This window comes from Phaethon aethereus (assembly GCF_964289735.1).
Source record: "Phaethon aethereus genome assembly, chromosome: 1".
Classification (NCBI taxonomy): Eukaryota; Metazoa; Chordata; class Aves; order Phaethontiformes; family Phaethontidae; genus Phaethon; species Phaethon aethereus.
Genome location: NC_138575.1, coordinates 221,011,297 through 221,272,779, shown reverse-complemented (window position 1 = coordinate 221,272,779; position 261,483 = coordinate 221,011,297). Strand labels below are relative to the sequence as shown.

General features: G+C 44.3%; 4 protein-coding genes across 4 annotated transcripts; 2 read left to right on the top strand and 2 right to left on the bottom strand.

The window, feature by feature from the left end:
• Positions 1 to 22,661: 22,661 nt before the first annotated feature.
• On the bottom strand, positions 22,662 to 23,738 carry P2RY2 (purinergic receptor P2Y2; the record flags this gene model as incomplete). Its single annotated transcript, XM_082002955.1, has 1 exon — positions 22,662 to 23,738. The coding sequence occupies one exon, from the start codon at positions 23,736 to 23,738 to the stop codon at positions 22,662 to 22,664; it is 1,077 nt and encodes a 358-aa protein (XP_081859081.1).
• A 35,755-nt stretch (positions 23,739 to 59,493) lies between these two features.
• FCHSD2 (FCH and double SH3 domains 2) lies at positions 59,494 to 227,273 on the top strand (the record flags this gene model as incomplete). The annotated part of the gene is made up of 20 exons (XM_082012210.1): positions 59,494 to 59,514; positions 62,212 to 62,309; positions 95,031 to 95,076; positions 148,227 to 148,303; positions 149,788 to 149,932; positions 155,196 to 155,329; positions 157,120 to 157,174; positions 157,600 to 157,728; positions 183,877 to 183,999; positions 188,168 to 188,263; positions 199,145 to 199,261; positions 201,002 to 201,106; positions 216,520 to 216,681; positions 221,867 to 222,001; positions 222,818 to 222,901; positions 223,033 to 223,210; positions 223,599 to 223,819; positions 224,860 to 224,989; positions 225,153 to 225,235; positions 227,190 to 227,273. 20 exons carry the CDS (start codon positions 59,494 to 59,496, stop codon positions 227,271 to 227,273), a joined length of 2,223 nt encoding a protein of 740 aa, XP_081868336.1.
• Positions 227,274 to 251,518: 24,245 nt separating this feature from the next.
• On the top strand, positions 251,519 to 255,111 carry RPS3 (ribosomal protein S3). Its single transcript, XM_082014505.1, has 4 exons — positions 251,519 to 251,589; positions 252,462 to 252,649; positions 253,886 to 254,085; positions 255,046 to 255,111. Exons 2-3 carry the CDS (start codon positions 252,490 to 252,492, stop codon positions 254,077 to 254,079), a joined length of 354 nt encoding a protein of 117 aa, XP_081870631.1. The 5' UTR covers positions 251,519 to 251,589; positions 252,462 to 252,489; the 3' UTR covers positions 254,080 to 254,085; positions 255,046 to 255,111.
• Positions 255,112 to 258,916: 3,805 nt separating this feature from the next.
• SERPINH1 (serpin family H member 1) lies at positions 258,917 to 261,357 on the bottom strand. The gene is made up of 4 exons (XM_082014387.1): positions 260,710 to 261,357; positions 260,419 to 260,517; positions 259,775 to 260,007; positions 258,917 to 259,601 (listed from the first exon to the last, which is right to left on the bottom strand). Exons 1-4 carry the CDS (start codon positions 261,290 to 261,292, stop codon positions 259,299 to 259,301), a joined length of 1,218 nt encoding a protein of 405 aa, XP_081870513.1. The 5' UTR covers positions 261,293 to 261,357; the 3' UTR covers positions 258,917 to 259,298.
• Positions 261,358 to 261,483: the final 126 nt, after the last annotated feature.

Genomic DNA, 261,483 nt, shown 5'->3' with positions numbered 1-261,483 from the left:
GGACAAAAGGGGAAGCTGCTTCCCAAGTGTGGGGTTTTTTTTATTCCAAGAATTTGTCTCTTTCTTATTATGAAAGCAACTGCTTTTTTTCTGGAAAAGAGCAGAGTTACAGAAACAAGTTGAAACTTAGAAACAAGTTTTCTTTTCTGACACTTAGAGCTGGGCAAAAAACCCCACCAGCGCTTGAGGTTTCTACTCAGCTAAATCAAATGTGATGGTAACATTTTATAGGAAGATTTTGGAGATATCCCTGATATTAATACAGCTTGATTTATGGATAACAGTGATTCTATGCTGCCTGCTGGGAGATGACTGAACCGTGACTCGCTGGAGGCTTTACTGGGAGCATCCCTGCAGAGGGACCACTTCACATCCTCCATCCTCAAAGGGGGATGATTCTCATCTTTTTCTCCCCACCTAATCCGTCAGGAAACCCCTCGCATCCCTTTTTCTGCAAGCAGAGAAGGGCTTGAAGCTCCAGCAAACCCACTCAGGGCTTGATATAGGGTTTGTTTTGGGTGATGGGCAACATTACCCCTATAGGAGCAAGAATTCGGGGTCCGGGGCCAGCTGGGTGTCCAAGATAAGGAAGGAGACAGGAATAGCTTCCCAGGATGGGCTCTGTTTTTGCAGGGACATGGTCCTCATGCAAGGGTGCTGGCAGCAGTGTTACCCTTGGCAGCATCTTCTAAACAAATCTCAGAGCAGAGCCGGTGCCCAGACGTTTTGTACAAACACTGGGGTGAAACTACTATAACAAGGAAAATACAATCCTGGGAGGTCCTGGCCATCAACCATCTTGGTTTGGACAAAACTGGGCATGGTTGCTGCACCTTCTCTTTCGACGTGGTGGCTTGCAGCAGTGTGTTTGGGGGTTTGGGTGCTGCAGGGAGGGAGGGTGGTATTTGGGTGCCCATCCAGCACAGGAGCGTGGCCAGGAGATGCTCACAGATGCTCAGGAGATGCGGATGTAGAGGTCAGATCCATCCTCGGGGGGCTTTAAGACCATCCTGAGCAAGGAGGTCTGCACCCATTGCTGCTGGCCGTGGGAGGTTGGACCTGGGAATGCCCAGGGCAATGCTGTGATGTCCCCAGGCTCTGCCTCAGTTTCCCCATTTGCACAAAAGACTGAATGCCCGCCTTCCAGCTAACACCTAGAAGACTCTCCGGGACCCTCAAATGGAGGGTTGTACCCCACGTCTGCTATGAGTGAAGCCTCCTGGATCAGCAGGCAGAGCCCTCCTGCCCTCAACCTGCCCCTCCTGTGCCACCCGGGACGCCCGAGACCTGCCCACGCCAAAAATGTTCAAGCAGGTCCGTCCCGTCAGGGATGTGTTGCAAAACCGAGGCGGCAGCGAGGTTCTGCGCATCGGCGGGGAGGGAGGAGGGGAATTAGAGAGCAAACAAGATCAGCTCGTTCCTCTGGCGCTTGCGTGTGCTGGCAGGCAGCGCAGGCAGCGCTTCGCTCAGACAACGCAGGCAGCAGCGGGTGACACAACACCGCTGCAGCGTTACCCTTTTGCAGGGTATCAGCTTTTCTAGTGTGTGTATTTTTTTATCCTTTTTCCTGCAAATAAGGTTTGGTTTTATTTTACTATATATTTTTTATTTTATTTTATTTTATTTTATTTTATTTTATTTTATTTTATTTTATTTTATTTTTTTATTTTTTATTTTATTTTATTTTTTATTTTATTTCATTTCATTTCATTTCATTTCATTCTATTCTACTCATTCCATTCCATTCCATTCCATTCCATTCCATTCCATTCCATTCCATTCCATTCCATTCCATTCTTTTTTTTTTTTTCCCCCCACGTAGACACTCCCAGACAGCTTAGATCCAGTGCCAGGCTCAGGGAAAGACAGACATACAGCATTTGGAACCCCTTTATTCAGGCTGGGAGCTGCCAGTGGCTGGGCTCCTCTCTTCCCATGCACATCAAACCGAGAGCCCCGGTCTCAGCAGGGTGGCTGCTGCTTTGGCATAAACTTTAGGGGTAGAGGCTCAGACTGGTCTTTAGCATAAACAGAAAAAATCCTTGTGAAATAGATTTAATTTAATATATCCGGGAATCCTAGGCATTCTCACTTCCTTCCTGTTATTATCTGACATGATCCTCTATTCTTATTCAAAGGAAAACCGAACAATAACAAACATAGGACTAAAATAAAACCAGGAAAATAATGAGGATGATGGACGAGAAGCTGGTTGGGCTTCCAGGAAGGTTTGAGGAGAATCTCCTGCACGGGGACGTGACTGTGCCGTACTCCGAATCTCCGTTGGAGGAGGAGATGAAGGCGCTACGTTGCCTTCAAGACCAACTGCAGCTGCGGCAGCTAGTGGGCTTGAACCTGTTTCACAGAATCACAGAATCACAGAATCACTAGGTTGGAAAGGACCTTCAAGATCATCAAGTCCAACCATTAACCCAGCGCCACTGAGTCCCCTAAACCATGTTTGATCCAAACTGGCTCATCTCAGCAGGGTGGTTGAAGAAATAGCCATGGGATCTTCTCAGAAGTGTTTTGTGGTGGACTCCGTTCCTGAGACACATGCCTCTGAGCACAAAATACTAGCGGTCAACAGGACCTTGTCCTCCAGAGGCCAAGGGGACAGGCTGTGACCAGGCGGCTGCAATTAATCATGGCATTAAATCTCTTTTTTCCGGGCATCTTGACATCTGGTTTTTAACACAAACACAAGAGGAAACGCTGGTTTTCTCCCAGGATAACAGCAGGTGCAAACAACTCTTGGCTAACCAAGACCTTTGGGCATGACACGCCTTGCACTCTCTCATCTCACCTTGGCACGCCTGAACGTGCCTCTGCTCAATCCCTGTGTTGAGCCGCATCCCATGCGGTTGATTTCCTCCTGGGTGAGTGTCCAGATGCCCAGATCTCTGGTATTTTAGAGGTACCAGGTGGCCCATGAGCCAACACCGCAATGATCCGTTTTGGCCATACCCGGGTGAGTACTTTACAACCTCCAGAGACAGCACTTACCTTCGTAGTGTTCATGTGTGCACAAAGTTTTTATGTCTGCAAACAACCAGGACAGCTCAAGGGCTTGGCTCCCACCCTGCCAGCTCCTGGATGTGTTCCTCTGTTGGCTCTTCTCCCTCTTCCTTGCTCTGCATTTCAGCAGACCGGCCCCGCTCCTCCCTCCTCTGCATGCCCATTGCTTGCCAGGCATTAACACAGAAGATCTCGTAGGTATCAGAGACGTCACCACCTCGCTCAGCAGGGACGTCCCTGTTGGGACCTGTGTGCAGGCAGGCTGATTTCTTTGGGCATCTTCCAAGCAGATGTCTCCAGTGGGTTGTGTTGCTCCCTTACGTCCCCAGAAAGTCTCTGTAGGCGTCACACAGGGCCTGGAGAGGACAACAATGTCCATGTAGGTCCCAGGACTGTCATAGAATCATAGAATAGTTTGGGTTGGAAGGGACCTTTCAAGGCCATCTAGTCCAACCACTTGCCATGAGCAGGGACATCCCCAACCAGAGCAGGGTGCTCAGAGCCCCATCCAACCTGTCACATAGGTCCCAGGTCACATCTTCCTAGGACCGTTGAGTGAGGAAGACATGTTCACACTGGCAGGCAACACGAAACGGCTCGCTGGTGTGGCAGTAACCAGCCGAACTGGCTGGTTTCGCCTTCTCTTCCTCCTCCTCCTCCTCCTCAGGCAGTTAATATTGATTTGGCTTATGAATTAACTTCCCTCTTAGAGGCTCGATAGAGCCGGAATTGGTACATTAAACAAACAGCAAGAGGTTTATGACTCGTGTGATGGCCCTGGGCCAAGGCAAGCACAAAAGCAGAGCCTCGGCCGAGCTTTGGGAACTGTTCACTATTAAAATCCACATGGACCTGGAGAAGACACCAGATGGGTGTCCTCCCTAAATTCAGCTGCAGCAGGTGAAAAACTTCTCCCCTCCCCATTTCTGGTGCCCAGGGCCTCTGTTCCTCAAGCAGAGCAGAGTCAGCAGGACATCCCTGCTAAGGAGGGATGCCACTGAGAAGAAAAACCTTGTCCCTGAGAGGCACACGGGTACCACAGGGACACAGGCCCCATCCCGGATTTGGGAAGGTCCCTCTTCCACACGCCACATGTCTTGCCTGCTCCAGCACGGGATGATGCAGCCCTGTCCTGCAGACTTCCAAAGGTCTCTATTTTTGAGTAAAATGAGTAAGAGTTGATTGTTCTTTTGGGTAGGAATGATTCAAGAAGTTTTAAATAGTAAACCTGTCCTTTTCTATAGTTATTTCCCTCTTTATTCCCGCTCTTGGCTGGTGGGCGGTTTGTAAACATTTATTAAAATCTGCTTTGACATCTCTCACAGAGTATTTCCTTTTGGCTAGCTTCTTGTTTCCATCCAAACTCCATACAATGACAATGAGCAACCAAACCGCTTTCATCCCTCGTCGCCTGCCCAGAGCCCTCCCAAGTGTCACGGCTGGAGATCGGACAGGGTGAGACCGCCTCGAGGTCCTGGCTGAGACGGGTCCTTCGGTCTGGTGGTGCCGACCACGAGCTAAGGAGGTGAAGTGTCTCCCGTTCCTGCCTGCAAGACAAAGATCTAAAGACAGTGGAAGATCCCTGGCAGAAATGAGACTCCCATCACCTTGGACCCATGGTGCCTCTTTGCCTGGAGCCATTCTCATCTCAGCTGGAGCTGGAGGAGAGAAACTGAGCCAAGCCCTTATACGAGGCTTTCTCCCACCCACCATCGCGCCCTTCGGGGGTGCGGGCAAGGCTGCTTTGCCCCACGCGGTGGCCTTGTGAGGACACAGTGAGCTCGTCATCCTCCTCCTCCTCCCTCCCCAGTAAATCCCAGACAACCTCCAGACGTGCTGTGGAGGACGAGCGCCATGTGTTTTTCATTAGATCAGAGATAAAAGCTCTGGCTGAAGCGGGTGAACTTCTGTCCCCTGAAGCAGGTGCTCCTGCAGGATAGCAAAGTCCAGATGTTAGCGCAGCTGGCAGATGTCAGTGCTCTCGTCAGGCGAGGGAGGGGGCTGCTCCTGGAGAAACATCTGGGCACAGCAGCTGCTTGACCAGCTGCTTGAGATGGGCCCCTTTCCAACTGGTTTGGAGAGGCAGCACAGGCTGGAGATGAACAACGCTGGGAAGTACCTACAACCCTCCTGATGAAGAGTCTGGTGGACACCTCTCCTAGATGCCTAATTTTTGTTTGATGAGTCCAGATGTGTTTTTAAAGGTCCGTGTATGAGTCTTGAGGATGCTTCTATAGACCATGGGGAGAAGTAGCTACCGCCAGAGAAAAATTCACCTTGCGTCCCTGGAGATGGCATCAGCTGTCTTTTGGAAGTATCCTCCTCTCTGATGCTAGAGACTCCTCTCACACTCCCATGGTTGACATTTACTTGCTGAAACCTGGCCAGGTGACACCTCCTCCCCCCCAGAGAGGGATCCATACTTACCCAGGTGCTCTGCTGAGCTGGGTTCACCGTCCCAGTCGCCTTAAATGTGTTCTCCAGGCTGTGGAAAACATCAACCTTGAGGCTTTTGAAAGAATTAGATCCCAATTCCCATAACTGCTGTTCCGGAGAGCATTTGCTCAGAACATCTTGCACTCATAGCAAGTAAGATGAGGATGAGGATGGAGCAGAGCTGGAAGGACAGGTGTGGTACACAGATCTGTACACAGCACAGCAATGTTTCTCACGCCTGCTTCGCTTTAGACATTTCCTCCCCAGGCTGTGGCATCTCTGTGGCTGCTGCTGTTGATGGTTCCTTGGTTGGACCAAGGTAGCCCTTGAGTTTGGGGGCTGGTGTCTTAAGTGAAAGGCTGAGCACAAAGAGCCAAGGTCGCACCTGGTTTGGGGAAAAGGCAAGTGAAATACTGGGCTGGTGAGAAACTACGTGGTTAAGTGAAGGTTGGAGAAGGATTTGTGGCATGAAGAGGCACCTACTTTCTGTCCTGCTTTCTACTTTCTGTCCCACAAGGGCATCTCACACCTCCCCAACACCATGGACGTGGGGTGAAGAAGGAAGCTGGGCAGGGAAGGTTGCTCTGGGTGGGAGGGTCAAAGAGCTGAAGCTCAATGTTTTCCTGGGAGGTGTTCAGAGGAGGTGAGATGGTTGTCAGTCGTGTGGCTCCAGGCACAAAGTGCCACCAGTGTTCGAGCAGTGGTGCTTTGCGGGGGGCCAGGCAGTTTTGGGGGATGCAGAGGCCCACCAGTCACCTAGTTCTCAAAGACCATTGCTGACCAAGGCTTGGAGGGGCTCTCAGGCAACCACAAATGCCCTCACATCACTAAGTCTCCGGCATTCACAGCAGAAACGGACGCTGGGCTGCTTGGCCTCAGCAGTCGGGAGCGGAGCAGGTCCCATATGCGGTGGGATGTCCGAGCTGGGCCCCTCTGCTCCAGCTCCTCGCCCTTGCTGCTGCAGCGAGGTCGGCTTTCTGAGGGCCTTGAGCAGCTCTAATCAGCTTCTCCCTTAGCCCAAACAGTCCCGTCCCCAGCGGTCGCTGGCTCCAGCCTGCGCTTGCCCTCCAGGGCTGCTGGGCTCAGCGCCTTCGGCGGCATCTTGCACCCTTCACCCACCGCAGATAAGGGGACGAAGCCACCGAGTCCTGCCCCGCTCCATGCACGGGGGCTGGCGCTCGCTCTCCCATCCCTCCCAGTGCACCCAGGCTGAGGCGAACTGGCTCCCAGTACAACGTGAAGAGATAAGGCGAAAAAATAGAGGGAAAATAATCTCAACCGCATATTTCCCGCCCCAAATGTCCTCTCCATGCCATCGCCACGGCAAAACTGGCCGGCAGGGAAGGGATGTGCTCCCGCTTTAAAAGTGCTCCAAGTTTATAAGCACGGGGAGGGAGTTTGTGGGGAGATAAGGGCTGGTACAGACGCAGGGAGCTGGGATGAGATAAGGTGCGGGAGAAGAGCCATCGGCAAAGCCGCACCAGGCTGCGAAGCAGGGAAACGTTTCAGCTCTGCGAAGCCGCATCCAGGGCCAAGCGACCCTGGGAGAGGGACACACGCTGCCAGCCTTGGGGGCACGGACACATCCTGCCCCTCTGGGACCAGGTCCAAAATCGTCTGCGTTCCAACTAGACTGCTTTGCTCTGCTGTCCTTCGCATCCCTGGGCTTAAAAAACACCCTCATAAATGACTTTATTTGAGCAGCCGCCGGCACCTTGATGCAGGCAGGACTCAGGAGCTGATGGGGACTGGGATGAAGTGGTGTAAAGGGGTCAGAAAGGGTAAAAATGGCCCTTCAGAAGGACAGGCAGGTCAGCAGCGTGTGAGGGGCCTCCTGTGCCCTGCACGTTGGCACTGACCACCCAGCCATGGGGACTGTAGCTCTCGTACGGGTCCTACTAATTTTGTGGTGCTTGGGGCAAAGTGGGTTGCAGGAGGGAAGGGGTCTCCTCCGGTGGGACTCCCGAAGCTATCCCAGCAGCACAGCTGGCCAGGAATTCATCCACAGACCAGAAACAGCTCTCCTGTCCTCATCTAGACGGAGATGCAAGTGGCCACAGCTCCAAACCCTGATGCAGAAAGTCTCCATGACCTGCTCGGGCGCATTTTTCCATCTCCCTACAATGTCTTTGAGCTGGCTGCAAAAGCTCTCCCTTTGTTGGAACACACACGTGGGCAGGAGAGACCAACATAGCTCTGCCCCTTGCCCTGTGGGCTCCAGGCTTTGGTCCCTTCTCCCATTCTCCGTGGCACCGTGGTTGGATGCAATGTCAAGGTCAGGATTTCCCTTGGGAACACTGGATGTTTCCCTCCCCTTGGCCTTTCCTTTGATGTTTGGAGGTCAGCTGCCCCAGGTCCTTCTGCTTGGTCCAGTGTGCTGCAACACATTTCTCTCCTCCTGCCCTTCCCACCTTGTGATTTCTCTTTGCATCCTGGTCGATGTGCACTGAGCAGGTCTAAGCATCCCTGGGGATCTGCCTGGTTCCCTTTCCCTTCGGCTCAGGAAGGATCTTGCATGGTTTATCTATTGTCCCACTGCTGAGGCTTGTTTTCAAAGGACAACGCAAGCTCTTCATGCCACAAAGGGCATCAGCTAGCGATTTCTGACTATTTGGGGACAAGGCTTGGGATTATGCAGAGCTCTTTGCTGCCTACCGCTGAATTACAGTGACCTCCCATGATCGGCGACGGTGGGAGCACTGGGGAAATACCAGTGCTTTAGAAATAGCGCACACAGGCACGCTAAATACAAATACACCAAGTATTTGTCCTTTCACGCTCCTCTGAGGAGGGTTTCTCCTGCAGAAGGTGGAGCTATCCCAGCACTAAACTGGGATGAAGGGGAGAGGAGGGGAAAATGGGGAGGGGAAAATGCGGAGGGGAAGAGGGGCTGGAGGGCAGCAGATTGGCTGGGAAATAACAACAGGGGCAAAAAACCCAGCACCAGTATTTTAGCCAGATCCTGAGCAGTGAACTCAACTCCTCTTCGTGATGTTTCCTAGCCTTCTAGGAGTCCTCTTCCTTGCCAGTTTTAACAGCTTATTTTAACCGAGCATTAATGTGCGTGGTTGAGATCTACCCCATTTCTCATGGCAGCCACTGGCAATTCAGTTGGGACATTTCAGTGTGTTTGAACTTGGGACACGATGCCCAGAGAAGAGCAAGAAATGGCAATGAAATACAGATCAGAAGTCCTTGCTGTGCCCATTGAGGAGCTTGGAAAGAAGCAGAGCTGATGCTTCACCAGCATCTCTAACAACAGGTATCCATCCACTGGGTGGAGAGGAGCCGCTGGCTTTGCTGGCTTTGGTGGGCTTGTCCCAGTTCACAGCCTGGGAAGTGCTGGTTCCTGAAGTTTCAGCTTTCTGGTCCCTGTTAGGACAAGGCATGCCTAGAAAAAAATGGAAAAACTCTGGGATGAGAAGATAGATAGATAGAACTCAATAACAGAACATGTACTAGAAGCTCTTGTGTTCTTGAAGGCAGCCACATTTGATTTTGGAGGGGCATGATGGTGGATTTTCCAAGAAAACGCATGCTCATCAGCACACTGGAGTGTGTTGCTGTGGGATGAACCACTTCTGAGCCTGTTGGTCTGTTTGGCCACACCTGGAGGAAGGCGAGAAGCTCAGAGATGCTGATGTTCCCACCAGCATGCGGAAGACAAAGGATACAGACCCTGAATGATCCCTCCATGGGGGACAAGGCAAGGAGAAACCCCTGCTAGAGCACAGAGAATCCACCCATGATAAAAAACTCCGGTTTCTCCAGCTTCACAGGGAGCTGGGTGTTGCTGTAAGGCACGTGGCTACCTGTCCCACCATGCCCCCACCAGCACAGCCAGAGATCCCACAGTTCTTGTCCTCCTTCTCCTGGTAGCCCATGGTCTTGACAGCAAGATGCTGGATCAAGCATCCAGGGTCTTATCCTGACTCTGCCGCTATAGATGTGGCACTTCAGGACATGGTTTAGTGGGCATGCTGGTGTTGGGTTGATGCTTGGACTTGATGATCTTAACGGTCTTTTCCGACCTTAATGATTCTGTGATTCTATGATTCTATGACCTCAGACATGTCACTTCAGCCCTTTTCCACCTCTGCATCTCTGATGACCCTGCTTGAGGAGCAAAGCCTGGTGAGGTGTGACCCTGTGATGATGTGAGATGTCAGCCTGCCCTGGTCTTTGTGTCCCAGTGTTCCCCACAGCTGGCATGGCCCAGGCTGCCTGGGGGAAGGAGCCACCTCGCAGCTGCCAGGAGATCAGAAACTGTTCCCTCTCCATCCTCCTTCCCTCTGTGCCCTGGGGAATTTCCATTTTTGCTTTGTCTCTGGATTACATTCAAAACCTCAGGCCACACAGACCAACAGCAGGGAGACAAGCTGGTGGCAGGGAATGGTATTTACGGGAGGAAGGAGATGTCTCCATCCTCTGTTCTCCATGAAGTTGGAAAGCCGAGTGGTTAGGAGAGGGGTTCACCTCTGAGGTCCCCCAAGATATCCACATGTAATAAGAGGCACGCGCTCACCCGAGCAAGGAGTCACACAATGTTCTCCCTGGAAAAAGGGGGCTGGCTGCATATCGGGGGCATCTGCAGTTCCCCATAATGTTTTTGCACCAAGAAGAGGGTCTTCAGTGTAGCCACACAAGACAGTGCTTTTACGCCCTTGCGTAAATTTGCAGATTTCAAGATTTCCTGGAAAAAAGGGCTATAACTTGGCTTAGGGGTGCAGATATACCATCAAGCCAAGTCATTTTGTAGGTCCTGGACCACTAGAAGTTGAAGATGCTTCTCCTTAGCTTTCCCTCTTCTTCTGTAGCAGCCACGCACCAGCTCCCAGTGCTGGCACCGAGCTCGGAGCAGCCAAGCTGTGATGAACAGGGTCAGGGCAAGGTATTTGTTGCGCTGCGACAGTCTGACCGGTGACTCCAGAGCTCAGGCTGGGCAGTTAAAATGTCCTGGCCTGTGGCCAGCTGCTCCGGGCAAAGCCAGAACAAATATTCCTCTTAGGCTAATTAGACTGAGGGTACGTGTCAGGAGAGTCACTGCCTACCCGGAGTCTGCTGGCTGGAACAGAGGTCTGGAGAGGTTGTCCCTGGAGGAGCGCGGTCAAAGGGTACCATCATCCCTAAGCAGGGTGACCACACTGTCTCTGCTGGGCAAAAACCCAAGCCCCAGACTAGAAATGACCATGGAAACATGCTCCTGCCTGAAGCACCCTTTGGTTCCCACCAGCCCCAGTTGCCCCAGAACCCTGTGTGTGTCAGGGATGGTCCCCAGCATGACCAGTTCAGTCAGGCTCTCACTATCTCTTCCAGCCTTGCCCTGGGAAGATGTTGATGGTGGCGAAATCCCCGGGACCCTGGTCTAGACCATGAGATATCTGAAAAAGACATTTTCTGTAACAACATTTGCTTTCAAGACAACATAATTTCCTCTCTTACTGAGACAGTCACAAGTAGAGCTGGTCCGCTGGGTGGGTCTGCTGCAAGACGCGGTGGGCTTTTCCTTGCAGTGGTCCACAACTTTTTAACTTCTATAAAAGCCTTTAAAGCTCTCAGGTGCTGAAATCCCTCCTGATCTAGCCCTGAGTGCGTGCTCCATCCTTGGAGAGGACAGCCGTATGGCCAGCCTATAGGATTGACCGTTCTTGGGCATTATCATGATGGGTTTGAGTTGGCCCAGGCTAAACCCCTGCCTGGCCATAGTTAGCAAGTAATATGGATTTAGGAGAGGACGTTCAGTGACTGTAAGTATTTGCAGCCATAAAAAAAGCTACTACTGCAGTGTTCAACTGCAAAAAAGGGAAATGACAGAGAAATAAGGAAGCTCCTCAGAATTAAGCAGCTGAAGACAAGGATGAAATGTTTGCAGATGGAGTGGAAGTGGACTGAGGACGCAAATGCAAAGCACTGATACAAAAAGGCCGTAAAAAGGTTCCCCAGGGCACCCAGAGGTAAACAGCAGGTGAAAAATGTCATTAGAAGAAAGAAGATCTCCTGCAGAAGGTTCACACCACGTCTGAAGGGGGAGCGTGGAAGAGATTGTGAACACGGCAAGCTGAATGCAAAAACCTGCTTGAGTGTGCGTGGAAGATCTTGGGGAACGACTCACTGAAAGCTGAAAAATGAATAACAGGAACCAAAGCCTACAGCGACGAGCTGCAGAGCTTCCTAGCGTTCAATAAAATCTGTCGTGCTGAATTGCATGGTGGTGAGGAGGTGCCAGCATCTCCCACGAGCTGTCCCCATCCTGCTGTCCCATGGGGAGGTGGGCTGGAGCCGTAACAAGCCTCAGCGGGTGGATGAAGAGCCCCCTCCGTAACTATTCAGCTCCCCATGGTTGTAAAAGACCTGTCCAAGACCCTGAATGCCGTTGGTAAGAGATGGAGCATGGGGGTGACAGCCGCTGCGGCTCGTCCTCCATCACCCACCTACCTGGAGGAGGCAGGGTGGCCCGTGGAGGTTATACAAGTGGGAAAGGTTCCGAGGCGTGGAAAGTTTCCTCGGATTATCGAGCGCACCAACCCCACCTCTGTCTCACAAAATCCTGCAGCCACAAAAGCGGGACGTGATTCAGAGCAGGTATCACATCGCTCATTCCTTACCCTCGTCCCTTCCCCGGTGGCCTCTGCCAGCGCTGGGGCACTGGGGCTTACGGAAATATATATATATCAATGCACAACATGTTTAAAAAAAATAAAAATACGTATCCATATCTAACACGTTTCACAACACGTTTAAAAAGTGTCACTGCTGTTACCAGGATATATTCAGATACCTATAGGAAATCCTCCGGCGGGTAGGACATCTCCAGGTGACAGCCTGAGGAATACAAAAGAGGCCCCTTTTGGTGGTATTAAACCATGTCGTTACACCTAAGATTACCTGGGGTCAGTTTGCATTGTGCAGGGTAAACATTTGCCCTTGCTGGAAAAAGATTGATTTATCTTTCCCTGCTTTTGTGAATGCTTTATCTGCAAGGTAACGAAGCAACAAAGTCCTTCTCTTGCTCTTTTCCTACTGAATCGGGTTTCTTACAGTCTTCTAACTGATTCCTCCTCCCACACAGGGTCGACGTCAAGCGTGCGTCCACCAGTTTCACAATAAACCCATTAACTCGCAACCGGACAAAACCCACAAAGCTGGCCCAAGCGGCGAGGCTGGGGCAGGAGGCATTTTTCGACTGGGTGGTTGAATCAAAATTTGGGAGGAAAACATGATCCCGGTCAAAGGGAGGTCAAAGCGAATAGTTTCTGTTGGGTTTTTTTAACCCTTGGCTATTTTGGTTTGCTCACTTAAAAAAGAGATGAGCCGTTTCTTTCTTGAAAAAGTGTCTTGGTTGAAGCGAAAGTCAAGCGTATCTTGACTTGTGTGTCTGATACAAGACAAGTGTGTCTTGTATTAGAAAAGAGGGGTGGGGGATACTTCTGCACCTCCTGAACAAACCATTTCATTTTGGAAGAAAAGAATAAAAATCTCCAAAAATTATGATGTGTTTTGGGAGTTGAGTTATCCCCTCTGAAGTACCTCCATCCTCAACTAACGTTGGTCTTTGAGCAGCAGAACAACTCTTTGGTGGAAATCTTTCTCTCCACCAAACCCTGGTTCTCTGTGGTGCTCACCTGGGATGACTCAGCCTCCTTGGACATCGTTGGCCGGATCCGTGCCTCTGGGCTGTGAATGTCCCGATTAATCATCGCACCATCGCTGGCATGGTTTGGACCTGAACTCCTCCAAAGCAGCTCCTTTTCAGGATGCCCACCTCTGGGTGGAATGTAGCCACCCAGGTCAGAGTGGGGAGGGAGTAACCCTATGGGATGTGTACCCAGAAGATGAGTCCTGGATTGTCTCATGGACCAGCACAGTTGTAGCAATGAGGAGCTGTGTTTGCTTATCCCAGCATCATTGCTTACCCCAGGGCCACATTTCATGCAGCAACTTGAGTTTCTCAAGAGGGTATGTGGGCTCCTGGAGAGACAATCTCTTCCTCATGGGTTTGCATGGCATTGGGTAGCAGGGTTTTGTGCAGGTCATGGCCAACATCTTTCCCAGGCCAGGCATTAAATCGTCCAGACCAGGCATCTGATGGGCCAAAGCAGGGAGGAGGAGAACCCCAAGACACCACACCCCCTCCTCAAGCAGATCGCTGGAGGAGGGAACCCAAAGGGGTGAAGCTCTCTTCCTCCATCTACGGGCAACCAAGAGGAAGAACAACTGTTACAAATTAATTTTTACATCACGTTTTGACCCAGCTGCCTTCTGGAGATGCTTGAGGAGTTACCATAACTCAGGAGCCTTTTGCTAATTGGGACAAAAAAAGGAAATATTTGGGGGTGAGGGGAGGTTTGATGCTGCAAGGGGTTGCCACAAAGTGCTGCTTTTCTCCCAGGCTTTGTGCTGTGGAGAGCCCCGCGTTGCCAGCCAGATGCTGAAAAGCAGAGATGGGTTGCAACCTCTGGGAAGTATTGGCTGGGAAGGGATGATGAATTTCTAGGAAATGATCCCAGAAAGCCTGGATGAGGCTCAGGGCAGCGGGGTATTAATCACCAACTGGAACCGGGGCCATGGGATGCGGGCGCTCGCCGCTGCCCACAGCCCTGGCTGGAGGCGTCATCCGTATGGATGCTGCTCCGTCCAAGCCCACAAACCCAAAAATTTCACCTCCCCAACACTGTTGTTGCTCCCTACCCCAGGCACATCACCCCAGGAGCCAACCACAGAGGGGTCTCTGAGCCCAGACCACCCAGCCTGGAGCCCACAGCTCATTTGCCTAACGAAGAACAGATGGGGAAGCAGCAGCAGGGGGGCTGCTCCAGGGCTTTTGATATTTCCTTGGCAAACACCCGCGTTTTTTCGGCTGTCTTCACGCAGCCGTGACGTGCCGGACTGGATTCACGGATGACATCGGCGTGCAGATGGGTTTGGGGAAGCTGACGTTAGTGATGATGAGGTGACAGCGATGCCCACCCACTTGCTACCCCCGTTGGGTTATTTTTGAGTCTCAGCCCTGCGAGCTAATCCCGGGAGGATGCTGGAGGGATGAGACATCGGAGCATGGACATCCTGCAGAGCACACGGCCCAGGCGGTGATGCAGAGGGTTTTGGGGGGCGATCTGTGCCATTTAACAACTCCCAGCTAGCCAGCTAAGCTTTCTTGATAGCCAGTGGAGAGTAAAAGGCATTTCTGGGTCATGCACCCATAGACCCCCTTGAGGTGCAGCTCTGGGGTGTGTTGAGCCGTGTCCAGGATGCTCTGATTTTTTAGCCAGCCCTGTTCTGAGCAGGGGGTTGGACCGAAGAGCTCCATGGATCCCTTTCCTAGATCCTGTCTGATCCTATCCTGATGGGCTCCAGGCAGCTACCCCAATGGAGGTGCCACCAACGCAGGTGGCTCTGCCAGAGCTGGGCCACCACTTTCCTGTAGGGCTGGCAGAGGGGCAGACGGTCTCTTCTGCCCTTCACAGATGCTTGGAGGTCCTCTCAGGTGGGGTACGTACCCCTGGGGTCCTGAGCCATGGGAAATGCATCCTCCCCTTGTGATTGCGCATCCTGCAAAGGGAGGTGAGGGCACGCAGCGGGCTCTGGGGTGTCCAACAGCTCCCTGAAAGCCACAGCAATGTCTCCTAGAGCCAAGGCTGAGGTCATCGAATCCTTTGCCCAAGGAAGACCCAAAGCTCTGCAAACCCGGCGTGGCCATCCCTTCCCCTCCCCGCAGCCTTGCTACTTGGCCCCACCAATTGCAGCATGCGCTGACAGGACCATGCTGATGAGCTGGCCACCCCCAGGGGTGACGACCTGATCTGCGATCCCATCCCACCGTGCTGGGGCCCATTTGGTCATCTGGGACTGGATGGACTCATTCCACAGGCCATGAGGAACAGCGGCCGTGCCGGGGCATTGCACCCACACCCTGCGTGCAAACAGGCTGTGCTGGCACCCACGTGGCGTCTCGTCCTGCTGCCAGGCTGCGAAACGCACCCAGCCGCGAAGCAGGAGCAGAAGAACCGCGTCCGGCTGGGGGTGGTGGAGCTACTTCACCTAAAAAAGTCTTAAGAAAGGCAGCTCATCCTTTTGCATCCTAGCAGAAGAGGTTTGCAGGCACCTGCCAGCACTTGGCTTGCGCCTCGCGCGCCGGTGCTGGGCTCACAGCTCCACTAATGGCATTGCAGACCTGGGGACCAGGACGGCTGGTCCAGCAGCCCAGCCACGGATGAGGCCACGTGGAGACGTTCACGACCTGAGTGAATGGCTGATCAGCGACATCCTTCCAAAATAAACTCATTGCCAAGTGCAGAGGTGTTGGCAAACCCCCATTGTGAAGGGGACCATGAAGGTCCTTCCCATTGTGGGTCCCAAATGGCCTCCACCTCCATCCATGCACTTGGGCTTGCGCTTGGGGTCCTTTCCTAACAGTGGCCAGAAGGTTTCCAACCTGCTTGCCTCAGTTTTGATGAGAAAAGGTTGCAAGGTTGTTAAACGAGGATCGAGCCTCTACGTGGCGGGAGGGATGGAGCTGGAGCGGTGGGTGGGCGGCTGGATGAAAGGCAGATGGCCACCAGGCTCTTCCCTTGTCCTTAACCCAAAGGTCACGGGAGGAGAGGCTGATTCCCTGGCTGCCTCGCACGCTGCAGCTCCGCTCATGCAAGGGCAACTTCAAAAGGAACATAAACCACCTCCATCCCCTGGAAAGTCCCGTGGATGAAGACCAGGACCCTGCCTTGAGTGGCCGCGTACGCCGGGGTGGACGTCCCAGCTCGGGGACAGGGACCCACCGCTGGCACGCCCACGTTATCCTGGGTGTGGTCCTGGGGTGTTCCTAGGGCATCGCTGGCGCTCCCATGGAGGACCCCGTTTTCCCCTGGGGTGCAGATGGGGACCCCTTGCTCTTTGCTGCCACGTCCCCTTAACACCAGCAGAGGACTCTGCTGCAGCAGGGTTCAGCCTATTCAGCTAGATGGTTTCCCTACTAAAAATCAGCGCAGGATGCTGGCTGCCCCACGGGGTCCGCAGCCTTCCGCGCATCTTCCGCCATCTTCCAAGGCCTCCCACTGGTCATCCCGCCAGCTGGGATCTCAGCTGGAACCCCCTCACCCCTTTCTTTCCAAGTTCCAGGATGGGAGCTTGGTGGTTTGAGGGCATCTCAGGGCTCCCCCAGGATTTGGGGGGCAGGAGGGGGGCTGGAAATGGGGTTGGGATGCTTTTTCATGGCTGGTGGTCTAAACAGAAGAGCAGGATCTGGCAGGGGATCTCCTGCTCTACCACCAGCAGCATCAAATGGGGCTGCAAAACCCACCCACACAAGATTTTTTTTTTGGGGGGGGGGCGGGTACTGCTTCAGCAGATCCTTTGCTGCAAAGGCAGGAGCCTCCAGCGCCAAGCTGAGACCTTGCAGCTCATGTCATGGGTGTTGAGCCACAAGCCAGGCTGCTTTCAGCTCGCTGGGAGGATTTAAAGAGTTGCTGTTCCTGTATAAATTAGGAGGTTTCGGGGTGCAGAGGGCTGTTTTGCAGGCTGTCCCGTGCCCTTGGGAGGGCAGGCACCGGGCAGGGCTCAGGCACGAGGGCTCAAACCCTCCTCCCCTCCCGGAGCACGGGAAGGATGCTTCGTGTGTGTGTATGTGCTCATATACATGTTCACACCGGCGTATACACGTGCGCATTCACAGCGCAAGTATCCAGCTGCTCCCCAAAACACCCGCCGCGATGTTGGTGTTTGGCCAGTGCTTAAAACTGCAGGTATTTGGGGAAAAGAAAACAAAACAAAAAAGGGATATTTTAAACTCTCAGGCTTTCCTGGGCGTTTATTTGCCAAGGAGTCTGCAAATATCGGCGTGAAACCTGTGAAAGCGTTCAAATAAACTCCTCGGAAAGCTGGGTGATGAGTGTGTTGTTCAAACACCCACTGGTTTGGTTTCTTCCAAAGAAAATGCTGCCTGGGCCCACCCATTTTTGGGAATTCCTGCAATAATATGATTAGCATGTGGGATTTGGGAATCTCCCCCCCTTTATTTGAAACCAACACTGATCTCCTGGATGGCTTTGGGGCACCATCCACAACCCTTCCCTGCTCATCATTCATGGTGTGATGGGTACCTTCCCAAGCCACGATGGGCTGTAACATGGGGGAAGCAGATGTGGATTCTCTGATGTCTAATATAAAGGTGGAGCTACGGGGTGGGGGCTCCTTTGGGTCTCTCTTTTTTGCATGGCAAGCTGTTTTCTATGCAACTCAGAGCAGCTCAATAACACAGAGACTTTGTCCTTCTATTGATTTGGCCAACTAGATCAGAAATTACTCTGAGGGGCAAACAGGCTGACTTGTTCCTTAGAAAATCAAACCCCAAGGAGGAAAGTCAAAAGAAAAATGAAGCCAGGACTCACTTGTTGACAAAGAAGTGGACGTACCAAGTGGCTTACAGTAAGAACGTGCCCCACTCCCTGCCTCTGCCAGATTAAGGGTCTTTTTCCTAGAAAGGCGTGATTGGGAATGAAAAACCCTGTGCTTGGCTGCTGGGAAGGTCTAGCAGAAACACGCATCTCTCCAGCCCACGTGGCAGATTTATTTGCTTGGCAGGAAACCCTCAGTGGTCTTAGCTTTCTCCTTCTGCTCCCAGTGCTAAGAGATATTTTTAAAAAGTGGGTTTTGGGGTTGGCTTTTTTTGTTTCTCTGAAGTAACGGCATGATCTCTGTGTTCCCCGTCAATGGATATTACTCTTGCTTAATTCTCATTCCTGGGTTTGAGTGACTCACATGAGTCAGGGCTGGCATGAGCTCCAGGGAAGTCATTGCAGGAAAAACTTGGGTGCGATGCTGTAAAAGTCATGAGCTAAAGCTATCCACGTACAAGCCCTTCCCCCTGGAGTGGGACTCCAGAACCTGGGCTGAAAAACAAGAGGCGGTTTTTAGAGAGTGTATTCTGGGATGACTGATTTAGCAATTTTGGGGCTTGTAGCTATTTCTTTCGCTTTTTGCTTTTGACTCTTCATGTTTTGGCAACTATAAGGGCTAGAAAGTTTTTTTTTAAAAGAGAAACCAAAGCAGAGCTTTCTCAGATGGTGCAGGGGACCATGAAGTGCTTCTCCATCCCACACTGCGGAGTGATGGGCAGATATCACGTCAGCATCCTAAAGACGTTGCTGGGAGACCAGGTGCAGCAAAAAGGCACAAAACTAATTTGAAGGCTGGAGAAATCGGCCTCGGGAGCAGAGCAAAGGAATTTGAGCTGCTCACATTACTGCCAGGCAGATTGTGAGGTGACTTGATCACAGTTGGTAACGAATTCATCAACGGAGATGAGTGTGTCCTAAGAGCCTCATTACGTTGGCAGAGAAAGGCACAGCAAACGCGAGGCTGGGGAGTGAGAGGCAGATAAATTGCAATGGAAAACAAAATCTGTTTTTTCATGGGGACTCTGGTTAAGCTCAGGAAAAACCTTCTTCTCCTGGTGTCTGCAGAGGAAGGCGAGAAGCCTTTGAGAACAAAAGGTTTCACTCCAACAAGTGGTTTGGTGGCTCTGTGAATTCCTGCGTGAAGCGGAAAAAACGTGGTCTATGGGATGGGAGATTAATTACTTAGAGATTCATTAATGAATTACTTCATCTAGCAACAACTTCTGGTTTTCAACAGGAGTGGCCTAGGAGAAGCTACCCACCAAGTCCATGGAGATACAACCAAAAAGACCAGCTGTCGAATGCGTCATGCTAGTAGGATTTTTTGGCCGCTGTAAAGCCCCGCTGTGACCGTACAGCGCGCTCTGCGCCTGGGTTTTGCCAGAACAGGTGGTATCAGCCCCCTGCAAGCACTGAATTCAAGAGGCATTAGGTGGAGATTCACAGAGGAGGCTTTACTTGGCAGATGGACTCCAGGAGCGGTGGTCTCTTGTGGGGTATCTTCTACCCTGCCTGAATCTTTGCCAGAGCTTTAAGGGGTACATCAGAGGTTTCGGGGCAGCTCGTTGCAGTTGCGGGGCAGTGCTGTAAGGGTCTGCAGTGCAATGCCCGTGGGTGCGCTGCAAGGAGCTGCCCGACCCCACTGGGGATGGGTTAGAGGGAGGTCTGAAGACCTACTTGGTGACTTTTGAGGTCCAGAGGTTTGTTCTGACCCGCTATAAGGAGCCATCCTGGGGTGTACTAGGATGCTCCAACCTGTCTCCGCAGCAAATTCTCATCTGATATAGTTGGCTTGCTCCTCCAGGTCTTCCTGTCTCTAAGAAGCAAAGATGTGGGATGAGTGCTGGTGTTACTGGGCTTTCTGGAAAAGGGGAGACAGCAGCAAGATTAAGTGAAACTCTCCCCAGTGAGCTGCTGGCTTTGGGTGTGCTCCAGCAGCCCTCTCCATCTCAGCTCAAGGATGAGAAGATCCATCTCTTAGGGTGACCAGATCTTCCATGGACTTTTACAGGAGTTTAGATACTGGAAATATCTACTGTGGAGCCCATGTGTGGACAGCTGGATCTCACCCTCCCAGACCAGACTGTATCTGGAGCCTGAAACATGTCTATGATACTCAACAACCCAGTTTCTATCCCTAGTACCCCCTCTTCTTTGTACACATCAGAGGAGATGGCAGAAGAGTGCTCACAGTAGAAATAAATTTATTTACTGTAAGAAATCTGAGGTGTCTGGATGTTACAAAAATAAAGACGTACAGTCATTGTCACAAAACCCACCTTTTTTTTTTTTTTTAGTATAAGTTAGTGCTTTTACAAAGAAAAAAAATTCTATATATAAATTTCCAGTTGGTGCCCCTCCAACCACTCTGCATCTGAACAGTGCCACCAGCTTGTGCGGGACCGGGATCACAGAGGGACCCCCTTGATGATGGGACTGGCTGTGTTGCCCAAGGCTGGGGTTTGAAGCCGGCTGATGCCAGCTTGGAGAAAGGTGGGATCGCCAAGCAGGACTGCAGGAGTGAACTTTGAGCACCTTTTTGTTGAATTATTCAGAGCACGTAACTTGGTGTTCACGCTGCTTTTTGGCAAGTGCGGGGCACCAGGCAAGACCTGGCCTGCAGTAACGTTTGTACCAGTCCAGCGCTTCGGTTGAATTAATTTCTCCCAATTATTTGTCTCACCCCAGTGACTACGCCGTGACCATTCCCATAGAGCCAAGCTCCCTTCACAGGCACAAGGAGAAAAAAGGTGCTGCCATGGTGCAACTCCTATCTTAACCCAACCCTGTCCTTAAAGTTCACTCAAGGAGGAGATGAACCACCCTACAAATGTCCTATTTTTCTTTGCTGATGGTGTTCAGGGATGAAACAGTCCCCTCCTTTGCCTCCTGTGGTTGTGACAAGAGCCCTCCACGGGGCCATGGCTCCACTGAGCCGGGACCACAGGAACCTCCCAGTTGACCCTGAACCTCCCAATTGCTCTTGGCTGAACTCGGCCGGTTACATCGTGGTGTGTCCTTATCTCCACCAAGCCACTTCACAGGAAGGAGGGATGGGAGAAACTAAGAGGTCTGAGGAATTGGTCTAAACCAGGATCAAAAGTGTTTATCTAATCCTAAAATAGAGCCAGGGCTGCTGCTTTTACAAAATATGACTTGCCCAGTGCTGTAGCACAAGCAATTTTCATTTTTGGGGTGAGGAATCAGCATCCTCGTGGCAAGGCTGGGCAAGGAAACCATGGACCTGGGCTCTGGGCTCTCTAACCCAGCAATTACGGAGATAAAGACCAAGTGGAACTTCTGGGGAAGTGTTTTGTGGATATTTTCTCCAGCTTACTTTGAACTGTCCTGGCTGATGGGGGATGCAAGGCCAGATCCAGACAGGACTGGGGCTAAGCTTAGCACCATGTTTATTGGTATGGCTCCTAAACCCAGGGTTTAGCACTGTCAAATTTCCCAGGGAAGGTCTACACTGTCAGTAAGGGATATGCTGACTGGCTCCAGTGGAGCACTGGGATTACTGGGATTAAAGGGAGACCAGACAGCAGCATCTGGGCAGCATTTTGGGTCACAGCAAGATGCTAAAGGTCACAGAGGGCTGTCACCTCTGAGCAGCAATGAGGATGTGGCAGCACATAGCCGAGGGGATGAGCAACGGTCTTCACTTCTTTGCTGGAAGTATGAGTCACTAGTAAGGGGGTTAAAAACAAGACATGAAGAGCTCACCCTCAAATTTTAAAGAGCTGGAGATGATTATTAAAGTCATAGAATCATAGAGTACTTTGGGTTGGAAGGGTCCTTTCAAGGCCATCTAGTCCAACCCCTTCCATGAGCAGGGACATCCCCAACTCGAGCAGGTTGCTCAGAGCCCCGTCCAGCCTGACCTGGGACATTTCCAGGGATGGGGCATCGGCCACCTCTCTGGGCAAGCTGGGCCAGTTCCAGTAGTTGAGAGAAAGCTATGGATTCCTAAAAGCTTTTCAAGGGTGAACGTTGCTGTTGGGAAGCACTAACGGGTCTCTGGGAAGCTGTTGACCCCACCGGAGAAACCTACAGTGGACCTGCTTGATGGTACCACTAAACTCCAGTGGGATGGTACCACTAAACTCCAGTGGGATGGTGGGTCCACCAGCACCCTTTTTAATGGGAAGACAGCCCTTGGACAGCAGCTGGGAATCCCCTCCCGGCTCTGCCAGCAGATACCGGGGCTTGAAGCTGGGAGAGCATTTTTTCGGGGATGCAAAGCTGTGGGAGACCCTTTCCTGCTGCAGTTGGTATTTGCGCTTGACATTTTCATCGACCTGTTTATCAGAACTGCGGCTGACACGCCTCATCGACCAAAAGCCTTTCCTCCCTTGCCAAGGCACGGAGAAACCCTTGTTAACTGTGCCAGGGAATCTGGAGAAAGGCAGATGGATTTCTTTCAGGGGGACCTTTTGCACACAAGGTTTCTACTTTAGAAAATGATCTAAGACGTGTAGGGCGTGATTTTTTTTAGCAGATTTGGCCACCATTATAGAGGTCACCCAGCCTCACTGGTGGAGAGATGCCATTCAGCGTTGAGCAGAGAGGCAGGCTTGGGCACAGAGGCAGAGACACGGCGTTTGTGTGTATAACCACAGCAGCGTCTTCCTGAAAAAACACATTAGGAACAGCGACAAGCAGAGGAGCGCGTTTAACACGGACCGTGCTGAAGCGGGTGCAAGCCAAGGCACCACTAACATCTGAAGCCTCGCGCCCTGAAGCATCCTGACCTCCCATCACAGCTGGGGTAATCCCTTCCGTCGCGGAGACGGTGCCAGCCGTGCCGGAGCAGAGCTAGGATTTCACGTCCTTGGATAATGTGTCTGTGTCGTTGCTGGTTCCCAGGTGACTGTTGGGCACGATGCCCAGCGCCATTTCATTTTGAGGCTTCCCTGGCATTTTGTTGCCTGCAAACTTCATAAATCGCTGTCCTGCTAAGAAATACAAAACGGGATCCAAGCAGCTGTTGGTGCTGGCTAGGGGACGAGTCACCTTATAGGCTAAATTGATGGCATTGAGGGTCTGGCAGTTCAAGTCCCAGCTCCGGAAGGAGTAGTACAAGGTACGAGTGACATGGAAAGGAAGAAAACAAACAATAAAGACCACCAAGACGATGATTATCATCTTGACTGACTTCTTTTTGGATCGGGACAGCCGGGAGATCCCTCGTGTGGGTTGCAGCAGCCTCCGGGCCATTAGGCAGTAGCAGATGATGATGATGAGGAAAGGGATGCAGAAGAGCAGCACCAGCATCACCGAACTGTAAATGACAAACTGGCCAAAGAGGTCCTTGCTGGATGTGTCGTGGCAGGTGATGGCGTCACGCTTCACACTGGTGGTGACAAAGAAGAGCACAGGCGACTGGCACACGACGGTCACCACCCACACGATGACTGACACCCTCTGGGCGTAGTGAACGTGTCCCCACTGCAGCGACTTCAGTGGGAAGCAGATGCCCAGGAATCGGTGGATGCTGATGCAGAGGAGGAAAAGGATGCTGCAGTAGAGATTGGTGTAAAACAAGAAGCGAACTATCTTACACAAGCCCACGCTGAAGGGCCAGTTGTCCCCCATGGCATAATAATAGACCAGGAGGGGCAGGGAGACCACATAGAGCGTGTCAGACACGGCCAGGTTGAACATGTACGTGGTGGAGGCGTTCCAGGTCTTGATCCTGAAGATGAAGACATAGAGAGCCAACAGGTTGAGAAAGAGCCCCACCACGCACACGATGCCGTAGGAGACGGGCAGCAGGACATACTTGAAGTCCTCATCAAATATGCACTTGTAGGTGTTGTCTCCGGCACCGCCTGTGTCCAAGGAGCCGTTGATGACTCTGGTCCAGGTGAGAGGAGTTGTTAGGTTCTCCATCGCCCTGGGGGGAAAGCAAAGAGGCTGTCAGGACATGGAGATGAGGAGTCCCTGGAAGAGGTGGGTTAGACGAGAAAACCCCAGTGTCACAGTGCTGTGACACGCTGCGTGGTCCATGCTGTCATCATTACTGTATTTGCACCCTTCCTTTCTGCTCCCGTTACGGTTGCCATCAACGCTTGGCTGTTGATGGATGATCCAAAAGCTACCTGCAAGCATGGTTTGCTGTCTGGCAAGCAGTGCCATCTCAGTGCAGGTGACAATGGCTCGAGAGGTGGCAGTGTGTGCCTCCTGCCAGCACATCGCACACCCACAGAGAGCACAGCCTCGTTGCGTTGGGTGTTGACACAACCAAGATTGTCCCTAACATGGAGCACTTAATGGTCGAGCAGATAAAGGGAGTTTTATTTATCCTCATTTTGTATCTGGAGCACAGATGAGGAACCAAGCAGCTCTAAAGTCACCAGCAAATCCCAGGCCACACCTGGGAGTCCAACTCAGATCTCCTGCAGCCTAGTTCAATGTCCCAGTCCACTCCTCCCACCAGGTTCATGCAGAAATTTGGTCTCCTGCACCACAGAAAAGATGCTCCGTTTTGTGCTCAACCATCCACGAGAAGTGACTCAGCTGAGCACCGTGAAAGGCGAGTCCTACTAAACCACAGGCAGAAAGGGCACGAAAAGGGAACCGTGCTCTTCAGTGAACAATCCCCGTGACTCACAGGGCTCTAATTTCAGAGCTCCTCCGCTCCCTCTGGTAGAGAAAACGTTGCCACAACATCTGGAGGCCCCTTTGACTACCCCAAGGTAATCCAGTCTTGCCAAAGAGACCGTGTTCTACACCACAGGGGCTCTGCTTGCATTGGATGTTGATGATGATGATGATGGGTTTTTAATGGGTTTAGTGTTGGGCTGATGGTGGCCATCTCACTGGTCCTGCTTCCTGGCTTTGACGACTGCTCGTCCAGCATCACCAGCACCAGAAAGTCTGTCCATGCTTGTGCAAAGCTGGTTTATGCACAGGAATGACCAGCTGAGATGAGAAAAATGGACTCGAAAGAGTCTCTGCAGACACACAGTCTGGTACTGTCTGTGTCAGGAGGGACAAGGGCCCTTTTGTGCGTCGGGCACAGCCCACGACCCATCCAACACATGATCGCTCCAGCAAGCCCATCAGCCAGGAATCAAATTAAAATGCATTTGCCTCCCTTCCTGTAACACAAGCTGGTTTGATCTCAGGGGACTTGACGTGCTGAGCCCCACGCTGCTGTACCCCGTCACGGGGAGCCTGCGGAAATGGACTTACGGGGAGATGAATCCAGTGCAGGAGCTCAGAGACTGGGAGCTACTGCGGGACAAAGGGTTTGGGTAAAGGTGCCCTTTGAATGAATGTGTGGAATGTGCCCCGACCCAAATCTCAGCATGGTTTTAGGTGGAAAAGAGCAATATCAGCCTTCTCAGCTAAAAGGTCCAGCTCTAACCTGGTGCCAGCATGCTGCACGATGGCATGGGCATGCCCCTTCTTGCAAGCAAGCACCGTTTTGACCCAGAGCTATCTTGCATCTGCAGGGAAGGAGGCAATGAGGGTCTCCTAGAAGGTGCCAACCTGGACGAGCTCTCACTGAAGCAAAGCACTATGGCATTAAGAAGCAGCTTGACCACTGATGGAGAAGGGGTGAAGTGATGCCTCCAGCCTATCACAGGGGGATAACTCCAGTCCTTGTGCCAGGGACTGGATCAAACAATCTGTTCTGACACGGCACGGACATGATCCCTGATGATGTTTCACCCATTTTGATGCTTTTCCCCTGGGAGCAGACCACAGGCAGCGCTGGCTGAGGCTCACGCTTCCCAAGGACGTGGGCAGAAACCACATGCACGCTCACGGCCTGACTAATCTGCAACATGTACAAAAAAGCAATTTGGGAACCACTCTGTGATGAACCTGAGGAGCCAGGACCCATCTCACTCTGTCCTGGCCCCAGGGTTTTGCTTTTCCTGTGCCTGGTTCAGCCTTGGTCCCATCACCCTTCATCCTGTTTCCCCCAAGTCCTTGGCAAGGGAGTTGTCCCTGCAGATGGAGAGGCCTGACAGTGCTCAGGCAGATGGTAAAACACTTTCCAGCTGCTCTTCTCCCCAACTTCTTCCTTCCCTGAGCTTTGCAGGTCTGCGGCCAAGGAGACAGAGGCTGCCCGCAGACCTGGCAGACGATTAAACGGGTCGGACAGGCCACCGCGACTGAGAGAAGCCACACACGGTGCCCAAAAAGGTGCAGGGAAGGATTACAGAGCTCCAGGGACTTCAGCCTTGCACGTGGTTTCTCCATGCCGCTACGTCTGCATCCTCTCTGTCCCCTGTGGACAACCTGTCACCCAGCTCTGAAGCACCGATGAGGGCATGACCACCCCATCTTCCAGCCCACCTCCCTGCGGGCTCCTGCGACCCCAGTAGAAGACCCAACAAGACGTTTGAAACCCATCCCTGAGTCAAGGTGGGGAATCTTCTCCAGCGTGCAGGGCAGGACCGGCTGCCCCAGGCCATGCTGCGGCCGCAGACGTGCCAAGATGCACATCTTCATCTTCAGGACAAGGAGCAAACTGGGCTCTCCGGTTGGCTCGAACAGGGTAATCATGGAGACAAATCCCCGCTCACAAGGCAGCCTTGTCCTTGCCATTGTGCGCTCCCTCCTTTTCCTTCTGGAAATGCAAAAGCCTTTCTTTTTTTCTTCCCCCCCCCCATTTTTGCCCAGAATCTCTGGGACAAAACCTGCTGTGTCTGTCGGGGCCGTGGCCGCGGTCCACCCCCTCGCCCCTGGCCCTGTTGCACCCGCAGTGAGCTAGACGGAGAGGACACGGCCAGCCAAGGCGTGTGAAGGCACAAAAGCTGGCAGCTGCCCTTTCCGCTGCCTACGGGCCGGGCGGCACGAACGCCAGCTCTTACGGTGACGCATCGAGGGACGAGGGGAGGGAGAAAGCAGCAGGGATCCCTGAGGATGCCAAGCAGCATAAATATTTCTATGACCCCCAAAAGCAAACGCAGCACGATGATTCGGTGAGGATCTGCATCTGCGTCATCGGCTCTCCTGGCCCTTCCCGGGGCCGTGGCAGGAGGTTTTTCCTCTTGCACTGAATGCAGGTGACCATGCGCAGCTATTTAGGTGTCCTCCAGCCACCCACACTCAGCAAAGGCATCACCCTGACCTGCCTCCTCCATGATGGACCACATGCCGGGTCTGGATGAACCTGGTTGCAACAGCTGAAGCGTCTCTCTCTTTGCAGTGTGGCCTTGGACCTGTTTATCCCATGGGACGTGGTTTTTGTCCCCAGAAAACAGCTACCGTCAGTCGTAGCAGATGAAGACGGCATGGGAGAGGAGCCCTGCGATGAGAGGAGCCCAGGCAGGTGGGCATTGCAATCCCAGCAGCCACATGCCCTCAAATATATACACCCACAGGCACGTGCACGTGATGCCAACATCCCAAAACGCTCCTGTAACAGTATCTACCACGGCCGGGCAGGGGATATTTGGATGAGTCAATAGAGGGAAGGAGGAGGCTGTCATCGGAGAAGGTCAAGGGCAGCTGAGGGACATACAGCACCCAGGGCCGGCGTGGGAGGGCCGCAGGTTGGACACTGAATCTCCAAGTAAAGGGTTTTAGTCCTGACTCCTGCCCCATTTTCCAGCATTCTTGGTGCCATCCCAGCGGTCGCCATCCATCCCGCGGCATTTTGTTCCGGTGAAAGCCCGGCGGCAGAAGCAAAGCGAGGAAAGCAAACGGAGCACAACAAAATCGCAGCCGTGATGAACGCGTTTTCATAGCGGGGTTGAGTAAGCTTCACTGACCTTCCCGAATAATTAATTCAGGATTAGTTTACTGGCAGGACCTTGCCAATGCAGCCCTTCGTTCTGCTGGTGTGAAGCCCTGGGAAGTCAAACCTGCGTGGCGTGGACACGCCGCCCGCGACCGCAGATCCCACTGTTTTACGCCGGAGATCGAAACCACGATCCATTGATTGCATCTTCCCCACCGGCTCCTTTGCAGCAGACACAAGGAGAGCGTGGGTGTTTTCCCTGCCCTGATTTATAGGCATTTAGGAGACTCATCAAAATTCTCGCTCCGGATCAGGAACTACTCGAGACGCTGGGAAGCGAACGACCTGGCATCGTTTTTCTCTCCTTTGGGACTGCGGTTGAAACCCTCTGCAACCAAAAGCAAACAGACAGCGTGTTCGGATGCTGCCGAGCCTGTCTGGCTGGGAGACGTCAGGTGGGACCAGGCTGAAATTCAAGCCTGGCCAAACTGCCTGGTTGTCATCTACCCTTTCCATTCGGCTCCTTTCTGCTGCCGTGACCTTCAGCGCCTTCTCCTCCGGACTGGCCCTGGCCACCAGCGTGGGCTGAGGGCAACCCCAGCCATCCTGCTCCCACCACCCGCGTCACTCACCGGTGCTTCTCTCCAGTGACCCCAAGGCTCAAAGATATATTGCCAAGATACCCAAAAGCAAGGTTTAAGCAGCTTAAGTGGCTTTACCCATCTCCTTGCACGGAGCCCCAGGCAATCTCCCCTTTTCTATCCCCCATGGGTCTGACTTACCCCTTCCCCCATCCCCCAAATAGCCAGAAAACCTCATTCCTCCCAAAATGAGCTTGCAAAGAATCTGTTCCTATTTTTTTTCCCCCTAAAAAAGCACCTCAGAGGGCACCAGTGGCTCCTCTCCAGCTGGCAGAAATGGGGCTGCTCCACCAAAGCGTCCCTGTGCCTCAGTTTCCCCTCCTGCCCCCAGGCTGAGAAGCAGCAGAGTGAAGGTTTTTTTCTCTGTGAAAAATTTGGGGGTTTTTTGTGTTTCTGTTTCCTGGATGGTTTTGAGTCAATTGACCCAAGCTAAAAAGGGGAGAGGGCGTTTAGACAAAAGATATAATGACTTCAAAAGAACTTTATGACTTCATTTGTAGTCAAAATAAAATGTTTCATTTTGAGCCAAACAGCTTTTTCTGGGAATTCCTGGCTTTCCCCAAGAAACTCCCTGAATCCCTCCCTGAATCAATCTCCCTTTGAGCCTCCGCTTCCCAAGCGGTACCAAAACCTCCCGCCTTCATCCACACCACGGGAAGTCAATCCGGATTAACCAAAGCTGCGGCTTTAGAACGAATTAGATAAAAACAATAAACCCATCGGTGCCGGCGATCGGGTATAATTAAAGCCGCTTTCATTCTGTTGAACCTGACTCGGTTCCCAGCACGGCAGATCTCCGGGGACAGATCCTGATGGAAGCAAATATCACCCTGGCCAATATTTAATCCCTTTATCAGCATTTCCTTTCCTGCTACGGCAAAAGTGATGCTCCCTGCGTGCTTTTCCCCTGCATCCCCACATTACCTGCCCTCCGGGAGGCCCTGTGGCGTCCCGCAGGGCTGGGTGCAGATTATATCCTATTTGAGCCCCTAAACCTTGATTTTTATTTGTTGGAGGGGGAAAACGGGGCGCTTAATCCTTTAGGCTTCCTGGGGGTAGAAAGGAGCCCTGTGCTGGCTTTTATACCAGGACTTCGACTGGTTCTGCCCTCCCAGATTTTCCAGTGCTCACTGGAGGGGGTTGCACCGGGAGAAGAGCGTGGGACCCGTTCCTGGTTGATCACCTGCTTTTGGCAACTCCGTTTTACCCTACAACAGGCCCCATATCTGGGAAAAATGACATTTCCACGGAGACCTAACAGCCTCTTGCCCAAACCAAGGGAGTCACCCATCAACACCACAACCTCCGCCCCGGCAAAACCAAACACTCTGCCTGCCTGGGAGATAACCAGCGTCCGAGGCCGGCGATAACGCGATTATCGGGCTCGACCAGGGCACCGGCAGTTACTGCGAAGCCAAAGCAGCACCAAACCCCAGAAAACCCCACGTGGGGCAGACTTCGGGGGATAATTTGCTCCTCCATAAGGAGCATCCCGTGGGAGTAAAGGGGGGGGTCTTTGCTCCGTGGATCGGTTCCCGTTAAAGCTTTGACGGGGGACGTTCAGCATTAAGGAGGGACGACGGCGTGGCCGGCAGCACGCTCCGCTGCCAGCGAGCTATTCATGGCCTTGGCTTTATGTCAATAACTGGAGATAAAAATCGCACCGGGCAGAGACAGGGTAAAGCCACTCGGTGCCAGGACACTCAAAAATGCTTCTCGGGGTTTTATAACACACTAAACCCCGGGATGCGGCCGTGCTCCAGGGCTCGGCAGTGTATTTAGGGGTCTCCCCCTTCCCTCCTGGGCTCCTTAGCCCATCAGCCACTGAGGCCAAAGGCCAAAGTTCCCTTTGCTTGGGAATAAACGAGGAAGAGGAACACATGCCTGGTGATAATGAAACGGCCCAATTTCGGCAGCCGCGAGCCCTGCGCCGGGTGGTGGCCGCCCGGGTGCGGGGTTTGCTGCTCCCCGCCTCGTGCACAGGAAGGCAGCGGGTTGCCAAATGGGTTTTGCAATAAGGCGATAAGAAAACTGGAGCAGAAAGAGAAATTAAGATGCTTCACCCTTAAAGTTGCCTCTGCAGTGATGCTACCCCACACCCAGCTCTAGGGAGAAGGTGTTTTTGGGGTTAGGAGCTATTAAAAAGAGTCAAAGGGTTTGAAACCAGAGCCTCACTCCTCCTGGTGCAAATTCAAACAACCCCAAATAAGTTACACAGGGATCCCAGCGTGCAAATAGGTGGAAAAACACAAGCCGGAGGAAAGCAGGGAGTGAGCTCCACGGCTTTTACCGGAGGCGTGTGCAGGAAACCCCTGATAAACAGCCAGCAAACCGAGCGGCGAGAGATTATTGGGAATTAATGCATAAAAACCCCAAATAATTCAGGGAAAGAGGAGCAAAGGGAGCCCAGGTGGCTTCCTCAAGTGCCCGGCTTGAACCGTTCGTGCCAGCGGCTCGCTGCCCGCCACTGCTCTGACCGCCCCATCTTTGGGTCAGTTTTGGAGGTTTTGGGCAGTTTTAGTGGCAGAAGAGCCTCTGTGTAATGTCTGGGGTGTGAGCTGCCCCCACACCGAGGAGGAGGTATTTGGGTTCGACTCTGCCCTCGCAGTGCCCTGCTCCCTGCTTTGGGTGCACGGGGACCCCGCGTCACCCACCCGACAGCAAGTGTGTGTGCGCACAGGGGTGCGTGCGTGTCCGCCCCACCCGTGTGCATCTGTGTGTGCGTGTCCCCCCCCACTCGTGTGCACGTGTGTGTGCGCAGGGGTGCATGCGTGTCCCCCCCACCCGTGTGCATCTGTGCGTGCGTGTCCTCCCCACCCGTGTGCCCATTCCCACCCCGTGCACGCGGTGCACACCCGCACCCCGAGGGTGGCACACCCTCCACCCCCCCACGTCCCGCACTGCCTCACACTCGCACCGTGCGTGGGCAGGACACGCACCCCCGTCCCCACGGTCCCCCCCCGCCGCTCACCGGGCTGGCGGCTCCGTGCCGGTGGCCCCGCTCCGTTCAGGCGGGGGGCACCCCCATGCCTCGGTCCTCCCCCGCTCCCCGTGGCCGGTCCCGCCGCGTGTGAGCCGGGCAGCGGGACGTGGGACGGGCGTGGGACCGCACCGCCCTCCCCGGGGCTGGACTGGGGCTGGACCGGGGCTGGACCGCCCCCCCCGGGGCTGGGAGCGAGGACAGGAGCCCGGCCGCTCCCCCTCGCCCCCCGGGGGTGGGATCATGGATGGGCCCGGGGCTGGGGCCAGGACAGGGCCAGTCAGCCCCGCTGCAGCCAACCTCCCCCCACACAGCGGTCCCCCGAGAGCTGCTTCCCCCGGGGGGTGCCCTGAGACCCACCCCCCCGCATCCCGGGGTGCCCCGGTACCGGCGCCTGCCCGCGGACAGAGCCCGCAGTCCCTGACGCGCGGCGTGGAGCAGCCACATGGGCGTGAGGGGGTCCCCGGACCAGCCCTGGAAGGGAAGAAATGCCTCCGAGCCGCGGGGCTGAGCCGGGCTTAGGGATCCTGCCACGGCCACCCTGATGTGGGACCCTGTCCCGCCGTGGGTGACACCAAGCTGTGCCCCACCGAGCCCAGGGAGGGTACCAGTGCACCTCAGGTGATGCCCCGCGATGCATCCCTCGCCGCAGGCTGGCTTCATTTCCAAGGGAAGGGGAAGGATGGGGGACATGAGGTGGTAAAGGGATGTTCAGGCCAATTCTGGTTCTAATTGTAGCTCTCGGGACCAGTTCCCACCAACCAGTCAGCGAGGTGCCAAGTCAAAACCAGCTGCCTTGCCATGAGCTCCCCAGGGTGGGGAAATTTATTATTAGAGTAAATTTGGAGGCCTGATTCATCGCAGCTTTTCCTGCACCACCCTCATTTTCCTGGGAGCCAGGTGCTGGTGAAACGCTTCTTCCTTGGGGATACAAGTCAACCCTTGGGAAAGGGGATGCTGCACTTCTTGCATCCCAACGTAGGGGCTTTTCATCCAGGAAAGAGATTGCTGGAGCCAGGAGGACATGGCAGAAGGTTTGCTCGAGGTTTGCTCCTTGCTGTGTTGTCTCCTGTGAACTGCTGGGGGCTGGGTTCAGGCACAAAAAGGGGTCCAGCTCCTGCAGAGGGGGGTAGCAGACCTGCCAAAAGCCCTTTGCCGGGATGCAAAATGTCTACTGAAATATAAGGGCAAACTGGACCATGCTGTAGAAGAGATGTCCTTCAAGGATCCTACATTTCTAGGAAATATGTTGAGTTTGAGTGCTGTGGGTGTGAGCTGCAGAGTTGTATCCCCCCATGCACTGTACAGAGGTGCTCTGGGGTCTGATGCCATTCAGCCCTGGATTGACACAGCCTACCAAGAAGCTGCAGAAAGCTTTGGAGAACCACCACCGGCTTTGCAGCCTGCCCTAAATTTCTAGGAAATACATTGATTTTGGGTGCTGCGGGAATGAGCTGGGGGGTTGTACCCCCATATCCCCCAACACCGTACGGAGATGTTCTGGGGTCTGTTCCCACTGAGTCCTGCCACAACAGAGCCTCCCAAGAAGCTATGGAGGGCCACCACCATCTTCGTAGCCTGCTGTTTCCCTGCAGACGATTGATGCCCAAAGTGAAGCAGTGACCAGGTTCAACCTTACCTCCTCGGTGGGGCTCACTCACCTGGACTGAAAACCCTTCAAATTTGGGGAGGATGAAGGGTTTCTGGGCAGGGAAGAAGTCCCACCGGATCATATGCAGGTGGCCCAGTTGTTTTCCACCGCCGTGAGCACAGAGCGAGCCCAAGCGTTCCCCCGTGTATTCCCCATCTGCGTCCGTGGGCGTAAGCCAGATCCTCCTTCTGCAGCTGGATCCGATTTCACGCGGGGGCTCCTTGGGCCTCCTGGATATGGTTTGGGGGGACCATAAAGCCCCCGAGGGAGGAGGGGAAGGGCATCCCTCTTATTCGAAAGGAGAAAGTGGCAGCCAGCTAAGGAGGCATTAGCCGGTCCGAAGAGGATATGAACGTCTGGCATGGAAACGGTGCTGCGGAGATCTTGCTGACGGACCTCCATGCCAGAAAACAACAACAAAAAAAGAGCCGTTTCCTTCTTCTGATGTAATGTGTTCAAGGAGGGAAAACAATACATCATGTCGCAGCTATTTGGGGCTGATAAGGGAGGAGGGACAAGTTGCTCGTACAGACGGAGGGAGATGCCCGGGCAGAGCTGTTGAGTGAGGCTTAGACCGGTGAAGCTGTCTAGCAGTGCCCTGCTGGGACGCCAGCGTGGTGCCGAGTTAAGCCCACCTCTCTGGGATTTGGAAACACTTCTCGAGCAAGGGTTGGGTTAACCGGGCCATAGCGCCCTGCTTTCATCCTCCGAATCCTTCGCCCTGGCTCTCTGCGAAGAAGGGATGACGTCCGGCGATGATGGATGGAGCTGTGGACGATGTCCAGAGATTTGCTGTCTGTCCTCGCATGAGCTTTGGCCCGTGGGGTGATGGCTGCTGCTCAGCAGCCCTTGCCCGGTGCCATCTCCCCCAGCCTGATCCTCCGAGGCCTGAACACCCACAGCTCTTCCACCGCAAGATAAAACCAAACAACTCAAGACAAGAGGCAGATGGCTTTTTCATGTCAAGGGGTGATTAATGATGGCCACGACCGGCTGAGAGGTTTGGTCGGTGGCTTGCTGCTGGCTGCTTCAACAAGCAAGAGGATATATTTTTCTAAAAGCTTGTTTGGAACAGGGAAGTGGTCCCCTGGAGAGTCCTCTTCCCACCAGACCTTTTCCAAGCCTGGTCGAAGCCCCAGCAGCTTCCAGCAAGCAGAAGCCTCTCAGCTTCGCTGTTTGCTGCGGGGAAAAGTGTTTCCTTCCCCTGCTTTTGCATTTTTCTCATCTTTCTCCACTCATTTCGGTGTGAGGGAGGTGGAAGGAGGGTTGTTATCCTCTGATGTCCACCCTAACCCACCTCACTCATGTCCATCCTTCATGCAGGTAATGATCACCCATTGCCCAGGGGATGCAAACCAAGAGCCTTGTTCCCCTCACATCTCCATTTTCCAGCTCCAAAGCAGCTCAAACAAGCCAAAGAAAGAAGCAGATGTTTTAAATCCAGCTGAGAAGGGAATGATTTGTGCAGCTGCAACTGTCCATGCAGAAGTCGGAGGCGAGCAGCGATACCCATTCGAGCTGAGCTGGAAAGCAGCCCCGCGTTTCCCTTCACGGCTTCATTTTTCAACCGTTTTGGCAGCGATGCAGGTTTCTAAGACACTTGCAAAACATTTCCATATTGTCTAGCGGGGAGGAATGCAATACAGGCACAGGAGGACTGGGAAGGTCAGGGTGGCCACAACAAAGTCCTGCGCTGCAGGCACGGGTGCAGCTTAAACCTGCGGCGCGGGCAGGGGAGCTCCAGCAGAAGTGTTTGAGGCAGGTGGGATATATCAGATCTCTCTTTCTTGCTTTTTTTTTTTAAGCCTCAGTAGACGCAAGGAGGAACGTTTGCAGACGTGCGTTGGGTTGAGCCTGCAGACCTGCTGAGCGTTTGCTGGTGGGAGAGGGAAGGGTCATGAACACTCAAGTAAATCTATATAGCGCAAAGTGATGTCCTGACCCGACCTGGCCGTGGGCATTTGGTCACTTCTCGTGGTGTCTTGGCTGGTAAGATGTTCAGCCTCCTAACCAGGAGGTTGAAATGTGCCCTGTGTGGTCGGGCGTGCAGGAGGGACATCCCACAGGAGCAGGAGGGACACCCCACAGGAGCAGATCTGATTTTGCAGCTTCCCAGGGTGGCTGCAGGTTCCCTCCAGGGCTCTAATTCAGAACCATCAGCAACTTTTCAGGGTATATAAAAGGCAGCAAAACCCAATCTGGCCGGACGAGGAAGCGTCTGTTCTCGGTGGTGAATGCTGACGGGGTGTTCAGGGGACGGAGTCAGGTGAGGTTGGCACCCACTGGGTGCTTTGGAGACACAGGGGGACCTTCCCTGCAGCCAACCGAGCTCCATAGCAGGGTTGACTGGAGAAAGAGGTATTGGAGGTGGGAGCTGGGACAGGAAAAGCACCGTGAACTCGTCCCTCTGTCCGTCCGTCGTACGCACGCGCTCCCGTATGAATCTCCTCCTGCCATCCCCACAGCTGATGGGAGTGGTGGGGTGCTCTGAGGCTTGGGGGAGCAGCACCCAAGAGCCACAGCCATGGTGAAAGGCACCCTCCACCCTTTTGCCATTCACCTCTGCAACATGACGGGGCACAGGGGATCTTTGCGGGCCGGGGCCGCGGCCGGTGGGTACGGCATGGGGAAGGGGGCACTTGGAGGAGACTCGGTGCACATGATGCTCGCCGGAACAAGCAGCTGGAGGCAGCAAGACTTCATCTTTTCCCACATTGCTTTAGTACAGAGAGGGCTTTGCTCTGTGGCTTTAGCCACCTGGATGGCTATTTTTTATTCTCCACCAGTGGTTGGGGTTTTTTTTCAGCCCGGCTTTCATCTCCTCCCCAGCGAGCGCATGCGATGTCCCAGCCCTCCTCCTCCTCCAGCCGCAGGGTTTCGGAGCGGGCGGGCGATGGAGGTGCCAGGCTTCGAGCCGCTCGCTTCTCCTCCAAGCTCCTACATAACCCAGCGTTTCCAGAGGCGTCTGCAAACTCCAGGCGTGTTCCCCTCCTGCGGGAGGATGCTTGCAAAGAGCGATTCGGGTGCTGCCGCGACCTCCCAGGCAGCAGGAGCTGGCTGCCAGGCCCCGAAGCACAGGGACCCTGTTGTGCCAGACGGTGTTGCCTCTATAAAGACCTTAAATAAACACAACCCGCTGGGGCAGGCGCGTTAAATTTAACCCATCGGCTTGGGCTACGTGTGCCGCGGACAGCGCAGGCTGGCTCCCAGCAGGCGCGCAGCGGTGACCGACGTGGTTCTGCCGCGACACCCCATGGGCTGGTGGGGCCAGCCTTCCTCCCTGGCAGGCGTCATCCTCAGCTCTGCTGCTGCTGACCCTGCCGATGGCTTTCTTAGAAGCGGAGATTATGAGTTTTCTGCCAAATCTTGTGACGCTCTTTTCTGCTTCCTCTTCTGCATCTTCCTCTGGGACTGCCTGGGAAATAGTAAGTAAGACTGAAATTGAAAAAAAAAAAAGAAAATGTTTTATTCAAGAACTGGGTTTCGGGAGCTTTGAGTGAGTTGCAATGACAGGAGGTGCTGGAAGAGGCAGCTGGGAGGAGAGATGTTGCCCTGAGCATGGCTGGTGCTGCTGGAAGAGGTTGTGCACTGATCCCGGTGTCCAAGAAAGCAGGTAAGCACATGGCCTGAAACCAAGTCTTCCTAAAAACAGCAGCAATGACCCATCCATGTAATGGTCCAAGCCTAAAATTGCCACTTGGGGAGAGGTTGCCCAGAAAAAGGTTCATTTCTCTATTTGATGAGCCAGGCAGGGATAGATCCAACCACGCATGGACCCCTTGTAGCAGCGTGGTGGGACACAGTAGGCATGGGCAGCTGGATCCTGTGGTCCAGCTGGCTTCCACATTTTGGGGGATCACTGCCCAACTAACCCGCCAGCAGCTTGGTGTGAAGGTAGATGCACAGCCTGGCACCATGGCGGATTTTGCTCTGGCTCCTCCAGCCAGAGGTTGGTTTATGGGATGAGGTGGCAGGACTCCCATAGCATCCCATGTCTGCAATCCCATTTTTTATCTATTCTTCATAAAGGACCAAGTGGACAAGAGCCATAGAGATGCTCAGGAGCAAGTTCCCATTGGTAGCGGGGGAAAAGCCACTTTCAAGTAGTTTTCTGGGTCATTTTTCGTGCTCTTGGCTCCCAGCAGCGAGACTATGGGGACCAGCGCAGGGTCCCACCCTGGAATCCCTTTGTTTCAAAAAAAAAAAAGTGCTTGTTCTCAATATGGAGCTTTTGAATTCACTTCCTTCCCCTCCGCTCCCCTTTGTGTCCTCAGGAAGATTCACGCTGAGATGACCCAGGGCATAGAGCTGGGAAGGCAGATGGACACATGGACCCCAGAAAGCCACTGCTCCATGTGGTGGAGGATGCTCCTTGTCCAGCTCAGCCCAGGAAACAAGATATTTGCTCAGCCCCAGATGGCCCAGGCAGGGCTGGGAGAGCGTGCATGCAAGCAGTGCCAGGGTGAGTCCGGCCCATGCATAGCCCCTTGGAGAGGTCCATCTAAATTAACATCTCAAATGAGTGAAAGAACCTCACCAGGTCCCTCTTCAGATGCCCGGCTGAACACACCCTGATTTGATGAACGGATGAGGATGGGGAGTGCAACATTACACCTTCACAATACTCCAGTGACCCTCCTCGGGGACCCGTCCTGCATCCTGCTCTTTGGGAGAAGTTTGGTGGCATCCTCCTGCACCCAAGACATCCCTTAGCGACTTCCCCATGGATATAAACCCTATTTGAAGCAGACCAACATTAGGTCCACTTCAATTGTCAATAAAAATCACAGAATCACAGAATTATTCAGGTTGGAAAAGAGCCCTAAGATCATCGAGTCCAACTGTTAACCCAGTGCTGCCAAGTCCACCACTAAACCACGTCCCTAAGCGCCACATCTACACAGCTTTTAAATCCCTCCAGCGATGGTGACTCCACCACTTCCCTGGGCAGCAAAATCTCCCTGCAAAGGATGGATGCGATTCAGCTACTCGATTTAAAAACCCCTCCTATCATCAAGATTCATTTTCTTGCATTTTCCCATATTTTCTCGTTTAGAACAGCAATTAAACCCAAACTGGGCTGACGAAGCCTACCCCGAGGAGTGCAGAGCTCTGCAGCTGACACCTATTTCCCAGACCATGGCTAGAGCAAGGAAGGAAAGTGGGAAATTAGATCCCCATGGATTTCTCCAGGACCTGGGGAAACACAGGCTGATGGTTGGATGCTCCACCATGGATGAGTTATTTTTTTCGACCTCTAACCAGCTGAGATAGGAGGCACTCGCTTTCCTGTGTCCACCCCGCGATAACCCACCCCCCAGGAGGGAGACCAGCCCAAAGGCTCACTCGCTACTGGTGTCCTTGTCAGGAGTCCAATATTGTTATCTAGGGCATGGCTGGTGTTTCTTATTTGGATCTTTGCCACCACAGTTAAAATAACTCTCCCACCACTCCCAGCTTTTAAAGGTCACGTTCCAGGGATTAATCCGGAGTCTCTCAGGCCAGCTCCTTCGGGATCACTGATGGGACCGACACGGAGCACGAGCATCGCGGTGCTGGGTGTGCGCTCCCAGAACTGGAGAACCCTTGTCCAGGAGTGGACTTGTCACCAGTGCCAGGTTCAACGTCCTTGGAGAGCTGGGAATGTAGTTATCAGCAAAACTTAGCTAAACAGAAGCCAATTCCTTCAGGTCAAATGCTTATTTCCTTGTAAATCTGCCTCTAGCCCTCGGCCGGGCAGTCCTGGGAAGTCCAGATTTGCAGAACAAGCTTTGGAGGCAATAGTGTTTATTTGATCGACTCGTACAGTTGGTCCTGTGCTTCGTTTTTGCCCAGACAAGTCCTGGAATCAAAGGAATGGTTTTCCAAGCTAAATACAAGCAGAGAGCAATTGAGTGCTCAATGAAGTGGGTATCAGTTAGGCCATCTCTAACTGAAATTTGTGCCTAAGGAGCAGAGGTCATGTAGGGAAGGGGAAAAGAAATGATGATGATGTTATCCCCAAGGAAAGAGAGAGACAGTTGATAGTCTGCGACGCAGAAGATGGGGGGAGGAAGGACAGAGGGACCTGTAGCATGACCTCTGCAAAGAGACATGAACCTTTAGAACAGCATCAGTTTTTTTTCAGATGGATGGACCAAACTTGTGGCACCCAGATCTGCGAGAAGCAGCCTGGGACATGTGTTAACCAGAATGGCTCTTTCCGCGTGTCCCCCAGGGCTGTTCCACGTGCCAGTGGGGCTTTCCCAGGAGGGGAGATGGTGGCGCTCCTTGTGATTGCTGCCTTCATCCTCTTCCCATGATGAAGGCCAAGGAGACCTGTTTAAGTGAGTCTTGATTTTCGTGGCAATACTGCCAGCATCGCCACCACTGACATTTCAGATTGACTATAAGCGAAAACTTCTCCACCATGAGCTGGTTGTGCAAGCTCCATCCTTGGAGGTTTTCAAGACCCAACAGAATAAAGCCCTGCACAACCTGGTCTGACCCCAGAGTTGCCCCTGCCATGAACTGGAGGTTCGACTGGAGGCCTCCTGAGGTCCCTTCCAACCTGAGTTATCCTGTCATCCTCTGATCAGTGGATCCCTGGACTGAAGGTGCTGACACACGCCAGTGATGGAGCAGCAACATGGCCTCATCCATTGTGGCCCCACTGTGCTGAGCTCTAAGCCTCTGTCTCAAACCGGGTGAGTACCAGGGAGTTTTGCAGAGACCAGTAGATAACCAGGTCCAGTTTTTTAGCTGCCACTTGAACTTCACCCTGCAACCTCCCACGAAAGCCAGTAGCTAGTGCTTGGGTCAATTTGTTAGAAAGGCATCGTGTCTTGCATTAGAGACATCCATGGGGAGACCCCATTGCCTCTTGCCAAGATGGTCCTTGCATTTAACACTGCTTCTTCTCGCAGTCTCTGCCCTATATATTGACAATTTATTCCTTATTTAACTTGAGCATGTGTCTGGCTTAGACATCTAGTGACCAAAGAAGGGCCCTTTGACACCTGACATAGGGCCTCGTGCAGTGCAAGCCAGGTCTTGATCCTCCTTTTAGCAATTTGGGCTGGTCTTCTTGGAAAAGAGAAGTTGAGCTGGCCTTTTCTGGACTGCAAATTGAGTGGGTGCAGGACGGTCACCAGCAGACACTTCCCAGCCTGTTTCAAGTCAAGGGGAAAGGCCTGGGTGTACAGTGAGGGATGGACTGTGCACAAGGTACCCATGAAAAATAGATGACGGCTTTGCTCCCTTTCAAGGTTTGTCCCACCCATTGTGGTGTAGCCTGGGCAGGGATTGGGGCACAGTGCAGGGTTCACACCTTAGCAGGCTGAGGGATGCCCTGAGCATGGTTTGGGGCATGAACCCACCATTACCCTCAAGCTGGTAGCTGACATTAAAACTGAACCACAGACTCCTGTAGAAATGACAGAAGTTCTCCTCGTCACCAGGATCTACCTCTTCCTGGTTAGAAAACCCCATGAGGAAGACCCTTCCCTTTGCTAAGTGCTTGCAGGTGTTTCCTGGTGTTTCCAGGCGTGGGGACTGGCCAGGTTCTCCATTTCAATGCGTCATTCGTGGGGTGGCCATGGCAAAGCATCGGGATATGCTTGGAGCCGCAGCAAGGACACTCAGGGCTCTATATTTTCCATAATAAATAGACTATCTGATAAGAAAACCTCAGGAATAGATATTTTCAGGAGCAGGTATTTGCAAAGGAAGTGGATGGAGATTTATCTCCAGATAGGTAGCCACGAGGGAGAGGGTCTGCCTCTCCCCCGTCCCTCTAGTTTCCATAGGAGTGAGTCACTCACCTTCCTGCGGCAGAAGGAAACCCTCCCACTCTCAGGGAGCCCTCCAGATTGGCTCTCTACTGACCTTTCCTTTGTAAGGAGGCAGCTATTTTGGGATACAATGCTTCTTCCCATGTCCCCTGGGGCCAACAGCATGGGCTGGGGAACCCCCAGCGCACTGGTGATCCTCCACACCTCTCTGGTCCCATGCTTTGTGTCCCATTACGGCTACAAGGCGATGGCAACGGCTGGGACCAGTGGGAAAAGCTGATGGGCAACTGCAGGCAAGACACACTGCTCGTGCTGACCAGCTCGGCAGAGCCCTGGAGCCCAGGGCAACCTCTGCATGTCCCCACAAAGACCGGGGTGAGTGATCTGTGGTCATCTTCCATGGGCCATGAGGTGGTGGGACATGGTCATCTCACCCTGACATGGTTTTAGGGCATCTGGGGAACTTACTGCCAGGCTGATGGGTGTCCTCTGCTCTGAAATTCATCTCCCAGAGAAGCCCTAAAATCCAGCTGGGCAGTGTGACAGGGGTGAAAGGGCAGGAGTGTGGCACCAGCCACCCCAGCAATCAGGGCACGAGCTCTGCGCCAAGCTTTGACCTCCTCCAAGATGCCCGTGAGCTCTGTAATGGACGGAAAGCAGCACCACGGGTGGAGGGATTGCTCAAGAGGAGCGTGTCTTTGCTCTAGGGCTCAGGGCTGGGGCAGCCAGCGATATCCTCGGTCCTGCTGTCATGTCTATGCACGCTCGCTGGCCACACTGGTTACTCACCACCAGGGAAAGCCTGTGCCTCAGTTTCCCCATCTGTTAAAGGTGCATATGGAGCAAGTATTACACCTCGACACCTCCTCAAGAGCCTAAACCAAAACCATGCCAGTGGAATGAAGCGGAACAATTTAATTGCGTTAGCTAATTACATTTCCACGCCATTTTCCCATTGTTTACAAAATCCAGGGAATCATTTTGCATGTTACCACATTTTGCTTGTCTCAGTTTCAGCTCTGGGGGCTCCTCCCCACTTTTGAGGACTAACCTCAGAAATGGGGTGACAGCAGCAGCACCAAGACTCTGGTCCAGTCTGGGTACCACCATCATTACCCCTGTGAGCCCCAGCAGATGCCCTACAGGGAGGATGGAGCTGCTGGTGACTGCTCCACCAAGAGCCAGTGAGGCCCCACGAGGGATGGTGGGCACCTTGGAGCAGGTGGAGGGGATTTCCCAATGGAGGAAGGTGCAGATCTCCAAAGGACCTCTGAGGGATATGTTAAAGGAGAAATTTGTTGGCTTCAGAGCCCACTGGCCATGGAGGAAGTCAACTTGTTGCCAGGTGGAGGAAATGAAACATCACTTGGCTTTTGGTGGAGAAAACAAAAAGCCCAGTGGATGCTGGGGAGCCACGGCATGCCTGTGTCCTCCATCCCTGCTCCCCTGTTAACAGGTCCTGGGTGGCTTTCTGCCTCACTGTTGGGGAGTTACCGCCCGGAGAGCTTGTCCATGGGAGCTCAAGCTTCAGCACAGCATGGGGAACTTGCAGAATAACTGAGGCTGGGGGCTCATCTGGGGTCTCTGCTCCAAGCCTGGCCTTCTGGACCTCTGCTCCAAGTCTGCTCCAAGCCTGACCTTCAACAAGGTCAGGCTATGTCGAGGACAGGCTTGACTGTCTCCAAGGATGGAGATTTTCCTGCTCTCTGGGCCGTGTTCCATGACTACCCTTATGGGATTTTTTTTCTAGTATCTAATGGAATTCTCCCTTTTTGCAACTTGTGACACTGCTTCTTGTCCCACCACTGCGCACCTCCATCTCCATCTCTTCCACGCCATCCCAGCAGGGAGCTGCAGGCAGCAATAAAATCCCCCTTGGCCTTTTCCTCTCCTGCAGCACACCCATCTCAGCTGCTCGTTCCATGTCCTGAGCTCCAGCTTAGTGGCCCCTCTGGGCCTGTCTGTCACCCTCTGCTTGGTACTGGGGAGCCCCAAACTGGACCCACTGCCCAGATATGGTCTCACCAGTGCCAAAAAGAGAACAGGAATCACTGCCCTGGCCCCACTGGTTGCACTCTTGCAAATGCCACCCAGGGCATGGTTGACATTTGCTGCTGCAAATACTTCTCATTTGGGGGCAACTTCTGGCCACCAGCTGCTTCCAGGCGGCTACCCAGCCTGGCCTGTTGCACAAAGCCAGCATGTGCCAGAGGCAGGACCCTACACTTGTCCTTGTTGAACCTCTTCAGGTCCCTTCATCAGCCCGGCCCCCAGCAAGTCAACCATGCTACCCAACCTGGTGCTGTTCCCAAGCTCGCTGAGCATTCTCCATCCCATCATGCAGGTGCTTACAAGAGTGATGGAGGTTGTTAAAAGAGCGCTTGAGCGTGCCCTGGTCCTCCAGCCCTCCCTGGAGCGTGCACGAGAGGGTGTTGGAAGTGCAGCTGCAGTGGGACATCGTGTCTGTGGGATCGACAGCCCGCAGCCAGAAATTGGGTTAACCATTCACATCCCTTCTCCTCACGGCTGTCGGATTCGCTTCCCGAAGAGAATGGTGTTTCACCATCAGGCAAGAGACAGGAAAAGTCATTGGGAGTTTACACTTGGATTTAAGAGGAGTTTCATGCTCCTCATGGATGCTGAGGTCTTGTGGGGTCAGCTCGGCACTGCCTGGCACTTGCAGCTGCCTCACTGCTGCCAACGCCTTATCTAAAGAATAGATCCTTCACAGGATGGTGCCCCGAGCCCTGTCCCACCAGCATGGAAACACCCCCTGCCTCCTGCCCGCTTACGCGTTGGGCATTCCCGCACCCCTCCCAAGCGACGCCTAATCGCCCTTTCAGTTGAGATGACGTCTTGTCCTGCTGCTTTGGTTTGGTGCCCATGAAAGTGCCGACGGATGCTCCGTGGTTGGAAACAGCTTTTCTCTGACACTCACAAGGGTTTGGGGAGCATGGATTCGCCCGCAGACCCTCCCCAGGGTTGGGTTAGTGTTAGGGCTGGGGTGAGGGTCATGGTCGGGGTTAGACAACGGTCCTTGTCCCCTGCTTTTCCAGCATTTCATGGAATTCCCACATTACTTGGGTAGGGGATGGCCACTGCCCCTCACACCCACACCACTTTTGGGGTTGCCTTGTCCTGATTTCCCCAGACTTGGCCATCCCTATAAACACACACAGGGGCCTTCCAGCTCAACTCCGGTTCTTATGGGCATTGTCTCAAGACATGACAGCATCTGCATGGCCAGATTTTAGTCCTGCTTTTAGAGCACAGTGTCTAGACCATGTCCCTGTGCCACCCAATGACACCCTCATTTGGGGTCCCCGTGCATGGGCTGTGGCCAGGTGTCCCCCACAGCACAGTGATGAGTGAGTGGACCTTTGGGGAGGAGTGGGACAAGGGGAGGCCATGGAGGGCTGACAAAAACACGGGTAAGGCAAAGGGCTGCATTTAGGGCTCAGCGAGATCAGAAGCAGGTTGGTCCAAGGGACTGCCCAGCCCCAGGCAATGCCTTTTGCAACTGGAAATGGGATGCTCAGGAGAGGAAAAATGCTCCCGCGTCCTGGCAAGGGCAACCTTCAGCCCCAGGCAGCGCTTCCTTCCCGACCTTGGCTGGTGAATCCGTCTCACCCGGGGCACGAGGACGCTCCGTGCCTACAAAGTTCACCTCGCCTTGTGCAACCGCGGAGGCTACTCATGTCCTATAACCACTGATATATATCCCAGACGCTATCCCAGAGCCAGGAGCTGGGGGTGTTAACGGCACGGGGCTGCTCAGGGCGTTCCCACGTTGCCGGGCTCCCCGTCGTGTCCCAACCTGAGTTGGGTCCTGCTGCGAGCAGCAACCGAGCGGGCACAGCAAATGAGTCAGACATTCTCTGCAATGCAGCCAGGCCTGCGTGATGTTTTTTGGGAGTTTGGGCATGTAGAAAAGCAAACACCAGCAGCAAACTGTGTCTGCGAAGGCACAGAAAAGGATGGAAAACCTTGTTGCCTGTTTTAGATTCATCCGTGCCATGAGCGCACCTGTGAGAACTTGGGCTTCGTTGCACAACTTTGCTCGCCGAAACACCGGCTACATCGAGGTCTTCTTCAGAGCTTTGTTAAGCCACGCATTGCCAGATGTGCGTCCTCTCTCTGTATGCTGAAGGGTCAGGATAAGGCTTAGCTCAGCTCATGTTTATGCCTCTAAATGCTGGGACTTTCCAGATGCACAATCCGCATTTGTGAAGGGGCAAAGTAAATGGATTAAATATTTCATGGAGTTAAAAACCAAAATAAATTCTTGTTTCATTTCCCCTATGACTCAGAGATGAAAACTCACTCTCCGGAGCAGCTATTGTGTAAGAGTAGGCTCACTAAGTGGATTTCACTATTTGCCACTGTAACCTATCAACCCTTCCCGGAGAAGAAAAACCTTTCACGGAGCACGAGCAACGCACTCGAAGCAGCAAAAGCAATTTGCTCCGGAAAATGACAGGTCTTTCTAGTACGGAGGGCTGGTTTTATGCAGGGGATGTATAAAACCAGCCAGCACACCTGAGCCCAGGTTTATTTAGTGCTGCCGGGAAGTTGTTGATAATCTACCAAGGCTGAAGGGAGAGCAACGTGAGGCTGTTCTGCCTTTTGTACCGGTGAGAAATCAGCACTGAAGCTAGTATTTGTACGGGTTTTGCTGCTGCTTTCTGATGGTCAGGCTGAAAGCAGCACGAGGAACACGCTCATAGAAAAGGCTGAACTCAAAACCACTACATATCTGTATTTTTACATTGGAAGTTAAATTAGGAGATTATTGCTATTGTTGTTATCGTTATTATTGTTAAAACGCTTTGATTAGCTCTGATAATTACAGCCACAATCTCCTTTCTCTGTGCACGCTCTGCTCCAGGAGAACAAAAATCTATGGGGCCAGCTGGTTTATTTTCTTTCACACGTTGCTGTTTTCATCTCTCCGCATGTCTCAAAGCCTCAGCCCCCAAATAAGATCATTTCACTGGCAAAATAAAAGGCAGAAGAGAAAAGCAGGCAGGAGTGGGGCTGATCTTTGTGCCGTTCCCATCTACAGCAGGAATAACCCACTTTTGCCCTCAGGCTGGTGCTTTGCAGCCACTTTGCTCTAGCGAGCACGATGCTTGGCCACGGAGGGTCATCTCTGTAAGAGATGCAGTTCTCCGTAGAGGAGAGTTTAACAGGAATTAAATCAAAGCAGCTAGAGGCACACCACTGCATTGCTCCCACCGTTTCTCCTTGATGGGAGAAGTTTCGGTTGCCCTCTTGCGTGCCAAGGCCCAGCTCTAAGCCCATGTCTCCCCTGCACCCACCCTCTTGAAGGACTGTGCCAGGCCCCTATGCAAAATGGGGAAAAAAACGCTGAGCTTGGCTCACGTCACACTTTCAGCTCCTTATCCAGTTTCGCTTCCTTGCTAGCCTTGACAGAAGACCTCCACCCATCCATGCATGGGCACCTCTAAGGCCACCCATCCACCTCCTCGTGCCCTCTCCTCCTGTTTCCTTCCAGGTGCTCCCTCTGGGGCAGAGGCCAGTCGAGGACCACAAAGGTTACAATTCCCCATGGGGGTTTCTTAGGAGCTTCATCTCTGTTTTCTTTCCCTGCCTGGCAGCCAGGGACAGGCCCTTCTTTGGAGGAACCAACAGACCTTATCACTCTCTACAACTACCTGAAAGGGGGTTGTGGTGAGGTGGGGGCTGGTCTCTTCTCCCAAGTAACCAGCGATAGGATGAGAGGAAATGGCCTCAAGTTGCGCCAGGGGAGGTTTAGATTGGATATCAGGAAAAATTTCTTCACCGAGAGGGTGGTCAGGCATTGGAACAGGCTGCCCAGGGAGGTGGTGGAGTCACCATCTCTGGAAGTGTTCAAAAAACGTGTGGACGTGGTGCTTCAGGGCATGGTTTAGAGGACATGGTGGCATTGGGTTGATGGTTGGACTTGATGATCTTGAGGGTCCTTTCCAACCTTAGTGATCCTGTGATTCTGTGATGGGATCCCTCCCTGTAAGGATGCTCTGGGCTCCTACAACGTTGCCCAAACAAACAAAACCTCAGCATGGCTTCATTTGTGTGCCACTGGGTGTAATATTTGGTGTCAGGGCCTCACCCACTTCATAGGAAAGAGAGGAAAGGAGTCAGACAGTGATATTTCCAAGAAATGAGAGAGGAAGGGGTGTGAATGTCGCTGAGTTACTCTACAGAAGTGATGTGGTCAGAAGCAGTAGAAAAATTTGTAAGGAAGAAATTCTGCTGTTCGGTAGCAGTGTGCAAAGCATGAAGCACAAGAGAAGGGAAGATCGGGCTTGTGGTCACAATGTTGGGAGGAGGCTGGCCAGAGTAATCTTTTGTTTGGAGAAGGTGCTGGGAAAAGGTCCTTGCAGGGCTTGAGGCTTCATCCAGACCCTAAAACAGACAATTCCCTGTGGCTGAACCGCAGCTGGCGCTTCAAAGATGGGGGTGTTTGGGGTTGGAAGGGGCTTATCTCCTCGCAGGACACTGCTTCTTCCTTCCCTCAGCTGCCCCTGGCTGTAGGAAGAGAGGTGAAGCAGATACCAAGGCTGGTTGGGGTGAATGGAGATGTCTGCATGCAAAAGCACCAGGAGAAACAGTGCCAGGGTGGCAGGGATGGCCGGTGCTGATAAGCAGGGCTGCGATGGGACGTGATCAAGTGGGGAACGCTGGAAACGGGCCATCTCTGGCCAGCCCAGGCAGCCGCAGGCTGATACGGTCCCCGTGTCGCTGAGCCCTCGGCGCAGAGCAGTGCTCCGGTAATGGGAGGGTGCAGGGAGGTGCTAGCATCTCCACCATCCCCTCGCTCCGTGGGTCAACCAGCTCTACCCACACCGCTCCCGATCAACACATGTCTGCTCTAAAAACCACCCAGTGCTGGAGGTGCCATGTCCCTCTCGAACATCCACCATGGACACAGAAAGCAATCTGACAGTCCCTTTCCCTCTGCAGCTGGTAAATAAGGAGGAGAAGGGCTTCCCACATCTTCTCCCTGCCACAAAACATCCTTGAGCTCCAGGTCCCCAAAAATGCTCTCAGACACATTTTTGCAGAATCTCTCTCCGGGTGGTTGTTCATGCTCTGTCCAAGGAAGACTTTTCCTTGGCTGCCCTGGAGAGATCCAGGAAACCTTTCCAGAGTGATCAGCCCTCCCCATCCACTGGTCTTCACGTGGTGTCATCTACCCGTAGACACAAATACCCATGGTGGGAGCAGGCAGGGATGCACCCAGGCAGGAACAGATAACGTTGAGATCACAGAAATGTGCCCCGGCGAGTTTCAAGTCACACATTAACAAGAAATGGGGGAGAGCGGCAGTGACGCACGTACAGGCAGAGGAATTTACAGCAGGAATGCACACGTTGCTCAGCTCACGAAGAGAGGACGACGGCGGGGACAGCCCCATCCTGAGGTGCTCCTGCACAAGCCAGGGCTGGAAGCAGCAGGTCTCTGTGAGCTGGACACACTGAGGGGAGCAGAGGGAACACTGCTTTTGGGACCAGATCCGTGTCCATCAGGCCAAAGACAATTTAGAGTAGGAGTTTGTCAGTCTGACAACAGCTGGTGCTTCCAAGGAAGGCGTGGGAAACCCCTAACTGTGAAGAAGTTCTCATAAAGCTCAGAAGATACTCCTAGAGCTCTGCCTTGCACCTCAACACAGGCATAGGTTGCTAAAGATATAAAAGCCAGCTGGACATTTGCCATCCATGAGCAGCACCTCCATTTTTGGAACCTGCTGAGGCCCTCAGCTCGGCCTTACCTCAGAGCAGGATCTCGTGGCCACCCTCTGAGCAGCTTCAAGGGTCCAGTTTCACTGTTCCCGAGCATGCCTGCAAGTCTGCATTATTACTTTGCAACCATCCTCATCCTTTCCTGTCTTTTCTCACAACAAAGCCAGGCAACTGGGACCAATCCACACCTCACTGACTCGTGAACACACCATCTGGAGACAACTGGACACCTGAGCTTGGCTCTGAGCCCCGCCTTGGGAAGAGGTCTCCCACATGTGCATCAGGCTTCTTCTCTCCATGACTACTGTGCATGCAACCAAACTTCTCCCCAAATCATCCTCTGTTAAAAAGGGGACATATCTTGGAGGATGTTCAGGCACAGACGCGGTAACCTCTGCAGAATGGAGATGGAGTGCTGCCTCCTCCACCATCGAAGGCATATTTGCTGCTACAGACCATGCGATGACCCAGCATGGAGGAGGCGTGCACTGCTGAGCACACAGGACACAAAAGTAATGTTTTAATTCAGAGCAATAAGCCTCAATTGTCCCACCTACTGCACATTGATTTGCTCTGGAAACGCAGCCGCGGAACACGCAACCTTCGTTCTTCTGAGACGAAACCAAACTGGGACATCTGCACTGGGAGAGCCCTGAACGCACAGCAACACCTTATGGGGATACATAGGTCTGACTCAGTGAACGTCCCCTCAGCCATGTCCTCTTGCATGTACCAAGCAAGGATGGAAGGCTCTTGCAATGCCGAAAGCGCCAACAACACCGCAGGGTCCTTCTGGTGCAAGTGGCATCATCATCTTCATATTTGCTGTCACACACCTCAACAATTTGCAACTCCAGTGTTCCCCCCTTGTCTTTACAACCTGTCTCTTGCCTCACTGTCCTTTCTCTTCTTCCCTGGTCCAAGCTTCCTCTTGCTGTCTCCTCTTGTCTCCTCAGAGTTTTTATCTCTTCTTTCATCCCTTTTTTTCTCACTGTCCTACTCTTCCTTACTGCCATAAATTCCTGATGGTTCTCTCAACCCTTTCATGGTCACCTTTAGGAAGATGAAGGCCACCTTCCTGAAAAAAAATTCAACAGCTACCTCTCAGGAGCAGCTCAGCAGGCGTGTCCCAACCTTGAGGAGCCTGAACAGGTCTTCAGGTGATGTTCCTGCTCACTGGGATGTCCACGCCCATGTATATGTCCATATCTACATCCATGTCCATGGTCCATGTCCATGTCACATGGAAGAGTTTGGCGGAAAGAGGCTGGTAGAGGCTTGCTGATGCCCCAGTCCCTGGACCTTGTAGATAACTGTCAGGGTGAAACCAGGTGGCAGCAACACTTCAGATGCCATCCCAGCTCTGCAGAAGTGATGGTGACAACTCCTAGTCAAACGCAGACGTGTGTTCCTGGAGTTGCACTCAGTAATGGTGAACGCGCAGGGCCGGCTCTTGGCAGGAGGCCCATGTCCCAGGTGCAATGTAATCCTACAACGGGAGCCCATGAAGCTGTCCGTGTCTGCTGCCAAAATACTCCCAAACCTCAGGAGCGTGGTTGGACTGCTCTTGGAGACCATTCTTGTGTTTCTTCTACTCCAGTAGTATTGGTGGCCTTCTGCCTCCTGCTCCTGCTGTGCTGCTGGTGTAGCGCAGCTCCACGTCAGAGAAGCAACTGCCGAGTGTTGGATGTGACCCCACGGGGCTGTGCTTTGTGGGTCTCACTCCTACACCAGATTATAGCAGCCCCACAGACAGCAGATTCCTTCCCACCTGAGGACTAAAACCCGTCACTGGCCATAACCGTCATCTCCCCTCTTTGCCTCCCCCCATCTGCTCCCAGCTCGCAGGATGGGAGGTAACACTGGTGTAAGGAGGAGGCTGCGCTACGACTTACCTGATTTACACCAGCAGAGAGGTCACCTCCATTTGAAAGCCCAGAGAAGTACCCCTTGGATAGACTTGGAAGCTGTTATGGTCCCACGCCGGGATGGGACGAAGGGCTAAGACTGAGTCCTGTTCCAGATGGGCAGATCCCTCCTGCCTCCAGTGGACCCTGATGTTCACGTCTGGTCACGAGCAACCAGAAAATGAGTGGGAAAGCTGCCAATTTTTGGAGGAAAACAAACCCCATAAACCTGCCAAGCGTCCCTGCTCCGAGATATTTACTCTTTCGACGTGTTCTCATGGAAGTTAATCCCAGTCTCACCCCTCCAGGTATGGCAAACATTATGAGCGAGGAATGGGGAGAGGCTAGGACAGCCAAGCGTGGGGAACAAAGCTCTTGGGTGTACCAGCCTTCACCGAAATGTGGTGGAACAGGCCCAAGCAGGACGTGGCAGGGCCGTACGGGCTCTCTTCCAGCTCGGCCAGACCTCTATCCCCCTGCGGCCATCTCGGCTGCAGGTCAAGTCGTTCTGCCCCAGTTTAATCTGGAGGAGGCTGATTCATCCCCTGCGCTCCTGAAGAGCCAATTCAAGGCTTCTTCAACTCGCACCAGGTTACAACAAGCTCCAAAGAGGGATTTTTCTCTTCCGCTGGGGAATGCCAAAGCACGAAAAAGGCAAGAAATTATACAGATGGGGAAAAATAAGATTCACGGAGCGTGCACGCTCTTATTTTCCTCCATCTGTATAATTTCTTGCTTTTTGCATGCTTTGTGAATCTTGTTTTTCCCAATCCATATATTTTCTTTTTTGCGGCCAAAAAACCAGCGGTCTCAGTTGTTTAGTTGTTGCCTTTTGCCTTGCCATCGCTGCGGGACATGCGCACCCGTCCGATTCGCATCCGCATGGCACCCCCACGTGGGGAAAGCCCAGAGGCTCCACCACCAGCCTGATGTTTTCCTTCTGATGGATTTCCGGGGGAAAGAATGAAGAGGTGGAAATAAAGATCAAATATTTAGTCAGGGGAAATCCAGGGAAAACAGCAGCTGCGCTGGGAAAGCTCAGCCAGGGCAGTGAAAGGTGAATACCCGCATCATTGCTCGAGCACATGGGTTGCTTTGAGGAACCAAGGTGGGACCAGGACCCATCATCCCTCATCTTTCGCCGCATCCCGGGAAGTGGAGGGGTGCGAGGAGCCCCAACAACGGATGCTGGGAGACCCCCAGCCTGAGGTGTGCACGTGGCATGGCACCTCTGTGGCCCCCCAAAACCTGTCCCCGACTCACTGGAGCAGCAGCAAGGGCTGGAGGAGAAACGAGGAGTTAGAAACATCTGGAGGCACAACATCTGGAGGTTGGAAGCACCTGGTTTGGTGCCACCATGATCTTTGAAGCCCTGGGAGAAACACTCCGAACAAAACCGTGGCTGTCAGATAATCCCAAGCTCAGTTTCAGGCTTTACCTGCTCCTCAGAGAGATCTGGCAAAAACACAGGCAGGGGAGGGAAGAGCTGCACCGTCCCCCAGGATGTCACTGCTAATTATTAAGGGTAATTTTGTTCTTTTAGTCTTTTTATAATATTTTCATTCATTTTTCCATTTTCATTTTTTAGTTTTTTTTAATCTATTTGATCTATTTGTCTATCTGTTGATCTATCTATATCTATCATCTATCTATCGATCTATTTGTCTATCTGTTGATCTATCTATATCTATCATCTATCTATCTATCTATCTATCTATCTATCTATCTATCTATTATGTATCTACCTGTCATAGCCATTAAGCTTTTTATTTCCTATATATTCATATTTAATATTAAAAAGTATCCTAGCATCATAGAACATCTCAAGTTGGAAGGGGCCCATAAGGGTCATCGAGTCCGACTCCCTGCTCCTCACAGGACCACTATATATTCCTATATATTCTTATGTATCGCTGTTGAATAGAAGAAGCCGAGTTCCCGGGAGGAAGCGGTTCCCGTACCCTCTCCGCAGGACACGGGGGACCTCGCAGACCAGCAGCCGCTGCGTCGGCAGCCCCCTCCCGCCGCGGTTTCCGTTGGCAAGCAAATCTTTCTGCCGGGAAACCTCCCGCCAGTTCAGCGGGCAAAATCTGCTGTGTCAGCAACTGCTTGGGTTTGCCGGTGGAAAGGCTCCTCCGCCCCGGCGCCGGCAGCCAGCGCTGCCTCATCCATCCGTCACCCTGCCCAGAGCGCGGGTCAGAACGTGCCGGGGTTTGCTCCGGAGCGCGGCTTTGCAGCCGAGGGTCCTTAAGTGCCGCGCGTTTTCCTCGCTCGCCGCGGGCTTTTTGTGCTTAGAAAGGTTTAAAGCCCTTCAGGGATTAAATTCAGACGTGAGGGATAGCGAGGCGCGTGGGTAAGCGCGGCCGCGCGGGAGCCTGGCTCCGAAGCGACGCCTCTTCCACCGAGGCAGCTGCCTGAGGATGGGGAGCCAGTGAATCGCCATTCCTTGGCGTTCATCTCCAAATTTTGCTTTCACGGCCAGATTCTTCTTTTTTCAGATGAGGGAATACGCCGCTGTTTTCAGCTGCGGGTCGGTATTTGGCTCTTGGGGCTTCCAACCTTTACGTCTCATCTCTGTTGGGGTTCCCCGGGCATTATGTATCTCTTTGGGGCCGTAGACTGCGGTCTCTTGCATCTAAAATAGAATAAAATACGATGAAATAAAATAAAATTACATGAAATTACATGAAACTATGTGAAATTACATGAAAGGAATGAAACGAAATGAAATAAAAAGAAATAAAATGTCATTTTAAATAAAACAAAATAATACAAATAAAATGAAGTAAAATAAAATAACATCATTAAAGTAAAAGGAATTAAAATAAAGTTCAAAAAATAATGAAAGAAAATGAAATAATAAAAAAATTAAAATATAAAATAAATTAAAATAAAATAAAGTCTTTTTCTAAACCCCTGTTTATTCTGCCTGGCTGTGTTGCGTTCCTGCCTCTCTCAGCAAATTCGATGCTGCTCTCTCCCAAAATCTCACCCCCCTCCTCGCTGCGGTGTGGGCCCCAGGGAAGCAGCTCCCCGTTCCCACCAGCATATCCGAGGGGAGCCGGAGTGTTAATGCCCTGAGCATCCTCACGAAGACTCGGTCCCTCCTGGAGAGGTTGCAGGGAGGAGATAAACCTTTGCAAACAGCCGGATTAACAAAAAAACATTCCAGAAGATTAAAATCAACACGGCTGACAAATTATTTTCTTAACTGCTCGGGGCAGGGTCGTGTTTTATTTATCTCCCCCCGTGGGCTGTGCCAGCCAGGAAACCCTGCGCGGCTCCCGCGGCTGTTTCCATGTCACCTCCTCGGTGAGGTGGCACAGAGCAAGGCCAGACTTGGTGTGAAGATCTTGAGAAGCACCCACAACTTGGTCTCCTTGGGGTTTCCCACCGTCACGTCATGTCCTCCGCTATTACAGAATCCCAGAAGGGTTTGAGTGGGAAGGGACCTTTCAAGGCCATCCAGTCCAACCCCCTGCCATGAGCAGGGACATCCCCAACTCGAGCAGGTTGCTCAGAGCCCCGTCCAGCCTGACCTGGGGTGTTTCCAGGGATGGGGCATTGACCACCTCTCTGGGTGCTGGACCTTGCACCTCAGCTGGGAACCCAAAGCAGGTTGGGGATGGGGTTTATCACCCTTGAGATGAAGAACCATTGTGGAGGTAAGTACATGATGTGACACGATGTGACAAATGACGGCACCACTACAAGAAGGACGTTGAGGTGCTGGAGCGTGTCCAGAGAAGGGCAACGGAGCCGGGGAGGGGTCTGGAGCACAAGTCTGATGAGGAGCGGCTGAGGGAACTGGGGGTGTTCAGTCTGGAGAAGAGGAGGCTGAGGGGAGCCCTCATCGCTCTCTACAACTACCTGAGAGGGGGTTGTGGTGAGGTGGGGGTTGGTCTCTTCTCCCAAGTAACCAGCAATAGGACAAGAGGAAATGGCCTCAAGTTGCGCCAGGGGAGGTTTAGGTTGGATATTAGGAAACATTTCTTTATGGAGAGAGTGGTCAGGCGTTGGCACAGGCTGCCCAGGGAGGTGGTGGAGTCACCATCACTGGAGGGATTTAAAAGCTGTGTAGATGTGGTGCTTAGGGACGCGGTTTAGTGGTGGACTTGGCAGCGCTGGGTTAACAGTTGGACTTGATGATCTTAAGGGTCTTTTCCAACCTAAATGATCCATGATTCTGTGATTCTATAAGAAGGAGCGTTGCATGGCCAAGAGATGTGGGGGTGGGGAAGCACACAGCCTCTCCTTGGCTTACACAGAAGAGGGGTCCCCAAATGGAGCGCAGGTACCCCAATACCCTTGTTCCATCATTCCTCAGGTCTCCCCCATCTCTCTGCTGCTGACCCACACAACTCCTTTTTGCTCACCACGCGGGATCGCACCTTGGACCTTTCTGATGGATTTTAGGAGCCACTCTCTTCATTAAAGCAGAGCAGGTGTACTCAGGTGTGCTCAGAGCTGCCTGCGCAGGCAGGACCGGGCCCCACGGGCAGATCCCTGAGGGATGGCAGATCCTTTGGGATCTCATTTCTGCAGCAGGATTTGATGGGAAACCACCAGCCAGCTCAGCTGGAGCCGCTCCACCACCCCCCAGGACACCCCCTGAACTGGAAAAGCTCTTCCCCACCAGCACAGACGCTCGTACCCCAGGACTTGCTTATCTCAATGAGGACCATGTTTTATTTTTTGTAGCTTTGAGCCAAAACAGCTATATCTTACTTCTACCGGCACATAATTTGGGTTGTTTCCTTGCTTATTTGCTTGCTGCGCTGTGCATCGCTCAGGGAATTAGGGATGCAGGAGTGCTCCAAGGAATGCCAGGGGAGTATTTGCTCATGCCCATCGCTGGGAGGTTTTTATCTCATTACCCAATTAAGAAATTTCCCTCTTCTTGCCAATACACGGTTGGCTTCTGGCGCGTGAAGCTCCCAGTTTCCCCGTGATGGAGATGAACTGGGTCCCAGTCAGTGGGGGAGCAGCTCTAAGCCAGGGACCGGGAGCCAGCTCCAGGCTGCGGGGCCAGGATCAGTCCCAGGCTGTGTTTCTCTCCTGGATGGAGGAGGAATTGCTCATGTCTCCTCTGGGATACCTCTAGCTCATTAGCTGGCAGGGCAGATTAACCCATGAGGAGCCAGACAGCAGCAGTGGGTGCCACCAGCTGATCAAAACCCTCCAATTCCCCATGGAAAAGCTCTTTAAGGCACCTCAGCGCGCAGAATGACATCTGAAGGATATGGGTTCATCACACCACGACCATCCCAAGACGCGCTTCGAGCTTCCCTGACTGAGGGAGAAGCAAAACCCACCTGAAACGGCCCCGGTTGCTGGCTGGAACCCCACACCAGCACCTTCCTGGAGCCATAAATCCCTGCTGAAAGCTCATCCCGGCTTCATGGAAATGCCAGGTCTCATTAGAAATGTTTCACGTGCTTCTTGTTTGGAGCAAAAGTAAGACCAATGGCTATTTAGAAAACTATAAAAGTCCTTTGGCTGCATCTCCCTTTCCAAATGATGCTGCACCTCCCTCCTCAGTGATTATTTAACCAATCCAGCCCCCCCCCGCCATGAATAACTGCATTTCTGTAGCAGTGGATCGATTTATTTTATTGGGTTTGGGTTTTTTTTTATTGTGAATACGCGTATTGCTTCTGGAGAGCCTGGAGAACGAAGCCTTTAATAAACCTCCTGCACTGATTATTCTGCTATTAGGGGCTGAACCACCTCGAGCTGTATGGCCTTAACTACCTCCTCCCAATTCAAAGCAAATAAATACCACCAAAATTAAAATTTAGCTCAGACTTTAGACACAGCAATGCATGCAATGGCTTCTGAACGTGCCCCGCGTTACTATTAACCCTACAATTGCTCCAGCCTCTAAAAAACCCCATCAGTGGGCTCATCTTTTTGGAGGGCAGAGAAGCACCGAGCTCCCCGTTCGCTCGATGCAAACCTTCGTGCGATGCTGCAAACGGGCAGCAGAAACCCGGGTTTATTTTATGGGTTATTTTCCGGCAGCGAGGAAGGTTTTGGAGCACGTGCGACCAACATCTGGTGCAGCTGTATTAGCGGGTGGATGCAGCAGACGGGGGTTGATCGGGATGCCGGCCACCAAGCCAGCCTGGTAAAGGATTAATTTTTTGTATTTCCAACATCTGGCCAGGAACTTTCTTGCCGTATATAACTTAAGGAAGGAAAAAACCCACATTAGCTCCAGTTGTGATGTTCAGATTCAGTGGGGCTTGTCTGTAATTGTCTGGGCTCGCAGGGCACTCAGCTCCTTCCAAGTCCTGCTCATGTTTGTGTGATCAAAAAGGAGAAATCAAGGGGTGAAGGCTCAGAATATGCAGCTTGAACTCAAGTTATGCCCTGAAAACAAGTATTTTTGATAAAATATACAGCACTTGGGCACTTACACTATTTACTTTTTGATCACCTTCTTTATTTCACGTCTTCCACCCCCCAGTCGTGATTATTATCAGTATTATAAAGACGTGGAAGTGCTATGGGCAGCTACAAGAGGCAGCTCCATCATGATTCATCACCGAAGAGGCAAACTCCCGTGGAACCCACGCTGAACCTGCAGCGTCCCGTGAGTCAGGCTTCAGGGAATCTGCGGCCAAATACATAAAATGAAATTATTCATGGAAGAATGCAAGCAAACCGTGGAAAAACTACCGCTGAGCACGATAGGGGTAGAGGATTAATTATTATCTTAATAATTACATTATGCGATTATAAGAGATGCATCGTCCTGATGCACCTCTTTGCAGGCGCGGTACCTAAAACGCGTCTCAGTCCCGCACGCAAAAGCCTGCGGATGACTTACGCCTGCGCGCCAAGGGTTGCGTGCCCAGATGCTACTTGGAGACATTTTAGGAGGAAACTCCTCCGGGTTGGTTGGAGGAACGAAGCGGGAGATGCAAAGCAGGACGACTCAGTTTGGGGGCAATGAATTAAAACACCGGGAGCTCGGCAGAGGTTGCGTTTCACATCGCTTCAGCACGATGATTTTGTTGCTGGGGAAGCAAATCATTGCACGAGGCCCCGTTGACTTAAGAGTTTATCTGCAAAAACCCGCTTCCCCCTGCGAGCTCTGGCTTCCGGAGCGCCAGCTGATTTTTTGCTAGCCCGGCACAACGCTTTTTTCCAACCCATTTTTCCACCCTCCTGCTAGAACGAAGCATCCCCTGCATCCGCCCTGAGTGCATTCCCATCGCATTTGCTCGCCCGGGCTTTGAGCACCCCGCTGCACGCGGGAGCTGCGGTACAGATGTGAAATGGCGATTGCACTCACTGCTTCTGTCTTCCCAAAGCACTTTCCCAGCTTTATATGTGGGCGTGTAGGAAACGCTTCGGATGTGCTTAAACTTGTTACTGGGCGCGGGCTGTGGTCTTGCACGAACGCTTTCGGGGGCTGCAGGTCGTGCAGCTCAAATAGAGAGATGCAACGTATTTTCGCAGCATCCACTGATGCACCGCGCCTCACTCATCATTTAGAGAAGGTTTCCCAGGGAGAATGAGTTAGACTAATTAGCAGTGCTAAATAAACTAATAGCTGGAGGAGGAAGGAGAATTCAAGTCGCATTTTAGTTTTTTAAAGTGTTAAAGATGGTTAAATCCTCTTTAAAGGCGAGGGGTCATTTTCTGGGAGCCAGAGTAAAGAAGTTCATCAATAATAAAGGAGCCGGCGATGGAGCAGCAGCAACGCTGGAGCACTTGGGAAAATGCAATTATGAGAATTGCCTTAAGCTCTGCAAACTGCCCTGGTAATTTGCTTAAAGGAAACATCCAAATGCACTTTAATATTTCAAAGATTTCATTGCAGCAGATCTAAGAAGCTAAGCCAAGCAACCTAAGCACTGGAAGGGGGGGGTGGGAAATAAGGTCTGATCAGAGGTTTTTAATTCACACCCAGTGAAACATGACATTGCATGGCGGGGAACATCGTTTCTGCCTGCTGGGCTCTCCGGCACCTCACGCGTGTCTGCGGCGCCCAAGGGTTCAGCTTCATTTTATTCTCCTTCGATTAAACGCAAGCTCCTGCAAAAGGCTCGCCGGCTGTTGCGTGTTCGGGCGCTCTGCTCCCGGCGTGGTGGCCTCGGGATGCAGCAGGATCTGGGTGCCAGCATCCAGGGACTGTCCCCGGGGCCTGAGGGCGACAGTCCCTTATATACTGAAGTCCCCTATATACATATGAACCGCAGCTCAAGCCCAGCTCTTGCTGCCCCACTTCGCTCGGGCAGCCTGAGCGGTGCTGGAGGGAAGGTGACGGCTGCTCCTCCTCCGGGGCAGAGCACCCCGAGCACCCCGTGCGCTGGGGAGCCCCTCCGGGTGGCGCGGGCTGCGTCCTGCACCCCGACCTGTGTGGCCAGATCCTGCGGTGGACTCGTGCCCTGGAGGCTGGGCCAACGCGCAGTGTGCTGGTGGTGGCCTGGGGCACAGTGCTGTGCACCCCCAGTGCACCCCTCTGAAGCCCCGTATGCACACCCGCGCGCACTTAAGCGCACCCCCGTGCACCTCCCGCGCCCTCCTGTGCACCCCCCGTGCACCCCCTTGTGCCCCCACCGTGCACCCCCTGCACCCCCCGTGCACGCCCTGCACCCCCCGTGCACGCCCTGCACCCCGCGCACCCCCCCGCCGCCTGCCGCTCTGCCCACAGCGCCCCCTAGCGGCCGCAGCGGGAGCCGGCGCTCCGGCTGGGCGGGGCGGGGAGGGGGCGTGCCCACCCCGTCTCTCTCGCCTCGCCCGCCACTCTATGGTGGCCGCTCTAGGCGGCTGGGAGGCCTCCGCCGCCGGCGGGGCGGGCCGTTGGCGGGGCGCGCGTCCCCTCAGCGGGGCGCTCCCGAGCCGCGCTCCGCCGCCGCCTCTTGTATTTTTATTTTTTTTCTTCCTTTTCCTTTTTTTTTTTCCCCCTTCTTTCCTTTTTTTCCCTCCCTCCCCTCTCCCGAAGTCGCTCCCTCCTCAGCCCCGTCCCCGCCTTCCCTCCACCGCCTCCCTTCCCTCCCCGCTCCCCAGGACCGGGACTCGGGACGCTGCCCGTGAGGAAGAGGCGGCCCCCCCCCCCCCCCCCATCCCCTCGCTCCTCCCGCCGACCGGGACTCGCCCCGAACCGTGAGGGAGACGGTCGCTGCCCGCTCCTCCTCCTCCTCCCTCCTCCTTCTCCTCCTCCTCCTGCAGCGGGGGCCGCATCCTGCTGCCGGGGGGAGGGAATTGATGTGGAGACTCAGCGCAGCACCATGCAGCCCCCGCCGAGGAAGGTGAGGGGCCTCCCCCGGTGGGGCTGAGGGGGCTGGGGCTGTGTGTGGGGCCGTGTTGGGGCTGAGGGCTGTTTGGGTGGGGTGGGGGGTGGGGGGCTGACTTGGGATGGGGTGGGTTTGGGGCCTGGGGGGGGTGGCGTGTGGGGAGGGCTGCGGGGGCTTGGGGGACACGGGGGGAGTGGGGAGGAGTGGGCTATGCGGCGGTGGGGTCTGGAGACCGGTTAGGAGAGGGGGAGCGAGTGCTGGGAGGGAAGGGGGGTGAGTTGGGGGCGGTGGGGAGAGTGGCCGTACAAGGTGGGTAAGGGGGAAATGTCTGAGTGTGGGGGGGTTGGAAACTGGGCATGGGGGGCCATGGGTGGTGATGGGGTGGGTCAGGTGTGGGAGGTGAGCTCTGGAGGCAGGACAGGGCATGGAGAAGGGCTGGCGAGGGGCAGGGGGGGCGGTGGGTGGTGGGGTGGCCATGGCTGGGCCACCTCCATCCCCCCTGGAGGTTCTCCGGTGGAGGGAGAGCGATGGCTGGCTGGCTAGGGCTGGAAGGAGGTCAGTGACTGCAGAGGGCTTGGCTGCACAGGGGTGTTGAGCCAGGCTGGGGTGCTACCGGCTGTATTTTGGGCACTCAGCTGCGTTGGGGTGCTATGGTGGGGTTGATGCCAACAGCGATGGGTTGGTTGTCTTGGCGCAGAAGGTCACGTCTGGAGTGGATGCAAGGATGCAGGCTGTCCCAGCACGTATTAGGAGCGCGGGCGAACGGGGGCAGCCAAAAATGTGCAACATATGTGTGATCGGAAGAATCCGCAAATGCAGTGGGGAGGGTTCGTGCGGTCCATGGGAATATGGGGTGCTTTGCATTAGGGGTGGCTGGTGTGGGAAGGGACGCAAGAAGGAACGTAGATTTGGAAAAAAGGCTGTTCTTAGCGTGTCTTGTCTGTGTAGGCAGGTTGTTATCTGGGAGACTTGAGCTGTAGTGGGGTCTTGAGCTACGTGTAGTGATACGTGGAGATTTATCGGTTAATTGTTTTGAGGGTTGTATGCAACGATCGGTGTGGGGGGAGACAAGGAGAGCTGGAGATGGTGAAGTGGGTCTCGGGATGGAGAGGCTGCTCCTTTACGGGCACCGTGGAAGGGAGTTTTGTGGTTTTGAGATTTGTGCGTTAGATGTTCTCTGCGATGCTGCCCGATTAGGTGGTTTGAGGCTGATTGTCATAGCTCGCCGTAGATGCTTGAGGTTTCGTGTGTGATTTTGAGATTTCTCAGTGAGGAGAGGAGGTTGCAGGGCTTCGCCGGGCTGAGAACTGTAGAACAGTGACTAGGAGAGATTGGGAGGGGAGGAAGACTTGGGAGGGAGCGTAATCCCTTGTCATCCCCCAAGCTCGCCAGTAGCCCTGGCAGGCAGCTGCAGCGAAGATCTCTCCTTGGCTCATTCCTGCCGCTCGACCTCTTGTTTTGCGGCTGGACTCTGCTTTTGCTAAACAGTTCTTATTTCTATTTTAGTTTGCGTTTGGCGGCTTATTTATATTACATGTGTGTCATTCGTTGCCTATGTTATTTCATGTGAGATTATTTCCATTACATGGGTCATCTTGTGTAGGTTTATTTATTTTGAGTAGGGTTTTTGTCATATACAGATAAAAACGAAAATGCTGAAAGTTCATGTTAAAAATAGACACTTTTTCTGCTTAAAGTCAGGGGCATACATGTGGGTTTTTTTTAATTGTGTTAACAACTTGTCTTTATATAATGTTGTGATTAAAGGGTGCTTGTTGCTGGGGGGATTGTTTTCGGTGTTAGAATTGAGGAGGCTTTTGCTAGCTGATGAGATCTAGGCGTTTTTTTGCCTGGCTAGTGAAGAAGAGGGAGATGTGTGTCTTCTTCCTCTCTGAATTTTTCTCCTCTCTTCCCCCATTACAGTAACTGTTTGGCATTTCTGTCCTCATGAATGCATAATGTCTTCAGATATGCTGGTGATCATTTTTTAGGCCGATACACAGATTCCCTGTGATCACTAGAGGGCTTAAATGCCAAGACCTCTTGTTTTATAAAAACAAGACCAAAACAACCCCAAGGTTCCCTTCCAAAGTCAAATAATTCCTGATACCTGTGCACCAGTTATGAAGTAGGTTCCCAAAGTACTGAAATTTTAGCTTGATGATCACAAGGTTCAAAGGAAAATGACACCAATAGTAAAACCGAAGGCCAGCCTTCTGAAGCCTTTTAGAGGGGGCTCTTTTGATCTGATGCACAATGAAAAAACAACTTGATGTTTAAGCTATCTTTAAGTGATAGCAATTGTAGGACAGTTTAATAGATTTCAAAATTGTGTGACTTGCACCGAAGTGCTAAATGTATACACTGTAATTTAATTTTTTTCCCCCGCTGTGGCCTACTTTTTTGGTAGGCATCTTTTGTTGCATACAGGCTACCCTCCTAGATTTTGGAATAAAATGCACTTTCATTAATGGTTGGGCGTAAGCATGAGGTTCTTGCCACGTGCAGTGTAAGCCTGCTGGGGTGACAGCACTTCTTGAAATCAGACTTTATGACCTTTAGGGTTAAACCGTGCTCTTAACTCTGTGTTTGAATTTTCCACTGAAATGTGCGATTTCAAAATAGATAAAGGACACAAATCGTTTTTTTTCCTTGTTGAAATTTGACTTAAACTCTGCTGAAAATATATGTGGTTTGTGGTTTTTTTTGTAGGTGAAAGTTACGCAAGAGCTAAAAAACATTCAGGTTGAGCAGATGACAAAACTTCAGGCCAAGCATCAGGCAGAATGTGAGCTACTTGAAGATATCAGGTAAGGTTACAGAAAATGCTACCAAAATTCCTTTAAGATCCAGTTTTTGGAAGAACATTTGAGTTACAAAACTTCAGGAACTGACGATGGAATTTCCTCTTTGGATTTCCTGCTTTTAGGCTGTTAAAGTTTTGACACAGCTGGAAATTATAACTGGAGCTAACACAATGCAAACCATTTTTTCTTCTCTTCAATGGGGGAAATGTTAAAAAAAAAAAAGTCACAAACAACATACAAAAAGCATTGGTCTTTTCAGCAGTATTTCCCTACATAATAGACTAAGACTTTGATTTACTGGTTGTAAGAGGCTGCTAAAATTATTAAAGTATTTTAAAACCACTGATGATTTATGTCTCGCTAGAGATAGCTTTGAACAGCACTTTAAAATGGATTGTATTTTTTACCAGAAACTTATGAGAAGATATTTGCATTTATAATTTAAAACTCCGCACAGGTTAAGATCAATAGGGAAAATTGACATGACATCAATTGTGTGGGTTTTATTCATTTTACCTAATGTGATTGCTTCTCTTGAAGTTAAGAGTTTGCTTTTAACAAAATACAGTGGTAGTAGGTACCTGGCATTTTATGGAGATTAATCATTCCATTTGGAGAGGATCAATTTCTAGGATGGTTCTTCTGTAAAATATTCAGCAGTAAGTCCACAGCTGTCCTGTTCCTTTTGGCAGTGTATAGTCTGCCCGTTAATTATTTAAATGAGATTTCTTGTTTTATATCTGTATATAAAATGCAAATGTGTTAACTTTGACAGATGACATGCTGTTTGTCTCGCTCTCACAGTGTCCTCTCTTCATAAATCAGAATGTCAAGGCTTGAGCCTTGTCTCCCCTGTTTTTCTTCTGTGGATGTTGAAACACTTTTTTGTATGGGAAAGATCACAGCATTCATTTCCTTAGATTAAAATTAATGACTGTGTGGTGTTTAACTAGCAAATGCTGAGTAATAAGTAACAGACTGATCCAAGGAATATTTTCCTCCTAGATATTAATTTATTTTTAGAACATCTAGGCCAGGTACTGCTGCTCTAGTCCAGGCTTTATTAGCATTTCCTATTTTTCAGGAGCTTATAATCACTTCAGTCTGTGTTCTGCTGAAAGATGTCATAAGCATTATTAGCCTGTGGATACAAAAACAGGAAAACGTGTGAAAATGCCATCTTAAAATATTTTTCTTTAAGGTAATTTAATTTCTACGGTTAATTTGATTTGTAAATTTTAATGTTACGGATTAAGAAACGGGGTTAATACATTTAATTCACTAACACTGTCACTAAATGTACACAGTCTCTGTTCAGCATTCTTGTTGCAAGCCATCTGCGTTTGCAGAATCACTGCGTGGATTTACAGATTACACATTCTTTAAACATGGAATGATGTGATCGGATATGACAGCTCCATCGTGTCAATGATTTGTTCAAATATCAGATAACAGAGTAAGAGAGAACAGGAGAATTTTTGCTTAAAACATTTTCTGAAAAAAGCCCCAACAATCTTGGTTTATGATGCAGAGGCGTTTTAATTGCGTGTAGCTGTGAAGGAGGAGCTGGGCTTTGAAGACTTGGTAGTCTTGGTGCTGCGCCGGTCAGTGTGTGACACTCGTGTGAGAAGTTGGGTGTCAACCTCGTCATCCCATTACTCGTGTATTTATGACTGTATTCAGGATACGCAGCCACCGTGATTCCGGAGCGTTCCAGAAAGCAGTGTTCGCTGGAACCACACACAGGATCTTTTTGTCTCTGGAACGAAGAATTATTTTTATAGAAAGCACCCTGCTGTTATCCAAAAGTATTAAATTTTTAACTGAATGCTGTTTGTTTATTGAGATTTGAGAGAGTTCGGGTCCTTTCATAGCACTGTTGGAGCTTTTGGGCGCTGCAAGAGTAGGACTTTGTTCTTTTATGCTGCTCTGAATTCTACAGACTTAACTGCTGCAGTGGCAACGAGAAACTGTTGAATGCATGGTTTGCAAGTTAGGGATTAAGAATGCATATTTTAAAATGTTAAACTATTACAAATAATTACTGCATTTGTTTGCATATAAATGCAGGCATTCGAATCACATATGCGATACTTATAAACCATAGTATTTGTATAGGATTTAGAACTCCTAATTACATATTTTATATCATTTCAGTTCATTTTTGTGTACAGCTAAAAAGAAGTGATACAAGGAAAAGATGAGAAAGTTCTTTTCCGAGTTTTAATAGAATACATCTATTGTCTAGTATATTAGCAGATGATTTTTGGCAGCCTACCAGATCACAAGCATACTTGCCATTCCAATAGCTTTGATATCTTTATGCAAAACTGGGTACTGCTTTAACTGTTTGTAGTTGGAAGGCTTAAATGATGTCATTTGGAGAGGATGAAGACTGAACTACTGTTTATTCCAAACAGAATTCTTCTTGGTCAGGGTTGAGGCGTATAGGTGTAACTACTTTTTCTCCAGCCCCTCTGCAGATCCTTCATATCCTGGAAAGGCTGTACATAAACAAACCCACCATGTTTATTTAAATATCAAATAGTCTTCTTTTTGAGTGATAATACAGTGTTTTCTATGCAAGGATTGTAGATTCAGGTGCTGGAGGCCATGAAGAAAAGGCAAGACGTTTTGCTTGTGGAAACATACCCAGGACTTGACAAAACTACGTGCCGGTAGTTGAGTGGAAAGCTTTCCTGGGAGTTGGATGACTTCTGGCGCAACATAAAATTCTAATATTCATTTAAAAAAAAAAAATCAAATATTCGCTTCAGTCTTACAAACTGCCTTGTGTTTCTCTTCTCTGTGGGAGCTTAGTAGCAGTAAAGCTGAAGTATCTTTTCATGACTTGACAAGACTATAATGAAAAATGTGTTTTGAAATGTGTTAGCAAATAGGTTTAAAAATACATTTCTGTGTTTATAATCTCTATTTGGCTCTTTATGTTACATTTCTTCATACTTAGTGGTGGGGGAATTTGTGGAACAAGTGATTCAGGATGCTTTTAGGATCATTGGCTCAGTTTTAGGCATGACATATGTTTATCTTCTGGAGCTCACTAAAGCTACCATATCCTTCCATGTGGTAGATCTGTGCTGGCATTACTATAAAAAGATTGTCTTTCTGAAACAGTGATAGAGAAGGAGGCTTTTCCCACTGAAAGGTAAATGTAGGCTTTGTTGCTGTGAACCAAAAATCCTTCAAAGTTTCTCTCTGGCTAGAAGTACTTCTTCGCTCTATCCACTCCCGGCTGCTTTTAGGCAGCAAGTTAATTTTTTAATATATATTTTTTTCCAGAGGCCAGCTGGGCTGAATGAATGGCTGAATTGATCAGAAGTGTTGGCAATTTTCATATATTTTATTTTGGTTTTAGAGATTGCCATATTTGATTGGTGGTAGTAAATAAGTCACACGTAGTGGTCTGAAATTGCCCTTAGTTTGCTGGGATGTAGGCATACTTTCCTTTTGTGTGTGTGCACATGCCTGCAAAATTCTCAAGAGCTGTGTGTGATCCACATTTTAATTCAACTTGGTATTCCTGTAATGTATTTATAGGCTATAGACTTCGTAAACTTGTTAGGTGATAGTTGCTTTACCTTGAACGTTATCTCAAGGCCTGCTTTTCTAAAGAGCTTTATATGCCTTTACAGTTTTTGCTAACGTATTCTAGAAGGTCTTTTTTAAAACTTCTTTGCTTTCATGTTTTGCCAGTGAGAACGAGGTTGTGGTTACATGGCTGTTTTAATCTGTTCTGAAGCCTGCACTGCCGCTGAAGGGCCAACTCCATTTGCCAACTATTTCTGCTGTCTCCTTGAAGGAGCACAAGGAGGGATGAGCCATGGGGATTAGGGAATTTACCCACCTGGAACCAAACCTCCTCCTAAAACTCTTCTCCCAAAACGGGATAGTTTTTGGATAGATCCATTCCCCGATGCAGCTTGCCGCGTGGCTGCGAGTGCCGCTGCTAGCAGGAGGGGCAGGAGGAATGAGTACCTGAGGAAGGAGAGGGAAAGCGAGACCCTGCAGTAGCAGCCCAGGTTCACGTGGGATTAAAGTCACTGCGTAACTGCAGCCTAATGCTTCTGTAGAAGGCACAGCCGCTGCTTTGTGAATTACAGAGCTGGAAGGGCCACCTTTATTTAAGTTTTAGCTAATTTTCTGCTCTCCGGATGTGTTGATCCTGTGCTGCTTCAATGTTTCAAGTCAGTTGACTGGACTGTGTGTTGAAAATAGATGTAAAGATTGCATGATTCTGGTTGAGGTGGAATAGCAATACAGTCTTTTCATTTGTTGGGTCCTGAGTTTAGTTTTTCGTCATTTTCAACTAAATTAATGTAAAAGGAATCGCCAAATTCATAGGCTCATAATCTTCATGTGCTGCTGATGTGGATGCAAAAATATGTACAAATACCTCCTTCTGTTTCTTCCACTTCTCTGTCCTTGTGGTTTCTCCCTCCTTCCTTTTTCTTACTTAAAGCATCTTCTCATTGTTCAGGCTAGCATATATAGCAGTGTAATGTATCCTATAAATTCATACCGCTTTTTTTGTAAAGCTACATTCTTCTGTCACTCTATTTCTGTGTCTTTCTCCTTTTGCTTTTGTGTGGTATGTTCTGTCTTCCATCCTCTCCTCCAAAGCTCTGCCCTCTGAAGACTGCTGCTTCCTTCCAATTTGCCAATTTACTTTTTTGTTTTTCCTTCCAGGTACTTCACCACTTCCCTAGTCCTTTCTTTATCCAATTCTGAGCTTGTGAATTTTCATCAGTTGTTGGGCATCACCTCTATTTCGGAGATGCTTTTATATTTAATGTTCAGCAGTACCACTTATGCCTGCTAGGTTTGTTAAACCTCCGTGTCTACTTGCTAAGTGGGCAGATCTTCCTGTGGGTCTTCCTTAACAGCCTGAGCCCTCTCTGGTCTTGGATGCTGTTGCCCTCTCAGCTGGGCTGTCGCGTGCTTCTGCTCTGCAGAGACGTAGCAGGTTGGATGTGGAGTGTGTGGGTGAGGGAAGGAGGAATTTACTGGGGATTTGTGTTTATGTGCCCAGTACAAGGACAGAGTACTTCTTCGACGTCTAACTCAGTGTCTCATTCCTGTCATAACAAGCCTGAGTGAACAGTACAGATATAGATATAGAAAAGAAAGTAAAAGTATGAATGAATATGTCTCTGTAGATAGCTAGTTGCTGCTAGTTTTAACATGTCATTTTATGTATTGAATTATGTTCCACTTAAAGTTGCATGTAACCTTTTGCTATGAATAATATACTTTGTACTCTCTGGTGGAATTTGACTATGCTTCTGTAATCTCACTGATTATGTTGGTACGTTCGTGATAAGGTTTACAGCAGCTTTGGCTGCGAGTCAAGCTACTGAAGTAGAAACTAACTGCAGTTCCAATTTTAAATACAGCAAATCTGATACAGCAGCTACAACGCAGATCGCTTACCAGATACTGTGGTAGGGAAAAGTCTCATCACAGTATGGATAGTGCTGCGGAAGGATAAGTAACTGGAAAAGAAAACTGTAAAAGATTATGTGTTTATATATGTATATAGCCATATATATTAGGATGCCATAAGAGATTCAGAAAAATTATGAGGAAGCTTTACTTTTCCTGTCCTGCGGCGAAGTGGTAGTGAGGAGTTTACCTTGCTTCCTGTTCTTTCCAGTCTCCAGCTGCAGGGAATGCAATTTATTTGGATAGTCTCGAACCCTGTATTGGGCTTCAGAGCATGTTTGCCTCTGGCTAGTGGGTATCTGATAAGGCTTTTTTTTTTTCCCCCCCCTTAATTCCTGTTCAGACCTTCCTCTCTGCAGTCACTGGGAGGTTTTCATAAGGAGGTCATCTTTTTTCCTTTATACTGTTCAGAAATTTGTCCTTCATTGTCACCTCTCCTTTTTCCTCCAAGGTCATTCACTCCCATCGTGATGCTTGCCTCTGGTGTTCGTGGCTTTATTTCAGTAGGAGCAGAGTGATTTTCTGAATTCTGCAGCCTGGCAAAGTGCAAAACAGCAGAAGTATTAGAAAAACTCATGAAAACTGTATGCACAACATTGTTTTAGTCTGGGTTTGACTCACACTTGAAAAGGTTTTCCTTGTGCAGCTAGTAGATCTAGAGGCTTAATTTTTTTTTTCTTTGAAGCTTGCAGTTTCCTTAGGAGTTGATGACATTTCTTTCCTCTGGGGTTGATTTTTCTTACCATTAGTGAGTATTGTGAGTTCATTTTTTAATTTTTATTTTTTCAAGCTCTGTTAATTAGTTGAAGGGACACAGCATAATTCTCTGCTGTAACACTAAATATGCAGAAATTTCAGAAATTTTGAGAAAAGTTGGTGGTGTTACTTCTGAATAATATTCCATATAAAGATGCCACAGAATCTGTGGTCTGGGCACGTTACCTATAATTAGGGAGTCCTTTAATGAGATGCTTGCATTCTTGATGGAATTAAAATCTGGTGATGTTTTGACTGGAACTGTTTGAGGGAAGCTTGGAATGTACTTTACAAAATGTTGCCTACTGGGTGTGGAAGTCCAAATTTTGAGGAGGAAAAAAAAAAAGTTACAGTACAAACATATCCACAGTGTAGTGATTCATGCCTATCTTGGCACAGTGAGACTGAGAAATGGACCATGCTCTTTTTTTTTTTTTTTTTAAATCCCTGACACATAGAAAGTAATGGAACTCTTGTTTCAGTATCTCTAAGTAGCTTTACAGTTTTTGGTTGACTGATGAAGGTTTGTTTTTGATGGTTCTTTGTTGTTTGGTTTGGGCTTTGTTTTTTTTTTTTTTTTGTAGCAGAAGTAATAGTGTGGAAAAAAAAACCAACCCCAAACAACAATCCATTTCTCACACCAGCAAGAAAATTAAATTTTTTTTTTCTACTTTAGCTTTAAGGTTTGCACTGGAATGTGCTTTTGTTTGTTAAAGCAATTCCAACATATGCTCTGCAAGTCTGATTTTTTTTAAGGGCTTGTGTTTTCTTAGCGCTTTCAGGAGAATTCAGGCTTGTCATGTTAGCTGGTGAGCACTGTGCCTTTAGTATGCATTTGTCTTGGAAGACAGTAAAAAGATGATTCTGGTATTAAGTATAACACCTGTATTCTTTGCTAAAGTCTACATTTTCAGTTTTGACTGAATGCCTCCTTTTGAAGAATAAATTCTTTAGCTTGCAGAAAGTTTTGGGTTGGTTTTGGGTTTTTTTTCTGAATTTTATCTGAGTGTGGCCTTTCCTGGAGGTAACTATAATTTTTCACCACAGTGTTAGTTGGCAGAGCTCTAGAAAATGAGCAGTTGCAATACGGTCCTGTCAAGTTGCCTTTGGTACAGATTTTTGTGGTGGCAATCACAAGGTGTAGCTGACAACTGACCAAGTTAGGTATGTATGTTAGAATATACGGTACAGGATAATTTTAAAGGAACAAAAAGCTCTTCCTTTGATCCACTTGATCAAACCCAAGCTTGATTCTCTGAGAAAGGCTTTCCCTTGGAGGCTTTAAGTATTTTTAATCGCAATTCTTACTTCCAAAACCCTGTATGTAAGAGGAATTAAAGGTGTTCCAGTTGATGATGTCCCTGCTCACTGCAGGGGAGTTGGACTAGATGACCTTTAAAGGTCCCTTCCAAACCAAAGATTCTATGATTCTATGTTCAGGACATACCACAAATGTCATGATAAAGCTGTATTGGAAAGAGGAAGAGCATTCTTATAATTCCACACAATTAGTGTAGCCTGGCTTAATTTCCTACGGTGTTTTGTTGTATTTGTTTCATCTTGTTCGGTGGGAAAAGGTTTATTTTGCAGGCTTTGCATCCTTTGCCAATAGTGCTTTTAGCATCTTTTGCCGACAGCGCTTTTGGCCTTTTTAGCATAACCTACACAAAGACTTTTGTAAACAATCCCTGCTGTGGCTTGGGACATTGAGGCTGTTGATAGAGGGCACTCCACCCTTTTCATCTAGCTTCGTGGCTGAAGATGTTATTTTCTCCTTCCCCTCTCCTCCGTGCCAGCCTTGTTTTTCCTCTGGAAATTAATTTAGATATTCAGAGGTGAACATGGAGGTGTGCATCGGCTAGTGAAGCTGATTTTGTGTTAGTCTGGTTCATGGTCCATTATATTATCTGTCTTGCGGGCACAGATTCTTGTCCCTTGCCTCCGCGAGAAGGGTGTGGTGAGTAGCAGGAGACGGCATTACACCACCAGCCCTGGCTTCACTGAAGTGTTTTTGACCATGTGTCAAGCTGGCTCAGAACAAGTTCAGTTTTTGTCATGCTGAAAATACCCGCTAGCACATAGTGAACACTAGTTCTTGGCAGTGCTGGTGTTTGTGCCACAGAACCGTAGTTAATCAGAAAGTAAAACTTAGTTCACTGTCTCTAATGCAAAAAGTGTTGCAGGCTGGTGTTTCTAAAAGAAGTAAAAATAAAAAGATCCCTTTTTTCATAGAAGCTGATATGACCCAGAGAATCTGATCATTGTTGCTGTATCTGAAGTGGGTTTTACGTTTTTTACTAAAAGTATAATTGGAACCTGTGTGTACTTTGTGTCTCATAAAGGCTTGTTGAACGTTACATGAAGGATGCTGAAGATCGGCGTAAGAAATGTACAGGCTGATGTTACGGACCTGTTGGGTCAGTCTCCTGATGGTGCACTGTGTGAACTTCCTTTTAATATTTGAGTTTCTGCGATAGGGTCGAGTCCAGCTTTAGAATCGAAAGAGACCGGCTGGTCTCGTCTCCCGTCGGGAGACCTTGGAAACCTTTTCAACTCTAGTGAGTGGGAAGCGTGTCCTGACAAAGGAGGGGAACAATATTATCAGATCATACCTCATGTGAACACGCTTCATAGGGGAGGCAGAGGTGAGAAGAGAGATTGATTGGTTGTTTTTTTTCCAGATAGGGACATGGTTATCTGGACTGCAGACAACTTAGTACCGCGTTACTTCGCTTGCCATCCCCAGCGGGTCATTGAGATCAGCTTCTCCTGCGCCTAGTGGGCTTTTAACTTAGCTGTTACCTTGTATGACAGTGGGTGATTTTAGTTTGCTGATGAATATGCATCTGATTTTTTTTTTTTTTTTTGGTCTTAGTAAAGTCAGTGAGCTTGTTTAATCTTCTTAGCCACTTACTGCAGTATGAAAGCACACAAAAAAAAGGTGTTCTGCATGCATATTTTTAAAAATGGGCTGTAAAAAAAGGGCAAAACCCAATCAAACCAAAGTTATTCCGGTCAAGTGTTTGCAATAAACACAACTTCTTTATAATAGCTCAAAGTAGTGTTTTTCTGTTTGTTTTTTATAGTAGGTTTTAAAATTTTAATAACATTTTTTCAAAATGCATAGTAGAAATATGTTCAGTTAGAGGCTTTTTATTTAATTTATGTTTGTAAGTGTTGGGTTGTGTTTATTTCTGAAATAAACACAGTATTTCCAATTAACAGGTGAGGAAAGAGAGTAAAAGTAACAAAAAAATAAACCCGTTGATGAAATCTAGGTGTTTTTTTTTCCCCTGTGTGCTACTGTAAGCATGCAGATTCTATTTTTGGGTTTTTAAAGTTGCTCTTAATGTTCAGAGATGTTCCTTGTAACAGTCTTTTGGGTTAAGTATTCCTTTCTTTGTGCCTGTGAGAACGCGGTTGGGTCCAATCTGCAGTGGCTCCAAGTAGGTTGTTCACACACATCTCTCTATACTCCTGCGCTAATGAGAGAGACAAAATGCGTTGCTATCTAATTTTATGAGTATAGCTCAGCCATGCAGAAGACTTTCGAAGATTTATGGTGGTAAAGCCACCAAGTGCGGTTATTTCTAGCTTGTGTGCCAGATGCAAGCCAGTGCTAGTGGAGAAAACGTTTGGCACTTGTGACCAAGTTTAAATACATAAAATAGCAAACAGAAATAAGTTATCTTTTTTCTCTGCTGTATTCGTGTATGCATATTTGGAGGGGAGAAGAAAAGGGAGGAGGCAAAAAAATAAACAAGCCACAATTTTTCTTGAGGGTATGATACTCTGAGATGATCTCAGATCAAAAGTGCTTTTAAAGACATTTGAATATAAGAATAAATGAATTTGTATATCTTGTGAGACATTCCTGGCAATATTTGGAAATGCTGAAAATTTGAGAAATTACTTAAAATTATTTTCTAAGGGTATAAAAGGCGGAACTACTTTGGCTTTAATTCAGAGTTTGAGAATGACAGAGATGAGGGCCTGGATTTTTTAAAAAACTAAATAAAATTGACTCAAACATTTTTCAGACTTTCAGCAACATAGTAAAATAGTCGTGTCTCCTGACATAAGTGTGAATTTCCATCTTGAAACATTACCATATGAATTTCTGTTAATAGTTGATCTAAAAATCAATGTCTGTCCATCCCAAAACCAGGCAGAGATGGAGGAGAGAGGCTAGAATGACTTGTGAATTAAAAACAAAAAAAAAATTAGAAACGTAATAGTAGGCAGCATTATGGCATCTTGATTTTAAGCAGCTGCTTTTCATACTGTTGGTGTCTACCGAGCCTGGTTTTAGCCCATCTTATCTCTAAATGTACTTTGCTCACTCTCAGCTGTGTTGCCACTAGTGAAAGAGGGCGTAGATGGCAGCGGCTTTACATGTTATTTTAATGTGCTCATTGTTTATGAAGTTTTCTTTTCATGTTAATTAATTTTGTGTGATTGTTTCTAAGCTGACTGAATAAGAAGACAGGTAAATATAGCTGCCTAGTAACACCTAATTAGAAGTAGGTCCTGCTTTTGAATTTCCTCTTCTCATTCTTCCCCTCTTCTCAATGCTGTTAGTCCACATAGTTGTGTGAGAGACATAGTGCACAGGTAAAGTGTTCACGTTTTCTGTACACGATCTGCTACAGTATTTATATGTTTGTATAGTTGGGGGAAACCAAACCAATTCTGGGAATGCAAGTATTACTTCCAGGATTCAGTTCCACCTGAATCACAAGAAGGAGAAGAAACAAATTAAAAGATGATTACAAGGCATTTTTTCTAATGTGAGTTGTAACAAAGCCCAGACCTTTGAATTTTAATAAATTTGTTTCGCCAACTCCTGTGGTATTGGTGCAAGTTGATAAACTTAAGTTAATTCATCATACCAGCAATGCTAGAACACATAGCTGCTCCTTAAAAATAGATGTGCCTCCGAGGTGTCTCCCCTGGGGTGTCTAATCAGTGGGAAGTCTGAACTCCACCACACCTTCGTTCTGGGCTGCAACTATTGCCTTGACAGAACCAGCTGTTTTCCACTTCGGTGAGGAAATGAAACTGCATACAGCAGTTGCTCTTGCTGTGTCCGTTTGATGTCATAGAATCACAGAATCATTAAAGTTGGAAAAGACCTTTAAGATCATCAAGTCCAACCACCAACCCAACACCACCAGGCCCACTAAACCATGTCCTGAAGTGCCACATCCCCACGTTTTTTGAACACTTCCAGAGATGGCGACTCCACCACCTCCCTGGGCAGCCTGTGCCAATGCTTGGCCACTTTCTCGGTAAAGAAATGTTTCCTAATATCCAACCTAAACCTCCCCTGGCGCAACTTGAGGCCATTTCCTCTCGTCCTATTGCTGGTTACTTGGGAGAAGAGACCAACCCCCACCTCACCACAACCCCCTCTCAGGTAGTTGTAGAGAGCGATGAGGGCTCCCCTCAGCCTCCTCTTCTCCGGACTGAATACCCCCAGTTCCCTCAGCCGCTCCTCATAAGACTTGTGGCTCCAGACCCCTCACCAGCTCCGTTGCCCTTCTCTGGACACGCTCCGGCACCTCAACGTCCTTCTTGTAGTGAGGGGCCCAACACTGAACACAGGATTCGAGGTGCGGCCTCACCAGTGCCGAGTACAGGGGCACCATCCCTGCCCTGCTCCTGCTGGCCACACTGTTGCTGATACAGGCCAGGACGCTGTTGGCCTTCTTGGCCACCTGGGCACACTGCTGGCTCATGTTCAGCTGGCTGTCAACCAGCACCCCCAGGTCCCTTTCCGCGGGGCAGCTCTCCAGCCACTCCTGCCCAAGCCTGGAGCATTGCATGGGGTTGTTGTGACCCAAGTGCAGGACCCGGCACTGAGCCTTGTTGAACCTCATACAGCTGACCTCGGCCCATCGATCCAGCCTGTCCAGGTCCCTCTGCGAGGCCTTTCTACCCTCCAGCAGATCAACACTCCTGACCAATGTGGTGTCCTCTGCTTGGCTTTGCTCTCTAAATTGATAAAATGCAAGTCAGCTGTGGTCCAGAAGTTCACAGAGTCATTGAACAGCCCAGGTTGGAAGGGTCCTCAAAAGACCATCTAGTCCAACCTTCTGTGGAAGAGGGAGCCTAGATGAGATTACCTAGCACTCTGTCTAGTCGCATCTTGAAAACCTTTGGCAATGGAGACTCTACTACATCCCTGGGGAGGTTGTTCTAGTGATTGATCGTTCTCCCTGGAAAAAATTTCTTTCTTACATCGAGGTGAAACCTCTCTCAGTGTAACTTGCACCATTGCCTCTTGTCTTCTCCCTGTGGGTCCTTGTGAAGAGAAGTTGTATGACCATACTAGACAAGAAGGAATCAGAGAGGTGGGACCTTCTAGTTTACGCTCAGTGATAACACAGCGAGTAGCATTTATGCGTTTTCAAGTAGAGGACTACAAAACTCTACTTTTTTCTTTTTTTTTTTTCCCCCCCTTCACCTCCCTTCAGTGATCCTGGAGATAACAGGAATGCTGAATGGAACCGTGTATCTGGAGCAGTAGCAGTGTTGAAATAGCGTATCCATATAGCAAGGTAATGTGGTGTATGAATGTGGGTTGTAAAAGCTGAATGTTGTGCGTTTCAATACTTCATAATAACAGAGAATTTAATTCTGTTTATTGGAAAGTATCCTTAGGTTGTTTAAAAACCTTTTGATACTAGATGATGGCTTTTTTTCCTTCTCTATACAAAAGCAACCAGTAAATCTACTAAAGATGATCTCTTTGAAACTAAGAATCCAGACAGGGAAGAAAATACCTGTATTGTGGAGTTTTTGCTGTTTTTTTTTCTTGGGGGTGAGTTACCTTTTTTCAGGTATGCCTGAGCAGGATAACAGAAAGAGCTGTGAATTTGTGAGCAAAATGATTCAGGGCTCATGGTTTGATTTTTCTCTCTAGATCTTTGAGCAATCTCATCTTCTCCTTGCAGTTAAAAGAACACTCTGATCTCTGTATAGGAAACATAGTAATATTTTTGGGGTACTGAAGTATTTTGTATAACTAATATCTTTGGGTCTGTTAGCAGGAGCTGTAGCTATTCCTTGTATTCCACATTTTCCACCCAACAGTAGAAAGGAGATGAAAGAAAAGCAATTTCTGTAGTTTCTTTGATCAGTTGCAGTAAGACTAGTTTGTATCTGCTCCTTAGCTATTTTCTCTGTGTTTCATATGTAAGCGAAGAGCTTAAAAGTGTAATGATCTGGGGGGTGTTGAGTCTTTCGAATCCTTGCCTGTATGTATAGTGACAGACTTGGGAAGTGCACTAGTTCTTTTGGGCCATCTGAATTTTTTCCCTGTGCTTGTTGTGTGAAAGGTGCAGAAGCACTTGTTATGATGCGGTGACCGATGTACAGGCTTTCAGGGTAGCATCTGTCCAAAAACTTCTGATCTATTAAAGTGTTTGTGGAGCTTAAATGATGTGCATTGTGTTCAAAGAGGTTAAAAAACCCCAACCAACCACCCCCCCCCCCCTTTAAACAAACTTTAAAAATGTTAATCTGTATTTCTGTTAATCTATGTGAAAGCAGATTTTGGTTAGTTACTATGAGCTAATCAGTTGTGTAGAAAACAAAGGAGGCCTTATACTCTAGTTTTTCTAAGTATTTGAAACTTTGGCTTTTCTGTTGAGGAGATAAACATAATCTTTGTTATTACACGTCTTTCATTAGTAAACCTGCAGAATTTTGATACCAGTATCCAAAGACTGGTTAAAGTTGGTGTTTCAGTTTGCCGGTTGCTGGGAGAGAAGTTACTTGACTATCTCTAACGCCCAGGGAATTAAATTCTCTATGTTCTTGTTGTTTCTGTAGCACCTACTGGGCATTAGGAACTCAAGAAATAGTATAAAAATCTACATAAAAGAGTTTGAGCATCTTCTAGTGTGCTGCTGAAGCCTGATAAAAATGTTCTTTAAATCTTTCTTCTGCACGTGCTTCCTGTTTGCGCTTCCTTTTCTTTTGGTAAGAGGTGGCTGTCTTTACTTTCATCTTTATAAATGTGCAAGTAGGAGCGAAGGTATGTTTCTTTTACTTGAAATCAAGGATGGTGATGCTGTTATTCCTGATTTCCTGGGGAGACTTGGATTTCTGACCAGTCGTGTTCTGTGTCCTGCAGCCAAGGTTTACCATTACTGCAGAGCTCTGCTGTGTCAGAGGAGTGTGACTGTTGACAGTGGTCTTTGTTCTGGAGTTTGGGGTAGTCTCTTAAACACCCCAGGCCTAGATTGTGGAGTGCGTTGAGCTTTGATCTTTCCCCAAAAGTTCATTTTACTTAGCAGGGGTGCTTTGATGTTCTCTGCTTGGTGGAGCTGATGAATGCCAAGTCCTTCACATGGAGGTGCACTGCAATGCTGCTGTCCGGTCAATAACCACGACCAGATCTTTTCAGCCAAAGAGATGTTCTTGTGAATCCAGATACATCCAAACACTTTTCTACTCTCAAGTCAGCAAGTGGATCTCCCTGCTTTAGAAGTTTTTCTGTTGAAGTCTTGAATTATTTTTTTCTTTCTAAATTTAGTAGGTTAGTTCAATATTGTGCTAGAGTAGGGCTGGGCCCTATTTTGTTGACTAGATGTTTGAGACATGTTCTGCCTTATCTTCACGTAGCTGTGCTGGAGAACTGCCAGCGCAGAGGCAACCTGTATTAGCAACTGTTCTGGTTTTACCGTAGCTTTTCATTTGGGAAAAATAGTCTGACGACACGATGCTCCCCACCTGCCCTGCCTCAAAGAAGTGCTGTTTTTATAAATGCATTTGCAATATATTAACAACTGATTCTTAATTCCCGGTTAAGCACCTGAGCTGTGTTTGCCCTTGGGGAAGATTATCCTCTGCTGGGCTTCTTGTTCCGAGGTGTTTGTAGCAGCTGATGCTACTGCAGGTAGTAATCAAGATCAAGGGAAGGCGGTGGCAAAAATAAAAGGCTTCGCATACTCTTTCAAATATCTTTTTCCAGGAGGCTGGTTGGCAGTAGACTTAACGTTAAGTTTCTGCTTTTTGGAAAAAGGATGGGGTGGGACTCTGGCTTCTCTTCTCTGGGTAGGGAATGATCAAAGCAAAGCTGGAAGTGACTGGTTGTACTCAGAAGAACCTTCCCAGGTAAAATGGGTAGAGGTAAGGAATGCCACCATTCCAGAAAAGGAGATGAGCTGTACTGGAAAAGGAACAGTTCAAGGGTAGGCAGTGCCCTGCCAGGCCTGGTGGCAGGTGACATTAGTAAGAAAATACTAGGGTTCCTTTTTTTATTGTGCCCCCTACCCAGATTCTCCTGCAAAAATTGAGCGGCCTCCACGTCTTTTCTCATTATTTCAAAATGACACCAAGTTCAGAAAGCCTAATGCTGTTTCAGTGTCTCTCCTGTTGCTTCCTCCGGGTTCCATCTGGCCCACGGATGACGTACATGAGCTGAATAGCAGGGAACTGAGCAACCTGTCCATTGCTTATTTAGAACAGGCATTGACGGTGGTAAGGATAGTTGTTTTTCCATAGCATGTGGACCACAACCTGTAGTAAGGTGTAGCGCTGAATTATTCCGGCGGGGAAATGAGAATACGGTGGTGGGAGGAAGCGTGCATTTTGCCGTTCTGTGTGACTGACAGATCCGATTCCTGCATCCAAGGTATGAGTGGGCTTAAATATCCTTTGAAGGAAAACTGTGACAGTATTGTTTACAGAAAGCTATATGGTGAGCAGGAATGTGCTTTCTTCTTACAGTGGCTGCGTACAGAGCAGTGTATCCAGCTGCGGGGAAGCAGTTAGGTTGGTTCACCTGGCTTGTGGGACGACAGCCATCCTTAAACATCTTAAACCCATTTTCTTTGGCAAAGTAAGGGGACTTTGCACTGCAGTGGCTGAGGTGTGGGCACATTCCACACCGGCTGTTGTATGTGCAGTAGCGTCCAGGAGAGATGTGCAACAAACAGCAGTTGTTTCTTAAACAACAGCAGCTTTTTGTGTAGGTAGAAATGGGTTAGCACAAAGAGCCGTGTGATTGGGGTGTAAATAGTGCGTGAACATCGCCTTCACCCAGAGACCCCTCATGAACAGTATTTTAGTGGTGAGTGTGCCGAGGTCTGCATGTTGCATGAAAGTGGGGATAAATTGTTTTCAGTTCCAGCTTGTGTTCTTCCTTTAAAACTTTATAGGGAATGCTCTGAGATATACCTGCAGATACATTTTAGAAATTGCACCACCTATTTTCAGTGAACTATTAAATTTTATTGACTTAAAAAATAATGGTACATGCACCATATTTTTACACGACAGTGCGATTGTTCTTTATGAGGAAAAAAACATGGTAATTCTTATTACTTGTCAAATGTGTTTAAAATACAGAATTTGACTTATGTCAATGTTAACAACAATGAAACCTTGTGAGGGGTATCACTTAAAACCAAAGTGCCTATATTAAAAATATAAGTAAAGAAAGGAGAAAAGCCTTTGTACTAAACCTGGGTGGCACTGTCAAGATTCCTGAAATGTGACAGGTGAGTGAGGTAAAAACTGTAAGGTGGTTGTTGTTGCCTATTACAAAACATTTTGCAGATCCAGGATGAAATATGTCTTGGTGTCTTCAGAGAGCTGTTAAGCAAATGGGGATCAAAGAAACTCCTCATATTCCTGTTTTCTAAAACCGCCTAGTAGACTGCCTGAGTTGTAATATGCTAGCATTTTTCTAAATAGGAAGTATCTTGAATATGATGAATAAGGTTTGGATAAGCTATGGAAGATTACCTTTGTATTTGTCTGGGCTGTATCTCTCCCTAACGTTTTGCTTAGTTTCCCATTTTAAAACAAAACCTCACCAGCTTAAGCTCTAACACCAATCTTCATCTTTGTTGTAAATGCTAATGCTATAAAGATGGTGCGCTTTTATTTTGAAAAGCGTGAATGAATGTTCACACTCACCAGCAGCTTTCTGGTTGCTCTTTTTGTTGTTTATTCTACTGAAGGGAAAACTCTATTGTTCTAGCTTTGTTTTGTGTCTGGATGTCATGTTTCTCAGATCACATGCTGGACTGTTAATACTTTTCTGAGACAAATTGCTAAAAACATTGACTACGTTTGAGGTTACAAGAATTCTCTATATATAGTGACAGAATTGATTTTTTTGCCTCTGTTGCTAGTGGCAACTCATCCTAATCCCAAACTGTACAGTAATGTGATTTATGGTGAGTACGTTGCTCGCTGTTTAATGTTGTCTGGAAATTTTTTCTGTGTGCATTGCTAGAGGGTCATTGTTCAGGCACAGGGTAAAGATATTTCACGGTTTAAGAAAGAGTCACTTCTCGTAGGTTGTGTGGATTAGAACATCTTAAATGAAGCATAAAATCATAGTTCAAAAGCATCCTTAAAACTGAAACTTGGGAGAAAGTTGCTTCATCGTTTTTGATAGATTTATGAAGGAGAAGCTTCTGATTAATTGGAAGCTTGTGCTGATAAAAATCAAAATATCTCCTGTTTAAACTCCAGTTTGCGTATGGATTTATATTATCACATTAAGTATTTTGCATATATGTTAATATTTTTGTTTCAGTCAGGTAACTTTTACTGAGTGTGTTCCACATACTGCATTGAAAAGCTTGTATTATAAATGTTACCAAGATGTATGTTATGCACGCTATAAAGAACTTGCACCCACTGGCCTATGCCAGTTGTGATTCACCTCAACGTCCTGGTAAAAATAGTGACTTCATAACACGTTGTATGGGGAAGCTGTAGATTTTAAGTACATCAGTTAAATTACTGTGAGTAAGCAATTTACTCTTTAAAATATTTAATAAATGTGCTTTTTAGGGAGGGATATTTTTTAAAACAGCAGGAAGTCATTCATGTGTGAGAACATCTAAGGTCAAGAAATTCAAAGTTAGACTGTCTGGATTTTGTGTTTCAGAGCAAGATCTTGTTTATCTGCTCTCTGCCTGTGGGCATGGAAGGCAAATTAGTTCTTCACTCTTTTGAACTGAGTGGGGTTAGAAGAACAGTAGTGCCTAGATTGCCAAAAATACAACCATTGATATTTTTTTTTAACCTGTTTGCCAATGCAGTGATTGAAAGGTAGTAACAGAGCTGGGAGTTTTGAATTTTGTGGTGATGGGGGTGGCAGTACCCAACCAGTAAGAGCTTAGGGTCAGTCGGAGGGTTTCTAGCTACAGAAGGTAATGGAAGTTATTTGGTTTTCCTCCCTTTACCAGAGACCTGTTTCATAGTAAAACGATTGAGAGAAATTCAGGCTTGTAAGCGTGTTGCCACTTGTTTCTTGTATTGGAGGTTAGGTCTTCTCTAGTTTAATTACCTCTGGGATCAAATTAGAATAAGCTTCTCCTGCATCCAGAAGAACGATGCTGATGAAGACCTGTAGCTGTGTTCAGAAACAGCTATACTTTATGTCAAGGTTGGGGCTCAGTGATAACCGAGCAGAGCCAGATCATTTCTAGTTCTGCCTCTCTTCTAGGTTTTTCTAATTCCTCTGGGACCAATGCATAAAAATCTTTTTTTCCATTTCAGAGAGTTGCTTGAGGGGAAGGCAAGAAGATGATCTAGATACTGCAAATTTTCTGTGAAAACTGTAGTAAAACAATTGTAGTTGAATGCCAGCAGGAAAGGCAGAAGACTGCTTTTGACACAAAGCACAGCTTTGAATCCTTGATTTAGGAGGATCTTTGTTATACAGTTTGCTATATGCTGATTTAAGTTACAAGCAGAGTTTCTGCAAGTTGGTTGAAATGTTTTCTGCTTTACACCCCTGTTTACATTCAAGATAATTTTCCTTTAGTGTAGTTTATTTTAGCTGAGAATAAGTGGATATTTAAAGAGTAAACATTTCCAAAGGACAAAGTAGCAAAGCTGCCCAAGATGATTAGTTTTAGTAGCAAGAAAATTGTACTTCTAATTGCAGCATCGAGATGCTGAATTTGATGCAGTTGATAAGTTACTGTAAATGCTCTGTGTAGGAGAATAGGGCTAGAAAGATGTAGCAAGACTCCTCGGGGTGGTAAAATGTTCTGTAGTAGCTGAATCAACAAGGGATTACAGTGTATGTGGCTATAAAAGGGATGGGGGTGGATATTGTAGCTTTTATTTGCTTGGGGAAAACTACTGTTTGAAAATGGTGAGATGTGTTGTAGTAGCGGATTTATACAGGAGAGAAAAGCTCTGTTAGTTAATACCGTCCTGCAGGAACTTCTGAAACTGTATTCAGAAGAGCTGACTATTTTAAGATTAAGACTGAAGAGGAGATAGTACAAAGAGTATGTATATTAAAATCTAAATCTCAAGAATCTCCACTTTTTTTTCTTTTATACTTGCCAGAGAACTGGACAAGTACACTGAGGTAAGTAGAAAAAATGAGGGATGACTTACTAACGAGCTGCAAGAACAGTGCCCTACACGGAGGATAGCTGAATTTCTGGACTCGGCAAGCAAAGAGCTTCTTGATGTTACAAATATTTGTGCTTTAAGAGTTGTAAAGATGTCCTTCATACATCTGCTGAGATCAGGCAGACCTCCAGTTGATTCACAAGCAGGAAATGTCACTGGCTTCTTGCGGTGGGTCATAGAGCTTCACTGTGGGCAAAAGTTTAGGCTGTGGGTGACCTCGCAAGGGTGGTTTTGAGTTTGTTCTTCAGGCTTGTGTGCTTTCACAGCTGACGGGAACTTGGCCTAGCCAGCAATGATCGTATTACTATGTTCTTGTTAAAAATCTTGGCCTGCAGGCCACAATCACACTGCATTGAGATGCTTGTGGTATTCGAGAGCTGCAGGTTGTCTGTACTTGCCGTGGGAGGAAGGCTGGTATTCTTGCTGTTAGTCCTGTCCAGACTAGTGGCAGCTTGGGTTTGTGTGACCACAAGTTGACTTCAGGATCTGGGAAGAGACTGTCATGAGAGGAGAATTCAGCTTGTTGGTGGGCAGAATCTCCTGGGAAGAAGCCAGGAAGGGGAAATACGCCTGGATTGATGGGTTTAGCTTAGTTTTTCTAAGGAAGACCTCCAGAAAGTTAAGGAGCAAAGCACCCCGTTGTGTGGGAAGATCAGGAATTTCAGCAGAAGCCCCACAAGACTAAGCAAGGGCAGCATACAAGAAGTGAAAACGGTGGTCAGTAAAGGAGGAGTATTAAAGCTTTGCTTGGCTGCTGAAGGATGGTATCAGTTGCGTCTACAACTGGTCAGGGACATGAAGAGTAATAAAAGGGGTGCTATGAGAATGGTAGCAGGACAACATTTTCAGAGGCAACAGGGGAGACGGCCTAGTGGTGGCTTCTAGGGAAAAGACTGCAGTACTCAACATTTTTATTTTTTTCCCCTCAGTCCTCGCAGGCAAAATCTGTACCTAGACTTAATGTGCTTAACATACCATTTGGAAAGAAGAGCTGAGATAATGCTCTGATACGAGTGTTGATGAACATCTTTCTACAAGACCTAGGGGGAAAAATTGCATGTATGTGTGTCTCTACAGAGCTACACAGATGATGATCTTGTGCTAATGTATGAGACAGTAAGTTTAGCTAGAGATCAGACAAATAAAACTAACCCAAAATCTGAGCAGCAAAACTGTGTTTGGACAGTGCTCAACACAGTGCAGTAACTTATTCTAGAGTTTGTTTAATCAGTAGTACAAAGTCTTCAGCAGGAAAGGCAATGGTAGTAGTGCTGATGTTATTCAAACCTGGCATGGAATAGGAGGTGTAAGCTCTGATTTGCTCCTTAATAAAAATGCTGGTGAATTGCTTGCTTTTTATCAGATAATCTGTAAGGCAACAGTGTGCATATAAAATAGTCACCGTTCTAGGAGGAGATCTGTTTCTTTCAGATGATATAAAAATGATTGAACAAAAGAGAGTTTGTTATTTTTAAAACCGAACATAAAGGCTATTATTTGTTGTAATGTGAAAAACAAGCTAAAGTACCCTGTGGCAGTGGAGAGCACGGTCTTAGATGAAATGGAAGTGGGTTTCTGCTTGGTTACAACTTCTTAATTTCTTCAGTTGCCTTTTTGCAAGAGCAAAGGCATGAGGTCTAGTCTTACAGAGGCAGCCTTGGTTTGACTGAAATACAGGGATGTTTAAATTGAGTGCAACTAACCAGAAAGTGATTGGCGGCAGTGCCCTCCCTGGTGGGGTATCTTTGGTTGCCAATGACTTTCAAGTGTTCTGATGGTAGGAAGAATTGTTATAAACGAGTTCATCCTCTTACATGTTCTGATTAAGGTGAAACTTCAGCTTGCCTATGGGTGCTGAAATAGGAACTTTATGCCTTATTGCCTAAAGAACCTTTTAACTGCTTCCTTGTGGGGATCTCTGTACCTCTGCCCTTTTTCTGGGTGCATTCAGGGAGCAAATTCCCCATTAGCCTACTTGGATAAGAAAAACTTCCCAGTAACTAGCAGAGAGTTTTCAAAATGGGTTTCTCCTTACTTTCCCAAGACAGTTGAGCGTGGCTGTCTAGATGGATGCAGATGTATAAGCTCCTTTGCCCTGTTCTCAGAGCTGGTACGTCTGTTAGCTCAGATATGGAGCGTCCCGATGGGAGCTGTTGGAGGTTCAGCCAGCTGGGACTGTGACCAGAGGAACTGTCACGTTGGTACCAGGTGTACGGGCTCACCTGCGACGTGTGGGGTGCACACCGTGCCTTTTTCGCTCCGAACCTTTCCAAGTCACTTGCTTTATTTGTTGTGGTGTATTGTGTTTATTGTGGCCACCTGTCAACGTAGAAGTTAAATTTTTGTTAGATTTAACAGATTTTAAAAAGATACTTTATTTGTGATGTTAGAACAATAGCACTAGTGAATGGACGTGTTGGCATAAACTCAGTTTGAAAAAAGATTGTTGTGATGAAAACGTGGCTGTAGAATTAAGTTTGCATGCTTTGTCCTAGCTGAATTTTTTTGATGCCTAAGTAAAATATTGTTAGTGTTGTTCAATGATCAGTGTAGGCATGGTGGGCAAGTAGAATTTATGCTGTGCCAGGAAACATGCTATGGCTAAAAAATATTAAAATAAACTATACATGGTCACTAATGCTACTTTTCTATGTAGGCCTGTTGAATACGTTTCTTTTTTTGTTGTTCATCACTGGATCAGTCTTTCGTGATTTTCATGTAAGTTATAAATAAAAGGAGCATCCTAAAACTGAAGAAAAAGCACAAAGAACAACCAGTGCTGTATGGATTTTCAAGTTCCAATTCTTTATTTGAAGAGCAGGTAGCCTGATGACTTTGTAGCTGCATAACTATTAGGGCTGGTTGAAGGGGCAGGGAAATGCACTGTTGAGGAAAGAGGACTGCACTACCACTTTCACTGGTAGCACAAAGCCTTATCCAGAAGTTAGTATTGGTATAATTTCAGTGGTTTAAGAGGCCAGAAGTCACTCTGTAAGGCCACTTAACCCACTCCCACTGTACTTATTTTTTTCTGTTTTGCAGTTGATGTAACTTTGAAAGTGCAGCAGCCATCAACTTGCTTCAGCTTACCTTTAGCTGGCTGGCAAGGGAAAGAAGGGTCATTATCTTCTGATACTTTTTCCCTGCTAATGCCATGTTTGAACTTCATGTAAACCTGAAGAAGCTTAGAAAGCTGTCGTGTTATCTGCCAGATACTTGTGTTGAATCACAAAGCTGACAATGATTTTTTAGATGCAGTGAAATGATTCTGTTATGCATTTCAGGCAAGGCTGCTGCATTGTCTTAAGGTGATAGCATTTTCTGTATTTGGAGGAGTTTTGCTTGGAAAAGGGAAAGCTGGTCTTTTGCATAATTACATGAACTCCCCAACCTACAAAAGTCTCTGAATTTGAAGCTGTGGGTAATTGTAATGAAAATTGCTTCTGATCATACTGCCTCCATTGTATGTAGTGTTTTAAATTGCCTCTCTGAAGTGGCGCATTGCTCGCTCTTTTCTTTGAAGAACCACATGTGCACTTACCATAGAATCATTAAGGTTGGAAAGACCTTTAAGATCAAGTCCAACCGTCAACCCAACACCCCCATGCGACTAAACCATGTCCTGAAGTGCCACGTCTACACGTTTTTTGAACAGTTCCAGTGATGGTGACTCCACCACCTCCCTGGGCAGCCTGTTCCAATGCTTGACCACTCTCTCAGTAAAGAAATTTTTCCTAATATCCAATCTAAACCTCCTCTGGTGCAACTTAAGGCCATTTCCTCTCGTCCTATCGCTGGTTACTTGGGAGAAGAGACCAACACCCCCCTCACCACAACCCCCTTTCAGGTGGAAAGGAGCTGACAGAAGACCCCCTTGTATAAGAAGTCCATTTCTAATTTTAAGAACCTGGGTTGTTGCACACCTGCTGCTGCTGCTACAGCTTCTGAAGTCTGTATATAGATAACTTAGTGTTTTTGTGTAAAATAATTTATCCTTCAGGCACTTAGAATTTTATACATATAATTTAAAATGCTTTGGTAGTGGTAATTCTGTTTAGTGTAAGCAGAAAAACATGAAGAGGGGGCTATTACATGCAGCGTTTGAGAGTCTTGTCATGATGAATAATTTCTGTAGATTAATTATTGCTCCAGGTATGTCATCTTTGTCTCTGTTGAACATGGAAAAGGAATATTAATGCAGTCTGTCCCTGTGTATATGGGTGTTCCTGAAGTACCTAATTAGGCGTGCAGCTGCTCGTGTGCCATGTTATCTCAGCATTTATTGCCAAGCACTGGCCTAAACTGAGCTACGGTGATGATTTATGTTAGCTGAAGTACTTTTGAATTCAGTTGTGCCTTTGTTAGTGACACACCTGCCCTTAAATTAAAAACCAGGTAAAAGCATTTATTCAGTTGTACGATATTGATTCATTATGATGCATTTTTCATGTTGCTGGGGAAGGTGGGATGAGGCATGCAGATAAAAGCAGTGAATTAAGCCTCCAAACAAGAACGTCAGCATTCCTAAAGAAATCCTGTTTTCTTGCAAGAAGGGAAAATATTTTGGCCCACTCCTTCCCCCCAAGTATTTCATGATTGCTCCCCTTTTGATTTTTGTCGTGGCAGCTGGAGTTACAAAGAATGTTTTAATTCAACTATGACCATATCAAATGTAACTATCCGTCTATTAAACATTAGCTGTTATACCTTTGAAGTTTTAAGATGTTTCTTCTGGTATGCTGTGCCTTTTGCTTACGCATCCATGTGCTTCCAGTGAGGCTTCCCTTAGCATTGGCAGGACGGTGCAGCAGAGCTCGCTACTTGACATGGCAGTTGGCGCAGCAGTTTTCAGGCTGCATCTCCAGTGATCATCTTCTGGGCACTGCTGTTGGCTTGCTGCTGCTGGCTCTAGCAGGCAGTGTCTCTTGGCTGTGTCCTGACAGGGGAGTACTTCAACCTTTTGTCTTCAACAGACTGACCAGGGAGTGTCAAGGCACAGCAGGAACACAAGGTGGGCCAAAGAATCTGCTCAAGATGTGGAATTGCTTGAAATTGAGCAACAATGGTGTTGGGAACATCAATGGGAGCGACTACCCCTGGCACAACAGAGGTCCTAACCCAGACAGAGGACGTTGCTGTCCAGGTCTTGGGCTGCAAAGTGTGCATGGTGTCTCTCCCTGGGGCTGGGGTCAACAGTCGCCTCCCCTGTGGGAGATGTGCTCTGATAAAGCACTGAGTTGCCACCAAGTAAAGGAGCTGTGGGAAGGAAGTGAACAGGCAGGAAGTGTACAGTCGGAGGCATGTGATGGTCACTGGAGACTCCCTCCTACAGGCAACAGAAGCATCCATGTGCTGAGCTGACTTGCTGTCTTGGAACGTTTGTTGTTTGCTGGGGGGTTAGATCCAGGATACTGCAGAACAAGGACAAAGACTCATCCAGCATGGGCGCTGTTACCCCATGTGGGCACCTAGAATCCTACCAGAGGTGACCTGGAATGTGTAAAGAGTGGTGGCAGCACTCTGGGGACAAGTGGAAGGGCAAAGGGGGCTTTGGGGGATGTTCTTAGTCCTTCTTGGGCAGGAGTGGACACATCCATCAGGTCAGCATCTGTCTGTGCAGCTGATGTTGCAGACAGGGCTTTGGATCTTATAAATGTGTCTTGTTGAAACAAGGACTGCTGAGGAGGGATGAGATGCATCGAACAAGGCAGGGCACAAGCACCTTTGCCAACAGCTAGACCTAGTGAGGAGGAAGGCTGTAAACTAGTTCTGCTAAGGGAGAGTTACCATAACCTGAAGGAAAGGCATTGGGGCTAATGAAGAAGTGTCTGTGGGGACAGTGTCCTGGAAGAGGCTCTCCCCAGTATGACTGGGGATCTATCACAGGTGCCTGTACTTGAGCCCATGCAGCTGAGATACAAACAGGAGGAATCATACAATCATAGAATCATTTAGGTTGGAAAAGATCGAGTCCAACCATAAACCTAACACTGTCAAGTCCACCACTAAACCATGTCCCTAAGTGCCACGTCTACACATCTCTTAAATACCTTGAGGGATGGTGACTCAGCCACTTCCCTGAGCAGCCTGTTCCAGTGCTGGATAGCACTTTCAGTGAAGAAATTTTTCCTTATATCCAATCTAAACCTTCCCTGGCACAACTTGAGTGTAATTAGGATAAATTTAACTATATTTGTTTCCTCAATAGTAGTACACTTCCAGGAAAGCATTGAAAGAGGAGCATAAGAGGCTGGTGAAGGGTTTAGAGAACAAGTCTAAGCTGAGGAGCAACTGAGGAGCAGCTAAGGGAACTGGAGTTGTTTAGTCTGGAGAAGAGGAGGCTGAGGAAAGACCTTACCACTCTCCACAACTACCTGAAAGGAGTGTCGGTCTCTTTTCCCAAGTAACAGAATTGGAAATGCGTGTGCAGTTGCAGAGCTGTGAGCTTATTGGGACTACGGAGCTGTGGTGAGATAGTTCAGTCTCTGTCATCTTCGAAAGGTCATGGCAATCGGGAGAGGTTCCTGATGACTAGAAAAAGGCAAGTGCCATACCCATTTTCAAAGGTGGCTGAAAGGAGGATCTGGGGAACAGCAAGCTGGTCAGCTTTACCTCAGTTCCTGGGAAGACTGTGGAGCAAAACCTCCTGGAAGCCACTTCCAAGGCTTTTTTTCCAAGCAGCCGTTTCTTGAAGGGGCAAAAAGGTGATTGGGAGCAACCAGCGTGGAACTACCAAGGGCAAATTGTGCCTGATTGCCTTCTGGGAAAGCTGGCAGTGCGGGCGACGTGACAGCAGTGTATGTTGTATGTGTTGACTTTAGTGAGACCTTCGACCCAGTCTCCTGTAGTACCTTTATAGCCACAGCAGGGATATATGGACTGATAAGTGGGTGGAAAATTGGCTGGACTTCCCAACTGTAAGTGGTGGAGAGTGGTGCGAAGTCCAGCTGGCAGTTGGGTATCCCTCAGAGGTCAATACTGGATCAGTACAGTTCAATGACTTTAATAACAGCCTGGATGATGGGATGGAGCGTGCTCTCAGCAAGTTGATGAAGGGTATCAAATTGGGGGAGAATGGCTGGTAGTTAGGCTGGAGGCCATGCTCAGAGTGACCTTGACAGATGGGTGACGTGGGCTGGCAGGAACCTCGTGAAGGTCAATAAAGGCAAACGCCAAGTCCTGCCCCGGGACATGCTGGCCTTGAGCAACAGGCCAGGCTGGGGCAGCTGGCTGGAAATTTCAATGCCATCTTGTACATAAATATTTCAGGTGTGTGTAGTTCACCACCGAGGTTCCGCCCCTGCTGGTTATGTATTGGGATCTATTTCCATTGCTTAGAATAAACACATCACTGTAAAAGGCATTCTAGACCTGTTTATCAGTTAAGGAAGGCAGGGAGTTGATATTTAACACTGTATTTTAACTTGCTGCGTGCAGGTTTTTGTTTCACAGGTAGATTGGGATATTTTGTGGGGGGCTAAGACTGTGTTTATGCATGTATTCACTGTTAGATAGGTGGTTTTGAGGTTGTTCAGTAGTGACTTTTGTTTTTCTCTTGGCTGAAATGGGACAAAAAGAATGAACAAAACAAGCAGTGTAATTCTGCTTTAATACATAATACTGGCTTTTGAGTTTTCTGGGGTTGCCCCCCCTTGTTTTCTTTCTTTTTTTTTTTTTAACATGAGCTGTCTGTTTTAATGTTACTATGAAAGTTTTAGAATGCGTGTAACCTTTGATCTTAAAAAAAGAAAACCAAAGTAGTATTAGTTTGGACATTGCACACCGAGTGTGTTTGCTGCCAGTGTACATTATAAGCAGAAGTTGCAAAGTCATAGTTTTCTGCTGGTGTATGTTCTAGATGTCATGAATTATTCTTGATCTACTTTTTGGGAATCTGGAAATTTTGGGGTATTTCAAAATTCACTGATTCACTTCCTTGAGTGTTGGTGGATTGAGTCAGTTTAAAATCAGTTGTAATGTGCTCTACAATTCCTAAGTAGATTTACTTTAAGAATTTTTGATGGGCTGAATTAATTTTTAAACTGAATTTTGAAATTGGCTTAATACCCCATAAAATTGAAACAATGGAAAAATCTCTCTTCCTCCGCTTTTTCTCCCCATTACTTTTCTCATTGTATTGGGACTTTACGGGTCTACTCTATTGATCTGCATGACTTAAGGTGGTTTTTTGTCGAGTTGGGGAGATCCACAGTTGGTAAAGCAAAGAGAAAACTATACTGACTTCATTGTTTTGATGCTGTTAGGGATACAGTAGGCTGTATTAGAAGGATTAAAAAAGGGTTTTGGAGAGTTACCATCACCATGCAGTGTGTGCATGTGTGAATTTTTTTTTTATTCTCCTTCCTTTCATCGTCTTTCAGATAAACAGCACTGGAAAGTGTCAATTCTAGTCCTCTGTGTTCTACTGGTCGGGGAAATCTGGTCTCTGTAGAGCTGAGCATGTTATTTTCTCATTTGCTGCTCCTTGCTTTTGCAGATGTAGCATTAGAGGACTCTTATTAGGTCAAGATCAGTTAAAACAGGTGCATTTCTTCAGTCGAACACATTTGGACATTCCAGATCTGATACTAATTTGTCTGTTCCTGGTGCTTTGCATAGTTGTATAAATTGTGAGGATTTTTTTTCCCATTAAAACTCCTAAACAATTTATCTGAACGCCCATAGCCAAAGAACTGTATTAACACCAACTGCTAGCACTAGGTCAGTTGTAACAATTTGCCAGTTAATACATCTGGGTTTTTTACTATTATTGTGATCTTGCATGGGAACTTGTTCCAAGTGTGATTCAGGCTCCTGCTTGGCTCACTGTTGAATTTCTCAGCCTTTAAATGGAAATACATTCACCTATACAAATTTAGGCCTTTCTTTTATTCAAGAGCGTGGTACATGAAGTGTCTGTTTACAGTTTTGCATAGCTCTGTAGATGTAGTTAAATCAGCTTTTTAATATAGAGAGTAATTTGCTTTCAGAGTTTCAGGATATCGTGGTGTTTAACTATTTTCACCATGCAAGCTGTGATTTTCATCCTTAGATTTGTGTGACTGGATAATCTTGGCAAATACAACATTGTTTTGTATAACACTAATGTATATTTTGATGTTAATATACCGATTTTTCATGAAAGTGGGGACTTTAGATATTTCCAGCCCAAGCAGACATCAACGTTCCAGGGTGAACCCGGCTCTTTCTCCTGGTGACTGACAGCTCTATAGGAAGACTTCTTGAAGTATTGTCCCCCACTGACCTGACTCCTTCCTTCACATTGTTATGCTTATTTCCAATGAAAATTTCAAATTATAACTGAATATTTCATAGCATCTGTTATCTTAAATTGATATGAGCAATTTAAATACCTGGCAGTCGCTGGAATTCGTGTTTGGGAATTCGTGGTGACAGCGAGGGGTCGGCACTGGTGAAAGCAGTATTGGCAAAGCACGGATGCCAGTAAGTGTGGTTTTCTTTCTCCTGGTCCCTTACAGTTCCACTGTTTCACAGCCCAAAGGAAAGTTAGATCACATAATCTAATTTCTTTAATATGACAGATCATTACGTTTCATCTGGATATTTTTTGTCACGTAAAGTCCTATGAATTAAGACCAAAGAATTTCCCTCCTCAGGAAACAAAGCGACCGGCTCAGCCTCATGGTGCGCCTTGGAGTGTGTTATCCCAGGTCAGAAGCCCGGTGAGGAATGTAAGGAGAAGATGTAGGTGGGCAAAGTCCTGCTATGCAGCAGAAAAATCTCCACCCTCCTCCTTTTCAGATATTCTTACTCGTTTTTAGCCCGAAAGAAAAGTCCTTTCCAACTCCGCATTTAGTCCTTCTTGCCCTAACGTCAATAGGAGCGAGTGTTCCCTGACCCCAACTGCTCTGTCTTTGACCAGGCTTGGCCGGCTGCCGACGTTTCCAAGGAAGACAACCCTTCTCTGCAGAGCTTCTCTAGCTGTTTCTGCTTTGGAAAGAACGTTCCTTCGTCATCCCTCCAGGGTTAGCTTCATTCTAGTCATACGGAGCCGTAAACCGTGGAAGGGGCTGTAGGCAGCGGGGTGTGAGGAAATGCTGTGGCTGGCTGGCATTGCCTCTCGGCGTTTAATCATGTATGTGAAATAACTTTCCTGAGCGTTACTTTTTCTTCAGGCTGGCAGCAGTCTTCCCTAGCAGCAGGCTCTTTTAAAGACAGGCGCCTGGTCACATCCTGGATGTGTATTAAAATAGTGTTTCTTTTAAATGGCAGCTTCTTGTCCTGATGGTGAGCTTATTTTTTATTTTTAACTGGTTTTCTTTTTTTGGAGACTAAGTCGGGATTTTCCTGCAATGTGAGGATTGTGGCAAGTATCATACTTAAATGACAGTCTTAAGCTTGATGTATACACCAAATATTGTAGAATTTCTTTGTACTTATTCTTTCTCACCTTTTTAAACTGTCAAAGACTCAATTTAAATGATTTTTAGTGGAGCAAAGGAAATAAGCATATCACATGAATTAATGTTTGCAAGATAGAGATGATATTTAGTAATTGCCATCCAGAAACAAAAACTAAGGCACTTTTTTGAGTGTGCAACGCTGATGTTTCTTGCACTTAACGGTTAATTTGAGGAAGAGATGTAATAGTAGATATGAGCATATCCTAGTTTAATGAAATAATGTTCTTGCTTTCTTGCAGACCCACTAAATCATTTCTTAAAAACTTTTCAGTAACAGTTAGAGAACATTTTATTAGCTTATGGACCCAAATGTTTCCTTATGTGAATGAACTTGAAATTCCATCTTGAATGACAATAAGGTTAAGAATATCCCAGCTTTGCACATAAAGTCAAGATACATACATGACAGTTTTCAGGTTTCCCAAGTTAAAGTATGATGCATTTATTAGTCAGACTCCCCTGCTCAAAATAATTTTCTCCTGGGAAATTTGTCTACTTCAGTCTTGTATTTCATCATGTTTTGTAATATATTTATGGTTGTCATAAAAGGATTCCCGTCTAAACTGTCCTAAGGTTAAAAACAGCTTTGTGTTTGACTAATTGAGGGAAATGCAGTCACAAAGCAGCAGAGAACAGCAGCTTCAAGGAATGCAGATGGCTGATCCTGCCAGTCTTTCAGTACTTACATTTTCTTCATTAACCAAAACACAGATCAAACACAAATGTAAGTATTGTACAAGTGGAATTACGTGCTGTCTTGCCAACTTTTTTGTAAAACCCTGTTTAAAAGACAGAACAAAATCTAAAACTACTCTAAAATGTTTCTGATTTATGGAGGTGCTCATGTACAATACATTTTCTTCATGCTGGAGCTTGCAGTCGTTCTAAGTCCAAGATTTCTGTCGGTTTTGCGAGTAAATTTGATTTGCATGGTATTTTGTAATTCTGCACTAGGGCCAGCTGAATGCTTTTGTTTTTCTTCTCTACTGTAAACCTTTTAATGTAGAAGGTTTTTAGGGGATATCTTAGGCTTCCAGCTTGTCACAACTGTTGTTACACAATTAGTTTAAGTGGAATTTGTTTTGTGTAGGGGAAGAAAACAACTTATGGTGAAATGTGCAGCTCCATATCCAGGTTTTGTGTAAGCTGAGTATCCTTAACATTTAGCTCTGATTGTGTATTTTCAAATAAGATTAGCTGAGAATTGGAAAATAACTGCCTTTGCCTAAAGTCTTCCCAGATTGATGTTTCAAAGACAGCTGCTTGTTTTCTTTTACCTTTTCAATAGTGATAACACATTTCAGTTATTCCTGGTAGTTATTTGTGCAGTTCTTTATACTCTGAAGGATGTTGTAGTTTTTAGATGTTTGCTAAACTGACTGGGCTATTTGGACTTTGGAACAGGAGAGGCTAAAAAATCATTCAGTAATACTAGATGAAATAGTTTGAATGCTTTACAAGGTGGATTCATTTCCAAACCTCTCGGGCAGCTTTACCTACTGAAATAGAGGTGTTTTGTACGGCACAGTCGTGCAGCCCTTTGTACCTGAGCTACAGGAGGGGAATTTGGGAAGATGAGATGTAATTATTGGAGTTGGAATATGGCCAGCTCTCTGGGGCCATCATTAATCTGGAAAGCAGTAATCACAATGCATTTAGACTTTCGTTTTACATCCCTGAGCCCATAACACCCTACCAGCGTGTGGATGCTCTTCATGGGTGAAATGGAGTAGACAGGAGTAGAAAGAGCCTGTTCAGAGCTCCTTTTGTTTGTGCTTATTGAGTTAACCTTATTATAGGATGTTCCTGAGGATTTTTTATTAACATGTCAGCATAATTATTGTGTAACTAATGTAAATAGAATTAAATTTTCTTTTGCCGATGGCGTAGCCTTAAGCTTAGTAGTTTATAGGATAGCTTGAAGAAAATTACTCTCCTTTGGCTGTTGAAGGGATAAAGAGCTATTGAAGAAGAGCCTTGACACATCTGGGTATTTGAACCTTCTTTCTATTACAACGGTGATAGTGTTGAAACCCTCTGTTTTAAAATATGTTGAGGTGGTGCATCTTGAGCCTCTATATGAGACTACAGCACTTGTGCTAATGCGGAGTGACATGCTATGGCTGGCACCGTGTGAGTTAAGCGCGTCTAATGTGATACGGCTACACTGATGGGTAATCACGATACTGCTGTGGGACAGCATGGGTTTAAAGAGAAGCTGTTAGTCTTGTGACTACAACTGTGAGTCTGGTGTGTTTGGTTGGTGTTGAGGAAACATGACTTTTTAATTAAAAATATTAAAAGTAAGTAAGCCTGTCTAGATGCATAAAGCCAAATTCTGTTCTGTACTACCAAATTCTTCCCTAGGCTATACCAGTGGAAAGCTGATGAGCCTTTAATGAAGTAAATGCTATTTATGCTGGTAGTCCTGGGAACTGAATTTGTCCAATAAAACTTGGAAATCTGAACACCACCTATGTGAAGTCCACATGTACAAGTTGCTGGGTTACTGAAGTACAGTTGTCAAACAATTTTGCTTTTCTGTTGCTCATTTAAGTATAAAGAATGTCTAGCAGAAAATCCTTTTGAGTCAACTACTGAATTCATAGTGTTTTGCTGTATGTATTAATGGATTTTTTCCGTTTTCTTCCAGAGCATTCAGTCAGAAAAGAGCTGCAATTGAGAAAGAATATGCACAGGTAGGTTCTGGAATAATTTTAATATCTATGGCATTGTTCTCTTGAGGTAACTTATTCATTAGCAAATTTTCCACAGTGTATGTTTTTTCATTTATTCTTTCCGTAAGTTGCTTAGTATGAAAGTACCTGTTGAAATACTGACTAGGGCAGTTTGGCCTGTGCACGACTTCGGCTCATTCTGTGTTTTCATGGACATTCTGGCTTGAGCAAGTTGTTGGGTATGGAAGACATTTTTAACATTTTTTTCAAGTTGTTGTAAAGTCAATCAACTCTTTGAGGTTTTCTCAGACGTTACTGTGAAACTTGAGTAAAAAGTAAAATCGGGTCAATTAGAGGGAGAGGAAATGTGTTCTGGCATACTGAGTCCAAAATAAATTTACATTGACATTCTTTAGTAAGAGCAGCTTCCTATCCATCTGAAATAAAAGCAGCCAGATTTGGTCTCATGTTTGTGATAGGGAGTGGAATTAATTTTGATTTGTTTGTGAGAAAGGAGGGAGGATTGAGTTTTCTCCCTTGTTCCAAAATTAGAAAGCATCTAACAAAGGGCAGCTGCTTGCTTAATTTACGGTAAAGGCTCTTGGAGCTTAAGTCCAAGTACAACAGATTAAAAATACATTAATTTATTTTAAAATAGATTAAAGGTAGAATAAAATACAAGCGAGGGAGCTTGTGGAACTGAATGTACAGTAAATACAACTGGAGATGTTCTTGACGTTACAATTGTTGATGTTGGGGCAGTGACTGAAGTGAAATGTGAAAATACAAGCTGTTGCTAGGATGTTTCCAAATGTAGTTTGTAGGCTGTTGTGTTAAGCATCCTTTTAGTCATCAGTACTGCATCACCCACAAGTATATCCAGAACAAACATTTTCTGTGGGCCAGACTTTGCTGTCGATTTACGAAAGAGGATTTCTGTCTGCTTTGAAACGGCGATGTACACGTTTTCTAGTCCTAGATTTTCTGCATGTGGTATCAGCCCCAAACTTAGCTGAAAAAGCTGAGTAAATCAAATTAAATTTGTACTGAATTTAATCCGAACGCTCACAACGGTGCTATAAGAGTCTGCAGTTACTGGTGCTCCAGTTCTTTCATTGTACATGAATTTACATTAGCGTACATTGATTGCATCGGCAGTTGCACTTAATTTGATTAAATATAGCAGTTTTTCAGTGGCAGAATCGATACATGCCTAATGAAACTTTGATTAAAACTATGTATTCTTTAGTGATTTTTGTAATGACATTGTAGAGAATTTACGATCAATTCTTAATACGTTTATCCATTCTACACTGGGAATGTTTTTTATATGCAGAGACGCTTACAGCAATCGCTGCATTTAGGGAACAGACTTGATAAGTTGGAAAAATAATTACGTTCTTGGATTCGAAAGGCTCAGTTTTAACAACTGAGGCTTTCAGATACTTGCATTTAAGAAACCCCAACTTTCCAGCAATACAGCTGCATCATTTGAGATTCATTGAATGGCTGATTCTATGAATGAAGTCTTGTGGGATCGCTTCCTTGGTTTGCTGATAAGTGTACAGTTCAAGAACAATGTTGGATGTTTCTTCTTGGGCCTGTGAAAGGATTTCTGTTTTTGAGATGGTAATAAAATTTCACATGAAGCCGTTTGGTGAGAGAAGTTGTAATCAAAGTAAATGTGAAGTCGTATTCATCAACAGTGGGATATTCCTTTTAAACCAGTTATAAAGGGAATTGGAAATTCTCAGTAGTTAGTTTCTGAAGCAAGATTGCTAAATCTTTTCACAGATTCTGGCCAAATGCCTTTTGTCACCTTAGGGAACTTGGAATATTCTAACTTAGAACTTTTTTGGCAGGCTAAAAAAAAAAAGTGGAAGGCTGGACAGTGAAAATAAGTTTTCCAGAATCGAATGCTTTGTTGGTTTAAAAAACTTGTATGCTGATGTGCAGCACTTGGGTGCCAAGTTTCTATACACAGAGTGCTTTTGTTTGGAGAAGGAGAACCTGCACAAATGCTAGTGGAACACCATGGTTCAGTGTTTATAATTTATCCCTCATTACATGGTAAGTGGCTTGAATGTATGTGATGAATTACAGGATCTGTGTGTAAATTGCTGTAGGTCTTACTTTATCAAGGGATTTTTTTTTTTTTTTTTTACCGACGCTTTTCACCGTGTTGTAGCTGTTGCTGTTGAAGCTTTTCTGAGCTGTTTTTCTGCTTATTGTCTGCCTCCAGTGGGTTCTTTACCGGCTTTTCTAGGCTGTGCCGTGGTATAAATGGGAGAAGTATCCGACATACCCACCCCAGTCCTGCAATTCTGCAGTCTTTTCTAGACCTGTTGTGAATATGCACTAAGCTATTTCATTTTTATTTTCAGTACTACGTTATTTAGTATATGCTTAGGGGCTTAACTTAATACTCGAATTGAGAGTATAGAAGGGCTTTCATTTCCCATTAGCAGTATTCCTAGTAATATCATTTAAATAGCAATTTTGTATTATTATTAGCTATTCTCCATGATTAATAAGCTAGCTGAAATCAGTGGCTAAGGATACTCTTTCGTCAGGTGAAAGAAGAACTTTGCGCATATTTTCTTTTGCTGCTACCTAGTAAAAAACCGTTTCATCTAGCATGTTAAATAGGTAAAATGGGGAAAAACAATATTTGAGATTATAATTACATCTCTGATGTATGTTTTATTATTATTATTTAACACTTTTAGCTTGACAGCAGTCTTCCCCAGGCTGTGTCACGTCCGGAGAGCACAGACGCAACCTTCCTTGTTGGGTTTTGTCGTGCTTTGTTTTTGCTCAATATGGAGCAATCGGTGTTTCAGAGTAAAACATGACTCTAGGCAAGCAACGTAGTGTATCTCTTTGGGTCTGCAAGTCACCTCAAAGAGCTGGAGCTGTGAAACGTGCTCCTCGTTTCAGTGCGTGCTAATTAGTTGCTAACTGTGGCACCTACGCCGAAGGCATCGATAACGTAGAAAAAAGGTAGGAAAGTCCATTCTGTGAGCTGCACGAGAGCTTCAAATTTGAACCGAGTTGCAAGTAGAAGTTTCTGTTCAGATTTTTAAAAAGCCACTAATTGTTATGATTTTTTTTTTCTTTTCTGGAAATCAGTTAATATTGAAGAGCTGTGCACGCTCAGTAAGAATAGCTATCTTTTCTGTGATCTGGAGGGAGTGGACAGGTCACTTGGTGTTGATTGCTGGGTCTATTGCAATGAGAAACTTGATAAATTTAAAACATTTTAAAACGTGGAGAAAATAAAAGGTAGTATAGTGCATCCTTTGGTGTTTTTTATATCAATGACAATAAACAGGAGAGGAGCCCTAAACTAAGATGGAGTGAATGGCAAAGGAAGCAGCAGCCTGACGGGGCGAGAGGAAGTGGAGCAGTAAAGGCAAGAGGTAAGGGGGATGGAAGCGCATAGGATGATTACCTTTACCAGCTTTCCTCACCCCGTAAGTGTCTCACCAGGCTTGAAAAAACACTTCTTTCAAGATGTCAGAATATGCAAGTGCCTGTATTCTAGAAAATGGCAATATTCCAATAGCAGGGTTTGTGTATATATAATGTGTGTGTTATACATACAGAGGTTGTGTGTGTGTGTATATATAATATATATTTAGAGGTTGGACTAGGTGACCTTTAAAGGTCCCATCCAACCCAAACTATTTTATGATTATGATATACATTATATATAAAGCACATATATAATAAACAAATATATTGTATAATTTATTTTATATATCTAAATATTTATGGGCAGCTGTGCCGAAATAGTTGCTTGATTATTTTTTTTCTTACTGTATTAGTTTTCCATTGTTTCAAATCAGAAGACAGAAGCTGACCATTTCTTTTACCATTTTCTGACAAGGACGCTAGACTGCTTTACTTAAGATATAGTGGCCCTTTAAACAGTTTTTCAGTGGATTAAAATTCTAAGGGTTAAAATCAGAAATGTCCCCCTGTGTCTTACTAACTTGTGCTGTGGCTAATTTTTTTTCTTTGCTGTTTTTTACCATGTAGTTCAATGCTTTGCAAATGTTAACTGGTTTATCCTTGTATTGTGAAGACTGGAAAGGTGATAGTGTTTCCCTAATAAGGAATTAGAGAAATTGAGTGAATTTTAGCCAACATAATACAGGTCTTTTTTTGATAGAATGGGAACTAGATCACTGGTCTCCTGGGGAAATTTTTTTTTTTTTTTAATTTTTTAAACAGAAGCCTTTGGCAATTAATGCAACTTTTGCTTCAGCAATAGAATTCCAATGTTTTTTCTTCCTATGCCTTGCAAAATGCTTTGAGGTTTATAGAGGAGGAGTCCTGAGCAAGTATTTATTTGTAAGGTACCTGCGCTGGCATATTAGGAAGAGGTAAGATGTGCTTTAGTAGATCACAGATCAACTGTCTTGAAAATCAAATTGCTTCACTTCTAATAAAAGTAGAATCTTTCAAGTAAGAAAGTTAAGGTGCTAGGTAAAGTACTTCTCTTTTGAAAATCTATTGCTTTATTGTGGTGTTGCAATATTAACCGTAAGAGCAGGAGGATGGCAGACACTACACAGGAAGAGCTCGGGGAAGGTGCTAGAGAGCTCTATAAATGTGGCTGTTTCAGCACTGAACACAAGTCACCTGGATTGATTCAGAAATCCCACGTGGCAAAACAACCACAGCTTGGCAAACACAGCTTTAGGACAGGTTTGGAATAAAACAAAATTTCAGGGTGAAACAAAGTCTTCCCTCTGACTCAGCAGCTAGCTAACCCCTGAGGCATCAGTAAAAAAAAACCTTGAAGTACCTGCCTTGAAAATCCAACAAACAACTTGCTATTAGTTCATTCCCTGTAGTCTGGACAGAATGTTTTGGGTTGGGGTTTTTTTCAGCCCAAAGGATACAGAAGGTTACTGTGGCTTTACAGAGAGCAGGAAGAGATTGTAGACTTTAAGGGTGGGTCCCCAACTTGGGAACAAACAAGAAGCAGCCATAGGGTGACTGATCAGTAGCCTGTTTTGTTCACTGATGAACTTGAATTATTTATTTCTTCATTTGAGGATGACATTAGATTTACTGCTGCAGTAAATCTCCCTCTAAAGTATTTCTGTAATATTTAAGACGTTTGTCCTGTTTTTGCTTTATGACTGAAATCGATGACTTTTGTAATCAAGCAGTAATTTAAAAAATACCTGTGCAATTAGCTTTCGGGGGGTTGTCGAGAAGATGTGTTTTTAAGACTTAGGCATACTTTATGTTTTAGGGAATTAAGACCTTTGACTTCTGTACTCCAGAAGTCACTCCTCCATGTGAGGGAGAGGTTTAGTTGGTAATTAGTACATATACAGAAACTAGTTTTTTCTCAGGCTTATCTTTTGAAGAAACCTGGCTATCGTTCCGCGGTTTCTCTGCAGAGAAACTTCCGCATGTAGTAAATGAGTAGACTATGTAGAAATTTCCTTTTCTGCAGTGAGATGAATGGTTGCTACATCTGGATGTATTTGATAGCAGTTAATTTGGAAGACTGCAAATTGCTTTGAAATCCATCTATGTATTTATTGTATTTTCAAACTTTCTGTAGGAAACATTAGGAAAAATTCAGAGTTAAACCTTTTGCATAAATGAGCTCACTGCATATCTGCAAGTGTTGGCTTTATCATTGCTATCTATTTTAAAAGACAGACAAAAAATTCTTAAAAAAACCCCACCAAAACCCCCTTTACATTTCTGAATTTTCTCCATATAATCCTTCTCTTGAGATTTTCACTGTCTTTACTGTAGTGTTCTAGATTTCTTTAGAAAGCCACATCCAGCCTGGCTCGTGCTGGCTGCATGAAGTAATCCCGGAGGCTTGAGTTGGTCCACGTGCATTACTCAAAGGTATATCAGTAGGTATGAGGTAGCTTCATTCCATTACTTCATTCTATACTACTACTATCAGTAATATTGAATAGCATTTTAATAATCTTCCAATGCTTTTTTAACCAAATGTGAAAACCACATTTTTGTCCGCCAGTGCTGGGGAATGTTCTCCTCCCAAACCAGGGCTGTGGCCTCACCATCAGAGCCTGGAGGGAGATGGCCCTTATCCAGCTTCAGTTGTTTTCCGTAGGGGCTGTGTGAATATGGCACCTCTCTGACTTAGGAGAATTCATTTCTTACCTGTACAGAGATAACAGCTACTGAAATCTTACGATCCAAGGTCTCAGCTGAATTTTCTGCCTTTCCTGTTGTAGGAATTTCTATAGGAGAAGTCAGCAGACCCACTGAAGCTTCATGCGTTACTTTATTTTGGATGTTGCTCCCTTCAGTCTCGTTGGCATGGCTAGTTGGGGGAGGGGGAAAAGCTGTATCCAAGAAACCTCCGGATCCAAATGCAGAAATGCCGGAGCCATTCAGGCCTATTCCTGCACTGAGTGATATTCCCTCATGTATACTTAGGGGCTGTGAGGCTCCTCTGTTTCTCCCGCTTTGGAATCTTGCTCTGGTTGATCCCATCTGTCATGGAAAACCCTGTCAGGCAGGTTTGCTTGTAAACATACTGTACTTCTTTCTGTAGACTTCTTCCTGCATCGTTAATAAAAATATAAAAAACTGAGCAGGATTCTGGGAGGAAAAATAAAGAAGTGGGAAAAAAACCCGCTCTTTTATTAACCCTACAAACTAGGCAGGTTGTAGAGCCTTCACAAGTAGCTGCTGCTTTCTGGGAGATGATGTCTTTGGTTGACATCCATGTCACCGCTGGCACCTGAAGCACACGACAACCCCTGAGAGTTCTCGCTTTCCACCTTCCAGCTCCAGCAGTCCCCGCTGTGGGCATCTGTTACTCCTGAAGCACTTCACTACAGGCATGCTTGATGCAAGCCTGAAGATCTGTATGAGAACACGTTTTGTTTGAACTTGCCCTAGTTTACAGAGTGACTTAAATTCTTTTTTTGTGACTGTTTTGTCCTCTTGGTTAGTTACTCCTCTGCTGATTTTTGTTGTCTTTAGTTGAAGAAAGCACAGACTACTAAGAGGGCCTTGTGCAGATGCTTGGAAAACTCAACTGAACATGGCTTAGATCAAAGATTCTTTTGACAGTTTTGAAGTCTTAGTTACTAGTACCTAATGTTGTATTCAAATAAAAATTTCATTAGGTATTAAGACAAATGCTTCACGAAAATGTGTTGTGTCTACCTCATTAATGTGTAATACATTAGTAGTCTTCACATACAATCATAGAATATTTGGCTTGGAAGGGACCTTTTAAGGTCATCTAGCCCAAACCCCCCTGCAATGAGCGGCGACATCTTCGACTAGACCGGGTTCAAGTTGAGCCCTTTCCAACCTGACCTGGGATGTTTCCAGGGATGGGGCATCTACCACCTCTCTGGGAAACCTGGGCCAGGGGTTCACCACCCTCAGTGTCAAAATTTCTTCCTTAGATTTAGTTGAAATCCACCCTCTTTTAGTTTAAAACCGTTACGCCTTGTCCTATCACTACAGGCCCTACTAAAAAGCCTGTCCCCATCTTTCTCCTCAGCCCCTCTCAGCCCTGGCAGCTGCAGGAAGGTCTCCCTGGAGCTTCTCTGCTCCAGGCTGAGCCCCCCCAGCTCTCCCAGCCTGTCCTCCCAGCAGAGCTGTTCCAGCCTTCGGAGCATTGCTGGGGCCTCCTCTGGCCCCACTCCAGCAGGTCCATGTCTCTCCTGTGCTGAGGGCTCCAGAGCTGGACGCAGCACTGCAGGGGGGTCTCCCCAGAGCGGGGCAGAGGGGCAGAATCCCCTCCCTCACCCTGCTGGCCACGCGGCTTTGGGGGCAGCCCAGGGCACGGTTGGCTTCTGGGCTGTGAGTGCACGTTGCCGGCTCCTGTCCAGCTTTTCACCCACCAGGACCCCCAAGTCCTTCTCCATGGGGCTGCTCTCCATCCGTTCACCCCAGCCTGTGCTGATACCGGGGATTGCCCTGACCCAGGTGTAGGACCCTGCACCTTGAACCCGCATGAGGTTCACACAGGCCCATTCCTTGAGCTTGTGCAGGTCCCTCTGGATGGCATCCCGTCCCTCAGGCATGTCAACTGCACCACTCAGATTGGTGTCACCTGCAAATTTGCTGAGAGTTCCCTTGATCCCACTGTCTATGTCATTGATGAAGACACTGAAGAGTGCTGGTCCCAGTACGGACCCCTGAGGGACACCACTCATCACTGATCTCCATCCGGATATTGAGCCATTGACCACTACCCTCTGGGTGTGACCATCCAACTGATTCCTCATCCACCCAACAGTCCACCCATCAAATCCATCTCTCCAGTTTAGAGAGAAGGATGTTGTGGGAACTGTGTCAAAGGCCTTACACAAGTCCAGATAGATGACACTGGTAGCTCTTCCCTTGTCCACTGAGGTGGTCACTCCATCCTAGAAGGCCACTAGGTTGGTCAGGCAGGACTTGCCCTTGGTGAAGCCACGCTGGCTGTCTCGAATCACCTCCCTGCCCTCCATGTGCCTCAGTAGAGCTTCTAGGAGGATCTGCTCCATGATCTTCCCATGCACAGAGGTGAGGCTGACAGGTTGGCAGTTCCCAGATTGCTCCTTGCTACCTTTTTTAAAAATGGGTGCAATGTTTCCCTTTTTCCAGTCTCCAGGGACTTCACCTGACTGACAGGACTTTTCCAATATCATGGAGAGTGACTCAGCAGCTACATCAGCCAATTCCCTCAGGACTCTGGGATGCATCTCGTCAGGGCCCACAGACTTGTGTACATTCAGGTTCCTCAGATGGACTCAAACCTGATCTTCTCTTCCAGTGGGAAGGACTTTGCTCCTCCAGTCCCCGTCTTGCAGGCCATTCCCTCGAGAGGTGTGGGAAGAGACACTGCCAGTGAAGACTGAGGCAAAGAAGTTGTTGAGTACCTCAACCTTCTCCTCATCCATTGTTGCCAGTCTGCCATTCTTGCTCATTGCGGGGGGTGTTCACTTTCTTTGACCTTCAGTGCTGACCTATGACTCTGTTCGCTATGACACACTGACGTATGAATCAAGTGGAAAAAATGGTGGGAAATGTGCAAGAGTGGTTCTCATGAACATATTGACTCGTTGAATTTTTGCAAAAAGCAGAATCCACTTGCTCCCAATGTTTATTAAATAGTGTTTTTGTACGTGAGGAAGAGCATCTCCATGTACATTTATCTTGTCTTCTGATACTACAGCATTTAAAAAAATGAACTTCAGTGGCTCAAGAGTTTCTCTTTTAAGATCTGAGGTTTATGGGTGTGTTGATTAGAGAGTCCTTTTCCTCATTAATGTCACACATTCCCCATGGTACTAGTATGCTCATTTGTGTTAGAAACATAAGCAAACTGCAGCTTTCAAATACAGAATATTGATCGTGTTTGCCTTTTCGAAGTCCACTTATAAATTTAATCTCCTCACCTGATAGTGGGCCTGTATTATTGCAAATTCCAATTCATTGTCCATCATTCCATCAGCCAACAGAATTTTCCCCTCCCCAGTTTGAATTTCTCAGTAGCCTCTATCTCCTCTCTTTCCATTTTGTGTATATCTTTTTCTTAAAGCCTTCTACACGAATTGTGACTTTTGTGTAGTTATCTGACAAATTTATTTGTCCCAGCCTGTCTAAATTTTTGCTTGCTATCTGTTCTGCTCATTTTTCTCATTTTTGAGTAATTAATTTAAGAGCTAGAGAATTGTTGCATATGTTTTTTTGAGACTTTCTCTGCTTACACAACTTAATCAGGTTAAAATCAGTGATAATAAGGCATCCCCACCTTCCAGTCCAGCAATTTAATAATCTTTGTCTAAATAGTTGCCTTGCTGTATGCTTTCATTTTCTGTTAAAAAAAGACCTTAAAATTTAAGAACCCTGTCATTTGTCTAGAGGTGTCCAGCAATTAGTAGTAGCTCCCAAAACATTGTTCTGGAAGAAAATTTTCTACCAGGAGAAAAGTTTCTTTTAAGTACCTCCTTGGCAAAATAAGTTTTCTTTATTCTATGCCATCATTTAGTTTATGATAATTCTTCTGCATAAGCTGTGATGACCTCTAAAAGACTTTTGGATTTGTTCAATTAAGGTCCAAAACTAAGAGGAAAACATGTTTTTCAACCTGAATTATGAGAAATGTGTGTTTATTAATGAGTAATCACTCAAAATAAGTGTCTTTATTCTTTGCCTTTTTCCTGAAAGATCTCGTATTTGGTGTGGAATGTGTGTACACACATGATTTCAGATACCTGGAGCCTGGACTGTTTTGTTGGTTTGTTTTCAATCTCAGCTCGACAGACTTTCAGTTTTTTGGGAGAGGATCTGTACCGCTTCCTGGTCACTGCCTGATGTGGAGGTTATGCATATTGATGACCTGCTTTGGTCCGTTAAGCCATGACATTGCGTAATACATCAACAGAACTTGCTGGTTCCAGAAAGAAAACACCTGCTTGATACTACCTTTATATTATACTCTCCTATAGTCAAACAGCATTCAAAACACCAGGATATCAATAAGAGGTTGAAGAAAATGAAGTGTAAGACTTAGTAGCTATTCATGCCATTCTTCCCAACAAAGCATGGAGAATCAGTGGCTACAAAGATGTGATCTGCCCCATTTCATAAACGGTTAAGAACACTATTGTGAATTTTAGACGAACTTGTAAAGACAGGTTTGACAAATCAGGTGGTATAATGGGATTATTGATACTATTCTGCACTTGTCACAGTTCAGCCTCTTAGTGCACGTTTCCCTTTTTACTGCAAAACAAGAAGCTCTTTAGAATTCTCTATATTAAATGTCCGTTTAACATTTAATATAATATACTTTGCATGGAATAAAGACTATGGGTCTACGTGTGACATTCCAAACAATATTATCCGTGACCTTTTCTTTTTATGTAGATTTGCATTCAGTTGGTCGTGTACTTTTTCTTCTCCATCAAACACGTCAGCACTTAAAGGGTGGGGGGGTGGAAGTCAGGTATTTGATTTAGGTTTTGTCTCACTGACTTCTTTTCTGTTAGATGGAAAATTAAAATGCCTTCTAATAAAATATTTGTCCATTTAAAAAGAAATTTAAAAGGCAGCCTTTTAAAAATGCTAAGCTATCTGCTACAGTTTTTATGGAATTCTTTAGGGTAAAATAATATTTCTCTAAGAACAGAGGTGGACTGTCCGCTTCTATTTTCAGTGAAAACATCTAGTTCCTTATAAAGGGGTTGCTAAGCTTAGAACTACTCTATTTCTACAAAGAAAGCCCTTCATAAAGAAACTACATTTTTTGCTGAACTGATGCAAGCAAATTTCTCTTAGCCTGCTTTTAGCCGTTATTTTTCTTTCCAATTACTGCGCTCACAAGCATCCACTGCCTGGAATTCTGATACATGTAAGTGCTCTACTTTCAGATGAAAAACTTTATTCTTAAAAGCTGTTCATTTTTACTTGGTCTCCCAGTTTTAGTGAACCAGGCAGTGTATCTTGCAGTCTGTGGAGTTATCTGTGAGCTGCTTCTGTGGGCATTGCTGTTTTCTCTACTGTCAGTTGGGTGTTTGGTTTTTTTTTTCCTAACCGCATCAGCATTTCAGCTTTTTTCTAACACGTTCGATCCAAAAAGTCATCCTTCCCTATATCTGCTTTTCTCTTTCCTGTGATTTAAGAGGGCAGGCTAGTCACAACTCAGTGCTTTAAAAATAAATGAAGTGGAAACTTTGGGCCTCCAAAGTAGTAGCAACAACAGCCCTGAGTCATAAGTCCATACCAGCAATACGCTACCTCGTCTTTTCCACCGCTGTTTGGATTCCTTTTTCATGCGTGTCTTCTCACATATCTTGTCCTGGGTATACAAGAGGAAGGCTCCTCTTTATTCCCTAGCTTTCCATACCAGTATTCCTTATATGCATCACATATTCATCGCAGAGTTGTTTAAGTTTGGCTTTATGTCTTCCCCCTAATACAAATACTTTGTACCCCTGTTTTTTAAATCTTAAGAACAACTTGGGAGAAGGGAGTGGGATACACTTACACAGTATTTTGGAAAATGTGAAAAATTACCACTAAGGTGAGGCATACAGTTTACAGTAAAAGAGCCCACATCCTATTAATTTTTTTTTATTTTTTTTTTAAGAAAAGAAAAAGATTATTCCAACCGTATTTTGTGGCCATTTGTTTCATCCTAGTTCTCATGCCCTTCCTTCATTGATCAAAAACTAATTCTTATATCACAGAATCCCAGAAGGGTTTGGGTGGGAAGGGACCTCTCAAGGCCATCTAGTCCAACCCCGCTGCAGTGCACAGGGACATCTTCAACTCAAGCAGGGTGCTCAGAGCCCCGTCCAGCCTGACCTGGGAGGTTTCCAGGGATGGGGCATCCACCACCTCTCTGGGCAGCCTGGGCCAGGGTTTCACCACCCTCAGTGTCAAAAATTTCTTCCTTAGATCTAGTCTGAATCTGCCCTCTTTGAGTTTAAAACCATTCCCCCTTGTCCTATTGCACAGGCCTCGCTAAAAAGTCTGTCCCCATCTTTCTCCTCAGCCCCTCTCAGCCCTGGCAGCTGCAGGAAGGTCTCCCCGGAGCCTTCTCTGCTCCAGGCTGAGCCCCCCCAGCTCTCCCAGCCTGTCCTCCCAGCAGAGCTGTTCCAGCCCTCGGAGCGTTGCTGGGGCCTCCTCTGGCCCTGCTCCAGCAGGTCCGTGTCTCTCCTGTGCTGTATATATCCGAGGGGATGGGTGGCAGGATTATTGGGGTGCAGTAGGAGAGGAGGTGGCTGAAGTGTGGGAAAGACAAGGGAAAGTGAACTAGAAAATGTGTTGGGACAAGGTGTCTGGGTCAGGTATGTTATGAGAATGCTCTTGTGAAAAAATTGGGGTGAAGAGCAGGCAGTGGGGGGTTAGGCCGTTCACAGGTCAGGAATGAAGGTGGTATCACTGCCCAAGTTGTCTGTGTTTCAGTCAGTCACGGCTGCCTCTTCCTTTCCTGGGACCTTTGAGTAATGGAGCTGTTTCTACTCTTCATCTTAGAATCAGGATAATTTTGGGTGGAGGAGATTCCTGGCTATTATCTGGTCCAACCTCCTGGTCAAAGCTCGGCTAACTTTAAAGTTCAGTGAGGTTGCTTAGGCCCTCATCCCTTTAAGTTTGGAAATTCTTGGCACATGGAGATTCCCAGACCTCTGTGGGGCTGTTCCAGCGTTCAGCAGGCCTTGTGAAAAATGCGTCTTCATTCTCACCGCTGTTTGATAGCTCAGGCCCTACCCCAGCCGCCTCTTTGGCCATTTACCCCCCTCCTTTTTCACAGTCCCCTGGTAATGGCCGTGCCTTCCTTTCTGCACTTTGTTCTCTTCCTGCCCTTATTCTCAGCTTTCGGGCTGGTATCGTTTCCTCAGGGCTGGGAAACGCATCCTGGTTTGCAAACCAGTGCTGGAGATTTCTGTGCAGTTTCAGTCAATAAGCTTATAAATGCTCTGAGTGTGGGTTGGTCTTTTTTATCCCCAAAGCTTCTAGGTAAAAAAGCCAGTATTTGGTGGATGAGCATCACCTATCATCCCTTCCTCATATTTTCTAGCACAACCGTAGACAAGTCAAAAGCCATTTGTCTTTTAACTTTCTTTTGTCTTCTGTTTGCATTTATGCACCTTCTCAGCCCTGCATTTGTTCTGGAGCCACCAATTTAAAAAAAAAAAGAAAAAATCATTTGTATTCCAACAGAACACTGCTTCTTTACCTAATGAGCGCGTTCTCGGTTACAATTCAAAGGCCATAATTTAGGGAAAAACAGCAGTCACTGAATTGTCTGAGAATGGTACTCTGGAGGGTGTAATTAAAATGAAAATGTTTGTTTAAAAAAATGATCCATGCAGAAATAAAGTTACATAGAGCTTCATGCTTTGTTTTATCCTGAAGTTCAGCTAGTTAATTCAGCTGATTTAATCTTTCTGAAATTCAGCTAGTTCAGCGGGTTTATAAATGTTACGTAGGCAAAGGTAATTTATAAGAGTTGTTATTCCTTTCTTCAATGGGACTTGAAGAAATGTTGATCGCACCTTCTGCACAGTAATTAGAGTGTTTTTGGACTATGTCTGTATGACTCCATGTGTTTTAAGTAGTGATATTTCTGAGAAGTTATTATGTTCAGATTTCTCAGATCATGTTACCGTAATTTTCCCGTGGATAAAGTCTCCACTGGTTTAAAAAAAAACAAAAAGAAAAGCTCATTTAACCTACTGTGCAATAGTTAAAGTACATAAATTTGTATGTACGGTGTAAAAATGCTTGAACATACTTTTACAGGAGTGGCCTCTCATCTTTTTCACTTCTAGAGCAGCCCCTGACCCCAGTGATCCAGATTTTACGCTTGACACTTAGCAGTTTATTAGATGGACGTAAGGTAAACTGGGCAGACAGTCTTGGCTACTAAAGCTGTTTGTCTTAGACCAAGGATTACTTTAAAGGGTACAGTAGACATGTTCTTAACTATTTTTTAAAACTAGACTCCTTTCTTCCCCTTTGCAGCCTTGGAAGTTACGCTTTCAGACCTGTACAAACCAGAATGTGTTGACAGCTAAAAAAAGAAAAACAGGGAGAGAATGTTTAAGTCAAATCTACCGTAAGTGATGATTCGGCGTAAGACCCTACATACATAGTAGTCGATTTGTTCGGTTTTATACAGATAAAAGGCCTTTTATCAGCCAGTCCTGCCTACTGTCCCAAGAAAGAGGAGGGAAAAAGGAAACGTAAGGTTACTCCGGCCATTGCAGGAGAGGAGTCCAAATGGCAGCTGCAAAGTAATAAAAGATGTGCTGCTAATCTAACAAATATGTGCAAGCAGCAAAGAAGCCTGTCTCTGTGATCTAGGCATGTGAGCGCGTGCTGCTGTTTGCGTGGCTCACTGCTTGGGTAAATACGTGAAGTAAATGGCTAGGATGTTTTTCGCACGTGTTACGGGAATAAGGCTTATTTTTTGTGTCCCCTCTGGAGCCACAATTGTGCAACCTTCTTGCTTTATCATAAATACATGATATATTCATAAACTGTAGATGGAAAAACTTTTACGTCTTCTTAATCTTTACCAGCAATATGTAAGCTTTTCTTTAAAAATTAAGTGGTTTGCCCATATTTAAAGGAACTACTGCAAAATGTTTTTTCAGGGCCTGTTGTGACAGGACGAGAGGTGATGGTTTTAAACTCAAAGAGGGCAGATTTTGTCTACATCTAAGGAAGAAATTTTTGAGATTGAGGGTGGTGAACCCCTGGCCCCGGTTGCCCAGAGAGGTGGTAGATGCCCCATCCCTGGAAACATCCCAGGTCAGGCTGGACGGGGCTCTGAGCAACCTGCTCAAGTTGGGGATGTCCCTGCTCATGGCAGGGGGTTGGACTGGATGGCCTTGAAAGGTCCCTTCCCACCCAAACCCTTCTGTGATTCTGTGAAAATATGAAAAGAAAGTAGGTATTACATCAGCTTTTAGATCCTAGGGGATTTTTTCTGATAGTTTACCAAAAAAAGGCTGTTGCCTCAAACATTTATATTTCCAGGTCTGTGAGGCCATCAATGAAACTCACCTCAACTGTGTCATTCCCATACACATTGTTTTCGAAGGAATAAATAACAAAAGCTTTGTGCTCTAGTTTTTTGTCAGTGCAGTGCTAGAGGTCTTCAAGATGCCAGTTTTGAATAGCTTTAAAATAAAAAAATTAAATAGTGGGTGTTTTTTGGGGGGGTGTTGTGTTTGGTTTTTTTGTACAGAACCAAGACTGATGAGGGAGATGCTGTCCAGCTGGGTCCTGGAAGAAATAATGTGGCCTCATACGTAGTCCGTATAGATGATATACATGACATGCTCCCCTGCGGGTCATGGCTTGGGAACGCCGTAAGGGAACATCCTGTGTTAGCGCTTCCAGTTTCTTCCCTCCACCATACCTGTTTCAGAACACAGTGTGGGTGGCATTTACTGGATTGGCAACATCACTAAAATAATAATAATGATAATAATAAACCAAAAAGACCTTGAAGTCTTCTCTAGAGCACCCAGGGAAATACCAATATAAGTCAACAGTTGTCTGCTACTTAGGTGAAAGGTTTTAACCAAATCGTGGTATTTTGGGCACATAAATTCAACAAAACTGTTACTTGTCTTAGCTGTAAAAAACCTGGGATAGATGTAAGCATGTGCTTGGACTACAATCCTGAATTTAAGCCAAAATGGGGAAGGAATTTATGTTATGGCATCCATTCTACTTACATAAAATTCATGTATGCAAATGAATCTCCTAATTACAAGTATGAACTAGTGAGAACATACTGTGGTTCAGTCTCTTGCAATTTCAATGAAAATGGCGTGGTGATTATTTTCTTAATCTCTGAAACTGTTATGACTTATCTTCATTTAGTGGTGTTCACTGGTTTGTATCCTATTAGTTGCAGCAGCGTACTTGAGAAACTGGGTAATCATTTTCCAGTATTTTCCATTTTCTGTGAAAAATAAAATTAGTGTGTGCAGTAAGCTTTATATTGGGAGATTTCCCTGTATATTAAAATAAATTATCTCTGTACTTCTGTTATATTGAGCAAACATTTTAAGATACAGTTTGACTGGTAAGTTAGTGACATCATCATCAGTAAACGTGAATGTCATGCATGACGTGAAAATCTAGTGTAAGTATAGTGCAGGAAAAAAATCTTTAACACTGATTTACATTTTAATGTATATTTGTAGAAAATGCCTTTCAGTCACCAGAATTGTTTTGGTGGTTGCATAGGCTTATTCCTCCTATCCCTTTTTCAGCTTTTTTTAATACTGTTATTTCCTGCTTGACAGATATTCTTGCTGCTCTTCATTCCACTAGCAATATACATAACACAGCGTCTTTTGCAGTTTAAAGGATAGTTTGTCATATTTTCAACGAGAGTGAAAGCATATTTCATACTGTTGGCCAACAGAAACTAATTGAGTAGGAGGAAGTTAAAGCCTGCAGATTTAAGAAAAAAAACACCTCAGCACTGGTTTTCTTAGCGCTGATTGTGTACAAATCTGACTCAAAGCTTTTTTTACCTTCACAAACCATAAAGAGGTAATTTAAGATATTAAAAAAAAAATAGTAAGGGCTGGTCACATTTTTTTGAGATGTGAAATCTGTGAGCTATTAGGTTTCCTGGATTTATTGCTGGTCAGGATGCCAAGTACATCTGAGTTTGCTTTTTGATTGTCTATCTAAATAGGCTAGCAAGAAATTTGCATTTTTCCTATCAAATTGGGGTTTTTTTTCAGTTTATAGTAGTGTCTTGAAAGACTTTTTCTGTCTGCTGTTGGTTTTCTGGTTTTGTTTTTCTTGATAATATCTGCTCACTTAAGGTGGAGCAAAGCATCTGTATGAATGCCCTCCAGTACATGTGTGTTGGGGCTGGGACTTCTGAGTAGGATTACTTTTTCTGTGTGTTCATAAAAGTGTAGTCTTCTGGATATAAATGATTATACTCTGTCTACCTTTTTAAAAGGAGCTTTCAAATATACAACTGTTACTAGGTGTAATGATGATACAGTTTTTTACTTAACTGTTATGAGACTATCTGTTGAAAATTGAGGGGGCAAAGCAAAGTTTTGAATTGATGTGCCCATTTTTAGGCCTTTGATTTGAAAACATGCTGTACATATGCACATGCTGCTGTTAGATGGATAGAAAAATATAAAGAAGAAAGCTGAACAAATTCATCCAGCTTGTGGAGGCTATGACAGAACATGAATAGAACCAGAATGGTGTATACTCCTGTAAAACTAAGCTAAATCTTCCATAGAGAGGTTCATATATGTAAAAGAAAAGAGTGAGTAAATAAATATCCCTTTTTTTAATGAAAGATCATTATTTGCCTCTAGTCTTATATCTAAAATCTGAGAAGTGAAGACATCCTACAACTGATCCTGCCATGTTCTGCTTCAGTTTTCTTTGACACCAAGCTTGCCACCATGACCAACTTGTCAGTTGTTTCTTGTAGTTGGGAACAAAAGGTTTCATCCCAATTGATGGTGAAGGGAAGGTTCTCAAAGGGACATGAGGATCAAAGATCAAAAGTTCCTTTAAACACAGCTTTTATACCTGTATTTTTACAGGTATAAAAATAGGGAATGGGGAGGGAGGGCAGGGGTCGTGAAATTATTTTTTGAAGGCAAAACTTACAGCTGCTAGCAAATCTGAGGACTCCATTAACACTGCAGAATTCATTTCTGGCATTAACATCCTTATATTTGACAGGGCCTTTATTCGTTGCATCACCTCGCGTTCAGGCAGTGTGCACTTAAGTGAAGTCTCCAATTGCAGAGGAGCGTCGTGCAATTCTGTTCCTGCAGTAGGCTCTGGAGAGAAATAAAAAGGTTTGATTGCAAGAAGAAATCATAGTACTTAATGAGCTGTTTTGATATGTGGAGACGGCTTTGTAAAATGTAGAGTAAAGATGGGCATTTCAGTTCCTTCTCTTACAGCCTTTTGTTTCTCTTGAGCTGGGTTTTTTTTTCCTATGACTAATGGCAGGGGAAAAACTGACAAAACGAAACCCTTTTTGATTGCCCATTTGAACATCTGTGAAGGAAAGGACAATAATGGCATAAGCCATCATGATAGATAAAGCATAATTTTTTTTCTAAATTTCAGTAAAAACACAAATTACATCTTCTTGTTCCTCTCTCTAATACTCCAAATGGTGAAAAACGTTTGGATCAGTTGCTATTATCCTTCTGTGCTTTATCTCCTTTCTATGTAGGCAGTCTCCATTAATGTGTCTGCGCCAGGTCATGGTCAAAAGTACATCTATTCTACAGTTGTACTGACATATTTGACTACCTGTATTTTCAGAAATCCTCCCCATGCGATCTGCATTGACCACTCAGTCTTCATAGCTCTTGATTTTGGCGTTGTCACCGATGATTGCTGGAACCGAGCTATGTGAAAACAAGCACGTAATTCTGTGAGGTGAAGTGAGTCATTGGGTCTTGTCGTGGTTTAGCCCCAGCCCGCAACCGAGCACCACGCAGCCGCTCACTCACTCCCGCCCAGCGGGGTCAGGTAGAGAATCGGAAAAGTAAAAGTGAGAAAACTCATGGTTTGAGATAAAGAGAGTTTAACAGGTAAAGCAAAAGCCGCGCACGCAAGCAAAGCAAAACAGGGAATCCATTCACCACTCCCCATGGGCAGGCAGGGGTTCAGCCATCTCCAGGGAAGCAGGGCTCCATCATGCATAATGGTTACTTGGGAAGACAAATGCTATCACTCCGAACATCCCTCCCTTCTTTCTTCTTCCCCCAGCTCTATATGCTGGAATATCCCTTTGGTCAGTTGGGGTCAGCTGTCCCGGCTGTGTCCCCTCCCAGCTTCTTCTGCACCCCCAGCCTTCTCGCTGGTGGAGTGGGGTGAGAAGGTGAAAAGGCCTCAACTCTGTGTAAGCACTGCTCAGCAATAACGAAAACATCCCTGTGTTATCAACACTGTCTTCAGCACAAATCCCAAACACAGACCCATACCAGCTACTGTGTAGAAAATTAACTCTATCCCATCCAAAACCAGCAGAGTCTGCTGGGGCTCATGCTTGAGGACTTGCATCAGGAAGCATAGCATGGCAAGACCTTCCTAACTCACCATTTCCATGGTGTCCTCTGCGTATGAACCAGATCATACGTTCCCTGTATGGGGTACAATCTATGTGTTGTGGCTGATGGACAGATCGTGTGTTAAGGAGGCCACACAAAATGGGAACAGAGAACCCCATAGGGCCTTGGAGGGTCCTTATGCTGTGGTCAAGATGTTTCAGATCACAAGAAAGATGAAGAAAGTCGGAGAGAGTTGGAGTGGTTCAGCCTGGAGAAGAGAAGGCTCTGGGGAGACCTTATTGCAGCCTGCCAGGACTTAAAGGGGCTGATAAGAAAGGTGGGGACAGACTTTTTAGCAGGGCCTGTTGCGATATGAAAAGGGCTGATGGTTTTAAACTAAAAGAGGGCAGATTTCGACTAGATCTAAGGAAGAAATTTTTTACAATGAGGCTTGTTTGCTTTAGATTCCTGCCTGTGTTCCCACTCTTGCCATGATTTTATCTTACAGCATTTTTTACAGATGTACATCATAGTCCATGACGTACCAGCTTTTGGCCAGTCTTGATATCCAGCCAGTGTAAGATATTTTAAGTTGCCATTTTTTTCCCCTTGAAATTTTAAGTGTATTTCTTTCATTGAATATTACTTCTGCATTAAAAGAGTTTTGTTGTTTGGCTGGAACTCATGAGATTACAGTATCTTCTGTTGTTGATGCAGGCAGGCTACTGTGTCCCTTACTTTGAACCTTGCTTCTGCTTTTTTCATCTTATGCCCTCAATTTATTGGAAAAAGAGAGAACAGTTACTTTCTATCTGTTGTCACCATGTTGGTCATGATTTCATAAGCCAACATCATGTTCTCGTGTCCCTTCAGTTGTCTGGTTTCCTAGGAGAAGGGGAGACTCCAAGCTCTCTGAGTCGTTCCTGGTGTGACTGCTGATCCATGTATTTTTACCATCCTTACTCCTTCTTCTCCAACTCTTCTCTGTTTCTTGGGGATGGGGCGGAGGGAAAGACCACAACAGCACACAGACTTCTGAGGTGCTGCTCCATTCCTGCAGTGCTAGCTATAATCTGTTAGGTTCTTCCTTCCCATGTTAACTTCTATCACTGTTGCATTCTGTTGTTGCTGTTGTTTTTGGTTTTGGGGTTTTTTTGGCTGCTAATAGACATTGATGTTTTTCATGCACCTATCCATTATAACCCCAAGATCTTGACCTTGCATGGAAATGATCCACCTAGAATACTGTGGTTTTTTCTTGCTTCTGTGTCTTTACATTTATTTAAATTTAACTTCATTTCCATTTTGTTACCCTGTGATTCAATATCAGCCCTTAGCTTTACCACTGGGAATAACTGTCGTCAGCAAATGTTGTCAACTTGTTGCTCCTTGCCTTCTGCAAGCCATTTATTGTCTTATACAGAGTCCCAGCACAAAGTCTTATCCACCACTGGAGTTTACGCCGTCTCTCTGCTTTGGATCTTATAACCAGTTACCTGTTTTACAGCGTCCTTCACGCTTCTGCTGTGACTGCTTAGTTTCTTTAAAAGTCTCTGGTGAGAAATCTGAGAGAGAAGGATTGTTGCTGTGTGTTAGTAAATTGAGCTCTTGAATCTAAAAAAACCATCTGTGTCTTACTACTTGGCTTTTGCAAGTTTGTATGGCTTATCTAAGGTGGTTTTCCCCCCTCCCCGTGTGTCTGAGGCATTCAGAAGTTAGGCAAAGAGCTCACAAGGTAGAAATGTTGAAAATGACCTTTTGAAATATTTTTCAGTTCCTAATATTTATGCTCTTCTTGGTAAGCCACAGAGCTGAAGTGATGCTTAACTTCCAAATTAAGACATTAAATGTAGCTAAATTTGAGTCACAGGCTATAGTTAAAAATAAAATACGTACTCTCCAGTTTACAAAACTTTTCACTAAATGGTGTTGATATTTTCTTCACTAAAATAATTTAGACTATGCAAGCTGTAAAATTCCACCAACTCCAAGCTTCACAGGGTTCTACGTAACAGGTATAAACATAGATTTACTCTTTCAACCAATTTCTGGTGTTGTGTTTGATAAAGTTTCCCCCTGATTATTCTTACAGTTTATCTGGGTTCAGGACCATGAAATACTTGATGGTTCATGGCAGGATCAGGACATGCTGAGGAAGCATCGCTGGAATTTAGACTTGGTGTGAGCACGAGCGTAGCCCGGCTGGTTGATGGTATCAGCATGTGTACACGTTCAGCAATGTTGGATGCAGGAACAGGTCCTATGTTAATTCCATTGTTAGATATATTCAGCATTTTTCTGTCATTTTATGACTTTTCTGATATTATTTGCAGTTTTAAGTATAAGTGTTCATCATGTTTAAAAAGAAAAGTATCTTCCAGTAAAGAAGGGAGAACAACTGAGGTTGTTCTACTGTGCCTGAGTGTCCAACCCTGCTCACGTAGTATTGTCTGTTTTTCCTTTATTTGGAGATAGAATTGAAAATACAGTGCCAGCTCTTACGAAGGTATTGCCTGTATGCGTTCTCTTTATTTTGCTCAGGCTTCTGATGTTGAAGTTCACTGTGCCTTACCAGTTTGGGGAAAAAACACCAGTTGTCCTCAGGAATTTTTGTGGCTGCTGCACTAAGAGATGCCTGGAGTGAGTTTTTTCTGTAGGTGGTTATGTGGGCTGGGTTACAAATGCCGCTGGACTCAGGTTATCAGAAAGGCCAGTAATCGGTACGATTTCAGGTGTTTAAAACCATGACCAAAGTCTACTGGTAGAATCAGAGATGGTTTTCTACCACTTAAAAAAAGACAGAATAAACCCAACCTTGAAATAAAAGCAACTAGTGTATTCTTCAGCCAGCCACTTTCATCTCTTTATTACCCAGAAATGTTTCTACTCTCCATTGGTGTGTATCTCTGCATTACGTGTGTCTACTCAGCCTTCTCGGAGTGCAGGAGATGTAGTTTAAATCAAAGATCCTTTTTTCCCTTCTTCCTGCTATCAGGCTCCAACACAGGACTCAATAGCTCTGGCATTACTGGGGTACGCCGGGAGAACTGCCCCTCTGCTGAAGAAAACGGGGGCCGTTGGTTTGCCAAATGGTATCTATAATAGACAGAATTTGTACAGCATTAATGTACATAACAGTCCATTGCTTTGGGGCTTTTTCTACCTTGACTTCTTCAATATTTTACCTTTCTGAGGTTTTTTAAGCAAACGGCACTGCCAGCTGTCTCTACACACAAAATTACGTTATCACCGGTTCTGTAAACACAATGGAAAAACGGGTTTTTATTAAATTCCTTTCACTGCGTAAATGGTCAATGGGGCTGGTAACCAAGTTACTAAAGAATCAAAAGGAGAGTAGTTTTTAATTAAATATCATTTGGCAAGGTGCCCAGAAATTTCACTGTTGTGGGAGTGGGGAATGAAAAACAAAATTAAGAACTGCCACTGCTGCCTTTCAGGCTGCCTGGAAGATGCATATGCTTGTACATGCAGCGGTGCTACCCGATACTAATAAAAATACAAATACACAGGACAGCTACCGTGTGAAGATGACCTTGTGTATGTGTTTTTTATAATCTTGGTACTGGTTCTGATCAAATTTCACAGAAGGCCATATTAGCAAAAGAATGGCATACAAAAATAAAGGAAGAAAAGCCATGCGTGGTTTTAGGATCTTGTTTAAAGGTGAGAAGCAATTTAGTCCCATTAGTTGCCCCTCATTTACATGATACCAGAACATTTTTGCAATCATCTCTGCTTGCGTGTGGACTCATTAAAGTGTTCATATCCCACCACTAAGGTGGTTTTATGTATGAATGTATTTAGGTGATGGCGGTGGTTGTTGTTAATAGTCTTTTGTTTTTGTGATGCTTGACTTACCCGAAAGCTTTTCCACAGCTGATTCAGTTTTTGGTCATCCCTGAGTTTTCTTGCCCACCGAGTATCTCGGTGAGTGAGCAAATGGTTCCAGTGAATCCTCTTTGGCTATGTTCAGGTCTACAGCGTTGTGATTTCAGTCCCATCTTGGGTAGATCTTCCCTGCCTTTAACCAGCACTAGATTTGCTTTTAATTCCTGAATCTGCACTTTTGTCTGTCTTTCTCAAACAAATTAGATTCTAATTTGGAAAACAGTGAGATACCTTCTTTCTCAGTGATTATTTTTTCGTATTTCACATAGGTTTTGATTCATTTTTTTGCCTTTTTATTATTGCCGGAACGTCTTTCTCAGTCATCGAAGTACAAGCGTCTTATCCCTTAGATAGCAACTGAAATGAAAGGAAGTTTTTGTTCAAGTCAATATTCATGGAAATATTTCGTATAGATTTCTGTGCTTTTCTTCTACGCACGAGTGTTTTTCTGTCTTTACTATATTACAGTTAAGCTCCTTGTTTGTGAAGCTCTAAAGAGTCATGCCCTTGTGTATTGGCTTGCCTCTGGTTTTAGTTCACTTCTCAATTTCTTGAGTATTTTGCCTTCAATGATACTGTCCTGTGCCCCTGAAACACTGCCTGATTTCTGCAGCTGCCTGTTCACAACTTGCTCTGGTCACCCTGATTAATGGTGTGTTTATTTGTATTGTAAGTGCTTCCAGGTAGGAAATCTGTTTCCTTCTGTGTTTGTACAGCACTACGTAAATTTGCAACAATATATAAATGTTTTCTAATGTCGTACCCCATAGAAGTTAATTAAGTCACATCAGAGCAGAGTTTGACGTCTTGTGTTCAGAAACACGTCATTTATTTAAAGAGCAAGAAGTCAAAATGAAAAACGTGATAAAGAAAGATTTGAGTGGAGCGATGAGACCAGACTGCAAATTTGAAGCTTGCCCTTGGCTAAATAAAAGTTGTTCTTTTAAAATCTATTATCTGGCGATGCTGATTTCAATATGAATAAAGTTCACTTTGGTTCTGATTCTATTTCAGATCTTTTTAAAACAGATTTTCTTGGCTTTTCTTAGCAGAAATTTGTTCTTGATGCAGTTTCTTAAAACAAGACCTTAGAAAAGCCCATCTGCATTCTCCAGTCTCTGTATACAGTACTCTCTTCTTTTTGCCTTCAAGCATTCATGTGAAGAGCATTTTCCTCTGCAGAAACTTTGAACTTAAGGCACACATTGGCCAGTGTGTAAAATACAGTACCGAATGAAGTTAGTTTTATTTCTCTAAGTGATCTATTTAATTTCCCTGCTTTATCTCAGTTTTAAAGCTTTATTCACATCTTTGTGTCTGGGATTAATTTGACTTGGCACACTGCAATGTCTCTGTCTCCCAGGAGCAGCTGATTATTTACAATGAATTTCTTTTTCCTCTTCTCCCTCTGGTTTGTAGCGAAGATTTTTCTCTACGCAACTCCGAGTAATATGCAAGGAGCAAAAATATTTTAAGAATGAATAGCTGAGTTACCTGGAACAAGTGGAAACTCAAACATGACTCATTTTGTAGTGAGTCCAAATTGTTATTTACCAGGATATATTTTTGCAGCAGAAACCTTTGAATAATGAATGGTGACACTAGCTATATGGCTGTACAGAAAATATTGGGCTAAAGGCCTACAGTGAAACAAGGAGTTGACAAACATATGTTAATTATATGCCAAATTAATTATACGGGTTTTGCATGCCAGAAAAGGGGAAAAATGTGTTCTCTCTCCTCTCAGGTATGTGTGTGATGATGATGATGATGTGAATAAGAAAAAGTGCCTATTTGGATTTCATTTTCAAAAGAGAATTTGTTACAATTTTTCATTAGCACTATCTTTTCTAATTTTTAAGTGCACTCTATCTATTAATTTGGGGAAAAAAAGGGAATTGTTGAGAGTGTGCCAGTCCCAGCCTGTGTAGCTCAGCAAGCGTCTGTTAAGTCAAATGGATTTGTCAAGTAATTTCAAAGGAGGAGAGAGGGGAGCATCTACGTGTGGGTCCCGGTGTGGGTGTACGCCCAGAGATGTGCCATGTGGGGTGGTGGGAGAAACATGATCTCAAGAGGGAGAGCATAGGCAGCACCGCAGCAGCTCACGTGATGAGATTTCTGGTCATGATTAAGGGAATTTTGGGTGAAAAAAGATGATGGGGAGAAGATTGGACTCTGTTACAACAGGCTAGGTTTGTTTCCCCTTTAGTAAACAGTATTGTCTCTGTGAACCTATTTCTATATTCTAAACACTTTTTGTCCCTCTGCATATTTTCTGTACACCTAGAGAAAAGACCTATAATAATTAATATATCAAATCTACTAAATGAAAGATAGAACAGAGCTTTTAGTAAAATCCAATTATGTGCGGTCATATAATTACAGCTGGTAGTGGTATTCTCATATGCAAAGAATTTTCTAATATGCAGAAATAACCCCCAAAGCAGTACGAATGCTGCCATGACCTGCAGGCATGCTTTAATTAAAATAGGAAACGTGTATATTTTTTTAGCCATGCTTGTGCTTACCTTTTTAAGTCTCTCTGAAATTCCTGATTATTTACATGAGCAAGTATGTAGTTCAGTCTCAGAATGATCCCTGCCCTCTAAAGATTCAGTGAATTCAGTGAATTGCACGTGACAGTGAGCAAGAATTGATAACTCTGGAGGGAGTTTGCAGTAAATCACGGTATGTTCCTAGGGCCGTTGAAGGCTTCCTCTCTCACAGAATTACCTCCAGAGCTAAAGCTAGCGCTGGCATCAGTGAAGCTAAGAGTAACCAAAAAAGTGTCAAGAACGAAGATCTACGATAAGCACAGATGGAAAGAGCCAGATACAGGAAAGAAAACAAAGGACCTGGGGGGTGGAATTTTGTCTCTGGTGAAAGAAGAAATGAATGGTGAAGAGCTGTGGAACAGCATAAAAAATGAGATTATAGGAATGGCTGACCAAGTTTTGTGTTACCAGGCTAAGACAAAGAAATAGAGGTGGGTGAAGAGCTAGGAGCTGCTGAGCTGGAAAGTGTTAGCCATTGTGGGGCGGGAGAGAAGAAAAAAAGATATTAAAGAGATTGACCAACTTGTTGTTGTTGAAAATGGAAATAGAGAAATGGCTGGGAAGGGGAAGAACGCTCAGAAGAGCATGTGGAGAGAAGCCTGAAATGTCTTGAGTTGTATTGCCAGATACGAGAACTCTGAAGTGGAACATTTGAATTGAAGATGTCGGTGCTGAAAGACAAGTAGTTGAGAAGAAGCAAGCACACAAAAATAAATAGTTGGAAGATGTTTGGAAGATCTACAGAGCTCCCAGAAGCCAATAGATAGGCTGATCCTGGAGGAGCTTCTTACAAGAAAGAGGGAGAGAAAACAGTGGAGTTAACAGCAATGGAAACACTTGATAGGTTGGGAAAAAAGTAAGAATAAGGAGTGTCAGAATAACCATGGAGCAATTATAGACAGGCAGGAGACATGCTAAAGGTGATGTGCATATGATGAACGTATGAGCAAGAGTCTTCACTCAGCACTTTTATTTGTAAATTCTGTTGAATGCAGAAAAGTAGCAATAATATCAGTGGCGTAAGGAGAGTTTTACTAATCACTTTAAAGCAATGGCAGAAACTGCCAAGAAATTCTTTTGAATTGAAGATCAGCGTGAAGTCTTTCAGTTGTCGGGATCTTAGTGGAGAAGAGGTAGTGATTGGAAATGGAAACAAACTTCCAGCATCTGGGAAAGCAAACCGTGTATCCTTTGGAAACCTGGCTCAAGGATTAGGTGATGTTGAGGTGAAGCAAAAAAAGCATGAAAAACTAAGTTCTGAAAAGCTATACTTTTTTAAAAGTAAAAAAAAAAACAAACCCACAACAACTTCCCTATTTCAACTTACAGGGCTGGAATAGGCTGAAAACCTCTGTTGCTTTCCTTGAAGCAAAGGAGCTATTGGTCTTTAAATAACCAAATTCTGATTATCCTTAACACTGCTCCTATAAGTTATATTTAGTGAACTTTGAGGCTTGCTGTAACTCTGATTGCCTTGTCTTTTTTTGGGGAATGAGGGAAGATTTTTATTTTATTCCATTTTTCATTTGAGCAGGATTAACCAGATGATTATTTCTTATTTTAGACTCCTGATATCCGCTGTAGAAATCTGATCCCTTTACGATAGAAAGAATAAAGATTAATAGCTAACTGAAGAAAAAATAATGATTATTGAATCAAGTAGCACAGCCTGTGGTGGTTGTCCAGCTCGAATGAAACCAGTTACTGGAGTAAATCTCAATGGGAGGCAGCTGCCTTGGACCTGGTAGTTGCGGTGGATGGGGAATCTACCTCCGGCTCATACAGCTGCTCCTGTACCCCTTTGGTGCTGGAAGGGTTCAGCTGCGGAGCCGAATCACCAACCTGTGTAAAAAATTAGTGCTAATGAGACAGGTTGCTTATCTGTTACAACTTCTAGCCCATTAATGCTGCTCTGCATCCATTGAATACCTGGTGCTTTGTGGGAAGGGATGGCCATGCTTTTGTAATTAGTCATGCTTAACTTATAATTAATAAAGTTGCAGGCTGCTGGTTAGTTGCATCAAGTTCATTTGCCTACAGTGTTTTCTGCATCCTGCTGAATCCTGTAAGATACAGTTATTATATAAGGAGAAGGATAGCTGAATTATTTAGGTGGGTCCTTAGGTGGAAAATTGATACTTGGGAGAGGTGAAAAGCATTTTATGTAGAAATGGGTGGTTTAAGCCACGGATGTTTGAAGTGCAAGAACCATTCTAGCACTTTCTAAGAATAAATTTTATGTACCTTTAAGCTAGTCTACACTGTGGTACAAGGTGCTGTGTTTTAGTAAAACATGTTTAAATTAATAAACCTTGAAGAACTGAAGTGGAGCAAATGCATTGACTTAGATTTCACGTTTGTTTTATAATTACTCAGTGATCGAGATGTGAAATTAGAAAAAAAATCCTTCAAAGCATGAAATCTGGACAAAATTCAGGCTCCCAAATAACTAGGTGATCTGCTGCCCATCTTTTACAAACTTGCTGCTCGTTCTAGTAAAGCCTGGCACGGCCCCACCGGTCACAGTTAGGTGATGTATGACAACTGGAGGAGAGTTACCATCTTTAAACTGCTTTGTCCCGTGGTAGAACGCAAGGGAAAATGTAAAATAGCTGGGTATGAAGAAGACATTTCCTGGGCTCTGAACTCCGTGTCTGAACCCTGCGATCCGCGCGCCGGTATGGAAATCACGTTACCGTTACGATCATTTCAAGCATTTCTTGGCGAGAGAGCGAGCAGAAGACTGGCCTGGAAAGGGTATGTGTTGCTATCTCCCGTTCACATTCCCTCCCTTCTTTCTCTTGGTTTGTTTTCCACATGACTGGGAAACAATTGCTTCTTCCACATGGAGCCCTTCTCCCATTCCTGGGAAAATAGCAGGGAATAGGGAACATTTGCATAATCATCTTTAGTGCTATTGTGGGCGGGCTTTGGATGCCGGCACGGAGCTGCAGACCGGCCACCTGTCCAGAACAAATGAACTTCGCTTTTGTGTAACGTTATCTGGTTTTCCACAGTGTTATTTTTGTAATGAATAACTCGATTAAAATATTATAAACCCCCGTCATCCAGTAAATGTTTGCGTCGGGTTTAAATCCCCCCTTTCAGGGGCGGGGAGGGGGAGAGAATTTCCTCTTTCTGTCTTGGCACAACTATATTTTCAAGCTGCCTCTGACATAGTTTTATAACTGCCTTTGTGAAATTATCCTCATGAATATTAATTAGGGGTGTGGGAAGAAAAAAAACCCCCAAACCTCGAAATGATTTGCATTCGTCCTGGTATAAATGATAAATTAAGTGTTGTCTAATGTTTTCTAATGGTCCATTTCACCTATGTAAAACAATTAATTAAACAACTGAGTTCTTAGCGAGGGAAGCAGAGGAGGGTAGGGCAGGGTGCTGAGGACACCAGCCCTGCCCGTGCTTCATCGCAGCAATTAAGCTTGTTCCCTGTACACATTTTTTTGACTTCTGCATGTATGAATGCTAGTTCTTCATCTTTGGTATCCCTATGACTGAACACGCAGTAGCAAACTAATCTTAATTCCCACTTTCAAGAGGAAAAATACAAAACGTGCTATTTTCCTGTAGCTTTGGCGCTTTCGATAGCGAAGGTGTAGGAAGGGCAAACTCTTTCGGTGCCACGTTTTATTGCACATCGACCTTTGCACTGAGGGCGTCTCGGTACACAAAGATTGAGTTTCGATTGCCGTGTTATGATAAAGGCACGCAAGCCTTTCCGTACTTTTTTTTTGGCCATAACTGGGCTGTAAACCAACCCTGACAGTAAAATTTCCACATTGCTGTTTTTAACTTTCACACTTGTATCTTTTACTGCTGGGTGCTTTTGTCCCTATTGAAAAACAATTGGCCAAGGTTTGGCTAAGTAATCGTTAGGAAGTTAAAATAGAGGGTTGTGGTGTTTGTTGGTTTTTTTTTCTTCCCATGCCTTTTTTTCCTCTCCAGTAGCAGTTAAAGGTGAGAGATGCACTGAGCGAGTAGAACATTATTCTTTTACCTCTCCTTTTGAGCCCTTACTCGGTGCTCTGCAGTGCCCGTGGCGTTTATGGCTGCTGTTTGGTGGCAGGGCAGAAGTGGACGGGAGATTTCCATCAGTCATCAACTGCTCTTGCAATTATGTTCTTGAGACGAGACAGGCATCACGTACACTTTACTACCTTCTTTTGCTTCTATCTTGTTCCTGATACGTTTACCACCCTTGGAGTGGGTACGGAGCTGCTGCTGCTCCTGTATTTCCCTTAGTTAGCAACCATTTGGTAACGCTTCTAATGAATGTTGCACGTGATTATTTACAGATTACTTTTATGTCGGTAATACCAGCTGTGCAGGTGTTTGAATTATTGTGGACTTCGATATGAAAACTGCACGGAGAGACTGGCTGATCTGTCCCGCAAGTAGCTGTTGGTCAGTAGTGCTGGTTTGAAGAAAGCCAAGTGTGTCTGCCAGACTACAGCTTTCTTTTTCTAAGAGAGAGAACACTAAAATCAATCAATTGCATTTTGATACAATGAAAAATGATTTCATTACAGCGAAAGACGGTAGGAAGAAAAGAGTAAATATTTAACATCTGTAAATTAAGAAGACGAGAAGTTTCAAGCCAATACTTACTACTTCAGCAGCTAACATTTTCACATACCTTGATTTTGTGTGTGTGGATGATTTCTTTCTTTATTTTGGAAAATTATGAATGCTGTTAGTTCTAGCAGTAAAAAAAAGAGCCTTTTTGTTTGATTTGCAAACCATGATATAGTTTGTAAACCCTGAGTCATTAAATATGTGTTTTCTCTGCCTGAAATGTGTTTAAACCCCAACAAACTAGTGCATTGGAAAATCTGTGCACGTTGATGAACTGGACTTTTTTTTTATCTTGCGCTATTTTTTCCTGCTTTGCCTATCTCTTCCATAATAACTGGAAAACGATTTCACTTTTTGTACTCTTGTCCTCTGGCTGATGACCTGAAAGTTCCCTCACTCTTTGTTGAAGTTTCTGATTTACAGCCGTGGTTCAGAGCAGTGTTTATAGGAGCGGTTCTCCGTACATGACTTAATTTGGGGGATTTAAAATTGGATTGTTCAGTGTAATCCAATTCCTTTCTCCATTATTTATTGATGAGGTTTCCTAGGTTTTCCAGTTGTCAGCTTGCTGATGTAGCTTTGAGATTTAGGATGTTACGCGGGTATGGGAATCTTACTCTTTGTTTTCTTATTAGGAGCCTGACCTCTGGTACCTCATTTTACCATTAGAGCGGACTCTTGTGAATAATGGTCTGTGTTGAAAGTGCATCCAGCTGGAATTGCGTCTTGGGATGTGGGGGTAGGGGAGGCTGGAATCTTTGGATGCCATCATGAAGCAATTAGACAAGCTACTTAATAATTTATAGCTCACTGTCTTAAGAGTTGTAAGCATTTTGACTGAAGAGGTTTTTGTTTAACCTTTCAGTGCTTTCTATGAAGCCTATATTTAGGTTAGAAATTATATTCCTTTGAAGAACAGTGAAGAATACAGAACCAGATGACTTTGTCATCTATTAATTGATGCTTTGTGTTGCTACCTAAATATAACAGTTTCCTTAGATCTCTCAGAGCTACAGTGTATTGTGAATACACAAAAAGCTTTGTGAAGCAGAAAAATGAACATAACAGTATTTTTCTGCAAATCTTGTCAGATATGTTTGTTCAATGCCTTTCAGTGGTATTTGCTTGTAGCTTGGTGGCTTTTTTTATAGTCTATAACGCTAAATAATATATTAAACTAGGAAAAAAAATTAGTACTGAGGAAAGGAGGAAAGCAATTTCATATCTGCTAGATCATAATTTCAGTATACTTGGTGTTTGTGTGATTGTTCTTAGAAATTACATGAACACCTTATGGTGAAATACTTTCTAGTAGTTTAACATTTAACCAAAAAATACTGAGATGCCCAACCTTTGCTAAATCAAAGCAAGAAAAGTGCACCCAGGTTTTCAGGTGCAGGAGAATGAAGCGCTGTTAGACCAAGTTACCTGAAGATGTGCAAAGGCAAAGGAGAACCAGAAATCCAGTCCAGAGCCCCTCGTACAAAATACTATCTGTAAAAACCATCTTTATTTTCGTAAGTGAAAGAGTTTCTCTGTAAGCTTTTTCCACTGCTATGAATGTTATAAAATTAAAAAGTTTTGAGTAATTTCTAATGATAGACTCTCAAGCATTTGTCCAGAGAAGAAATGTTCTGATCTTCTTGGATGTGACTTTTCCGTCTCCAGTGGATGAGCAGCTGCTTTGCTCAGTTTAAATAGGTCTGCTGTTATTCTAACACTGCAACTGTACAGACATTAGGAGACATTTGATGGCCATATTCAATAGTTGTTTCTTTGGCCTATTCCAGTTGTTGCAAGGATATTACTCAAGATGTAGACCTGTATTTTCTTTTGTATTCCTGTGAATTAAATTCTGAACAGCCTCACGGTTTCCCGAATTATAGCTGGCGATATGGATATATATCATTATATATAAATGATACTAATTTTTCCTTACTTTATTCTGTCTGTTCACTTTTTGCAACCGAACTAATCTCTTTTTTCCAAGGACCGTCTGCTTTGGGGAGAGCTGGGCTTCGTTGTACAGTGTCTCTTGTAAGATCAGTATTAAATTTTGTTGTTTTTTTGTTTCCTTTTTCTACCTTCACGTTCTAATTCTGTCGGAGCTCCCTTCTCGCCCCTTTGATTGTGCTTAATAGTACTCTTTGGATAATATTATTTTTACTTTTAAGGATTGGGGTATTTCCAGTTGAGTAGTGTTTTTTTCTGAAGGTACTGAAATGCAAATATTCGTACAAGAAGTACTACCTTTGACGTATTGGTAGTGGTAGAATGACTTTGCTGGATGCAGCGCTGATGTTCGTCGTTATGTACGGATAACTTAAAAGTCAGCTCTAGGTAAAGAAGTAGTGGAGCTCATGATTGCGCTACCATGCCTGAGCCTGGGTTACTCTTGGTGTACTCTTGGCTGGCACCATCAGCTGCCATGAGGGTTCAGCACACCGTTGTTTTTGGAGAAAGTGGACTGGTTGAAGCAGTTACCTTTACTATCAAGCAGTCAAGCCATTAGAAGAATAAAATGCTCAACCGTGCTGCTTAGCGTAGGAAAGCTGCAGTTCCCACAGCGCTCAGCTCCAGCTGCCGGTCGCAGTATAGCTGCCTTTACCCTCAAGCAATTACTTTTTTAACACGTCTGCTGGATCAACAATAACGTTTGACTGCGCTGAATGAATCTGGTCTTGTATTTGTAACTGGTAAGACCATACACACAGTTATTGCTTTTTATTTGTTGCATAATAATCCTAATTTTATTGCTGTTTCATCATGATTACATCCTGAAAGTCTACTGATGTTTTTTTTTTATCAGTGAAGGCACAACATCTGAAGAGGTTAGACACTCTGTTGGCCACATCTTTGCAAACACTGTTTTCCCTCTCCCTCCAGCTCATCTGTATCATCTCTGATAGAAACAATTTGTGGTTTTCTAAGCAGGCTTGCACAAGGCTATTCCTGTTGAGAGTAAAGTTGTAGTTGTTGTTAATGCTTATTCCTGCAGGTTGCAGATTTTTTAAATCCTTGTCTTTTTATATGCAAAGATAAAAATACTAATTTTTATTAATCTTTGCAAAGTTAAAGTTGCTGCTAGGTACAAAAAAGCAATGCTTAATACAAGACTTTACTTTGAGTTCGTAATAGCTGAACATACTGCGGTATGAAACAGTGCAACTTCACGTAACTGCTGTGTAATTTCAGCTGAATTTAAGGTGCTGATGTGCTGAGATCAGTGTTGTGTTGACTAATCCTGTCTTGTTCTCTCTTGTGCTCAACTCATTTATAGTAGATTAATCTTTATATATAATTTTTGTCTTTAAACTTGAGGAGTTGTTACTGTATTCGGGTTTTTTGAGATTTTGGTCTCTAGTTTTCTGCTCCAACATTATAGAGTGCTGACTGATTCAGAGGGTACTGGTGCTCCTAGTCACCACAGTACCACCATGTAGAAGGTTTTACAGCATTATGTATTTATCTCATTTAAATTGCTGATCTGAAAATATAATTGAAACTTCCATTTATCATTTAAGTGAAACCTTATGATAAACTGTATGGACAAAAAGCCTGAGACGCTGTCTCTAATACCAACGTGAACCTCTGAAATATGAATCTGTTTATAAGTAACTCATTTCAGTCCTGTACTCAGCTACTTTTACATTAAAATTTAGTATATTTGCTACCAGTATAGACTTTTAAGTCTTCTGTTTGTGGTAAATTCAGACTTCTCTGATTTGTTTTATCATTAAATGAATAAACTTGGTGCTCAAGAGCTTGTCTTGCAACCGTTAGTAAATGCACAAACTAAAAGATTAACTTTGCTTATTTAAGAATAAACTTACTCTGGGCTCAAATAATCTTGGTGTGATTTTACTGCCATACTTCAGTCTTGCCTTTTTTACCCCCCTGCTTTTTTTGTTGACCTGAGCTGGAAGCAGACTGGGGAATTTGCCATATCTAATTTTGAAAATAGTATGGGGAGGACATTGCATGTGTCTGGTGAAAAATTAGCACACAACCTATCCAGAAAGAAGAAAAATAACCCCAACACAACAATCTCGAAAGATTGCAGAGATTTTCAGATTCCCTTTTCCTACTTACCCTGCTTCTAAATTACCCGAAGCGAAGAACTCTGAGGCTCTCTATGGTTTAATTTTCAGAGAAAGCTTAATACAAGCTACACGAGGTCTGTTAAGGTTCTGACACAAGCTAAGAAAAGCCAGAAAATGCCCAGTTAAGAGGAAACGTACCATATGCTTTCCAGTCCATAGCTGCCAAACTCAACTCCCTCCCTATTGTGTTGGTGTGTTAGAGACCAGATGGTCCGTTTCCCCCATCGCCGGGCATTTTCTTGCTTTTCTCAGTTGTTCTGTTTGTCTGATAATACCAGCTCCATGAGTTTCATTTGGGGGGGGGGGAAACCCAAACAAAAACCCCCATATATATATATATATATATACACACATATATAAAAATATATATATAAAAATACATATATAAAAAGTTCCTGTGGGCAGACCTATACTTTGCAAACGTTGAGACTGAATAAATTTGTATTGTAAATACCTGAAGATATAAAAATACCTGTAAATACCTTCTCTTCTGGTTGATTTTCACCAGTTTGTTTTCTGTGCAGAGATTAGTTTGATGTTGGGGTTTTTTTGGGGATTTGGTTTTTTTTTTCCTGAATTGTTCCTGTTAAATTCTTTCTTAAATGAGCAGGAAGGAAATTTTTTTTATATGAATGGAGTCAAACTGAGTTGGACTTGGATGCTCTTGGCAGCTCTTGCAAGAGTTGGCTTGCCTTATAAATTCAGAGAAAAAAATATTTTCTAATAGACTGTTTTTCCCCTTAGTGAGTGCTTTGGCACCTGTATCCTGGGCTGTGGAGAGTTTTTTTGCTACAGATGTTTGAACAGGGACACAACCTTTAACATCTCTGCAGTACTTGCAACTGCCTGCTCTTCTGTCCTGTTACAAATAGAATTTACTTTTTTTTAAAAGATATCCTTGATTTAAGGTACCAATATACCTTGAGATACCAAATTTACCCTTGGGAAACTTAAAAAGCTAGTAAAGACAGTTTAAGGTTACTCAAACCTTACTTATAATTTTGCAAGTCTGAATATCCATGTTCAAATATTACATTGTGTCTCTGATTAAAAAAGGACAAAATAAAACACAGTAACACGCCTGAAATATATACTACTACTTTTTAAGGCCAGATTAAGGACTATGGATGTCATCTCAAAAGTTTCTTGCATGACCTATAGGATATATGAGGGCGGGCATTCTGGAAAAGTGCTTTGCACTAAGTAATGTTACTGTTAAATTATATTCTACTTCCACTCAGAGCTAATATAGAGTCTCAGGAAGGTGGGAAATTGTATATGGTAAGGGCTGTCGATAAGGGAAATACAAAGACTGCAAACCCTGCAAATCACTGCTGCTTTTTAAAAGCTGGATGTAAGCTTTGGAGCCACCTTGCTTGGGGAATGCTGGTATCAGTGATCACCTTTAGACCTTGTTTAATTATTTGCAGTAGTATTGGCATGGTACATTCACCTGGGATCTTCTCACAGCAAACTTTTTGCCGCTTCACAGGTAATATGGGCGTTGCTTACTTTTACTGATCTATGGAAAAAAGCCCCCAAAGATTCTCAGTAAGCAGGGTGTATGATTTTCATGGACCTAAAGTGGATTTGTTTTAATTGCTTCCTTAAAAAAGAAAAAAAAATACTTTTATCAATCTATTTGCAGGGATAGAAGGAGAGACATTGCAAAATGCAGTGCAACCTGTGCATTCAGACCTCTGCACAAGTTGAATGTAAGTGTCTTAAGGAGGCAGTTGCCTAAAGCTGAAAATAGTTGGGCAAGGGAGAAGGCAGCACCGCTGCCTCTCTGGGACAGCTGGACCTGCTGCTGCTGCCACGCCAAGAAGACTTGGGACGTGCGGAGAAGCTGCTGTCCTTCCGTATCACCATCAGCACGAGAGGAGCAGCAAGCTTGGTTTTCTAAAGGTTGATTTTTGTCTTCAACCCAGGAGTGTAAAGTTAAATTTTGCATTCAGCTTTGGGAAATGTTGGCTCAGCTCTGTCATCTTGGGGTATGAACGTTGACAATTTCAGGCAAACAGTTAATTTCTCACTGTTTAAAGTTGAATGCTACATTGGCCCCTAGCATTTCATGCACTTCGATGTCAAGTAGGTGATGTAGCCGTATACTGATAGTGGCTCAGACGTTAACTGGAGTAGTAGACCATAGGTTGAAGTTTCTTGAGAATGTCATTTTTTATCTGAGCTCAGCTCAAAGATTGAAGAAACTTCTGTTGGTGTTGAAAAATAGAAATTGCAAAAATTCGAGCTGTCACGAGTTGTCAGTGGTATGTTGCTCTGACTGATGCATATTAAAGACTGAAGTTTGGAGTTACGGGGACGATACAATACTTGTGTTTTATTCTTGTTGGGAATGTCTTCCAAAATCTCTCGCCTGTGGAAGTGGAAGATGAGATTTTTTTCATTCTTAAAGGCTCATGAATCCAGTTATCAGATCAGCTGTCATAAGCAGGCCAGTCAGAGACTGGAAAAAACTGTCCTCGGCCACATTTCTCCTGAAATTGTATTTCCTGAGCTGCTAAGTTTCTTCTGTATTTCCCTGCAGGACACAATCCCCTCAGTTTTTATGTCCCTACAGGAATGCAGATTCTTCCAAAAAAACACTTAGATGGAATTCCCCTCACCCAGAATGTATTTATTTTTCCTTTTCTCCACCACAATACATCACCTCCACTGAAATTATTGAGAAATAATTCATCAGTCCCTTTTTGCAGGTCAATTTTCCAACTTCAGTAACCAACAGAAGAAAATAGCTTTGGTGTCTGCTGACCTCGAATGTTGAAAACAGTGTTAGGTACGACTGGACTCACAGTTACCTCCTCCTCTGGCTGGCTAACTGATCCAGCTGTTTTACTTAGGAAGTCTAAATCTTTGTTTTTCATAACTGAATCATGATGCCAAAACTTATTTGCAGCTGTAAGCATGTACACTTTTCTTTTGGATTTCCAGAGAACAATTGGGTTGTTTGTTCAGCTGAAAGAGTTGACCAGCCAAGGTGAATCATCTTCATTTGTTTTTAAAAATTTGCAGTATCTTTGTCTCTTTGTCTTCTATGCTTAAAATTCATAACAGTACTTTCAGTACATACTTACTTGTTCAAAACAAACCGAAACTATCAGTCGAGAGTTTAAATTTCCTGGCTGAAGCAGTCTGCTGTAGTGCCTACGCTACAATTAATTCTTTTACTGATTTGTGCATAACCAGGGAAGCAGCAGCAAACCTTTCCTCTTCCATGGCTGGTGTATTATTCAGAAGCAAATAAGCTGGGGGGGTGGATGAAGGGAAGATGGTACAGAGCAAAACTTGGAAATGATAGTCGTTTGTCTGCTGAACTGGATAGGTTTGGCCTTGTGCCTCATCACATCATCAAAGTTTATCATATAAGTTATGTATGTGTTCATATCGACTGTCTATATTTCATAATAACCATTGTAATATCACAGAATCATTAAGGTTGGAAAAGACCTTCAAGATCATCAAGTCCAACCATTAATGCAACACCACCATGCCCGCTAAAGCACGTCCCAAAGTGCCACGTCCACACGTTTTTTGAGCAATTCCAGTGTTTGTCCTTATTGGAATGTTCTTTTCCAACGAGAACATACGAAACACTCCCAAAACCTAAAAGAGGTCTGGCATCAAGGACACTGTCATAGAAAATGCAAGTTTCTTGAAGAAAACTTCATTAATGGTCATTGGTTTGAGCATTCGTGGTGCTGGTGGGGCAGGTTGAGGCGATGCGGCGCTGTGGTGGCGTGGGGTAATACCAGTAATACCTGCAGCGCGTGAATTAGGTGAACTGTTGTCTGTGCAAGTATGTTTTCGGAGATACTTGAGGAAAAGATACTTTGCTCAATTAGCCCAAAAGTACATAAGCCAATACATATACGGCTGTAGAAACAGACTGGCTGGGCATAATCTTTTCTGTATTATTGTTATTATTATCATCATCATCACCATCATCATCTTGTATAAGAGGGTGTAAGATTTCACCAGTGCTAAAAGACTTGCAGGGTTTACTGTTTAAAAAGAATACTTGGAATGGAATGAACAAGAAATATTAGTTAAAAAAAACCCAAAACACCAAGAAAATGATGAAGTCTGAACAGTGATGATAATGATTTCCAGCGTGAATATATTCATGTAAACTTTGCCAGACATACCAAATAACAAAGTATACCAAATAGCAAAACATGCCAAATTCATTAAAAATATGGCATTGTATTTTCAGGCAGATTTTTGTGTTTTCCCCCCACAATATGATGTCACATTTTAACTATTGCCAAAAACTGACTTAGAAAACTTGAATATAAAAGATCACCTAATTGCAAGTTGCATATTCTGAAGATACAAAAAGCTCAGAAGCTAATTACCAAATGTAAAATGAATTTTGACAATGTGGTGTGATAAACTTCAGAATAGTAAGATTTCAGTTGTTATAAACTGATCAATCAATATTATGGGAAGCACAACAAATTTAATAATTATCTGCCAGCTGTTATAGGATAGGAAAAAAATAAGCTTTGTGCTACATAAAACATGGAGCTGCCTCAGTGCTTTGTAATCATGTGAACCTTTAATTAAGGAGTTCCCACAGAAGAGAAGATGCCAGCCTGCTTGGTTTGCGAAGACACTTGCAACGAATTAACACGGAGCAACTTCAGGAATGGCTGGTAACTGCACTTCAGAGGATACGAGAAATTCAGAAATGTATTTTACAACATGGAAGAAAGTGAATGGAGGATGTATTCCTCTGCAGCTGGAGAATGGAGAGAAGTAATGGTTTGCAGTCTGTTTCTAGTGCAATAAAATACCGACTTTTAAGAAATGCTTGTTGCAGATGAGCATTCAGAATCAGCAATTAAGAGCTCTAATAACTTGGAAGGAATAGCTGCCAGAGTCGTTTTGCAGTTCCTTACCTTCTGAGTTCCCTTGCAATGCTAATATATCCGTGAGATTAAACGCTAGTATTCCCAGCTGTTAAGCTTTTTCAAAATATTAAATATTCAAACACTGAAGTCTCGTGAATGGTGTTATTTAAAAAACCCACACACATATTTATGGTTTATTTATAAATACAAATGCAAAGTCACACGATGATGAAAATTTTACAATCCCAGGCTCTGTGGCTGACTTGGTAAAGTCTTAAAGACAATTTTCGGTAGCAGCCTGTCTCTGAAACAAGACAGGGACGTCGCTAACCAGCCTCTGTTTCAGTCTGACATTCCTGTGTGCCGTCCTTTTAGCTCTTCTAGCATTTCACTGCTTTTTGAACTAGTTCAAAGTAACTTTAAAGCAGATATTAAGGTTACACACTGCGCCGATTTGTGCATCCACGGGATATTCTAGCGAAGTTGTTACCTTAACCTCGAATAACTTGAGTTAGATTAAGAGTTAGATTAAGTCTATATTCCCTCATCCCACCTACCGAACAGCTCCAGCTTGCGTATTCCTCTGTCGTCTTAATGTCTTCGAAACATCGCCTTTTGCCGCAGCGTCGCAACGCCGCTGTGCTGCCTGTTGCTGGGGCCAGTTCGGCGAGTGCATTGATCTGTAGTGAGTGGTGCTTGCCTTGGGGCAAAAAGCAGCTTTAGCACGGAAACGATCTGTTGGGCTAGTATGGGTTTGTTGGTCCGAAGTTTTTTAGAAAATGCAGTAACCTTTCAGATTCAGGAGGTGGGTTGTGTCGCTTTATAAGCCCGTTTGGTGGCTGAGATGCTATTGCTGCTGTTGATAAAGCCGGAGAACTCCTCTTGGCTTAGTTACGCTCCTGAATTTGTAGGAATATCTTCATATGATCTTCACTGGGGTTATCTATTTTTTTATCCTTTGTGTTAATCTTAGTCAATACTTTGTTTCGTCTTTATCCCGATACATATTTTTGCAACTTCTGGCACTGTACTGAATATTTTCTAGCTGACCGTTAATATTCACTGATATCAATGGCAGCTACTGAATTAGAAGCTTTTTCAAGAACAATACTTAATATGTTTTGGCTTACACTGGAAGACACTGTCATGCTTAACTTGCGTCTTCCATGCTCTTACATGTTAATATCTGTGAGGGGTTTTTTAATAAGTATAACAGGTAACATGCCTATTGCTGTACATTTACTTTCCTTAATTTGTAGCAGCTGGTTCTTTGGTGGGTTTTAGCTGTAGTTGATAATAGAAATACTTAGTTTTAACAGATATAATCACCCTCTCTGTCTCCTGTCCCAGGTCTCGTAAAACTATTGTTCTTAATGAACTGTTCTTTCCATATACATTTCTTTTCTTTAAATAAACTGAAGATTAAGAGGTTTAATTGTGGTAAAGTTCTTGTGCTGCTTAGTTCATAATTCTGCATTTTATTAAGACTCTCAGACAGTGATGGCAGTTATTAGAATATTTTCACCTTTCTGTGATACTGCGCTTGCAGGCTTTTAAAGCTGGTTTTAATTTGAATTTCCCATTTATTTAATTCTTTCCTGAAACTCTGTATTTCACCACATCAAAATTCAGTGCGCTCTGTTTTACAGCCTTGTGGTCAAGTAAGTAAAATAGGACTGTGGAAATTTTCCTTAACTGAACTTCCTCAATTCACATGCGACTTGATGTCCTATGTGTTTTTCAAGTTTTCTTGAAATCCCCTTTCTTATAGTCTCTGTAAATCTGTAATTTTGAAGAGTCTGTTTTTATTGCCGCTTAATCTGTGTTTCTGGATGACTGACCTAGTATGTAATTTTATCATGGTATTTTCAGATAACTGCTGGCCTGTGTTTTTAATTTACACTTCCTTTTCATATCTTTCTACACTTTAATGTAATTATGTGAGAAAATATGTACATTCTGTGATGTTACATTCTACTGTGGCTTACTAGCTATGTTTTTAGTGTCCCATCCAGTGTGCCAGTTTTTTTATTCTTGTACAGTTCTCTTCTTTTGCTTAGTTTTTCTGCATATCTGCCTGAATTGGGCTTCCTTTCATCTCCTAGAAAATCGCTACAGAATTGACTGAACCATTAAGTCGCTTCAAAAAAACACATCCAAACTTGCAGGGTGAGAATGTGCTCATCCTGTTTTCAGCCACTTCTCTGGCATCAAGCACCAAATGCCTTTTTGAAAGCAAAAGTTTTGATTTTCAGGTCTTAAAGTCAGGGTCAGCTGGCAACACTGCTTCACTAGTCATCTCTGAAAAGGGTTTGGTTAGATTATAAATAAGTCTTTTTTTTTTTTCTTTTTTCTTTTTTTTTGGGTGGGTAAAGAAAGCATTTCCCTTTTTAAAAGGAAGAAAATAGCAAGTGTTCACCATGACAGGTTGAAGTTATCAAGGACGGGAGAGCTGCGTGGATGGCTTATCAATTTTAAGAGGGTACAAAGCTATATGAAACCTTTTTGCTACTGTCCTTAACAAATATTTGAATCAGAAACTGGTTCCAGTGGTGGTGTTGAAAGTGCTCGTGCGGGGCTGTTCACTGGCGCAGATCGATGCTATTAGAGCTGTTTCACTGGAAGGATGATGAGGTTTTTCTCTCTCAAATTCTTCCATCAGGCGGGTGAACTGATTAACGTAGATTTTAATCCTTACTTCAGTGTTTGCCGATGAGATCCTGTCCTGGTTCTTCTCTTTTGTAGAGGAGCGGTTGCCACATTATTCTCCAGGCAAAAATACTGTAGAAGATGGAATTGTTGCCATACTCCATCAGCCACCCAAGACCTGAATTACAGGAAAGTTGGAATTTAAAACTACACTAAATCCTCACACGTTCCCAAACTGGGAAGTGCCAGGTTATGTTCTCTCTCAGCAAAACAGAACTTGTGGAGATGATTATGGGGAAGATGAGAATTTGAAAAGCTGTTGCTTTTTGGGGTTTTTTTTGGTCCTCCTTGGTGCTTTGCTTTTTTCCACAGCACCACATCATGATCCTTGTCCTTCTTGCTCTCCACCAACATGGGGCTCCCACCTGGGTGGGGGGAAGGAGGCGATCAGCGTTTTGGGAGCCCATAGAGTCAATTTGGTACTTGCAAAGTGCTATTTCTCAGCAGCTCAAATGCAAAGTTGTGCAGAGAAGAAAAACACTTCTACGCGCCAGCAGCGCTCGCTCAAACCCTGCATCGAGCGCCTCCAGAGGCGTATGAAATAGCACTTTTTCACGCTTTTTGGCTTCTGTCCCTTAAAAGGGCAGAAAATGATGGTGAGGAAGTGATACAGATCTCTCCCATCTCCTCCTTCACATGCAGTGCTTGCTCAGATCAGGTTTGTGCAAACGGCTTGTTTGAGAGAGAGGAAGGATGTGGCTTTTGTTTCCCAGAGAGCAGGGGAGACTGGTGGCACCAGTAAATGTGACGGTAGTTCCTCTTTTGAGTGAATGATACAACTGCTTTTTTACCACCGCTTTTACATGTAGTGTTTGGATTCTTTTTTGCTTAGGTGAAGATGCTTAGCATTCAAACGTTCATTTAAATATTCAAGGCTGGGTTGGTTGGGGCTCTGAGCAACCTGCTCGAGTTGAAGATGTCCCTGCTCATGGCAGAGGGTTGGACTAGATGGCCTCGAAAGGTCCCTTCCGACCCAAAATGTTCTGCAATTTTGTGCTGTGTCCTGAAAAACTTCCCTTTGAATTACCGCTAGCGATCAGACCTGTAAATGGAGAAAACCAGATGTTTAGCTGTGACTCCTTCATTCTCTTCAGTCACTGAATACCAGTTGTATATGCCCTGCACCTCAAAACTTAGAGCAAAGGCATCTTTATAAATCACGTGCTCACTTGATTCTCAACTCTTCTGGAGCTCTGAGAAGATCTTGAATAATTTAAACAGTTCTGAGTGGCTTGGGTGGGTTGCAGCATGGACATGGTTTAGGGGACATGGTGGCACTGGATTAATGGTTGGACTTGATGATCTTGAAGGTTCTTTCCAACCTTAGTGATTCTGTGGTTCAGCAGTCTGCCGTGGCTGGCTGCGAGCAGCGGAGCTGGTAGCACTTCTCTGCTGGCATCTTAGCACGTTCCTCCCAAACGTACAACATCTTCCACCTACAGATACGGGGTTCTGCAGAGCTTTCCACGGCAATGTGGCTCCTGGCACTTTCTAACGCTTGATAGAAAGCACATTCATCTAACAAAACCTCATCAGTCATTCTCTATGGTGAATGTTCATGGAATTCTGAATGGATTACAGAGGCTTTGTACTGCATGTCTAGATGTGCTAGTCAAGGTCCAAAGTTGCTAAAGGATTACCTAAAAGTATAAAATGAACATGGCCAAAAAGCTTTATTGTCTAGTGCAGTGCGATGGAAGAGATCTACCTTATAAGAAACTACGTAAATTGATCGTACCCCTTTTGATACTGTACAGGACTTTGGTTTATCGATTAGGAGTGGGGATTTGCTCCAGAAGCATAGACTTTTGAACCAAGAGGCAAACAAATTTCTTCTCTAGAGCTGCTGATCTGCCTTCAGCTACACAAAAAAGTAGTGTGGTGCGAACCTTCTGAATTCTTTTAATATAATCTTAAGGCTCTGCCCTTTCCTGAGGTTTTCTAACAGTTTCATAAGGACTTTAAGAAAGCTAGCTATGAAAAAGGACTCTCTATTTAGGTTTATGAAGAACAGCTTCACAATCTAGAATACATTATTGCAAGTATAGGGAAGAGTAATTGTGTATGGTCTAAACACAAGCTACTTCTGTTTTGAAGAAAAAAAAAAGTTAATGTTTCCTACATTTCAAATTCAAAGACTGGGGGGTAATTCTGTTCAACCTGCTTCTGTTTCTGTGGCTGTATCGGGGAGATGGGGGATGTCTGGTTGCTTGGCATGTTGTACCTCCTCATAGGTTGTGGAGCAAAAAGTTGTTGTGCCTGCAAGAAGAGCGAAGGTGGCTCTCAGTACCGGTCAGACAACCCTTCAGTGGAAGCAGAAGAGAAAACATGTTGAAATACTGGAGTGGACATTAAGAGAGCGTTGCATCAACCTAGACATTTTTTAGAAGTAATTTAGCAAAAGGCCTTAAAAATAACCTGGAATGTTTCTGAATGGAAACATCTCTTCAGTTCAGGAATTTAAAATATATAATCGAGAATGTGAAAATAATTTATACGGATGAATACTTAGCTTGGTTGTTTTAACTGGTTTTGTTCTGGTTTGTAACTTGCTTGGAGTTGGAAGGATCTGCAGCTTGGTTGTGGATGTGGTGCCATATCATGAAGATGACAGTTATTTTTTTGAGTGCCTAAAATCCTAAAATTTGGAAGCCAAAGACAGGAGAACTTGGAGAGAAAGCAAACAATTTGAAGCTTTGTAAACTATGGTTTTATCCGTTAAAATGTATTGAAGTCATCCGTCAGGATATTCTTAATAACAGAGATACGCAGATAAAGAAACTTCCAATGTTTGTTTTTTGCCAAGTGAAGTAAAACACTGTGGGTAGATTGGCTCATATTAATCCCTAGATAATAGATCTATCTTGCCCTGATGAAAGTTGAGGAATATCATAGGCTGGAGGACGTTTTAATGAACAAATCTGAATTGGCTGTAGGTCCAGTCAGCTTGGCTGCAGAGGATTTAGCCTCAGATAATTTCCTGTGTCAAAGCTGTGAGTGGTGTCTTTGAAAACTTTGAAACCCTTGAAAAAAGGGGCAAACTTAGTGCCAAGTGTTTTTTTTTTTTAAAAGGAGTGCCGAGAGAGGAAGAATTAAGTTACGCATCATTCAGGTTAGTTTAAATTCCTAGAGAAGCATTGCAGCAACAAATAGAAGTGTTAAAAAAAACCGCTTAACACCAGTTTGGGATAATTTTTTAATTTCTTTTTTGCTGTTACAGGGTAACAGGTCTGTAAATAGAGAAGGTGCTAGGTGTCTTGACTTTAGGGAGGTTATTGATTCTTTCATGTGGTGGCCTAAACTGCATCCTAGGGAAATGTGGTCTGGATGAAATGACAAAACCGTGATGAAAAACATTTGGAAAATCATGTGGATATCAAATAGCTCTTTGTTAAAATGAATGAGGTCTCTTAGGGCCTGTCCTTAATCCGGTAGTAGTCAGCATTATCATTAATAGCCTGGAGGATGGAGTAGGATGTATGCTTATTAAATTTACTGATACTGACTCAGGATGGGTGGGAGGGGAGTCTGCCAAGAGTATGGAAGTTCAAAATCAGGCTGGAAAATCAGCGTACTGTCTTTCAAGTGTTGACTCCGAGGTTTCAAGGAAGATTTGGACCAACCGGAGAGAGACCAGAGGAGACCAGTGCAAATCATCAAGGGCAAAGAAAAAAGCAGGTTACATATTAAGACTGAAAAATTCAGGTTTGAGTGAAGAGGCCCGTGTTTACTTTAAAGCATTACGGCAGTCTTGAAATGGTAAAAAGAGTGTTGTAATTTTTTGGTTTGCCTGCTGTATAGTGTGCTGCAAATTGCAGTGAGTGATATTAAGCACAGTTGAGTAAAAACAGTTAGAGATCGGGATGAGACTCCATGATCTTTCCTGAATGGTCTTCACTGCTGTAGGATCGTTCCTCCTCAAACCTGGGGGACTGTCATGTAGATGGTCTTTTGCCTTTCTTTCCTTTCTGTAGATACTCCTACCAGTGAAGAAGCAATTCCTGGGGGTTTATTTTATTTTTTTAATCTCTTCTATGGATTCAATATAGAAAATAATGCTAAACTCCAGGAGCAAGATATTTTGGAAAGAATATGCTTTGTTCCTTTTCTTTTGCGGGGGGGGGGGGCGGGGGGGGGGCGGGGAATGTAGTTTTGGAAAATGAAGTAATGGTTTTAACTCTTAACAAATGAACAAAACCCACGAAGAACAAGAGATCTGACCTTGCCCTTGCTAAACCTGATGGCAAGAGTGCCCTGGGTGAGTGTCCTGTGAGTGTTGGAGGGTATTTAACTGCTGTAAATTAATTTTTCAGCTTGCCCTTTTCTTTTTTTTCCCCTTTGCCTTCATGTCTTGCTTCAGATATCAAAAAAAAAAAAAAAAAAAAAGAAATGGATCAGCTTGGAAATAAGTTGCAACTGAAAGAATGAAACTCCGTATTTTCTGGAACCGGAATCATCTAATGGTAGGAAGGGATACCCCATGTCCAGGAAGGAGAAGCAACATGATCAGAGCTGCAGCTTTACATTAGATAACCAGCCTTTCATAATGTTTTGGGGGAGTTTTACAATCGGTGCGGCAGGCACACGGAAACCTCTTTCATTGATTGTTTAACCGGATTAAAGGCAATGCAGATGAACAGTCCCAGCACAGTTTTCATCTGTGCCTTTCAGAAAGTATCGGGATGTGCTGTAGAAGTCCATGCGCTGCCTGTTACGTGGTTTATTTTCATTTTTAGTTGGGCTGCAGCAGCGCTTTAGTCACGATCTCGTTGCCTAAGGCCCTGTGCGAGCTCCGAGCAAAATAATTGTGTCTGACAGTGGTTTGTCATCAGCTTATAATGTAAATGGGGCCAAGTCATATCTTGCGTGGAATCCCTGAATTGAGTCCATGCTGAATGGAGTTCATTCTCATTAAATCATTAAAGGTTTTATTGAATCTGGCTCTAGTAAATAAAATACCACTTCAAATAATCGCTGTGAACACTTAATAACTATCTTGGAATTTAATACTGAGACTAAATTGTTCTTCTCTATTCAGGAGCTGGAGTCTTCCTCTCACCATGCAGACAAAATTGCGTTTTCCACTCCCACGTGTTCCCTTCTCCCTGTCCAAATGTTTTGAAGAGATTGGCAACAGCGTAAAATATGTTTCAGGTTACTCTTCAAGCTCGTGAAAAAAACATCTGTATGATTGATAAAGCTGTCTACGAAATTTTTGGCACAAAGTATCTCCCTGTTTCAGTGAGTCAGACTCGTTAAGCTAGCTACAGTCATGTAAAATCTTACCGAATTAAGAAAAGAATCTGAGCATCGGGGAAGCGCGAGCATCTGAAATTTCTTTTTTGGATGCATCTAATTCTTTTCATTTTTGCAGTAGAAGCATTCTTCAAAATCCAGCTCAGTTGTGTGGGGTTTTTCCTTCTCTTTATGGAGGATTCTCCCTATATGGCAGTTTCTCTTCATTCTCAGTCAGTCTTACTCTTCTACAGCTAAAAATGTGATTTAAAAAATATCTGATATCAGTCAAACTGCTGTTTCTACAGTGGCAAGAAAGCCTTAATATAACTCTAAATTTTACTTCTGAAGAACCAGAAGTACTGAAATAAAATAAAATTTTCCATCTTACTGTGCACCTCACAATAATAATGGGCCAAAATTACTGAACTTTTTTTTTTTTAATTTAAAACCAAACCAGAACAAATCTCTGTTTTATGACCTGAAGTTGCACCAGGGGAGGTTTAGATTGATTTAGATATTAGGAAAAATTTCTTTACTGAGAAAAGCATTGGAACAGGCTGCCCAGGGAGGTGGTGGAGTCACCATCACTGGAGGTGTTCAAAAAACATGTAGACGTGGCACTTCTGAACATGGTTTAGTGGGCATGGGGGTGTTGGGTTGTTGGTTGGACTTGATGATCTTGAAGGTCTTTTCCAACCTTAATGATTCTGTGATTCTGTGATTCTCTCATGCATAAACAATGGATGGGTTTGATAATAAGAATTTATACATAATAAGAATTTTACTTTTTCTTTCTGCTGTTGGAGAGCCTTAAGATGCAGGTGGTAAATAGTACAACTGGGTTCCAAATTTCTCTGAAGTCAGTTGAATTGGGAGTAACCTTGCTCCTCCCAGAGAAGTCAAGAGAGAGATGCTAAAAACCTCTCCCTTGTGGAGTGTTTGCCTGCCAGAAGAGTACTTAGCAAACAAAATAATGCCACTTAGTAAAACAAAATAATGTCAGAAAGCTCCTGCTGCGGCACATAATACATAGGCAGTGATCTCGAGGATCAGTCAAGCAAATTGCCATGCAGGCATCCATGGGAAAAAAAAAAACCACATTATTTTTTGTCACTTGTCAGTGATCAGCGCTTGGAAAAGTTGCTCTTCAAACTAGAAAAATAGTGTATTAACATCATATAGTAGCTAACAAATAATAAACATATAGGACATCACCTTCACAACTGAGACTTGACTTTAGGTAGAAACTCTCTCCTTTTCTCCTCCTTTAAATCCCCTTTGCATCTTCTCCGTCGCGGTTTCAGGGTTTCGCCACCGGTGCAAATGGCATGGCCGGAGGAAGCTTTTCAATCCTAGACTTGTCTCAGCAGCTACTGTCCATATGCCCTTCTCATCTGGTGGCCTCGGATTTAGTGTGTTACCCAAGGCTTCACCTCCTGGCTGGGCTTTCTCTACCATCCATTTCCTTTTTCCCCACTCGGAGGGATTATTTGGGCCCTTTGCTATGGAGTTCCTTGGATCACTGAATATTAGAGACTACTCAGAGGACAGTATTTCTCCAACTTCCTCAATTCAGGGTTCTTTTTTGCTGAAACAATAATAGCAGAGTGTAGATTTAGTTGTAGAAATGGAAGTTAGAAGGAGTTGGTTTATGGATTCTGCTCGGATTAAGAGAAGTCATCAAAATGGTGCAAGATATTGAAACCACCTAAGCAAAAAAGAGCACTAAATTTGTCCGGTTGATAGATATTTTCCAAAATTCACTCTTATATCAGCTAGTGTCTACCGTGCTTTCTGCAATCAATAACAGGTTTTAGGGGACCTGGCTGTCATCAGCACCTCTCAGTTATTACAGATGAAGATCTTAGGACTGCTTTGAAAAACATCGTTAGTATGTCTTTTTAAAAGCCACATACTTTTCTATCAATGATCTTTTAATTGGGGACATCTCTCTCTTTCCTTTTCTGTCGGTAATTACTTTCTGTTAGTATCATAGCAAATATTTACTTTTTTTTCCTCCCCAATATCTGTCACAACTGGCCTTATTAGAAAATACCAATAAACAGACTTGAGGTAAGATCTGGTAACAGGGAACATCAAATAGGAGCTGCAGCACTGGGAAATAGGAATTTGAGCATATATGAACCTGTGCTGATTTTTTTATGGTTTTTCTCTTCAGCAGAATTTCATTTCTAGGTGTCGATTCCTCAAATGATTGATTGACACAATTTTATGTCCCATCCCTCCATCTGTTAGGCAGATTTGCAAACAGTTGAAGGACCCATGAATGTGTAATGGTAATGGGTTTGTAGCAGAGCGATACAACATGCCTTTTGATGGGAGGGAGGAAGGGAAAATCAAGACATGGAGGAAGGATATGTGTCGTCTTCAGATGAGTTAAAATTGGCTTTATGTGACAGCTGTTTACACTGGTTTATATTTGCTCTTTCTAAATCCTGCTTAATGTGTTAATAACACACACAAGCAGAGTCACCAAGTATGTTTCTTGCGACAAAGGGTGAGCAGAGGTTGCACAGCGCTTGCAGGGGATTTTGGACATTTTTGACCTTTCATGTCAATAATTATTGATTAAAAATAGTGTGCTTTAAAACAAATCAATTGTTATTACCATTCAAAAATAACTAACTGAACTTTTTTACAAATTCAATAATACATGCCTTAAAAGGAAGTGGAAAAATTAAATCAAAAAACCTTCTTGTTTGACAGCCATCAGAGAGCAGGCTGGTTTTGTAGTTTTGATGAGCTATGGTTTTACATATTTATACTGAAAGTTGTTTTAGTTTTTCTTTGGATATCAAAGGTTTTGAAGGCAGGCCGGTGCCTTTGCACGGTGCGTGGAGGTGCCCAGCAGAGTGGGACACGGGGCTCGCGAGCCACGTGGCGGCTGGGAATGCAGATACCCCAACCTGCAGATACCTGCAATACCGTCACTATTGCTTCTCCTGAGCAGGATTTTAGGTCGTGACTCTCCCACTATCTGTAGCCCAACAAGACTGAGAGGAAGGAGAGGTTTTATGGGTTGCGCTCAACTTTGATGGGGATTTATTTTGTAATTTTTGATAGCACCTTTACTCAGTGACACGCTGTCCCATTCTCTAAAGTCACTTTGAAATAAATATTAAGGAAATGTGTCATCAAACGATAGTGAAATCAGGAGAGCATTCCGCAGGACTTCTGTTCTTGCCTCTCTACAAATTCATTGTTGTATTTAAGTATCATTATCTCAAGCCCATTAATCGTGATTGATGGGCACCTTCAAGGAAGAAACGAGCATGCTCCTGGGCTGCGGGTGAAGTCGGGCGATGCCAAAGGTTAAACAATCAGTGGACTTCCCCGCTTGCGCTCAACAGCGGTATTCTTTGTTTCGGTACAGCAAAACAAGAAGTGTTATTGAGAACAGAACAAGGAGGATCTCATACAAAAAAGCTACGTTCAACTTAAGGTTTAAGAAAGCAAACCTACTGTACCAGTCTAATTAAAAACCATACATTTGCTTACAGCAGTTTTGTATGAAATGCCAACATGTGGTTTATCCGCTTTCATGAATACTGAAGATCAGGCATCTTCACTATGCAGCTGGAGCCCTCTCTTCGACGTTTCATTGATTCGGTGGCGAGCTTGTTAGGTTTGGAAAGGAATGGTTAAGCTCATTTAATCATGCTAGTTTTTGAGTTAGGTTGCTTGTATCAGTAATAAGGTTTCTGTGTGCAAAAATGGCTTTTTTTTATCCCCGTTGTGACTTTTTTGCATCTTTAATTTCGGCATAGCTTGTCCTCAACTGCCAGTAAGCTTTTTTCTATGGTTAGTTTTATGTTTTTGAACGTGTGTTCAGCGTCTTGGGGCAGATCATGGGTGGAGTCTGATGCAGAATGGACGGAAACATGAAAATAGCACCAGCTGGGGGTAACTAATAAAGCTCCAAATCTCATCACAAATTGCTCTGCCAGAGTTAAAGGAAATGTTATTTTTCCTTTTATGTGGGGCTTTTAACAGCTACCTAATGCAATTTGGGCATATTTTTAAAAATGGAAGAAACTGTAATGACAGTGCAAGAATTTGTAGTTACAGGCATAGCTTTACCTGTGAAAAGAATTGCTGACTACATGCCTGAACAGATATGTTCACGTACTTCATGTTCCACAGTGAAATTTCGACGTGGAATTTGAAAACGATCCTTATCTGAGCAAAAAGTGCAATGGAAATCAGGAAGGTAACTTGGGAAGATGTAGAAGCTCAGAATGGGAAGTAACGGCCCTCAACAGTTGGCTTCACAAGGACTAGATATATTTAATACGAGGGAGCATAAATTTCCTACTAACGATGTATTAGCAACAATAAACATTTTTCAATGTGAAAGTGTTGGTCAGGTTGTAAGGTCGGTAATAAATTTTAGCAAGAATGAAATCTGGTTGTGCTTTTTGAGATCCTTCTGATATTTTGCTCTAAGAGAACTTAAAGGTGACGGCCCCTTAAATGTAGTATGGAAAACGGAAAGGAACAATCCTGCGCCACGCATCTTGTTGAGCGGGTCGGAGGCGAAGGTGTCGCACCCCGGGCTGTTCCTCAGGATGCACTCTTCTGGAAAGCATCTGTGGGATTGGGTTTCCTTAGCCGGAAAGGGAATTTCAACCTTGGTCTCCCACTTCTTTGCTAAACAGACTTTTATACAAAAGCTGGAGAGCGTTTCCCCGGTGATGGCTCTTTTGAAGAAGTGGGAAAATGCCGCGCAGTGTTCATAAACCCCTTACCCAACTTGTGAGTTGGATAATGTACATCTTCTTTTCCGTTTGATGGTACTCAGTCCGTGAGCGATACCCGCAGCGTTAAATGAGGGTACAAGCCAAAGGAGGGGCCGCTGCGACAGCGACTCCCGCTCCTTCGCATCCTTTACAAATTAAGTTTTGCTGCTCTCTGAGCTTGAATATGAAAATGGTGTTATTGATTTTCTGAGACCGTGCAACGTGAAATGCAGAGACTAAAGAGCGCAATTAACGTTAATAATTAAAAAGGAACTGCATTTTTTCAGTCTCTGGTCTGTTGTGATCCCCTGAGTAAAGGCCCGAGCCTGTGAGCAGTAGAGCTGCTTTGGTTCACTGGCGACGGCGCAACCTTGAATGGTCGACGTCGGCCATTTCAGTTTGGGCACATAGATGACTAAATATTTCATTGCTTCTCCGAACCCCGCGTCCATATTCAGTTAAATAAAAATTTTGATTATTATCGCTGTGACAAACTGAGACGTTTTACTTGCAATATTGCTGCCTCTGATGCTGCCCCGCACGGCTCAGACGTCTGTACTCTTGGTCTCGCCGGGGTTAGTCACGAGCAGAAGTACTTTCAGCGCTGAGGCCTGCGCGTGTCGATCTCAGCCGGACTCCCTCGGATTTAAATATTAACGTGAAACTCGGTAATTGGTCTCGATGGAAACTAAAGTCAAAGAAAAATATAAAAAGGGGTAAAAAGAACAGTCTTGCTTTGTAGTAATTTGCTGATGCTATGGGTTGATTGCTTCTTTATATGCCAGGTTGCCATTTGGCTGGTATAGCAGCAAAAATGTTAGTTTAGGCACCGCTTATTTTTAACCTTTTTTTTTCCCCCTCCTTTTAACAGAGCATTCAGAAGCTGGCTAGCCAATACTTAAAGAAGGACTGGCTTGGAATTAAAGCTGATGAACGAAGTGATTATAGGTAATTTAACAGTTGGATCTCTCAAAATAGCTGTCTTTATAATTTCTATTTGTGTAATTATTTTACTCAACAACGAAACACTGGTCTTTCGTAGTTAAAGGTATTTTTTTTCTTTGTTGTAGACCATTACCGGTTAAAAAAGAAGCTTTGTTTTCTGCTGAAAACGTGAGATTAGTCTTAAATAGGTGTTTATTACTTGAATAATTTAGGAAGATTGGAAAAACAAAATGGCAAGACAGGACAACAACTGTAATTGTGCACGCTGTTTGGGTATTAATGCTCGTATCTGAATATATATTTTAGTACATAGCTTTAAGGTAAGAGTAATAAGCACGTGGATTTCTTCATAGGGAAAGACAGCAACAAATTTCTTTTTAGGAGGCCGTTCTTCATGAAGATCCCATCTGCCAGCATGGAGGAGGCAGAGCGAGACACAGTTGTTTATAAAACTTCCTTTCATTAACATGAGAGGTGGATCGTAACACGAAAACAGAAATGTCTCAGTTGCTGAAAGCCTCCCACCCTTGAACAGTACCTCCGAAATATTTTGGAAAAGTTTTTAGATACTTTGTTTCAATGTATTATTATTATTCTTTGTATTCTGACAAGTTTTATTTCAAACAGGAAGAAATTGTTGATAGATTTGTGTTTTGGGCTTTCAGTACCTTCACTGGTGTGTCTAAGAAGGAATAAACCGAATTATGAGTTTATTTATGTATAGAAAATGATCCCGTAACACACGGACCCTTTCTACCTGCGGTTTACTCCCCGCTCAGCAAGCCTTCCGTGCCAGCAGGTCCACCCCCGGCGCCCAGAGGTCTTCTCCAGATACCTGCCGCCCGCTCGCTGCCTGCCCCCGCCTGCGCGGGCTCTGCGAGCCCCAGCCCCTTCTGCGGCTGCGGGGAGAGCGCGCCGCCATCTTCCCCCGTCTCCCCGCTCCTCCCTCCCCTGCCCACTTGGGCACTTCGGAGCTTTTCTGGTGAGCCACCGGGGCCCTGCGAAGCTTGCCGCCCGGCTCCGGCTGTTGCCTTTGGCCTCTTGCGCGTGATGGAGAAGCTACAGGTAGCTGAGGCAAAATTGATGAGCGGTCTGTAACTTGATTGCAAGATGCTCAAAATCACCAAATCCGTGATCTTATTAAAAAAAAAAAAAAAAGTCAACATCTGATCTGGCTTTGGCTGCTGCTTTCTCTCCAGTTCCACTGGAGCAAGAGAGTCAACCAAAAATGCTTGCCAAAGAGTTGAATCACCAAACAGGGACAGGAGCAAAAATTTTTACTTTTGGTAAAATTTCAGGTAAAATTTTTGTTAAAAGTACAGGTATTTGCTAGATCAGCATGAAGGATTGTGCTTTAGCTTTATTTTTAGAAGCGATCCTTGGAAGAATGGATGCTACTGTTACATAAAACCAACCCGTATTTTCAGTGCCATGCCTGGCCTCCCTTTTCGCCTACCCACAACCTTTTTGTGTCTTATTATTTTTAGGAGCATGTACTCGGTTTGGAAATCGCTTTTAGAAGGCACGATGCAAGTAGCCCAATCCCGACTCAATATCTGTGAGAACTATAAAAACTTAATTTCTGAACCAGCCAGGACTGTACGGTGCTTTAAGGAACAGCAGTTGAAGAAGGTATTTGCATTTTCTTTAAACCTTTGTCGTTTTTATTTAGAAAAACAGTTATTAGAAATCTTTTAGTATGGCACTTCTAAAATACATGTGTACTTTTCAGTCTCTTCTTGTGCATGTAATAAAAGTAAATAGCCAGCTTGTCGAAGGTGGATCAAAATGCTGAGCGATGTTATCTGAAATTAAAATTGCTTTGAAACGAATCTTTTAAAATGTGATACGTAGTTGATCAAAACTGTCTCTGCAAATCCTAACTTTGTGCTATGGCAATTACACTGAATTGGTTTTCCAGTGACAATTGCAACTGGATTTTGTTAAGAATGGGTTCTGATTTTAAGAAAAAGCGTATCTTAAACCTGAAGGAATGACTTATGCAGTCTTCAAGATGTAGAATACAGGTTATCCAGCCACCTCCTGTAAAAGCATCACAAGTCAGTATTCCAAAAGCTGCTATAATTGATCTGCTAATCCATGCAAAGAAAATAGTGTAGTTCAAGGAAAATTAAGCTTGACTTAGATTTAATTGGTTGTTAAATTTTAAAGTCATTTATGTCTCAAAAGGTCTCTACCATACCTCTTAATATAGAATGTGGTTCAAATAAAATGCGATGTTCCATCTGTTTCGATAAGGCAGTGAGACACATTTGAAAAATACAGCGATGTGTATTTATGTAAAGCTAAGTACTCTTCATATTTTAATTCTTTGGTGTTTGTGTTCTGTGGCTTGCGCTGGAGCGAGGAAAAGAGTGAGCATCGTTTACAAAAAATCACTACTGCACTGAACATACATTTTTGGACGTTTTCAAGAACGATTTTTTGAAATGCTCATGGTGTGGCTTGGGTAAAGCATAACATAAGAAATAGAAATGCTGGTGGAACACACTTTCTCAGGCATTAGTTGGTAGCTGTAAATATTCCTTCTGTACATTATTATCGAGCATTTATTAACATTGCCTCTGGGTTTAACTTGAGGTAGGCTGAACGATCCATTCAAGGTAAAAGACCAAAAAAACCCCCGAAACAATACACCATTTCAGTTTTGTTTGCTAAAAAGTGACGACAACTAACTGTAACTTACCTACTTACATGTCCTACAGTAGTATTTTGTAAAATATTTGGCTACAAACCTTTAAATAAATGTTAGTGTAACATGAGCCAACAGTTTTGAACCAATTACCATACAGCTCCTAGAAGTCTGTGCAATATATGTTTTTCTGGAGGAAAAATTAACTTCATTGACGGTGTTGTTTTATTCTCCTGTGGCTTTTCATTTTTCTGTGATGCTTTCCAAGCAATGTTGTAGCAATTTTATAGTCTCTTTACTGGGTAAATAATCTCCAGTTTTATTCTTCTGCAAGTGCTGATAGTTCAGTGTTTATAGTCAGCAGTAGAAGTGGGACCACTTCTTCAAATTCACATAAATGAGAAAGGTTCCTCTTTTCCTGCATTTTTGAATTGTCAGAACAAGTTATTACAATTATCAGGGCAGTATTTCTGATTCAAAGTATTCTAACAGCGATACACTTTTTCTACAACGTGGAATAACCATCCGCTTGGTGGTATTAATTTTCCTTCACAACAAATTTATTGTTTTAGAAAGTGCAGTCTCTCACCCTTTCCTTTGGATTTCCAAACAGATAAATAATACATTAAGCTGACCTCCATCCAGACAAAGGCTTATGAAAATTGAAATTCAGAGTCAGTAAAATACTTGTGACGTTACACTGGAATGCCCACGTAAAATCGAGTTTCTGTTAGAAGCAGCGTCTCCTTCCAGGGTTGCAGCAGGTACTGAGTTGCTCTAGATGACATATCATCTTTCTTTTCTGAGATGTCTCTAAACCTTTACTTCCTTGACTTGGTAGCATACAGAAACTTCATTTTTATAATCTGTTTTAATACTAAACTGGAACAATTCCAGAAAACCTCATCATAATTAGCTTAAAAACATTGCTAAATCGCAAGGTGACTCTGGAGCAGCGGTAATAAATGTCTCTCCTGTAGACCACGTCCGACCTTTTAAGAAAACTGATCCCTATTCCTTGCTCAGCAGCTCTTGGACCCAGACAAGAAGGCTGTTTTGAAGGCAGCAGCCCACCCCCTGCCATTATCTTTCCCCAGAGACCTTGTAAGCTTATCCCATAAGTGATGTGTGGTTTCATATGCTGGCCTTGGAAGAGGCGGCAGAGCACTGCAGTGTATGTTTGTCAGGTGTCTTCAGGAAAGGCGGTGTGGCCACCACCGCAGACGTTTGCACGGATCTGTATCAGAAGACTGAAAGGCAAATAGAATAAAATCGCTGTGCGTGGAGGAAATGCAACAAGAAACCGTCTCTGTCAGCTCTCTGAAACAGCTTTTTAGATACAACCAGTGTCTACCCAGCCCAAAACCCCTGAACGGCATCCAGTCTCCTGACACTTTTTTATTCTTCAGAGATGCAAAAGCAAGATCTTTTTATGCTTTTAAAATGATTGTGTTAACAACTGGGGTTATTTGATATTTTAATTTTTTGATGCCGGCAGGAGACTTCAGGGATCAAAATACCGATTGATGTAGCAAAACCCCAGTCCCTTTGAAATGATTTTAGGTCTCTGTCAGCTGTCCTGTATATACAGATTTTTTCGACCTTTCATTTTTCTATCATACACTCAGAGGTCTTCAAAAAACGCCATCTTCCACTCCACCATTTCCCAAACCACCCACCATGAAGCTTACCTTATAGAGCCCATTGCTTTGCTGGTCTGCACACATCAAATACTGGGCTTAGTGTGAACATATATGAATTTTTATCTACTTTATAGCCAGAAAGAAATTTGACATTTTTAGTGAGAGCAATTGTGTGGTGAGAAGATGAGCAATTTCTGTTGACTGAAACAAAAGTTTCTTTTTGCTACAGGTGACTGGATATTATTTTTAATGATTGTTGAATGCTGTGAAGTTAATGTTGTAGTGTTGGATTACATCATCTTATTTGTCTTGCAGTGCTTGTAAAGGAGGTTACATGCATCAATAATTAGTGTAATGAAAAACTGTAGATGTTTAGGAGGGGTGTACAGTAAGAGGACAACGTGTATCAGCACTAGTGTGGCCAACAGGAGCACTCGGCACTGGTGAGGTCACACCTCAAATCCTGTGTTCAGTGTTGGGCCCCTCACTACAAGAAGGATGTTGAGGTGCTGGAGCGTGTCCAGAGAAGGGCAACGGAGCTAGGGAGGGGTCTGGAGCACAAGTCTGATGAGGAGCGGCTGAGGGAACTGGGGGTGTTCGGTCTGGAGAAGAGGAGGCTGAGGGGAGCCCTCATCGCTCTCAACAACTACCTGAAAGGCGGTTGTGGTGAGGTGGGGGTTGGTCTCTTCTCCCAAGTAACCAGCCACAGGATGAGAGGAAATGGCCTCAAGTTGCGCCAGGGGAGGTTTAGATTGGATATTAGGAAAAATTTCTTCACCGAGAGAGTGGCCAAGCATTGGCACAGGCTGCCCAGGGAGGTGGTGGAGTCACCATCACTGGGGGTGTTCAAAAAACGTGTGGATGTGGCACTTTGGGACATGGTTTAGTGGGCATGGTGGTGTTGGGTTGATGGTTGGACTTGATGATCTTAGAGGTCTTTTCCAACCTTAATGATTGTGTGATTCTGTGTGGCTCCTTGACTGGGAGAAATTGGGTATGTGATAATGATGTGAAAAGAGGTGGGACCTTGGGACTAGTCTTTGAAGGACAGAAAGGCAAATTAGTTTCCTTAAGCTAGCTTGAGGCTCTGCCTCTTGCGTCTTGCCTGGAGCCTTCATTGACCACATCTAGTCTGTAATATCTATAATTAAATATAAATGCATTGAACTATCACTGTTATATGTACTTAAGCGAGTTTGGGTAAAAGAAAATCTTTACAAATCTCTTCTAAAGATAGTATACTTCTAGACATTGATAATTCACATTTGTTTTGTTAAGTAGATGCCTTCTGCTTAACAGAGATCCTTTCCTACAAAATTTTTGAAGCTGATTGGATGTTTGGAGAGTTACTGAACATTTTAGTAATCGTTGTGGGTTAACCATGGTCAGCAGCTCAGCCCCACTCAGTTGCTTGCTCACTCCGCTCTGGTGGGATGGGGGAGAGAGTCAGAAGGGTAAAAGTGCAAAAACTTGTGGGTTGAGGTAAAAGACAGTTTATTAGGTAAAGCAAAACAAGGTATCCCTTCACTCCTTCCCCTGGGCAGGCAGGCGTTCAGCCATCTCCAGGAAAACAGGGCTCCATCGCACGTAACAGTGACGTGGGTTGACAGACACCATAACTCTGAACATCCGTCTTTCCTCCTTCTTCCCTCAGCTTTTATTGCTGAGCATGATGTCATATGGTATGGAATATCCCTTTGGGCAGCTGGGGTCAGCTGTCCCGGCTGTGTCCCCTCCCAACCTCTTGTGCACCCCCAGCCTCCTCGCTGCTCGGGCAGCGTGAGAAAGAGAAGACCTTGACTTTGTGTAAGCACTGCTCAGCAATAGCGAAAACAGCCCCGTGTTATTAACATGGTTTTGGTCACAAATCCAAAACACAGCACCATACCACACAGGAAAATAACGCTCTCCCAGCCAAAACCAGTACAGTAATTTTTCTGTTATTCATTTCAGTAGTATTTTCTGTCATTAAAATGTATGTCGTAATGCTGATTGGGTCATATTAATGAAAAGAGATGGAATTATTTTCACCCCTTGACTAGCTATGCACTTTAACCCTTTAAGTTTTCTTTGTGAATTACACTGATTTCTGACATAACCCTATTTATTGGTAAGCTCTTGAAATGGTTCAAGAAAAACGAGCTCTTAAAATAATGTTTATCAAGTTGTTCTTGTTGCTGTTGTGTTGTTGCTTTAGTAGCTTTCGTATTCTGTTTTAAATTTTAGAGAAAGGAGGGTTAATCATTTCTTCTGTCACCGCTGGTAGATTGCCAGTGGATTTTTCCCAATTGTATTCCATTTATTTCAACTAATTGCCTCATCAAAAGCTTTCAGAACTTTTATGCTTAATTTGCAAGTTGTCGTTGAATTTGAATAGTTAAACAGCAGCAGAAGAAGGAAAGAACGAACGAACGAACGAACTACGGTTTTATGTTCTGATCAGCTTTAAAAGGCAGGCATGAATCATTGACCAGGAGCGATTTGCAGACCGCGTCATTCCATATAAAGTGTAATGAAGAATAGTAAAGTGATGATGATAGTATTATTTGGATGAAAAAAAACCATGAATGTTTTGTTTCCTGCATGCTTTTTTTTTCAGTGCGTGGACCAGTTGGCAAGGATCCAGGCTGAATTACAAGAGACAGTAAAAGATTTAGCTAAAGGCAAAAAGAAATATTTTGAGACTGAACAGATGGCTCAAGCAGTGCGGGAGAAAGCTGATATCGAGGCCAAGTATGTTTTTATAATAGCATATGTATAAATAATTGCGTGCGTATAAAGCAGATTTGTACTTGTATTAGTTTTTACACTTGGTATTATTTTAGAAGAGAGATCTCTAACAAGTCTGATGAGGAGCGGCTGAGGGAACTGGGGGTGTTCAGGCTGGAGAAGAGGAGGCTGAGGGGAGACCTCATCGCTCTCTACAACTGCCTGAAAGGAGGTTGTGGTGAGGTGGGGGTTGGTCTCTTCTCTCAAGTAACTAGCGGTAGGACGAGAGGAAATGGCCTCAGGTTGCACTAGGGGAGGTTTAGATTAGATATTAGGAAAAATTTCTTTACCGAGAGAGTGGTCAAATATTGGCACAGGCTGCCCAGGGAGGTGGTGGAATCACCATCTCTGGAAGTGTTCAAAAACCGTGTGGATGTGGCGCTTCGAGGACATGGTTTAGTGGGCATGGTGGCATTGGGTTAACGGTTGGACTTGATGATCTTGAAGGTCCTTTCCAACCTTAATGATTCTGTGATTCTGTGATAATTTTTTCAATAAGCATGTGCCAATTTTCTTCTTTTTTGCTTATATACATTTTTGAAACCATTTCAAGCATGCTTTTACCCTGCTAGTCAAGTATAACTCACTTAAGCTGGTTTCCTTAGGGAGGAAATTAAACTAGCTGCTTTAATTTGACTTTTTCAAAGGACAAAGTGTGAGCTGGCACTCTTTTTGCTATTACAGACTGCTTGCTTCTATTTCTCTTCACAGGTCTCAAATTTGGTATCAGTCTATTTGGAGGGGGAGAGGGGATGAGATGTTATTTTCCATTTTTTGAGAGAAATTTCTGAGGCTCTAGGTTTTTATGCTCCTAGACATCCTAAAGAAGTTGATTTCCTTCTTTCCAGGAAAACAAGTAACTCATGTCTTTTCAGTTTGGAGTTTGGCCTGTCTTATGGGAGTTTGCCTTACCCTTTTTTGCAAGTTTATATCTTTTTTTTTTATTTGGAGAAATTCCTCAGAGTTGTTCTTAGGGAATGAAAGAAATTATGGTTTCATTAGAGAATTTTTCTGCCTTTCACTTTATGAGGGCTGGATGGTGAAGAGAAGAACTAGAATTCCCAAAGAAAGTAAACAAACAAACAAAATCCAAACCAACAAAAAACTCAACCAAAAACTCAGGCTTAGGAATTCAGGGCCAGGTTCATACTGTGGTAACATCCAGATTAAAATAGCTATTTACTTGATTTTGTTTTCTTATTTACTTTTTAACCACCGTGTTTCAAATAGTTAATAAATCATTTCTCTAATTTCTCTTTCGTTAATCCAAATGTAAAAATCAGACCAATTCTGCTTCTAAAAATATGTGTATGTACGTGGGTACTCCTCCAGCTTGCTGGAACATAATTACTAATGATTTGCATTAATATTCCATCAGATGACCAGTAGCTTAAATTTACAGCACACTGTATCTGGAGGGCTAACTCAAAATCCATCAAACACCAAAATAACTTGAGTTGCAGCTGCCACGCAATTTCCCTTTCATGATGTATTTAAATTTTGATCAAAAATCAGGGTAAGCTGTGTGGAAGATTTCAGAACATGCAATGAAGATACTATTGATGTAGCTCAGCATACTTTGTAATATTTTTCTTGAGCCTTAAGCTTTTCTTAAAACTATACAAATAAAAATTTAGGCATAAAAACTTAATTAAATTAAAATTTTGCAGAAGTAAAGTGCAGCGGCCTGTTTATCCTGTACTTTTGTAGAAAGGATGTAAGACACTAATCTCTTCTGTTAATTTTTGTTTCAGGTCCAAACTTAGTCTTTTTCAGTCAAGAATAAGCTTGCAGAAGGCAAGTGTAAAGGTGAGTATAAAAAGCCATTAGTGTTTCTTATAATCATGCTTTGCAGCTAATTTCATGAGGCATATGACCAAATTTGTCTGGAATCTAGAGCTGACTGACATTTCGGAAGATGTATTGTTAGGACAAGTGATGAGACGAGAGCAGACTCTTTCGGCAGTCAGAGTGCAGAATTACACATGACCAAATTTACAGTTTTTTCTAGTGAGAGTTACAACTGTCCTTTAAAAAGCACATGTGAAATTACCAGCTGCGTGAGAGAAGAAAACATTAGAAATCCCCTTACCATTGGCATAAATGTTAAGCTGTTAATCCCTTAAAGTTTTGACTATGTTAATACATACATATGCATGTTAATTTACTGTTAATACGTTTGGTTATTTAACTTCTCACTGGCACCTATCTTTTACTTCCATTTCTTCTTGTAGTTAAAAGCACGACGATCCGAGTGTAATTCCAAGGCTATCCATGCAAGGAATGATTATCTTCTCACTTTAGCAGCTGCTAATGCACACCAAGATCGCTATTATCAAACAGACTTAGTAAACATTATGAAGGTAAGGAAGCTAATTTATGTCTGGGAGTTGGGAAGTGTGAAAATCTGGAATGCAAAATGAGTAAAGTACAAAATCTTGGGTTGCTTTGTGACAGCAATGTTGACTTTTCCACTCTGCTGCAAAGCTACGACTGCAGCACAGTGGGTAGTGTGCGGGATGCTTGGTAACAATTATCAATCCCCAAAGCTAAGCAGGCAGCTTAATTTTTTTTAATTCACTTTTTTTCTGAAAAACTTGGATAAAGGAATGAAATCTGTAAAACTAAGACCAGTATTTTCCTATTGTAGTCAACCTTAAGCTGGAGATTTTTTTAGTTCTTCTGTACTTCTGTACAATATCCCATAATCCTTTTTTTGTATTAAATTATCTGATCAGAACGTTTCTTTGTGATATGATTAATGAAGATATAATCATTAAGTATCTTGATTTTGAACTGTGAATTTTAGAGAATAGCAAATCAGCATTGCTGCGCTCACACGTGGCAGCTTGCCAAGTCAAGCCAAGAGTAGACACTTGAGCTCATAGGAAATGGCATACTTAAAAAGTTCAAATATGATTTCTCACAGTTTTTTTTTTAATATCATCCTATAATTACTTAAATGTACACTGTTGCTGTGTCTTAGAATTAGATGGTCACAGATAAATTGTAAAATCAGCTTTTTAAAGCTAATTCACACTTTGTGTAGGTGCATTTCATATATTGACGTTTTCAAAGTTTATTTAAATTTGCTATCTACAGACTATTTCCAGGTGATGCAATCAGGCATGGCAACTTAGAAGTCTGTAATTTGCATTTAAAATTGCTTTATTGAAGAACTATCACTGTATTGTAGCAAATCACTATATTATCAGCATGCTTTTGCATACCAGGGGAAAAAAAAATTGATATGAAAAGCAGTAGAAGTAGAAAGTGAGAGCGCCAAACAAAACCTCCAAGGGATTTTTATATGTAATTCCATTATATCTTGACTAAGTTGACCACCCCTGTGGCAATACGTGCGTGCTTCTTAGAGTAAATCACAGCTTGCGTTGGACATTCGTTGCTGTGCTAATAACTGATTTCCTGGAGGGCTAAATCGGGTCTGGGTATCTCGGAGGCAACGTAGGGCCGATAGTCCTTGAGGCAGCAGCCCTGTCTTTGCTCTGTGTGTATATGTGGTTGTGCTTTTCTGTTAGTGAAACATGACTATTTGTGCTGACTAAATGTGTAGTACATGGAAATGGTTATAAAGTAAATGTTCCCTTATAATACTGGAGATAAAATTATTAATTGATGCTTACATACGATAATTCTGTACTTAATTCATGGTGGGCTATCGTCAGTTAATGCTCTTACTTGGAAGTAATGGCAGAAGCGAATTTAATATGTTCACAACAAAACACACAAAAAAGGACATTTGAAGTAAGAAAAAAATGAGCGGATAGCCCAGGTAAAATTACGGCCGGCTCTGGTGGGTTCTGGCTGCCCTCGTCTCAGGACACTGTAATGTAATCCCTGCAAAGGGATTCTTGTTTCCTCTGTGCGTCTGGCTCTGCTTTCTGTGTGTTACGAAGATAACGACCTAGCAGGATCTTCATCTCTGAGTTTCCATAAACATTTACATCTTTTTGATGGTGTGGGATTTCCACTCTTGACGTGAGAAACCTGCGGATACCCCATTTTTTTAGAAATGGCAATGAAACGTCAAACTAAAAACCGGTTAATCGTTTTTGAAACACTGAAAAATACAATGATGGAAACTAAAGTCATGCTGGTGCTGTTCCCCTGCATGTGTGCCATTGTCCATAGGTGTTCTACGTGCACGGGGTTCAGTTGCTAAAGCCACTGCTGATCTTTGGTGGTTTCTTTACCCAGCTACTGGTCTCCCTCTTAGCCAGTCCTTTCTTTTGTAGAACTTGTTTTGAAGCATTTTCCAAAGTGAACTTTTTTTTTAAATATGGAAATTGCTCTGTGCAGCCTATTCTTCTATATCAACAATTGTGGTTTACTGAAAACCTGAGTTGCAAGTATTTTCATCGAGCCAGATTACTTTGGAAGGAAAGGCCGACATTGAGGGTTCTTCTTCTGCATTTCTCTTGGGTATTTGAGAGAAATATCTCCTTGTCTAGGAAACAACTGTGTTCTTAATGAAGAACTGTAAATTTGTGGGCTTTTGCAACTGTTGTTTGGGAGCCAAAATACGCGGGAGCACACCCACAGGTCCTTGCAACGGGGTCATTCTTGGGAGCAAGGGAGAGAATAAGTCAACAAGCAAGGTCACAAATTGAAATGGGTCCTGAATGTATTTTAGAAGAGAGGGGGAAACCATCAGGAAAATCAAGTGTAATGTGTCACCTGGGCTCCAGCTGTATTCATCCAGGAGCTCTAATGTAAATTCAACCATCAAACTGCTTAAATTACAAATGGCAGTGTGTAATCTGGTGCTAAAACCAGCCTCGGTGCCAACAGAAAGCACCAAGTGTGTCCCAAGCTTTGAAAAGGGCTCGAGGAGGGGCCCTGAGAATTACAGATGAGGAAATCTCCCTTCCCTACCAGGCAGGCTGATAAAACAAGTGCAGCGCTGAATGGAGTCGGTTCACACGCGGATAGGTACGATACGGTGGGAACAAGCAACATGATGTTTTGAAGAGGAAAAGTGTCCTGCAAAAAGAGATCTTCAGGGAGTCAGTAAGCCTGGGGATAAGGGTGATTCATCTGATTTAATGTCTCGAATTTGCCAGGAGCTCTCAACAAACTTCCCACTCAGTCCCTGCTTACGTAAAAGAACGACGTTGTTACAGGTAGGGCGGTGAGGGTTTTCTCATAGATTAATAACTGATGAAGAGATACAGAAGATGTGGGATTAAAGTAAATACTTGGGGTTTATAAGGGAAGGAGATCTGCTGGCAAGGTCCCGGTTTCTCTCTTACCTATCTCCTCCTTCTGAAATGCGTGTGGGAACCATGCTGCTTAAAGTACTGAGAAAATGATTATTTTATTTAGTGTCATGATTTAACATAAACAGTACGGAGAAGGAACTGAAGAGAGAGGTGATGATTTGGTGATGATTTCAAGGTGAAAAATCATTCAGTATAAGCAAATGTGAAGCTTATGACCAAGAGGTGTAGTAAGTTCTTGACAATTTTGGTTGACCAAGCAAGAAAATAGCGCATGAAATTCATGTTAAAAAGAGAAAAGCAGTCAGCTGGGGAGAAAATTCCTGCCTACAGAATAAAGAACTCTGAACAGCCGTTACCGTTTATGAAAGAGACCTGAAAAATGGAATGAAGGATAAAGAAATGGAGACTTTGTCTATGAAATGTTTCGCATCCTTCCTGTAGATAACATCACAAGGAAGGGAGATATTTTGAAAGGATATTAAAACCCTTTCTAGCAGCATCGTTCTTGTTTTAATAGGGTGAGTAGCTGCGTGACCCAGTATGTTACATGTTATAATACAGTTGTAGTGTCTAAATGAAATGTGTCTTTTCTGTGTTGAGATTAACATTCTAAAAATGTGCCTTTCGTCTTAACATTAGTAAGTCCTTAGGTATTCCTGTAGTGGTGGCCACCTTGCTATCTGTACGTCGTTCTCCATTTAGCTGCCATCAGGCTGACACACCTTCTTCTGTTTGAACTTTGCAGGGCTCTCCACTTTTCTAAATCACATCAAGTTTCTCCTTAAACTGTTCAGATTTTATCTGTCTTCTTGCAGCTTCTTTTATTGGTTCTTTCTTGACCAAGACTCTCAAAGAGAGAAATAAGTATTCCTGAAAAACTCACTTCTCATACCAGCTGCCCCTTTTGAAAGCAAGCTGGAAGACTGACTTCTGCAAGGAGCAGGTTAGGATTGTTGAATGGAATCAGTAGCATCTCAAAGATCATAGGACTTACTGGGTTATTTAGGGTCTACTCTTTCAGGATGAGCTCTGCAAATCGGTGATTATATGCCCTCTGTAGACCAGGTGAGATTCCTGTAACCCACACCATCTATACAGTGAGATATGACTGTAGTACCAGTTTCATTAGTTTGTTTGAAATCAGGTTTATTACCTCACCTTTTTGTCAGGGTAGCTATTCTTCTATGTGGCAGAGATATAAATTTTAAATTATTTTCAGACTGGTTTTCAAAGTTATTCAGTAACCGGTAGATAAATCCTTTATCTAAATAATACTTCAGAATGTTAATTCTTAGTATAGTAACCTTCAGACTTGAAAAATAAACTGCCTCCACTGCCTTCAAAATCTCCCTACTCCTCATCTGAATACGGTAGAGCCATTAGAAGTCATGCGGAAAGTGGAAAAGTAATTTTTTTCTGTTTTAGGGACAAATCTTACATATCCTTTGTCTAGGACAGTTGTTTTAAATGACATTTAGGTGTAAACTGATGGCTGCTTGGTACTGCTCCTTTGGAGTGCATCAGTATGGATTTCACTAAAGAGTTGAAGCTTCCCGTGTTTTTCTAGTTGTTAGAAACTTGAAAGATGATAAAAACTTTAAAAATGGAAAAAACAGGTGGAGACATTTCAGCTGAGACTTGGCTGTATTACTGTGTAAGAAAGTAAAACTCGTGCTTATTTACAAATGTTTCGGAGACTGTTTGTGTTTGCATCCCTCATAAACAGTTTATTCATAGTTTTAGTTTTAATCAGGTTATTGTTTCCAGAATGAGGATTGTGCTGTGGGGGTTTTGCTAGTGAGACAGTCGTCGGCCTCTGGCTCGCTTGAAGCTGGGGTTGGCTTGGCTGGAACACAACCGGCCTGTGGCCATGAAACGCTGCCTGCCGCTGGCTTTGGGTTTGAGCTGTAGCGTAGCGCGCTCTGAAACCATCACGTTGGACCATCTGTGTGTGCAGACAGCGCTCGCTTTCCTCGAAAACTGGAAATTTTGTTCTTAACTTTGGCATCAACTTGTATACATTGATAAATAGTGGATTAAAACAAACCGTCTGGGCTGCCTTTTGCTATCTGTTTTCTTCTTGTATTAAATTACTTTTGATTTAATTTGCTGAAACCTAGGTCTCACTTAGCGGCGTTTGATCCAAAGGTGGCAATTTGTGTGACTTTTTCTTAAAGGCTTTCATGCACATTTAACCAAGTTGTAATTTTATAATTATGCCTTTGGTTTTATAGTACCCAGCTGTCAAGAACTCTTTTGCTACACACGTCCCTTGACCCCTGCTTAGTGAAGAGGGCACAACACTGAAGTGTATTATAGGATGTGTACGTCAAAGCTTGGTTGTTGCACCCTGTGCGCGTTGAACTGAATGTGGTACGTTAATGCATACTTGGCTTGACGATAGCGTGTTCATCGGTGGTTTATAAGTAATAAAATCCAATAAAAGTTCATAGCATTGTTAAGAGAAAGGAGGGGTGGTGATATTTTTGCAGTAACAGTGTTGGTTTGTGCTGGCACAAAGTATTTGTGGAACTGCTGTCAGGAAAGCATAATGTGTGTTGGGCTAGAGACACCTTGGGTTACTCTACGTTCAGAAGGTTTTGCTCCTTGTATCTGACTCAGAAATGCTGCTGTTGTTCTGTCCTGTGACAAATGAATCACAAATATACGTCATGGCCTTATTTAGTTTTCTGTACAGGCAATAAATCGACATCTTCATTAGCAGGATTCCTGCTGACATACAGCTTCTGATAATTTTGAGTAGTTTAGAGTATGCTACTTTTGTCTGCAGCATTTTTATGCAAAAAAGAAAAAATCATTCACTCTGCTGTGTTTGTAACTGTGAAAGCCATCACAAACAAACCAGAGATGCTTAGAAAGAAAATACAACATGCTTCCAGTTTTTTTTAAAAGAATGGAGAATTACTTCTACAGCGCCATTCTAGTTTACCAATTCCATCAGTGAGTGAGAAGCAAAACCATTCTAGATTTCCCTTCAGAAAAAATTTGAATCCTATTGCCTTTTTCTGTATCTGTCCTTTATGACCAGAATTTACACCTGGATATACTAAAGTTGTGCCACAGACCTGAGCTCTGCATTTCAATCTCTGGAGTCAGATTTAAAAAAAAAAAAAAAAAGGCATAGACTAAGGCATCGGAATGTTTTATTCTTTGCCAGTATCCTGAGATACCAGAACAGTTGCCACCACCTGATTGCTGAGGTACAGCCTGCAAACCCTGTTAAGTGTTTGTTGTCTGCCTGGCGCTCAGGCTTCTGCACAAGTTTAAACGCAGGTCAGAAGGAAGTGTAAGATGATGCTTGAAGTAAATTCCGGGCTGTTTTGATACTTTTCTTTTTAGAAAATTTATTATTATTTTTTAATAACTTTTTTTTAACTATTGTTTCATTTTTTACTTCTCTACTCTTAACTCCTCTGTAAGTTCCCTCTTGTGAACCATCTCAGAATACGACTTTTATAAAGCAGCTTATAATGAGGAAATGTTGATCTAAAGAAAAGGGAGGCGTCATGAGCGTTTTAAATAACTCTTGGATTATTTTTAGAGAGAACTAAAACTTACATTGATTTCAAACTCTAGACTTTTATAGATGACATGAGCCACGGCTCAGCAGTTTATTCCATTGCAGCCTGTGGCAGGTGGGTGCACGTGTGTGCACGTGAATTGTGGGGCTCAGGAGTCAGTTGTTCGAGCTTCGCATGGACCAAGGACTTTTGACACAACGTAAAATATTTTATTGAGGTATTTTATTGTGTTTCTCTGGTATGTTTTCAAAATCTGTTGCTCTCAAGGGTTTCCCTTTTAATGCTTGTATTTCAAAGTTGAAATCTTTAAAGAAACTCTACCTTAAGATTTCAAAGGTATTTTGTAGAGCTAGGTCATCTTTTGAGCTCCCATGGTTGATGCCAAACATACAGTCACCTTTGTAGCTAAACAGTCTCTAAGGATCCTGAATGGTATTGTAGGGTATAGTTTAAAAAAAAAAACAAAAAACAAAAAGCAAAAACCTAAAAAGAAACCCCACGAAACAATTGGCGGCCATGTTGGGGAACTGTTTACAGATAGTGATGCGTTTTTTGTGAACAATGAAAAATTCTCGATAAGGTAGCGAACAGTCGCAGCAGATATTTCTAAATAAAGCTCTCTGCTATCTTAAAAAAGTTGTATTTCATATTGTACTCGGTGTGGTCTTTGGTGTTTGAGGACTGCATTGGAGGAGTAGGGTCAAAAGCTATTTTATAGTGCTTTGCTATTTTTTGTCTTTGTGGTTTCAGTAAGGTTTTTATATTGTTGTAAGTATCAGTCCTCTTTTCTGTTTCTTCTGTACTTTCCAGTTGGCTTGACATGAGGAAGTGCAGTTGTATAATTTGGCTCTTGTTCTTGACCGGAGTTCTTACGGTGATATGGCAGGTTTAAATAGAAACTTCATGTTACGTAATTTCCCTGGAACAGATATTTGCTTATGCATGGGTGATGATACCGAGACATGTTACAGCATTGCTTTTTTAACTCAAGAGATCGCTTTTTAAAATTACAGGGGATGTGTACCTTTTTCACATCCTTGCCTGTTTTTAAGTGCCGTCTTAAAGGGTTCTGAGAGAGTAAAGAGAACTGTTGGCTTCCGAGGAGTCAGGTGGCAGTCAGGGGGATTAATGTGGGTAGTGGTTGAGCCATTGCAAGGGGAGAGACACCGAGAGCAACCGGAGGACGTGATGAAGAAGGAGATGCTGAAAAAACTGAGTTTGCTCAGCCTGAAAAAAGAAAGGGAGATATTAATCTTAATGATCTATAACTACCTGGTGAGGAGTGTGTGGAAAGACTGAGCCAGGCTTTTTTGGGGGTTTTTTTTGGTTTTTTTAAATGATGGCATGGTGGGCAGGGAAAAAATTGGAACACAGGAAATTCTGATTAAATATAAGGAAAAGGTTTTGCCATGACGGTGGTCAAACAGAAGCAGGGGCTCAGGAAGGGGAGGAATGTCATCCCTTGGAGACGTTCAGAGCTTGACTGGACACGGCCTTCAGCAACCAGATCCATTTGGTCCTGCTCTGAGCAGAGGTTGGACCAATATCTCCCTTTCAACCTAAACTATTCTATGATTTCATGAAATGACATTTATTGTTAAGAAGATTCTGCTTGGGAACCCCAGACTTCTAGTTTCTGGGGTTTTTTTCTGCCAATAACTGGAGTAACTGCATGAGCCCACAGCGCTAGAATATTCATGTGTTGATGAACCCTCTTTTTTCTTTATTAGCATTGTTGGGAGCTCTTGTGAAGCTGAGTTGACATCTGTTTTCAGCATAGTCATCCACCACTTTTACCCTGCACTTTTAATGATCATTTAAAACAAATGTAAATACAGGCTCCAAACATGACTTGCACAAATGAGATTCAGCTGAAGCTGGCAGTGTTTATAAAAATGACCCAACATTGAGGACTTTGTGGTTTTCAGTTAATAGTTTATTCCCAGAAATTAATAGGATGTGTATGGCAAATGGTTCTTTCCTCTGGTGACTCCATTTGATTTGAAAAGTAAGTTGACATGTTCGCTGAAGGTCTTAAATTGTCTCAGGAATGTTATCCTAGCAGTGGCTGCCCTGTGTGTGTCCTGTACAAATAAAAGGTTAACATTTGCATGAGTGCATATTTCTGTAGACTCCAGAACAAGCAGAACTAATGTTATCGCTGTAAGAAATCATTTTACGTACACGTTATTGTTTTAGGCTTTTTATAATGATTTAGAAGCACCCAGGGAATTACTTTTCTAAAATCGAGGTTCTTTCCTAAATGAAAAAATAGCATTAAGATAAAATAATTTTGAAGTCACTAGAGGTTTCCATTTTCTTCTATAAATCTTTTATTAATTCAGGACTAGCTATTCTTTTAAGATCCTGTAATACTCCCTTTAAAATTTAGAGGGAATTTATGTAAGTCAAAGAAGTATTGTTTCACTTCCCGTTCTTGTCAGCTGCAAGCCACAAATATTTTGTAATTACAATTAAGGCAGCCATAGATTGCTTTATCTACAGTATCAGATGGGCACAGGAACTTTCCTTTACAGGCGGTCGATAAGTGTGCATTGCTTTCTCATGTTCATTCCTACGAATGGAGGACGAGTGGAGGGAGGCAGTTGCCCAACACATGATACTTGTGTTCCAGAAGATGCTCATTGTAGGCTTCACAGTAGCTGAGACCACGCTGCTTTTCCTTCTGGGGACATCAGTCTGTTTGCATATGTGCACATAAAACCTTGAGGAAATGAATTCCTTTAATAAGGCCCTGTTTGTAGCGTGATTATGCATCCACATAAATTATTGAATAATTAATTCAAAATTGCGCTCTCTTGTTTAGCCTTTTTCTTAAATGCTCATATATCACATTTCCCAGTTGATACCTAAGTGCTGCTTGGGAGAACTTTAGTTCCATCGTAGTCTACAGAATATGTGCTAACTACAGTTTTGAGCATTTATTTTCTGGCTGACTGTGAGTAAACATTTACAGGGAAGTGAAAAGAGGCTTCCCACCAGAAAGACAACCACTTCTGGTGGTAATTTTAGCAAAGTCACAAGCAAGGGAAGTTCAGATGGCCTTAACAGTAAGTGGTACTGCCACCACTAGCTATGGTAACATCTAGTATTTTCAATTTCAAATCCACCACTCGCACCCTGAAAGATCCACTCCAGGTGGTGGAGTTGCCATCGCCATCATGTTCAAAAACAAGTGGACGTGGCTCTTCGGGACATGGTTTAGTGGGCATGGTGGTGTTGGGTTGACGGTTGGACTTGATAATCTTAAAGGTCTTTTCCAACCGTAATGATTCTGTGATCACGTTACTCATCACACAGCCTTTCCAAGCTAATTCGAGACAAAAGAGTGCGTCTGAATCACAACTATTTCTGTTGAACAGATGAAAAACTGAGTGACGGTCACATTTGCCTGATGACGATCACTTCTGTCTCACCTCGTGTTTTAACCACAAGTCAATTCCCTGTTTAAGCATTTGGTCCAAAAAGGCTGTTTATTTGCCGGGGGCTAAGTATTTATTCCACATGGGTGGGGAGTGTATAGTGTAAAGACAGAGCATAGCAAAGCCTAATACATAAATCAGGGCAACTGACTTAATGGTCTTAAAACAATAATAATTTTTCATGAGATAATAAAACTATTTCTTGATAATGCTTCTGACTTGTCAGCAAGTTTTCCTTTGGCATTTTGACAGGAATAACTTTAGAAAGGGGTTGATTGCGAAAAAATGTAGTGTGATTTTACAGATGCTTGTGAAAGGTATTTCCTGTATCGGAGGTTACATAGAAGAAGTCATGAATGTATTTATATGCGGAGGCTGGTATTGTTGGTGCAGTGAGTGGGAGCGACTTGGGAAGGAATAAAGAGAAATAATCAGTGATGAAGACTGAATTAAATGCAGTAGAACAAGGAAAATGACTGGAAAGCCAACAAAATTCAAAATTACTGCTAGGAAGAGGGCACAAGGAAAGCAGTGTACGGGTTAAGATCGGGAAGGAGGTACTTGACAGGAATCTGGCTGTCTTGTTGAGAAATCTAGCTTAAGGAGTTAACAGAAAACTTTAAAACTTCTTTTTTTTTGGCTTTTAAAGTTTTTTTTTTTATAGAAACCATTTAGGATTTGGATCAGGCTTCAAGATTTTTCTGTCAAATGTCATAAAACTACCCATTTTGAACAGGAAATGAAACTTTGCCATCTTGTTTCAAAGCCACGCTGTAATACAATAAGAATGGTTCCCGAAATACTTCGCTCTGCCAGAAAGCAGCCTGCATGCCTTCGAGTCTTCTTAGCGCGGAGAAATAACCAAGCTCAGGAAGCACCTGGTGTGCTCTGGTTGGGAGGCAGGTGGGGCTACGTTGAAAAGTTTTAACTAGAAACATGCAACATTCCTATTTTAGAAGTCATGGAGACACACATCCCGAACAGATCATTCGTGGGCTTTTGTTTGGTTGGGATTTTTGTTTTTAGCAGCTCCAGATTCACTTGAAGAATTGAAGATGCAAAGGAAGAGATACTTTTTTCTTCAGCATTTTTATCTGCTATTATTTGTAATCACCCAACGTTTCAGTGAGTTACTTGGAATTTACACATATTTACATTGAAACTATGTGAAAAGCTCATGGAACCGTTTTTAAAATTGAATGTCTGTGCACAGGTTTTGTCCTGTTAAATGAGATATTTATTCAACTTACTCTGTGGACTAATAATATGTAGAAGTTGAACGGCGGTCCGTAGGACTTCTCTATATGAGAAACGAGCTGTCCTGTGCCCCCAGAGTGGTTATTTAGGACTGAAGTGATAATGGAGCTGGTACTGAAAATGTTCAGATGCTCGGTTGGATGATTCAAAGTGAAATCCAAAGGTTTCTGTGAAAAACTGCTGCTTCTAGCAAGACAGCTGGACAACTAGGTATTTCGTTTTTGATGAAACTCAGCCAATATAGGTTGCAAATTGAAAGTGGTTATCTGGATGCATTGGAGCTAGTGGCAAAGATGAGCTGTTTTTAATTGCCTACAAAAGCCTCTAGGAATGGTAGAAAAATTTTTAAAAGTGTTTCAAGAAAAGTCTTGCTATAGATTTTGTTGTCTTCAAGGAACATGGAAAACAGTTTAGAAGGCGGCAAAACGTGTTATAATGACCATCTTTTGATGGAGACTGAGGACTGATGTGGTGTCTTGTAGGTCAACAGCCAGGAGGAAGCATTTCCGAGTGACTTAACTTGTGAAAGAGGTAGAGGACTTACAGGAAGGAGATAAGACCCAAAATAGCACAAGCCCTATAAGATGGAAAACGTCAGACTGAATTTGAAGCATAATTAGATCCTAAGAAAAGTTATTGGAAAAATGGTTTCTAATTTATTCTTTTTTTGCATCTCAGTGTCACCCTGGGGGGAGGCAAACCTGGTAAGAGTTTTTAGAGAATTGAGAAGGTCTACATAGGGCACGGCTGTCAAGTTGTGAGACACGTTTTATTCTTTCAGCTTCAAAAGCTTTGCTTCTCTGTTTCAACATGAGTCCATTTGGTGACAGTGGAGATGTTTGCTGGTGTGGATGGATGGAGGTGAGGAGCTGGTCATCAAGTGTCATAGCCTACGTGGACAGCGGCTGTTGGAGCTGTACTTTTGGTGCAGCCTTTCAAACGCTTTCTTGCCTTGGGATCTCTTCCTGCCGTTGAGTTCTGGGCTCATGCTTCTGAGCCTTTACGGATGCCGTGGCTCACAGTGCACGCTCAGAAGGCAGCACATGGCATTGGGTTTTGGCTCCTTTTGAGAGGTCAGTAAATAGCTTAGGGCTCCATCAGCAATGAATGGGGTCTGCAACTGGTATCGAAAGAGAGAACTGTTCCTTCACTGTGAGCTGGTCTGCAGGGAAGTTAGGACAAGAGGAAATGGCCTCAAGTTGCGCCAGGGGAGGTTTAGATTGGATATTAGGAAAAATTTCTTTACTGAGAGAGTGGTCAAGCATTGGAACAGGCTGCCCAGGGAGGTGGTGGAGTCACCATCACTGGAAGTGTTCAAAAAATGTGTGGATGTGGTGCTTCAGGACACGGTTTAGTGGGTGTGGTGGTGTTGGGTTGACAGTTGGTCTTGATGACCTTAGAGGTCTTTCTAACCTTAACAATTCTATGATTGTATGCAATGAATGGAGCTGAGCTGTGAGCCATTGGAACTAGGCCACAGAAGGGCATTAGGAGCAAGAAATTCCTATTTAGCATTTACAGATTGCTAGGGAGATAATTGATTGGAAAGCTGGCCGAAAAGCTCAGTCAAGGGAGGAGGGGGAATCCTGCAATACAGTTTGTCCATCTACCTACTAGTTTTCATACAGAAAGAAAAAATTTCCATCTGTTCGAGTTGTCACCTCTGCTAAAAAGGTTTTATAGCTAGGAATAAACTCCCTTGTCGTGGAAGGGGAGCAAATATTCCCTACCAGTAGATTCATTGCTGGACAACTGACTAGCTGTAGTGTAGTCCAAGTGGACAAGGATATTATTTTGTCATGTTTTACAGATTTTTGAAGCACTAAGGTAACTGCTCATAGGATTTGAATGCTAATTAAAAGAAATAATGTCTCTCTGGTATACGCAGCATTGCTCGTCATTAATGGGAAGAACCTGTTCAGTGCAGCTGGTTCATCAGAACCCCGTCTGCTGTGTGTGCACTCGCTTCCCCCTTGGCAGCAGCATTGTCCAGAAGCATCGAGCAGCACCCTTCAATTTGTACCTTATAAAAATCTTACAAAACTGGATTTTAAAAACTTGAGGAGAGTTTAAATGCTTAGGTTCAAGGGCTTCAATCTCTCACAACTCAAAATTATGGGAGCTGAAAATGATCGAAAGATACTGGAAGAAAATTGGTTTGAAAGACTCATAACAATATCCTGATTTTTGGGTGCCTAAATTTATTTGGAGAAGCTACTTTTGACTGAAGTACAAAACTAGATATGTGAACATAGGTAGAAAACAGGTTTCTAGTTCAAGCTAAAGAATATCAGAAATAAATTTTTTAAATTGCTTCTATTAATTAAATTCTTCAATGTTTTATATTAGACCTTAGATACAGTGATTTAATTTAGAATTCAGTTTAGTAAAACAGGAATTAAAAAAGTTGTGTAGTCCTAAGGAAAAGGTGGATAAAAAGAAGATGGCACATATGAGTGAGAAGCATCTTTTTTTCTAAATAAAATCTTCACAAATATTTGTGGCTGTGTATACCCAAATAATTTAACAAGTTTTAATAGTTGACCCACTTCTGTCATGCTTCACTCTTCTCAATGGGCATTCATTCAGTTGGATTATTACAGTGTATTTTTATGGTATACATATGTGATTTCAGGTATCAGTGTTTCTAATTAAATTCTATCTGTTGACATTCACGTTTAGCACAGACCTTGCTATCTAGTTGCATCAAAACAAAGGGATATCAGAGACAATGTTCGTCGAATTAACTTTGGTCAAAGTCTCAATCTATTTAATAGCAAAGACTAGGTATTACAGATAGCCTTGTATCAAAGAAACCCCAAGCCTACCAGATTCTTGAGACATCTCTTCCTATGTGATTTAAACATTGCTTGCTCTCATCTGACCATGTAGTGCCGTTAGGACATCTGAGCAATATTGTTGTGAAACGAAGTAGGTTTTTGTACAAGGTTTGCACGTTAATGATTGAGTGTGCAGCACTGTTGAAGTAAGTTCGAAAAGAAGCTTACTTTAATGCAGTTACACTCATCAAATAATATTAGGAGAGTAAAATATATTTACGTGTTTCCAGTCAGGCAGTGCTCAAGAAATTACTTAATTAAAAGATAGTTTAGCACCACCAGATCCCATTTTGTTCAGTTTTCTGTTGATTTTTGTTACTCATCACTGTCGTGCGTCAAACAGCAGGAGCTTATAAAATACTGTCAGCTTCTGGAGAAAATGGTACAACCGATGAAGCCATCAGTACTTGTTTAGGAATATGCTTTGTAATGTGGGTTTTTTTTTGTGCCAGGCTTTGTGTTGGGGGGAATCTCTTTAAAAGGGACAAACCTTTCGTAATATTTTTAATTACAGGCTTCAGACTACAATGGTGTTTCTCTTCACCCACTGGTGCTTATAAGGAGTGCATGCATAAATTGTTAGCATGAATCCCCTGGGAATAAATGAGAATGGACTACTAAAAGCAATAAAACATCATTGTCACGTGGAATTCCCAAGCGATATTTGGGAAACACAGATTAATCTCCTCAGCTGCAGTGCAGCTGCTATACCTTTGGCATACCCCTCTGATGTTTTTTCCTTTATTGTTCGAGATAATTTCTTTCATTGTTCTATGATTCTATAATTATTACAATAATGACAGTACTGTGACTCTGAGCCATTTTCCTTTTAAGAACATGTTGCTCATTGGTGTAGATTACAAAAATTCCTAAAATAGTTTCACTTATTTTGGTCTTTAAATTTTAGTGTGCCTGGTAAAGAGTATTTAGGAATCCTTTAGTAGAGTGCTTTTTCAGAAATATGGGGTTCACTATATGAAATATGTTCTGCCTTTTTCATAATGTTTAATTAATTCATATGTTAAAATAAAATAAAAAAAAAATGAACTTGACTTGGAAAATATCTTCATTATTCTGAAAAGCCCATTTGTGCTGTGGATTAGGCAGTGAAATGCTACATTCGTAGGACCACATCAAACTGCGGGTTATGTCTGTTTGGCGTGATAAGAATCTGAAATGCTCAGTAATAGATTAAATTTATTGAAGTTTTTAATATTGCAATATTGCCATCACTAAACCTATTCTGTGAGCATCTTTTGAAAAGTTTGTTCACTGAATAGTTTGCTGGAAGTGGCAGATAACTTTAAACCCATGTACACAAAAAAACCACCCCAACATAATTGAAGTGATAAATCCAAATAGCAGTTGGGAACAACAGCCTGTGTTGGGCAGGAAAGGTTTTGTTCAACAGATTTATTTGAAGACGTAAATGAAAAGCACAGTGGACAAAAATATTAACTGCTGTTAAAATGGTGATACAGAGATTGAATCAACGGAACAGAAACTAAAAACAGCAATGGCAAAATAGATGGTTAAAAAAATGGAAGGATACAAGAAAGAGGATAGAAGCTCATGGGGAATGCATATGATCAGTATCTGATTTTTTTGTTTTTACACTTTTTTAGTGCATTTTATATGCCAAGGGAGCATTTTTAACTATTAAAAAACATGGCATTTGGTATGAAATGCATTTTCACATGCACATTTGTGTCACTTCAAGGTTTCTCTTCCTTAATCTATACTCTTGCAGAACATAGAAGGTTTTGAGATTGACCCAGAAGAGCTAGTTTGTCTGAGTGAAAGATGTTTCATCTGTAGTATGAAGGCTTGTCTGGAGACTTGCTGGTAAATCCACACCTTTGACACAGTGGAAGCCCTAGTAAGGGGAAATTTCAGGAGCTTTCTTGGACATGGGTCTGTGTTTGTATGTGACTGAATCCTGTAGGAGCTAAGAATCGTCATGGTTCTAGCGCGTTCTTGAGCAAAAGTACATTTCTTTAACCTCCCTTCCAAATTATGTAAAAAAATATATATTTTTAAAACTGAGCAACAAAATAATTTGTTGTAGGGTACGTTTTCCTACTGAAGAAAAAATATAAAGCCAGCTGCCAATGTTAGACATACCACATACTCCACTGCTGTTCAGCAGTCGTTATGATGCTGATGATGTGGTCAGCATAGAATCCTTGAATAGCAGAAATCAGTGGCAAAATGCTGAACCATCTAAATATGCATTTTTCCATGTGAAGGAAGCCAAATATTATTGGCAAGAACAGTATAGAATACTCTTCAGATATGAAAGTATCTGAATACAAAGCCTTGTTCTGTGTGCTGGATTCAAGCCAGGAAATACTGTTTTTTCCCCAAGAATGAGGAAGTACAAAAGCAAAGACAATTGCAGAAGTGCAATTTAATGAAAATTAGTCATGTCAGAAGAAGGATTCCCTTGGGATTTATTCCGGTGCTATGAAAGAAAAAGCAAAATACGTCCAAGTTGTCTTCGGAGATGATACTTAAAAACTTTTGGGAAAAGTAGGGGTACTTCTAGATTATAAGGAATCTGTTTTCATCTTCCAGGGTTTTTTTTAAGCCTTATACAGTAGAATTTTTGAAGATTTGATTTTTCTATTCTTATGGCAATTTTACATTGGGGTATTCCCACTGATTTAAGTGGAACTGTTCCTGAACCCTGAAGTGTTAATTCAATGCTGTCTTCATCAGGTAACTCTCATGGCTGGCTGCCTTGTGGGGCAAAGAATTATAAAGGAGATTTCCTTTGGTGCCTGTGTTCACCTACCAGACCCTTATTGTTAAATGTGACAACTGCAGGGCACTGCCATGAGACCCATGGAGGCAAATCTAGAAGGGGTGCGTGATATTATCATTAATTTTGCTTGTAATTGTTTTAAAGGGACTTTGTCTCTGGATTGGGGGAGGGTGATGGGCATCTGTTGACAGCCATTCCGTGTTTCTCTGTGCTCAGTAGGCTTCAGTGCAGCAGCGACAAAGGTTTTGTCATTAAAAACAATGACCCTGCGTAAATTGTAAAGGAACAAAATGATGTGCAGAACAATCATCAAGTGACTAATGAGACCAAACAAAAAACTTGCAGACAAGCCCAAAACTATTGACACTAGAAAATACAAAACTCTGGGGTAAGGGAAAGTGCAAAGTGTGTTTATGAGCGCCGAGCTGAAAGGGAAGCAGACAGAAGTCAGGGCACTTGTTGTCTTCTACTGTTTATTCTTCCCATGTTTGGATGATGAAAGCTCCTTCTCTAAGCTGGGGGAAAAGAGGAGGAAATGAAGATCATTTCTGCAACCTTGATCTAAATAGACACTTTATACATTTTGCAGCCTTTTTCATCATATTCTCTTCATGCCTTTGGTCTGCTTTTTTATGTCCACTCGTTCCCAGATTTTTTATCGTTTCTCTGCTCCTGAGCGGAACGGATATGTCTCAGCACGTATCCATATCAAATATGCCCCTGGAATATCTTTTGCTTCCTTGTACAGCTGGCTGTTCAAGAATGTACTTCTGAAGAACATGCAGCCATGCAGGTTGTTCATTTAAGAAAATGAAGAGGAAAAAAAAAAAGAGATAAACACGAGAAGCTAATTAGCTTGACAGCAACAGTACAATGAGACAGTTATAAAAATTCCTTAAAATTATTTTCTGTGAAACTGCAAGAAGGAACAGAAGCCAGAGAGGTGGCAGAGGATCTTTCTGTAGGGACTCTTGAGTTATTGGGCCAAAACCTTCTTCATTTCGAGGAAATATGAGCAGGTTGGTAGCTGGGAAGGTGGAAGAGTTTGCTCTATGTGTGGTAAGGGCTAGCAAAGGAAAAAATCTAGAAGTTACTACCCTTTTTGTTTGTTTTTGCTGATACTTTGTGTCTGACTATGCTCAACATTTAAAGAAACTACAGGCTGCAGGCGTTGAGGGCAGCTGGGGTGCCCAGGTCACTTGGCTGTCCACCTGTACCTTAGGGTTGGTATCTACTGAAACCCTTCCAGAGTCGAACTGAAGATGCCGTGTTACAGGGGAAGCAATCAAAAGCAGTTTTAATTGGGAAATTCAAGTAGTAGAGTGGTTTTGCTGCAGTATTTCACCTTTACAAAGCGTCGAAGGGACCAGCATGAGCAGATGAACAGTATCCTGCACAGGAATGCACCTCTTGGGTAAGGAACAAATGCTGGTGTAACTCAGTCATTATTTAGAAAACTTTTTTTCCCTGTTCCCACCCCAGGTAGCTGCATAGCAGCAGTCATCTAAGAAAAACCAAGCGTTTCAGTCCCATCCTCCTTTTTACACCTGCCTCTTTGGGACCGCTTCCAGCTCTCGTAGCTCTGCGTTTTGAGTAGCAGCTGCCTGCCCCAAATTAGAGAGAGGCCTTCCTCGCTCTGTCCAGATGGATCTTCTTTAGGGTAGTTTTGTTTCCCTTTTGTGGGATCCTGCTAAATTCCAGATGTTCACAGGCAGAGCTAGGTCATGTTACTTGTCGAGAGCGAGTTGGAACTGGCCCTCCTGTGAAGGAGGCTTACCACCACAGCGGCTTCGGATGTGCAAGATTATCCTGGGATACGGAGAATTTTATGGCCTTAGCTTAGCACTGGTTTGCACTGGATGCAAACTGTGGGGCGGCACTACTGCGTATCTTGAAATTCTGATTTTACAGAGCTGAGCTTAGATGGTCGTTTCTCCTCATAGGCTGAGGAAATCCAGTGCTAGCTTTTTGATCCAGTGAAGAGAGTAGGTTTTTGTCATCACCTTTTCTTTTTCCTCTTGCACATACTGTTTAGCAGAAAAATAGGATTTTTATCAAACGCTGAGCCTGTGAAGGGCAGGCTAGGCAGCAGGCTTGCAGCCATTTTTAGGACAGACTTCAGACTTCAATATTGTGATCGGTGCAGACACTGCGCAGTTGTGCCTACAGGATTGCAAGGACTGAGAAACGCAGGAGCTCACGTTAGTTTTAGGTCGGCAGATACCCGGTTGCTGCAGGCATGCTGCTCAGGGACGCTCCTCTTGCTTTGATCTTGGGTTTGTTGGTAATTTATATATAGAAGTTGCGTTTTGTTGACAAATACTCACAGAGATGATTGATGTTAGGATGTCTTGATGGAGAAGAAGGGTTACTTCAGCAGTGACAAATACTGCGGTGATGGAGGAATTTAAAAAGAAACACACTTAAAGAAGGCAGGCTTCTTTTTGGTATTAGTAGAAATTGATGCCTCGAATAAATTACCACCAGGAATCAGCATTTTTAAGGGAAAATCACCGTGGAATGTAGTTGTTAACTGGAAAGGATGGGTTTTCCTGACCTTCCTTCCTTTCTCTCCCAGTGTCCTTGGGAAATGCTGTTATGTATCACTGATCCGAGTACTGCTGAGTTCGGCAAAGCCAGCTGATTCAAGGTGTTGACTTTATTACTTCTGAGTTTTGGATGAGTTTTTAAAACAGTCTTCACTATGATTCACTGTCAAATAATCTGAGATCCACTGCCACGCTTGGGATAAAATAGATACGAGCTACTTTTGTTCTTAACCTCTCAGAGACCCGGAAGGATGCTTAAGCTAATGTCATAATAGTGATAATTCCTCTTAACAACTTTTTTTAACTTTTGTACGTACCCCAAAGTTTCCTTTTGATATTCCTTTTTATATTCTGAGGTAATTGCATATAAAGATTAAACCACCTGCAGTCTCGTTAAACAAAATCATTCAACTGAAAATTCCCAGACTGCACTATCCATGAGATCGCACTGTTTATTTAATGGATTATAGGTGTAAGTTTTAAACACAAGCACTCAGAAAGCTTCACTCAGCATGCGTGTTATGTAATTTGTATTTGGGATTTTTTTAATGTTAAGTAAGAAAAAGTTTAGAGTAGTATTATGGAAAATGCAGGGCGAAAAATAGAGTCCCTGTTCTTACTGTGTTACAGATCCCATTTGCTCCCTCAGTAAGTTTGCAGATGACACCAAGTTGGGTGGGAGTGTTGATCTGCTGGAGGGTAGGAGGGCTCTGCAGAGGGATCTGGACAGGCTGGATCGATGGGCAGAGGTCAAGTGTATGAGGTTTAATAAGGCCAAGTGCAGGGTCCTGCACTTGGGTCACAACAACCCCATGCAACGCTACAGGCTTGGGGAGGAGTGGCTGGAGAGCTGCCCGGCAGAAAGAGACCTGGGGGTGCTGGTTGACAGCCGGCTGAACATGAGCCAGCAGTGTGCCCAGGTGGCCAAGAAGGCCAACAGCATCCTGGCCTGTATCAGCACTAGTGTGGCCAGCAGGAGCAGGGCAGGGATGGTGCCCCTGTACTGGGCACTGGTGAGGCCGCACCTCGAATCCTGTGTTCAGTGTTGGGCCCCTCACGACAAGAAGGATGTTGAGGTGCTGGAGCGTGTCCAGAGAAGGGCAACGGAGCTGGGGAGGGGTCTGGAGCACAAGTCTGATGAGGGGCGACTGAGGGAACTGGGGATGTTTAGTCTGGAGAAGAGGAGGCTGAGGGGAGCCCTCATCGCTCTCTACAACTACCTGAGAGGGGGTTGTGGTGAGGTGGGGGTTGGTCTCTTCTCCCAAGTAACCAGTGATAGGACAAGAGGAAATGAGAGTTGTGCCAGAGGAGGTTTAGATTGGATATTAGGAAAAATTTCTTCACCGAGAGGGTGGTCAAGCATTGGCACAGACTGCCCAGGGAGGTGGTGGAGTCGCCATCTCTGGAAGTGTTCAAAAAACGTGTGGATGTGGCACTTCAGGACATGGTTTAGGGGGCACGGTGGAGCTGGATTAATGGTTGGACTTGATGATCTTGAAGGTCCTTTCCAACCTTAGTGATTCTGTGATTCTGTGATCAGGGACAGATGAAACAGGGTTTCTAATGCAAAATGAGAATAGGGTGATATAAGAATTTAGTTTTTTAATAGGCTACTTAAAATAGGAGGCATTTGTGATACAGATCTCCCTTTTTATTTGAGGGGTTTGCTTTGGTTACTAAACAGGAAAATAGGTCACATTACCGTGATGCAATAGCGTTGACTTCACAGAAGAGTTATCACTCCAGAAACACAATGATTTTTGTTCAATTAATTTAAAACTTTTCCTTATCTTTTTATTTTCAGACTGTAGTCCGGGTGGGGCAGGGTCAGGTCTAATTTTGTTATGTTACCTCCACCCATGTAAGGAAATTCTTTGCCTTCAACGTCATACCGTTTCCGGCCAAGTGGTGGCAGCTTACAACGCATTTGTCAAGGTTTTTAACGCTTGGTGTAGGCAGAATTAGCACAGGTAAACTGTTGAGTTGTGTCAACTCATGAAAGGATGGATGTTTAAAATGAAAACTTCGTTTGCTCCACAAAGGTCGTCTTGTCGAACAAATGGGGTTCCAGTGAGGGTTAGGAAATTCAAAGATATATAAAAATATAAATGCTCATGTTTAAAAATATAAAATTATTTCTAGGCAGTGATGATTCAGATGAGACTAGCATTAATTAATCAGTGAAAGCGCACGTGACTTTACAAGTGTAGGGAACTTTTTGTGGTCTTTTAACTTGGCACTGTAAGGTCCAGGTTTTGGTGCCTGGCAGATTCAGATTGTTGAATGAGAGATTTAATTTGAACACGCGAATTCAAAATGTAAAAATATTATCCAAAGCTTCACCACAGGTTTGTAGTTTTTGTGCAAGACAAACATGACTGGAGTAACAGGAATATTTCAGAAAGAAACGAGATAAAATGTAAGACATTGCCTTGGTACCTTTGCATGACTCTGGTCTATGTTAGACATGGGTCAAATAATTTCCATTTTTCCTTTGGGATTTGAAAAGGAACGAGTCTTTTAAAACTTGTTCTTGGTCTTCTCCAAGAAATTGAAATGGTAATTTTTAAATGGAGCGTGACGGAGACCTACGAATGTTCTAGTGAAGAGACCTTGAAGTAAGTTACATGGATGAACGCGATATGCTCGACACGGTATCTTTTCTACATTGTGCATTACCATCTTAGGTTAAGAACGTCCCAAAGGCAACCAAATATATTAACAATATCTAAAATAGCTTTATTTACATCTTTGCTTTTGAGGAACTCTTTTGGAAATGTAGAATGATTAAAGCCAGTGCATATGAGATAGACTAGACTAGACTAGATTAGAAGTTAGTTCCTAAAATGTTTAATATAATCTCTTGAATTAAAACAGAAAAACTTCCTCAAAATGATGGTCTTAAATTGGGACTATATTTTTGTTCCTAGGAAAACTATGTTACGTTATAGTTGAAACTTTATGCTGAAATCAGAAAAATGTTCTCCACCCCCCCAATGCCATTTTATCGATTTGAATTAATGTATAGGATTTCTCATGAAAATACACTTTAACGTGGTTGTGTATCCATTCCCTTTGTTAACAATTTCAATTTTTGTCAGTCCTAATTTCAGGTGGGGAAGTAGTTTTTTTACCTTTAGTATGCCAATTTCACTGTAAAGACATTATTTCTTAAAAGCCATTGACTTTTCTCTATCCTTGGAAATGGTAATTCTGTGGGACATAACTTCATATTATCTTGGTTCTGATGCCAGATTTGTTTTAAAAAAAAAAGAAAGAATCTTGATTTCCTTTTGAGGTTGTAAAAAGAGAGGTTTTTCAGTCTGATTGTAATACGCTAAGTGATTTAGTAATCTTTTGAGATTCAGAACAAGAACAAAAGCCATTGTAGTGAAATAATGTGTGTTGGAGTTTTTTTAATTTTTTTTTCCCCTCCAGTTTCCTCTTCAAGTTGTATGTTTAGAAATTTTGAAAAAACGTTTTATTTCAGACCTAGATTGTGATGTTTAGTGGTTTGGGTCAGCATATTTGTAAGTAAATGAGATTCAGATTAGGTGTTATAAAATCCCACATGAATGTTAATTTATATTGTATAGTTCACATGTTAAATCTTTTGTTTTAGTATTAACATATCCAGCTTGATATGATAATTACCATTTTATAGAATGAATAGATACATTATCATCGAAAGCCGTTTGTACCTACCCAGCTCTCTAATCCTGTGACTGATGGGATTGTCACTTTTTCTGCGCAGCGCTGAGTTTCTTAGTGTGCGTTGGGGCCGTGCGCTTCGCCGTGGCTTTACTTGGCTGACAAATGTGCCTGTGTTGTACTGAGCCGACTTTAATAACTTCAATTCTGGCAGCTCTCATCGGTATTTAAGAACTTCATCATATTGAAACCGCTTTTAATTAATGAAAGGAGAAAGGCTGTAAGGCAGTTTTCACGTGCTGACAGATTTGTACGCTTCCTAATGTTTTGACACCCTTTGATGTTCTTTCTTATGTATCTCTTAGGTCACATTGCGGGGGGTATTCTGGTGTTTTAGCTCAAAACTTCAGAGCTGTGGTCATTGCAAGAGGAGCCAGGGGAAAATGAAATTCAAGTTTATACATCTTTTTATATTCCTAGGCTTACAGAATACAGCTGTAGAGGAAGGAGTTAATTCCTACTACTCGGTAGATAATAGTTGCAGAGAATAAACATGTGTTGAGACGGGCTTCGTCTCACCCAACTTTACATGACCACCGTGTAGACGTGTCTATCTAAGCTAATTGTCTGGGCGCTATTTACGGTCAGTGAAGAGGAATAGGCACTTAGCGTGCCGCGTTTCAGCTGACCTATTTTAGCCATCTATCTTAGAGGGAGACGAATCACACCACAGAAGTACCAGCTTCTCTCCATTGACTCTCAAAAGGACCTAGAGTGACAAACTCCAGCGTAGATGTCTGCACTGTAGATGTCTTAAGTTAAATGACATGAACCCCTCCTGCTGGGTTTAACATAAAAAGAACATATGGGCTTGATATGAAGGCAGGGGCTCGAGCTCTGAAATACTCGTTTATAGCACACTGGAATAAAAAAAAAGTCACAGCTGCTTTGCAAACTGAGCATTTATAATTGCATTGCCAAGTTTAGACTATATATTCGCCTTTATTAGCAGAGTTGCGCTCCAGCCCGATGTTTGATCTGAAAAGCTCTGGGAACAGAGATGCTCGGTGATAAAAGTCTGCAAGTTCCATTTTTAGGGAGTTTCAGGATTGTCGTAGTCGTGCAGCAACCCTCCTGAGAGCACAACTGCTCTTGGCAATTTTATGCATTATTTGTGTTTTCTGATAGTGCGAGCCGGACCTGTGATCGGGACGGTGCGTATTTGATGTGAACGTTAATGCCCTTGAAATGGGATGCTAATTTTGGTGCTCATATAGCTATGAGACGGAGGGCTCGTCCCTTTAGCGTTAGAAAAGCCATTAAAGTGTTAAAATCCTCGTGCTAACCCAGGACTGTGTCTCCTGAACTAAATGTGCACTGCAAGATGAATTCCAGTAAAGCTGTGCCTACCACAAGAGAGACAAGGACTGAAGCAGCCTGTGTGTATCGCTGTAGGATTTTATGGATTTGCAGCCGGGAATTTCCTGACATCTTTGTCAAATGAACATCCCAGCCATAAACTCATATTATGTAATTATTTTAATAAGAATTTTTTTATTTTTTTAAATGATGCTTAACAGCGTATTCGGTAGAGCTGGCGTCACTTGTAAGAGCCTGGAGAAGTTAACCTACAGCGCGTTCCCAGCCGTACGGTACGTCTTCCTTGGCGTACGAGAGCCTTCCCATGGCTGGGGGCCTCACGGAACCGCCCTGTTTGCTGACCCCTCGAGACCAGCCTTTGAGCCGGGTAGCCGGCCGCATGGCCGAGTGAGCCGGCTGCATTGTGGTGGCTTGAAAGCAGTCCCACTCCTTGCTGCAGGTTTGGCATGGCATCCTATCCGTTCGTTTCCTGAGGGCCGCGGGTTTTGCACCAGCATGTTGGAGGCAGGTTTAATGTCTAAAGGCTGAAGGAGAAAATCAGCCCGCGCTAGGAAGCACTTGACGCTTGGCCGGTGGAGGATGAAGAAAACAGCGTTAGTATAAAGTGGATTTGGGATATAAATTTTTGGACGCGACAATTCCAGTTGCGCTATTTTATCGTATTTCTCAAAACACCCTTCACTGAGGATGTCTGCAGGTTCCGTTTGAATTTCATCGGGTGGTTGCCGTAGCTGTGCGCTGACGGTGGGTGAAACTTTTGGCAGAAGGAAAAATCTCTTCTGCTGTTCGTCATCAGTTCTGAGTGATTTGTGTCTGTTGGGCTTGATTTTGCTGGGGCAGAAGCTATGTCTTAAGGCTTGTACAATTTCACCTTTTTTTTTCCCTCCTGACTTTTTGAAATTATTTAAATAATCGAATGCAATTTTACATAGAAATACATTCTTGAATCTGTTGAAATCTGATATACGCTATTGCAATGAATGTACTATTTAAACGGGTATCTGTGAAATTATGTGTATTTAAATATATATGACACACCAATATTTGTGGTTTTTATATATATAATATATACTTTAAAAATACATATTTAAATATATCTGGAGTCAAATATTAAAATGAAATTGTCAGTCACTTGCAAAGTTGTACACGCTTAATACAGAACTTGCGTTAAACCTACATGTAACCTAGGCCATGCGATGTGATTTTACAACAGGGCTTGAGTTTGAACTTTGGTGTCGTGCTCCAAGTGCTAAGTTTACAATACCTTTTTGTTACGCATTGGGTATTTCTGTGCGCAAAAGGGCTATGTTGTGCTTATGTGAAATGGCAGCTAGTGCTCAGCAGGTTTTTAAGGAGCAAAGAGCCGCAAGTCTGAAGGATACAGACGTTGAGTGTCTTGGTAGGGTCATCTGGAGCGCGCTACGGTGACTTGAAGCGTGCTCTGGCTGGCAGGAGTCCCGTATCCTTGCAGCTCCCAGGGCCTTCTCTTGACATAAATGGCATCTCCCTGAGCGTGTTCACTTACCCAAACCTGACCTCGCTGTTCTGCGATGGCCGTGGTACCCAACTGGACAGAAATCATTTAATATAACGGACTATTGTTATGGTGCTCTGTGGTGCCATCTAATGGAAAGAAAGCACTGTCATTCCTCCTCGTCAAAAATGAAAGATGTCCACCTGTCACTCGCCAGGCTAAACGTTGTAGGTGAATATGTGTTAAAAGAAATTCCATGAGCATCTTACAAATCGAGACATGGATATTAATAAATTATGTACAAAAGTACCCATTGCTTTTCTTAATTTCTTTCTTAATTTTCTCAAATTCTTTCCCTCATACAGGCTCTTGATGGAAATGTGTATGATCACCTTAAGGATTATTTAATGGCATTCAGCAGGACTGAACTAGAGACATGTCAAGCTGTACAAAACACATTCCAGTTTTTACTGGAGACTTCCAGCAGGGTAAGTTTTTACTGAGTGATCCTTTGTAACTGAATTCTTACAGCATATGTAACTTCCCAGGCTTAAGATTTGCTTCCAAAATAATGACAGAACTGAATGGTTATTATTTTGGTTACTCTTGAGTGATATTAAGTTCAAAGAAACAAGACAGTTTTCCTGGGGAGGATTTTTCCTATTGCCACCCAGATTGCATTCTCTTGAGTGCATTTACACGGCGCAAGATCTTTAGAGAACAGCGACCAAGAGCTGTTCAGTTATACTCACTCTGCGAGTTTGGAAGGAAAAATTGCAGCTGAGAGTTCTGCACTGTGTCATCTGGAACTGCATTAGTCATCCATCACAGTAAAGCCCTGTGAAACTGTTTGGATCATTTCTTAATAATTGACTGTCAACTTAAAAACCAAAATATTATGGTGTTTTCCCCCTTGAATTAAGAATGGCAAAAGCAGAAAACAGATTAGAGGCTTCTCAGAGACATGAGTTGTTTGCTTTGTCGAGCAGCCAGAATCAGAAATATGTGATTGCTTCCAGGATAATTTTGATACTTAAATAATTCATCTGCTGGGCTAAAAAAAAAAAAAAAAAAAATTGCCATTGAGCTTAAATGGACTGCTTTGGTGCAGTCATAATATTCCTTTATGCATATGCCTTAACCACCCACACAGAAACAGAAACATTTATGCAGGGACTTATGTAGAAACAACATATTTCACGTGTTCCTTATTTACCTGCAAGCATGCTAACTCACACCTTATTAGATATAAAGTGATGGATTAAAAACTGGCTTCACGCCACCTTGTCTTTGAATTTACTTGGCAGCAGCTGTAAAGGTAATGAAAATACCATTTTATCTTCTGTTGGAAGAGGACTTTCAGTAATTTACCTTGGTGTGTGTCGTTCAGGTTGGCTTAAAACATCTTCCCCCAAAATGCTGATTTTGAATCTTTTAATTAAATATGCTTACATAGAATGTCTACATATTCATAATTAATTTCTCAATATTAGATCCAATGCTTTGTAATCAGAATATTTGGAATGTTGCCTGCCAGGGACTTCCATCTATCTAAACTCTCCTTTCCAAAGAACTCATTTGTGTCGGAATACCTTCGTCGTCTCTTCGTGTGAGCTGAGCTCACGACAGCTCGTGTTGGCAAGCCTCTGTGTGGCCAGAAGCCTGCAGGTCTGGCTTATTTTACACAGTAACTGTGTCATGCTGTACGTTTCAGAAAAATAGTCCTGTTTCTGCTTTACTAAGTTAGTGCAATGCCTGGAGACCGAAGAAAAATGTAAATACAGCTGTCAGGTCTGAACAGGATTTTTACAACTGGTTCACAGCTCGTTGGCACCAATTTTTTTCTATCCTCGCGGTTCAAGAATGCAGAGAAGAGAAATTTGTATTACATCACTACTGAAAATGTGTGTCTTGCTCTGAAATACTAAACGCAATCAGTGGATCGTTACACAGACATGGGCTTTGCTCATCCTTTCTCTTTGAACTTTCAGCTTTTCCTGTAGGTCCACATTGCAGGAATCAGCTCAAAAAGGAGAGGTGAATCCGGAGTAGAAACTCTATAGCAAAAGCTATACATGTGTTTCAAAAGTAGCTTGAGTGTTAAGCATGTAACAAATTTGTTAGCAATTTAGTAATTTGGAGTAAAACCCAGCCTGCCATCAAAGCAAAGTTTTAAAATATTTATTGGGTTGTTTTAATTCTTCACCTTTCTTTGTTAGTTTTAAGTACAAGATCAAGTACAAGATCAAGATTTAAGTACAAGATCACAAGCTTGCCAAGCTGCCTTTAGAAGAGACACTTTAGCTCATCGGTAGAAATGCTTTCATTTTTCCATCTGAGCTGTATTTCTGTTTACAGGATGGAATTAAATGATACTTGCTTTAGAACGAGACGAGTTGCTTCCCAGAAGTGCCTGCTTACCTCTGGAACGTCGGCGAGCCAGAGGTGGCTGCTTCGGCTGGGCAGGGCTGTGTCCTGTTCCGCCGCTTAGGAGATTGTCAGTCACCTAACCCTAATGTAGATTGAAGGAAACATCTCAAAACCAAGTTTTTTTGTCTGAAGTGAAGGTTTTTCATCAGTTTATCGTAGCATCGTTTGTTGCAGCTTTGGAGGTTTTCTTACTGCTAGGTTGGGGTGACCCATGTCATTCCTCAGGCGTGTCCAGGAAATACTACCCTCTGCCACGGAGCAGATGAAAATGCAACTTAACTGCCTTTTCATTCGAAGAGTCTTATTCAAGATGTGTGCTGCTTGCACTTCTCTTTTGGAAAAAATCTGATTTTCTTTGGAATATTTTCTGAAATTCCATTTGCTGTTTTGAAATAACATTTCTGTGATGTTTCTGGTAAGAAGCTTCACCAACCTAGGGGAAATAATTTCATTTATGCATGCCTCTGACTATGCCTTCTTTCTGCATATGGTATATATTTAACATTTGGTTTCAAGTCTATTTTAACAAGCCAATTGACGTTGACTTCATACAGAAACTGCGTGAGAACATTGACTTATTTTCTGAATAACAAGATACCTATTTGGAAAAGTTGCTGCTTAGTCCTGAGAATACTGTGTTGCTTACGAGTCTTTTTATTGTCTTTTTAACAATTGACAAATGTATTGTGCAAAATGTTCCAGGGGATTAATTTTCTGGACTTGCATACTCTCCAAAGCCGCACATTGTGCTAAGAGTTGTTCTCATTCATAACTCAGTATTGTTGCTTTGAGGGAAGATTTCTTATGAGTGCTCCTGTAAAGATGGGTTTTCTTCTTTGAAGAGCTGAGTTGCTTTTGTTAGAGGTCTTCAGCGAAAGCTTATTGCATTAAAATAACTGTAGAGGTTTTCCTGTCCTCAGTGTCCTCAGTAACTACACTTTGGGTTTTCTAATTGCAGTTGGGTTAAAACAGTTTCCATCTATTTGACATGGCACGGAGTTGTCTGCTACGGCCAGTGTTCACATGTATCTAAAGGACTATGTGAAGGCTGGAGCTGTTTAATGTGAATGACCTCGATGCCATGGTCCGTGCTGAGCATCGTCTGAAGCCGCAGATGATTCCTCCTTCAATATTTTCCAAATTTCTATTTATGGGAATTCCTACTATGGACTCCCTGTATCCCTTCTCTGTATGTTTTCCACACATCTGAATGTGTTTACGTTCAACTGCTCAAATTGGTGCAGTAATTATGTACTTTACTGTTTTAAATGAGTGCATTATTGGCCCTGGAGGACTATTTACTTTCTTTAACTGAAGATTAATTTTTTACAGTTCAGTATTTCGGTAACACGAGCATCAACATTTTGATGCATTAGAGAACATGTATTTACCATTGTACATACAGTGTAATCAGAGTTCTCAGTCATATACAATGCTGCTGCTATTTCTGGGTAAATACCATCTTTATTATACACTTCTGTAGATTTAAACCCTCGGCTTGGTAATAGGTTTTTATAATTCCATGCTGCTATTTATTCATTTTCATCAATTGAAGCAGTGAATACTCTCTAGAGTTCTTCAACCAGCGATACTATTTTTTCATGTTGCAATCACTGAGTTTTTCTTTATAACTATGTGTAAATTGTGCCCTAAGAGATTTGTTTAGGGATACGTGTCATGCTATCTGAAATGTATCATTAAACAAATTTAGTAGCTGAAGCAGTTTTGGTTTAGCGAAATGCAAGCTATGAGAGTTTTCTCTGAAAGCTATTTAATATAAAGAGATGAATTTTGCAACTGATTTTGTATGTGTTATGCCAAACAATCTTTTTAGCTCCTGCAACTAATAATTTGTGTAAAAATAAGACTTTTCAGCTTAGGAAGGAACTGTGTACAAGAAATTATCCGCAAGAGGAGAGAAAAATATTTTTATATACTTGATAATTGGCTTTTTCCCCCCCATTTTGCCTTTGTGGGATTTTTCGTAGGTGAATGGCAGATATTTTTTAGCTCTATCTTGTCTAGTGTGTGTCCTTCTGAATGCCTGTGGGTAGTACTGCCCAGAACCAGCTCCTGTATTTCCTTTTGTTGCATTCAAGGTTCTGTCTCTGTTTGAAAGAGTGTGCTAATTTTACTGTAGCATGTTTTTAAGTTTACAGAATTAAGTTTAGTTTTTGTTTTTAAATTAAGTTTACAGCCCTAAGTGGCATTTGTTTTTTTTCTCAGGTGGTGCGGGATTACAATCTACAGCTGTTTTTACAGGAGAACTCGGTCTTTCACAAACCGCAGCCTTTCCAGTTCCAACCAAGTGACAGTGACACTGTAAGAACCCTGCTGAATTCCTTGATTTATTTGTTCTTGCTCTATTTTTACGAATGTTGTTATAAATGGGTAAGAGAATAGTGCTCACTGGTATCCTGGTCTGCTTTAACCCCGTACTATATTTTTGGAAAAGAACGGGAAAGTGCCCTGATTCCACCAGCTCTGCTTGCAATAGGTAGGTAATCGTAACAAAAGCATCAAACAGGCTCAGCGTCATCCACAGAAGAGCAGAATATTTTTGCTTCCAGATTGTGACTAGCAGGTCCTGTGTTCCTCTGCTCTCAGCGTAGTTCTTACTATGATTTGTTAGCTTTTCGTCGTGCTTCTGGGATTCTCATAATACTCGCTATTAGTGGGCTACAACATGTGTGATGCTGTGCCAAATAAAACGTCCATATAGCTCTAAATTACTTAATGCATATTTATAAATACATGTAAGAAGTTACTGATTTAGAAAGAATACTGTTAAAACATTGCATTCCAAAATAGTCTCGGAAAATATTCTTTTGGTGCATACGTTGCTTGCAAAGCAATCATTAATGACATTAAAATTGAGTAAAGCATAGTGTGTAAATACATTTCCAAACAGCGCTTTACTAAAGTGGATTGTTGCTGTCCCACTGACATTACTAATGTTATTTTAAGAAATAACAGTTTAAAATAAGTCTAGATCTTTAGAAAAGTTAACCTCGTGCAGCTTTTTATTACTTGATTTCATTAGTAAACTAACTTGGACAGAAATAGCTTGATCTCCGGTTCAGGTGATTAAATTCAAGAACCCTGTTAATAGATACGCAAGAGTGATTTTTCCAGACATACCAACATCTGTATCACAGTTTTCCTTTGTCTTTCCATTTAACAAACTGTGATTTTGATTTTCCTTCCAGCTCCTTTGTATAGAGTCAGTTCTTTCCTTACAGTTTGAGGTTGTTTTTAATACAGTGAGCGGAACCTGCCTAACTGTCTTTGCCTTGCCTTTCTAACCTTTGCTGCTGTGTGTTTTCATCCTTCTGCCATCTCTGCATCTAGAGTTTTAATGCAGTTCAGCTGGTGGATATTGAGCCCTCACCTGTCAGTGCTATGAGAATGACTATAGCAGAGGTATCTGGTAGTATTTACATCGGCCTTTGGCGTTTGTGTCGTTAGCGGTCGCATGTGGCTCGGGGTGCTGAATTTACACTCACGCAGAGGTGGCAACAGAATGCATAACATATATATATATATAAAAGAAAAAATATAACTAAAAAATATATTAAAAATATATATTGAAAAAAAAGCTTTTCCCACAATGAGATTTGTTAGAGAAGGAAAAAGCAATTTATCTGTGTTATTTGTGGGAATCAGCGTCACACTTATCTTTTGCACTTGCACAGCATTTGTAATTGATGCTCTAATCTTTTGGGGGCATGAATTAAAATTTCACATCTCAACATGGTGATGTGTGTAATTGGTTACTTCTCTAACGTGAATGGGGAAGCTTGTACAACAACTGGAGGCTATTAGTATGCACTGATGGAATGCAGTCCTGTTACTAATTTAATTTTGTTCTTTTTCCAGAGGGCTATCCCCATGTAAAATAGAACTGTAATTCACTCTTATTAAACCCTTCAACATTAAAAACGACATGATTCTTTGATGCAGCACTTCGGTGGTCTGACACTGTACACATGCGCTGCTTGTACCGCTTAACTTCAGGAGCTTTTTAGAAGGCAGTGAACCTTTGCTGGGGGTTCATGGGGTCGTTCATGGCTAGACTGTCTCAGCACCTCAGGTGCTGTGACTTCTTCATTTGGCTAACCCACCTGGGCTGTAGAATTCCTGCCTGTCTTCATTGCAGTGCATGTTTTTGAGCTTCTAGCTGCTTGTGCCGTAACCAGTTTTCACAAAAATAAATAAATTACGAAGACTCTTTATGATACATGTAATTATGCTCAGCTGACAGGGTCCTACCTGGGCAGTTGCCATTTAGACACCGTATTTAATCAATAAATGCAAGAGAATGAGGGCGTTTGCTCAGGCTTTTGAATTTGGCAGAAACTCTATGTTTTCTAATTAATTGAACAACGTTTACTTGAGGAACGACCATCGAGCATTCTTTTGCCACACATCGAGCATTCTTTTGCCACACACTCTCTTTGTAGATGATCTGCAATTGGCTTTTAGTTTTTGTGGGTTATGCATGATAATTTTCACACTGAAGACTAACACAAAGCGATATAAGTAGAGTGATTAATACCTATAATCAAATGTTTAATATTAACCTTTTCCAAGAACAAATTATGGCCTCTCTTCAAACTAAATACCTGATCCACTGTGACTGGGGTCTAAGTTTGGAGCATTTAAGTATTACAGGAATGAAATGTTGAGTATTGTAGGTAAGAAGAATGTTATAAACACGTGGATGTGGAACCCACCTACATGGGAAACTCTGAATGCTTTTGTAAATTCTAGTTTTACATGGTCCATCTCAAAATTTTGTTTTATGAGGGGACAGCTGTTGCCAGAGTAACACAGAATGGATTGCCGTGCAGTCCTTGAGTCAAATACAAAGCCCACAGCTTAATTTACTTTCAAAATACTCTCAACGTGCACAGTCAGCGCCTCCAAAAAAGATGATTCGTAAAAAAGGTAGGTATGCAATGGTTTTCCACCATGCCAGCATTTTCAGCATTTTTGTTTCCCCACCGTCCCGCTAGAAATGTAGACTCTTGAGTGTCCACAAGGAGAAACCCACTACAAAATATTTTGCAGCTATTTTCCATTATCTGAAAAAAATGGTTTGAGCCTAACTTTATACATTTGTTCATCTTACTAAAATATTTAGATTGTTTCAATGTCTCAGGTAATTTTGACTGACAGAAATTCATTTTTGAAAAAGAATTTTTTTTAATTTTTTTTTTTTTACTAAACTATTTTATAGTATTTATCTACATTTTCCCTTAAGGAAATGGTTTGTTTTAAAAGTATTCAGTAAAAAAATCATTGCTAAATTCCCCACCAGCTTTCATCCTTTTGATAAAGGGATTCTCAGAATGGCCTGGGCCTTCACGAACAGCAAGACGGAAAAAATAAAAGGGTCTTTTGAAACACCTTTAGCCCCACAAGAAAAACCAGTCAGCACAGGCTGACCTTACCCGGAGGCTGCTGCTATATTCAACGTAGTGACAGTTTAATCCTCAAACATCCTCCCACAAGGCAAGTGATAAGTATTAAGTCCACAGAAATCTGCTGTGTTGGAAGCGTCCCCATGCCTCGCAGATAAGCCCTAGCCATCAGCACGGGGCAAAATCCAAAGGAAACGAGCCAGCTTTTCTGTTTCCTGCTTGGCAAAGATTCCTTTCCTTGAACCGCGTGTTATCATGTGAGAAAATGAGCCGGACGACAAAAATCATGTCCGTAGCGCGGGAGGATAATGCAACAAAAAGCTGACGCTACGCTTTTGAGGTCTTTTTCCTGTTTTTTAGCTGCGTGTTGCTTGTGGCTGTAGTTTCCCCGGTACGTTACTGATGCCGTCGTTTTCATTGAGCACGCAAATAAAAAATGCAGCCGAATCTGCTTTGTATGACAGCTTCTTGACGTGAAAAAAAAAAATATATATTTTCTCACTGTAATTTGCAGAAGAACAACATCTGGGTAAGATCGGTGGAGAGTTCTACAGTTTCACCCCTCGTTACTTGGATGGGAGTACAAGTGTTAGGGGTCGATTGTGAGAAGAAGGATGAATTTCACTTCCCTATCATATGCAGAATAATATCTTGAATTTCTGAGCCATATATATCAGTTGTATAAGCTAGACTTACAAAAGTACATCATCCTTGCTTTTGGCAAGGCCTCTTTTCTCATCTCTGAAAGTGTTCGGGGGGTTGAAAGTGGATCGAATTTACCTTATAAATGAGAATCAGGACTCAGTCGAGGGCTCTACTTCATCAGACTCCACTTTTAGCAGGTTTTAGCAGAGCCGGAGTTATTTACACATTTCAGCATTTACTGTTGAATTCCTTTAAATATTTAAAATATATTTAAAACTTATTTAGTATTAAATATGTTTAAATATTTTAAAATTCCTTTGTTTTCTAAATAATTTTCTATTCTACTTTTATATATATTGAATATAAATATTTGATGTTTGATCTAAATATTTAAATCCAGAAAAGTTCATGAAATACAAACTGCTAGTAGAAAATAATCCCTCATGTAAGAAAGACCAAACTAACAAGTCCAGAGAATGCACTACTTTTTCTGTATTTAGGGTAGTCTGTGCTTTAATACCAGAACGGAATAAAGATGTTGTTTTTAAGTAGAACTTTTTTGAAGCTAAATACACCCCAAAAAGTTATGATTGAATTTATCAGTGTAGAAAGTATTAGGAATAATTGCTGAGGAGAAATACAGACGCTCAGGTAAAGAAATGTTCAGCGGATGCAACTGGGAGTCTGGCAAAGCTGTACATTCCCTGTGTAACTGGATGCGTCTTGTGCATGGCTGACGTGACTAAAACCAATTTTACTTAATTCCCCCCACCCCAGTCGTGGTTAAAATAAAAGTCTGAGATGTAATACTCATATTTGAGGTTGATGTTGAAAGGGTAGTTTGAAGAAAAGGGAAAGTTCACACCCTAGAGTTATTGGCTCTCTTGGGTTGAATTTTAACATCGTTTCTGATTTACTTTAAATATAATGAGCTGAAATTGGCTCACTACCTAATTAATTTTAGTTTAATTTAGAGAGCATGCTGGTAGCATTCTTTTTGTTTTTTTACAGTCAGGAAACACTGTTTAAGCAAAGCTCTGAATAATTTCTCACAGTGAGACTAGAGAGCGGAAGTAATACTTGAAAGAAGAGGTCGCTTAAAGAAATAGCATTGAAAATATCTGTGAACTCAATTTCTCTGTGTCAAAGTCGATTCAGAAGGTACTCTTGCTTTCCTTTGGTTACCTAATGAGAGCAATTTTTCTATATTTCTAGTTATATAGGATGCACAACAGATTTTTGGAAAAGTTGGATGTGAATGCAGCTGCTGGGATAGCTGAGGCAAATGAGGATAATTATAAGGGTGAGAATGGAAATATACTAACGAAAAAATACTCCACGCTAATGTCAAAATTCATTTCAGTGAGAAGATTAAAAACTTAAAAATAAGATTAAAATTAAAAAAAATTTGTGGCTTTTAATCTCTGCTATGTAATGAAAGTGCTTAATGCAAAAACATCAGGCACTAGGAACAACAAAGCTGTATTAATCGCTGACGTCTAACAAAACCCAGTACTTTTAAGATTCAAACCTTTGGGGGAAAAAAAAGAAAATCAAAACACAAGACTAGAGATGGGAAAAAACAGAGCTACAACCTTTACAGTAACCCTGTCATAACATGTTTGGCATCAGCTGCTGCAACAATCTGTGTGCATAATATGTTTGAGAGGAGTTTTCTAGCTAATGGTCAATGATGCCCCAATATAATTACTGAACCAGAAATAAAAATAAACAACCCCCTAAAGACCAACTGGATAAATTATTTCATACATATGGCTGTACAACCGTTCCTTTCATGGGTACTTTTAATAAGGAGAGTTTTAGTTACACCTGATGTGAGACAATAGCTTCAGTATTTGTTGGGATTTAAATATTTTGCTATAGAAAATGTCTTTAGTAACAAACATGCAGTCATGGAGGGACTATTTTTTATCCCAGATGACGTCAGAAAGTCCCAGGATCCCCTTTCTCTGTTCAGATATCCCAGAACCATCTTTCTTGTGATGAGTTTAAATGTAATTATTTCTTTATTCCCTTCCTGATAGGATGTTCCTTGTCCTTCTGCAGCCCCCAGCGCTCACCACTGTGAGATGTTAATTTATTAAACTAAAAAGCAGAATATGATTATCTAAAGCAGCAATAGTAGGTTGATTTGTTTTTAGCTTTATCATAACCTATGTACAGAGGTTTGCATAACCTATTAATAGTGGATGTAGGTCCTTTTTTATTCTTCTGAGTGGAAAAAAACCCACCCTGTATGCGAGTAATCTTTAGTTTTAAAGATAGGGCAGTGTCCTGTTTGTAACATTGAAAATTTGCTGAAATGCAAGTCCATCCTAGTTCACTCATGGCTAAACTAAAATTAAACTGGTTCTGCAATAATAGGCAAAAATGAGCGCCCAACTTGACTCACGCTTTTCTTGTAACTGCTGTGTTTGGCTCCGAGTTGTGTGAAAAATGTCATGCATATCCCTTCCTCCTCCCCAGAAGTGTTGATCAGAAGGTTGAGCTTGCTTTTTAGCATTGGCATGGTAACCTCTTATCCTCACCTCTTCAAAAGAAACCGCTATGAGTTTTAGATGTGTTTTGTGTTGGTGATTTGCATGCAGTAAATGTTTACTCCTTTTTTCCTTTGTGGAAGTGAACTTTTTTTAGTCTTCAGCTACAAAAACAAGGAACTTTTAGGCTCAAGAGCCAACTTTTTTACTCTTAAAACTGTACATGTGCCATCTGCATCCAGATATAACTGCATAAATAAAAGAATGCAAGCTGTGTGTTTGTCCCTGTCGTCAGGCGGTTCTGCACCTGCAACAGCATTTCAGGCAAAAATGGGGAAGCGACACGTGTCTCCAGACTAAATGCATTTGTAATTTAAGAAACAGAGTTGCTAGCCTCGAAGCTCTTTAGCTGGTTGGAGTCATCTAGTACTTGCTGTTGGTTTACTGATTGAATTTTTAGCACTAAACACTGCTTTCATTGTAATCCAAGCCCTGAGAGAACAGCAGAATGTCCATCTATGTTTATCTCAGGTTTTTTGGCTCTTCTTTCATTCCTTGGCCATGGTTAAGTGGTTTTGGTTTCCCTCTTTTTTGGAAGAGGTTAAACTGAGTCATTGGACACCTTGCCACCACCAGGTTCCAGTCCTGAAAACACTTAACCAAGAGCTTAATTTAGTAAATTGGGTTAGGACCAAACACTTCAGTTCCCCCACCTTCTTCCTTACACTTTTGATTTTTATGTCTATAGCAGATAAATCTCCTTTCTTCATACCTATTTAAATGGCAGCGGGTTTTTTATTTCTTCCTTGATATACTCCTCTGGCCTGTCTTTACCTGAGGATACAGACTCCTCAAGTCATCGTTGAAGTCCTCCTGAAGCATATACTCTTCAATGCCAGGCAGCCTGCTACTGCTCCTTGGCTTACAAGTTCCTGCACAGCCTTCTTAAGTGCCAGCAGCTTGGTCTTTTCCAGGTCAGGTGAAGTCCCTCCCTGCCATACCCGCTCCATGTATCAGGAAGCGATTCAGGTCCTGATGGCTTTGAAACCTTTCTCCTTGCACTGTCTTCTCGGCCAAGTATTCAGACTGTGCATTTCCACCGCTTTCTTGTGCAGCTGTGGAGTCCCTATTTTCAACTTCTTCCCCAGGAGACTAAATTTTACCTCTAGATCTTGTCTCCTGCTTTTGCCTATATTTTTGGTGTCCAAACGGACCACAGCACAGGTTTGGCCCCAGCTCTTTTCATTACCCCATTTTTACGTTGTTTATTCTTAGACCTTTAAGCAAGGGTGAGGTCCCCTTGGATACAATACTGCTTTATGAATAACTAATATAACCACTCTGATCCAATAACAATTCATTTCTCTTTTAGTATGCCCTTAGGAGTAGCCATGAAGTTTGCATTCATTTTTCTGGTCAAGTGCTTTTGATAAATAGATTAAAAGCCAAAAACACACTTGGGATAATGCAGAAGGTTATCAAGTGACTGAAAAGAAGTCTGTATTCTTTCTTAATGCAAATGAAATTATGAGTAGGAGCAAGGCCAATGGGAACGTTGAAAATTCGTTACGAGATGTTCTGTAGGGGAGAGGCAGTGTCAAACGGTGCTGCTCAGATTTGTAGCCGTTAAGACTCAGCTGGAAGGTGTGGAAGAAGCTGTACATAAATGCTTACTCCAGTAAGCTGGGAAAAAACCTGAGGTCAAATGTTATCTTAAGGATTGGATGTGCCTAAATAAATCCATGTGTTTGTCTTTATGTTTTGCAATGACCTAGTGGAGTAGCTTAACATAGGTAATTAAAGAGGTCAAACAGTAATGAAGAAAAATGATTGTATAAAGCCACCTCAATAAAAGCAGGCAAAAGCCAACAATATTTAAACAGGGTATGGGTGAAGAGAGCTGCAGCTACCTGTTCTTTGCTTGGTAGGCAGCTTTGCCTTCCAACCTGTTCATGCCAGAGCTAGCCGTGTGCTTATAACTTATCTCCTTGTCTTCTCGGCTGCTCTACGTCTTGTCTAACAATTCCTTTTACTTTGAAAATGCCATTAACACGGGCTCTGTGGCTCTGTCCCACTCCAGTAGGTGACCTTCATGGAAATGTTTGTTTCTGGCTTTGAGCTGAGGTATCTTGACATCTTATACTAGACTGTAAAAGCCTCTTGGGGTGGGTTTTTTTGGTCAATGTGAGCAACACAGGGATGCTACCTCCCTTCTGCCCCTCTTCTGATGTTTATTAAGGCATTCTGCAGGGACAAGTTGAAGCACTGCAAGCTTCTTGACTGAGTTACAGCTGCTTGAAATAGAGGCAGAAAGTGGCCCAGGAGTCACCTGAAGCATTAGATATATTTCAGAGCCCTGTGGTGGGAGTGTGTGTGTTCACGTGTGTCTGTAGGGGTTGTCTTCCTTTCTCTCGCTTGCCTCTACTGTTGGAAATCTTCTCCTTCAGAAGCCCTTGAATCCGCAACCTCCAGCTCCCTGGTAATAAGAGGATGCGTAAGAATAAAGGCCAGATTCAATTTTGATGAAAAGGAGCTTAGCTGAACAAAATAACAAGCTGAACCAATTTTTGCTTCATTTTCCATTAAATCCTCTGATAGGGTGTTAGCATAAGTGCGTATCATTGCCTCTCCCATGAGGGCAGTGTAATCTAGAGGCGTAAAAATCTTGCTTTCAAAATCACTTTGCTTTGCTTCCCAATATCTCTTGATTTTACTCCAATCTATACCAAATGCTGCTATTAACATTGTCTTCCTTCCTTGACACAAATAGTACCACTTTGCCTGCTAAAATACCTGATAACACCATCTCTTCTTCTGCATCAGCTGGAGGCTTCTCACCTAGCCTGAAAGTAATTCCTTGTCTTCCTGCTCTCTTACCCTTTTCCTGCTGGCTAACCTTGAACTTCTCCTACCTAAACGACTTTTGCATACTTGCAGAATCTCCTCTAGTTTCAAACTACACCCGATGAAGATAAATCCTGTCTTTTGAACCATAGAGAGTGAGAAATTCATGAAACTGTAATTTCTTTCACACGTGCATACACAACCTCTGTTTGTTTTGAACAGCGCTGAGCATACTGTCTCTTACTGAGTGATAACTTATAGGGGGATCTTTTTTGGTTCATCTCAAAGGTTGTACAAGATTATATCAGCCCGAGGAGGTCTTGAGATAAAAAGGAATGTGGAGTGGCTCTGGGCTGCAGTGACTCTCTCGGTAGGCAGATGTGTCAGCAAGTCATGCAGGAAAAGGAGTGGTTCTTGAGAATCCCCTTTGGAGCACTGATTAACTTAAATTGGGGAAACCACTGCAATATACGTTGTAAGAATCTGTTTTGTTATGCCAGGAGCACACCCTGGTAAGGTGGGGTGAATATAATGTCTTCTAACAGCTGATTTTACTGATGGGAAGAGTATGAGACTGGCTCAGAAAAAGAAATCGTAGAATTACAGGCTGGTTGATGTTGGAAGGAACCTCTGGAGGTCATCTGGTCCAGAGCCAGTTGTCCAGGATTGTGCCCAGATAGCTTTTTACTATCTCCAAGGATGGAGATTCCACAACCTCCCTGGGCAACCTGTGCTAGTGCTCCATCACCCTCACAGCGAAAAAGTGTTTCCTGATGTTCAGAGGGAACCTCCTGTGCTGCTGGTCCTGTCACTGGGCACCCCTGAGAAGAGCCTGGCTCTGTCCTCTTTGCACCTTCCCTTCACGTATTTATACACATTGATACGATCCCCCCGAGCCTTCTCTTCTTCAGGCTGAACAGTCCCAGCTCTCAGCCTCTCTTCATAGGAGGGATGCTCCAGCCTCTTCATCGTCTTCATGGCCCCTGGATGCTCTAGCCTCTTCATCATCTTCATGCCTGGTTGGAGACTCTCCATTCTTAAGTTACCCTTACGCAGAATAGGTGCAGTAAATGTGTACAGATACCCACAGATATAGAAGGAATATCAGGTAACCTGCTTTAGTGAAAACTGAGAGACTGATTTGCATCCTAAACACTGAGGTATATATGTAAATGCACAGAGTAGTTGCTGTGGCAATAGTGAAAATTATGGAAAGGTTGGGAATGATTTCAGTAATTAAATGCTGGGAAGTCTGTCTTCAGAGTTTCAAATGAGTTCTGTTCAATTTGAAGACAATAGAAAACTACTTTTTCTTCCCTTAGTTGGCATTTCTTGAGCGGGAGAAATTACTTCTTTGCTTACTGACAATAAAAGCAGGCATAAGATGAAACAATATAAAAAAAATCAGATTTGAAATTTGAGTTACTGTTTTGCAGACAAAATTTTTTTGGACAGAAATGGCTGTGCTGTTGTAAAATATTTGATGGCATTATGTACATTTGAACGTCTTTCATGGCAGTAGAACCGTGTCTGGTATTCAGTGTCCCTCTGACTTTCATGCGACAGCAAGTTGTGACTTCTTTTGAACTTCGATTTGCTTTCGTAGTTGGCTTTCCACAGCATGGTACCATCACAAAGTTTTGGTTTTGTTGAATCTTTCTTGTTTTCTATGAAACAAGATCCCAGGCTGATAAATGTAATACCAAGTTATCCTATAACTAAATATCTTCACATCTACAGAGGTAGCCCTGGGTCTGTGTCGTGACTCATTCTCTTGTTTTCTGTCCCAGAGTCGACAGCTGGAATCGGAAACCGGAACAACTGAAGAGCACAGCCTCAACAAGGAGGCTCGGAAATGGGCTACCCGGGTAGCCCGCGAGCACAAAAACATCATCCACAGTCAACGGGTAGGTTAGGAAAACTTTCATGTACAGATTTTATTTCTTGCAGCTCCCCACTGCATGAAAGAGGAGCTGCTTCAAGGGCCCAGGAATTATTTTTGTCCTTTGTCTCTGTGGCCATTTTCCTCTTCTCCTTTCTTGGCATGGTACACGCAAACTTCCAGGTTAGCAGCTCCTCAAACTTTTTGGTTTGTCAGTACGTTTTGTTACTCCCATGTAAATCTGAAGTTACAGCTTCTACTTTACTGCAAATAACTTACAGACCTACCTCTGTCCTGCACGACATCCTTCTGTTGAAACTGAAGTTTCAGGGATCCTCTTATCTCTACTGTATCATGTATGTATTACCCGTAGAAAAAAATGTATTCATTTGGATTTCAAAAGACTTTTCGACACTAGGAAGATCCACAAGTCATGTGCACTTAAATCTGCTGTGAAGACACAAAATTCAGTGTGTATTGATAAATTCATCTCTACGTATGTGGCTCAACATAGAAGAACCTAGGGCTGCGTTTGGACATCCTAATGGGCTTCAGGTAGCTGTATTTCAGAATGCAGCTGAGACCACCTAGGATTGAGAATGAAGTCAGCCTGTAGAAATGCATGTGTTGGGTCACCGAGTTCCTTAAACATCTATGGCAAGGTTCTGATGCTCTTGTTTGGAGGAAGTGTTGAGACCCAAGGTAACTTCTTGTGCTAACTTCTGCATAAAAACATCTGTTTCACGTGCTCAATTCGAGCCTAACTTGCACAGACTACCTTAAATTCAGTTAAAGAGGATGTGTCTATACTACAATATCAGTAATATTGTATAATATTGTACAAGGTTCAGCCCAGGAAGTGGGGACCTGGCTTCTAGTTCTGCTTTAGTCTTTAGAGCTTTGAGCCGTTCCTCAAACTACCGAGGGGAACGAAGCAAGAAGCAAGACCGAAGCAGGTGTTTACCATCCTACCTGTCTTCGCTGAGCGTGGGTCACTCTATAGCAAAAAACAGGAGTTGTAGCATCAGGCAGAGGGTGTTAACAGAGTCTGTAACCAAAATATGATAGGAAGAACTCTCCGCAGAGGAAGGAGGGAGCACCCTGGGCTGGTCCTAGCACCTGATGCTCCTTCTGCTCTTTCTCCAAAGACTATTTAATGCAAAATGCATAAACAGTCACTGAACCAGTCACAGGTTTGCAGGTAACTGGTGATAGTTTGTGCGGGCACATGCATTAGGTATTTTTCGTTTGGATCTGTACAGTCAACATAGGTGTACGTGAAGCTAAGGAACTCCAGTGTGTCTTCTGCAACTTTGCAAATTCTCCTCTGCACGCAATGTTCCTGTAAATGCAGCAAACCTGTCGGCTTCCCCTACAGCAGGGCTGCCGTTAGCACCTTCTCATTCCATGTTTAAGATGTTCTTTTTCAACCTGACATAAACATGGACGAACATACCCATTTAAAATATGCAAATATCAACATACAGATGAGTTGATTCATACCACAATATCACGTTTTCATGAAGTTGTTGACAGATTCCCCTAAGTGGAGTTTCCATGTGAAATACTGTGCTTTTAAATGGTGTTTTGCCTTGGTCATTGTCTTTTTTCCTGGAATGAGCTACCGTCAGTCAACCCAGCATCAACAATAACAATAATTTCCTTGACTTGTCATAAATATTTATCATGTAAATGGCTTTTACTGCATTTTACTACTACAAATAGCATTTACTACATCTGTGGTCTGTTTTCTTATTTCTGACAGACACTTGAAGAGCTAGAATGCCATGGGACTGTGATGTCTGAGCAAACCCGGGCAGAACTAGAGCAGAAAATAGATGAAGCCAGAGAGAGTATTCGCAAGGCTGAGGTAAGAATGAAATTATTTTGGCATGTTCAGCTTCTTAACACAGAAGGATTTATGTTACAGCTGTCTAATTTGGTTTGTGGAAATGTAAGCTTTTAGCATCAAAAATCAGGGAATTTTAGGATGTCATTTTTTTCCTTGATTTCATACTTCTCAAATCACTGAATCAACTTAATGAAAGGCTCAAGATTAGATCATCTCATGATGAAGAGTGATTAAGCTTGCTGCGTTTTCCACTATTGTGCAAAGGTCAAGAATCTCTATACATAGGGGCTTTGTCTTAAATAGAGAAAAAAACAATCTCAAGTTTACTAGTGCCCTTCTGCTTGAAGGAACTAATACCAGAAAATGGTAATCCAGTCTCTATCTTCACACTTTTTGGCGTATAGAAGGAACTGCCACATGCTGATGTGCCTTCTGTTCTAGTATTTTTTGATATACTTATTAGTTTGTAACGTTGATGGGAAAATACTTGAAGTAATCTTTGTATCTCTTTTTACTTTTACTCGGAGGTACTTTTGAAAAGGTTATGGAGGTTTATGAGACCGTTTTTCTGGGTTAAGAAAGACTCATGGGAAGATAAACTAGCTTCTTCATACTCGACTGCCAGTGTTGGGTTGGTAAAACGGTTTTCATGGCCAGTGATTCAAAAAACCTATTGCAAGCAACAGGAACTAATCTATTAGTTTTCAACTGAGTGGGTTGCTTAATTAAAACTGTAGAGCAAACGTAATTATTTCAGTTAAGTGCTTCTCATACCACTAGATATTCAGAGTACCTGATGTAATTAGGAATGTGATTTACAGTTCAAGAGGTTAGAAAATACAGAGTAAAATTATTCCTCCTACTGGTGTGATAAATGTTAGCCTCTCTTTAAAGCAAATCCAGAATATGCTCTCTTAACAGAGTGTTTTAAAACGCAGCCTCTTATTTTGACTATTTCAGACTATACTCCAAAGTATTTAAATGTAGTTAATGATTAAATATGCAAGGACAGAGAGCATGAGAATGAAAGATGAAAGCAGCAGCAGAAAGAAATAAAATCAGGATATGAAGTAGCAGAGGAGAAGGTTCTCGCACAAAAATAGCATAAAAGGTACAAATGAAATCAGTCTAGAAGTTAAGTGTTTGCAAGTCTTAAGAATGCATAGTTAACAGAACCCAAAAAATCGGTGGAAACTGAGCAAAGACATAATATGTTTCCTTGGGGGAGGTGGAGAAAAATTGACAGGAGTGGGTTTTATTTGTTAAATTCTGGAAAGTTAAGAACTTTGGAAGTAAGTGCTGCAGTAGTAATGGCGAGGAAGGATCTCCGCAGTAGATATTGGGCCGTGGTCCTGTATGAATGATACTCGGAGCAGAAAGGCAGGGATAACGCGCCAGTTACTCTCTATGCAGAAGCAGCAAGGAGGAAATTTAGGAGCTCATGAGGACTTTTGCCCAGCAGAAGGTTGGCTTTTCTGAATTATTAAAAGGGCTTGAGACAAGATTGCAGGTTTCCTTGGCCACAGACACCGAATATAACTGAGGATAGAATGAAAGTGCCAAAAAGTGGAATGCTTATATTAAAAAAAAAAAAAAAACAAAAAAGTGATGTGAGATCAGAAACAAATCCTGTAGTGTGCTGTAGAAGGCAGCGGTCTTTTCCAAAAGCAGAGGGAGGGATAGAGCTCCGCTGGAAAACACGCTGGGTAAGAAGCGCATGGCTGGGAAAGCGATTCATAGAAGCAATGAAGCGGGGGGAGGAAATAGCGTGCAATTCTCTGATCTGATGAGGAGCAAATGCGGAATCGTATTTGCGCATCCTTATAAACACCGAACAGTACTCCAAAGAGGTAGAGAGCAGGAATAATTTTCTCTGAGAGGTGTGTTTTGTGGTATTTGGTAGAAAGCTGATACAAATAACGTATTTCCATGGTTTTCCAGTGCTAGCCCTGTGCTGTAGTTAAACCATCCCTTACCTTTCTAATACCTTTCTTTTTGGGCTTCTCACTACAAGAAGGACATTGAGGTGCTGGAGCGAGTCCAGAGAAGGGCAGCGGCGCTGGTGAGGGGTCTGGAGCACAAGTCTGATGAGGAGCGGCTGAGGGAACTGGGGGTGTTCAGTCTGGAGAAGAGGAGGCTGAGGGGAGCCCTCATCGCTCTCTACAGCTACCTGAAAGGGGGTTGTGGTGAGGTGGGGGTTGGTCTCTTCTCCCAAGTAACCAGTGACAGGACAAGAGGAAATGGCTTCAAGTTGCGCCAGGGGAGGTTTAGGTTGGATATTAGGAAAAATTTCTTCACTGAGAGGGTGGTCAGGCATTGGAACAGGCTGCCCAGGGAGGTGGTGGAGTCGCCATCTCTGGAAGTGTTCAAAAAACATGTGGATGTGGCACTTCAGGACATGGTTTAGGGGACACGGTGGAGCTGGATTAATGGTTGGACTTGATGATCTTAAAGGTCTTTTCCAACCATAATGATTCTGTGATTCTTTAACACGTGTTCTGTTTTGCAACAGAATGTGGTGAAAATGCCAAATACTTGAGTCTAAGAAGACTCAGTGACTGGGTGATTTTTACTTTCTTTCTCTTTTGATACAAGTTTTCTACTGTGTATTTCAAAGACATGAGGTTGTCTCTGAGTTTTCAAATGGTAGTAGGTGTGTAAAGCACTTTGTGACTTCTGTGTATTGCCACATAAGTTTTTTATAGTACAGATATTTTTTAAGAGAAGCTACTAAGTGAATTCAGTAAGCTTTTGTACTTTCACTTAAGGACGGCCTTTTCTTTTAACTTCAACTCTTATTGTCCCCACTCCTCTAAGTGGCACTATTAAGTAATTTTAGGTCCATTAATTAGATAAGAGATTTTTGCACGCATACAATTCATAGAAGAATAAACTATGTAAGCTTTGAGTAAAAATGTTTTCTTCTGTAATGCAATTATAATTCTTTTCAGTATGTGAAAACCAAACAGCATTCCTGCATATTTAAGCGCAACCGATTAAGTTGGAATTACGGATGGTTGGGTAAGGGAATGGTATCTGAGCAAAAAGTTAGTCACATATTTAGGCTGCAGGAGAGCCATGGAACTGCCCTTTCCTCGTCCCGCTGCACTGCGGTTGGGTCGAGGAGCTGCAGCTGGTAAGTAAAGCAAAGCAAAGAAACACATCGTTTAGCTCAGTGCTTCAAAGAGGTCCTTCTCAGCATAGCGCGTGGGGAATGAAGAGTGTCTGGAGGGTTGGCAGGAGTCAACGGTCAGTTATTGGAAGGGCCTGGCTTAGGAAGGGGAAAGACATTTCAGCACCTCCATTGTTGCTCAGAAGACGACGACTTGGAAAACTGGAAAAAGAAGGATTACACAGGGTTTGTTTCTTTTTTGTGAAAGGCAGTTTGATGTATGTAATTTATAAAGTAAAATAGGAAAAAAAAAAAGCCCCCCAAACATGCAAAGAACTATTTATTGGATTTACGTTTGCGGCTGTTACGGAGGCAAGGTATTTTACAGTTGCCTGACATTGTACATGGTTGCAGCGTGTGAACAGCCCAAAGTAATTTACCCTTTAAGACGAGTTAGTTCATTATCACCTTGTCACATTAAATCTTACCATCTGCAAAACTTCCTGGGTACTGATTGTCACTGGAAGAGTGATATGTTCTGGTGCCATGTCTGAAAGTGTTTGATGATAACATGTAGGTTTTATTGTGTTAAAAGAACCGAAGTGTTTTATGGGGAAGGCATCCATGCAGCTTTGCTTGCAACTGCAACAAGTATTGGTCAATGTACTGTTGTTTCTTGCCACGACGGTCCAGCCTGATGTGGAAAGCTCCTGTTTATTCTGAGTCAAGCAGCTAGAGGATAGCCCAGCCAGAAGGTCACAAGGGTTGCACGTATGAATTTCATAACCTTGAGATAATTTCCTCAAGTCAGTGGCTGCATCAACCTGCGATACCTATAGAGCAGCATGTGTAGGACTGACTGTTTCTAAGTGCTCGTGTGTGTGTCCTGCGGGCTCTTTGAAGACATGGACATTGTGCTGAATTTTATTTGTTGGTGCACACGCTTTCTCTCCTCGTGTGGTGTGTTAGTGTGTTCTGTCATTCCTCATTCCAGAGGTGTTCTCCCATCTTCCTTGTTTTTTTCTGGTTTTGTCTTGAAATGCTTTTTATTTTTATTCCTTTCTGGAGTAGCAGGCATGTTATTCTATCCCACTTTGGCTTCTTGACCCGCTCTTTGGTGCTTTTTCCATTGCAAAGCTACTCTCGTCCTCCTTTTCTTTCTTCATCATTTCTGAGGGGGAGGATAACGTCACAAGCACATAGGGATTAAATTTTGCCTTTTTTCTGGCAAAGCTATTTTGGTCATCACTGGACACTTCCACTTGAGTGTTTCTCCCTGGGGAATTTTACATTCTTGACACATTGCTCCAGTGCCAGGCTGCTTAGCTATTGGAACACAAATGGTCGCTATGTGCCTTCTAATACAGCATGAGCTGAGTCAGAACCTTTTAGAGACGATACGTATTGGTACTGTGGTTTCTTCAGGGTGTGTTGTGCATAGATGTATGCGTCTCATTGCCCTCTTCCTCAGAGACCCTGAATCCTTTGAAATCTAACAAATTTGGGGAATTGAGGAACTGTACTGTACATATAACTTACATATTTTCTGACAAGCACGACAGGTGTGGAAGCAGGCGTAATTTGAAGGTACGGCAAAGAAATACAGTAAAAAGTGTGCATAGGATCACAGAATCACAGAATCATTAAGGTTGGAAAAGACCTTTAAGATCATCAAGTCCAACCACCAACCCAGCACCACCACAGCCACAGACATCAGTTCTTGGGATGTGCCTGCCACCCAACTGCAGCAAGTAAAAGAACTGGAAACAGTCATTTAAAATACTCCATTTATCCAGACATGAAAGAAGGCTCAACTGATGCTGAACAAGAAGGCAGTTCAAAAGCAAAAACAAAATGCCGCAAAGATACTGATAAAGGCCGAAATGACAACTTTTTGTCCAGTAATCAAAAGGAGCACAAAGTTCTTCTGCACAGAAGGCAAAGGTTGGGCAGCATTGCCAGTGCACTGTGTGGCTCGTGCCATAGCGCGTGAGCGCTCACGCTCATGCTCAGCCACAAAATTGGTGGTTTCCGCCATTGGCAAAAGACTGGGAGTAATAAAGGAATGCCAGAGTCAGATCTTTAAACATCTTGGAAGGGACTACATTAATAGTATTACTTGAGCATTTTCAGTTGTGCTGTTAGAGGGCAAGTGTAGAAACCTGGTGTTATCTCCAGTGATTAAAATACCCTTTATTATTATGATCAAGACATATTGGAGAAACCAAAGAGTTTTGTCTTCTGCAAGAAGCAGTGCCTGAACGTAAAACCTTAGATTGGCACATTCACAGCTCAGGGGGTTATTTTTGATCTTTTTCTCCCTGGGATAGGAGGTGTTTTTCCTTGTGATGTTTCAGGGAACAGACTCCTTGATTAAAGTCTGGGGCAAAATACGGCTTACACCGGAGTGCTCCTGTACAATTGATACGTGACAGATGATATACAACGACTGTAATTGATAACCAGAACCCATATTTTCTTCTTAAAAATTGAAAGTGTCTGTTTTGTTAAAGGTTTTTTGTTGCTCGGTTGTTTTTAACGGAAATGTTAGAATATGTCTGATAATACCTCTGGCACTGGCAGAGTGCTAAAATTGACTGTGGTTAATGCTACACCGTAGAGTTTAGATCCAGAGGAGCTCCGTCCATGTCAAAACAGCATTTAACCACTGCTGCACAAAGGCTGGATTTCGATAAAGAGAATAGAGGGTACTCCTTCAAATTGAAGGTGGCACGATTCAATCATCATCTGTAAAGGAGGCCAACACCTTTAAAATTCACTAATTTGAGAAAATAAATCATTCTTGTAGTTCCTTTGCACTTGCTCAACCAGCTCAGGTTAGTGAACTAGAACTTCTGGATTTAAGCTTTCGTTTTTGTGACAATTCAGGCAGGTTGCTGGGCATTTTACGGCTGTTGGTTCAGCCAGTTGGATAGATCTGATTTGCCTTAAAATAGCTTTCCATTTCTCCACTGCCTGTGTCCCTTTATCTTTAAACTATTGGAGACAAAAATTTACTGTCTCCGCTGATCTGTGTTGCAGAAATAAGGAAAACAAAAGCTGAAGCTGTTTCCTTGGTTTCTATAATCCTTCTTTCAGCCTGCATCCTGGACCCTGAGGCTGGGTAACCTGAATTCTTCTTCCTCTCATCTTATTTTGTCTCTCTCAGAGTAAAGGCGCGATACTTTGATAGCCCAGTGTGAGGCTCACCAAGCAGTATAGTTGCTCCCAGGGCTGAAATAATTTTTCCCAATGATGACGGGAGATTTCCCATTTGTGCTCAGGTCTATGCTCAAGGAAGGTCTTGGGGCCTCCACAGCAATTAATCCTATTTCCACTTAATTATATAGAGGGATGCATTTTGTCTCATCATTAGGATATCTACAACTCTCAAGAGAGTATTTGTACCAGATAGGATTTGATTAAGACTCATTATGGTGCTGTTTACTTCGTTTTATTAGTTCAGAAGCTTGGGTCCATTTTTAATTGTAAATGGAGGGCTCTTTTCTCCCTCCCCTTATATTTGGCGATGAATATTTACTACTGTGCTGTGATAACAGTTGTGTTTGCTGGCTGGGCTCCTGTTCTATCTTAGGATCTAATCTATTAATCATATGCTGTGTGTGGTCCTACTGCATCTCAAGTAGACGTAGCGACGTTTCAGCCCGTTGTTATTTGTGTGTTCTTGCAGTTGAACCTTTCAGCTGCAGGAGTGGTGTCATTCTCTGCTCATAAGAAATGTGAGAAAAGCTTAATTCTTTATGCTTCACTGAAATAACTGAAACAGAATAAGGCTACCAACCCCCAAAAAAGTTGAATTTGGAAAATGTCACTTGCTACCATCTATGGCTTTGCTCAGGAAACATATGCTTGGGAGAGCTGTGCTAAGTAAACAGATTGCCTTCTCAGTGTGAGATCTGGAGGAGCTGTTGGTCTTTCCAGCTAGGCAGAGTGAGGACTAGCCTGGAAGAATGCCACCGACATCCACAGATCAGGGATTTCGAACTCTTTCTGGTGAAAAGCAGGTTGGTGAGGACATCTGCAGAGATGAGAATGTCATCGTTGAGAGCAACACCATCAGAGCCCCAAAGCTGTATTATGGCATTATGAAGATGTACAAGCCTTACTACCTTATCGGCTGTATCCGAACATGTAGTTATTCGTTGGTGTGTTGCAAAAATTATACTGCTGTATTTGAGAATTTTTATCTTGAATTTATACTGCCTGATAATTATTTTTGAGGGACTTTCTGTAAGTGAGAAATTTGGAGAGCATGCAAGTATGCTCAGATCCTGCTTAAATATTTCACAGTGTATTTTTTTTTTTACAAAGTTGCCTGTTCTGGTGCAAACAATGAGAAAGGAAGTCTTTAGAAGACCGGGTTGTATGTATTCACAATAGTAATAGAGGATTTTATTTTCATTAGTGGACATTTAAGAGAGGAAGGTATTTTGTGGGCTGAAGGAGCAGGAACAAACACAGAGATGTTTTGAAGCTAATGATGAAACATCGTAAAGATTCCTGGAAGGTTATAGTCGTATATAGGATATGGAGCCATATTTGCTCTTTCTGTATCTTATAGTTGCCTGTGTACTGTTAAGGCTAGATATCTTTATATATGGAAACAAATGGCTAAGTCATTTTGAAAACATCCTGCAGATAATAATCATCATGACTAAATGTTGCTGAGATGATGAATAATTGCTGTAGGATTTGTCTCAGATCTTTTTGGTAGTGGGATCAGGGGTTAGTCTGGGCTACAAGCATATTCATGTTGCTTGTTTTGTACATTTTTGTCTTTTTTTATTCAGTTCTTCTGAAAGGTGGATCACACTGAAAATCCAGCTCAGTTCCTGAAATCTGTGGTTTGAATGCAGCGTCATTTCCGAGTCGTTCAGGTTAGGGGCTTTGGGGGGGTCTCTAGTCCAGCCTCTGCTTAAATCTTACGGAGTCTTTTGACTAGGGAGTGTATACAACATCTTTCACTATGTTAAGAACCAGTATTCATTACCAGGACTGCAGAGAGATGTGTTAGTAAAGGTTTGCATACATACATTTTATGTACATTCATTTCCTACTTACAGAATTTGGGTAATTTCCGTTCAGTCCCATTACCAGTAGCCTGGGAACAACTTCTTAAACTCTACAAAATGCTTTGATGCTGCTCTCAGCTACTCTCCAGCTCCTTCCCCACCAACTGCTCTCTCTGTTTAGGAATCTTTAATGTTTTTATATGCTTGAGCTCGGGAAAAATCAGCCTGCCAGCTGGGCTGGAGCTGTGCAGGTGGGCTCTTCTCCATTAAGAGCTTCACCTCTGTTTTCTTAACCGTGGCATTCATTCTGGAGACGTGTTATCTGTGTCAGTGTTTCATTTCCTGTTTGCTTCACACAAACAGCCTCGTTTGATTTACCTCCGTGCAGAGTATTTAGCATATAAATTAACTAACTCTGCTGTAATATCTGTAGAAACTTCCTGCCTGTCCTCCCACTTAAAAAAAACCAAAACAACAAAAATACCCCACCAACAATCAGTGTGCTGTTGAAAAATGTCATTTATTAGCTAGTTCCCTAGCTGGTGCAGAAGAAGTTTTGGGTGTGGGGTTTTTGGTCCTGGCCAGGTGAAGTCATAGGGCGGCTGGTTCCAGGTCTGCAGTCGCGCTGTTGCGAGCAGTTGGCTGAGCTTCGCCTGGAGCAAGTGTATTTTTTTGGCTGCAGAGAAAAGACAAAGGCAACACAGATTAGAGCAGAAAGAATATTTTTTTCTTACCTGTTTTTTACCTGGCATCACACGGTCTTGATTTCCAGTACTGGAGACAAATGCTGTACAGCTAAAATTACCGATAGACTCCCTTTCCGGGGCTGAGCTCAGGTTTGTGCCTCAGGGATCAAAATTTTAGGTGACTCGTGTTGGATAGGATTTTTTTTTTTGGATTGGGGTGTTTTTGGCACAGCTGACTTCTCACCTCAAACATCAAGAAGGCAGTGAAAGTTGAGCTTCATGGATTATTTGCTTATGCATCCCTACTTTAATAGCACTGGACTGTAATTTAAAACTGATTGCAGGGGAGGGCTTACGCTGGGTTTTGAGAAATGTGTGGCATCCCAATACTTGTTTTTACTGTACTCATAGTTACTTCTACCTATCACTACGCAAATAATTCCGGTGGCCCAAAATTTAAATGGCACAGTATTTCTCATTTAAAAAGTGGTTTCCTTTTCATACCTTTTTCATTTAAAAAGCCTGGAATTTAAACAAAAATTACTTTAAATGGGAAAAATAAAGATAATATTTTTCCAACTTTTCCATGTTGTTTTCTCCTTCGCAAAAAAATTTGCCAAATGAGACTATTCAGCCCCCTAATGATTTTGTTCCTGCCACTAGAAAAAGATCGCAGTGGAATAAAACATTTCTCACAAAAGATGGTTTAGGTTCACTTGTAATCCTAATTTAATCCGATCTGAATGTCTGAACATGCTCGTAAGTATAACCTTTGTCTAAAATAAATAATTCTGAATTCTTTAAAAGAAAAGGCACGAGCTGGGCAGGCGGGTTCAGGTGGCTTTAGTACAGATCAAAAAGCGCAGGCAATGTACAGTGGGGAGAGAAGCACCCTCTGATGGGCAGAGGTCACGGTCTGAAAAATTGTGGAAAATAAAAGCAACTCTGCTTTCAAGAAACTCCTTTCAAAACTGATCGAACAATCATAAACCAAAATATTGAAGGGGCCACATTAGATCAGCTTTGCTGGATTTCTGTGTTTGCTTTTCACCCCAACACTTTTATAAATGACTTTTAAAGACTGGTAAGGTGTTTGTGGGATGTAAATGAACACTTGGTTTCTTAGAGGCCCTTTTCTTTCTGGGCACAGAGAACAGCTATGTAATGTATTCTTGCTGGTTTTAATTTCCATGACTTCCAAAGCGGTTGTTTATCTTCATCTTGTGCAAGCTGTAGGTCTAAAGCCTTTGCTTAATTAAGACTGGAACAGTAAATAAACAAAGCTATGCCTTCTTCCATGTAGAGCAATGATAGGTATGTGAGAAATAGATAACAATATTTACATTTTTAAAAACTTTGGAGTCGTTTCCTTTCATCTTCTTATAACCTACCATCAGCTAAGGCAAAAGAACAGCTCAGGGAAGCAGGAACCACCCAGAACGCTGTTTGTACACTTTGTGGGTGGCTGGTGGTTTTTAAATCAGTGTAAAGATATCCCAGTCCTTCGCTATTAAGTGGTAATTGGTAACTAGTAATTGTAAATAGCAATTTTGCTATTAAGTAGGAAAATATTTCTCCTACACTGAGACTCAGTAAGAATGAAATTTAGGCAGCACACGGGTTGCAGAGCAAGTGCTGGATTCCAGCATTCCCGTGCTTTCAAAACTCAGCTGCCTTCCTGGAGATACTTCGTACTGCTGGGAATATTCAGGTGGTTACTTGATTTAGAATATTTTCAAGTCCATGAGTGTCTGTCGGTGGACTTCACTCAGTCGGGAAGAACAGCATGTGTGTGCTAGAGTCCGTTTTGTTGAGAGGAAAAATCAATGAATAAAGCCTTGTTTAGTTTTTAATTTGAAATATATGAGCCTTTGGAGGGATAAGGCTTTGAGAGCTAATGGATCCTTTTTTAAGGGTATGGTGGCCTTGTGTGGTTTTGCAGTGTCATGCAGATCAGATCAGATCATTTGTCAGAAAATAGACCGTCTCTTCCTATTCGGATGCATCACGTTCTGGCTACCTTCCCACGTCAGGAGCTGAAAGAGAGGACTGGGAGAGCTGAAGTTGCGTCCTTTGTGCAAGATGGGTCCCTCCTTGACGCAGTCAGGCCTCCAGCTTGCAGAAAGCTCCCCTTCCAAATGGAGGAGCCTGCCTTCTGCCTGGGGACAGGAGCAAAACCAACATGTACAGCAAAGCTTATGTGGGCTTTCTACCTTTCCTGGCAGAAAGGGACCTGGGGGTGCTGGCTGACAGCCGGCTGAACATGAGCCGGCAGTGTGCCCAGGTGGCCAAGAAGGCCAACAGCATCCTGGCCTGTATCAGCAATGGTGTGGCCAGCAGGAGCAGGGCAGGGATCGTGCCCCTGTACTGGGCACTGGTGAGGCTGCACCTCGAATCCTGTGTTCAGTGTCGGGCCCCTCACTACAAGAAGGACGTTGAGGTGCTGGAGTGTGTCCAGAGAAGGGCAATGGAGCTGGGGAGGGGTCTGGAGCACAAGTCTGATGAGGAGCGGCTGAGGGAACTGGGGGTGTTCAGTCTGGAGAAGAGGAGGCTGAGGGGAGCCCTCATCGCTCTCTACAACTGCCTGAAAGGGGGTTGTGGTGAGGTGGGGGTTGGTCTCTTCTCCCAAGTAACTAGTGAAAGAATGGGAGGAAACAGCCTCAAGTTGTGCCAGGGGAGGTTTGGATATTGGATTGGATATTAGGGAAAATTTCTTTACAGAGAGAGTGGTCAAGCATTGGAACAGGCTGCCCAGGGAGGTGGTGGAGTCACCATCACTGGGGGTGTTCAAAAAACGTGTAGACGTGGCACTTTGGGACATGGTTTAGTGGGCATGGGGGTGTTGGGATGATGGTTGGACCTGATGCTCTTCAAGGTCTTTTCCAACCTTAATGTTTCTATGTTTCTATGACTTGACGCTGGAAATATGACCAGTATTTCCTTCGGGCAATCCCTTGTTTCCCTCTTAGGTAACATTTTATTCTGGCATAATGAAAGCATCAAACCCCAGCTAATTTAGACATAGTGATATTTGAATGAAGTGCTTGTATTTTTAAATACGTAGCTGTTCCTGTGTGAGAAGCAGAATAAAGTTTTTCTATTGTTGGTTGTTTTTGTTTTGTTTTTTTTTTCATATAGGTAGGAAGCTGTTAACCCTGGTCTACCAGTATAATTATTTAGGTAAAAATATATATGTACACTTGTAAATAGTGTTATACATCTTTCAAGTGCAGGCCTGACCTAGTACTGTAAGTACTTTTATGGCTTGTCTGCAATGGAATGAAACTCAAAACATTTGTGGTTTGGAACAAACTTCTGTTGAATATTAAGACTGCTGTGTGTAAGTAGCGTGGGGTAACTCGCGTGGATTTGCCGGGTACCTTGAATTAAAAACTCTTGTCTGACCCTTAGCAAGTACAGTCAAGGATCTTGGAGCAGCTTGTTTATTTTAGCTAACAAGTTTGTCCAAACAACATGGTTTACAGCAGACTGAGTACTAATATGAACTACAAATGTTTATAGCATGCCTAGACTAATGTTTATGGCTGTTGCATAACTCAAGCTAATTGGAAATTGCATAACGAGGTAAAACAGCAAAACAAGTAGGCTGATCATTTCCTAGGCAACTTTTATTGAAGGCTTATGGGAAGTCCTTGTAATATAATATCAGAATATAAAGACAAAATAGGGGATAGCTACTTTACTCCACAAGTACATATATACACGGAGGCACCTCAGCTCAGTAACGTGATAAAATGGGGAGTTTTCACGAACAAGCTAAAGCAAATGACTTAGATAGACTTAATGCAGGTCAACGCATCATGGTTACAAAAAAACCCAACAATAAAAGGATGATGTGCCCACCCTTTGCCTGGGTTCTCACACTGCAGATGTCTGATCTGCGTCTTAATATGGAGCTTCCAAGGTTGGAGCTGGCCGTGCTCCAATATTGCGCTAACAGTGGTTCATCTTGGGCGCAGGAGCATCCAGATAAGAGGCAGGGTCCGTGCTCATCTTCACTGGGTGCTGAGAGCCACTCATCTCCCCTTCTGCCAAAGCAGGTGTGGTTAGAAAGTGGTTTTGTTCAAAATCTTGACTACTTACTAAGTGGAGAGAGGTGTGTTCACGGGCAGAAATTGGCACCCCTGGACTCAGCTTCTTTGCAACCCTTCTGTGCTGACATCTTTGGTTTAAAAGTGTGTTCTCTGTTTAGCTTGATACAGTGAGAAATCCACTTCTCAATTTGGTAAGTGCTCCTAGAGCCAGTTTTTCCAAAGAAAAGGTTAGTGATTAATTAAAATTTCTATTGTTTCCACGTTCTTACGCTGTAAAATACACAAAGTAGGGACAAAAGAAAAAGCAACGAAGTGAGAGGTATTGCCTTTCTGAGATGAATGAAGGGATAAAATGTGTACTCCGTTCACCCCTGGAACTCACAACTCTTAACACCATCTAACGCTTCTGATTTCAGACCTTCCCATAGGTGTTGCTTTTGTAAATATTTACAATTTTGGGCTGGGGCTTGGGCCATCCTAACTTACAATGTTTTCAGAAGATGCTTGATGCCGCAGTTGAATTGAAAGGATCCGCCTTTCCAACGTACATGCTGATGTGTGGATCGATCATTGGACTTTTTATTCTTTTTAAATCAGTATTTTCTGAATCTTGACTGAAGTAGTGTCATGCATATTAATATGTTTTACTTTTTCCCTCATTTTCTCGGCCAGATGAACAGTATTTACAGTGCAAGTTAATCATTCACCTGAGGACCGCTTGCACGGAGAAATAGAAACTTCACTTGGCTAAGTGGCTTTAGCTTTTCCCGTGGGAAATACTTCTCAAACTTGCCTGATCCTTACGTCTCCATACCTAAATTATGTGGGAGAGCGTGTGCATGCAGCTGTACCCATATGAAGATACGTTTCACATAACAAATTTTACTCTAATAGTTTAGCTACTCTTTAAAAATCACATTTCTTCTAAAAGAAATTAAAAATATCTCTCAAAAGTAGTTCCACTGTTTGAAATATGTTTAAAGTCACCATTGCAAATGGTTTTAAAATTAAAATGGATCCATATTTGGGGATTCAGCTGAATGAAAGTTATAGTCATTTATTTTCTGACATCATCTTAATAGAAAGATAATTGTGAAGTGCAGCAGCATGTCAGAAACAAGAAAAATTTCAGCTCAACATAAAATTTTGTATCTAGTAAGGATATGTGTAAGAATAAACTTTTTATCCTTTATAATATTTAAAAAAAAATCTATGTAGCACCAATTGGCATTTTAATTCACTGTACATATATTCTTACGTTGCCTACTGTGCTTCAGCCACTACAGAAAAAGTCATTTCCCTCTAATTTTTCTTTCGACCCGTCTGGTTTTGATGGTTTTGCTTGGTTTCCCAGTGCCGCTGATGATCTGACGTGTCACGACGGGCAGTGGTGCTGAAGTAAGGTGCTTCTGATCCCTGTGGAAGGGCGAGAAGGGAGATGAAGCTTTGTGCGTACACAGTGACTTGCTACACGTGAGCAATGCTGTGAAAGGAGATGCAGGAGAAACTCCAGGGAGGCTCAGTGGGGTTTTGAGGGACCTTTGGTAAATCACTTGCTGTTTGTTCCTCTGATGAGCAAGTGCAAGAGGATGATGATGATAGGGCTGGACTGGACATAAATACCCTCAGTTCTGTTCCTAGGTTTGCCCCCCACTTCTTGATGCGATCTTTGAGATTTTGCTTTGCTTTTCTTGAAATTCTGAATGTTGCATTTCCTGAAATTCTGAATTTCTTCATGCTACTCTTTTCATTCCTTCTGTTTAGATTGTTAAATAATTTGGATCAAGGGGGAGGTTTGCCATGAATTTGTTAAAGCCTTGGCTCCATCGGCCAGAAAGTGTGCCAGGATGCTGAAGTGAACCCAGCTGTCACAAAACCTAAATTTTCGTTCTGTTCTAAAGAAAAAAATCATGAAACTGTTTGTTGAAGTGTGATATTTATTTAATTTTGGAATTATTAAGATACTCTGTTTCCATAACAAATAAGCTTCCTGTGATGTCTGGCAAGTGCGGATGGAAAATAGCCTCATTTTGGGGGTTTGCTTGTGTGTATCGCGTCGGATTTATTTCTGTATCACGTCCAGTTTAGTCACCAGCCGAAAGGGCATCCAGGGTCTGCAGCCCAGGAGTATTCCTAATTTTAAAAATACTGTGAAGCACTGGGTTTCGTCTGGGTTCTTGCACTTTGAAAATAATCTAAACTAACCTAGTTTCTAATAATCTAAACTAACCTAATCTAAACTAACCCACTACCAGAATATACGAATAGAAAGTTAGCCTAAACCAATAGATGTTATTTTAAAAACACCAATTTGTGAAATTGGCTGTGCCTGTAGTTTTACATCTCTAGAAAAGCATTCCCTGTCCCTTGGCTCACAGCGCATTCCTGTAGGCAAAGAAGTGAAGAACTGGACTCGTTTCCGCCTGGAGCAGCTTTCGGAGCCACCCGAGTAATTTGCGGATCAGAAAATAACACATTTGAATCATGGCAAGGAGTGAAATGTAACCTTGAAAGAATTCTGAGTTCTGCCTGTTTATTTCCTCAGATAATTAAGCTGAAAGCAGAAGCCCGTCTTGATCTGCTGAAGCAGATCGGTGTGTCCGTGGATACGTGGCTAAAAAGCGCAATGAACCAAGTGATGGAAGAACTGGAAAACGAACGCTGGGCCAGCCTGCCCTCGGTGACCAACAACGGCTCTTCGCACCTGGTACGGTTTCCGATGTGCAAACCTCACCTCGTCTCCACGTGGCTCTTTCCTAGTAGCAGCTCCTAACATTGAATAGAAAAACCAAACTGATAATATTTGCTTGGTTGTTAGCTAACCAGAAAAATCGTGTAGCTTTACCTGGCTGAAACGTGTGCCTGAATTTCATGCAAAAAAAAAAAAAAACCAACCCAAACCCAAAAGCCAGGATTTCTGGGTTCTCTTGCTGAGTTTACTTTATATTGATTTTTCTGACCTTGGATAAGTGCCATAACATTTATTTGCCATCTCCTGAAAAGAAAAATGTCTGTGTGTTTCTTTGAAGTTTCATTAATAGTTTACGAAGTTGTCTGAGGTACTTGGATGAAAGGCGCTTTATTTTTCCGAAATATTTAGAAAACTGTAGACTCTACATCATCTCTTTAAGAGTCGTTTATGTGCGGATCACAGTGAAAGTCATCAAGAAAGCAAAGCCTGTTTTTCAAATTGATTTGGATATTTGAGGTGAAAATTTGATTCAGGATTCGATATTTTCCTCAACTATTTGTCAAAGATTTAGATGTTACCGCTATTCACCTGCAAGTTACCGCCCCGTTGTTTGAGTTACATTAAATATTTGACTTTTTCTTTACGAATAACTAGTTCCATTAAAGCAGAACTGAAGTTAAATTAGAGCAGAGCACAAACCTGATCTCTACTGCATGTCGCCCAAAGAGTTGGTAGCTTCTTAAACTGTTAAATTCAACTGCTTGAGTATGTCCCGCTGTGTCTGCAGTTACGCTAACTCTTTTGAAAATTTCGTCCAATATACCCAAAATTGACCTAAAAAGCGACTTGGATCAATGGAAGGTTGGTAGTAATTTTTTTACTCAGTAAGACCTAAGACTAATTTGGTTTGTAATGTCTATAGCTGGTTTGCAAAACAGGCCAGAGACATCTCCCATCTGTTTAGCTTGGAAGAAAGCGCATTTTTATGTAATTCAAGAAAGAATAAAAAGCAAACTCTCATTTCTCTCCCCTCTCCCCCCCAAAGAATGTTATGTTGCCAAAAAAAAATAGCGATAGCTGAATCAAACAGCTGCCTGAGCCAAGAAACCCTGTGCAGAAGAGAGAAACTGCTAAAGGAGCTCGTAATACCTTTTCTTTCCCTGATTCCCCTCCACGGCACGCAGTGCTGAGCTGTCACCTTTGGCAGTAAAACTAACCAATCTGTTGCTCTTCACCAGTAATGAACTCAAATAAAATTCCTGAAGGTTTAGTCAGTTTGCCTCAAACAAATTTTAAATTTCCTGTGCCTTGTTTATATATTTAATACTTAACAAAATTCAGAGGCTTTTATAAAGTCTTGGTTTGCATGTGGATACTTCCCTAACTATAGTCTTCATACACTATTAAAATTACTTAATTCACACATTCTTTTTAATCTTAAATGCTTTGGACAGCCAGAATATATCTGCTGTATAACAAAACTTTCAGGGGGAATGGGAACATGGTTTTTGACTGCACTGCAAATGATTTGAAGAGTGGCTTGCTTTCGCTGACCACCTAAGAGAAACAAAATCTCCATTTCAGCAAGTGTGTGCTACCTACACACAAAAAATCCTGCTCGTTCCCATGTTTCTTCATGCTTTTCTGCTTCTTTATTGTTTTCTTGGTAATGGTGGCAAACCTTTAGAGGGAAAGGGGCTTTTTGGATGTACAGCTATTTTCAGCTATGTCAACTTTAGCTCAAAAAAGTGAGAGGGCACTGAACGGAGTCTTGGCAAATCCTGAGAGGCCTGAATCCTCTCTTTGCTTTCTTCGGGGTGTTAGGATCTTTCTTCTAGGAGGTTACACACAGAGCTCAAAGAGAGTGGCAGCATTTGCAGTAAAGGTGGTTAGAATCGCTGCTCTGCAGGCTTCGTTCCCGTGGTTAGTAGTATAATTAGAGATGAAAGTTGTAGTATGTGGATCCAAGCTTCAGCCTACCCAAATCCCAAAGGAGTTCTTGTGCCGAGTTTCATTTCAGATCCTTTCTAGCCAGGATAGATGAGGATATGTTACATAGCTGTGTTTAACAGTGTTTTTATTTTCCCTTTCTTCTTGCACTCCACCTCCCTTAACTCCCGTTGTGCATGTTGGATTGCGCCCAATACCTTGTTCTCTGGCTCATCAGACATGCCAAGAGCTGGCCCTGGAACCAAACCCCGTGCTAGTCCCTGGCGAGCCAGCAGATGCCACAGCGTGGGAGGTTAAACTCTGATTCTTATTTTCCCCTTTTACACTTACGTACGCTCCCGTATAAAAAAAAAAGATGCTGTTGACCTTGGCAAGCCAGATGAGGACAGCCCGTAGATGGAATTCTTAGAACTGTTACCAAAATTACACTGCTTGCAATTATTAGAATTACTGCAGCATGTAACAAGCAACACTTTCACTTCATCTTTGAAGAGCGGGCAGCGTTCCACGTTCAGAAAGCGGCTATCTGCCATCCTTACGTCGTGCACAGCTTTGCTCTTTGTGTCGGTATTTCTCGTGATGTAATTTTTTTTCGGCAAAGCTCTCAACTTTTCTATTTTTATTTCTCAAAATAACTTTTCTTTTAAAGAGCTAAAAAGAAGAAAGCAGCGTCGATGCCTTGATATTGCTGTGTTTATTTAACCTCCTGCAGTAATGTAATGAGCTGAAGGAGTTAATACTCCATCACCTATCCAGTCGGCTGACTTTCAGCTATAATGACGAAATGCATAATCTTGGGAGGGAATACTTTTTTTTTCCCCAAGTGTACATGCCCCAAAAAGCTGAATTTTGAATGTTAATGTCACCTGGAAAATCTATGCAGTGCCTACGCTGCCTGCAACAAATGAATTGTAAATACTATGTCATTTATTCAAAAAAAGGAAGAGAGAACAATGTCTTTATGGCTTTTGTGTTTTGTTTTGTATTCGAAGGGACTTGAAGCAGTACGGTTACAAGAAACGTTTACAACATTTGCACAGCAGAAGTACAGTATTGCAGAGTTAGAAATAAAGTTTGCCGTTGGTACATTTACTGTGAACGTGAAAATGGATGCTTTTAACTGCAAAGGGATATAGCATCTTTTAACTGTAGAAGGTTAGAGCATCTTTCAACTGGTAGGTTACTGGTTCATATTCGAGCCCGGTTGTCGTCTGATACCAGCAACCTCTGTGAAACAAAGTGTGATTTCAGTCCCTAAATACACGTATTGCAGACTGCCTCTGGCCGCTGGCTACCCTCGGGTGCTCGGGCAGAGCGCTCCGGTAGGGAGTTGCAGGGAAATTTCAGCCCTTTTTTAGCTCCTACGGGTCGTACATCCAAATCAGGCTGGAGGTGGTTCAGTATAAATGTGTTCTCTGTTGTTGCCGGGTCCGTGCATTTCCAAGGAGAGATGGAAAAGGGCTTGAGGTAGATTTTGTTGGTATCAAATCTCTTTTTGTGTAGGATATGCCACGAAACAAGATACATGTTTGCATGCCTTTTTTCGTACGTATAATCAAACGATCTTGTCACCTTCTTACCCGCATTTATTCTTATGTTTGTTCTCTGTTAACGTACTTTTGGTATAATTGTGGCTGGTGTATTTATTCTTTGCTTACGCTGTCTTTCATTACCAGACTCTGTAGAAGGATGAGCTTTATGAAACAAACCGCTAAGTTTTCTGTATCATTAATGCCATTTTCCCTCTGTGTGCCTACTTTGCAAATGATTCTATTCAAGGAGTTTGAGCAGCCCAGACACTGAAAATTAAAATGTATTTTTCTTCATCGTGATAGAAAACCAGGACCAGATGTTTCACAAACAAGTCTTTCTAGACGTGATACACTCATTTCCATGATGTTTTGTACGGCTGTCAGCTGAATGTCAGCTTTGGCTGCTGGGACACACACCACGCACAGCAAAAGCCAGTTAGAAACTGGAGGGGGAAACCTTAAATTTGCCTTATTTTATAGTTGGCTGTTAATATAGGAAAGCATTAGCTAGGTAAGACAGCGACTTTTTTTGTTACCACAACATCTGTGAATGCATTTAAGTAGCAGTGGCTGCAAACTGCACTTGAATGAAAATGAATGGGGAAAAAATAATAGGAATTACAAGGACGTGTCCTAAAAATTGTTGCATAGAAATTAATCGAAGTCAGAAAATCATGAAACTTTGTGCTCTTCTACTCCAGGTCTAGAAGAGCAAAGACGTAACAGAGCAGAGGTGTGAAGACATTTAGGGTTTTAGGGAGGCTGCACGGTGCCTTTTTGGTCTCAGCCTAACTTTTTGTTGATTTATTAGCCTTCCCGTTTTCATGAGGAATACTAAATTCACTGCCAAATTAAAAGGAATAAATAAAGGGAAGATGGCAAATACATAACAGTGGTGCCTTTGATTCGAAGAACTTGGCTATTTTCACATGAGATAAAGTGTTTATTCAAAATTTCAGCCAGGCACAAGGCCAAAGCACAGCTCTTGTCAACGTTGCCCAAACTGCATTTATAGAAACTTGTATTTTTCGAGCATACTGACCTCAGTTTTTATTTAAACTTTTATAGCTAGTTTTTAATCATCAGTCTTTCTCTAAGGAATTTTTTTTTTATAAACTGCAGCAAATCTATTGTGCAGAATACACCAGCTGGAAGGCTGATTTTACTTTAGGGTTGGTGGTTTTTTTTCAAGTTTAAGTACTTCCACTGGAATTTCATTTCATAACTTGTGGTCGCAGGTACATTAATCTTTTCATAGCATAAATTCTCAAAAAGTGGCTCTTTTTTTTCCATTAAACTATTTGCTGTCCCTCTGAAATGGCATCTCCAAAGTACCTTAGTCACCCTTTCACAGCTTACGTAAAAATTGGATAACTGTCCAGCAGTTGAGTTGGAGCTTCCAAAATCTTCTACAGTTGTTTTTAAAGTCCACGGGCCTGTGCTTGAATGAGGAAATACAGCTGAGTTAAGCAAAGGTGTAATTTGGTGACAGCTCTTACTCTTTTGCTTCCCTGTTTCTGCTTTGTTTGATGACCGCTTTCCTGATGTTATTTGAGAATCGTGTGTTGAATATTATTTAGTCATTTTTTTGTCCAGTTTCAATAATCATAAGTAGTGAAAAAACCACACTGAAGATTATTGACCAATTCATTTTTATTGCTATTTCTTCGCTTATGTTTGTGGGATGGTATCATGCCAAATTCAATTTGCTTTAATAGATGAATGCTGATGCAGAAAAGGAAGAAGGTGAAGAGTTTGAAGACAGCATGGATGTTTTTGATGACAGTAGCTCTAGTCCTTCTGGTACTCTAAGAAATTATCCTCTCACCTGCAAAGTTGTTTATTCATATAAGGTTTGTGATTTTTTTTTTTTAATTGATTAGAAAAGTGAATTATGCAACAAACAAATAATAGATGTAACTGTTCTGTGGGAGTTTAAGGTAGAATGTCATCATTTGGCTCATTACTGGTGCACATTAAACATACTTAGTTGAGAAAAACCGCAGCAGTGCAATATCTGTGCCGTTGTGAAACACATTTAAGCTACAGTTCAGCAGAGTACTGAAGTCTGCTCATGGATTGAAGCGTGTAGAGATGTCCCTGTCTGGCTTCAAGGAGACCAGTTGTGTGCCTGCCATTAGGACATGGTCTCATTTCTGTTGCTGAGTCGGTGTGGCTGTGCTGGAAAGCCCCTCTCCGTGTAAGGGACGCTTGTACGCTGTACAACAAAGCTCCTCTTTGTACTGTAATAGTGAAACCACCATTCATGAGTTAAAGCTTTGCTGACAAACTGCATTCATGCTGTTTACTTCTGCTAGCACTGCTAGGTCGGTTGTAAATCACACCGCCGCAGTAGCCGAAGCCAGCGGCAGATTTAGTCTTAGAGCACGGAGTAAGTAGGGTTTCAAAAGCAAACAGGGTTTGACGCGCTGGGTGGTATTCAGGGTGCTTCAGTCTATCCTTTAAGCAAAAAAGGGTCTTGTGAATGTCAGCAGGTATGCAGAAAAACCCTTATTAATATGTTTTCAAGTATGCTACGTCATAAAATTTCCAATTACTTAAAAAACCCATAAGTTTTAATAAAAGTCTGGATGAGAATGTTCTTTACACTGCCTGTCCCATGCACCTGAAAACACTTTTGTTTTCCAATCTTCCTGTTACATCTTCAGGCTTCTCAGCCAGATGAATTGACCATAGAGGAACACGAGGTATTGGAGGTTATTGAAGATGGAGATATGGAAGACTGGGTAAAGGTATAATTTTTCCGAGATTGTTTCTTTTCACTGTTACTTTTAGAAATAGAACTTGGGATGGGAGAAAATACTTGGGTTGTTTTCGGAGCAGTATGCAAAAGCAGAGCATCTTTTCTGTCGTTTATTTACAGGCACGGAATAAAGCGGGTCAAGTGGGTTATGTGCCAGAGAAGTACCTGCAGTTCCCAACATCCAGCAGTCTGCTGAGTATGCTACAGTCCCTGGCGGCACTGGATAGTCGATCGCACACCTCTAATAACTCCACTGAGGCTGACTTAGTCTCAGGCAGCCTGAATGGAGACTCAAGTGGTAAATACCAATAAATAAATATATATTGAGCTTATTAATATATATATATATATATAAAGCTTGTTCTCCAAAGTGTTCTGCATATTGACTTTGGGTGTCACACATGAGGATTTCTCATATTTGACCTGTGTCTGAGTACAACTGTTCTCAGTAATTATCTCTCTCATCTCAAATCTGCGTCGTTTACCTGGCTGTCTCATAGAGCTGAGATTAACATTAACTAAAATTAAGGAAAATTGAAATAATTTGCCTCAGCAATTATAGAATCATTTAGGTTGGAAAAGGCCTTTAAGATCATCGAGGCCAACCATAAAACTATGTATAGTCCTTAGTATTTTTTTTCAGCTCATGCCAATTACAGTTTTCTGTTTCCTCTTCCATTCTCCAGTCTGTTTTGTAAAAGCACTTTATGATTACGAGGGCCAGACAGATGATGAGCTGTCCTTCCCGGAAGGAGCGATCATCCGCATCTTGAACAAGGAAAATCAAGATGATGATGGCTTTTGGGAAGGAGAATTCAACGGACGCGTTGGGGTGTTCCCATCAGTATTAGTTGAAGAGCTTACGGCCTCAGAAAACGGAGAGACTCAGTGGATTGGAGATATTCAGGTATGTAAAGAGTTGAGGTGCTAGCTTGCACATACGATATTAGTTTACTAGATTGATTTTGCAGGGCTACAAAGATCTGCCGCTTCTTTGGGAGGGGGGGAAATCAGAACCAATTTAAGAAAAAAAAAAATCAGAAACAATTTAAGAAAAGATAATGAGAACCAACTTAAGAAAAAAAAACACAACCCTGAGTGCTTACCTTTTAGTTTGTTACCCAGCCTAACAACTATCAACTGATATATTTTGGCAAATGTAACAGATTTCTGAATAAAGTCAAGTATTTAGGTAGAAAGGGAATGAACCAAAGGAGAAAATTCACAGTCTACTTCCTGTAATTAATTTATGGCATAGACTGAGACATCAAACACAACCCAGCAAAAACAGAATTACAGGCTCTCTCAGCCCTAATTTAATGTTTTCATACTTAAATCTGTTCTGTATCCTCTCAATTTTTGAAGGGCAGAATACTGCCCAATACTATATTAGAGTAATTTTTGCAAAAATGTCCTCACTTTAGTATAGTTCTGTAATCCTTATATCATATTAGAAAATCAGACACATTCTCATGTGTAACTGTGGTGCTAGAAACTGGACTTCCATGTTCCCTACAAAGTAGTTTCTTTGGTATTTTTTTCTTGGATTTGAGAAGACCGTGAAAACTTACGGTTTAAATTATATATATGCAATTGAATCGGGGTAAAACTCGCTATCTTAAACGCTTTTGTGTGAATATATGTGGAGAGGCACATTTGGCCAAATGACTTTTTTCAAATAACCTTGAAAAAGTCTGTCTAAATTATCTGGGAGAGGGTGAAAATTGCTGCTCAGTGGCAACCTGTGATTTAAACCAAATACAATTGCTGTTGGATGTCTTGGCTTTCCTTCCCAAACGTACCCGACAGCGCTTTTGACAGGTAGTTTTTCTCCAGATGAAGGTTCCTGGCATACTGATGTGTCAGAGAGCTTACTGCAACTCGGTGTGTACATAACAACTGTCGAGGAGTAAGGCTTTCTGCAGCTCCCCTCTCCTTTTAACACAGGTATCCCCGACTCCGAAGCCTAATAATGCGCTTCCACCGCTGCCACTGTACGACCAGCCTCCCACTAGTCCCTACCACAGTCCGGATAAAAGAGGTTCTCAGTACTTCCCCAGATCACCGTCAACTAACGGTAAGAACATTTGTGATAGTAAAAGAAACATTTCAGCTAAATGCTTAACTTGGATTGTTCACGTTTCAAAGGGGGAGGGAAAAAAGCTTTTTTTTCGCAACGTGAAGTTTATTCGGCAGTACTGAGTGGCTTGTTTGTGATGGGTTGTCGCTTACTCTTTCAGAAAACAGCTTCAGTTCAGAGTCCCCTGGATTCTCACAGCCTCCGCGAATTCCTCCCGAAACTTCGTATGGCAAACTGCGACCTGTAAGTTAAAAACAAATACTGTGGTTTTTATTGATGCTACAGAGTTATAAGGCTGGTCAGGATAGATACAGTCAAAGCAGGGTGGTGATACAGCACCTGGTGATTTGGCTCTTCGTGTCCTGCAAATCCAATCACTATGTATAAAAATGCGGTATCTCAGATGAATACTGTGAGGAAAGGTCTGTGCACTCCCCTTTGCTAATACCACAGACGTGTCCAAAGGCTGTAGAACATGAGAGCTACTTGAGATTAAGTGAACACTAGAACAAAACAAAGCTGCACTTGTTTAAACAGTAAGCCCCTGCGTTTAAAGATGACCTTGAATCTTAAACATCCCCTATCCTTCATCTAACCCGCTCTTCTGTATCTGCCTTCGCAGCTGTAATACCTGCATGTCTCTGTGAGGCACATGAACCTTGAAATCTAACCTGGGAGGAAATCACATCTATCACGATAGTAAAATAGTCGTTAGTCGATAAACTCAAACTGCCTTTTCAGGCATTGGGAGGTTATTTCTGTTCTTGCCACATAACCCCTAAACAGAACTGAAAAAGAGGTGGTGAATAAATACCAGAGCAGTTGAATCGTGTGATTTGTACGATTGCTGCTTCTCCAGAGGTTGTGTTGCCAGCCACCCGATGTGCCGGCAGACAGACCTGCTTGCCAGCAGTTTGATGTAATACGCAGTCCTTGGGACTCCATTGCATTTAGGGTTAAATTTATTTCTGACCCCCTTGATTTGAGGATTTTGGATTAAAAATTCTTAATGATGTGTGTATTTTGTGATGTCTTTGCTGCCTAGAAAGAGAGATTTTGCCAGAAAAGGAAAGGAAGAAATTTAATCAGTTAGAACTTGCAAAAATCTGTCTCCTAGGATTAACTTTGAAATCAAGTTCTGGGGGTTTCAAAGTCCTAAACCAAATCATACCAAGATGTAACGTTTGTATTTTCCTGGCATCCTTAATGAATGAAGTGGCAGAAAAAGAGCAATTTGGGATATTCAAAAATTATATTCTGAATATTTCAGTCGTCGGTGAGTTAGCCTTGTTCACTGACATACGCAAGGCAGAGGCAGTACTGCATCGTGAAGTATTTAAGGACTGAACAGAGAGGTTCCACGTTATCTTACTCCCTTGTAAAAAGACACTGATTCAGCTTTTCCATTTTGTAGATTTCTATTTTCTTCATGAGTTTCTTCCAATTTACTGTCTTTTCAAGATACTAGTACAGTGTCATGCCTTAATTGAAAGGATTGCTGTTAGTACTGCGTTTTAAATATGCCTTGTTTGAAAATATTGTGAAGTTTGTTATAGTATTGCTCCACAATTCATTTTTTCCAGAGCAAGTCGCTCTGGTCTGTTCTGAACTCATGTGATAAAACCCTTGCATGAAATGCTGTTAGAGGTTAAGGTAATCTCCATCAAGAGCAATAATGACCTTATTGATGTGGCAGAGTATAAAAATAGCATCAGATTTCAGGTGTCTATCATTCAGGTCAGTGATTGATTAAATACGAGTAAGCCACTTAGATGCAACAAGGCATTCTTGTAGTTTCCAGCCCACATAAGTTCCAGGCAAGGGCGTCATCAGAATTCAGCATTTGATGTAAAGTCCGAAGTCCGTCCCAGGTTTACATACCGGATTCTCTGCAGGTACAGGCAGAATAGGTAGGTTATTTCACTGGGTGTGTTTGCCCTGTCGTGACTGATAGTCGTTCTGGAGAAAAATCACCTGAAAGTGGTGACAATGTATAACAAAGAGCCTTGATGGCTTAACTGGAGACAACTGGGCCTGAATTCAGCTGGTTACTCGCTGTAGTTCTGTCAGTCTTAATATACAATCTGTCTATTTGCGTCATCTTGGGGTATGAGGCCAAAGTTGCGGTTTTAGTCTCTACAAGTTCTGAAGTGTTGGCAGTTTTCTCATAGTTACTGGCTGGTTCTGGCTGTTTCAGGTGCGAGCAGCTCCACCACCCCCTACACAGCATCATCGCCGGACAACAGAGAAGATAGAGGACGTGGAAATTACTCTGGTGTAGCCATTGGACTAGTTAAGTAGTAGTGCTACAATCAAGACCAAACGCGGTATTTGGTCATCTCGTTTTTAGGCACCTTTGCATGATGAAGACTTCTAATAGAACAAGAGATAGGGAGGATTTTATGTGGCAGTGACATGGTGGATTCCTTCCCACAGTCATGAATATTTTGTGCCTTTTTTTTGTTTTGATTTATATACATCATTCTTCCTCTCTTAGCACAAACCAAGACGGGCCAAACAGCGAGCAGAGGATTGCCTTGGAGCAGGTTTCTCTCTTGGCTGAAGGTGGTCAGTTTTTCTACGGAGACTGAGGAAAAGAGCCTCATTCATGCAACTTAGTCCTAGCATACTTCGATCACGTGCATTAGTACAGTATATTACTGTTGCCATAGGAATGTGTTAAAGAGTATCAATTCTTCAAGTAGTAGTACTTGTCTGATTAGGTATTAATCAGATCTTGCGGAATGAAAAAGGGAACTGAAAAAGAAGTATCAGGAGAGGCTGGCTCCTCTTTAATCCCCTTGCAGAAAGGAAGAGACAGGAAAATAATCTTATAGATAAGGAAAACTGATGCAGATCATATGGCGTTAATTACATTAATGCACACCTCTTCGATAATTAACAATTAAACAGAACTAAATGTTCTTTGTATTAATATTTATGCAGTACATTTAGTAATAGAGTATCTAATATGGAGGTGCTGAATTAGTAGCAACATCTTGTTCCATAGCATAAACCAACTGGTAGAAAAGTAAGTGAGATTTTGTCTAGATCTGGAAATTGAGCTTCATTTTTTTCTTAGCAGATTTTGAGGGTTTTGGTTTTGGGGTTTTTTTTAAGTATTTGGGTCACTCTTATCCCAGTTATTGCCGTGTACTTTATTATCCAACATTAGCAGTATATCTTTGTCATCAAACCATCTGGCTAGAGTTAGAAGTTACATTTAGAGTATTTACATGCATTATTTAGTTTTTGCATTGGATGGTCCTGTAGCATTTGCCCAGGCGAAGCCCGTTAACTAGCCAAAGCCAGAGAGCCAGGAAAAGCTCTGGTTTCTGCGAAGCCTTCCGCCCGCCTTTGTGGCCGGGACTACGGTCTCGAATTGCTCTTAGGCAAGAAATAGAGAGTAAAAGAATTCCAAAACTTAATTTTCTGTCGGAGATCTCTGAAAAGGAAGCTGCTCTTTGTTCTTGCTTGAAAGAAAAGGGCAGAGGATATTCAGAGGTTTAACATGGAGAGAAATGGTCAGAGGAGAGGGAAAAACTGGATGAAAACAGGTTTTTCTTTGTGTACTTACTAAATTATTTTCAGCAGTCTCCATCAGATCAAAGCTTCAGTTAAAAGGCATCACAAGGTTGGGTTTTTTTGAGCTGTTATATGGGTTCTATTGAATGCGCTCTTATGTCTTCATTTTTTTTTTTTTCAAAGCCAGTAAGTTTTCTACCTTTAGTTTACTAACAAGGGCTATTTTTTGAGGCTGCATTTACAAAAAAAATTACTAAAAAAAAAATCATTTAACAAGATTTTATCATAAACTTTGCACATACTTGTAAATCCCAACCCAGGCTGGGTCTCTGAGACATTTGTGTTTGCCAATCTCCTTTCCCAATGGGATCTTTAACCAAGAGTGGGGCTGTCTAAAGAAAACAATTCATGGATCAGTTATGGAATCGGTGACTGTCCAATGAAGTCTTTTCCATATTTTTCATTCTTTTGCACCTCTTGTCCTGTTGATCTGTTTGAGGTCTTTTTATGTGTTTATCAAACTTATTCTTAAGTTTAAAAAAAGAAAAAAAAGTTTTTAAAAAAGATTTTACTGTTTGCAAAAATTTTGAAAGCTTCGCAATGCAGAAGAAAAGCAAGTATTGCCATAATGTTCATATTCAATTTCTTTGGCCAGTTTTTCTGTGTCCTTCATACTGGGACTTTCAAAATTCAGAAAGTATTATTTAAAGTCTCTTTAGTTGTATTTTAAAATATTTTCTGTAAGAGCTGCTAATTTTATTTAAAAAAAAAACAAAAAAAAAAGAAGAAAAGTTGTAAAAATATGCCTCCTTTTTAACTATGATTTCTTCATACAGGGCATGTATTCGACGTATCATCGTGTACAGCGTCAGTACACTGAAAGCATAGGTGCAAATGCTTTCTTTATATTGGCTGTAAAAAGTTTGTATTTATTATGTATAAAAAGTTGAATAATAAAAAAGTGGAAGTAAATCCATGATGTTGCCTTGATACAGACACGGCTATACCTACCACGAAGTGTCGTTAGAAGATTTGGGCATAGATCTGTGACTTGAGGGAGAACCTGACATTTGGGGATAAAAATGTAAATTTTCTCGGGTATCATTTTTATGCTTTATGCATTTACACAGAAATTTGAATCTCCTGCTCAGGAAAACGCACATACTTAAAGCGATCTTTAAATATCGCTTTAAGGTGGTATTTATATGAGGACCAAAATCATGCCAGAAAAATAATTCCTTAATAGCCTTTATGCAATTAGGACAATTGCATAAAGAAAGCAAGGGAGAGAGTGACTGATGATAACTCTTTGGTGTGATTGGCCTTTAATAGGGTTGATTTGTCTAATTGTGTGAGGAGTATTTCCGCTGCATCCCAATCCTCTCTAGCTTTAGGATCCCTGTTTGCTCTGGGTTTCCATGTTACTTTTCCTTACCGGCACTCGGAAACCATCCGCCGGTGACCAGCTCCTTCCTTGGCTTATTTCAGTTTCTGGAATGCGAGTGGGTTTTTTTGCGTTAGGTGCCGAGTGACACGTGAGCTCCGCGTGTTGATTTCTTCCCAATTTTTGCTTTCGGCTGTTTGGAGTCGAGACTATTTTACCCTGTTCGAACTCAGCTCGCTGCACGATCGGCCGCTGGGCATTGCTGCGGCGTTGGGTTAGATCTTTCATGTTTTATTTCCACTGTTCACACAGAACTGTTACATGGGCTTTCATCATTTTTTCCCTGAGTTCCCGCAGCCTCTTCCTTTGAGAAATCCCATCTCTTCCCCTGCTTTTTAAATGCATTCACTGTGCTCCTCCAAAAATTATTGTCCTGGCTTGCTGCTTTGACCGCTTTGTCCTTTTCTTTTAGCTTCTCGCTCGTTGCATCTCTCCTTTTCTTGCTGCATCACACACAAGCCTCTTTGCTTTTGAATTTTTCACTGTCAGCGTTGCTTATAGATGATGTTAATCCTCAAATCCACCAATGATGCCACTTTTCATTTCTTCCATTTTTTAACAGGACCCCTTCATGCCTCTATTTTTTCTCCTTCCCCTTCCTCAAAAGCTGTGCCGTGACAAAACAAACACAGCAGATAATGCCCGTTGAGCAGGTGTGCTGTGATTGCATCATTTTTGCCATTAACATGAGCATAACTTATTTCCATGAAAATCTCTTCACCCTGAAGTGCTTTCCCAACCGAGCAGCAAGCCCCCGTTGCGGCCGTGTGCCTGCAAATGGGAGATGGCTTCAGTTTTAACAGCACGCAGCAGCCTTTTAGAGGCAAAACCAAAAAGGTGTCAGGGGAAAACAAAGGCTCTGTGGTCATATATTCCGGTGTGGGGAACTTACCCAGCACGAAGGTGGGAATGTTTTTGCAAATGTTGACTCTGGAAGTTGGCAGCAGGACCGTCGCTGTCTCCGTTAGAGCTGGGGTTCCCTCTGATGACTCTGGTTCCCAGATTTTCAGAAAAGATGACGAGACTGAGATTTGACAGGAGTGATGAGGGTAAATGGTGTAATATACCTTACTACAAATTAATTGTGACAGGGTTTCTTTTTATTTGTTTCATGGAAATATTAAAAGAAAGCCAGGCACGTGGGTGAGTTTTCTTTCCCATAGAGCTCAAGTATCTCTCACTGTTAATAGTCATTAAAAAGGAAAACAAAAACCCCACCCTCCTCTCTAAATAAGGATTTTTTGCTTCTCTGTGTGTAACTTGGAGAACTGACTACTCTGCAACTTGCACTTTTTTTCCTGCTTGCTCTTCCAGCAAGGTCCCTGTAATGAATAACCTGCAGATCTCAGCACGGCAGAGGCAGGAGGAGCAGGAAATGTACCTTAATCAGCCTTTCCTTCTATCGAGCCTCCCAGGAAGCTGCTGCTGTGGAAGGAGTCCTGCCTCCCCACATCTCCTCCGTTTGCAGATCTGCTGCCCTGCATAAAGCTGATGGGAGGCAGTAAGCTGCCCCCTCCTATCCCGCAGCTGGCTGGCTCTCTTCAAGAGGTGAGCTCGGGGATATTGAGACCTCGGCTCACGGCGCAGGGGGAGGTTGGAGAAAGCGAGGGATAAAAGGAAAGAAAACTTCACTGAATTCAGGGATGCAGCAAATGAGCCAATAAAAAATGCAGCTAGGGAAATGCTGACGTGCTTCCTATACCAAGTAGTTTCCTACTCCAAGCGTTACCCAGGGGGATTGAGGATTACAGATCTGGTAGAAGGATCGCTGTAGCAAAGTGAGCCTCTGCATTGCAGGTCATTTCATCCAGAAAATAAAAGCACTGCAGTGATACTGGGGCTGGACTGGGGAAGGTAAGAAATCTGTGTGGTTAGCGGAGTTGAACGAGAGCAGACACCAGACGTGCGGTGAATAACCACCCCTCTGTTTGCAGCACGGAGAGGAGGGTGGTAACGGGTTTGCGTAAGTACAAGTGCCGTCGCTCACCGTTACAACACGGCAGCATTTGTGTGCGGAGCCTGGGTACAACGGCTGAAGAAGAACGGCAGGCAGCAGGTCGCCAGGCTGTCGTCTGACGTGCCGGAATGTTCTCTACGTCCCAAGGGAAAACTCAGCCCTCCCCCGCCTCAAAAATACACTCTGGAATTACCTTTTATCTGTAGCAGACCACGATTTAGTTTATATCGCATGCGGCAGACCCAGCAGGGGATAAAATTGAGATGGGCTGAGTGAAAAAAGGTTTCTCCTAGTAAATTATTGAAACTGCTGCTTGTATACAGCCATCACTGAGTTTTCTGTCTGGGTATATGGCGCTGCTTGCTTTGAAAGCTGATGAGACTGTCGCCTGGAAAAGGATTGCAGAATCACAGGCTGGTTGAGGTTGGAAGGAACCTCTGGAGGTCATCTGGTCCAACCCCCTGCTCAAGCAGGGCCACCCAGAGCTGGTGGCCCAGGACCGTGCCCAGATGACTTTTGGGTATCTCCAAGGATGGAGTCAACACAACCTCCCTGGGCAACCTGTGCCAGTGCTCGGTCACCCACACAGTGAAAAGTGTCTCCTGATGTTCAGAGGGAACCTCCCGTGTTTCAGCCTTTGCCCATTGCCTCTGGTCCTGTCAGTGGGCACCCCTGAGAAGAGCCTGGCTCTGTCCTCTTGGTGTCCTCCCATCAGGCATATATGTACATTGATGAGATTCCCCTGAGCCATCTCTTCTCCTTTCTGTGTACTTCTCTGTGTGCGCTCCCTGCAAAGAAGAGCTTTTAAATCAGCCAGAAACCTTTCAGAAAGCAAACGCTGTGGATTTGGTGTTGTCTGGGGATCCCCGACGGCTGCTTCGGCTGCTCTGAAGGCTCCCAGGTCTGACAGGGAGAAGCTCTGTGTTGAACAGTGCGTTAGGCTGGGCGCTGTGCAATCGCCAGAGAGACTCAGAAATTGGATTACAGGATCAAGGCTTCAGATTGTACCTCCTTAACGGTCCACAAAAACCAATGTGTGAAAAACCAGTGGGAGAGAACACATACTATAGAGACTGGCTGCTTTGTATGTTGGAAATGGCTTGTGGAGACTTTCAAATCCTGAGTCCAGACCACATCACCAGTGAATGAGGCATGTTACGGTGTCTGCCAGATCAGTGTGCCACCCGATCTCGTTCCTCCTCCTCTTCCCATTTCAGGTTTGCTCCTTGCAATCAATTTTCCAGCCTCTTGGCCTATCTCGAATCTGTTACGCAGCGAATCTTCCGCCGCTTTGTTTAAAACCCTCTTTTGCTGTCATCTGAATTTCACAGCTGGTATCTGAAGGGGGCAGGCAGAGGTGGAGGAAAAGGGCCCGGCGATCTCCACCCAGCTCTACTGAGCAGGTATCGCTCCTCACAAAAACTGTCACTGCTCCTGTCCCTGCTACTTGACAGCCTGGGCAGCGGCCAAGGATTAAGCGCACTTTACAGAAGAGTTTGGTTTCTCTTACGTCATTTTGCCCAGCAAAAACGTAACCCTGTGAATATCTGTTAAGTATTCTCCCGGGTCATCGAGTGTTGGCTGTGAAGAACAGGAGACATGGTTAAGCTTGCCTTTTTAGTGCTTCGCCTTCGCTACGAAAGTAGAAGCTGTTCAGCCTCGAATCTGCAAGCTGAGCTCCACAGGTGGTTTCCCCAGCTACTCCAGTTCTTCTTGCGCCTAAATAGATCATTTCAGCCAAAAATGCGCTTGGATGCGGAACGGGTGCTGTAGGTACCTACAGGTGGAGAAGACTCTTGGTCCTCTTCTGAGTGCTTCCTGGGAGAGTGTGCTGCTGAGGCTGGTGGTCAAGCTTGGGTCCCTAATACACCCACGTGTGGTCACACAGCTGAGAAGGGCTTGGGAAATACACGGTTACAATTCGACATGCCAGATTTCATTGCACAAGAATATACTGTTGTGTGTTGCATTCTGGATTTGCAGTGAGGACAGAAGCAAAATTAACCAGATGCTTTGAAGAAAGAGAGCGCAGCGTTACCGATTAACACAAAAGTGGTCATTGCTGTGGCATTAGCGAAACAAATGTGAAATGGGCCCGATCGGGGAAGAGACGGTTACGTTAAAACATTGGATTGAGGAGCTGGGAGCTCATTTCTGCTCCCCGCTCCGACGTTAGCCTCCCTGGACAAATTCTGTGTGCCCCTGTGTCCTGTTTGCAGAGCAGTGCCAGCATCACCTGAAGATTTATCTTCACAAAGATAAATCTGTGCATTATCAAGCTGCATGAAGTACCCTTCTATTTTGAAGTTGGTTTTATTCCACTCCCAAATTTTTGTCTTTTTTTTAATCGCATGGGTTTTGGTTTAGATGTTTTTTTGTTAACGCAGATTCAAGACCAGTTGCTGTGAGGTATGCTTCTGCTCTGGTGCAGTTAGTTTTGTCTACTGTAATTGCTTCTCCTTTTTCCGTTGTTTATTGAAAGACGAATGAATTTCCAGGTCTAGTTGCATTGGGAATGCTGACAGCAGCTTTTTTAAATCCCATAGCACAGCTGTTTGTCTTTTTTACTCAGCTAAATCCTGCAGAGTGGGCCAAATTCAGCTTCACCTCTGTGTCCCGGGCAAATCACTGCATTAATTAATTTCTCTAAGACTGGGGCCTCTTTCCTGCTCAACATAGGGGAATGATGAAGTGAGGGCACCTCTGTCTGCAGGCGTCAAGTGTGGATAGAAAACAGCAACAACCTCAGATTAACTTCCCGAGTAAATCTGCATAAAGAGACAGGAGAGGCTGATCATTTAAAAGTAAGGTTACAGGATTTTTAAAAAACATAAACTCCATTATTAATTTTATGTCCTCCTTCATAAGCATATCTTGGTTTCTGAGAAGTGAGGTATGATCCATTGTGTTGTGTGTTTTTCTGGTTTATTGCTGCAGGCATTGCTGTGGAGTGAGCAGAGTCGATTTTAGAACAGAGGAATTGGCATTTTTCTCAGGAATGAGATGGCAAATTATTGCTGCAGTGAGTGCTTGGACTTCCCAGGAACTTCAGTGAAAGGATCTGAGCACTTCTCTTGGGGTGCTTGAGCCAGCAGAGCTGAGACTAAGCCAAACAATAATCACTTGTTAAGGTGTCAAAGTGGCAGGAGGCCATGGTTCGGTGATAGAGTAAATCCAGCTTTAGAGCACCTTGTGCTAATCCAAGAATGGCATGGCCCCGTAGGATGGAGCGCTGGTCCAGGTAAACTCCCTCTGCCAGCTCAGATGTGGCCACAGTGCTTCGACGGGTTAAGTTCTGTAGCAGCAGGAATGGGTTTTATCTGTCTGTGTCGCTCTAATATGACAAATCGGGTTTTGCACATCACTTTGGAGGCAGTGCAGCGAGGGGAAGCTGGCTTGAGTTCCGTGCTGTAGGTTGTAGCTGATTCAGTAGAGACAAACCGCTGTTTCTGGGGACTTGTTTCTGAAACAAAAAAGCAAACTGGGAAAACCATTAAATTTTTTTCTAATGAAGCAGATTTCATTAGGAAACACTGGTTTGGCAAAACCTTTTAAAGACTTGTAGCAGTAGATAAACCAGAACGCTTCACTGCTTCAATCAGTTGCGTGGAAACTTGGGAGAGGACTACCCCAAACCCTGGTGAGCGTTGCTGGGAAGTTTTGTCTCCCTGCAGATCTGAGGCTCATGGACCCCCGAGTCCCCACACACGCTGCTGTCCCCTTGGGGACACCAGGCTTTCTGTTGAAGACAGGCCTTCCTACCAGGGCCAAGGAACATCGCAGCTGCAGACTGCCTGTGTGGAGCTGGAAGCCCGAGAACAACCTGTAGAGATGAGGAGAGATGTGCAGAGCCAAGAAGCCCTCGATGCCTCATTGGGCTTCCCTACCAGTAGCAGGGATTTCTTCCTCACTCCCAATACCAAGGACCTCTGTTGGGTCATGGCATCCAGGATTCACAGCATCTGCCTCCAGTTTTTCCAAAACAGGTGGGGTTTTTTTTGCCAGAGTTTTAACAGAAATTTAATTCCAAGTATTAAACTTCATAAATAGCCATTTTTTATGTGTTAGACTTCTGAGCAGAACAGAAATGCCACATTTTGAGCATCCCCCTGCTGAAGAGCCTGCAGAGATCTGAAGCGGAAGCCCACTGCAATGCAGGGGACAGCCCCAGGAGCTGCATGGTTGTAAGATTGAAAGAGGGAGCACTGAAGATTTGGCTGAGAGTGACAATTGAGGGATTGCAGCAGAGGAGAGAGGTGGCTGGACCAAGAGGTACATCAGTAAATCTGCTGTTGTGATCTCCGTTAACCCAGCTCTTGTCTCTTGAATGTCTCGTATTAGTTGGGTTTTGATTGAGGTTGGCTTTGCAAGGCCGGGTCTCCCTGCACCATAAATCAGCGCTGCTTCCCATAACGGATGTTCCCGCATCCCAGTTCTTGCAGTTGCAGAGAGCCACGCTGGGTGTGAGAAGACTAAATGCCAGGCAGTTAATGTTCCTGGAAAGGAAACCCGCGTCACACCCGATTCTCAGACTGCCACAAATTGTTGTTGAGGTCAGTGCAAATTATTACCCAAGGACACCAGCGGAGTGTGATTGTTCTCAGCTAACAAGGGGGATCTCAAGTTAATTCAGCTGGCAGAGCTATTAGGACTCATAGTGGGGAACTGCTGCCGCTGCTGTCGAAATTATCTGACTGAGCTAATCCGAGGATGAGGAGACGATTTATTGATTTGAAGTCCTAGCCAGACGTAGATGGAGATGTTAGAGGTATTATTCCTACAAAAAAGCAGGCTTGGTAAATACTTTTCATTTATTTCTTAGCCCCTGCAAAACAGTTGTGTTGTATTGCAGCTTGAATGTTTTATTTAGAGGTGTGAATAGCTGAGATACTGAAAATAAGAGCTTTCTGGTTGGCAGTCATCTGATATTTTTGCTGAAACTGCTTGTTTTCTAAAGCAAATAGCCACTCAAACTCATAATGCTGGTTTGAGCTCACCCTTTCTTTAAAGCTATTTTTAAAAGATAAAAAAAAAGGTGTTAAGTTTGTGGCTCTGCTTTTGCATTCTGGTCAGGTGTCTTTTCGCTCTTCATGGGTCTCTTGCACGCTGGCTTCTGAGGACTGTGGTTAATGTCCTAGAAAATAACCTTGTGCTTAGACTAACAGCCATTTTATCACTGCTGCTCTCTCGCTGTTTCTTGGGGATAGAGAATTGCCTGCAGGAGCAGGGCAAAGGAACAACCAGGTTATTTGCCAGGCTGCTCATGAACTGCTCCCACTGCTGCCGCACTGCCAGTCCCGGCCCCTGAAGTATTCCTGCCCACCACGGCTGGCCGACCCTGGGGTTTTCACTGAGCCGGCAGCCTGGCAAACCATGAGTTAGAAAGATCAGACGTACATATTGTGAAGGACGGGCTCAGACCCCAAAACTCAGCTGGCGATGGGACCTCAGAGAGCGTTTTGCCCCATTAGTGCTCAGTCTGTCCTCTTGCCAACGGCCATTAGAAGGAACCGAAGGATGGAGGTCAGCCAGCACTGGATCAGAAAGCCTCCCCGAGGAGCACTAGTGTTGGATTACAAGTAAGGACGTGCTGCCTCTTTGATGCCTTCATCTTCGTTCTCTGCATTGCAAAGTAGTTTTGCTTTCCTTAGCCCAAAGGGAGGCGACGCAGCTGAAATCTTTTGAGGCGCTGCTCTGGAACCAAGGGACTGGGCACCGAGACCTGCCCTTCTGCTGACTACTGCTGCGGCAAGTCACTCCACTGGTACTTGCCTCCAGTTCCCTTAAAATGTGTTGTGGGTGTCATCCTCCCTGGTGGACGGCTCCACGGAGAAGTGCGGCGTCTTGGAGACAGCGCAAACTTGATTTCTGGCCCCTTCAGGCCTTGCATGTTATTGCTCACCACCTGGAATCTTTCAGCATCAGTTTTGCTTTCATTTGCCGTATCGGGCTGAGATGAGCACTGCTCCTCTCTCATTCCCCTGAGTAGTGGAAATCCTACATCATCCAAATCCCCAGATTCCCATTAAAAAAACTCCAAAATCTGTGTTATTCTGCAGCATAACAGATTTCAGATCTCGAGCAGCACCTCTGGAAGGTGGCTGCGTGCCTGCTCCAGGGATGAGGGCAGCATTGAGTGTAGGTGTTCCATGTTTATAGAGAGACTGAGCAGGCAGTTAAATTGTTTGAGTATGGCCAATTTAATGTCACCCAGCCTCAGTGTCTGGTGTTTGATGGCCTCATTATACACAGGCTGTGGATATGGCCATAGTTTTATTCGGGGCTTTGTAACTCAACTGTAATAGTGTGAAAATAAGGAATGTTTTGATGAGTCTGTGGCCAGCGACGACTTTGCAGATGTGAGTGCAGTGTGGTGCTAATCTGCAGCCCTGGCCAGGCGGCTGCTGTAGGAGCTGCTGGCTGCATTTGGCTTCCCGTGGAGGGCGGCAGGTAAAGCAGGGAACGATTGGAACAGGCCCTCAAGCAGCACTGCTGCGTCAACAGCGACTTTCTGATCGTGGCCACAGCCAGGATTGCGTGAACATTACCAAGGCCAGCTATGCAGGAGGAAGCCAGGTGGAGAAACCCTTTGGATCCCAGGCTCCTCAGAGAAGCAGCTCTGCAGAGCTGTGCTAACTGCTCTGCTTTGCACTAAAAAGAGAAAAAGGCCAGTTAAACCACTCAAAACCTGATACCTGCACTCCCATCTGATGCCTGTGGTAGGAATGGGATTCAGAGCTCAGTGTTCATCGTTGGCACGGACGGCCCTGAGGCGCCTGCCAAGGCTCTGCTCGCCGGTGCCACACACTGAGCCCAGAACCGAGGTGGGCTCGTGATCCATCCCCAAATGACGCAGCGCCAGCGTGGGATGTCAGCAGGCATCCTGCGATTCTCCCGTTGGAGCTGGGGCCAGTGCTGACATTTTCCATTAGGGAAAGCATGGGCGGGGGAAGGTATTTTAAAAGTGTACTTATAAACCTGTGCTTTTATGCACTGTTTCCCAAACTTTGGGTGAAGAACAGCAGAGACAGGGATTTGTGTTGGGCCGTATGGCTGCTGAAAGTTAGGAAAGACAGCAGCACGATTCCTGTTTGGGAGAAAAAGGGAGTAATACAGGCTGAGCTGACTGCAGTCGGTGATGGGGTGCATGTGGGGAGGTGTGGGGCAGGAAACACCAGTGCAGTGGATGAAGCACCTGTGTCCTCTGCCCACTGAACCACTGCAGTTCCCTGTGTGCTCTTTTCTCGCCTGTCCCCTGTCAGGACAGTGAAATAAGTGACATTTCCATCAAAGGATGACATTTCTATCATAGCGGGGTACACATGCACCAGGTAGGTGTGGAAAACTCATGCCACTGCTCTGAGCCCAGGGGAGAGAGACCTGCGTGCCCACAAGTGCATCACAACCACACGTTCTCCTCCACCCCTGTGCAAGAGAGAAAGTGCTCGTGTGCAACGCCCAGAGATCCCACCATAACGTTTGTGTTTCTGGACCATTAGGAAATGTTTGCTGACAGGAGGAAAAGCTCTTCGGCAGTTAGTCTCCGATGCGGTGCGACGTCTTTGTGAAAAATATAAAAGGGCTGTAATTTTCTAGTGGTGTATTTCTCCTGCTGTAATTACTGGTTTTAATCACCTCATTACCTAGCACAGAAAGGAGCTTAAGGCTGCAGGTAGCAGCACAGTGGGGAGAAGCCACATCGAGGTTTCGGGCTGTGTTTTTTTTCACTCTGTGCCTTGGGGCATTACAATTACTTCCCTCGAGGACCAGCTTCCCAGCAGAAAATCAAAAGCCGTGTGAAGAGGTAGCAGGAGAAACACAGCAGCAGCAAGAAGAGCCCTCATCGGCCCAACACTGCCATGGGTGAGATCACCATCAGCTCGAGAGGTTTCATCCAGGCGAGCTAAGGAGACATGAACATCCATCGTTACAGCAGCCCGAGCGCTCCCGATGGCACTGCTGAGGGCAGGCACCACGTCCTGCCATGGGTTAGGGCAAAAAGCAGCGGCGGGAACCAAGAGCAGTCTGACACTTGGCACCACAGCAATTTCCCACTCTCCACTTTTTTCAATATAAAGCAGCAAAAATGCCTCCTGCAGGATCCGTGCTGGCCTGGGGCGTGGAGCACCTGCGCTGTTCCTTGCTTGCAGGCCAGAGGAGAAAAAGCAAACCCTTTTTCCCTGCTTTCTCCCCATATTGAGTGCATGCTCCGTGTATGCACACCCACATCCATCTCGACGGAGTCCTGAGCGCTCCTGGGCTCTCCACATCCCCCTGTGTCATGTAACCACAGCGAGAGGTTAAACCACGAGCTGCTGTTTCAGGGAGTGCATGGAGGAGCAGGTAATGGCCTTTGCGACCAGCCTTATCTCAGTGCGTCTGATACAGATGCACCCATAAATCATCATAAAATGTGGTACGCAGGGGAAAACAGCCATCTCCTGCCCTCTGCTTATTTCCTGGAGCTTGAAAGCTGATTAAGAATCACTTACTTAAGCTGATGGGTTTCAAGTGATACTACCAGGGCAAACTGCTCTCTTCGAAATGCCCATTAAAGTTTCAATTTACGTACCTCGCACAGAGCCGTAGGGCCAGGGTGTGAGCTGTTGGAATGACCTCTGTTAGCAGCCAGTCGGTTCATTAAATAGTAAAGAGCCGAACAATTTCCAGCTAAATAGCACACCGAGTGTCCTTATTTCATTTCCTGTTTTTGAAGGAAGTATAAATTATTTACTAATGTGCTTAAAGTCCTTTAAGTGAATCCAGGCAGTGAAGAAAAATCCTGTTTACCAGGGTAGGGTCAGGGTGATGGACCTATTTGTGAACAGCCACTAAACCGCTGCCAACAATTTATCAGCTTTAATGGAGGTAATGGGCCAGGATTACGATCGACTCAGGCTGGTAGGTTGGACTTCTGTGCTTTGGTAACGGCTTGGTGGTTGCTGCAATTCGTGGATTAAGTCCAGAGAATTTCTGGTGCAGAACTTCTAAGTTTTCCCATTTGTAGGTTTAGGGGTGTTGATTTTCAAGCCTTGTCACTCGAAAGCTTTAACCACATTCTCACACATGTGAAGTCTCCTGGAGATTCACACACGTTCCCAGCGCCGCATTTTACTAGAGCACAGTTATTCATCCTTAGTGTAGACCTGAGCTGTTTCTGCCCCAGTTTCAATCCTGCTTTTGGACTCCTTTAGCCAGCTGCAGGGAAGGAGACAGGACTGGGGCAGCTGAATGCCTTCTCTGCCTTGAAACACAGTGCTTTTTCCCCTCCCTGTCCTTCGGGATTGTGCCACCTTCCACTGCTGCCGCCGGAAGGTTTGCTGGACTTAGTCTCCCATGTTCTTGCCAAACCAAGAAGCAGTAAATTCTCCTGCATGTGAAATGTTTAGAAAAGGCATGTAAACGTGGCCCTGAGTCCCGCTCCTCCTGGATGCCTTTCCACTCCATCTCGCCCCACTCTGATGGCCTCCTCGGGCTGCTCCACGCAGGATGGTGCTCGCCGGAGCAAGGCTTAGGCTCCCTATAAGGCAACCAGCTCCACAGGGGCAGGACACATTTCTCAGGAACTTTTCCAGAGCTGCCAGAGAGTTGTGAGTAACTCTGTGAGGGGATTTTTAACAGACATGGCAATGCAACTCAAATGGTAGCAACTGCTCCAACTGCAGCAATAAACTATAATACTCCAGCTCTTGCAATAAAACTCCCATCTGAGTCAGACTTTACAAATGCTTTACAACTGGTGTTTACAATTCATCATATCTCTACTTGAATTACTTTCCAGGACCGGTTTCCATTCATTGAATGCAAACTATCTCATCTTGTCCATCTCTACCCTGGGTTTTATTTTCCAGAGCTACTTGCTGGGAAAATTAATGAACTCTGTGGTGCATTTGATGAAACTGCTGGTTGTAGAGATGGTGATTTGGACGTTTTTCTTTTCTAGGCCTCTGGCTCCTGGACAAAAAGGTGGTGGGATGTAGGTTTAACTTGGAGCATTGATCTTGGTCTTACTTCTTGGTGTCACAGCAGGGCCTGGGAGCTTTGGGTGGGGGTGAGGCTCCCAGGAGAGTGGGACAGGCAGCCTGTCCCTCTGAGGATGGTGATGGCCCAGTTTTGGGACTGCTCAAAGGCCATGTGGAGACAGCAGCATCCTATGGACACAAGGTTGGGTAGGTGCATCAAGCTGTTGGGTCTTGTGCCCTGTCCTGGCACCTGGACCTGGTCCTGGCTGGGTAGAACTGACAGAAGCAAGTCTGAATTATGTGGCTGAACAGATGCTCATCCACGTACGTATTTTGCTTGTGTTCAAATTACTGTACAGCTCCTTCCTCAACAAAACACTCCATGAAGAGGTTGCTCGGCACCCTCTGTTCGGAAGGTGAAGAGAGCTTCTGCGCTTGGCTTCTTGTATACGTAATCCGGCCCCGCTCCTCTGGTCCCGGCAGCACTGCGCTGCTGCGGTGCAGCTCCCAGCCTGCAGTGGGGCCTCGGCTTGGGCTGAGGTTTCTGCTCCATTTCCCATAGCAGACATTCTCCCCCAGGACCATCCCATTACAGGAGAGCTTCCTCGCTGCTTAGAAATGTGGTTGGGAGCTGACTGGCTCCTTTAAATGATTTTTCTTCCTTTAAATGATTTGGTTATTCCTGTAATAGTGACTATCAGATTTCTTGCTGCTGGGGGCAGCTCTTTCCTTGCTTTCCTTGGTCTGCCACAGATCCTCCTTGCCGTTCCTCAGGCCTGCAGGTGACTGGGGTGTGGTGAGCCCCATACTGGCTCTCAGTCCAGTGTCACAGGTCCAGGAGTCTCTGCCCGACAGCAGCTGCTGGGGAACAGCCAGCTCCGGGGAGCCCGTCTGTTAGAGACCATCTATCGGCCTCAGTCAGTAGATTTATATCCAGATGGATCCTTCCAAGCAGCCACTCTCCTTTATCACCAGCTCCATCCCTGAAGCTGCACGCAGACAAGCTCAGCTGCTGTGAAAGGTGTATTTTAGGGGCAGGAGTGACATCCCTCCAACACCCCAAAAAGCTTTTTGCAGAAGGAGGTGCATCCTCAGAGCCAGAGCTTGGAAGAGGGTCCATAGTGGGGACTTGTCCTCAAGGGGCTCTTTTGGGGTCTGCCGCAGATGGAGACAAGGTCTCTGCTGAGGCTGTCGAAATCCCCCTGTAGCATGGCCCCAAGGACGGCACCACGGCTTGTTTTCACAGGGAGAGGAATCAGAAGAAATGGGCTCCTGCAAGGGAGGTTTCTGAACTCCTCGGGCATATCCAGAGAGGTGACGGGGCCTGGCCCGGCCTGGGCGGGCACCCAGTTTGTAATCCAAAATCCCACAGGTGTCTGAGCTCAAGGGACCACGGGGTTGAGGTTTTACCTCACCTCTCTCCCTCTGGCAAAATTCTGTTTGCATCTTGCTTGGTGAGCGCAGGTGGAAGAGGCCAGATCGGGCCCCAGCTGCCCTGTGTCGCTGGGGAATGGCTGTCTCAGTGCGGCGGGAAGGGGCAAGCCCTGTGCTTCTGCCCGTACCAGTTTGTCTGAGTGCGGTTTTGATGACCCCAAGGCTGTTCCCTGATGCTTTCTTCCTTTGCAGAGCCAGCACGGTCCGTGTGTGTCTGCAGGATCTCCCTGCAATGCCAGCATTATTTTGCTATGTGAAAGCAGCGGCAGTCGGGGACCTTCCCAGGCAGGACATTTGCTCCCAGTGCCACCTTGTGCCATCGCCCATGGAAAGCACGGGGTATTCCAAAATCCAGCGTGCCTGCAAGCCGGGAAAGCCACTGGCTGTCCTGGCCCCTTCACTGCGAAGGGCTGCCAGCCCCTCCTGGATGGTCTGAACAGGAGCCAGGTTCCTGGGGAGAAAACGCGGGGATGCCGGCTTAATTGAGCCTGTTCAATGGCCTTCGGCTGCCATAAACCATGTCGCTGTCTGGGCACTGAAAGGAACCGGGGGCAGGCAGGGCAGCTCCCGATTCCTGAACCTGCTCCAAGCCGGCACTCCCCACAGCGAGGAAACCTGCCGCTAACCCGCTGGCACCTGCAAAGGGCCCTTTGCTTTGCTGGACCAGATTTGAGGTCTCCAGCGTGAGGGGTGTGGGCACATCACAGCTTTTTTGGGATGCTGCCAGCCTCCATTTTGGCAGGGATGGGGGAGAGGTGAATCCATCCCCATTTGGCTGCATCGCGGAGCATCACCACGTATCTTTGGGAGCCACGCTGGCTGGCTTGGTCTGCAGGCGGGGATGGCTGGAGCTAAGGGAGGAATCCCACGTTGCTATTTGTGGAAGGGACTGAAATGTTCCCGGCCGTGAAGGCCGCAGCTCGGAGCCTGCTGGCTTAGCCAGGCCACGTCTGGGGGGAAGAGGGGACATTCCCTTCCCTTGCTGCCTAATGCCAGTGAGGCCCCTGCTTTGTACCAGCGTGCAGCTTGACCTTGGCTCCGGTTGTCGATGCTGACCCTAAAACGCTGACACAACACATAGTTTCTCCTTAATAGGGCATGGAAAAGGCAATGCACGTCAGGGCCAGGCTTTTTGCTAATGTCGTGCCTTTCCCTGTCTTTATATGATCCAGAAATACATCGGTTGAGCCTCTCCTGGGTAAACTCAGCCTAAAAAAAAGATGATCTTGGGCAGATTCTTCCTGCTCTGGAAGTATCATGGTCCTAAGCTCGCAACCAGTAAACAGAGTGGGTTTTGTGCAGGTTGGGAGGGCTTTTTCTTAAAAAGGGTTTGAGACCCTTGTTAATGGGGTCTTGGGCTCAGATCCTTGCACAGAGGGATCAGCTCCTCGCCAGTTCTCCAAAGCCAGTGACTAATGGTCTGGCATTACCCTGGGGTGAGGACCTCAAATGCAGATGTCCCCTCAACTTGGCACAGTGCTGGGACCACGGGTTCCCCGAGTGCCACCCTGAACCTGACAACCTTTGTGATCTTTTGAGCAAGATGTTTCTGCCTGGCCCCATCCCCCTGCTGCAATTTGCTGCCCTCTCCTTGGTGCTCACAGGCTGCTGTGGAGCTGGGCTAGAGCAGGGCTTTAAATAACTCCTCCAAAATATATGTGTGTTTGTGTTGGATCATTTCTGGGAGCTGGGCTCCAGAAACAGCAGGATGGGCCAGGGAGGAGGGGAGGAAGGGGCAGGGGTGAGGGAGGAAAGAGGGGAGCTCCTCTAAGCCTCTTTGCTGCCAGGGAAAATGCAATACTGTGCCATGCTGGAATTAAAAAGGAAAGCTTTCCTCAGAGATGAGATTTCTGCTGCTCATCTCATGTCTTAGTGATGGGCTCAGGAAAGGTCACATGCGCACTCACTCTTGTTTAGGTCTGGTGCAGAAACACTGTGTCAGTCGGTTCTATGGTCCATCCAGACAGATTAGAGATGTTTGAGGTACATCCCTGGCCTGTTGGCTCTAGTATCTCCTTGTAAGGTGCCTACCCCATCCCCTTTTCCTACCTGCTTTAAATCCTGGGCATCCTCTTGAACTCCCCTGCAGCTCTGCCCCAGCTCCTCTGGAGGACAAGGCTCAGCAGGTCCCTCAGAGGGGTGAGGTCAGAAAACATGGTGTGGAGCAACCTGCAGGCTTAGATAGGGGGACAGAAATTAGGGTGCTTCAGACCTGGGCCAATTTGTTGCAGATATAGGCTTGGATGAAGTGTCAGTGGTGATTTATGCAGTGCTAGGAAGGGGCCAGCACCTCTTCTGCCATCTGGACCTGAGCTGGCTTTGTCTGTGTCCAGGGATGCAGCTGGAGAAGAGCACCAGGAGCTCACAGAGCACCTAAGCAGGTATTGCTGTCCACACTGCATGAGCCCAGTCTGAGCCCTGGCCTCCCAGTGCCCCCCAAATCCGTCAATGGTCAACCCGGTTCCAGCTCAGCTGCAGTCTCAGTCCTTGGGGGAGAGGTTGGGAAGAGATCAATGGAGCTGTGGCTCCTAATTTTGGCCAAGAGGAAGTCCCTGTTGAGAACACCACTGCTGGATCCCATGGACAGGAACTGGCATTTGAGGAACATGGAGATGAAAGGAGAGAGGAGGACGGGGCCCTCAGAGAGACCACGGAGGTCAGCATGTTCTGGCAGCCCAAGTGTGAGGGAAGATAGTGGTTGCAGAGGACAGTGGGCACAACCAGGGCAGGAAAGGGGGACAGGAGTAAGGGACAGCATGTCCTGCTGTGTCCCTTCTCTCTCTCGAGATCATAGCTCTCCGCAGAGGCTGGGGAGAGAGGTTGAAGGGTGGAGGGTGAAGGGACAGCCAAGCTTGGACAGGCCCAGAGAGAGGGGAAGGAGTTGGCTGAGGGCAGGGCATGATGGTTGGACACACCAGGAGAGAAAGATGTTTCGTGACAAGAGAGGACACAAGTCCCTCACTGGTAGTTGTCCTTGCAAAGCAGACCATGGGCTGCTCCAGACAGGCTCTGTCTCGCCGATGTCTCCATCATCCTTCAAATCCTGGACAAATTAATCCCTGGGGAAGAGGTAAGAGCGAGGAGAGACATGAAGCTTTACCCACCCTGGAAACCGTCTCCACTGACATCTAGTGGCAAAACAGTCCTTTCCCAGCTAAAGAGGAGAGCTTTCTCCTCCAGGCGCTGCTGCCTCTCTGCTGCTTCCCACGGGTGATGCTGTGTTTGAAGGAGAGGTGTTTTACCAGCGCTGTACTGGTCATACTGGTATTCCCTGCATGGTTTGCCTGGCTACGTCTTAGTGAGGCAGCAAACTGGTACTGAAAAATCCCAGGCCCCAAAACACCATGGCTGGTGCAGTGAAACTGTTAACAGGGCCCTGGTGACGTTTGGCCCAGGAGTTAGCACGGGCCACACCTCAGCAGGGTCTGGATGTGGCCACCCTACCTCAGAGAGAGCTTAAACAGCTGGATGAGGGCTGGGCCATGACAGACACCCTCACCCATGCTCCTCGGTGGTTTCAGAGCGGGTGGTGGAAATACCATTCTGCTCTCTGTCCTCCCCTCAAGGGTTGGTACCAGCTCCAGAGCGGAGGTGCCCGCTTCACCACGCTGTTCCCAGAGTGCTGCTGATTGCCACCCGGCATGTTTATGGGGACCTGCTCTTTGCTCATCAACTTTGCGTGACCCGAGCAGTCCATCCCAAAAACAGAGGCAGTGTAGGAGGTGGCTGCCAGCCAGGCCTGCCTGTGACAATGCCTCTTGGTGTAGACACCGGGGCTATCAGCTGTCTAATTTTGAACCACTGCTGGCCCTAACCTGCAATCCGCTACCTACAAGCAAGACAGCAGCCATACTGGCTTAGAAGAAATCTAGTCCAAAGTTTCTTTCTGTAGCCAAAAGCCCAAAGAAAACTGAAAATACGACAAACCTGTTTGCAGCAAACACTCAGCTCCCACTGCCTTCATCTGGTCTTTGTGGGAGGACCGTGAACAGTCAGACCCTGCCTATCCTCTTGAAGCTTGTGTGGGTTGGTAGATCTCAACCACATTTTACCTTTCCCAGGTTGAGTCCTAACCTGCATAGCTTATTTCACACAGAGGTGCTCCCAGACCTGTAAGCATCCCTGCTGCCCTGCTCTGACCCTCTCCCAGGTCTCCTCTACCCTTTTGGAGACACAGCATCAGATGTACCCAGTGGGCACATCACAGAATTTTTTACAGAGCCATGAAATAATGGTCTCCCATTTCTTTTTTTTTTTTTTTTTTTTAATAATTCTAACATTTAATGTCGTCTTCTGTTGCACAGACCCTTGGAGTTTCCATGTAAGGACCTCGCTGTAGAGCCAGAGCTGTGCAACGCCCCTGCCCTCACCCACAGCCACTCAGTTTCTGTAAAGCTTCTGGCAAAGCTATCCAAAAGCAGCCTTACAGAAACCCAAGCAGCTCCTTTCAACCTTTTTACCCTTATGTCCCTATCTCCTGGCTGCCTTCTGGGACGTTTGCAAGGCAGGGCTTCCCTTTACTGACTCTTCCCAAACAGATCATTTTTACCCATTAGTATACGGGTATTTTCATGTATCAGTTTCACCCGTTATTACTATTATTTCTAATTGAAATGGCACAACCAAAACCCTGTAATCTCCTACAAGTCCTAAACCATTTAAAAAAAAAATTGCCACTTTCCCCATCTTTGGCCACCACAGAAGTTTCAAGCAAGAAAAACCCATCCTGCTATTACTAATTTAACGCAGTGCCCAGACTGCAGAGGCATCGTAGGAGGAAAAAAAACCCACAGAATATCTGCCCTGGAGCCACAACTGTCCTATTTACTGAATCATCGGTCTTGCAGCGAGACATAGGGACCACAGCCCTGTTGCTCGAGATGCTGTACACATACAGTAGGAAAGACCTGCAATAGCTTTAAGTTTACAGTTAGCCATCATCCATATTTACAGTTAACTATAAATAGTTAATAGCTATTGTTAAAATTTACATAAAGCAGCAAATTACTGGGTAACAGTACAGCATCCTCTAGCAGCCAAGACTCCCTGATGTTTCCCTGGAAATAACCAAATAGGCTCTCTGTGATTTTCACCCCTTTTTCCTGGTGGGTGTTTCCTTCATCTGTGACTGCCTAGAAGAAAGGTTAAAACGACAGAAGCAGCCTGTTAGGAGACGGGGGCTGCCACTCCCCTCGCCTCCCGCCGGCCCTCGAGCAGCACTCCCCTCACGCCTGGGGTGGCCGGCCACAAGTGCCATGAGGGGAGGGCCTCTTTACCACCAGAGCAGACTTCCAGGTAGAATATCGGGGTTAATTATCATGCTGCTAACTCCTGTGCCCTTTTATACCGGTTTTACAGTCGCTTTAATACCGACTGTGGACGTTCACAGGAGCCTGACAGCGGCACGGTTAAGCCGCCCCAAGATGGCGGCACGCCAGCGCACTAGGAAGACTACATTTCCCATCGGCCCCAACATGCCAGGCCACGTGATCTCGCTGACCCAATGGGGAGCGGCGGAAGGGAGATCTAGCCCTTCCTCCAGCAATAGCTCCCTCCTTTCCGCCGGGCGGCGCGGCTCAAGATGGCCGTGCAGATCTCCAAGAAGCGCAAGGTGAGCGTGGCGGCCCAGCTCGCCGCGGCTGCGGGGCGCCTCCATATCGGTGGGATCTCGCGGGGGGCGGCCCTAGGTCTTGCCGGGGTGGGGCGGCGGCGAGGGGATGGCGGCGGATGCGGGAGGATGGCGGCGGATGCGGCCCGGCGGGGAACATGGCGGCGGCGGGAGGCCCTGTGCGGGCTACGGGGCGGCGGGGGAGCCGTGAATTCCCCCCGCAGCCCTGCGTGGGGCTTGCACAGGGCTTCTAGGCTTGTGTGCACAGGGGAGGCAGGCTGGGGTTGTCCTGAGGGGTGTGGAGCAGTGTTGGAAACTGATGAACTTGGGTTGGTTTTGGGTTTTTTTTTAGCGGAGAGAGTTTAGGTTTAGTGACTCACTGTTTCTGTAGGTCAGAGAGGCTGGGAGGGTGCAGGGCTCAGCCTGTCTTGGAGAGGGAGGGAGGCTTAGGACCTGTGCCCTGTCCGGGTGGAAGGGGGAACCCTAGCAGCAGGCCCCTGTGGGGCTGGTAAAGGGTTGTGTCCCCTCTAATTGTTTTCTGCAAGTTTATACAGAATCAAAGTACCACTGCAAGACATAGAAGCGAGCTATGATTTCAGCCTTTAGCGTGAAATGTGGCTGTAGCGAGGTGTGGATCATGTTGTGGTGTAGGCTCCTGCTAGAAGTGAATTGTCTCTGGGAAATTAAGGGGAGATGCTTTTATTTCTCCCCACTGCTGCATCTTCTCTGGAAGGAAGAGACTGCCAGTTTGCAGGACAGTCCCAGGGATGAATTGCCCCCAAACTCAGAATGTGAAGTCTTGTGTTCAGGCTGAGTACTTGAACAGAGATTGACTTGGTCCCTTTGTTTTTTAGTTTGTCGCCGACGGTATCTTCAAAGCTGAGCTGAATGAGTTTCTGACTCGTGAACTGGCTGAAGATGGGTACTCCGGAGTAGAAGTCCGGGTCACTCCAACCAGGACTGAGATTATCATACTTGCCACCAGGTAACTGAGATGCTGCTGTTGACTCACAAGTGCTGTGCAAGGCTGTAAGGGGTGCTGCTGCAGGCTGAAGCTTCAAGTGGTAAATATTAGGGGAAGCTACTTGAGAAAGAGATCCTGGAGTGACCTTTAGTGATACAGCAGTGTTAGAACCCCTGAACTAAGTTAGGTACTCAGCCTGGAAGCTCCTTGGGGTAGTTACAGGCTCAGACATGGAGACACTTTCTCAGCTGTACTGTACTTTTTTTTTTTTTCCAGAACTCAGAATGTCCTGGGTGAGAAGGGGCGCCGCATCCGGGAGCTGACGGCTGTCGTGCAGAAGAGGTTTGGCTTCCCCGAGGGAAGTGTTGAGGTAAAACTGTCTAGGTTAAAACAGTAGTAAGTGGGTTGTGCAGTTAGATTTGTGCACTGACTGGATGGTGTCAGCTGAAAGGTGGTTTGGCTTGAAGATAACTTGGGGCATGTTTTACCTGTTCTTGCACTGAAATACAAAACACTCTTGCACTAAAATACAAAATGCTTTGCTGTTTGTGGTATTTTGAGTGCTGTCACTTTGGCTGGTTTTCTCTGATTTCCCAGTGGGGAGGATGCAGATAAAGCTTTTTCAACTTATCTGTAAATGCTTTATAAATAATGTTGCTGTACCAATATTGAGGTGGGAAGCAGTCTAACAGCATAGTGTTTGGTATTTTGTACATTACCATTACCCTTATTAAATCCATAGTGCATCTGTCCTTATGAAGAAACTGTTCTGGTGTGGAAGAATCTTTGAGACTTTTAAGTGTGACACTGTAATGAATTAGACCGTAAAGTGATATAACAGTAATTTGCTGCCGCCTTAGTGTTTGAAATCTGGTGCCCTTACTAGTAGTTTCCTCTGAAACAAATTAGGTGAGGGGGGAAAATACGTGGTCTGGGTTGGTGCTTACATTTATTCCTGCTCAGCCAGTGTTGCTGGATCACATTATACAGTGAAGATTGCTGATTATCTCCAGCAAATGCTTAAACGTACTCAATGGCACAAGCCTTCACAGAGCGCATCATGGGTTGTCAGCTCTAGGAATATCGTGTGCATGATTTTGAATGCTGCTTCTGAAGTATCAGACTTTGGTCTCTTGGAGATGTTAGATTAAATACACCTCACTCTCCTAGCTTTCAAAAATCAAACCTTTTCTTAGGTTTGATTTTAAGAAGTAAGCAGGCTTGTGTAACTGATGGGTTGTAAAAACTGTGTCTCAAGTGAAGTTGTTGTGATTGTCTGGATACCTTTCTCTCTCTCCAGTGATGCCTAATGTTTTGGGGCTGTTTGAAGAAGTAACTCTTTGAGACTACACCAGAGATGTTGTAATAGTCTCATGACTTCCAGTGGAGTGTTATTGGTCTGTCTCAGCTCTGCCAGGCGCAGGAGACAGGCGCCAAAGGAGTTAAAGGAGTGTAGTGTCTGAGGATAAAGCTTCTGCATGTGTATATGGAAGGACTAACAGAACTGCGTGCAGAGGATGGGACATAGAGTAGTATGAAGCTCCTGTGCTCTGTTAAAGTATCTTGAAATACAGCCCTGTTTCTGAGTTCACTTCTTTTCCTTTGTAGCTCTATGCCGAGAAGGTAGCCACGAGAGGTCTGTGCGCCATCGCTCAGGCAGAGTCCCTGCGGTACAAGCTTCTGGGAGGTTTAGCAGTGCGTCGGTGAGTAGAGCAAGTTGAATGTGATGGCACAGTGAGGAAGTCTGGGATTCAGATACCATTTCAGAAAAACTCTTTGCTGACTTGTCTTTAGTTTGAAAATTTAACCTAGTAGTGCTGCACTTGGAGAGGGTAGTCCGTATTTTTGATAATTCTACTGTATAGAAGCTTTTTGTTTAGTACACAATTTTGGTAGTAGTTGCTAGATAATGTAGTTCAGACATAAAAGTTGAAGTCGTAAGAAGTAGATCAGATTACAAGTTGTCTGACTGGTGTGCATAAAGCTTGCATTTATTTCTTTATGAATAAATGGGTGGAGGAGTGAAACACTATTTCAAGCCTTCTGGCTGAATTGTTGCTCAGGTGACAGTGGCCTTGCTTCTCAGATCCCTTCGGTGATGATCAGATGACGAGTCAGAAGTGGGTGGCTCTTGTTGCGGTACCTCTGCAGTGTCACGTTCTGTGATGCTGCATGTGGTTCTTCAGTGGGAGCATCCTGTCATCATTGAATGATTCAGAGGCATTTGTCTGAGGAGGGATGAGGAGCTGTGCTCCTGATGTGGGTACGTTGGCTGCCGTCAGCTGTGGAGCTCCTTTTGTGTTACAAAGAATGTGTGCTTGTCACTGTTTCCAAATCTTACAAGGACCACAAGTCGCAAGAGTTTTGTTAGGCTGGGTTTGGCACTGCTGAAATGGTATGAAGATTTTTGCTGCTTTGCATAGTTTGGTTGCACGGGTGTGCGTTAGGAAGGCTTTTTACAAACAAAAGTTAAGTGTGATTGCCTGTGCTTGAAATTGGGGTAAAATGTTCCGTGGGGCCATGTGGATTTGGCAGTGGCGGTAATGCTGTGGCTGTTGGTGCTCTCTCCCTGCAGAGCCTGCTATGGTGTCCTCCGCTTCATCATGGAGAGCGGTGCCAAGGGTTGTGAGGTGGTTGTGTCCGGCAAACTCAGAGGTCAGCGTGCCAAGTCCATGAAGTTTGTGGATGGCTTGATGATCCACAGTGGAGACCCGGTGAACTACTACGTCGACACAGCTGTGCGTCACGTCCTTCTCCGGCAGGGTGAGTGGCTGGGATCTGCAAGATCCCTTGCAGTTCTGTTGGCTCCTCCTCTCAGTGCTTCAGAGCCGGAAGATCTCAACTCCTGGCATCCCGTGCCTGCAGGTTGGAGGTTTCCCTCTGTCACCTGTGGGGTGGTAACTCACATGATTTTGATGCACTGCTGATCTTGCACAGTGGTTCAGTTGTGCTACCGCTAGTTGTTCTGACTCTGAAAATCAGTTGTTTTCTTGGGCTTTTGCAACTAAGCTTTCACCGTGGAGTTTGCACATTACATTTGAAGTAGAACTGTGTTTGCATTTGTGTATATGGGAATGGGAAATGAAGAAGGGGCCTTTAGCAGAATTTTATGTAGTCATCCCACGTCATTTGCTTTTCCACATACTTACTTGTGTCCTGTCACCTCTGGGGCTGGTAGCAAGACAACTTACAAATAAAGCGCATATTGACTAGATTCAAGAGTTGTGACAGTTTGGATTCTGACTTTATTGGCTGCCAGGGAGTAGGCAGGTTGAACACAGGTACTACAAGACCCAGGAAAAATCAAGTGTCAGACAGTTTTCCCCCATAGCTGTGCTCTGTCAAGTCTTCCTAGCTAAACCAGCCGTGCCTGCTTACACTTGTCCTTCCCCCTGGTAAAACACAGGTGACTTCTGCATCTTAATTGGTTTTGGGTTACTTAATTGCAGAACACCTGATACAGGGATACTACCATAGACAAAGCTATCTTCCACCTTCCCTTCGGTGATGATACGATGACGAGTCAGAAGGGATGTCCATGTGTCATTGCAGACTGTTCAGTGCCATGTTCTGTGGTGCTGTGCTAAGGCTGCCTTGGGCAGGATGTCCTACTCATTGGATGATTTAGAGGCATTTGTCTGAGAAGGGATGCAAAACACAAGTGCAGCTTCTTAGGAAGATGAGTTGAGTTATCCCGGGAAGGACAGGGTTTAAAACCAGGGTTAGCATGACTTCAGGATATAGCACATATTCATCATAGTCTCAGGCTGCAGTTAGCAAAGGCAGTGAACTGGGTGAGCATGCTGATGTAAATTAACAATAACTAGATTTTTAAGCTGTAGTACGTTTGTGTTAACCAGCTTGAGTCTTCAGTGTTGTTGGGAGATGGTTTTGGTGCAGATAGCATGTTTTGTAACCTTGGGGCTTGTTACTGTTGAAGGTGTGCTTGATATTTTGTGTCAAATGAACATGTCTATGTTGTCCTGTCATTCTTTGCAGGAGTACTGGGAATCAAAGTAAAGATTATGTTGCCCTGGGACCCAAGTGGAAAGATTGGCCCCAAAAAGCCTCTGCCAGACCATGTCAGCATTGTGGAACCCAAAGAAGAGATCTTGCCCACCACCCCCATTTCAGAGCAGAAAGGTGGCAAACCAGAGCAACCACCCATGCCTCAGCCAGTTCCCACTGCCTGAGGGGTGGTAAGTGCCTGCAAGCGGTGGGAGGATCCATGCGGAAAAGGTGTTGTGTCACCAAAAAAACTGTATGGTAGCTGGGGAAAAAAAGCTGCTGCATTGTACCAGTTGCAGTGATCAGCTAGGCTGGTTTTAGCGTATTGCTCTGCATGAAGAGGCATGTTGCAAACCAGCTAGAGCACACCCTTCAGTGAAGATGAGATGACGAGTCTGAAAGGGAATATCCTTGTTCCAAGTGCCCTGCTTCATGTTGTGTTCTACAGCATGGATTTGGGGCCCTTGGATCACAATTTGAGTGACTTAGAGGCATTTGTCTGAGAAGGGTTCAGTGCCTTGAGTGTTTTCATGTTGTACCACCTGCTACCAGTGTGCAGTTGACAGCATAAGGTATATATTCCTCATGCAGTAAATGTACTGGGCTCCAGTTTATGATAGACTTAGAAGCCAATAGCGTTGAGCACAATGTGTAGGCTAGTTTCTTAAGTAAATAATCAAGATTTGAAATCCTGTCTCCCTGAATGAGTAGCTTCTAAGACAGAAACTGATAGCTTGAAATTACCTGAGACCTGCTCTGGGTTGTCCCAAGTGAAAATGGGCAACTCGGTGCTTTTAAAAGTTTTGCTTATTTTCTCTGATGAGAGCAGCAGGAGGCACAGGGCCTAAGGCCTCTTCAGAAGACTTCCTTAGCTAGTGAAAGCCAGGCTGCGCTGTTCTCTGACTGAAGCTGGCCTTGTGTGAACAGGGGAGAGTTCAGGGAGTTTGCAGGGCCACAGTGAAACAAGGGAATCTGACTAGCAAGATCTGCTCCTGTGAGGAAAAGGGGGATCATTGGTTAAATTGCAAGAAGTGAGAGATGCTGTTTAATTTGAACTCTTGGAGCCTGTTTCTTCACCATTTTGGATAGGAGAATGGTTATGGGAAATGGTTTGCCACAGTCTCACTCAGTATTTTGTTTTTTTGTTGTAGGGTTTGTAACATCTGCAACCAGAAGCTTGACTGTTGCGAAAACATCTCTTAATAAAATCACAAAAGACAATGTTTGTGGAGGTGCTTTTTTTTCCAAGATGTATTCCAGGAAAGCCTTGCTCCCACCTTTGGTATGGAAGGAATTCTATTGCATTTCTTCCAGCTTGTGTTACCTTTTTGGATTGAACTTGCCAGATCCTGATGAAAACAGAGTTTGGGGACAAAAATGCTGATTTCTAGGTAGAGCTGGAGCAGCAATCCGCTGTTTAGAGGGTCATGACTAACAGTCCATCAACTGGAGTAGTACTGGTAACTCTTCAGTTACATACCAGTCCCTTTCTCCTTCTGAGGTTTCCAGAAGAGGGAGCTTTTTTAGCAATGTCCAAAGCAGTTGCAGTAGTTCGTACCTCTCTGGCCTCAACTGAAGTCTTACTATACCCTACTAAAATGCTTTTTCACCTCTGTACATCATTTCCCATGTCACTGGAAAGATAACTCATTGTGTGACTTTCAGGGCTGTAGGCCAAATGGGAACATTACAGCTGCTGGTTTAGGGTCAGGTGACCTTAGCTGGGTGGAGATAACGGGGTAAGACGAACTTCCGAGTAGGTATTTACACATTAGTTGCAGAGGTAAAAAAAGTGTATGGTCTGGATTTCAAACTTCCTGTCCTAAGCTTTGAGATGGAAATATATTTAAGTGATTGGGGAGAAACTTGTTTTCCTTTGAGGCTTGAGTAGACGGGCCATTAATTTCTCACTGTATTAATAACTGTTTAATGAGCTGTAGAATAACATAGGTAGATCCTGAAGTTGATAAGAGATGACAAGGCCATTTATCCTATTGAAATGCATAGTCTGTGAGATTGAGTGTTTGGTTAAGTTTCAGGTAGGAATATGCTAGGTGGTGACCAGCTGGATTTCCCCTGCAGTCCTCCAGCGAGGGCTGGCTTTCCTGGTGATCACTCAGTTTCTTTCTGGTTTAAAGCCCACCAACCTGGTCCCCCAGCCTATTAGTCTCACAGTGCTGATCACTGGTAGAGTCCAGAGATGTTTAGTTGCTTGTGTGTAAGGTCAAGAGATGTGCAAGTAGTATGTTTAAGAGTGGTATTGCTATATGTCTCTTCTTGTTAGATCCATCATGTTGTAAGAAGGTGAGAACGTCAAGGATTATCCCATAACAGTCAAGGTTTGCATGGGTGAATGGAATACCTTTCTAGCATGTGTGGCTGGAGTGTACCACCACCATGAGTTGTTTGAAGAAGCTGCTACAGGAGAGGCAGGGGACTCGTTCAGTGCCCTGTGTCTTGAGAGTGCTGTCTTCCTTAGGATGAAAAGCACAGGTATCTAAAGCTGCTTGCAAGATGAGCTGAAGGTATGATGTGCTCAGGAGCTCTGGAAAGCTTTTAAAGTACTTAAAGGGGGCTGATAAGGAAGATGGGGACAGACTTTTTAGCAGGGCTGGTTGTGATAGGACAAGGGGTAATGGTTTTAAACTGAAAGAAGGTAGATTCAGACTAGATCTAAGGAAGAAATTTTTGACAATGAGGGGGGTGAAGCACTGGCCCAGGTTGCCCAGAGAGGTGGTCGATGCCCTGTCCCTGGAAACATCCCAGATCAGGCTGGACTGGGCTCTGAGCACCCTGCTCTAGTTGAAGATGTCCCTGCTTATGGCAGGGGCTTGGACTAGATGGCCTTAAAAGGTCCCTTCCCACCCAAACCATGATGTGATTCCAACTTACTGGCAATTTTGCTATTCCAAGTTGATGGTGTTCCTGGGCTTGCTGTGGTTGGAGATGGCTTCTGTAATGTTGTGCAGTGAAAGACTGTGATCCAGCAAAGCATCCAGTGGTTTATCGGTCTGTGAGGAGCTCCAGATGGATGTGTGTGCCTGTCCGGCCCAGACATGTGCCATTTTGGTCTGTTAAAGGGCAGAGCAGTAGGCCCTTTACCTACAAAGCATTAAAGATGCTGGGCAGTTTCAAAAAAATTTAAGTGAAGTGAAAAGCTGACCCGCTAATAGTGTTCTGTTCTCATGATGGACATGTCATGGGAATTTATCTGTCATGTATTAAGTGTAATTTTTGTCCATAATTGCCAGATTAAGAAAGGTGTATTGGATTTAAGGATGGTAAGGAACCTCTCTAAACTCTCCTAAGACTATTTTTTCTACCCCAACCCTGCATATGACTGTGGCCACCAGAGGTTCATTGAAAAAGTTTTATTGCAAAATTATACAACTGTCATCGTGTGGTACAAGGACAATAAAAGCCATCAGACACCTGCATCCACATGATGCAAATTATTCACAATATCCCACAGTGTGTTCTTGCCTTGCCCACCCCTTTTACCCACCCCGCCCCCCCCCATCCTCCATAACGTGCTGCAGCATGTGGGTTTCAGTGTGCTGATTCACAGGGTTGTGTTGAGCATACACACTGAGCTTTAGGCTTCCTATGCATTTGGGTACATCCTTGTGGCTTGCCTCCGACCTCCCAATGCAGCAAGGAAAGGCACCTGGGAAGAGGCTTAAAGACAAGAATCTCCCCTTCCAGCTGGCTTGGAGAAGAATTGAGGCAGATGAGGTCTTCTGCAATTGTCTAACCTTGCAAAGGTGGTTGGGTTAAACTTGGAGGCGCAAGCTGCTGTATTTTTGCCTATAGGAAACACCTGATAAGAGACTTTGTAGTTGTAACTTAATAATAAATAAGTGGAATGAGTCCCATGTACGGTCTGGAGTAATGCAGTATGGGGCTTCTGTGTACCAACCTGACAGCAAGCACCGTGGCAGGGAAATAAAACCAAAAGCAATGCAATCACTGTCCTTGCTGGTTCCAAATAACTGGCACTTAGATTGTGATGCACAGATTTCTCTCATTTCAATATGACTTGCTTTACAACATCTCTCTGTGCATAGCAAGGCTTCAATGTTCATGGGATCGTATCAGTTCTTAAAGTAGTATTAACCTGATGATATCATTTAAAGAGAAGATAGGAATAGCCTCCAAGTCTAGGCTGGAGCAGGCTGTGAAACTTGCTGATTATCAGACATAAATATGAGTATAGCTATAAATACATTTGTTTTTCAGTGCGCCCTTATCCAGGTCAGCCAACAGGGAGCTGAAGTATGGAGGAGCTTCAGAAAAGGGTCATTACAAGTCCGGTAACAGCAGCTCTAAAACTTTGTATTTAAACAAGGAAGTGGGAGTGAACCTGCTCCACCTCCCTGTGAGAAGCCAGACAAAGTCCCTGTGCCTGCTATGGGGGCTGATAGGTATCAGCCCTGGTCCTAACTGGGGGAACCTTCACAGTGGTAACTGTCTTTCCCAGCCCCAGGTGCTGCTGCAGAAGCACCAAGAGAAGTGGAGTTCCTCTGTTTGCCTGGTACAGGATGTTTAATTACAGATGTTGGCCCAAGAGTCCCCTTTGTGATCCCCAGAGGGGTGGAACACAGCCATTTCTGTCCCACAAGCACACTGAAGGGACCTCAGGTTTGTCTTTCTAGAAGCTCATCTGCTCTTTGGCCTTTCTACTGCCACCCCTAAGCCACTTACTTCTCTGTGAAGTGTTGAGCAAACCTGCACTTGGCTTTGCAGTGAGTCTTCTAGGCTAAGGAGCTGACAACCTGCTGTGGTTGAAGCATCTAACAGACATCCAGAGCCGGGCTGGGCAGGACAGAAGGGCACAGCTCCACCCCGTCTGTTCTTACACACTGTCACGGTCCTGCTCTGAAGATAGAAGAGAAAAGCAAGGAACAACCGCAGAGCGACCAGAGCAGCTCTGGTGTGGTGCCACATAGCAAAGGGGGAGAAAAGTAAGTTGGCAGAGCTAAATGCGCAGAAGCATGTGAGATGGCAGCGTGAAGGGCTCATGCCTTTGCAGGGCTGATGGTAGCAGCCAGGTAACTTAGCAGGAAGCTTCACGCTAGTGCAGGGAAGAGCTCACCATCAGCCTGGACATCTCAGCTGAGGATGCCAGTAGCTGAGACAGTGCATGCCAGTTCCTTTCTACTCCTGGTGACCCTCTTGTACCAGGCACCCCTGTTCCTCTCTGGAGGTGGGTTTGTGCAATAAGTATTTTGGGGTGAGGTAAAGTGTATGCTGGTTTCTCATCACAATGCACCCTGGTCTGAATAGCACCCATAGTTCGAGAAGGATACAAAATAGTGTTTCCCCTTTTTTGAAATCCCCCACTAAAAAACACACAAACCAAAGCTCTGGGGGGAAAAAAAAAAAAAAAAACCCCACAAACTAACTACAACTCATCACGCATCTTGTCCCCTTTGGGTCTCACGAGCCTGCCAATGAAGAGAATGGAGTTGGTTTTACTGTCCTTGATCATGAAGACAAAGGGGTGGTCAGCATAGAAGAGCTTGGGGTTCCTCATCTCCTCTCGGCCATAGATGTCGGCATCGTAGGGGTTCCCTTCTGTGTCCCATTCAAGAGCAGCAGCGTGGAAGACGTTAGACAGGTAAAGGTCTTTCTTGCCGGAGATTTTGGACAAGTCAGCCTTGGTTTTGTCAATGGCTTCTGTCAGGCCCAGATCAGCCAAGTGTTTCTAGGAGGAGAAGAGAGGTCAGCAACCCTCCCAGAGTGCAATCCTTTCCAGCCACGGTTAGACTAGCTGCTGGAAAAAGGATGACGGGCACAGATAACCCATCATCCCACTATCTTCTCTCCCACCCCAAAGAACTGTAAGGCCCAACTGTTTTCTTTAAGGACCTCCTTTACCTGAAGGTCATGACTGACTTCCAGGATGACTTTAGGCAGTGAGATGGCCACTGATCTCTTCTTCATCTTGCCAGCCCAGGCCTTTAGCTGCTCCCTGTTCAGCAGTTTCTCAACCCTCTCCAGAGGCTCCACATGGTTTGGCATAATAAAGATCATGCTGGAGAGCTTGTGAGCAAGTGGCATCTCTACCACCTGGAGCTTCTCTGTCTCATCATCATAGTAATTGTAGAGACCTTGAAATCAGAAGCAGGAAAGGGTGAGATGTGGAACAGCGGCAAAGCTACCTATAACCTTGTGGTGAATTCACCGTGGACTTTCCCTGAGCAGCAAGGAAAGCGAGTCTGAACACTGTTTTGGGAACTGGCCCAGCATTATTGGAGTTGGCAACAACTCAAAACTGCAGCGCTCATTTGTGTGATGAGCTAGGATTTATTCCTAACAGCCAAGCACCCAATAGTAAACGTGGATTCTCTCTGCTCACAGAGAGATTGAATCAGCAGAGCAAGCACATCCTGCTTTGTCCTCTCTCCCTCATTGTCTATGAGGTAAAATGATCTTGGAAGCAGTTGGAAACCTGGGTGACGGAGCAGCAGCGAGCGCAGCTCCAGTTAGTCTTGACATGGGGCAGGAGGTTTGCAGCTTACCTGTACGATGCATCATGGGAACTCCCACAGTGTAGGAACGGGTCACCATGAAGCCACGGTTGTCCACCATCTTATGATGGAACTTCTCATCCCAGTGAGCTACAGGAGAGAGAAACTCAGTAAGAAAAGGGAATAGGTGGTGATTTCATGCACAGTTCCTAACTACTTTCTCTGAAAGAGAGCATGCCTCCACTGGAGCTAGGATTTGTTCACCTTCCTATTTGGGCTGCTATATATTGGCTCAGGCTAGGTTTTAGGTCACTTGTATTAAGAACTGAAGGTAGAACTTACGCTTGAAGAACATGGCATTGACAATGAGGGCCCCATCAGTTTTCTCAACGTCTTTTGTGACCTCTGGGAGTTTGCCATCTGTGGTCTGGGCTGCCCACTCGTTAATGGATTTCAGGGCGCTCCTCTTGTCTCGGAAGTTGATCTTGGAGTGCTCGTAGTTGTAGTGTTTCTTGCTGTTCTTCACAAAGTCATCGGCGAAGTTGATGGAGGCAGGGCCGTACAAGCGGTTGCCGATCTTCCAGGTGACATTGCGGGCTGTGCTGTTGCTGACCTCGTTCAGGAGCTCGGACAAGCCGCTGTGCAGGTAGTCATCATTCAGTTTGTCTGCACTGAGCACTGCTTTGGCTTGGGAGGCAGTTGTGGCCTTGCCCCCAAGGGACACGAGGCCAAGGGAAGAGGCCACGACCACAGGGGACAGCAGGATGTTCTCCATGTTCTTGTCTTTTGCCATGGCATGGTAGAGGTTGAAGGCCAGTGTCGTGCTGCGGTCGGCCAGCATTGTGGCCTTGTCGCTCAGCTTCCTGTCCTCCGAGGGTACGGCTGCAGCGAGGCCGCAGAGAGCAAGCACCAGCGTAATCCACATGGCTTCAGCAGCACCCAACACCTCTGAGGACCTGCTGGGCAAGAAGACCTCACCATCAGCATGATTCAAGCCCTTCCTGGTGCATTCAGAGATGCCAGGGGCTCTTCCAGTGAAGCCCACTCCTAGGCTCCGGTGATAGCCAGCGCATCTGCATCAACGCTTCACTTGGGGTACAACAATCCCAAGTCCAC

Coding starts and splice junctions, on each gene's coding strand:
- RPS3 (XM_082014505.1), top strand. CDS start 252,490: ATGGAGAGCGGTGCCAAGGGTTGTGAGGTGGTTGTGTCCGGCAAACTC. Junction 252,650..253,885: donor TCACGTCCTTCTCCGGCAGG/GTGAGTGGCTGG, acceptor CATTCTTTGCAG/GAGTACTGGGAATCAAAGTA.
- SERPINH1 (XM_082014387.1), bottom strand. CDS start 261,292: ATGTGGATTACGCTGGTGCTTGCTCTCTGCGGCCTCGCTGCAGCCGTA. Junction 260,518..260,709: donor CAATGCCATGTTCTTCAAGC/GTAAGTTCTACC, acceptor TCTCTCCTGTAG/CTCACTGGGATGAGAAGTTC. Junction 259,602..259,774: donor AAGTCAGTCATGACCTTCAG/GTAAAGGAGGTC, acceptor TTCTCCTCCTAG/AAACACTTGGCTGATCTGGG.